The sequence below is a fragment of the Anoplopoma fimbria genome, chromosome 5, assembly GCF_027596085.1.
Source record: "Anoplopoma fimbria isolate UVic2021 breed Golden Eagle Sablefish chromosome 5, Afim_UVic_2022, whole genome shotgun sequence".
Classification (NCBI taxonomy): Eukaryota; Metazoa; Chordata; class Actinopteri; order Perciformes; family Anoplopomatidae; genus Anoplopoma; species Anoplopoma fimbria.
The window spans coordinates 14972479-15260836 of record NC_072453.1 but is presented as its reverse complement, the minus strand read 5'-3'; the positions used below and the strand labels follow the sequence as shown (position 1 = coordinate 15260836).

Below are 288358 nucleotides of genomic sequence, written 5' to 3'. Positions count from 1 at the left end.
AGACATTAAACTACAACAACTCTGAGGATGCTCCTGTTCATTTGTGAGCTTTACCTGCAGCAGGCAGAACATGGTGTGGCCTACGTTGAAGCCGTGCCTCCAGTTGTGGTAGGTGATGCTACGGTAACCCTTCCTCACTGTGTACATCCACTTGGTCAGAGTCTGAGAGGGACGGAGGGAGGGAGGGAGAGAGGGTGAGAGGGTGGGTATGATTCAGAGAGAAAGGAAGAGACAAAGTGATAGGATGGAAATGTTTCTCTTCCCAGCAGAACACTCTAAATGATTTACACGGATTATATGTTTGCATTTAAACATTTTATTTCATCAATTCTCGCTTTTTTTTATATGCATTTTAAACAAAATACTATTAAAATCCCAGTCTTCTGGGGGTGAACAAAAAAAACATTAAGAGCATCCTGTTAGGGCAGACAGATCGAAGTAAGTGTCTGACTACGTGACTCACCTCTGCGGGAACTTTAAACTTCTCAACAACTCCGAGTTCAAAGAACATGCGAATGCCGGCTTTGATGAGGTCGAACTCTGAGACGGGGAAGTCACTGAAGGAGAACAGGTAGAGATTCTCTCCGTTGACGTTGTCAGCAGCCGGGCAGGTTGCTCTCTGAAAAAAAAACATCCATCCTTTGAATACTCAAAAAGTAGAGTCTCAAAGGTAGTTAACAGTCAAAATGTGTTTTATAATGAAATTGAATTCTTCTTTCCAAAATCCAATTCCAAAAATCTTGAATAATGCACATATCAAATTAATTAATTGGATGAATATGCAGATTCATAGTCCTATTCATACATTTAAGCTTTGATAAGTGAGTAATGTAGTAATTGTATGTGTCTGAGTGTTTCATTTTATTGGAGGTTTTTGTCTTAAAGGTTAAAGCAAAACATACCAACAGTTTGTACATATCTTTCTGTTCACAGTCTTCAGGCTCTGCGTCAAACTTCTCATTGGTGTTCTGGTTAAAAGAAAAAAAAGATCAATAAGTTATAACTGAATTTACGTTGAACCCATGAACTTGCTGCCACCACCCACAGATGTTTCAAGCACTTCAGACAAGTGCTCCAAGCAGTAACTGATGTGTCATTGTCTCCATCAGACCTTTAATTAGTCCTCCAATAGATCCTATCAGAGGACTGCTACTCAAAAAGCAATTCATCACACAATAACCTTTGACTATTTCTAATCCCTGCTCGAGTCTCCTTTTGATAGAATGCTGAGAGTTCAAAGGTAGGCTTCTGGAGAGAACAATGTGGAGGAATGACAGGTTGATACTGACCAGTATAGACTGCAGCTCAGTTTTGGTGCACATGGTTTGGTACAAGAGCATCTCCTGGGCAATGTCTTTCCTGTACTCCATGCGGTTCAGCCTGTCATACGTGTCGCAAACCAGCACTGACCAACCCAGGAACTGTGTCAGGGCCTGGCGGAAACAATGAGAATGTGAAGGAATGAGAGAAAAAAAGATATACACCCAAACAAGAAGCATCTGAGCGAATGAGGTGGTGAATAATGTTTTCTTAACTTGGGTGGTACTACGACAGGCCCCATATCTCAAAGCATTACGAAGTTGCTGCAGTTTTGGGACTATTGCCTCATCACATACCAGTGTTTGTGTCTACAGGAAATATAAAAAGTGAGAGAGAATGCCTGGTGCTGACCTCGGTGATTTGTTCATCGTGTTCGTCGAATGGCTTGCCGTCTTTCCTGTTGAAGAAAGTGGCGATGCCCACAATTTCTTCCTTCTTGTTGACGATGGGCAGCGACAAAACGTTCTTGATGACAAAACCGGTATCATCCACAGCCTCTTTCTGAAAGACATTGAAAAAAAAATATTCAGAACTTGCAATTATTTTTAAACCGTTCTTCCTGAGCACGGGCATAACACAAGACAGGATACAAAAAATATAAACATCTGCATATTGTAAAGGAAGGTGGATGGACAGTAAAAGTCTCCTCACCTGGAAATTGAAGAAATCATCTGCAGCCACGTTCATCATGTTGCAAATCTGCAGGAAGACACATGGCCCAAAAATATTAAAGTCAGGCATTACTCACAGCTGCTATTTCTGATCAATCATTGCAACAACTTTTGTCTAAATTTTTGTCAATGTCTAATTATTATAAGTCATGTTTAATTTACTTTATGGTATTTTAGTATGTTTGTTTTTGACAACAGTAGAAACAATTGGGATTTAATAAATGTAAATGATTTAATTCATTTTTTTATCTAAATTGTGCTTAACGTATTTAGGAAAAGAAATGGACACATAACTGCAGCAAGTCACTTCATGTACAGTATTCCTACTGATAAGTGTCTTTTGCATGTTATATGTTATATTGCACTAAATGTGTTGCTGCTCCCTTTGTTTCATTACATTCTTATGTTACTACATTAGATGTAGGTATGTTTTCATGCTTTCACAATTCGAGTCATTCTTCGTAATAAACTGCCCTGCAGCAACAGTGAGAGACTTACGAAGCCATTCTCTGCCACATATGTCGGTAGGCCGCTAACTAGAGCCCAGTGATCTGCAGGCGGACCACTGAAAAAGGGTGAAAGAGAGAAAAATACAGAGTTATTCTATGAGCAGCAAGTTCAACCATGCTGACGCTCATTATGGAGTATGTTGCCTCTTCAGAAACAAATATTTTTGTTAATTAGAGTGGAAGATCAGATTCTTAGTAAAAACTTAGATAGGACTTTTATTTTGATACAAGACTTTTCAAAATGTGAACATTGCTCTTTTATTTTCGTTTTTATGCTGTATTTTGAAATGTATTCCTTTGAGTAGATGCTCACGGTATGACTTTGATTTCTTCTTTGGCTTCCAGGAGGTAGTCAATGATCTTGTAAAAGATGACTTCCTGTATAAAAAGCAGAAGCCTGTTAGAAAATACTGAATAATCTTCAGTTTAGACAATAGAAAGATGAAGTGAGTCAGATTTAAAGGAACAACATGTCACAAAAACTGGATTAACAAGTAGAAAAATGTTGGTTTGTTACCCTGCCATCTGGCGTTTTTGGTCCTTTATAGGGTTCCACATCTCCCAGTTTCACCGGCCATTCATCATAGAATTCCTGCAGGAAGAAACACACAGACAATAAAAGTTATTTACGCCCCTTAACCATGAATGCTACTTCTTCAATCCTGTTTGCAAAACTCAATCTATTCTGAAAGACCAACCTTCTCTTTGGTCATGTCCAACAGGCCCACTGAGTATCGTTCGCATTGTAGATAGATCCTAACAGTGTAGAGCGCTTTGTGGAACTGTCTCTCAATGTCTGTCAACTCCTCAAACACTTTACTGGCCGACCAGAGAAGCACCTATAAGAAAAAGAACAGCAATGAATGTGGGTGATTCAATGTTTAGCTAGGGCATATAGTATGAGCTCTGTTCAGGGCATTATAAATACCTAGAGGTAGCTAACAGGGGTCAGAGTATCCATCAATGCCTAATGATGGGAGATTCAGTTTACCTGACTCCTTCTGGACTCCACGTTGAACATGTAGGATGTGTAATGCTGCAGGGTGATGACTTGGGCGAAGTTCATGTATTTGTGGAAGAGCTAAAGACCAAATGAGATTAGAGGTTTCATCAATACACAACAGCAGATTAAAGACTGTGGCAGAACTTTTTTTTTTCTCCGGTTTGGCTGCATTTCCCACAGCAAAGCTAGGATTTGTCATTAAGAGTGAACTGTAAAATAAAATGATGGGTGTGTAGAGTATGTATCCTAAGAATTTAAATTTAAATTTAATCAATAAAACATTGCTTAAACACAACTCTTTCTGGCAAGTCAAACTTCATAAGGTCTTTTAAATCCACTTTTGGCTAATCTTTACACAAATTACACATATGCTGTACGTTTACATAGGAAGACATTTCATAGGTCTTTGTGATTGACAAACCCTTTGATGATTGATGATTGATCTTTGAAATTTAAGTTTACATCTTTGAGATGCAAGAATTTTGAGATAATATGTGAAGAGAAAGAGAAGTATAAACCTGGACACAAAGAACACCGAGATTCCAAACATTATTATGCATCTTAGCAGTTAAAGCATTTGCCCTGTGCATCATTTCTTCCAGTCCTCTCTTTAGATCTCCTTACTCTCTTTTTCAGCTCCTTTGATTACCAGTGTAACCTCAAGAGTCTGTGAAAACATAATTTCCATCTGACCCAGTTCATTCTTTGCCTCTTTGCTTCTAAATAACCGTATGAATGTTCTTCTTTATAGACTAAAAAGATAACATATTCACAGTTAAATCATTACACCTTTATTCAAGTCGAACGTTCAAAAGCAACCAAATCAAGTCAGTCAGGTCTGATTGGCTCCCACTGACATAATTGGAGGGTTTTTACAGCCTACTGGTGAGATGTAATTACAGCAATCTTTATTTGCAAATTTCAAATGGCAGACGCAGGTTTTTTAAAGTAGCAGACATTCCTGCAAAATATGCTGTACTTTAGCTGCTGCTTCTCAAGACAAAGATGACCTCATAATGATACTAGAAGGGTCAAATTCAAGTAAATTTATGACTGAAAAGAGTGTATAAACACAATCCTGTTCCATGCTCACTCACTAAATCACTATGTTAAAGAGTGAATGTACACGTCAACAAGTATAATCTCTCACCTTCTCATCCTCTGCAGAGAACGCGTCAGCTCCTATTTTGTTTAGTGCCAGGACTACTCCAAGGCACTCTTTATCAGCCATCAGAGGGAAAGTGAGCATGCATTTAGTCTTGTATCCAGTCTGTTTGTCCACAAAGTCGCAGAACTTTGGATTCTGTATTGGGGGGGAAAAAAAGAAAGACTTCATGTCAGGTTTGGTTGAATCCAGGTTGATATTAAACAGCACATTAATGATAACACCATACATTTCATTCTATGCAATTATATGATTGCATACACTCAGTAATCGCATGTAACTAACATACATACAAAACAATTTTTTTTTCAAATAGAGGGCAGCACGCTGTCTAATCTTCATGCTGCATTTATATTAGTCAATGGACAAGATGGGTTAGTATATATTAATATACTTCATCTAACTATTCTTATAATCCAATTGATGCCTAAAAGGGCTGCTATAGGCACCAACACATGACAGTGATCTGAAAACATGATTCTGATATTTGCCAAGTTTCTGTGACTCTAAAACTGATGTTTATAATAGAAATAAGTCATAAAACTATAGGAAATCACATAATGTACAAATAAAACCCTTTCCCTCAATATGTCTTATCACTTATTTTGACATCACAGTTGTGTATCACCAATATATTTCAATATCAATATTTGAAGTCATTTATTGTCAAAGCAGAGAAAGCAAAGAACTCTAACAAATCATCAGCATATAAAGAAACTTTTTTTTAAAGACCCACCAAGTCTATAGGGGACACTTTTCCCTAATAACATCGCATACACAAGGAAACATCTCCATTTCATCTTTAACAGAGTCACGCGGAGCACCTTATTTCTCACCTTTGAGACATCAGGTATGTTTTGTGGCTTTTTGGAATTCGCAGTGTGACCGACGATACCCATGTCGAGAGGGAACACGATTTCAGCCTGCGGATCCACCATGTTTGTCTCGAATTTGGATGTTGGAGTGACGTCGAAGAGGCAACTGGAGAGCTCGGGTATTCCGTTTCTCGCCCGGTTCAAGTAAAAACCCACCCTGTCGGCCTGCACGATCAGGGCGACCCTTTGCAACACTTTGTGAAGGGACTCCTCCATGCTCCCCTGTTTCTGCAGCTCCTGGACCAGCTCGAAGATGATGGCAGCCTCCTGCACAGAGTTAACATCCTTGAAAGAAGCGGTGTCTTTGATGTCGACAGGTGCGGAGAAAGCGGCGGACAGGGCTTCTGCGCGCACCTTCTTATCAAAGTATTCTTTGGCGAACTGCGGGTTGTTCTCCAAGTATTTCTCCACGCTATCCTTGTCAGCCATTTCAAACAACAAAAATTGTGTTGTATATATTCCAACTTTTTTTCACAAAAGCATCACCTGCACTGATAAGTCAAAACATAAATAAAAAATAAAAAAATTTGGAGAGGGGAGCTGTGCAGGTGGCCTACAGGGTCGGGTGGACCAGCAGCATTCTCCTCCACGGTCCCCGAGGGAGTCAGTGACACATCCCGTGTCCGCCGACAGACAGAATAAGACAGAATGGGCTTAGAGGCTGAAAGGATCAAAGAGGCCGCTAATTAATGTGACGTCATGACATTAAAACCTCTGCTCTAAGCGTCCTTAACCCGCAAATCCCAGCGTCCCATTTTATATCGGGCAACACGGGAGAGAGTGGGACTGTCCTCAGGTCAAATGTCACCGGGAGAGGATGCGAAAGGTGGCCGCAGACCAAGGTCGCGCTGTCTTTGGTCCCCAAATCCCCACAAACATGAGGACACAACACAGAGGAACCTTATTGGTTCAGGTTGCTTTCAACCAATCCCCTTAGTTATCCCCCAACATGACACTGGGACACCTTAGCGATACTTAAGTCCAACCACTAGCTGCTCAAATGCCCCGCTGGAGCTGTTCTCTGCTAAAGATAAGATAAGATACGATAAAATAAGATAAGATAAGATAATCCTTTATTAGTCCTGCAGCTGGGAAATTTACAGAGAACCTCAACATTCAGAGAACCTCAACATTCAGAGAACCTCAACATTCATGCAATATCAATTGCAACACATTATAATGTACAAATAACATTTGATTCAGTTCTAAATTACTCACTTAGTAATACGATAATCGTTTATTAGTCCCGCAGCGGGGAAATCTACAGAGAACCTCAACATTCAGAGAACCTCAACATTCAGAGAACCTCAACATTCAGAGAACCTCAACATTCAGTGAATAGAGTTGCTAACGACCCAGGTTTTTTTTTTTTTTAAAGCCAGGTACTGGACTTCCATTCCAATTGTTTCAATATTCAATGTGTAATCTCAACACGATTTAATCAGCAATTTGAGCAAGCAGGAGACATTCTGTATCTGGTTTCCTTCTTAGCGAGCCAGCCCTGCATAAGGTGTTAGCGCTGTTCTGTCCTCGTTGTTGTTGTTGTTGTTGCTACGGAGGAGGATGTGCCTGGGTAATGAAAGCCACTGGCAGCGATGGCGTTCACAGCCACGATGGTCGTGGTAAATGTGTGAACGGCCTACCTGCGCGCTCTAATTAGATCTCCATCATCGTGGAGGTTTCTGTCCTAGATCTGGAAATTGGCCAATTAGTTGGACTTGGATGTCTGGGAACAAAGCCCTAAACAAAGATGGCTGGCTATTATTAACTGAGTGTGCTGTCTGGTTAGCTGCTGGCAAGCTGGCAAGATAAGGAGTTCCCCAGTTTTCTTCTTTTCTTAAGGGATTAAGGCAAGCGAATCAAGGGAGAACTATAAAAGGTGGGTGTGTGGATGTGAGGCCCAGTGGCAACAAATCAGAGCAGTTCTTTTTCACAGTGGGAGAGGTCAGTTGGTTGTTAGTGTGAGAGAGAAAACACAGAGGCAAGACAAATATATTGACGAGTAGGATGAATGATGACATATTTCTGGAAGCCAATTCCAATATTTTGTTTTCTTACTTACAACCAGGGTTGGTAATCTTAGAAAACATTTTTGATTTTTTTTTTTCTTCTGAACTCTCATTACATCCTGACCACAATCAATGAATGAAATGCTCTGCAAAAAGAATCCAGTATCTGTGATGAACCCTTCCATTCACCTGGCTTCCAGCGTGCACGTATTCTGCTCGTGCGCTCATTAAGCTGCTAGACTCAACAGCTGTGAGTGCATGAGAGCACATAAGCCACTTTCTTACATTCATTACAATACTTTTGGGGGAGGGGTTTGGAAGGAGGCCTGAAGGGACGGGCTTTCAGTGTGGCCGACTTTCTTGCTAGATTTAGCGAGCGTTGGAGCTAATGCTGCTAGCTGCTTTGATTTGGAAAGAGTTTGCAACACTAGTCTGGGTTTTTTGGTTGGATATTATTTCAAATCTAACGTACTCTTGCTAGTTTAAGATTACCAACCCTAGCTTTAATAAAATTGTATTATATCATTATTTTCCTGATTGTTTTCAGTGATAACACATTTATGCAGTGGAATAAAAATATTTTTATTTCATTTTGTGTGTTTTTGGACTGCCTATTAAAATGAGACTATGTCAATTTTTACCAAACAGCGGCCACTGTGGCTACAAGAAGCAACTACAGAATTACGGCACATTGAATTTATTTATATTTCTCAAGATTCAGTTAAACCGGTTGCATTAAAGACACCAATCGATGACCTGACTGTGAGTGATTGGGAATTGGACCATATGTAAACAGTCAGCAAACTGACACAGTGACGTCAGACAAACAGCAGTGTTTCTAAAGTGTGCTAGAATAAGCCAAGATGGCCATTTAAGGCTACTGGTCATACCATACTGTATAACCAAAACACTTGTGGGCATTAAACTGAGCAATTTGTAGTATTGCCTATGATTTAAACTTTTTATTTGTAAGAAGAACAATGTCATATCCCATCTTGCATGGCCTTGCTTTAGACAATGAATACAAATTTCCCAAACTTAACCTTATTTACAATTTTTTGTTGTTGTTCATAACTAAAACAATTTAGTTTGTGAAAATGCCGTTTATTTGGTGCAGTCTCCACAAAGCTTAATCTGTTTCATCAAATCATTTCAGTTTATAAACTACACTGGTACAATCTATTTAAATTACTATATCATATTTCGGTGAGTGGACATAACACTCTGTTTACCCAAAATTCAGCTAAAACCCTACTTCACTGATGTCATTCATTTCTTTAAAGCTCCAAAGCAGTGTATTTAAAAATGAGGGTGTTTGCCTAATCCCACTTTAAGTTTAACACCCCATCAAAGCAAGAAACCGACTCTTGCTTTAATCATGACATTACATTTACCACAATACTGCCCAAAAATATAAAATGCATACACAAGCCAGGCGGTGTATCGTATATATAGAGTTCCTTGGCCAATCTTCATGATTATGAAATGTTGCCTCTGGACAAATTCCAGCTGCTATTATTTCTGCTGGAAATGAGTGATTGTGCTGTTTTCCACTGGCTGGGGCTTTGGTTATGCAAGCTGCAGATGTTTGGCTGTGCTCTCTTTATTCAATCAAGACCTCCGAGGACTGGTTACATGAGCTCAGTGCAAAATAACAGCATCAATTTATAAAAGCCTGCCACAGTAGATTTAAGTCAGGTGAAATACAGACCTGTAGTAGAGAGTAGTTACTAAAGTTCTCTTAATGTTTGATCTGTGAATGATACTGTTTGATCACACAAACCTGGAACAGCAGAACAAAACAAGTCGGGAAACTGGGACAAGCTGTTTGACCCTGGTCTTGGGAAAACAGCTTTTGAAAATAAAAAGGTTCTTGTACACATGGGTTTACACCCTCATGGGGCCAATTAACATTAGCTTTCTTAGCTTTCTTGGACTCAGACTTTTGGTACAAAACACATGTCTGTTCACAAGCATTTTTAGCTAAAGCACATAATCCCATCATCATTGATGGTGTTTGAACCCCAGACTTTGTGCTTTGACATGATGTGATTGTTACTCTTTCACATTGATTGTATTTTTTGTTTAAAGTGCACTTTGCCCACCATATATATATAAACACTGTCCTAAAAGGATCAGCTGATAGGAAAACCAAGTCAACTAGTGATGCAATCATATGAATGTTTGCCGGGAAGTGTGTACACCCCCTGAAATATTTTATTGGTATACAAGAAAGCGCTGAAACACTTCAGTTCAGTCCAGTTGTTTTCACATGAACAAAGGGGGTTCATTGAGTCCATGCACACAAACACATTTAAATTAGATTTATGGCTTTAAAGAGAAGTTGTATGCCCTTGGAGTGTGACTAATGTGTGTTTGTATCTACGCATGCTTATAGTGTGTTCCAGATGGTCCTCTTGGCTCTGCTCGCAAATCAAGAAAGCATTGATTCTGACAGGGGAACGTATTTTTAAGGGGGTACAGAGGGGTGGTGGGGCCAATGTGCAGAACACACAAATCAATAGCACCGGGGTCTGCAGTTATGTAAATGTTTATCCAGTGGAAGGCAAGCTAGCTGTGGGGAGAGCAGGGGAGGTTCAGATCTCCGCAAGATGTTACGCAATACTAGCCAGCTGTATATAAGGACACAACAATGCCAGAAAAACAGAGGATCTTTGTGAGCTCTCCACTTTAAACAGGTATGCTTTGAAAATGGACTTACTTTTACATCCTGAACGGGAAATTGTTTGGTGCTTTTGCCAGAGTTGTATTTTTTTTTCCTCACACTTAGTATTAGTTCTTTGAAATAATCTTGATTCTTTTATTTCGTGTTTTGATTTTAAAAAAGGAGTTAGTGGAGTTTTATGACACTTTATTACGCTTTATTTAAAGACGTGAATGACCTGGCAATGTGGCTGACAAATGCAAATGTCCTCTTTGTCACTTTTCCCTTCTCCTTCCTCTGAGGAAGAATGCTGAGGTACGTTGTGGCTCTCTGTCTCCTGGCTCTGTCCTGGGCACAGGACTGCGAGGTGGCCAGCATCCAGGTCATGCAGAACTTTGACAGGACAAGGGTAAGTAGTGTAAAGAGTTTCATTTAGTTCTAGCATCATGTTTATATCTGCTTTGTTGTACTTTTTGAGGATTAGAAATAGTAGGGAATATAACTTCTGTTTAAATGATTTTGTGTAATGCTTATTAGACTGCATATGAATATTTTATTAATTTACTTGTAATAAATAAAGCATTGAGGAGCAAAGTGCACTTACACTTGTATTTCTCTGACACAGTATGCAGGGACATGGTACGCTGTAGGAAAGAAGGACCCAGAGGGTTTGTTCTTACTTGACAACATCGTGGCCCAATTTATAATTGCACCTGATGGCAAAATGACCGCCACCGCTGAGGGCAGAGTTATCATCCTCAAGTGAGTTCGGTTCTTCACTGTGAAGCTTCACCTTTCCCCCGCTTGAACTGTGAATTTGTGGCCCCATGTTTTATGCTTAAATCAGCATACTGTCTCTCCTCTTTATCTCATCCGCTTAGTCTCATCTTTTTTGTTATGCCCTTCTCTCTTTTTGACCTCTAGCCAATGGGAAATGTGTGCCAGCATGTTCGCCACCTTTGAGGATACCACTGACCCTGCCAAGTTCAGGATGAGGTACTGGGGAGCTGCAGCTTACCTGCAGACCGGAAGTAAGTTGAGGAACATTTATAACTGAAAAGGACTTAAGTTGAATTTCTGACACGGATTTCTTTGTGTCAGAAGCTTTAGGCATTGTCGGTTGGTAGTCACTAATATCACATTGCAAAAGGGATCGGTGACCTCCAGACAACTATTGATTTCGTTTAATCATCAACTGCAGCACTTGGTTCTCTGTGACCCTGACCCTGGAGAGTGAATCAAACCAAATTACATAATGATGGGGTCCAAATTTAATGTAGTGTAACTCTGACATCACATTCAATCTCTAAAATCGCACCATGATCCCAGTGCGGACAAAACTGTTGTGTTTTTACGTAAAATTGCATTTTCAGTATCAATTGTAGTATTACCCATAAGACCCATTGATATAATTGCATCAGCTGTTTACTTGATTATGCTGTCATGGGACTCTATGTTATAACTCCCGCCCCTATGTTTGTCTAAACAAATTGACAAGAGTACTCAAGTCCACTGCAAGCAGAAATCAATCAGTGTGAAAGACAGATAATCCCATCTTTTCTAAAGTTTCAAACATTGATCAATGATGATGGCATATTGTGAGTTAAATAGAAGGGTACCTCTGTATGTGTGTTTACATGAGTCAATATTCAAGTAAAATATTTGTGATGTTAAAGGGATCTTTACCTAAATTTAGAACGAAACAGTATTTATCTTGTGAAAAAAGCCTCCATATACAAAAAATTCTAAGTACTTGAGATATAAACTACTCGTGAGATGTACAGTGAATGTCCGTTGTAATCTGTAGCATACTTTTTCGGCCCCATACATATTGCAGAAGTTTAAAATATGGTTATAAAATCATAAAAGGATGGTTTGGTCTAATCGAAACTCTCTCTCTCTTTCCTTTGCAAACTCCCTCCTCTGCTCTAAGACGATGAGCATTGGGTGATTGACACCGACTATGAGAACTACGCCATCCACTACTCCTGCAGACAGGTAGACTCGGACGGCACTTGCCTGGACAGCTACTCTTTCATTTTCTCTCGTCATCCGACCGGTCTGAGGGCGGAGGACCAGTTCAATGTCGTCCAGAAGAAGAGGGACCTCTGCCTGCTGGGCAAATACAGACGCGTTGTACACACAGGTGAGATTAACTGAATCCTCATTTGTTTTATGAATTTATCACCAAGAAAGCTTAATATTACCAATGATATAACAGATGTTCATATTTATATATTTTTTTTGCATGTGTGAGATAATTACTTTTGTGTTTTCATGATCATGTGGTATTTTGGAGTGAGCAAATTGTTTGTGTCCTTTCCACTGCAGGCTTCTGCGAGGCCAGCCAATCTGTCACTCCTAGTAATGTTTAATGACGCGCCACCCCCACCCCCACCCCCACCCCCGGGACTGTGTACCACCACCGCCTGCTTGTCTTGGACTGAATCCCACCAGAGTTCTCTCTCCTCTGCTGTCCCTGAAGAAAAGCAGCCCATTCTCCTTTCAAAATATTCTAAAAATGGCGAACTACAAACTGTCACATTGACATTCTGTAAATAAAAAGGAAATAAGACTGGTGCTGATTTGTTGTCACTCTCCAAAAAAATGTCCCCATTAGTGTAGGAGATTCTGGGCCTTTTTCAGTCTTATCCTCAACATGATTCAGGTTTTTTTGTATTGGAATTTCAGAGCAAACCAGTGGAACTTGCTCTCTGGTTCCAGTGATAAATATAGACATATCACATCACTGAATGTGACAAATAATCAGATGTGAAAATCTCTTTTATAAGTGAAGCCTAAACTCTCCGCATTACAGAGTATTAACACTATTTCAACCACAAAACTAGGTTCACAAGTCACTGACTTTGCTTTTACACTGAAAACGTCATACAATATTTTGTAGCACAAAAGAAGATATTGTTTAAAAAACCTTCATACATATTAAGTTGCGTGCTATATAGGCATAGTAGTTTGGTTGTTACTTGATTATATGATGTATACTTCTTGATCCAGTTTTTGAAATAAAACATTCATACCGTGTTGGCTCATTACATTTTTGATTGCCTTGAAATATTTATATTGTATTACAGGATTGCAAATAATGAATTCATGTTGTTTGCCTTTGGATTCAGTCAATCAAAATACATCAATATCCAAGAACATGCAGTATTTAGTTTTATTTTAATCTCTTTCAAAATTGCGCAAATAAACATTAAAAAGCAATGATATGAAGTGAGCTTCTAGCAACTACTTCCTTCACTGTAACTGTGCACCTAACATAACACATCTTTAGTGCAAGTTTGTAATATATTATATTAACTATGCTTATTATATATGTACGTTAGTATGTCCAGATACGTTTTTTTATTTCATTGGGTGGGTTTAAACACATGAAACTGTGTCTGACTGTCGTCTAACAACAGGTTCAAGTTTTCACTTATCCAATGAAATCCCTCAACATTTGCTGGATGAATTGTAATCAGTTGATTACTTAACTTTTAATGTCGTGCCATCATGTCGAATTCTTAACTTGTCTAAAACTTGAAAACTAATGAGACTCCCATCAGCGTCACTTGCACTTTGTATTTGTACAAATACACTTATGATGCCTAATCCTCTCAGTATCAAAGTACAGTTTAAGTAAACAACACAAAGTCAAATCACATCAGGCTCGTCAACCTTTATCTCAGCCCCTATTTTTCCAATGTTTATCAAGTGCCACGAAAAATATACTTTGAAACTGGTACAAAAACAGACAAAGCAAGCAAAGATTGTGTAGTTGGCAACATTGTATAACCTTGTTTTTATTTTATTCTGTAATTGTGTTCAAAACACTATTTGTCCTGAATTACCTTTTGATGTGACACAAAGCACACAAAGGACTGTTGTGTTGGAAAGAGATTTCAATCTTTATTGCACTTTTGTACAGTACAGTGCATGGCAGAACAACTTTGGAGCACATGATTAGAAAAAACAAACAAAGATGACCAGCAGAACAGACCAAAGCTGTCCAAAACAATGATGTAAAAGATGACAGTATAGCAGTGTCCGACTGTCCGTCTTAAGTCCATCGAGTCACATTGCCAAGATGGCAGGAATAAAAGCAACTTAACCCCCTTTCCCCTCCCGAGAGGACCTTTACTAATCCCATGCCTTAAATAGTTTAGTACAAGGAATTAGCTCATGCAATCTCATTCCAGCCTCACAGGACTGCAGGCTTGAGAGGTGGAGATGGATGTGAGCACTTGAACAGGGAAGTATACAAGGACATCCTGTCACCATGTGCAGTAGGTATATAGTCTGGTCGAGTTAAGACAAATCAAACTGTGTGGGTTAGCTCTTAGTCATGATAATAGTCACATGGTTCAGCGAGTTTTGTCCAACGGTCTGTAAAAACATGAGACAGAGAAACACCACCATGCTTTATATGGGAACTAGAAACTTGGTTGGCAACAAATGTCCACAATGAAGACAGACTATGGATGTAGTCAAGAACACAAAAAACGTAAACATATTTTTCCCTTTTATTTTGTCCTTCCCCCTCAATACTGTTAAAAAATTCTCTTTCTTCAGAACAATTTAAATATGTCTTCATTATTACACATCCTGATGAAAAGAGCCAGACAAAAACACCAAAGGTATGGATAAGTGAATCTAGGAGTGAAGGTTTACTGCTGGTTTATCAATCATAACATACTGTTTTAGGTAGGTCCGTAAACGTTTATATAATACAATAAGATACATCCCATGATGATACAAAAAAGGCCATCATAAATGCAGAACAATGGACAGTAATATATAATAAGCAATGCTTACATTTTCTGAAGGAAAATAAAAACTAATTTGCTAAAAAGACAGTAGCTCGCTTTTATGAGAATAACACAACAACCCAAGAATAAATAAATTCATCAAATACACACAAAATAAAATTCACTAAGAGCTTCACAAGATGAACCAAAAAATACAACTACACTCAAATAAATGAAGCAGGAAGACCCCAGAAATAAACATATGGAAGGAATATGATCAGATTGATCTTTGGCCTGATGGTATTCTACTGGCAAACAAACCTGGAGTATATTTTTTCAAATTTTCATATTAATTTAGCATGAAACAGACTTTTAAAAAAGCTTTAAGTTGATGAAATACGCAGCATTTTTAAGAATGTCCCTTGATTCCCATTTATATATATATATATATTATATATATATATAAGAAAGTAAAAATTTGACTTGTGTATTTACCAATAACCAAGTTATTCAAGCAGTTTGGATATCAACCCACTCTGAGCAAAAGGAACCGTTTGAATCTCTTGGACCGCAAAGCTGATCGTTTTCATTATAGTGATGAAATTAATCTTCTTTATGGAAACTGCACACACAATGTATCAGAAATTTGTATCCAGTGATCATTACGACAGCAGTTCCAAACTAATTATCTTACATGAGGCCGCGGCCACATCGCACTTTATATCAGCCTGTGGAAATTAAAACAAAGAATGTGTTGGCAACCATGCAAGCAGCCTTCCAGACAAGTCTGAAATAGATATTTTACTCACCTCTCTTGCTCACAGAAGTGCTGCGTTTGTGGAGTCAGTGTATGAACGGAACTCAAGCGAGTGATAAAAAAAACCAAAAACCTGCAGGTGTTAATTATTTTTTTGGTTTGTGAATGTGATTGCCATTAAAAGAAACCACCGTCTACTTAATACTCATTGTCACAGACTGCAAGTCTATATGACCACCAAACAGGGATTTTAACCCTTTTGAAAACATTTAAGAGGCCTGGACATGTTAAGAAAAATAATAATTGCTTGTGTTGTATGAATGGTTGCTTTACTATCGTGCTGCCCCCCTGGGGGAGGAGGGGTCGTGACCCCCCCCAGGCCAGGAAGCACTGATCTAAACTTTCTTGTTGCTCAGGCCAAGCAGTAGTCAATGTGTGACAGGAGCTCCCGGTGGCGGCTGGTGGGATAAGGGGCCCGACACTTTGGGCACTCCAGGAAACTCTCATCCAGAAGGTTGGTGACTTTTGAGGGAGATGTAGGACCAGGAGGGTCGTTGATAGCGAGACGCTCAAACTCAAAGTTGTTGTAGGAGCTGGGTTCTGAGAAACGGGCGTTTGGCTGTTTCTGAAATGCAAAATATTACGTTGATGAAGCCGATACAAAAAAAAGCATATTAACTTTCATGAGGGCAGGATAATACTCTGAGCATTTTCCATTTAAATGCTATTAAAATGCTATTTCATTTTTTCCCGAAACTGAAGTTGTATTTCTCAAAAGACATAACAATGAACTTGTGGTTATGATTTCCAGTAACACTTACAGCAGACTCCAGTTTTGCAATCTGATCCCGGGCCTTGCGGAGCTCCTTCAGCACCTTATGTAACTGATGCTGCATGCTCTGACGATCAATCTTTTCATCCTCAAAGTCCTTGGCAGAGAGGTGGATCTGAGGAGGGGTAAGAAGTATATGAGGAGGAGAGAGCCAAGAACTCATTTTACTTGAATTACACAAGTGGGATCAGTGTGAATTTCGTTATTTATAGGAAATGGTGGTCACTTAAAGTAGTTACAACTATGTATTGAAGGGTTTTCTTCTCATAACTGTGCAGTGAACGTTCAAATTGTGTAATCACAAACATTTGACACAGTTTTTTCCTTGTGTGAACCGTTACTGACACATTGACAGTGTTACCTGCTGCTCCAGTGCTGCGATTCTCCTCTGTTCTTCATTTTGGCTCAGAAGAGACTTCTGCAGCATATTCACCTGAGAAGGCCAAATTACCAGTAAAAATGACCACGCTACATTTAGATATTTTTTCCATTCAAATACACCTGGACTGAGGTTTCATTTCAAACTTTTGCAGGTTGAATGCGAGTGTTACCTGCAGTAGGAGTTCAGCAGATCTCTTCCTCTCCTCCTCCAATCTGATGTCCATACTCTCCAGTTCCATTCTCATCCTGTCTGACCGCTCAGAAGACACCTTTCTCTCCTCACACACTGTATGTCTGGATGCAGTGTTTATGTAATACACAGAAATATTAAGAATAACCTTGTTGTTTATATAGTACTACAAAATAAATTAGTTTGAAATCCAATTCTTAAAAAGGATCTTCAGCTTTTCCACTCTTTAGACATTTTTTTGTCAACGTAGCACACAAGGTCCTTAAACATTGCACGTTTTTGAGCATTTATTGTCAGTATTTAAGAAAGTGAAAAAGATAAAAGAGGGGTCTTTTTTAAAAGGAACAACTAATCTCCAGTAACACATACCACACGACACAATAATCTGTGCAATATAAATACACTGTGCAATATAATAGTTATTCTGTCTGTATATATAATATTTTAGTTATTGTGGATTTTTGACTTATTTAATATTCTTTACTGTTTATTTATAATACTTTTATATCTATTTTTTTAAACTATGTCTCTTGTTTGCACTATACTCTATGCTGCTGTAAATTTCCCCGCTGCGGGACTAATAAAGGATTATTTTATCTTATCTGCTGTTGGTCTTTTCTAAATAACTGGCCAATGCAGTGTTTTTGCACCAGTCAAATTTTGAATTCTACAACAAGAGCAGACTTGTTTTACCTGTTGCCGTGTCGCTCTGCTTGTAGCTGCATCTTTACGTCTTCAGACTCTTTGCTCTTCTCTTCGTACTTCCTCAGAAAGGACGACAGATCGCTGCACTTGTCCTCATACCTCCTCTGCAGTGCTGACATCTCCTCCTGGAGCCTGGCAACCTGCTCCTTCTGAGACTGCAGCTCCGCTTGAGCTTTCAAGGTCTGCAGAGCCGTGGGAAAAAAAACACAAATTTCAGAACGCTGTGTACTTTTTGTCTATAACTTTCTCCAATAGCGTTCTACAAAATAATTATGAAAACGCCTAAATGCAAGGAATTTAGAAATTCAACAGGGTTAGTGCAGTTGCATAAAGATTCAGTGCCAACCTAAACATTAGAACGGAGTGAATGCCAGTCGATTTGTAGATAGTTTGACTGCAGGGTTTCTCAAGAATGTGAGCAGAACAAGCCACACAAAGTAGAATGCAGGAATTAAGTAGGCGGTCAATCTTTATTAGACAGAAACAGGAATCCTTTAGACCTGGAGAAGAAATCGGTCAACATTTATCAAATAAAATCCTTAAGCATTTACCTGTTCCCTCTGCACATTGAGCTCCTGTTGGCTTCTGGTAACCTGATCTTTTTGCCTCTCCATGTCTTTCTTTACCCCCAACAGCAGCTGGTCATAGTGGCTCTTGGGCTGAACCTCTTTTTCTGGACATGCTGAGTCAGCAGGAGCTGAGGTAAGAAGTGTTAGTCAAGAAAATAAGAAGCTAATCTTAGATATTCATTGCAATCAAAATGTAAACTTCTCAGTACTAAGCATCGTCTGTGTTTGCTAATTTTACTGTCAAAGCCAAAACAGTCCTCCGTGCTGCTGTAGTTGCTAAACATTTTAATTATAGGACTATAACCAATCTCATCTTTATCCCAAAACCTGCCACCTTCTCACTGTTTTTGCTAAAAAAAACACTACCATAAGTGCCTTAATTTGAATTACTTTAACATTTCATGTACTTCTTTGGTGAATAAGCGGAGGAGTGAGAAGTATCTTATTCAATTCCTCCTTTATTTCTCACCATCTGAAGGGGCTTCTTGTTTGGTTTGGTGCTGCTTTGCCTGGGCCAGCTGCTGCTCCAGCTCCTGCGTGCGGGCCAGGACGGACTGGACGAAGGCCTCTCTCTGCTGGTCGTACGTCAGCCACTGCTGGTTCTTCTCAAGAGCCTGGTGGTGAGATGACACAACTCAGACACTGACATACTGTATTTTGTATATTTGAATACTAGCTCTGTTCAACTCAAGGACACTTCTGAATTTTTTTTGTAAAGGACAGAGACAGGTGTTTGGTTTTGTGACAAGGGTTTTACCATCAAAACTACTCATACAAATCTTATTTCTATCCAAAAGCATAATACCCAGTGTGTCCTTCGTTGACAACACCCATTGATATTGACATAAAAATGTGTACTAGACATTGAATGACAACCAACAGGTAATAATTTCTCTCCCATTGCACTCGACTGAGTAATGGGAAGAAATACTTCAAAAATATACGGCAGATGGGCAAGATATTTCCGTTGCAAGGCTATGGCACAAAAGCATTTTTCAACAGTGAGAAAGTAAGTGGTACAATTGCAAACACACAACATAAATAATTTACTGGACTCACGTCTCTCAGTTGGTCTTGTACCAATACCAAGTCTGCAGGAGGTACCTGTCCATTCTGTAGAGAGAAAAACACATTTTAAAAAATAAACCAGAGTCTGATATAAACAGTATTGGCTTCAACACTTCTATCTGAACTTGCTGTCAAAAACATATTCTATTATTGATACTGTTTTGATTTAGACTGGCTTGAATTATCAATTCCTACTAATCAGAACTCTACATGTTATGTATTGAAAACCGTGCACCGCTCTCTACCACTGTGCCATTTCTTTTTAAAATGTATCTAGACATGTTGCTGTCGGGGGTGTGCCTTTAAAAGTCATTTAAATTTGGGAGTGCTGGGAAGTAACAGGTAATTTGATGTTTTTACCATCCAACTGTGACAAAACTTAAAAGGTATTTGGGATGAGATTGTTGTCTTTATAAGTAAAATCTTAAAAGCACAACAATTAATACACCAGCCCTTCGTATACTTTGTTAAATAGCAGAGTCCAATACACTGACTGAACAACCGCGACTATGGCTAAGGTTGCCCAAAATAACAGGATGCAGACTGACTTAAAGACACTGGAAATAAATCAATGCCATTGCCTTTAATGAATGGGTGGAACAACAGTTCAAGATGGCATCATATGAAAAGGGAGAATGTTTTGGGGACCATTCCTGGCCGTTAGTTGGTGTTAAATACATTTTTTAAGTCACATGACCCAGGGCACCCTAGAGCTAATTCCTCAACATCCATCTCTAAAAGACTGTCTGCCATCTCATAATTCACTCACCCTGACCCTGATCCCTCTCATTGCCTAAGCTCAGGAGAACCCTTCACAACAGTAGGCCTCTAAACGATCATCTCTGTGAGCTCTCACACTTCCAGACAAGCATCATGAGCTTGTCAACTTTTTCCAGATGGATTTAAACATACGTACCATAAACTAAACCTGCTAATAGCTTTTGTGAATCCAAGAACGAGGGAGAGGTTGGGTCAGGGTCTGCTGCTCGGATTATTTCTTGTAATGCGAAAGGAGCTAAGCCAAGGGCTTGGAAAGTTCCTGGTTGGATTGTTACTGAAAAGACACGGAGATAAGGACATCCACTCGCAGTGCGACCTTAGAGACACTGACATCAAAAAGGGACTACATGTCCCCAAGTATTCCTATTTATTTGAATACAAAATCTGCATTTTACGAACTTATCAACCTTGACTTTAAAAGCAGTGACTTGAAAACCAAAGCAGGAGTTATGCAACATTTAGATTCAAAGACAGTGTTTGCAGCATTTGGCTGACCTTTATAAGGAACGAAATCAAGGGAACTTTAAAAAAAAACGGAATCTGTATCTATCTAGTAAAATATATTTTCTTTCTAAACCCACTCCTATTTCCTTGGCTCATGCCACAATTGAAACAATAATGCATCTACAGAGACTACATTTTTGCCTTTTATTGAATGTGAGCACGCCCCACTGGTCAGCTCACGGCCGCCTCTCTCTATAGCCTTATACGGCGGTTCCAGCGGATAACGACGTCCAAACCGACGCTGTTGACGCGATAGCATGGCGCCCACCATCTTGTTTCCCCTTTGGTTAACCCTGTTTGCTATGTCAAACGTTTGCCGTTGTTTGAAATGTTGGCAGTGAGCAGCCGGCTCAGCCGTTGCCATGTTGAGAGGCGATAGAAATTCTAATAATCTTTGTGTTTTTTTCAATAATAAAACACAAATTATTATATCATGTAAATAATCCAAAATCTCTTAAATAATTTTATATATATACACAGTTATGGTTACGGACTCTCTCTCCACCTCCCTTTATCTTTATTTGGAGTTTATTTCATTTGCCAAAACAATAAACAAAAACGAACATTAAACAAAGTTAAAGCTGAATTTGACTGACTAACAAACCCAGAGGTTTGTGATCTCTGAGGTCTTTAGCCATCCAAATCAGTGCTGCATGGATGTATTATAGTTATAGAATCCTATAGGAAAAAGTTATTTTATCTTTCACAGGTGATATGTTATTATAGAGCTACTGATAGCTATGATGAAAAAAAAAAAGGGTACCATGGTACATACTTTGTGCTTCCACATTCATGTGTAATTATTAATCATGTATTACTTGCACCTTTGGCTCTAATCAGAACAAATTCCCCGGAGAGAAGTTAATCAGAGGTTACACAGTGCCGCCTAGTGGACAAATAAATAGCTGCATCTGTATTTCCAAACAAGTCTCCTTCTATGCAGTGGTCACTGAAACCTGATGCAATGAACATTATATTCATCTTAGGTGCACTAGCATGACTATTGAAAAACCTGACCAGAGGCAAATAAATACACACAAATGTTGATCATGTTACAGGTTTCTTTAAAGCATCATTCTGTTAGACTAATTGTAGTTTGTTGTCAACTAAAATGAAATTTGATCTGTCAATTTTTTTTTTTTTATTATTCAACAAAAATAGGTCTATTGCATCAGCACTCTGGATAGGTAAAATCTCAGATAGAGGATTTTAGATTGGGCGGCAGAGGACAGAGTTCTAAAAAAAAAAAAAAGTTATTTTCTCTATTTCATCCCATTTGTGTCACCAACAACCTAAAATACAATTATCTATAATATCCTAGGGCTTGTCATCAATAAACAAAGATACTGTATAAGCCCTTAAACTATCAATGTCATGATACCATTAACACTTTTCATGGCCTGCGACAGCAAACGTAGTTTTTCCCAGACACAACCTAAAAGCCAACTAGATTATTAGAAGGGTCCACATTCCCAATAAGATAATTGGTTATGTGGAAAAGGAGACAAACTTTAATGGCAGGGCCAACTTTTTCTAACTAATGAGAACATCTCGACAGGTATGGGGGCTTTAATTGGTCAACCTACCACAGCCGGTGTTTCCAGGGACTGACACCGGGCAGACACAGTGGCCAGCTGGTTTTTCAGGTTTCCCGTCTCCTGTGACAAATTCTGGATCAACGCGTCTCTCTGCTCGGCCTCCTTCCTCCGCTGCTCCAGCTGGGCCTGCAGTGATGCCACCACCTGAAATACACATCAATATAAAATCAACACCTTGACAAGCCTCCCAAAAAAAAAAAAAAAAAAAAAAAAAAAAAAAAAAAAAAAAAAAAAAAAGTTTTGCTGGGGGTATTTGCTCTCCTCCAACCAATTATCTGCTTCACACAAATGGCGTTACATGGCTGGCAGTCTGCTCACATCGCCCACTGAGCAATTCTGGTTTTAGCACTTTTGATGAAGAAAGTTAATGAGGTAGAGGCAAGTGTGATTAAATCACGATGTCTGGGAAATCAATAGCTGATATTCATATTAACCAACATGCCATTTCCAAGTATTAGCCTGATGGCATTGTGACTCGTCCAAATTAAAAGACCAAAAGATTTCTTCAACAATAGAAAAAGGATTTCAGAAGGAGAAGCGAATAGACAGCATCAATTTTTCTAGCAGTGTCATAAACACAGACCCACAACAGTGAGAGATAGTTGGTCTATAAATATAAATTGAACAGCATACACACCATGTGTTGGTATGCATTTATTTTTTTCTGGCTGTCTAAATGTCCTTTAGCTGAGCTGCTGTCAAAATAAGATATAAGCTTCTTCTCTTCCCCCAACTGTTTTATGGCAGCTCAGTGGGATTTCAGTACGTTTCCCCCCCCCTTTCTGACAGTTGTCTTCTGCCAGTTATACACATGCCACCGATACAACGTCAAAAGTGCAAGGTCTCTTCTAAAGTTGAGGAACGCTCTCAAAAGACACAGCTTTAGGCATCTCTCCTAAACCCGGACAGCATGTCCAAATCAAACGGTGTGTCCAAGCAGACAGAGGATATCTAGATGGATTTATCTATACTGGTTTACTGTAAATGTGATTTTTAACCGTACATCTCTGCAGAGATGTGTCATATGTACATACCTCTCCTCCTCTGGCTGACAGCTGCTGTCTCGTTGTTTCTAGTTCCTGCTCTTTAACGAGCAACTGCTGATTGTTTCTCTCTCGCAGCGTCTCGAGGGAAAGGATCCTCTGAAATGAACATACCGTAAAAATATGAGGAAAAAAAAATAGAAAACAGGCAAACAACAGACAGACATGCAGAGGATTCTGACGTTAAGCCTGGAATACCTCATTAGTTTAACTTTTACCTCCAGCAGCTTCGTTTTGTCAGAGTCAGGTGGTTTGATGTGTCTTTTGGCCAGCTCATCAATCTTTCTCCTGAGGTGAGCGTTCTCCTTCCTGACTTTCTCCAGCTCCGCCTCGGCCTTGGAGGCAGAGCTGCTGGATTTGAAACCCAACCTGGTGACGATGGTCTCTTTGGCACCTTTAGATGTCATGGCTGCTTTGTTGGGTGTTGAGGAAGCAACCTGGACTTCCGAAAAGTAAAACAAGATATTCCATTTGACATTTTTATGTCAACTTTAACAGATGCATTGAGTTATATTGACAGAATTAAATTAAACAATTTAAAAAAAATCAAACACTGAACCCTTATGAAACATCCCATATCACCTATGAAATGCTGGCATACAGACTAGCTATTTCTTCTTCAAATATTAACATTAATTTTAAATTATGCTTTACTGATGAATAGTGTCAATGAATGAAAAAAAAAAATCAGTCTTTGCAGTACATTAATTTACACCTTTACATGCATTTGTGTGTGAAGGAGAGGTACAGCAGGTCCTTCCTCCCTGCTGCTGTCAGGTTGCACTTATTGTATTCGTAGTAATTTGCCTCTGCACTATACTTTTGCTCTGGTTTATGCTTTAAGATGCTTGTTTAAGAAAGGAGATGCACTTATGACTTCTGGTGACTAGTAGTTCTCTTGAATACCTATGTTGAATACACTTCCTGTAAGTCGCTTTGGATAAAAGCGTCTGCTAAATGACTGTAATGTAAATGTAATGTAATGTCTGTTCCTTGTGTGTCTGAAGTATCCCCTTTAGGCAGTGACTAGCTTACTTCCCCTACATTTTTGCTTCATCCTTCCACATCTTAAAACATGCTTTATGGCTTTCTATCATGTCCTAAATGACTGTAATGTAAATGTAATGTAATGCTCCCAGCAGACCACATGACAATAACAACATGACAATAAAAACCTGTGCAATGCATTACACATTACACTGTGCAATAATAGTTAAAAAAGTTAAAATATTTTTTTCTGTCTGTAAATATAATATTTCAGTTATTGTTGTTTTTCTACTGTTTTTTTTTTTTTTTATTGCTTATTTATAATACTTGTTTTTAATTTTTTTATCTTGTCTTTCTTTACTATATCTCTTGTGTGCACTTTACTCTATGCTGCCTGCAAATTAATAAAGGATTATCTTATCTTATCATTTACTCTCACATTTAACCCTCATATTCGACGTCATTCAAAATAAACATCTATTAAGTCAGTTCTTGTTGTAACAAATCAACGATTTCTTTTTTATTGCTTATTTATAATACTTGTTTTTTATTTTTTTTTTCATTTTATTTTTTTAATCTTGTCTTTCTTCTACTATGTCTCTTGTTTGCACTTTACTCTATGCTGCTGTAAGCCTGCACATTTATAATAAAGGATTATCTTATCTTATCATTTACTCTCACATTTAACCCTCATATTCATTCAAAATAAACATCTCTTAAGTCAGTTCTTGAACGTTACATACATACATTGAACGTTACATAGGCTTATGTAACGTTCAATGTATGCATGTATATATGAATGCACCGCACTGGTCTTAAGTTAAAACTATAATAAACTAACGCTACATCGTTCTAATTGCACGCTGTCAATGTAACGAAAAGAAAGACTATTGACAGATAAAAACAAATCATTTTACACTCACAAACACAGCGAACAGTCGGTACTTCCTGAAACCAGCGTGTTTGTAACAACAAGGCCGTTTTCTTTCGCTTCCTGAAGTTTGAATTGCAGCGCGCTGACGTCATATCCGTGCACATCACGGATATGACGTCAGCGGGGGGTGCGCATGTTTGTGTAATCCGGAGTGTCCCGAAACGTAACACGTTGGGCGGTGCGGTGTTGAAAATATAGCAATTCTTTCAGATATCTGCCGATGTAATTTGAAATACTGGTGTTCAATGCTATTTACTGTACTTGCTTTAGGTTTTTTGAAATTAAAATGAGTTAGGAAGTCGGCTTTTTCTGGTTTTAAACGACTGTTTAATCGGTAACCCCCCTATGGTTACACCCATACCGGACTGCCCCTTGCACTAGATGAAGCGAACACATCATAAGAGCTGGTTTTACTGCTCAAACTTGTTTGACATGTGTCATGCAACCTTGTAAAGTGACACATCATATAGGAAGTCCATCTTTATAGAAATTGTGCTTCCAGGAAATAGCTTCAATGAAAGTGTACATTACATTACATTACATTACAGTCATTTAGCAGACGCTTTTATCCAAAGCGACTTACAATAAGTGTATTCAACATAGGTATTCAAGAGAACTACTAGTCACCAGAAGTCATAAGTGCATCTCCTTTCTTAAACAAGCATCTAAAAGCATAAACCAGAGCAAAAGTACAGAAACAAACTAATACGACTACAATAAGATAAGATTACATTACATTACATTACAGTCATTTAGCAGACGCTTTTATCCAAAGCTTCAATAGATTGTATATTTTCTGTGACATTTATTGTACAAATATTAATTCTTATACTGTGGGAGCTTAATTCTCCATTTCACAGGTATCATAAATGCCACCGGTCCGTTACATTACGTTACAGTCATTTAGCAGACGCTTTTATCCAAAGCGACTTACAATAAGTGTATTCAACATAGGTATTCAAGAGAACTACTAGTCACCAGAAGTCATAAGTGCATCTCCTTTCTTAAACAAGCATCTAAGAGAAGAAACCAGAGCAAAAAACAAACTCAACAACCTATGTCCTGCATGGTATTTGTTAAGTATAACACTGCCAGTTACACCTATTATCAAGAGACATCATTAGATATTGTAGATGGGGTTGTACTTCATGGTGTTTTGTAAATAACACTACAGTGTTAAATGCAAGTCCCGCATACAACACTTCTCTTTTTTATGCTGAAAATATAGTTTTACCTTTTGGGGCTGTAAAGGATCTTTGCAAATCTGATGAATCTAAAAAAGTTCTGGTGTTTAAAACATCCTGTCATCCTCTCTATCGTTAAAGAGAAAACAATATCTTTCAATATTGTGGATTTGATTTGATCAGACAAAATTGAATTCAATACACATAAGTGATTTTTATTTCGATATTATTTATACTTATTCAGGCTTTATTATAAGCGCCAATCCATTGCACTAAAGTAACCCATTGTTGAATTGCTTTTAAGTTCTTTGAGCCTTAAAACCTCCAGAAGAGGAACAGATTCTTCTTCTCGATATGTAAAACTGGCGAAGCGGGAGACTTTATTTGCTATTGCTATATCAATCGAGTGTTCCTGTCAGCGGCCTTGGAGTAAATAGTGGTTGACAATTGTGAACTGTGTGTACTGTACAGTAATATCTAACGTATTATTGTATTGAGAACTGTGAATCATATAAAAAGTTAGGCATGGTACAAATTGCTCAAGTACATTTTGAATTCTTCCATTTTCAATGTTGTATACACAATACAAAAAATAAATTGGCACAATTGCAATACATTGGAGACTATGTAAGTTGTCCACAAAAGTGTCTGGTTAATAAAGCTTGTTTAATTGAACGGCAGAATCTACAGGCTACAGAGTATATTGTTAAGCTGCTTTGTACTTATTTCTTATTGCAAAACTATTATTTCATTGTCGTGTTTTTGGTTGGATGTGTTTACTGGTCCGTCCAGCATGTAACTCCCAGCTGAGGTACAACAACATTGATCCGTATGAAGCCCTGTCGTGGCTGAGCCAGTAATGGTCTGCTTTGTCAAAGGGAAACCCAGGATTCATTTGTACCATCGTTCTTCTACCATCAAAGCTATAGGCATCTATAACTCTGCTCCCTGGAGAGAAGAAGACAGATGGAGACATATTTTTTGTTATGGAGCACCAAAGCTCCAAAGCCAGCTCTCACATGCCAAAGCTCCCTAAAGCTTATTAAAGACTGGACCGAGACAACAGCATGACAAGTAACATGTCACCACTTGAAATTAGTTATGAAACCTCTAAATAACAAAATTTTTCACCATTTGGTGATTCACAGAGCTGCCAGACTCTCATTCTGGCACCAGGGTGTCTCACCAGAGCCACGAAGAGCTTGGCTCATAGATCCATCTCCTGGTGAGCCGTGTCCGCATCATCAGCAGAGCACAAGCAGCTCGACCGCTCTGCTGCGGACCTCATGCTGCTTCTGCATTACACACTGGCCATGCTTCTATCGCCTGGAGCTGGATCACTGAGTGACTTGTGAGAGGCACACTTCACGTCAGCACTGCACTGTACCGGCGCAACACACAGTCTATCAGTGCAAGATATTTTGTGCTCCATAGAGAGCCATTATGATTAATCCAAATCACCTTGATTAGATCAGATCAAAGGCAGCTTTAATGAAATTGGACTGCTGAGGGTGAACAGTGGGGTTCCTGTGCTATATTTTCCTCCTCAAATCAAAACACAGAGAGGTCTGGTAGATTCTAAATATGACCTTTACACAGAAGCTATTTTGACATGTCACAGCAGGGTTAACACGGGTGTATTTGATGAAAGTACTTATGGGTGAGCCAGCAAGTACAACACCAGAGCCCTGGCCAACCTAAATTGAACAGGGCGAGGATTAATGTTATTTATTACACCTGTAAAGGTTGATGCCCCCTGTGACCTTGAAAAAGGATTACCAGAAAATAAGCATGTTTTGGCCATTAACATGAAAATGTTCAATAGAAAAACCAAATGCAAAGCAGAGACTTCAGCATTAACAGCATGTGCAATCTTGCTACCATACTACAGCCATCAAAGCAGCAAAACGTTCGAAAACAAAGTGAGATTCATGATCCATTCATATTTCATTAGGATTCATTAAAATTTCTGGATGTTTACAAACACTTTGAAGGGGCACATCAGCTACTGCTCAGCACACATACACACAGACTACACAGCATGTATGGGTGTGTCTGAGCGAAAAACGAAATCATGTTTTTTTTTACGCTTAAACAAATAAAAGAATGAGATGGCAGGCTCCGGACCGGTGTTCTGGAAATAAAGACTTCACTGACTCTATTGACTGAGACATCAACACAACTGTGAAAGACTATGACAAAAGTTTATTTTGCCAATGGAAGATACCTACAGATCAGTCCGCCTTCCCAGACTGAAAATGAAAGCGCTTGTTAAATTTTGCAGCTGCACAATCCCATTACGTTACTGACTTTGTCCTGTCTGCACGACTGAGCATCCTTAACATCTCTCAATTTGTTTATTTATTATTTAAAGTATTTGTTTGTTTCCCAACTTTGTTTCTTAGGCTTCTTTCTAACTGTAGTGAGATTCAACATGAACACACAGTTTTCATTGTTTGACATTCACTGGTTTGTTATTTGCAACATTAAAACTGAATAAACCTGAATGTAAAATTGAATAATGTGAAAGTATACAGCGTAAAAGTGACAATTAGCTAAGCTGCAGCCTGAACTACAACTGCAATACATAACCTTAATATGTCAGATCTGACATTAGTTTAATTTTAGCTGAACACTGAGAGGCATAAAGCCAAGCATAAACTACCAAACCAAAAACAAATCATTATATAATCATATAATATCTGCTTTTTGTTTCACACAATTCTCCTTCTGCCATTTCAAATTGGTTGGACTTTGGATTAGAATGTGTTAAATTCATTTATTACATTTTTTACATTCTCATATAAAGGTGCTTGTATCATTCTTGTAGGGTCACTTATAAGGACTGAATAAAAAAAGATGATTGTGGTTTTAGCTCAAGGACACAGGGATTTCAAAGATGTTCGAGATTCTTAATTAGTTTGGCAAAAGATGATGTTTTCGATACATGAAAGGGAAAATATTATCAAAAAACAAAATATCAGAACACTAGCAGTCAACAAAGGGTTTAATTAATTAAGCAAACCAGGTCATCTCTATTTACGTACATGTTCTGCTCTTACTAAACACAAGGTCTGCTGTAAATGCAATACATAACATTAAAACAAGTCCAATGTATATTAGCTCAACAAAAGCATATAAAAGTGGCATGTTTATATGTTTAGAAGTCAATTTGGAGGGAAAAGGGCTGTCAGACTTTAAGGGAAAGGTTTATATAATTTCCTGTCACAGAGTTTGAGTGGACATACAGTATGTGTATGGAGTTGGGTGTGGCAGGGACTTATATAATAACTAATTGTTTTTCATTCTTATCACTCTCTCTCCCTTTGTTTCTTTCGCCCTCTTCATCTCTTATCTCGGTCCAGCTTTCTCTCTCTCATCTCTCTTTCTCCCATCACTTCACGCTGTCCCCTTTTCTTACCCTCCTTTTTCTGTTCCCTCCATCACTCTCACTCCCATGATGCCTGAATTACTTTTCAATGGCACATCACAAAAAATGCTCACTGGAAAACATCTACCCAAAAAAGCAACTCGGATCGAAACAGTTTTCATATTGTATAAATATTCCACAGCCCTTTTTCGGAACTATTAATTATCTCCCTCATTTTTACTCTTTTTTTTAATGCTTTTATGACATTTGTTCATCCTTCTACAAGAAACGCCGTCATCCCACCCCCCCCCCCCCCATTTTGTGTGAACTCATTGGTGTTATTTCAAACACTCTGGGTCTAGTGATCAAATTATTGCTCTTCACCCTCCGCAAAACCAGCCACAGCCATGCATGTTATGACCCACTGTACACACCAACGAGCTGGAGTAGAAGAGAGCTGAGCAAGGGAAAGCTGGACAGATTGAGATGTGACTCAAGACCGTGAGTTTGCAATCAATTTAAGCCCTAATAAATATTCCCCGGGCCTCTACATTTCAAGGAGAAAGAAAACTTATTTTCAAAACCCTGAAAGCTTCATTAAATGTTCCTTCCAAAGACATTATAAGAGTGCAATAGATATTTTTGTGTGTGGCCATGAAATACACAACCATTATCCCACCAGTGTTATGATAATGTTCAACAAAAATACTCATTACAAAATGTAATTAATGAACAACCAAATCCTGCCAAGCCCAACTTTGACAGATTCCATGGTTGATTTCCCCATGCTGTTCCATGGTGGGGAAATGTAACAGAGATAAGGCTAATGAACTGCTCTGCTTTCTGCTATGGGAAAACCACACACAGACTGCTTGAGAGGTTATTCAATTTTCAACAGTGGGGGAATAAACTAAAATAATATTACTTATATATATATTATCATCAATATAATGTAATATAATGAAATAATTAATACTACTGTGTGTGCTCTGCTGTAGTTGAGGCAGGTCTGAATCACGAGGAACTAAGTCTCAAATATTAAAATGGTGTATCCATGATGGAAAAAAAATGAAAACATACAGAATTATACATTTACACTCGTTACATTCAAATCTATACAATTGCCATTTAATATTTTGGATTTAAGTGTTTTGATATGTTTTCTGTATAAGTTAGGTGACATAAAGATGCTTTCCTAACTTTAAACTAACTCCTACATTTTTTTAATTATAGTTTTGCCTATAAGGAAAACGGCTAGTAAAACATAGTCACTGATCAAAAAAACTTTTGCCTTGCTTTTCTTTAAAGACCATACCAGAGTTAGCATGTTTTAACTTTACAGAATCAATTCTTAACCTTTTTGCCAAACATTTTTCAAAGCATACCATACTGTTTTATATTATTGAATGTGTCTTTCTTATCAACCAGGCAACTTTTCATAAATTCATTTCCACAAAGCATGAAAATCTACTTGAACAGCCTTGAAACATGCTTCAGTTATCAGTGAATGTATTGCCTTATCATCATGTGGTGATACATTTTGAATTACTGGCAAGCACTAAGGTGCTAGATAGCACTTAGTTCGATGGTCAACTGCCAATATAGTTACATTTATGAAATATGTGGATACATGGACATCAATGTTGATTTAAATTGCTTTCAGTAGCTTTCATCTGAACTCTATTTATGTAAGTGCGCTGCGACATAGCGAGCCAAACTCTCTTCTTACAAACACTGAAGATAAGGAGCTGGACTTGGAGCTGAATTTTCCTTTAAGCAGGAACACAATTAACAGATAAACTATATGTTCCTGTTTGAAGTTCAGCACAGTAAGTAAATAAAAAAACAGAATCCACAACTATAATTAGCCCAACAGTAGCCTAAAGTAAAATCATTTTGAATGTTGTATTAGCATCTAATTAGCCTCGGGGAGCTTGTATAGGCTAGTGGCAATACTATATTAGTCATGGATCTGACAAAAGGGTGACTGAAATAGATAGCTAAAAATAAGGGATTAATGGATTTTAAAAATGAAGAAGCTAGAAGAAGCTAAATATAGTTAGTTGAAAGAAATGCATAAATGTTAAAAAACACACAAAAATAATAAAATGAATTGTTAAATGGTGAACACGCTAAAAAATAGTTAAGATAGAAGAAAGAAATGGCTAAATTGTTGAAATGTTAAGCAGAGGCAAATCCAAGTGGTAATTGACAGTTCAACTGCATAAAAAAATGATACACTATAATTAACAGTGTTGAATAACTACTCTTGGGTTGTAAGGGTATATCAGACAAAAGAGATTGTGAACCACCACTTGTATTATGTCCAAGAGTAAAGTAAGAATCTCACATTCATAAAATTCTAAACTCTAATGTTTATTCTGGATCAAGAATACCATTAAATGCACGAGGACCAGGTTACTCTTTGGTTTTTACTGCTCTTCAACAGTTCTCCAGAACACCTAATGAGCAGCAAAAGCATATCTGAGAATCGAGTGAATGGCATCTGTGATCAACAGTCCTGTCAGCAGTCAGATAAGAGGGGTTTGCATTGGCACAATTGGCTTCCCCTTACTACTGAGAAATATGCTCGTACTGCTGTAGCCTTGCAGAGACAATCATACTCTTCACTGACACAAATTGGACTTAAATACCTTGAAAAATGACAAAGGACCAAAGATCAAATGTTGAGGAAAAGCATTTTGCCACAGAGATTATACCCATAAGGTTTTCCATCATGTCCATATTTTATTCAATGCTTTCTTTTCTCGTTGTCTGATGTGAACCACCTTCCATCATATGAAAGGTGAACTAAACACCCCTATGGCTTCTTCATTTCCCTTTTCCTTCTTTTGACGACTTGCCTGAAAATCTTTCAGTTTTTCTCCTTTGCAAAGTTGTACTGGGTAATCCCATGTCGTATGAATTGCGATCAATCTTAGGAGCTCTCTCTGAGGCAAAGTTTTTTCCTCTCTTAAGAGGATAAAAGATTATTGTAAGATTCTTAGTCAGGAGAGAGCTAAAGCAGCCGACATCATAAGTGTAAAAATGAAACATCATCGACATCGGAATATAATGTCTGGTGAGTCTGTGCCTTCTTCCACAGTCGCTGAAGCCCTCTTTTCTGCCAAACCTCTGAACATTGCATCAAAATGTTCATGGTCATCTATTTGGCCATAATCCTATGGAACTCCTTGGTTTGTACTGAGAAAGGCACAAACACTATGCAACATTGCACCCAATTACCAACACCTGTCACATCAGTGCATTTGTTGCAATTTTTTATACTCTCTGAGGCAGAATTATGCTCAAAACACCCCATTAAATGGAAGTACAAAGCAGGATCACAATGAAAGTACAAAAGCAACCAAATAAATGTTTAGTCCATCATGCCAAGAAAGCTCAAAATAAATGTTAAATTATTCATAGGAATGTATTTTTCAGAAACATTTGACTACCTCATTCTACGTTTCCCAAAACATTCCTATGTATTTTCCACATCTTTTTCATTTTCAACACTCAATTTACATGCTTTGTTAGCTGATACCTTCCCTTCCTTAAAAGTGATACTGGTTTTGATGACGTAAAAAAAAAAATCCTTCAACATAAACTAAATGTTAACTTTACCAGCTGCTTGTTCTGTAGCTGAAGCATATACAACGGTAACATTAAATAAACTCACTGGATGTGTTCCTGTCTCTCTGCAGCCACTGCAATGTTTACCACATCTGATTAAACCTGAGGGGTAGGCAGTAAATTACCTGATGTCTTATTGACACACTAATATGGAAATAAGTCTGTAGTTATTTATAATTTCATCTCTCTATGGCCGGTTGAATTTGTGATGTCCTTGAATTGTAAATTAATTGAAGGCGGTGTGTGCACTGACTTACCATTACTAATTGAGCAGCTGCCAAGAATATGCAGATGCAGAGAGCCTCGACTACATCAACATGCTGGGGTTTTTTTATGGGAAAGGCTTTATGAACACATGAAAATACTGAATCAAACATGGTTTATAAAGTCTTTGTGAATGATTTCTACTCATGCTGTCCTATTGATGAAACAGTAAGGGAAGCTGCTTAATGTAGCTTTTGTAATACATTGCACATAACTAGTTTTTCAGGCCTGCAGCTAAAGACAGACAGCCTCACTGTTTATGCATGAAAGGAATAGCAAACACATGTTTTACTTGGTCTTTCTCTTTCTGTTCCTCCTCAACTCTCTACTCTGAGGTAGTCTTCTCAGTGCACAGGACATGTATAAAACATTATGGAAGTAAATATATGCCGAGACATGTTAAAACTTAAATTCCACTGCGCTAGGATTAAATGTTTATGGGTCTACTTTTTTTATCTTGCTGTCAACTTAATTTATGGACCTCACCCAATGAGAGAGTGAGGTCAAGCAAGAAATGTGAATTTAGAGAAGGTTAGCTTACCTTACATAAGAGGCAAAATTAGGCGTGGGCTAGTGTACAAGCAGGTAGGTGTGGAGTATGTCATGTTCAGGTGGTACTAGCTAAAACCTAAAATTACTTGTTAAAGTACTTCCATCTGGATGTTTAATTATTATGAGACAGAGTAGTGGATTTTAATTTAAACTCATCTATTACATTTGCTGGCTTTGAGACATATGGTCTCTGAGCTTTTGAGTTTTATTTCTCTTTTTTGCACAAATAAAGTCTTAAACAATTCTAATAATTTTCAACAGTTGCATAATCAGCACTGTTACGACCCTGCATCAGAACAACACAATATATTATCCATCCATCCATCCATCTTCCATAACCTGCTTATCCAGTTAAGGGTCGCGGGGGTGCTGGAGCCGATCCCAGCTGTCAATGGGTGAAGGCAGGGTACACCCTGGACATTCGCCAGCCTATCACAGGGCAGACATATAGAGACAGACAACCAAACGGGCAATTTAGAGTCTTCAATATAAGCTGCATGTCTTTGGACTGTTGACACAGGGAGAACTGCAAACTCCACACAGAAGGTTGGTTGCTAACCACTACACCAATATATTATATAATATATAATTATATTAAAACATGATATAACTTTTAGAGCTGTGGTTACCACCATGTAGTCTGAAATCACTGATTCAGTTGCTTAGAGTCATTCACCAAATTTCCATAGCAACAGCTTGTCTAACCACCTGCCTCCACTAAAGGTCAACAGCTATTGTCAAAAGAGACATAATAACCACAAAAGGTTGGGATGCTTTTCATTCATATTTTAGACTGAAATGAATCACTTTGAACACAATGAAAGTAAGTCCAGAAGTCTGATGTTGTTTTTGATAAATGTATTAGAATGCTGCAAGCCAATCCAAGACGTACTTTCTTTGTGCAGGGTTCACTGAATACACCCTGGACAGGTCGCCTGACTATCTCAGGGCTGACTCATAGAGACAGACAACTATTTGTGCATCTACACCTACGGTCAATTAGAGCCATCAATTGACCTTAGCTGCATGTCTTTGGACTGAGGGAGGAAGCAAGAGAACCAATGGAGTGAATCCATGCTACCACAGGGATAAAATGCCAAATTGCAGCCCAATAATTTAACCCCAGTCCCTCTTGCTGTGAGGCGACAGTGCTAGCAACCACACCACACTGCCAAGTGAAAATATTTAGCCAAATATTTAACTGCACAATTATATAAAAATAGAGAATCGAGCAAATGCTCAAATGTGCCAAAACTGGAACCCACAAATATTAGCTATTTTTGTGTTACCAAATTTGCAATTCGTAGTTTTTTTGCCAATGTAATCATTAATTAATGAACTTATTGTTTCAGAATTGCTCCCAACCACATGCAACAGTGACCATATTGTTAGTATGTAGGGGAAACTTTATAAACCCTCATTGTTTTGTTTCTGTCTCTGTGTACTCATCAAGTCTTGACGTCATGGAATATTTCATGTTTTCTCTGCCCAGATCAAACATCTAGCGAGATTTCATTGATTACACACCTGATTCAAGGATGAGCAGAAAAAAGGAGTTGTGGGGAGCAACATCACAGCTCCCAAGTAGGAATCTCTTGCTAAATTGCTAGTTTGGTACATGTTGATGCTTTCCAATCGCACGTCTTCCTGAGTTCCTCTAATCGGGTTATATGGAGAATGCTTTAAAAGTCTCCTTTGGGTTAAATGTTTAATTATACTCTGTTTAACACACATTCCCCTTTATGAGAAATGCCTGAAAATGCAGGAAAAGAGACACACTTTAAAATATTGAAAAAGGTGAACAGACTGGTTAAGGAATCGTTACTCTGCAGAACAGAACTTGAGTTTTACATTCTCTCACAGAACATGCTTTTAAATCGTGCCTAACTACACAATGTGCCAGTGTTATCTCTGATCCAGTGAAAAGCAGTATTAAATCCTGAGCCAGGTAAGGTACTTTCATCATTAACATCCCTTCTGGCGGAATCTACTTCCAGCTCGCGTCACCAATAGCATATTCCTCATCTGCATGACTTTTCCATTCATCCAACGTCAAATTTAAATTTCTATTTGTTGACGCTGAACCTTGTCAGGATGGAAAAGATCATCAGAAAGATTAATGCCACTGTGTTGCTGAGAGCCATTCTGTTGTGGCTACATTTGGTGAGATTGATGGACTTGATTTCATCTAGCAAATTTGTTAATATTTCTTGTCTTGTATTCGAAGCCTCAGAGAGAGAAAGAAACGAAGAGATTGCTGTCACAATTACTGAACTGCAGCAGTGGAGGATCATACGAGTCTTATTGCTTCTTTTAAATACTGAAAAGAGTTTGTGATGATTGCTGTTTTCAAACTCAGTAATAAGATCCCCTGTGGTACCTAATTTTGGGGACATTAGGCCTCCACACAGCAGCAACTATCATTGTGTGAGAGAGGAAAAACTGTGACTTGTGGTGATACAACAAAGACCTGAAAGTCAGATTTATTGACAGAGTGATCTCATAGAAAAGTGCACTCTCTAAGTTCACATCTCGAAAACAGGCAGGTCAATCAAAGTGTAGCATCAGCCGAATACAGTCCAACGACTAACCAGCTCTGCTCCAGAGACTCATGCAATCTTTTCAGATTTTCTCTATTTTCATGCTGGTTTTGTGGATTTGGAGCCAGACATGGTTAAATGCTGTGTAATAGTGATACTCATTGCCATGAAAGTTTGGAAGGAGATATATATTTCTAAAACGTTCTAAAGATCTGTGGAGCTCACATTAGCAAAGCACGTTAGAACGTCATGAACTAGCGTTAGCGCGTCTGTGCTCCTTGAGCTACGGAAAGAATACCCAATGTCCACATATGCTGCTTTTGTTAATGATCGTAACAGTGAATTAAGACCTACCAGTGTATGGTTTCCCACGCGCCGGTGACCGCATGTGGGTACTAATGATTTAAAGGATGCACTGGGATGGTGCCTCTTGGTGGTAAAATGGTAGAACTGTGCTCTTAGATAAAGCTGTCGCGAAAATTGAGAATGACGTGACGCATTCATCATTCATCAATGTGGAGCCATTGGCCTATTTGTTAATTTGACACAATCAAACAGAGCTTAATGTGGTCAATGTGGAAATAATTGCCCATTTTAATATTCTTCAGGACTGTTTCACTTTGATGGCTTTTACAAAATGCAGCCATCTTAACTTTGTTGCAGGGCCAGGTTAAACAGTATGCATGCAAGAACTTTGTCCTATTAATAGTGTGGTTTATGTTGCTGTTGTGTAGCTTAAATTCCATTTCTTTGTTATTGTTGCTAAGATTTTGTTTGTTTGTTTTGGTTTCTTTATCCTGTGTGGAGCTCACATTAGCAAAGCACGTTAGAACGTCATGAACTAGCGTTAGCGCGTCTGTGCTCCTTGAGCTACGGAAAGAATACCCAATGTCCACATATGCTGCTTTTGTTAATGATCGTAACAGTGAATTAAGACCTACTAGTGGTGCTGTTCCTTAATTTCATTGTCTTCTGTCTTGATCACCAGGTGGTGGTTTAGCTTCTATCTTTTTAACCTGTTTTCACTGCTAAATCAGTTTGACATCCTGGCTATATCCTTCAAACACATATTGTACACCCCTCAGTCTGCTACTGAAATGAGATAATCATTTCAGGGAGTGCAGTTAGTTACAGTGTGGGCTCCATGGTACCTCTGACAGCTTGACAGAGTAGCAGCAGGGCTTAGCAAAGGGTAACATTTCTCTGCACAGTCTCCCTCTAGGTTACCTTATTACATTAGCGTTCACTGTAAAGCTGACGATACAAAGCTCTACCTCACTTTTAATCGCAGTGGCCCCAACTTAGAGTTTCCAGCACTTGTCTAGATGCTTTGAGAGGTTGACTCATGTTACAACAAAATATTAACAAATCAATTATTTTTAAAGGACATAAACTTTGATACACAGATAAACAAAGAGCTTAAATTAAGTCAATGGGTTTGTCTTTTCCCCATCATGGACAAAATCAATTGCTACATCTTCTTCACTGTCATCTGTCATCTTTCTGCAGATTGCTGTGCCTTTGCCCTACTTACCTATTTTTGTGAGGGAAATCCCATTTAAGGGGGCAGTGACATATTACACATTGTTTTGGTGGAGATAAGCAAATTCTACTCAAAATAAAGCAATGACTATGAGGTTAAAGTGCTAATGTTCACACTCAGGCAATTTTCAGCTTTAAAAGGAGCCTTAATCAATATGAAGTTACCCGCAGTGATGAACCCACTGAGAATGATCAACTGACTCTGCAGTCTACCTCAACTCTACACAGCGTTTCACCGTCTTTCAAATCAGTGTTTTCCAGCCTGAAAAGTATTGTTTTGGTTTCACTCTCTCCACTTTCATCAGTGTTGATTTCAGCCACAGCAGGCAGTAAAAAGCTCCAAAAACACACTGCATGGTACCAAGCAGCAGACAGACAAAGTTAGAGACTACCTGGTGAACATAGTGGAGCCTTTAGCTGCTAAAGAGCCAGATATTTCCCTCAGGAGTTGGTGCAAAGCAATAATGAGCTAAAAAAGAGAGAATATTGGACTTACATTCACCAGGGACACAAACATGACTCCAATTGAAGGCTAATGTTGCTCCATATCTGCTGCATGTGTTCACAAGGATGTTTTGGGGGTTTTCATGTCCATAGTGGGGAAACAGACCCTTTATAATGTACTGTACAACATACAGCCAAGGCAAAAGGGCAAGACATTTGAATGTTAATGTTTGGTTAATGCAGTCACCTGACCTTTTTAAAAATATATATAATTTCATTAGAGACCAGCATAGCAATGCACATACCTCCCTCACATCAAGGTTCTGACCCATAACCCATGCTGCATGTTAAGTAACCACATGCATCACTATATGGGAACATACACATTGAGTTTACAAAAAACTATTAAATTAAAAGAGACACTCTCTCAAAATATTGCGTGGAGTAGGGTGACACAGGATAAAGAAACCAAAACAAACAAACAAAATCTTAGCAGCAATAACAAAGAAATGGAATTTAAGCTACACAACAGCAACATAAACCACACTATTAATAGGACAAAGTTCTTGCATGCATACTGTTTAACCTGGCCCTGCAACAAAGTTAAGATGGCTGCATTTTGTAAAAGCCATCAAAGTGAAACAGTCCTGAAGAATATTAAAATGGGCAATTATTTCCACATTGACCACATTAAGCTCTGTTTGATTGTGTCAAATTAACAAATAGGCCAATGGCTCCACATTGATGAATGATGAATGCGTCACGTCATTCTCAATTTTCGCGACAGCTTTATCTAAGAGCACAGTTCTACCATTTTACCACCAAGAGGCACCATCCCAGTGCATCCTTTAAATCATTAGTACCCACATGCGGTCACCGGCGCGTGGGAAACCATACATCCACCTGCAGAGATGCTCAAATAGAGGCAGGACTGTCAGCTCTTTTATATAGGGGATTCTCTCTACCAGCTCCTCTCTCATCTCGTCGTGCTTGCTGCCCAGATTTCTGCCCTACCTCGGTGGACATATTCATAGCCTAGTAGAAAATTCTCTGTGAAAAATGACCTGCAAGAGAAAATTAAAGAGAAAAAGACATGACAGAAAGGGGTGAGACAAGTTTAGTTTAGGCAAGCAAAGCACACCTGAATTTAGGCAAGCAAAGGGTAGGCGCAGTGTGCAAGCATCTATGCAGGCGTCCACACACACACACACACACACACACACACACACACACACACACACACACACACACACACACACACACACACACACACACACACACACACACACACACACACACACACACACATGATATTCAACACCAGCCCTCTGTCTTTCTTGCCAATTTTCTTGTTAAGTACCTTCCTAGCTGAACAGTTTCTCCTTTTATATCTAAGATGAAAAGATTTTTATATTTCCCTCTGGACGTTTTTCATAAACCATTCAATCATGCGATGGAATAATTCCTATGAGCCCAGTTAAAAGAACACTGAGCTAATATTAGAGAAAACATACCGGTGGAAAAAACGCACACAGCCCTAAGTGTTTTTTGCCCTGTGCAGTGTCTGTGCAGTGCAGTGTCAGGCCTGATTCCCCACTACAGTAAGTGTAGCACTCCCACTGAAGTCACAACCCAGCAGAGCGCCTGTGCTGCCCTTCAAGACATTTTTTCTCCAACGTCCTTCCACAGGTGACTTTCCCCATATCAGCCCCCAGCTGACTTGACAGGTAGCAGACAATGTCATTAAAGGCACTGCATCTGCCAAGGGGGTGGGGAGGAATGTTAAGTGTCCTGAGATCTGCCACTTAATGTGACAAGGGCATTTCAGCACCTGACACAGAAAAGGGACTTCAGCCTAAATAGAGTAGCTGTACTGTGGGCCATGCTGTGAGCTTTACCTCTAAATATTCTTCAGTTGTCATTTCCTTTTTTTTCTTAAACCTTTTGTACTCAAAGAGGTGAGTATAAAATACCTTTTTAAATACCTTCACAGCCGTTCAGTAGTCAAAAGGCCAGAGTAGAAATTTTAGCTATTAAGAGTCAAAATCATGCTTTATTTATGTAAAGAATACCAAGTTCTAGCGAGGAATAAGAGCAGAGAATTTAATTGATTAGCTTCCCTGTCTCATGGTTTCCATTGAGCATGTCAACTCTGAACTCAGCACTCCCTTTGGGAATATACTGTAGCATACCCTTAAGTTACTTCATGTATCAATTAACTTGATTATTGACGTACATTGATGGACTGACAAATTTGCTCTATTTGATTCGTGCACACTGTAATTTACATACAAATATGATGTGATTTTTCTTGGTCACCTCATCCTGCAATCTGAACTAATATTGATAAACTAGAAACTGCTCCAGCTTTTCTTTTTTCTAGGAGAGTCTGGCCATGTGGCCTTGCTGATATCCCAAATGCAAGCCATGGATGGAGGATAAAGCAAGGTCATTCTAACATCACATACAATTTTCTATGCGGCCATTCCCCTGGGACCATTAAGTGCAACATCCTATCAGGTTAAATCTGCAGTATTTGTGGCCATTCCTTTGATAAGTAATGTCTGGATGGATGCAATGTGCATGTTGATGTTGCACAGCTGCCCACCTAGTATCCAGCAGCAGAGAGAACAGCAAAGCAAATCAGCCCTCAGAATGTGAGCATGAGGGTATTTTAATTGATCAAAATCAATGCAATGAGATGTGAAGGGCGTGGTGGGCGAGCCGCTGTTAGCTGACCCAGCTTAGCGTGACTTAGTTGCAAATTCACTAAAGGATTGCGAGGCTTTTGCAGCTGATAAAGTAACCTGCAAAAATAAGACAAATAAAACCTGCGTAATGCTCAAAGCACACACAAAGGCTGAAATGCACCTCTAACTGAGTTGCTAAGCAAATGGCGTCTCCGTTCTCCTGTGCTGTTTGTACGTGTTTATATGAGGTAATATGCGCACATTTGGTGCAAAATCGTCCACTTTGCTAATACGTCCACAATTGCACTCATAAGCAAAACATTATGTTTGATCAGTAATATCATCAGGGCAATATAATATGAGAATCGCACTTTGAGAAGGGGCAATTCATGGTGGCATCAGCGGCCTCTAACCAATCTTTGTGGATTCCCCTGTTTGTGTTCTGCAACTCAGTCAGTATCTGTTCGGCTCTCCTGATTAACTAAGCTACCTTAGTGAAATATACAGTAGCATTGGCAGTCATTTTGCATAACACACATGCTTTGATGTCCTTCTCATCTGTATCCCTGCAGGACAGGAATTGAGTTTCCTCTGGAAAATAGACACACGCTGCTCACTTTTATGTATGTCAACAAACCGCACAAATATCTCAATGGCAGAATACTACCAGTATTGAGCAGAATGCTAAAGAATTCTAAAGATCCTAAATGCGATTAATAAATAATTGATGATCAAATACTTTTTAAGACTAGTCACAAGAAAAAAAGTTACATATTCAGAATATATTTAGATCATAATCAGACTTTTTTTTCTACCCGTTGAGTTTGCAGCTATGCTTGACATGCCCCTAAATTATTACACCTACACCATAAGGCCAATTGACAGACAAGCTTTTTCCATAAACATGACAAAAAAAAAAATAGATACCTTTGACATTTAAACCTTCATGTTAGTTTCACAGCCCTAAAAAACTTGCGGCTATATACAGAATAAACTTCCTCTCTAGTGTTTTCAACTAAAGGAGAATTTATTGGGCAAGTTTCTCATGTCACATGTCTCAGAACTGGCTAAACAGACTTTAAAGCTACAATTCTGACTGTAAACCAGGAATTGATTCTGAGGGAATATCTTTAACAATTTTTCCCCCCAGGGTTATCTATTTATTTATTTCAAAGTCTGAGGCAGTAGCCAGACTACTTCAAAGACAGCAGAGGGTCTCTTGTGAATTCACTTTATCCAGAGCATAAAATTTTAATCTTACTAGGGTGCACTTACTGCTGCATCATCAGTTTAGCCAGAATAAAATACAAAGCCAAGTTTCTAATTACTGAATGATATGAATAATCTTCATTTGATTCAGTATTGCTTTTATTAGACAAAACTGGTGTTGAAGGGATTTTGTGAGAAAAAGAAACTTTCTTCTGTATCTGATATGATATCATATTTGGTCAGGGCATAAGTTAGAATGAAGGGTTTGTCATAAAATAAGGGAATCTTTGGTTGTAGTATTGACTTAAAAATATTCATTATGCAGAATGACCCATTTCAGAATAATGTATATTCAATTATCGGATCATAATTATTAATGCATAAATGTTTGCATCACTTTGCTTTTGCAGCTGATTAAGGTGGAGCTAATTTGAATGACTTTATATGCTGCCAGGTAGATTATGAATTTTCTTATATTAACTTATAACAATACATCATAATTATTTATTAGTTAGTTTTGCATTATTAATTTGAATCTGCAACATAACTATGAACTAAATCTGTCAAATATATGTTGTGGTGTAGAAAAAAATGGAAATGGAAACATTCAAGTAAATTACGTCAAAATTGGACCACTTTGACACATTTTCTTTATTTAGCAACAGAAGGAAAAATATCCATGGAGTTCATTGAAGGGAGCAGAGGCATCTACAGACCCATCAGGGTGTTGTTCGGCACACCCTTATTTGATTGGTCTCTGCGGCACTGCTTGCACATCAGCTCCTATAAGGCTCAGATTGCACTGATGGTAGAACTTATGAGGCTTCAGCAGAAAAACTGGATCCCATCTGACTGCTGAGGATGTGAAGGACATGCTGGTGGAGCAGAGCAGACACTCTGAGAGTGCAGCTCTGGGAGTTTCATCTTGAGGACTTTCATGATGCTGACGCCGAGCATCTTCTCCTGCTGGTATGGGAGGTGAACAACAGCATGAAGATTAGAGATATTAGATTCAGGAGGTGGCTTAACTCACTAGAGGCCAGCCTTCCTTAATCGTTTTTTAACATGGAAAGATCATTAATGGGGTCATAAATATGCCAGGAGTCTGACAGAGCAGCAGCAGGAGGAGCCCATATGCTTAGCCATTGGGTTGCAGGAGGTCTTGATCTTTTCCCTGAAGGGCTTCTGCTGCCTCCAAGTACTTACTTAAACATAGCCTCATAGCAGCTCAGTAACATTGCTGTCGGGGTCACAAATAGGTGTACATCTACCAGAGGTTAAGACAGGGTTACACTGAAGATGTCCTGGTGAATACATGTTAAGGCTTTACAGCAGACGTGCTGGTAACATGAACGCCAAAGAGGTTAGATATTTGTGATTACTGTTGTAAAAATAAAAAATAAATGTCTCGTTGCATTACAGAAAGATTTGAATACCATGTTTAGAACACACAGCATGAAGAGTTAAAGTAAAATCAAGTAAATTCACAAACAGGATTTCTTGAGTTTGAGTTTGTACAGATGAATTAGTACAGGACATACAAAGGATAATGTACCCCAAGAGTACAGCTAATTTTATATAGGGCACAAGGCAAGACAACAATAATATCAACAACAAAAATCAGATAAGATGTAACTACTTATTCAATAGAAAAACTTATTCAAACATAGAATGAATATCAAAGTATTCAACTCATATGGAGACATTTAAGACATACATTGTAATAAAATAAAAAAGAAATGCCAAAGATGTCCTCGAGAGATAATAAAACTTAATTATATGATGATAATTTGTTCAGAAGTCCAATGTGGTATATAGAACAGTTAAAATAAATGCACTGCAGCATATATCAGCAAAAAACATTAGCAATAAAGTTATTTAGTTAAAAGCATAGCTAAGAGGGCACATGGCAGTTCTTAAGGACACGGTCTCTACCACTCCCATAAAACAAAATACCTAATTAACAGTTTGCATTATACTGTTCGGTAAAATGTATATAAATCTGACATCTTACAAGTGAATTAGTTGCCCTTTGTGAAACCATTAAGGTTTAAATGATTATCTATAGGAAACTAACGTTTTAAGTGGATTTTGAGTGTCCTTGAAACTGTAAATTAGATTAAAATGTTCAAGTTCAGCTGGATAATAGGTCTGAAAACTACTCTGGCTGGGGTTGGGCATGTCTTGTTCTAAACCATACAAAGTGGCGTGACTTGTGCTCCTGTGGTGCTGGGTGTGCGCCTCCTCCCAAAGTGAAGGAGGGGACTCCATAGGAAACAATGCTGCAGCTTGTATTTCATTGTTCCATCTGGGCTATATCTGATTGCCCTCAGTTCATGCACAGTGGCATCCTCTGTTCCCTTTCCAGGACTGATTGATTAGCTGTAGCAGTGGCTTTGTAAGTGTGAAAAAAAAGGGGAAAAGCTCAGGTAGTTCACACTACAGGGTCCGGATTCAGCTCTTGCTTTATTTATGAAGGAAACATATCCAGCTGGCATGAACATCCTGATGTCTTGTCTTCCTCTTATGGGGTTCACACTCAATGTGCATGTCTAAATGCTCCTCCAAAAAGGGGAGCATTTAAGGACTTTGTAAAAAAATAAATAAAAAAAATATTTAAAAAAGTGACGTTGCTCACAGCTGCCTTTGCTTTATACAACCATGGTGATATCTGGAGCCAAGGGAATGCAGCAGGGCTTTTATATCTTTCAATTTTAACAGCACATTTTTTTAGATGTCTTAGTTTGTTCATTTTGCTGTCCTTTTTTTAAAAGGCGCAATATCTGTCATATCGATCCCTCCAATGAGGAACACTTGCTGTGAAAGGGAGAGGGGTTGACTTGTTGACACACTCCTTGAACTCATCCCCTCCTTTAGGACATCTACAGTAATAAGAATGGAGACGTTCAATACTTCTTGAGCCTTTTTAAAAAACTGATCCTACATGAGTTTCCTTCTCAGCTTTCTTGGTCTTGGCCCAGCATAACACAGGCCACTCCAGCATGCTAAAAGGTGGCAGAAACATGTTCTTGCACTCACTCTTTCCTTTACACGCAGCGGGAAGGACATGATCCCTCTATAGACCTCTCCAGACGTTATGAGTGTAATCGACCACCCGGCCACATAAAACCCGCTTTCAGCCGAGTCCATGTTTTTCTAAAAGTCCTTGAAAATCTGTTCATCACTGCAGAGTCATTTTCTCCAGCAAAGGAAAATCCTCATTCAAAAGTGCATTTAATGTGATATTGGCCTACTGCAATAATATTGTAATGATTGGATTTATTTCTTCATAATGATTCCTTAAACCATTAATATCTTAATACATTTCTCTTATTTCTTTTTGCTGTACATATATATGCAGCACATCTATAAGTAATTATGCTTTTGCCCCCAAATTGTATCATTTCTGCATTTTAAATAATAATATATAATAATAATAACTCTGGCCATACACGGATTATAGATTTAATTTAGATATATGGAGGATGACACCTTATTTATTGTGTAGAAAACAACTTGCAAATGACAGCTTTCATTCTCTTCAGAAAAATAGTTTGAACCAATATTCATCCGTCTCTGCCATCTCTAGTTATGTTAGGACCTCACATCTGTCATTTGCAACCCAATCGGACCAAAATAAAATACTGACATTATTTACAATTGGGTGCACCCAAATAAACATATTAGATGGAGGCTGCTGATGTGATTATAGTAACTCTACTGATAACTACCTTAAAGCACTTATAGGATGTGTAGGATTGTTTACGCAATCACAGCTCTTTCTTTGTAGTAAAACAGAAACAATGCTGGTTAAAAATTGTTGCAGTTTATCTGCTTCCCTTAACCAATTAATTCTCAGAGTCTCTGGTTTTGATAAGAAGGGGGAAAAGTAAAAGCATGCATTGCTTTCTACCACAATATTTTAGGATTGTACCACTAAAAGTGGTCAAATGTTCCAAGTCCTACACATGCAGGCTTTAAGGCAGATAAGCAAGGTGGAAAATTGAAGATCGGCAGGTAGCAGTGGAGGGTGGACTGAGGAGATTGGAGGTCCTGGTTATCTCTAGATGAGAGCTGAGGAAAACAGATGACCCTTGACTGGGGACAGGGGATCGCTGGCTGAGGACAGGGGCCACAGCAGCAGCAAACAACTTTTCTTTAAATAATAGTTCATAATTTAGGAAATGTGCTTATTTGCGTTCTTCTCGAGAGTTAGCTAAAAAGATCAATACCAATCTCATGTTAGTATACAGTAAATATAAGTCCACACCTACAGCAGCGGCCTGTTAGTTTAGCTTAGCATAAAGCAAGAAAGCAGACAAAGGTACAGTCTTTCCCACAGTGTCAAAACTATTGCTTTAAAACAACAGAGATTAAGAAATATTTTAAATATCTTAACATTATGCAAAGACATAAGATGTTGTGGACAAAGTATAAATGCACTGTATAGACATGTCCTGTTTATATACCAGAATTATTCAAATGGAGATGAAGGCGTCATGATCACAATTCACACGACTCAATAATTCAAGACGATAGTTTTAGTCTCAAACTGTCCTACAGTATAACGATGAAACTTGAGCAGCCTGATATTAAAACGATTGCAAATAAAATCTTACAGAAAGCTAGAATTTCGGAAAAAAAAATAAAGATTTCTACTCTTTCCTATCAATACTCACATGAACCTTTCACACTCTGAACCAAGCAGAATACCAAAGTGTGCAACTTGACAGCCTGTGCATAGGGAACATCCTGATTATAGCTGAGACCAAAACACAGTCTGAGGTCAGGACCACAATCTGTCTTGCAGGCTGACGCGGGAGTCCCGGAGGATCAAAGTGCCTTGGCCTGTGGATGCTCCGGCAATCATATCCACTCTTCGGGTTTATGTGTGTTGTGGGGAATCCTTAAAAACAACAACCATGCATGCCTGTCATTTCTGCATGTCAGCACTTAAGCAGAGTTTAGAGAGATTGTTCTTGAAACTGGAAATACTGAGGGAATTGAAGATTTTTCTTATAAACTAAATCAGTTGTTTGTGTGTTCACAGAGTGTGCTTAATGAGTTGCAATACAAAGTTTGGGCTTCATTTAAATATTACCATAAATACCATGCAATATTCTCACTGATCAATAACCACAATAAATATGTATGAACATATAAGTGTTCTGTTGCCACTACTAAAAACAACAAAGCTTTTATAAAGAAGGTTGTAATTTCCAAATTCTTTCTACTTTCCACACTGGCGAGACATTATGATACATTTTAAGGCAACATAGTTTCGAACCTATTTTGCACCCGTATGACCCACCAGCAGACTGCACCATTATTATTACTGAATACCAGACAGAGCCCCTTTGACTCCTTGCAAGGCATCTGGTCCTCATTATACCTTATATCTTTGGCCTGTAGGGTCAAAGATGACATGCCCTGGAATGCCATTACACCTTAATAAATACACAACACACTACACGGTAAGGTACGCATTGTTATCTTACAGCATAAGTCAACACGGTTGCCCTTTTTAAATTTTTTGACCCTTTACATGCAGACATTCACAGAGATGATAGAGGTTGGTTTCTGTTTCATGACACTAACACCCAGAGATTGAGGTGTTTGCCTTATTGTTCTCTTCTTGATTCATTGCACTAGCTTTATACCTGTAACCCAATGAGTCATTAAGCATGGGACAAGTTAAGCCACAAGCCAAGCAGTTACATAACGTAACAATTGATTAAATATGAGCTGCTTTTCATACTACTTGATGGTGAATGTACCAGTAAGATCCCAATGATTAAAAAACAGCCCGAAAACATTGGACGTATCTGTGAGTATTTGAAGTATCATGTTTACTACTTTGCAAACAGGAAATTTAAAATGTCAACCTCAAGGAAGAAGCCGTCCAACCAAATAATTTTACAGCGTGCTTTAATTAGTTCTCCTTCGTCCATATGTCTGGTCTGGCCATTAAGCCAGCGTGACGTCAAACTTAAAAAATATGGAAATATAATTCCCGACGGTGTGCTTAATGATCTGAGCACACTTCAAGATGCACCAGACTTTCACACTGTGGTTTTTGGAAGCTCATGAAAATTAGGCGTGCTCATTCTTCACTGACACTTCAGAGCTCAAGGATGCCAATAATGACGGCATGAAGCTTTCTGAGGCATCCAGTTCATTTTTGTCCAAATTTGTATTGTATTTAAAATGTCATTAAAAGTGGGAGTGTTAATAAGAGCAGTTAGCAGAAGATCAGATACATTTTGTGATATTTTTGCTGTGTCACACTTGCGACTCTGTTTAGCCAATGATACCAGCACGGTGAGCAATTCATGTTCTTTATTGTTAGTAAACATTTGTTTATTAATTGTAGCCCACAATGTCTGGGCAAAATAGTTGCCAGTGTGAGCAGATGGACTTTTGGGGTTAATCAGTGTTGAATTGCTCTACATGTTAACTTTCGTACATTGTCCGACTAATCTTTTTTAATCTAAATACACCTTTAAATTAGATGATATATTTCAAGTCTACCTAACAGGAAAATGAGCGCTTGTCTTATTCACATAGATAATTGACTATACGATAATGGGGTGTCACAGCGAGATATTTCTAGGACAGCTACATTGGATTTTAATGGGTGAAAAGTCAGCTGTCAAAAACATCATTGGTAAATGTCAGGTCTTGTCAGTTCCTCAGACTCATCGAGGAAGGTTAACTATCTGCTCATGATTTTGTACCATTGCTGAAGAGTCAAACAGGGTCAAACATCTTATGTAAAAGGAGTCGCCACAAAAGCCGAGACAATGCAGACTCAAGATTCGTTAAATTGGTGACCCTCTCTTGACCGCTGTGGTAGTTATTTCTATCTTCTGCATTCTAGGAAAAAGGTAAAACTTCTGATTATATTGTAATGTTATGTTTGTATGCAACTGTCTCCTACAAAATTAATCTACCAGATTATGGTTGTAATTTTAAACAGTTTGAAACACATGGTTTATGTTGTATACTATATATACAAAATACGCAACAAAACTACTTGGTTTCGATTTAGACAACAAACTACTTGGTTGGTTTAAGGAAAAACATCAGGGTTTTGCTTAAAAAGACAATGAAATTAAAACAAAAATGCAACATAAGTACTTAGTTATGTCAAGGCAACACAATACTTGGTTCCCATGGGACACAAACAGCAGTTTCTGTGTGAAAGCCCGGTACTTTTTGATCCATCCTTCACCCTGACCTTTTCTTTTACGGACTTCCGCAGACTCATTTGTGATACCTCAAAAGCAACGTTTACCTGAAAATGTAATTCACAAAAGGTTTTTTTTTGTCAGGGAAAATACATTTTAGGAGACTTGGCTGTCATACGTTACATTTTCCCATTTTTAGCAATTTCTAGTCATGCTAGCAGCTATGTAAAGCTTTACAACGGTGCATTGAGCTAAATGCTAACATCAGCATTCTAACATGCTCACACTGAAAATAATAACACGTTGTTTAGCAGTTATAATCACAGCTATTTCTTAATTTAGCATCTTGGCAAGCTAACATTTGCTAATGTGCATTAATTATTGAGATTTTGACCCAATGATGGCACTTCATGAAACATTACAGGATCATCAAAGTTATTACAATTCATCCTGTCTGCACTAAATTTCAATAGTTTATGAGACATTTCACTCAAAACACCAAATGTGAACCTCATGATGGAAATACCGACCGACACTGCCATCCCAAAAGCCATGCTCCTAGCATAGCTAAAAACATTAAAACCATTGCTCTTAAGCAGTTATTTTAAAATATTTAATATTAGAGGATCCAACAGCTTTATGACAGCTCCATATTCCAGATATTCCCACAGAATGCCACCTCTCCTCCAACACTGGACAGCACTGCTGGTATAGTTATAGATTTTTGATCAAGATGAGATTTAGAGATGGCAAGAAAATAAAAACGAGAAACTTTATAAGACTACAACATTTAACATTCATCTGTGTTGGAAAGAAGCCCCACCAATGCATTGTGCACATCCAGAATAGCTTAATATTTCATTGCTTTTTGGGTGTTTGTGCTGTTGGTTGGGTTGTATGATAGGAGATCCAACTTGAACTGACAAATTTGATGTACTCACATGTCAGCTGAGTTGTCAGCTGAGTTGTCACCTACAACCAAACAAATCGTAATTCAGCACAGGGAAAAAATGTGCCACTTGTATTAACATGGCCACTGGATACGTTAAATATCACCTGATATCCCACGTCGAGGGGAGACATCCACACTGGTTGTGCTGCATTACACATGCTGGCCTGCTGTCCTCGTAATCTCCATGCCATCTGGTGGGGAACCTCACTGTCCCCCTGCACCTCTGGCACATTAGTATTCCTCTCACACCAAGCGAGGGAGACCAATATGTGCAACATTCCTCGGAAACATAAAAGAGTCAACACCGATGAGGATTAATCGGACGGCTACAGGGCCCACCTCCAACAAACCTGGCTCATTTCCGGTAATGAGAACGCTTACTTTTTAATCTTCTTCATTGTTGTCCTTGCTTGTGTGCGATTCCGCCCCCTCACAAAGTCAGCATCCGCTCATGTTGTCCACAAATTAAACCTCATTGCTATTTCATGCCTTTGTTAAGAGTCGGTTAAGATGTTCTGTTGAGATTGACATTAAAGAAGAAATCGATTCATGATTTTCAAAACATAGCATCTTTTGGAAAATGTGAATTTAACCCAAATAAAGATCTAAACAACATTAAACAATGTGGCATCAAAGTCATGGTTTTTCATTGACTGGAGCTCACTCACAGTGTCCTCATTTCCTTTGTCTTGATTACAGCAACAGCTACAGTTCACCAAGTCACATTATAGCTTCAGGCAGGTCTATTCTGGTTCCTTGACTTCGTTTTTCAGCAGGAGAACCCAGTCAGCAGGGAAATTGAGACTCTTTCGACTGTTGCTTAAAACAGCGTTCTGGGCTTTTAGCGCGAACTATGATCGAAGACTGATCCCTTCCTTTTTAAATCCACTTGGCCTCTCATTAGCGCCACTAGGATGAGACCTCTCTGACAGGAATCTATCATTGCATCATCATCCATCCATCCATCCATCTTCCGTAACCGCTTATCCAGTTAAGGGTCGATCCCAGCTGTCAATGGGCGAAGGCAGGGTTCACCCTGGACAGGTCGCCACCCTATCACAGGGCTGCATCATCATTAACACTTTTAAATTTGACTGCAATAGAGTGCTGTTTAGGATTTGTACCTCATGCAGCAACATTTTCTTAAATGTATCTTATATTTTCTCTTCATTTTCTATCAACTCTAGATGCACCAAACGTTTTTAACCATCCAAATCTGCTCTTATCCAGGTGTGCTGAATGATGAATCCCACACGATCATAAATTAGAGGGGTGTGTGGCCGATTATTTATTAATAGCAGAGGTAACGCCCCCTAAACACTATGTAAGGGCAGGGGATGTGCCGTGTGCAAATACTCTGGCAAATGCCTAAGACTATAAGAGTTGCCACCAAAGAAGGCTGTAAAAAAACAGAAGAAGAACTTTAGCAGTAGTGAAATAGAGGTACTTTTAAATTAACTTGAACAAAGTCAGTAAGTGGCATTACTGGAAATTCAAAGGCCTGAATGGCCAAAGCACTGAAGAGCAGTATTTTAGACATTCGGAAACCGCATGCACACAATATCATCAAAGGCTTTTTATAGTCTCAGTTGGGATCAAAAGTAGTAGATTTGATTAAATGATATTTTTTCATGTTCCTCAAATTTAAAACGTATGTTTCAAACAATTTGTGGAATGATAAATTAAGATATTTTTTCCTATCTCGGTAAAAGTGCTTATGACAACTCGTAAAATGTTCTCTCACCTAAAGGAACAGCAAAAGCAATAAAATATTGGTGAATCACAGAAATCCATGGGTACTAAAAAAATATTATCGTGAGGAAATTTGTTCTGATTTTGCCAGATGCATGAGGCCAAATTGTCATATTTTATGGGGTGCTATCACGTTGTTTATTATGTGAGGTTTTTGTTCACATAAGAATATCAATTGATACCAGTTAAACATAGGAGCAACTAGCAACTAGGGGACAGTGAAAAGAAGTTGTGAACCCACCATTGACATCTCACCTTCTAAGTTGATGTAGCTAACAAACAGTTGCTTAAATACAAATGCAGCAGTTATGGAGTAAAATTATAATTCATTCATTCATATAATTCATTCATGTTATAGATATATATATATGTATACAGGTTTTTCCTGTGTGCACACTTTTTGCATTTATCTCCAGTTCCACCATAAAAAGTACTTGGGATTTTTCTTTAATTTAACATCTCATCTGTAATTGCACACCTTTTTGGTTCCTGCATCGCAGGGTAAATACAGTATGCAAATCTGTATAATATGGGAAACATTCAGTGAAATGTGTGGTGAATTATGTCTAGCCAACAGTCACTGTATGCATTGAGAATCCTAAATATTTTCTATTAATGGTAATTTTATCTCTCCTTTGCAGCTGCCTGGGCACAATTTCCCCTTGGAGATCAATGAAGTTCATTTTAATCTTCATAAAAACCTTCTTATAGACTCAAGATGGTTTTATTCTGCAGAGCAGTGATGAAGAAGTCTCAATAATACCCATTTGTAAGTCCTGTACAACTTACCTCGCCAGCAGTCTTTGCAAACCTGAAAGGGAGGAAACGCAGATACTGAATTTGACATAAATGAGGCATAAATAAAGAATTGCACTTGCCTTGCTTCATTACCATCCAGAAAACCTCATGGCCATTGTTATAATTCAAAACAGTGAAGTTGATCTTCTTTTGCGTTTATAGCCTATGGGTATAGTATAACTAGCATCATGGGAAATAAGGAGTATAGACTGAAATACCCTTTTCTTCACATACAAAGAGTTAGTACTTCATTCACCAAACCTTTATCTATTATCCTCCGCTCAGTTCTTAACTTCATTTTTTTTTATCTCTAAACCTAAGAACCATTTACATTATTGACTCTCATTAACTCCAGTGGACCCCGTACCTTCACACAGACAGACAGACAGACACACACGCGCACGCACACAAACACATATGCACACACAGTAGTGTTTCCATCACTTCAGAGGACAATAAAATGACTTAAATTCCTTTCCTGGAGACTTACCCTAGTCCTAATTATAACCGCTACTTGCCCTATCTTCAACTCTCACATGTAATGATTTACATTATGCGGATGAGCAATTGTCCTTGTTTTGTCCCCCCAAAACAGGGGGTCCCCACAATGTGACGTTGTAAACAGTGCTATGTCCCCACAACATCAGTTATATGGGCACACGCTCACACACACACACACACACACACACACACACACACACACACACACACACACACACACACACACACACACACACACACACACACACACACACACACACACACAAACACAAGTACACCTGAAGAACAGCTACCTATATCTGAACAACAGGTAGCTATACTTAGTGTTGCTGCTTTAAGGGTATGGGGGATAGCGAAACAGGTGCGTGCTTAAATCCAGTGCATGCTTAAGGTGCCTGTTGCCATGGAGATAAAGGGAACCCTGATATTAAATTCCCCCTAACTTATATATAGGCATATATTATGTCAGATGTGATTTGAACATCTTTGGTATTTACGTTGATTATTCAGTATATTTCAGACATAAGCACAGACATTCCTCATATATAATAAAAATGGATTGAGATGAATGAAGCCCTTAATTAACACTGTTATCTTAGTCTTTATTTTGTCACAATTGTATGTCAAATATATATATACGTCTATATGACATATATTATATGACATATATAATTTCATTTCTTTACAATAGAGAAACAACATAGAGATGACACACTATTTTGGTTTCTAAGTAGAAGCTCCGTTTAAATAGTGGCATTTTTTTCATTACACTGTTTAGGTCAAGCTCCCACTCAAGTCATGGTTTTGTTTTCCTTATTGAGTCACATTTATTCACAATGTGTATTTGTTTGTCTCTGTTTCTTTATAATTAGATGTCAGTATTTTTTTTCCGGCTGCAGTTCAATCTGTCTGTGTTCCTTCAAAATTGACGGCCATCTGTTATTGGTCCGTGTGGCCTCACAGATTGTCCCACCTGCTACCCATCCTGTGCCACCAGCAAAGGTATACAGTTATTGGAAACAGTGTCTTTGAAGCTTTACAGAGTTAATCCAATCAGCTAGCAGAGGGCCTGGCATACGCGCTTCCAGTTCCTTTGCAGCTGGGCCCCTTGTTGGCCAAGGAGAAGTTTGCACCTCCGCACACGAGGGACGTCTGACCATGGCACTGTCCTTGGGCTTCTCTTTGGCCTGCTGCCTTCAAACCTCTGGTCCCACCGCCTGTGTGCAGAACTCTGGCTGCATATTGGACACAATTCCCCTCCGACTCCTGCACAGTCCCAGCCTCCAGAGTGTTTGTGCCACCACGGTGGATCTCACTTTGAGACCCAGACATTTTCATGGGGATGGAGAGGCTTTTCTGTTTTAATTCCTGTGCGAGTTCCACTGTAATTTCAAAGGAGCAGGGTGTTTGTGTGGAGCTGAGATTCTTCTCCGACCCCAGTGTAACGATGATGGTGGCAGGAGGGCTTACGCTGCGGGGCATAACATCAGGCGCCAGCACGACATTCTCATGGTGCGAAGAGGGAGAATAGCTCATGGGCACCGCTGTCTTTCCAGCCAATGCGGGGTGCCACTTGAGGAGCGCCCGTTGGTTCCGCTGACTCGTGTCCACATTCTCGAGGTCACATGCTTGGAGGGAGGGAATGATGGGCACAGAGCGGGTGCGCAGGGAAGGTGGAAGGTAGGTTGTTCCCTTATCCAGACGGGTGCACGGGACCTCGGCCCATCCCTTCCTGGCTGCGAAGTGAGAGAGTGACGTCCTGCTGAGGAGGGCGCCGACCTTTCCGCTGGCAGAATCGCACCTTTAGGCAGAAGAAGGAATAGAAATGGCAGAGAGAAAAAGAAAAACCAAGTCAGTTAAATCATGACCTTTTTATCCCAGACACTCATTTCCTAAGAGGAATAAAAAATAGAATATGGAGATAAAAGCGGCCGTTCTTTTGTGTTTTTTACCATCTCATTCCCGTCATTGTTCTGTACAAAACGAAAAACATCTTGCACGGAAAAAAACATTATAAAGTATTGTTCTTTCATAAGCTTGTGTAATTATTTATAATCCTCGACATGAGCAGTCCGTATTGTTGCTGCATGAACTGAACAAACCCTTCTCTCTTGACTGCCTTATCGGCGATTTAAGGCTTTAGAAACACAGCAGCTGGATGCCTGACCCCGGCCTGTGGGAGGATGTGGAAAATGTGTCTCCTTGAACATGTGTGTTCTAATTACGACTACCTAATCTAACAGAACACACCTAGTCTGACGGGTTTATAATGAGACAATGGGGGCTAATGTAGGAGTCTTTGCGGGTGGGAGAGTCTCAGCATGATGATGATGCATCTTGCAACCAAGTATGAGTAGTTGTCACAAAACAGTGCCGACAAGCTTGAAAGGCATCATGTGCAGTATGTGAATAATACAGGAGAGCAGGGAAACTCATCCAGAATCAAGTGGGTAAGTTTGAATATCAGTTGAATGTGCACAAGAGTTAATATTGTTACTGAAGACTCAATTCACATTTAGAATCACCCCGGCAAAGCCGTAGGAGACAGCCAGTGTTATTGTCAGCCTTCAGAGACTGTTTGTAGCATAACCAAGTTTAAATAATTCAATTACTTTCCTATTCCTCCCTCGGTATTAGAAGGGCAAATGCAAGCTTGAGGTAAATCCGGCAGATCAAAACATATCTAAAAATAACTCCCGTAGCAAATTTTGACGACAATTCTGTCCTTATCTGTGATGGGTAAATATATGTTTGACACTGGATAATGAAACTGACAATACTCTGCGGGGATTTGTTGTCACAAAATGGAAAACACAGAGTGCTCTCGTGTTTGTTTGCTGTTGTCGCCTCGAACACTTTCTCCTGCACTCTGTGCCTCCATCTTTCCTTCCCCGCACTCATCATCTCTGCACAATCTTCCTTCTTTCCTCACCTACCCCTCTCTCGTTCTCTCACTCTCCTTTCCACCTCCCATTTCTCATTTCCAGAGATGAGAGAGCGTATCCATGGCAACAAGGGAGAGGAGGGGGCTGGAGGAGGGGGAGGAGGAGGACGAGGAAGAGGGGGCTGTAAGCTTGGTAGCGTGTTGTATGGCTGTTAAGTCGAGAAATACGTCACTTCAGCCTCCCGAAGGCCAGCGGAATACACTCGACTGATAGATCTGCGAGGGAATTATCAATGGATAATGAGATCTAAATTGTTTAACTGTACAAATGAAATCTTATCCGAGAGAAGATGAGAAACCGTCAGCTATTCTCCTAAACACTTGAATAAGCTCTGTCAGGTTAAATTGCCTATAGTTTACAGATTTTGTCTTTGTGATTTAAAAAAAAAAAGTCTCATTAGTTCCTTTAGTAGTCTGTTTATTTGTCATTGTGTGTGTGCGCACGTGTGTGTGTGTGTGTGTGTTAGGAGGGAAACTGTTATGCTCCTGGAGGATCTGCCCGCACAACCATTTGAAAGAACTGCTGAGCTCCATGGAGCTTTGTTTAAAAATGTAAATTATGGAAATAGGTCACATGAAGAGTTTGGCAGCTTGCAGTGTATCTTACAAGCCACTGTCGTGCTCAATCAGGTTGGCATGCTAATAGAAACATTGCTTGGCACTTTTAAGTGTGTGGAATGCACGAGGGACACTACTGCTTTAACGGCAGACGTTTCTGATAACAGTGCCATCGTTCAAGCTGCACACACTGACAGCAAATTAGGCTGTTCCTGAGTCGTATGCTAAATGGGACTGCCTTACTCAGGCTTAAAGATTCTCTCTTCTGCATTCTTGAATTAATCCTAAAATAATTCAATGTTTTTATTGTTACTTGTTTAGAGAGAACTGCTTGACATTACGCATGACTCTGCTTAGGAAAACAAGCATTTCAATCAACAGTGAAAGATAAATAGTTTCCAGCTTTGCTACATGGTACATAACAATAAATCTACTTCATAATCTGAAAATCTTTGAGGCAAAAAAAGAAAAGTCTTAACTGAAATACTTTGTCTCAACATGGATCATCTCCTCCCTCCTTGAGGACACGGGGCGAACATCCCTCTTTGATAACAAATGTGTCAGAGAGGATTTCATTTCAAACTATTCTTTTGAACCTGTGCCAGCGTGATCCTCAGACTGTACTTTTTAAATGTGTAAGTTATTTTAAGCCCCCAGATAGCCAACTGGCGAGAGGTGGCTCTGCCAAAAGTCCTCTCTGCTTCTAAAGCTTCCTGAAACAGCGCCAGTAGCGGCGCTTCACTTATGATAGCCATGAAAATAGGGCAACTCGCTGTCCTCACTTGACATCAGGACGAGCATAAGGAGGAGAATTCAAGATGTGTCAATGCCTGAAATTAATACTTTGCAATTTGTAATCTTGTTCTAGAAGGCGGCAGTCACCCAATATGGCTTCATATTTAGCTTGTACATTACAGAAAATGTCATTATTTATTTGATATGTGAACCACAAAGCTTCCACATAATGCTCGAGCCTTAGCCATTAGCCAATATCAACCCATTCTGGACATCTTGAAATTCATGTGAACTGGTGAATAATCTGGTAATTATATTAGGCGTAGTATTTTCAACCCTGATAAAACCATGCAGATAAATCCCATCTTCATTCACAGCAGTGGCAAGTGAAGGGAGGGTTACACACAGACTCATTTCTTGGACTTCCCCAGCACCATGATACTGTTGAGCAGTTGGGATCAAGTGTGTTCCTCCAAATGAATTGTGACAGTCTCAGTTGAAGGAGGGCACAGCAGATCTCATTTATTTCCGTGGATCAGATTTCAGAAAGCTAGTTCACGCTTTTGGTCTGGGAGCATTTCGGTCATAAACTCATTTCTCCCAAAATTATCCTTCTGCCACTCCAACTTAACCTCAGTTAGGCCGGGGGTCAGTGTCACTGAATCAGCTATTTGACATCAGCGTGGAAAGGGGCAAAGAGAATTTCCTCTTTGAGGATCAAACAAACACAACAAAACTATCGACAGAGAAAGTCAAAGTTTCACCTTCTTATGGATTCCATGTCTGTGGACTCATCCTCCTGCAAGTGTTTGTATATGTGGCGATTCACTCTGGATCCGTCAATGAGATTTGTCGATATTTTGTGTTTCCCTCTGGAAATGGGTGGGGTCCTGAAGTAATTAGTCTCCCTCCGTTGTTGGGCAGGACTGAGTGAAAGGGAACTACTCCTGTAACCAGAAGGGAATATCACAGATTAAACACACGACTTTACAAAAGTTGCATGAATTCAAACAGCACTCACTAATTCATGTATTAAGCAAATGTATCTCATCTCCTTTCGCTCATTGATATGATGAACTGAACTGGATTGACCTTTCTGTTTGATGTTTGAGAGGAAAAGAAGCCTCACATTTCACATTCAGTTGACTCTGTTCATTAATGACCTTGGTATTGAAGTGTAAGCATCAGACTGGGTTTGTGAAAAGAATAGTAATGTATCAATAAGCAATACAAATGACATACACGTTGAATCATTTGTCATGGCTCAGTCAAATAGGAGATAATAGAGAGAAGGATTTAACTCAAGAGTCAGCTATTCTCTGAGGCCGTACTTGAGCTAAATGCTAACATCAGCAACAATGCTAACATGCTGATGATTAGCAGGTACTATTTGCTCAGTTCATCAGTTCAGCCTGTTAGCATGCTAATATTTGCTAATTAACACTAAACAGAAAGTACTGCTGAGAAGTATGTGAGTGTCATTAGTTTTGCAGGTATTTGGTTACAAATCAAAGTACTTGGGAACCAATGATTCTTGATCTGGGGACAATAAATGCCCAACATTGTCCCCCATAGTGCAAGAAAGTTTAAATGGCTAAAAGGCAAGTACTTCTGGAACACGAAACTGCTTTGATTTGTCAGCCTATTTTCTGAAGCTGAAGAACATCTTCTTCTAAGCATATGCTAGTAAATAAAAGGGGATATTTCTGACACCCCCATTAAAAAAGGCCAGAATACATCGCTATCCTGCTGCCATCAAGGATCTTTAGAACCTGTGCTTCCTGCCGAGACACACTGTTTTTAAATTGTTCTTTTGGCAGCAAGTGGTCAACTTCAAAGAAGATCCCTGCACGTCTGCAGCAATAAAGAAATTACATTTAATGTGAGTCAAAGTTATACTGCACGATATTGCAATCCCATGTGCGTGTTTATCGTGCAAGAACAAACAGCTCCAAAAGCATTGTAGGAGTATAAAATACAGATTTTCAGTTTATTTAAATACATTTCAGCACTGTGGGTGCCTTGTTGATCACCTGTTACTCTTTCCTTTGTGAACAATACGTCCTCTGATTGTGTCAGTTTAACTGAACCACAAAAATGATTTATAACATATTATTACTGCTGGGTGGAAAACTTGTTTGCATTGAAGAACTGAACACAAATCAGTGACAAACATTCCGCAAACTTGATTTTGGCTCTTGAATAATTTGGCATTGCTGCAGTGACAAATTACAAAAATAGTGGAAAGTGGTGGACTGTGTTTAAATGTTAATCAAGATGTCAAACCATTTAGATTTTCTAGCTTGTCCTTCATCTGAACTCACCCATTCCCTTAAATTCATGCAGTAAACTAAATGTCCAGTACACGTCTGGTTATTAATTGATTGCTGACTGGACCACTGTGCAAAAAATATTCAGCTATAATAAATTCCAAATGTCCGTGGCTGTGGAACAATAAGCATGGCTAATGTTGGCTTTAGTCTTCGACAGCATGAACATTTGCATCTACTGATGTTGTAAAAAGTTTATATGAATAAAGCTGAATTATGTCAGTTTTGCTCGCTATTAGCATGCTGATTTTTTAATTAGGATTAACTGAAAGCTGGAAAAAATTAAAATATGATTTTGTGAACAAAATCACCAGGCTGTTGTAATTATTCAATGTTAAAGGTCTAAAACTGAAAGGCAGCTGCTTATCTCTACAATTCGCCCAAAAAAATTACAGCCTCCTGATTGGCTGTGAGAGTAATCCAGCACGTATTTCATTAAGTTCTTCTCTGTTTGGGCCTCTTTTGGACATAGTACAGAGAGAGAGAGAGAGAGAGAGAGAGAGAGAGAGAGAGAGGCAGAAAACACTGGGAGTCAGAGGAGGATGACTAGTGACAAGAATAAACACCCTTCTCCACAGAACCAGCAGGACACAACGACACAGCACTTCTAATATTTGCATGTGTTCACTGAGTCAATTTAAGAATATTGATTAGCCTAGAATTTCCTTATAATACAATCATGACAATGGAATCTTGGGGATTGATCAAATCCCCACAATAGCACAAATGACAACAATGATTGACTACTGGCAGTGTGATGATTATACATTGACTTGGACGTTGTTATTTCCATCAGATTTTGCTGGCAAAGCAACTGGGAAATATGCTTGAGAACAGGCGGAACAGAAGGAGCTGTGCTGGTCAGTTTACTCAGAACTTATCAAAATTGGAAATGATTGGGTCAAAATGATGGATTTGTTCATTTTTCCCTACTGACATATGTACAACAAGCACTGTGCAACAGAGAGAGAATGTGTTAATTCATAAACACTAGCCACATGGCTCAAGAGATGTCTGTCTTTGGTCCAGACTGAATTTTCTTTTGACAGACATTTATTCTAAGGATTGTTATGATCCCCTGGCTTTTCCTCTAGCGCCACCATGAGGTCACGCATTTTAGTTGAAGTTAACCGAGAGTCAAGGTCATCAACGGACAAATACCTGCAAAATGCAAAATACATTATATATATAATGTATTTTGCATTTTTATATATTAACAAAAGTTAGCATGCCTAAAAAACTAAACTACAATGGTGAACATGGTAAATATTAAATCTACCAAACATCAAGATGTTAGGATGTCAATGTGAGAATGTTTGCATGCTAAAGTTAGCATTTAGCTCATGACACCATTGTACAACCTAACACACTGTTCTTCTCATTGGTAAAAGAGCAGGTGATATGCTTTTTCTATCATCTTTATCGCCTCCATGTCTGATACATATATTCAGTGATTTATGTGATATCTACATTGTTTTACCCAACTCCCAGTTCAACAGATAAGCTGTGCATTCAAGCAAGTGAATCTGCTCATGCTCACACCCTGTGCTAAATCCTATGATACTCAGGTAGCATTTTGCAGCAATATTGATGTGACATATTGACATGCTTTAATGGAGCATTTCTCCTGATAGCTCCAAATGTGGTCCACTTTTCTCAGGTCAATAGCTGAAAGCATCTCAACATCATCCATCACAGTCAAGTTCTCCTCTGTCTCCTCTGAGAACAAGCCGAACACATGATTGACTGTCAGCTGCTCTCTGTGAAGCACCAGCATGACACTGTGGAGAATAAGAAGCCAGGACCGGTTGGCACCATCCCCACAGCCACATGACATGACAACCTTTTGGGAAAAACTTTCCTCTGCGACACAGCAGCGGCCAATTAAAACAGAGAGAAGTTGCCAACATAGTCAACCAGACATCCAAAAAACTCACTCTGAGTCTTTGCACACACACAACTTCTCAGTTCCCCATTATCTCTGCAAATAAAGCTTCCTCTAATCACTGTACATCCTGACTGTACTGTATGTCCTCACTACATAAGGGTGGGTTTGTATAATTTGCCCAGCAGTGTAATGAGACTTCAAATAAATGTGTGGAGCCTTATGCACAGTCTGCTCTCTTATCCAGAGTTGCTTCCGATGCTGTTCAACACCATCAGATCAAGTGAAAGGTAGACAGTTATCAATTAGAGCTTTAACAACAATGAGTGTAACAGGTGCAAAGGGAAAAACGTTTTTGCGAAACGACTTCTTGCACACTGTGTGGCTGAATGTCATTAACTGTCCTAGCGTGCATCCATATCATCAAAGCAAATTAAGCTTTTCCGTAAACATCCCAGGCCTTTGTAACACGCAGCACGCTCTATACCCACATCCCTGTGTTGTTCATTTTGTTAAATCTTCTGGCACTTGAAGGATGGCATGAAAGGAATTAGGTTGAACCAATGTTTAACTCTGCACATTAAACAAAAAGAACGTCTCCTCTTCCCCATCAGTGTGCAAGAAGACACTTCTGCCTGAGCACGTTTAATCACTTTGCACAATTTACTGGACATGCCATGTAAATATAGACATCTTCATTCATAGCTATTTTGAGAGACGGTAATTGATTGAATTAATCTTGCCAAACCAATAATCCTCCTCTAAAACGTCAGATTCTAACTATGGATATGCACACAGGCAAAGCTTATGTTGTTGAAAATGTATCCAAGATATATCTTAACATACCAAATTATAAACACCATAAATCTTTCGAACAATTTTACAAAAGGGTCTGTTTATTATTTGGAAGTCTATATTTTCTACCGTATTGCTGGGATGATTACATTTCTCACTTGGCTGTCTCTAATATATGGATATGGTGAATGATATGAGACAGGAAATAAGAGGATGTCACATTGTCACCTGAAGCGTTTCCCTTTAGACAGCGCTCTGCTGAGAATAGGTGGGGCTACTGTTGATGTGCCTGGTGCCACGCTGCTGCCCTTAACAGACGATCCGTGAGAACGGCAGCTCTGCAAAAAAAATGAAGAAGAATGGTGGGTACAGTGAGCCGTAAAACATGGTAATTGTGGCTTCAGGATGTATCTTCCTTATTATCCTTGGGCTATGAGAAAGACATAAACACGAATCTCCTTTATTATAGCTTAGTTTGGAATAATTTGTTATAACGATCAAAATCAAGACAAAACAAGATGGTCAGGTGTAAGGGATTGTGTAAGTCAACACAGGATATAAGCTCAGGGTATAATAAATAATGCAGCGGATACTGTTTGTGGCTTAGCAGCAAGTCCCCACTCAGGTTTAAGTCCCCAGCCAGGTTGAGGATGTTCTCTCACTGATGTATCCCCCCCTCAGTGCGCCAGAGTGTCCTTAATTACACTTTACATTTTAAACTGCAGATTAGGAGGGGACGCTTTGTGAATAAACTCCACCATGGCCCTCATAACACTCCCGCTGCACTAAAGAATTAATCCCGCACAAGATTACATTAATGGTATCCTAAAGAATCCCCCCCCTCAATTATTTCCCTTTATTCTTATCGGAATTAACACCATTATCTTACAACAGGCCCCAGACAGAGCTCTGGCACAGCGACCATGGATGCCCCAAGAACCCCCCTGTGAGACGCTAAATCATGAGATAATTCTGTTATTCCAGTTACAGTACTTCCTGCTCTGCCCTTTCTCTCTCTCTGATTTTACATCATTAAAGCAATTGCATGTGACTCGGAGCCAGTTCAGGGTTCTCACGCCTGATAAGCCTCTTTTTCTCCCTTACACCCTTGACTCCCAGAGGGAGCTGTTACTGCTGTTCACCAGTTGTGTAAGAAAATAGGATCATTTTGGCCACCCTCTCACATACCCTGCAGGATGAAAACGCCTCACTTCTTGGAACAATTACTGTGGCAAACTTTCCCGGAGGATGATATCGATGTCAGGGGATTAAATAAATAGTTTGTGGCAGATAATGGCAGACCTGCATGCTGTAACCCATTTCACTTGTTCCCCCCTATCTCACTTTTGCCATGTTTTATGCCACTTGTGAAAGCCTTGGATAAACACAACACAATGTGGATTTATTTCAATAGGAAACAAAGGGAAAACACAGAAAAATCTGACTATCAACTACATAACAAGGAGAAAGGCAAACGTATGCATTAAGGGCAGCATTAATCCTCCTTGGATTACCATTAAATCACGCGTCCTGAACTCTGCATAATTGGATATTTGACCATTCTTCATGAAGCACATTCCTTGGGTTAGCAGCAGCTCAAACCACCACATAGATGTAGTTTACTGCTAAACAGAGCAATGTGTCAAAGTGACATCCATTGATAGCAAAAACTATTTTGGCTCTACAAGACCAAAATGTTAATCACTTGTTTTAGAATTATGCACTGACATGCACATTAGCATTGAGTTTGTAACAGTTGACAGCATTATTAATGTCGAAGCTGCACTGGCCTGTCCTTTTATTAATCATGGAGCTACCTACGGAAGCTTCTGTCACAACACTGACTGAACAAGATGCTAATATTCGTCCTCCATTTACTGTTCATACCGGCACCCTGATTAATTCTCTGATGGGACTGGGCCTTTTTTTTTTTTAAACTACAGTATGGATATGTTTCAAACTTCTCTTAATTTGAAAAAACTCGACAGGAGAGCAGGACGCTGATTCCTGTACCTGTCCAATCTTTATTTAAATTTTGTCAATTGTCTTGTAGTAAAGGACATTGTGTCCGAGAGACCACATGAGCTTAGAGTATTGTAAAATTGCCTTTGGTGTAACAGAACACAGCCCTGTGGCACATCCGAGCTTTTATTAAAATAAATTTCAGTGGATTTCGTACACAAGGTTCTGTTCTGTGGCCCTTACTATTCTCTACAGCCATGAAGTATTCATACCGCCTTGCCTCATTCCTGAGGGTTACCCAGTCTCTTCTTAAAGTACGACTAGTTAGTTACCTCCAGCTTCCGGCTGAAGGGAATTTAGTTTTTCCAGCCTTGTCTTCCCAGCCTGTGTGCCCCTATTCCTTCATGTTGGTGCATGTCTGTTTCAGTGCAGTGTGTCCCATGGGTGTGTAACCCATCTCTTTTTATTTGAGACACACTCATTTATTGCCAACCGAGGTGTTGATTCAACTCTCAGAGGCACAGGAGGCATTTAGCTATTCAATTACATTTACATTCCTCTTTGGTTTCCTTTCCCTTAAAAATCCCATGAAACAAGTCATACTATCCTATATGACTCATATATACTGATACAGGTCTAAGTATTTATAGTTAAATGCAGGATTCAAATTCAAATTCATAATCACGGATGGAGGGAACATATGCACAGGAAATTCTCCAGATGTTCAAATATGCATAGGTATTTGCGATGACAGATGGAAGAGACGCACATAAATATGTACAAATGCTGCATGAGCCAGGGCAGGTGTGCAAATAAGTCGTACATAATAGTTCAGTGCTGTGCAGTACACACAGTATAGAGGCAGGACAGTTGCCCAGGTGTCTATTTTTAAAAGGTACAAAGGGTTTAGTAACCCGAATTGGCTCAGACCTTGCTGCAGAAAGCATTGTGTAACAATGATGTCAGCATTTATTGTATAAGTCTTTGCATTGCTACTCAGCAAACCCTGAGAGAAAACGTCTTGGTCTATAACACCTGAGTTCAGGGAGTTGACATGTTTTTGGGGAGGTTAAAGATACTTGAGTAACGCCTCAGTTTATCACAGAGAGGAAGACACTGACCAAAATGGACTTCAGTTTCATCGTCCCCTCTGCACCTGCCTCGACGGAGCCAGCCTGTTTTCACAGCTCACTGTGCTCATCCTCCACCTCACTGCCTCAAACGCACACACAAGAAAACCACTGATGCCAAATACTTATGCGGCGAATATTTTGAGCCTCTTTTTAGAACACTCTGCTCTGTTCTTTTTCTCGTGGAGTTTTTTTTCTTCAATTTTCTCAGTCTAACTCATCCTTTAAATACAACCTAGAGAACTTGAAGGACTGCACCACCCACAGCACATGTCCTCTCCATAGATGGTTGCAAGCTGAGGGAGTGGGTGGAGAGAAGCAGTGGTCTGGGGTTGCTGTGTCAAATCTGTGGAAAAATAGGTTTCGCTTGTTAATCTTTTCCTGGTCTGTTCAGCTCATGCCCCCCCCCTGAGTGTTTATAGCCAGTGATCTTTAACGTCCCACCTTAAGCTTCCTTCACACTGTTCTATTACAGCTTGTGCTTCTGTGTTTGGGTGTTATTGCTGCCTTTTATTTTTGTATTTGCCTTCCTCTTGGCCTCCTCCCTGTGTCCAGCTCTAAAAGCATTTTGTGGTTGGATACAGGGCATCACTTCATGCTGAGCTCTCTTACATTCCTGTCACCACATTCCCATAGTCATGTTGTTAATATAATAGCCTGCTATTGTGCTATGGGACGATAGGACTGCTTCTGACTGAAATGCATTGAACTGGACTCCGATGTGTCGAGACTAGAAGGGTGGCAGTAGAGGGTTTTTGTGTTGTTGTTTTGTCAGCGCAGTATAGATGTTTTGTGCTGTGTTCTGTCTTATTTGAAAGTCATCTGAATTAGATTTTTTTATTCAACACAGCTACTTAATAGCAACAGTGTTTACATCAAATGTTTGCTGTCAAGCGCTCAGATCCCTAATTTCAACTGCAGGTCCGTGGGTGGGGCTAGCCTGAGGGGTGATTGCTTCAGTGGGTGACAATAGACACTGTTGCATTATTAAAGAGATTCAGTACAGGCTACATTTGGGAACACAGAAATGACAGAACAAAGCTGAACTTGAATGAGGAATTTCAGGCAACAACAAATACATTTGTGTCTAAGACAAAAGTGTTTGTTATAAAACAGGCGTACCACCCGCTTGTTGTTATCCAGTAAAAAGCCTTAACACATCCATATTTAAGTGAGAGTCATGCAAACACCTGGAGATTTCCACATTTATACATACATGCATATGATCAGTAATGTGTGTAACTTCCTCAAACAGAGAAAGAAAGATGCTCACCAAACAACAACAAAAACAATAATGTAGCATCTTATTAAGAAGATACAATTTGCACACTTTATGTGACATTTCTTCTAAAACCAAACAAGGAGGTTGCATTCAGAAAACTGCTAATGCGTTATGGCAAATGCACTCCTTTGATGAGAAGTTCAAAAGTGTGCATTAGGCTGCAATTACCTTTGGATTCTGTGGACACATCGGCCTGATCATTGTCATCTACATCCTCCACCTGCTCTGCTATGAATGTCTGGGTCATTTTTCTCTCCAGCAGGGTCTGCCACTGCAGGCTGTGGTGGCTATTAATTAATTTCAAGCAACTTTTTCTTTTATGTCGACACCCTGCCGATTCTTTTCACTTAAACCAGAGTTTTTCTTCTGTGGGATTTTTCATTGTGAGAAATAGCTTCCAAAATTAGATTTTTTTCCTTGGGCTCGTACCGATTTTCTCCAAAATGTTTCAGTGGTGTGTTTATTCATTAATCAAACATTTTATCAACTATTAACAACTTAATTTTTCTTTGTATTTCCTGAGCTGAGATGAGGGTTACATTTTGCACAACCTTCACATTTCTGCTGCAAATTCTGTTCCAAAAGTTAAAAAACGTCAGCAGAAGGAATTTCCATTTGCATACAGCAAGGTAGTGCCATTGTCAGGAGTAAAATACAACTTGTCAAGTGCCATTTTACATTATTTGTCTACTATGCAGTTTTGATGCTGTGCTTGCATTGTGAGTTCAGGACCCGCTACATGCCACAGATCAGAATTTCTAATCTGCACTTTGTCACAGGAAACTATCATTGTGAACATGACAAGCAGATTTTTCCTGTTTAACACATGATGCATTTATTTGAAACTCTAATTTCCCACTGTCTCTCAGCCCGTCAGATATGAGTGCGAACAAAAGGTAGAGAGATTATTAAGACACACATCATCACTCTGTTTTAAGAGAAGTACTATATATATTAAAATGAAAACGATCATAATGATGATAAAGATATGACTGGAAATAAATCAATACTAGGTCAGGACTTACCTTTTGGGGTTGAAGGCTGTATTGGAGCCTGGGAGTTGATTTGGACATGAGGCCAGAGGCGTTCACACTGCAGTCCCTCAGGCTGCGGCTCTCAGAGAAATGAGCCTGGAGTTTTTCCCTGTGTCTTCTGTGCAGGTGTGGGGAGAAAGAGAAAGATTGCAATATCCAGACTAAAATAAAGAGGAAATCCAACACAAGATATGTCTTTTTTGTGGATAATTAAGACTGTAATTTAAGTCTACAATAAAAATAGAACAATTTGAAAAAATGTCCATGGTGGTGTGCTTCACTATAAAGTCTCTGGATCCATGAGCTATTTGGCTCCTGCATTCTTTGTAATGATAACACACTCTGGTAGAAGTTTTTAGTCCAGTCGTTGATTTCTATAGTGTGTGTGTTCAAAAATAGGGTTATAATGCAATATGTATTGTATCATATAGCAATAAATCGCGATACATCATTTTGTGACACGTGTATCACAATACGTGATACAGTGTGTGTCAACGTTCTTGATACACACTTTACTGTACATGTGTAAAAAAAACAGCCACACACATACATTCATTCCTATATTACCAACAGTGGACAATCACACTATACCGATCAAGTGTGGACCTCTGTTTCTGGTCAAAAAAAATAGAACTGAATATTTACATTTAAGGTCTTTCCCAGAATATGTCACACACACACACACACACACACACACACACACACACACACACACACACACACACACACACACACACACACACACACACACACACACACACACACACACACACACACACACGTGGGCAATGAATGGATATAGAATTAAGAGTTCTTTGTTTCACAATATAAAAAAACACTGCTGAGATCTAACAACATCTGTCAAACATTGTTATCTGTGAGAACCTTGACAGGTTAAATATCATAAGCTCACATATGGACTTTTTCTTCCAGAGCTGTAATTGAAGGTTTGATGGTGGTGAAAAGTGCAAAAATAGCATTAGGAGAAAAGATGTCTTGCACAACTGAAGATGTAATTAAGGAAATGTACCATGAAACGTCCATTACATGCCTTTGTGATAATTTTCTGGGAAAAGGAATAAAGAAAGACAACGGTTTTCTAGAAATACCTTCACACAGAGTTTCGAACTTTACGGAGGGAGACTACAAGGAACATTTCTGATTGGATGTTTTAATGGATCTGCATGCATGTTTAATCCTAAACTGCAAAGTGAACATGTCACATGAATAGTTAATTTATCCGTGTGCATCTGGTGATTTAAGCAGACTTTTCTGCTTCATAAATAGCTTAAATCTTTTGTCAACTGCCAATATTATTGCTTAAATTTGTTCTAACCTCACCATAAAAAGGCTCTAATGAACTTACAAAAATGTGAGACAGACAAGCAAAACGGCATCTTTTAGCAATGCTAAATATAAAATATGACAGTGTTCCTTCATTTTGGATTAAATTTTGATTAGATTATAAATTAATTGATGCTTAAATTCATTACATTTTAATTTATCATTAAATGTTCATTCTTAAATACCAGGTTGGTAATCTCTCTCAGCAGCTGAGGCTTCAAGCTAAATGTCTCTTTAGTAAATGACATGGTGTTACGGCCCCCACTGACGCCCGCCCAATGTGTTTATTGTGTTTAACCCTTCTTGCAGTGTGATTTGTATGCTTGATGGGATGTGGTCCACTTAACGCGGTTGGATGACTCATGCTGAGGCGTGGCTAATCTCTAACTGTCTCACAAGCCGGGGATCGTGATTGGATTGGCACCTGGAAACTTAAGGTTCAAATGCCTGGACAGCTTGACAGTCACGGCGTCTGAGGTTCAGTCGGCCAAAGTGCAACTTTTTGTCATTGTTTCAGAGCTATTGTTGATTTGAAATTGACTCTGTTATTAGTTATTGAGGTACTCTGTAGCTAGGCTTAATTCAAATTACTCTTACAAACATTCAGATATTCTGTAATTTAGAGACACAAGGTGCAAGTGGCTGTATTAAACTGTGTTGTGTTTTACAATACTGGTCAGTGGTGAGGTTTTTATTTTCCATTTTTGGTTTCTTTAAAGTAAGCTACTTGTATCTTATATTTTAAGAGTCCTCTTTTTGATATACTTATATATAACACCCACAAGCCCCATTCCTTTGTAGTGTGCCTACATATTAATTGTTGTGTTATCTAAGCTCCTTAAAATTAAATGAAATAATTTTATTTTTACCAAACAAAACTTTATGTTGCTTCCCTTCCCTTTTTTACGAGCTGGTTCCAAACACATGGCAAGAAGTTAAAAGAAGCAAAAAAGACAAACTAAACTGTGACTAACTGATGGCTTGGTTCCTAGCTACTGAAAGCAGAAAAATACATTTTTAATGGCTTTGTCAGTTTTTATTCAGGTGCGCTCAATTATTATATAAGCTTACTAAATCATGTTATACAATATGGTCCAGCATTATTACTTACTGAAGTTAATTTTATAGTCCAATCCATGATAATCAGCGACTGATTGTGGCTATTTGGCAAATATCAGCACCACAGTGATATGTAGCCCTTCAGTATCCTGCCTTATTACTAAATTTGATAAGCACACATTATTAACTAGGCTTCGATTTTAATTTGTTTAGGTCTTTAAAGATGTATAAGTAACCGTCTTATCTCTAACTCCTCTGTATAGTCTTTAAACACTATCAGGAAGGAAATACTGGTTAATCTTCTCTGTGAAGTACTGATACAAATTAAATTTCAAGTCTTTACTGAGGAGCAGAATACACTTAAGTTTATTGGAGAAGCTAAACTGTCAAACAACATTTGGGGGAGAGGGATTCACTTTAATAAGGAGTCTGGGTTTGGATAATTTCCGGTACATTTATTTTACCGTTGAGCCAGGACTCTCTGGCCACACTGCCCGATAGGCGCTGCACGTCTTAGAGCGCTGCAGCGCTTAAAATAAAACCCATTTTTGTTTATCAAGACCAATTCAATCAACCCAACCTACATTAACTCCCTCTTTACACTCGGCCATTACTTTCACTTTGTCTACATTGCTTTTCTCTCTTCTTCCCTGAAGTGAGTAATTGACTTTGGCGGGATGCTTTAGTGTGGCCTTGTAACCCTCTTATCTAGTCGTGAACATGTACAAACAAGCTTAGGGTCTAATGTTTTTTTTGCATTTGCTCTAGCCCTTGCTTTATCCATGTATTTTCTTTGTGTTAAGCATTTTGGTACACACCTGCTTACTAAAACCACTTTACAAATAAATCTTACATGAGTATCTTTCCCAAATGCATCCTACACAATTTAGATCTGAAGCCCTGATAAAACATCCTTTAGCTAACTCACACTTAGAATTTCATTGGGCTACATGCCATGATAGTAAAGTGCTCTTTCTGCACAGCCGGGGGCATACTCTACTAATGTGGTGCTGGCTTGCATCACTCACTTGTTGCGGCGGTAGAGAGCCATACACGCCACTCCAAGAAGACAGATCCCCGAGGCAATGCTGAAGATGGACAGCACCTGCCTCTGGTAAGTGTCACCGCTCTCTGCGGAGGAGAGAACACAGTTCAGACCATTGAATTTTTATTTTGACACAAAGGATATGGGCTGTGGTTGTGATGGAGCAGGGAGAAAGAAATGTATCATGAATTAACATACTGAGCTCACACAAACAGCGGATGGACGTACACACACACACACACGACCACACAAAGACATCCACCCACAATCTGCATTAGCATAAAGCGACCAATGCTGCTGTCAGTAAATGTCAGTGTTCGAGCATCGGATAGGGACATGGCAGACACAGGCAGGGCTCAGTGACATGTGCTAAGTGAAGTGTGATAATCATTTCGTTCAGACAAACCCAGCAGGCAACACGATGGACTGTCTGCACAGCAGGGGCTAGACAAAGCGTGTGTGCGTGTGTTTACTGTATGTGTGTCAGCATTCATAGACTGATGGCGACAGGGAATTAGAAGCAAATGAATGCTCCCGGAGTTTCTTGTCAGACCCCTGCACATCAACAGAAGAGGCTTAAGGTCACAAGCTACTGGGACAAGCAGCAGTTGATCCTAGAAGATATATGTCCGACTGAGCAGCTGGATTGTGGAGGCTGCACTACTTACCATAGTGCAAAGTGCAGAGGCGAGACATGCACTGGCTTATCAAAAACAAATTGCCTACTGGTCCAAATGAGCACAGTCTAAAACATGCAACTACTAAGTATGTGACTTATCCACTGTGGAGAGTTGAAGAGACTTCTCTGTCCCACTGTCATTTATGGCCTTGAACACAACCTCCTGTGTCATTACTCAATCAATCAAAAACAATAAATCCCCCTGTGTCTGATCTCAACAGCTTGGCAACAGCAGGGTGAAGTGCAGAAAACATCACCACAATCTGATCATGACCTTTGAGGGCTTGTCTGTGGCTTTTGATGCTGTCAGAGAACCGTCCTGGGAGGTCTTCTTCATCCTTTCTAGTCTAGCCTGCTTCATCAACTTCCTCTAACTCTTGTTTTAAGGGCACAGCTCGATACCTCTTGTGTTTAAGAGCTGTCAGTAACACTGGAGTGCAACCAAGCACACCGTTTGCACCATTTTCCCCTTTATTTTCTTCCTCTGCATTACGTCAGTGCTGCATCAACACATTTAACGGGCAGTATGGTGTATTTGAGTTCAAACTGGAGGGAGACCTTTTTAATATTAGAATGCTTCTGGCAAAAGATGAAGATAACATCTGAACACATCCTGGAGTTACAATATGTGGAGATATAAAGTCTATACTGCACACTGAAAAGGATTCAGGAATGCAGGAACCGTTGGAATTAAAATAGGGCCAATCTAGAGAATTGCTGAAGGGGTGGTCAGCTGTGACACACTATTGCTTATTTAACACCGGAAAGCTGACAAACTGCTGTGTGGATATATTTGGTCATACTTGTGGTGCATTAGTCTCGCAAATAATTGGCTTATTGTTTTACGCTTCAAAGTTTAGTTGTTTTGTCTGGCATGTTATAACCTTGAAAATTCTTGTGAGTGTGACTAACTAGTTTAGTTAGTTTAAGTTGTGCATTACCTTACTGGTACTAAATTTGAGATATTCACACTAATATTGATATGTGAAGAATATATATATATGTGTGGAACAATATCTAAATATATGCACACAGATTTGTTTATTTTCCATTGGATTTGGTTATAAAAGAGGTGTGATAAAGATGTTTGGGAATAGTTCCCAGCAGAAAAATAAACACTAGTAAAGATGAAAGTAACTTAAGATAAGATATGAATTAATTTCATACAGTAAACCTTACGGAAAATAAACTCATCCATCATCAAGTCGTTTCTAGTATAAATACTTAACTTAAGCAAAAATATACAAACTTGAATTTCAAAAAATGAATGCAAAATGGAATATATAACAATGCAGCTGATACACATTTTCTGCTGCAGTTTATTGGACTGAATTGTCTTTTTGTATATCTGCCAACATAAATAGTGATATTTATAACTATAACAAGCCGATATAGCCAATAATATTAGCCCTGGGCTATATCTTTCAGGTTCTTTTGTGCATAATAGAACATAATAATAGTGGCAAATCACATATTTGATACTAATATTTGAATACTTCCAAATAGTGGATCCGTCAACAAGTTTGTGACTCACAGATTCTTGAGCCACCCTGTAATTTGCCTGGGACATGTAGGGAATGTTATCATGCTGCACATTACAAATGAACAACAGAAGTTTTCATGTTTTTTGTTCATAAGTAATTTGTCACTTGTTTATCTGTATCCCTGAAAACTCTGCAGCCTTTAACCATCAGTGAAATGACCTCTCGATGGTTCCATCTTTGAAACATATGGGAACTATCCTTCCCTGCTGCCACATCATAAGTGCTCATGTGCGGCACCACCTGAGACGAGCCTCTGCCTTTTTTGGATAAATGACGTAGGCATTTCCAAAATCTGAACATAAAAACAGCTGTCTACAAAGCTCTGCTTAAATGGCTGCGAGGAAAAACCAACATGCAGTCTGAATATAAAACCATTAAAGGGTTTTCATGCCCATGCCTACGAGGCATTCTTAAAATTAGATGCAAGAGCATGTTGTGAAACGTAACTAACTGAGCAGCCTCAGCTACATTGGCTAAGCCATGTCATATTGACATGAGGACAACACGATGCTATGCCATAGCAACCACACTACACATGACCAGAAAAACATGCTATGATAAAGAGCATGCCAAAGTCTCCATGACAGAAGGGGTAGGGACATTCAGCCTGAAATACATCAGGGCAAACTAGGGGGACATACAGAGCTTCAGCAGCTGAGCCCCAAAAAAATACTAAAAGACAAAATCATTTTTGGAGCACTCTATCACAATTTAACCAGAGCATTGCTATATTCTGACTGACAGTCTTAGACGGTCACATATTGGACTTATATAACAGCTATTATAGGTTCATTTCTAAAGCAGAAGAGGAAGTCATAATGGAACACAATGAATAAGCAAGTGAGCAAGCACAGTGCATTTCAAAGCCTAAAGAACTACCTGAGCTTCTGTCTGTCATCTGTCCAGCTATCAATCGATCAATCCTGTTCTCATTTTCTCTAATGCATCCGCCCACCTGCAGGAGGATTCTGGACTAATTTAGTCCCCAGATTAAAATCACTGAACTGGGGAATGTTGTGTGCAGGGCAGGCTTTTGCTTTCGGCGTGCCTGCTATTTCCCGGAGCAAGTGTGTGATGTGACGGCAGTGTATGAAGCCACGCTAATGGAAAACTTCACAGCATGCAATGTTAGTTTTCATGTATGCACAAAAGGGAGCCAGAGAGCAAGGAGGAGATGGCAAAGCGAAAATGAAAAATGCTACGAGTGTGGTACTGTAGAGGCTGTGTGCGGGGGGGGTAAGATTGTATATTCCCTCCGGACAAAGAACAGTGTGTTATTATTAATGAAAGAGGAGCTTGATAATTTGTTTTTTAAAGATTTGTTAACCCCCTGGAAGGTTTAACAGATACCCAAAGAGGTTTAAATTGTATTTCCATTGCCTTCCATTGCATTTGTATTGACTGTTTGATAACTCATAACAAAGACAGATATTTTTCTCCCCCAAAAATACATATATAATGCAACAGATTCAGAAATGGCTGCTAAGCTGACTATACATACATGCGGCAGGCAAGCGGACACACATTCATACGTGAACTGCCGCGTTGCGTCTTTATTGCTCCATCATTTATAACGGCACTGTTCTTCATGCAGACAGCATACACCTAATTCACCACAACGGTGTTTCCATGGCGACTGGCCCGCATTCATTTTACAAGGTGAGTGGCCTTGTTGTGCTGGATTGTGTGTTTCGTATGAGGAATTTCACAGATGTAAGGCACATTAACGAGCACTTCGGACAGTCAATGAAAAAAAGTTGTCTTACCCATGAACTCAATCCCAAGCTCATCCGCTGTTCCATTCAAGGCCAGATAGCATGAGTCAAAGGAGGGAATGGGTAAATAGGGAGGAGAAAGAGAGAGAGAGAGAGAGAGGGGGAGAAAATAAAACAGTTACAACACAATATGCCTATATCTTACTCAGAATTCACCTCAGGGAGAGACACATGCTGCAACTAGACCATAAAGTTAGTTTGACTGCTTCCTCTGACACGGCTCTCCCTTGTGCACCAGGTAATGAGCCAGGCAGCCCCAGATGCTTGGTATGCGTTTGCAAGATACACTCTGAATTCACACAGCCTACAGTGGCTTTGAATGAAGAAAGAAAAACAACAAAGATATGGGGGCTGAAAGTTGAAAAATGACATATCATATAGCTTTATGTCACCGACGTTGCTTTGCACAGGGCTTATATATTGATTGGAGCCTGAGGCGTTGCAGTAATTGTTCTCCTCTGTCACCAAGCATAGCTTTTCAATAATCCATAGCTGGTCACTTTAAGACTAACGCATATGTTTGCATGTGTGCGCAACTGTAGGCATACAGCATGTTGCACTCTTGTCTGTATGTTTTTGTCTCCCCCGTACACACCCACACACACACATAGTATTTCTTCTTGCAGTCTTTTTTTCCCCCAACCCCAGTGCTGGGGAAACAGATAAAAAGCAGCACTCGTGTTCTTTCCATCCTGACAGTGCCCCTTTTTCATGTCACTGTAATGTAATCTCATTTAAATTAAAATGAAACCCTCACTCGTAATTGCTTTTCTGACAGAGGTGGTCTGAGTTTTAAATAGAATGTGGCTTGCCAAGCTACTGACAGATTAAGTAGTGGGCACTCTCCAAAAAAAAAAGAAAAGGCTAACAGAGAGGATAAAAAAACATCTGTTCTCGGATGCATTTTGATTGTACCATGGGAAGATATGTCAGCGCTGTGACTTTGTAAGTATGAGGAAAAATAAAACACCCCAGAGAACTGGAATGAGTTTCACATAAAAGACGAATGAACATTATGATGAATGGATTCATAGTAATTGCACAAGGTTATCTTGCTCTATTAAGGGGTGTGACTTGAGGAAACAGGTCTTTTTAATGTGAATGATCAAATTTAAAAAATACAGTTAGCAAACTTAGAACATTTAGGGAAAGTTTCAGAGAGCATTTAGACACTTTGTATTAAATAGAAAGCCAAGTATTTACTCTATGACTGCCTTACAGACTCTTAATGAGGAAAGAGGGATTTCCACGATTCCTGTGATAACAGAGAGAAAAGAGAAACAAGGGCAGGTCTGACATCCTCTAATTAATCAATCAATTAACAAATTAATTTATGGTTGTATTTAAAAATGAAGTTAGTGTCATCATGTTTTTACTGAGCACAATGTCAGTTCATCATTTTTAGATTATCTCTCGAAGCCTGAAGGATTATTATAAGCTCCTACTGATTCATAGTCAGTCTAATAACAACTCACAAATTAAAGATCAAAACAATTATTATGGCCTGCGGACATTATGCTTTTTGCCTTTCGGAGTTTTGTGATATAACTGCATGATTAAGATGTGTTTGATACTTTTGTTGCCAGGCACTTACTTTCTCTGTGGAACAAACACTCGGTAAGGCCAGAGAAGTGAATGCAGTATCTCACTGATGTTGCCTGATCTGTATTATCCATTCAAGGCTTTCTCTGTGATTGCCCATGGCAACAGCCAACCCCCCCCCTTAAATCGCCCTGACTGTCACAGCCTGTGCAGATGATGTCATTACAACACTGATACCCATCCCTCGCTCTGGCATAGCCTTGTCTGGAGACATTCACCAATCATAATACGTGCAGGCTCCCAATCCTTTGCACTGGCAACTCAAAGCACCCCTGGGAATCACTTACGCCGTCTTGTGGGAGCCTTGAGCAAGCTTGAAGAATACCTGTGCATCATGTCAGAGGCTCTTGGCCCGATTAAGAGGCAGAAATCTGGCGGGCGGGAGAGACAATGGCAGGAGTGAATCAAATCCTTAATCCCCCTCCTTCGTTTGGGTGAGCAGGGGAATTGGGAGCCATTGTGTCTATGTGTGTGTGTGTGTGTGTGTGTTATTGAACTCGATATCCTGTGCAGCTACTTACTCCAGACCAAATATCTACCAGAGATAAATAGTTCAAATTAGAGGCTTAGGCTGGGTAAAACTCAAAGCCGGCTCACCTCCCTCCGTCTCCTCTTCAATCTTCCACCAAACATCACCTATAGAGCCTCAAAGGTGCAACCTGCCCAACTAAACCACCATTAGTTGCATGCCCTTGACTATCCCCCATAGACTAAATTGCAGCCTTCCTACACTCCCATGTTTCCAATTAAAGATCCAGCCGCTTCCCCACTGTGCACCAATATGTAAGACCACGGCACCTTCTCTCATTCTTATTTCTAAGGCTGAGTTCACAGCTGGACTACCTTAAAGGGAGCCCCTTTGTCCTTTTGTCCCTGGGCTTTTGAGATGTGCGCGACAGTCTTTTTACCTCTGTATGGGTGTGTGTATGACGGAGAGGCAGTGTATGTGCAAGTCAGCGCGGACTGCTCAGTTGAGTGGCTGCCTTGTGGCCAGTCAATACCAAGACAAAGCGCGAGAGGCGATGATGATTTGTGACTGTGAGGAGCACAGAGATTGATTTCAGCAAAAACAAAAAGGTTAAAAGAGAAAAGTGTGTGTGGCAGATAAAAACTTTTCTCGCCCCAGTTTGTGATTTGTGTCTAATGCTGAAGATGTAGAAGTAAAGTCTGCTTGTAAAACAAACATGTAAAAGCAAACCTTCCCATACACACACTGACACACATACTTGCACTGAATTGAATTTCACTGGAGCACATCCCACTTGTAGTTGCTGGTAGTGTGTGCATGTATGCCTGCATGTTATTATATGATTTCGCTTTAGAATGCAGGATAATCCTCAAAACCCTGGGTAATCTGGGTAAATTTTAGATTACTTTGCATCAACATAGATCAAAATAGGCTTCATTCCTCTCTCAAATCTTCCAGGGTACACTTATCTCTCGTGGTGGCTGAACTATTGTGGTCAAACACGGTTAAGTTGTGGTGAACAGGTGCATGCTCGGAGTGGCAGTACAATACAATTTGTATAGAGTTTTGTATTATCATTTTTTTTCCTGATAGAAGATGTTGAGGATGAGTTCATGATACAAATTACTACTGATTAAGATTTCTTAAACATGTTTTGACAAAGCTTTAATAAGCATCTATGTTTTTTCCTTTTTAATAGTTATTGGATGGATATTTAAATATGATTATACTTTTTTTCTACAGCACTTATAAGAAAAGATCAAGAAAGAGAGCTTTTGCACCCAAAAAAATGGGTAATACTCTCACATTGCTAGGGGATGCAACTACGTCATGGCAGGCCTATTGCTCATGCCCTGAGGAAGCACAGTGTCAAGTGTGAAAGTTGTTTGGATGAGCAGTTCTCGTTCCGAACAGGCAGGCAACTTTTGAATAAGCACTGCACTAGAAACTAACTCCTTGCTTTCCATGAGATTCTTATTTTTTAAAGTCTAAGTCTGGCAGGGCTGCACTTTAGGTTATATCATATTGTTGTATGCAGGATGTATATATATACAGCGGGTAAAATAAGTATTGCACACGTCACCATTTCTCTCAGTAAATATATTTATATACTCTATTATTTCTAAAGGTGCTATTGACACCAGATGTCGGTAACAACCCAAGTAATCCATCCATACAAAGAAAAGAAAACAAATATGTTCAGAAAGGAGTTACGTGTAATAAAATGGAATGACAGGGAAAAAGTATTGAACACGCTTACTGAAATTTATTTAATACTTGGTACAAAAGCCTTTGTTGGTAATGACAGCTTCAAGACTTTCACCGTGTGTTATATCACAATTTGTGCTTGGATACTCAAACATTATGTTGATATCAGACTTTTCTTTAATGTTTGATTTTTCTGTGAAGGTTACTGAATAATTTGACCCCAACAGGCTTCAAGAAATGATTCAAATCAATCAATCTGCAATAGAAAAATTCCCCCTTAGCCGTTCTTAACACTTCATAAGCAACCTGTGACGTGGGGGCTACCAATAGATATCGCTTTGTTTTAAGGGGTCATAAGAAGAAAAAGGCTACTTAAACTTCTCTGGATGCAATACGAGCAGTAGCGAGAGCAGTAACAGTGCAAATATTGCATTGTAACTTAGGAGTGAACTTTGTTGTCTGGGAGATTCCTACTCTTATCGTGTTTTCCCACACATTGATCAAACTGTTTCATAGGCTTATCTTCAGAAACTGTAAAAGATTCATGTCCCTGAAACACAGTTTTTCAGTCATCTGAAAGGTATCTTTAATCCACTGACAAAATCCATCCACTACAATTTTCTGCTTCAACCCTGCTATATTTTGAAATAGGCATCTTTTTCCAAGAATACTTTTGTGTTGAGGTGCTTCCAGTCAGCCCAAACAGAAAATGTTTCTAAATTTGTAAATAACAACATATGTATATTCAGAATTTATATTGCAGAGCCTTAAAATATGTGCATAAAATAGCATATAAACTATAACAAATCAAGCATATTTAAGAATATGCCTTTTGAGGTTTATTGTCTTTAATAAATATAAACGTACCATAAATGTGTTGTAATCTGCTGTATTTGTTTCCCCGGGTGACCATTATTGTGCAAAAACAATATGGCTCAGCTTATCTCCAAGAGCAACATAAAATCTTTTGACCTGGACACGAACGGAAATTGATGTCTGCCTATAGAAGATAAAATAAATTCCACTGTGAAAACTGGCTGCCATAAGGGAGAAAGAAACATGCTTTGCGACAGTGGCTTGTGACCCCATTAATGGACTCTCATCGGGACTGGTGACATCAAATAGATGGCAATAGAAGTTAAGTTTTCTCTCTGACTCTTGGTGCAGAGGAGTTAAGTCACTTCATGAAACAGTGTGAATTTGTAAAGCCGCAGCCTCATGGGAAAAGCTCTGGGCCACCAATTTCTCTTCCTTGTACCTCTGACTTTTACTTTATTTTTTAACTACTCTACAAAGCAATCATGGGGATTCAAAGACTCCTGGGAAAATTGTTTTTCATGAAGAATAAGAAACTGACAACTTTCCTTCCTTTTAGCTAGACTAAAGCAAAGCAAGATTAAAGACTTAATAAAAGACACAGGAAGTTTCATGCACAGGTTTTAGTTCTAACATCTGCATGGTAGTGCTGTACCTTAGTGGGTCAATAAAGAAACGCAGTCTCATGATACACATTATGAATAAATGTATCACCATTATGAAAAATATAGACTTGATGAAAATGGAAATAAAAAAGGGAAGCCTAAAGCAGATGATGCTGGAACTGAACCATCTTTGTTCTTATGAATTAAATAATGTAACATTACCTGCTTTATACTTGTTGTCTGGTACTCATACAAGCTTAGAGAATTTTCTCTTTATTTGAAAAGGTATTTCATGCCTTCATTAACAAGCTGAAAGTTAAAAACTGAGAGGAAACTATGGGAGAGAGAGATGGGAAGGGATTTGCAACAAAGGTCCCCAGTTGGACACTAACCAGCTAAGTTGTGTTCGTGGTTGCTGCCTTAACTCCGTTATAAAGGCTTAGGGCCCTGAGGACTACAAAATCCTGTTCTGCAAGAGTTAATGTGAGGCTGATCTCACTTGATTTATATTTATCTTGTTGACTGATACAGTACAGTCAGAGGTTCGTTCAGGGGCATGTAACATGTTGGAATTAGTTTTCATGTCGCAGATCAATACACTGATATAGTAGGGTATGAAATAGAAAGGAGAGCGTACTTGGGTCTGACAAGATAGCATCTGTCTTGGGTACAAACTGGTCACACCGTAGTCCATGGTAGCCCTCCTTACACCTGCGAGAGAGAGGGGGAGAGACAGAGAGCAAGATTAGAAGTAAGACAAACCAAGCAAAAAGTACAGCACGAACTATCAGTTAAAGACTTCCAGATAAGAAAAGTTGAGAAGAGGAAACCTAGAAAGAAGGCTGAACGGACGGTAAAAAAGTGGAGTGCTCACAGAGGACCGAAGTGGTAGCGGGAGCTACACAGAAAACTGTCGAGAGGGGTGGGGTGAGAAGAAAGAGAAAGGAAGGGGGGAGATAGTTGGGCAGGCCTAAGCAGCATCTGCAGCCTCACTGATAGCACATGACTGACAGGAATGCCAGGTCCCAGTGGAAGAAATGGGGTCCTGGGATGGAGAGTACTTGGCGTGATGCAGACAACTCAAGATCTACAGTGGAAGGGAAGCTGCCATAGTTGGAACGCTCGTATAAACAACGTCCTGGCACAGTCCAGATATTTGCCTTCATCATCAAATAAATATCTCTCCACTGTTGACGCCTGCAGATCCCTCAGCAACTGTCATAAATATATCCAGCGAAATTATGACATTTTCAAGTTTTGCTGGGTATGTTGCAATATCTCAGCAATACCCTCAAACGTTAAACATTATTATACATGTATTATTCCTGTTGATGATTGGAGTTTTTTTTTTTTACCAATCCTGTGCTGATAACTGAATGAAGTAAATAATGAAAAAAAAAACTTGTTCAGTCAGAATAAAACATTTCTTTTTACAATAAGTTACGCAAAGAATCAGGTCAGAAATATAAAGTTTGGATTTTGTTCCTCTGCACTCAGCCCTAGTTTGGCACAATCCTCAATAGTTTTTTGTCTCAAAGAGGACTTAGGCATTTTTTATTCCTATCTTCAGTAGTGGCCACACTGTGAGCACATTCAGTGGGCTGATCCATCCCTCTGCTCTTTCACAGCTTAGGGGAGACAATTGGGGGATTTGCTTTGATGTGTCTGTTTCAACATAAACTTGTACTTGAGTGAGCGATATGTCAGGGTTGTCTATATTTTCTCTATTCCATCGGTCGATGACATATTGTAGGTAAACTGCAGGGATTTGCGCTCGCACATTTTCCATCAATATCTGTCCACTGCATTTCCACCAGTGTCACCACTCTCACATACAGTGTAATGTCCTGGATGAGTGACAGGCAGAAGCGGCCATTCGCTCTCACTCAGCTTGGCTCAATGTGATAGCTTGAAGACTAATAAAATACAACAATGACAACAATAACTGAGTTACGTAAAACTCAGTTAACTGAGCAGCAATGGAAATCACGAGTTGTTGGTTTAGGCTGGGATACGAGTGAAAACTGTGTAAGATTGTCATCTTGCTTTGTTTTTACATCTCAAGTTGCAGTTTCAGCTTCCATTTGTTCAGTACACTCAGCTTAGTAAGTGCAGTTTCTTATACCTCTTATTTCCTCTGTAATGCAGTATGGATGCACAATTAATGACAATAAATAGGAATCAGATACAGTATATAGTCCTCTTGTTTCCTGTGGCTCAAAGCTGATAGCGGTGCTAATGCACCTGCATCTCTTTTTACACTGGGTTTCGATATTTTGCACCTGTTTGGTAATTTGGTGGCACCAAAGGAAAATGCTCCTACAATGGTAAGTTGAGTGTTGTGAAGATAAGGTGGCACAATTTTGGTATTTGTTTCGGCCTAAAATTGCAATTGCATTTCAACCTTTTAGGTCAGATTCTCGATGAAGCTTTAAGATGTATTGACTGAATTTTTGGCCGCTTGGAGCAGTGAGAACCATCTATGAACACAACACTGACATATTATCATAATTTATGTTTATTTGGCCAACTTGTTAGTAAACATTTGCCTATTTACACAAGAGTACACATATCCGATATTCACTCTAATTTAAGCTTTTCTTTTGCTCTTCATGAACCATGAAAAATGATCTGGCTCTTTAAATGTAAAATGTTCCACTATGTTTATTAGATTGTATTTCTGTCTTTTGATGCTGGAGAGCTAACAGTGGGTTTTTCGAGCTTTTTGCTAAAAACAGCAGCCTGCTGCTTCTAGAAACGAAATTAAACGTCAGCGTGAAGAGTTAATCAAAAACAGTGAAGTTTGGTGCCAGAAAACCAAATCAATGAGTTTTAAGAGATTAAAATGCTCCATACAGCTGAGGGGACCTGCAGAGTCGGGTTTTTCCACTAAAAGTGATCCTTTCCCCTCACATCACCAACAGCCATTTGTTCCATTGTAATATAAAAATACTGATTAAAGGCACTTGAACAAAAATCTAATTGAAAGATGCACAAAACATTTAAAATCACAGGTGTGCTAGAAAGTGAGTTAGAATAACTTTTGAAATCTCAGTGCTGTTCTTAGCGTTGGGCTGCTGTTGAGCTGCGGGGCGTGATTGTTGAAACAGTCAATTTGTGTTATGTGGCAGTTAAAACTCTCTAACTGCACCTTTAAATAGTGCAACTCATTACTGTTCAACTGATGTGTGAAAAATACCCTTGAAAACCCTCAAACTATTAATTTCATTTCTGAAGTAATAAGCAAAAACCTCTATAGTTATCCGCTCAGGCAAGCAAAGGAGGGGATAAAAACCTGATTCTCTCTTGTCATTGTCGTTCCCCACGGACAGACTTCTACCTTTTAATCTGACTGAAAACAATGACAAATGCAGAGTCCCCAGCAAATCTTTCTTTCACGCACATACAAACAAATAAACAAGATTATGTTGTTATGCTGTCCAATAGAGCAGCACATAGTGCTACTAATAAACCAATAATACGTAACAATGACTTGACAATATCTTGACAATTGCTGCTTCCACAAGATATTTGGGGAAACGCTCCCTAGTAGTACAGATATAATGACAAAACAAATTGAAAGTATTCATTGTTTGGAAGTGTTATGCAGATGATTCTGTAGTTCAATCTCTTCATAAATATTACCCAGCTCTTGTTCAATGTCCGTTTCAAAATCATCATTAATTATCATAGAAATACACCATTAAATCAGACCACCCATTTTACGGTGAAATTAAATATGCTAAATAACATGTCATATGATGCGCGACGCATCAATCCAAATTACTAATGAGAAAATATCGGAATAATGACCAAATTAAAACTGCTTTTGTATGGGAGTAATTAATACAAGGCCACAGTTGGATTTAAATTAAGAGAGAATCCCAGGAGAAGCTGTCGATTTTGACATGATCATGTTAGATCCAATGTTAACCTTTTGTCAGAAAAGTTGTCAAATACATATCTCAGGAGTCAGATAACCTTGCTGATGCTGATACTCTCTTGGTAGCCAGATACAAATTTTGGGCATCCCTTTGCACTTACAAAACGGATTCCTTGATTTGGTATGAAACTCAAGTACTGTCTCTTTTCTGTCAGAGTGCCAATCACAATCAAACAGCCAATCGTGTTCCGTAAAAACTCAGGGAGGAACCCAATGCGACCACACCGATTTCAAGGGTAAATCGTCCCTCCCCTGCCATTGCCTGGCTCTGCCCTATATCACCTTCTGTCCCTGGGTGTGAGCTGAGACGCCTTGTTAGTATTCTGAATCACGAACCCAAAGGCAGAATGCCTGTCTGGCTATCTGTTTACGTCTGGGCTTGCTTTTCTATTTGTCTATGTCTCCATCTCTCCCCTCCTTCCATCTTAGTAGCACTGTGAAACAAGCTCAGCATTCCCTCAGTGAGATGCAAACAATGCTTTGTAAATGTGTTTGTGTGAACATGGTGTCGAATGGATGATAAACAATGTGAGATAATGACGCGCTTTGAGTATGTGTTTAGGCGTGTATCTTCCAATGAGGGCAATGGGGGAACAAGAGCTTGTATTTATGTATTTTGTGTGCGTCTTTTTGTTTCAAAAGGGGGAAATATCTCAAAGAGAACCCAGATATGCCTGCGTATCGGGGTACACGCGACAGCTTTCTCAAGTGTGTGTGTGTGTGTGTTTATATCCTGCAGCCGCTGTGTGTATGAGCATCAGCTATAGACTCGGAGCGTGTTTTCCCTCAATGCTCCAGAGCTGTGACTACCCAGCTGCCTTTAACACATGTTCAAGTCACGGAGAAAACACACCTCTGAGTCTGGAGGATGACGGAGGGGTGGGGAGCGCTGCCTCATAACTAATCACCACCCTGCCTGTTCATTTGCGTGAAGAAAAATGGAGGATTGGATGAATGGTGAGTTTGAGTGCGAGGGGAGGGAAAATAGGTTCTCGGAGGAGAGAAGGGATGGGAATGTGATCGTGTCAACAAAATCTTTTCATTTAATCCCTGATGCCCTGGCGTATTAGCATATAAGCCACAGTTGTACTGTGTAGCGTTGAGCACTAGATCGACTCGAGCTTGCAACTTACTTTCTGATGCACAATATGTGGTGGCCATTGATCATTTTCCCTCACTTTTAAACAGCCTCTGTTGAAAACCAGTTGCAATGAAATGGGCAATTCTGCTGCACAGCTTATAGTGAAAGTTTTACAAGAAAATGGCCGAGACGAGATGAGATAATCGATGCCACTTACTGTCTGTGAAGTAAATAGTGTATAAAGGTTTTTCTAGCCTAAAATAAACTCTGGAAACAGGGTAAAATTATGCCCAGCCAAGAAATATCCACCTACATACACACACAACCCCCATTAAAGCCAAAACATGTGGCTTTTATGCTAAGGTTTTTGGATGGATTAGAAAAGAAGATACAACGTGTTACTGTAAGTGAATTTTAGAGGTGCAGTTCGGCAGATTTAGTCACCTTTGGACAGAGCCAGGCCAGCTGCTTCCCGTCTTTCCTGCCGTTATGCTAAGCTTAGATAACCAGCTGCTGGCAGTAGCTTCATGTTGGACATGAGAGCCGTATCAATATTCTCATCTAACTCTTGGTAAGAAAGCAAATAAGCCTATTTGCTGAAGGATTTATCATCCATTCCAGGTTAAAAGCTGTGGTTCAAATTTCATTGTTGACCTTAGGAATAAGTGATCCGTCCAGAAGCATCTAACAGAGATATTAAGACACAATTCAAATAAAATTGTAAATCTGCTGTTGTGTTTGTCTTTTTGTTGTATATGTAAACTTCAGAAGGGTAAAAGGACACACGTAGTAGTAAATCAACATTAAGTCCATATAATGTTTGAAGCTTCATATAATAAATGTTAACAATTAAGTATGGCAACTGTTGTCTTTCATGGTGTCTATATTAAGAGTTACAGGTAGCTGAAATCAATAATTCTAATTGAAGCAAATTGTTTTCTGAGGATTCATGTAGCATGTGTAAAAAAAATCCATCTTTGAGTTGAGCATTTGGCATCCCGTAGGGTTTAACATTATGGTTACGCCACTTCTAAAAGAAAAGGGTAAGCAGGGTCAAAGCCTCACAGTCAATATCAAAATCTTTCCAACAGCATGTCTTGATTCATCTGGGCTATATGTCTGGGCTGTCTAACCCTGAACTGCACAACATTGCTATCATCTGCTTGTTAGCTCTGGTTGCCAAAATGAAATGAATACCTTATTTTAGCTGGCATTAACTCAGCTCAGAAGAGACACTGCATGCCACTTAAACGTGGCACTTGATCTTATCTAGGAATGATGACTGGGAAGCTAACAGAAAGTATCTACAAATAATTTGAAACAGATAATGCTGGACTGAATCCATCTCCCCTTAATTACCTGCGTTCCTTGAAATGACTTTCTTCAGTCTCTATATCAAAGGCAATCATTATTTGGCAGCAGGGGTTCTTACCACACTCAATAGGCAAATTTATCACACTGCACCAAGTCTTTTGACTCACTGCCACATCTCATATTGCACACCAACTGGTGCAGTTGATGTTCTTAAGTGTTACTGAATTGGGCGTTACCCTTCATTTCCATAAATTGACCTACAAGTCATGCATAATAAAATCACATTTGCATATGCATGGGCTGCACAGATGCAATATGGTATTATGTTAATTGCTAAATATTGAAATCAATTATTTAGTCTATTCACTGTGTGGGCATTGGGACTACTGTGGTATTTTAATTGCTCATTTTTTAGACATAGCACCTGCTGTAGACCGCGATACCAACCTATTATATCAAGGATATAAATACAGTATAGGAGGAAGATGAGGGTATGCAGTTGATTTAAGCTGCATTCGCTTTCCACCGCAGCCTAATTTTTACCACTGGGAAGGTCGGCATGACTAACTAGAATCCATTTTTTATGAGCAGAAAAGAAGTAGACCTCCAGTGATCTAATTTCTTTTATAATAAGAAATAGGCACATAAACATATCACACCCACACACGCACACACACACACACACACACACACACACACACACACACACACACACACACACACACACACACACACACACACACACACACACACACACACATCTCTGCTTCACTCTCAATATCAAAGCCTAATCAATGGGTGACACTTCTCTCATTGTTATTGATGGGGTACGAGGGAAGAATAGGCTATGAGTTGGCTGCAGTCTGCCCAGATTGTTCTATGGATAAAAAAAAACAAACACGATACAAGGCCAAAATGCCTCCAATAAAGACAGTCTTCTACCTTTATCGCATAAGCCTTACATATCTCTATCCGTCTTTTGCAGCAGTGCAGCGGGGAAGGTGCGCTGGACATGATTTATACCTCGAGCGCATTTGATAGATGTCTATTACTGCGTGTGAGCTGTTTACATACAAGAGTGATATGCCGCTGCCAGGATGTGTCTGTGTTGAAAACTTAAATGCTTTACCGAGAAGAGGCCAGAAAGAAGTAAAGCTAGAAGGATGGCTGTCACTGAGCAAATTCTCTTTCTGTAAAAATAACTGAGAATGTGTGGATATAAACATGATGCGGGCATGGCAGTTAAATTATTGGCATCATAAATTTAAGTAGACCTAATTACTTTGATGACAAGACAGAGCTTTAATAAAGCTATTTCATTTTGCCGTGGATATGAAAAGTTTGATGTGTGATATATGGCGCGTTAATGCTGTGATTAAAGTCTAGATTGTCAGTCAAGCAACCGTTTGTCTCAGATACTGTTCACGCTTACTCTGCTAGAGTTAATTAGAGCTTCATTAGGGTCCTGACTAATGAGCCACTTTACTGTTAGAGTAAATACATTGTTAATAAAGTTTAGTAAGGTTATACTGTCCTCATTCCTTATTTAAGGTTTCACGACTTTTTGGCTCTTATCCTGAATACATTTTGCTGGTGAATTGGGTTTATGGTATATTGCATTTTCTTGAGCCTTAGTTTGCTGAAATTGCTGCTGCAATGTCCCCATTTTCGCTGAAGGGATCATTACATTTTCATCAGCTAAGACAGTAAACAAGGCTGCTGGAGTCATTTCATTCATCAAGATAAACACACACTTACACAGCCTCCCTATCAAATGTCATCTGAAGCAACCAGCGAAATAAAAATGTTCAATAGGCCGCATGGCACAAAGGAGCAACACAGCACACAGTGTTCTGGTCTGGTGTGCCCTATCGCGAATGCTCCAAGTAGTCATTAAGCTCTAGGAGGATGAAGACGTCCCGACTTGTTTGCCTCGCACATAAGCAGGGCTGAATGTGAAACTGGGAGCTGGCACTGTATCACGCAGAAGTGCACACTACATCACGACGGTGCTCCCAAGCTGCGAGTCTGTAACAGGTGCTGTTTCAAAGGACTAGAGATAACAGAGGGGAAAGAAAAGGGTGAGGGTAGACGGACACAGTGAGAGAGGGAGGGGGGGGTTGCTGCTGAAGGGGATGTATTCCTCTTCATCTTCAGAGATTTCTTTTTGCTTTCTCTCTGTGGATGTGTGCATGTGCATTCACACACAATTGCAAAAATATATACTGGCAGACTGGGAAACACTATTCTGTTTTGCAGAGCGTAATACTTTAAGCTACCACCTTGAAAAATAGTCTGTGTAGGTTAAATATTCATAAGATTTGCACTTTCAACCCTGTATAATATGACACATCTGCATTGTGTACTGCTAACCCCTCCAAGTAACCTTCCACGCTTCCCACCTAGTCATTCATAATTTACAAGTGTATCGCTTGAGTATTTCCATACACGTCTGAAAGAAAACAAGCAGATTGTCTTTGCTGTTTGGAACATAAGACATTTTCTTCACATCTTTAAACATAAGCACAGAGCAAATCTAACACGGGAAATATGGGGGAAGATAACGTGATCATCAATCAGCTCTCTTTGTGGATATGATGATAATCTGGTGTGCTTGCATAAGACTTGCTAAACATCATCAATTAATTAAGGTTTGTTAAGAGGTGCCATAGCAAAAATATCAACAGCTCAGTGAAGGCCACGTACATAACAGGCTACCACTGCAGCTGTTATTATTTGCACCATGTTTCTGTTTCTGTTGAATGATGTCATAAGAGTCATAAGAGTAATATGTTCAGGTGCTACCATATATATGAGCTCTAACTGACGACAACTTCCACTGAGGTAAAACTACATTCGTTTTCAGATTTTTGGTTTCTTTCGGTTTAGGCAATTTAAAATAAATCTTACATGCTCAATGGACACACTAAGGAGACAAGAAGACAAGCTGGGATGTAAATAAAAGCAACAAATGTTTACCATAAAGTGGTTTCACTTGGGAGCATTACCTCAAAATGAATTTTGATTGATCTATCCCTCTTGCTCTTCATTCGGTGTGGTGCGTCGCTAACTGAAAATTGAGAATTCAAGTGAAGGGGATGCAGATTCAGGCTTACAACTTCACTATAAGTTGCTTTTAGATCCCCATGTTTTGGCTACAGTTACTCTAATGGAAGCAATTATGTTTATGTGTGTCACTCTAATGATGACCTACTTGAGGCTAAAGCACAGCTAACAAAGTTGACACTTCTTGTTAATATTGTACAATATTAACAAGTAGTGCCACATTTCTTTGACTTCGATCATCCTGAAAGTCTTAAAGCTAATGAGAGACATCAAAACAATAACTTCCTGAATCACCGGAGACGTTTCTTTATTATTCATTAGACCTCTCCTCCTTTTTGCAAGCGACTGCCAGCGCCAGACAACATAGACTGTTGGCCGCCTCCACTATGATGCAGTACATTATGGATTGGGAAAGGGGTGTTTGAACTGCATCTTGAGAGAACGTAATGTGATTATATAACAGTAATTAAGAGAGATGGCAAGAGAGTGGGAAAAAAAAAAAAAAAAAACACAGGCGCCCTGCTTGTCAACGAGGTGTGTAAAAGCTTATCTTCTTTGATATCATCTACATGCCCCTTTAGGACCGCTGCCAATGAAAAAGTAATTAAGTTCAACCGTGTTGTTTGTAACCCTGACAATAAAAATAAAATACAGTCCTAACATGAGTCATTACCTGTGAGTGGTTGAGTTTAATCGTTATCTGCGAACAGCCTGTTTGACACAACGGTACTAAAGTGCTAAGAATTGTCATAGACGCGGCGGATGACATCACCACAGCTGGAGCGAGAGTGACGTGAATAGTTCACCTCCTGCTGGTAATGAGTAAGTGAAGATGTATGTGACATCGTAGCATTGTTTAAATGGGGACTTGGGTGTCTGAGATGGTCATCCTCACAGAGTTATTCAGATCTTTCGCATGTTACATGGAGGAAACATGACTTGAGTGCATTTAAATCTTGACTGGATTTAAAAGGTGTCACAGAGCTGAAAATAACTCAGGGACAATTTACACACTTTTGCTTTACATGCTTTCCAATATTCATAAGGAGCAAGTCACTTCGCTGAAAGGGAACTCTATATGACTACTACTTATATATATAAGAAATCATTATTCTACAAGGTAAAAATCCCTTGTCCTTTGCATAAGCATGAAATGGTGCTCGTTATTTGCTGATGAAATCTGTCCCACCTTTAGAAAATCTCTATTTACCCACATGTTCTTGTAATATGATCAGTATTTGTGCCGTCGACAGATAACTGAGGAGAAATGACCTTTATGTGCTTGAGTTTGTAAATAAGCGTGGCATTAAATGCAGACGTCTCTTGAATATCATAGGGGTTGCTGTTGACTAGCAATTTAGTCTTAAAGGAGACGACATTGCCATTAACACATGATTATACTGTGATTATAGGATGAGAGACTGGGGGGAGGGAAACTGAGAGTGTTTTTTTACACTGAACTTGACTAACACTTGACACAAAGTATCAACATTTCTGGAAACACTGTCATTATCTGTCTCCTCAGGAGCAAAAACATCAACCTCCGGCATGTCAGAGTTTACCTTTGCTTTGTATGAGACTCACAGTAACCAATGGCAGGTTCATGGTTCTTGTCCCCACTAGAAGGAGTGCTGCCTCTTGTTGTTTGTTGTCTGTGTAAATTACAGTTTTGTGCGTTCGGTTGGAAAAACAGACAAGAGAAATGAAAAACTGTCATGGGCATTTCTTACTATTTTACCAAACAACTCAACACTTATTCAAGGAAGTAGTCAGTCATTTCACAATGTGGTAAATGTTAAGGCAAATATAAAATAAGCACATGCTCTGAGTTGCGCTATTTAAAAAAAAACATTAGGCCAAATTATTTTAATGCGTCAAACAAAAACATTCATTTTGTTATACTTTAAAGAGAGCATAATAAGTTGATGTCATCATGATATGATGATTTCACTCACTTAATTAAGATTAAGGTAATATAAGTGTTGTAATTATTATTATTTTTATTATTATTAATGTTTTTATTCAGCACTTATCAAAATCTAGGATTACAAAGTGCTTTACAATGTTAACAAGTTTAAAAAAAATCTAAATCCAAACTAGCTCATCTTCCACTTTGTAACTTCCCTGTTGGTGGTTAACCAACAGGGATGTTAACACTTATAGTCGCCTTTTCAGTCAATAGAATAAACACAGTGATTGGCGAATATTAAATGATTGTTACATTAGAAATGAGTTGGAAACACTGACACTGTGAATGCCTTCAGGAGCTGCAAGTAAATACTACCATCATGCACGCAGGATTATGTTGTGGTTTTCTCCACAAACATCAATGGTATTAGTTATGCCCATTTCCCTGCTTCTCATCTTGCCCTACATAGTACAAATCTGCCTCTGGTTCTTAAGTATCTGGGGGATCATTCTGCTCTGTGATGCATAACAGAGTGCAAAAGCCACGCCGCCACGTGGCTGCAGGTGTTTCCCCCAATCTGCATTTGTATCAGGCTCATCAAAGAGGTTGAGTCGGGTTAACTTTCTGTCTGCCAATAGCTGAGCTGTGGCTAATTCCCCCCCAGGCCCACCCACTGTCGAGTAGGGACACTGCAGGGTTTTTTCTAAGCCTAAAAAAAAATATATTTTCTGTTAAAAAAGAGGACACTGCTGCCTTTTGTGCCCAATGTTTTGGATGCTGCTAACATCTGCCGCTACAACCTTAATCCCGTCTGCTACGTTCAGCATGATTGAGTTTGATTCATCCAAAGGACCTATGCATGCACACTCTCAAAAGCACACACGTACACACAAATTAAAAAAATACCCAAACACACACACTGAGTGTACAGCACTGTCAAGCCGGAGCTTTGTTTGTAGATGAACTGTCTTGAAGCCAAACTCGCTGGCTAAGCTACAGTATCAGCTGTAAAAGATGGATTAGGGTCCGCTATAACTACTCTGGAACTGGAGACGATGTAACAAGGTAAGTGTGTGTGTGTGTGTTTGTGTGTGCTGGACAGGGGAGGGCACATCTTTATGTGACTGGCTGCACACACCTACTGTACCTTCCATGTGTTCAGTGCGGTATGTTTGCTCCTGAAAGCTGCCTTGTGAGAGGTTTACAGCCGTGTGCTCTGATAGAGACTACTGGAACAGCTTACACTGCTGTCTAACAGAACCCAAACAAGAGTCTGGGGGAAAAAAAAGAGATTTCTCCCATTGTGATCAGTCTGACTGCCTTTGCCAACCAGCCTTGAATAGATGGTCATATTTCTGTACCCTGCAGGCAGACGCTGCTACGCAATACACTGTTAAACACAATGACTGACATCCTAGCCCAGGATCAAATCAAACTGCGCTTATTGTTCCCAGTTTCTTGATAATTATGTCTATACAATATCTGCCCATATAATCCTGTCTGACTGCATCCTAAATATGTCCATGGTTGTAAATAAAGAATACATTGTTTACGGGACCTGGATTTTGTTATTACACCCATTCTTGGTAAAGTTCATACTGTTGGTTTCCAAAAGGAAAACAATGTCAAACTTGAAATTATTGGTTGTTGTAACTGTGTAGCAAGAGCTGTGTTTATCACAAAGTTAGACTCTTCGTGGGCGTCACAGAAGCCGTGAGAGCCTTAGCAACGACATCATTACTGACAGTTATAAAATAGCCACACAAATAAGAGAAACAAAGAAAAGCTGACAGTTTTGTACGTTCTAACCTTTCAAACATCCACTGTATCTTTTGCATCAAAGCCACAGAGAGTTCTGATTGGACTAACATATGTTGAATCATTTCTTGTAACAGAGCATTTATTTTAAGTTCATGCCAGTATGAACCTGCAATTCCGTAAAATCACTATGGTTATACTACAGTAGAAGCACTGTGACTGCTTCACAAGAGGAAAACATACTCCCAATTCCCCATTTTAACAATTTGAATCCAGATTTAGACTTAGATCCAGATTATTGTAGCGACAATCTGGATCTAATTGTAACATTTTAATCAGTCAAGTCATTCAGGAAACAACTGTAGAATGTTTCCAAGACGATTGGCTGTGATACTAAAATCGTGATCAAGTTAAACACAACAAAAAATTCTGCTGTCAAACCGATTTCACCTGCAACTCATTTTGCTTGCCATACAATCACGATCTGAGCCTTTTCAGCATTTCAGATCCTATTTGTTATACCAGTTCAGCCTGAAATAGTTTATAGCTGTAATCTTAACAGATATGGAGTCAAATGGTTAGTATTAACCACACGATACGCAGGTCGATGCTTCTACATAGCACACATCTGAGCCCTGACATGCAGCTGGAATACAAAACAAATATAGTCCTTAGGCAGTGAGAAAACAAAATCCCCTCTAAAAGATTTAAGGAATGGATTTCACATTTAGAAATGAAAAATGAGACTGCAAAACAAACTTATAGCTGCGATGCTAATTGGAAGAGAATTGAGCTGGAGAAATAACCCCACAGTCTCACTGCAGACGTCAACCCTATAGATTTTCTGCGTGATCTATATTTACTATACACTCTGTAAATACACCAATATTTTATGATTTACCTATTGGTGAGTTTTTCATGTGAGTAAGGGCCATCTTTTACCTCGTGGACAGCTATGAATTGGTATTGATTCAATTCTAATTCAGTTCCCCTTGTTTCGCTGTTATTGCCAGCAGAAGCTGAGATGTGCCGCCTGTCTAGGCAAATGCAGCTCAGAGTCAGAAATAGATGACCTCTGTTGCTTTAATTACCCTTGCTCCCATGCAGCTTGGTCAGTGTGGTCTTTGTGGCTTGCTGGACTGTATATTTACATTTATTAGTGTACAGGATGGAGAAATGCTCTATTTCACTGAAAATAAAATCTTTATTGTCTTGGGTAGAAATTTTAATAAGCATTTATTCCATGTTTCAGGGCTGACTTAAGGAAGTTTTAAGTGAAGTGATAATATCCTTAAGGAGTGTAAAATTGCAGCAAAGAGATCAAAATGATACTCCCCCCATTTGTTACACTGCCCAAAAGCACAAACATAATAAACCCAAATCATGCATCCGTCTGAGGTTAGCAGAGCTCCAACTATGCAGTCATCAGAGGATACGCTTCCATGTTTAGCCTTTGGTTAAATCCACTATATCTGTCTGTGTCACACTTTAGAATCAAAAGGATGAACATCGAAGTGATGGGCAAAATAAATGAAAATGAAGGGTGGGAGAGTCTGGGAATTATAAGACGGGAACCTTCCACGTGGAGTGCATCAATGTCAGTCAAGCTCCGTCCCCAATGATGGTGGCTAATTAGATTTTCCTATGCTCAACAAATCACGCTGATAGGGAGAAACATTTTCCAACTCAACCCAGCTGACATGTACTGATAGCATTGTCAACTGAGTCAGCTGTGCTGCCTGCAAACATGGTTTGAGAGGAGAATTATGCTTGTTATTACAGATGCATGTTCTTTCTACATACAGTGGCAGGTACTGAGGAGGATAAAGATCAGCCATAATTAGAAATGAATGAATGAAGAAATGAATGAATGGACCTTAAAGTAAATGCAAGGAAATCCAGACATAAATAACAGTGAACATCGATTAAAAAAACATGTCAAAATATTGACACGTCTTATGATCTACTGCATAGACACAATTCATTTCCCATTTGCCTATTTTTCTATTCCAATTAGGTCACGATGCCAACAATGTTCATACGTTTTGCCTTTGTTTGACAGAGGACATTGTATAAATGGGGGGAAAAGAGGGAGAGAGGGATATGACCGGCAACAAAGGCTGGAGTCAAACCAGCGACATTACAGTTATAAGTCATACATGCACTGTAACCACACGGCCACCAAGGCGCTCCAGCATTTTTTCCACAATAGCCATTCAAAGTATTTATGTCCAGTTATTACACATGCATTATAGTTTGTACTGGTAGTGGTGGAATCAAAAATGCATCTAGAAAACAAGATGTGGCCATATTTGGCAATCTTTCAACGGTGGATCATTAAAAATGTATGCAACAGAGTAATGGAATAAGTAGGAGTAGCCACAGTTAGCTGTTGATGAACAGCTGCAGGTGACAGGCTGCACACCTCCAACTTCTCAGCAGCGTAACCAACAGCAAGGTCAACCAACTGCAGCATGAAATCAGATTGTGGTTGCAAATATTATTGACGAACTCATCCATTAAGACAACCTTTGTTTGTATAGCTGCACTGTAATGAGATCCTCAGTTACTCTTCTATTTCTGACAAAGCAGCTGCTCAAAGAGTGTTCCCTGTTTCCTACTTGCCGTTACCACGGTAACCACATGTACTGCCAAATTAACCAGGACTGAAATCTAAAGGATAACTTTAGTTGCTCCGCTAGGATATTAGGGCTTTCTAACTCTCTTCAGGTTATTTCAGTAATGTGTAACTTCATAGCTTTACAACTAAACATTTTCCAGAAATAAAACTTTGAATCCAGCAGAATGACAATTCAAAGGACAACAATGCTTCCCCTGAATATCTGCTTTTTTCAGTGTAGTCAGTGAACTCCTGGTTTGATGCTGTGCCCGCCTGAATATCAGACGCGACACACACATTAAAAGACATTATTCAGCATCTTGTGCAGCAGCAAATACAATGATACATATGCAAATGTATTATTTAGGGAATGAATTGACTCATATCTATTCCTACATCTATCCATCCATCCATCCATCCATCTATCTAGTCCAAACTGATATCTCTTCATTCTCCATCTCCTCACTAATCACATCCTTGGTTAACCTTGGTTCCGCAGACAGTGTTTTAAATGTTTTTAAAGGAATTTTGTTAAAATGAGCTCTAAAGCCTTTAATAATCTGCCATGTTTGATGCACCATATGCTGTTGCTCTCAGCCTCTCTTACAGTCTTTCAACCAATCACTAGCACTGCATTGTAGTGGTAAAAATCTTCAATTGTACGCCACTTGGCAAAGACTGAATTCTCATTTGGTATCCAAGATGCAGCAATTCACAGCAGATTTTTGGCTCGCTCTTTATAGTGACATTAATGAGGACAAATAAAAAAAGACAAAGACACTGAAACAGTAAAATTCAAACAAGCCAAATGAACAAGACATTGTGGAGGGATGATCCTCATGTATTCAAACAGATATTTGTTTAATAGGTGATGGTATTTTTGAAGTGGCAACTGTATTTTTTTCACCTGTATCAGTCAATATTAAGCACACATTTTTTCCTCCAACTTCTTCCGCCTGCATGTGAGGTGCTGCTGTAGCTACTAATTACTTTTTTACGCAATGTTGATTAGCTTTGCCTGGATCCCAAAGCTCTAAGAGTGTGTATGTGCGTTGGTGCACATATATGCAAGGATGTCAATCGTTTCTGTTTCCACTAATATAACAGCACGTCTGCACAATCAATTTGATTGAACCAAGAAAATACTAATTTGTAATGAACAAAAATCAAGGTTGTTTTCATCTATGAAGCCAGCAATCCTCGATGCCTGACCGTGTGTCATTTCAGGGTAACTGATCATGCATCTGCTGAATTAGCAAGAGATGGCTCAAGATCCCTCACACCGTCCCTTTACTTTGAAGTGGCGGCAATGATAAGATTACATCGTGGAGTGATCAAGGATAACCTTCAGTGTTTTATCTCTTCAGATCCACCCGTTTGTCCACATCTCTGGCACTGAAATATTCACCTGGAACAGAGCTCTGCCAGATGTCTGAGCTTATTAGCAGTCCAAAAAAGGGGTAATTTCTGTTGTCTGGTTTACGTGACATGTATTTCTCTAAAATATTTATAAGTAAAGCACTTTCTACACTTTATTACTGGCAGTGCATTTGTTACATTGAGGTTTGTTCTTATAGGCTAACTTGCTGGTTGGTAGGAAGGCCAAATAATACAGTACTTCTGGGGAAGTAAATCCACTGACATTTGTTGTGAAACTTGATCAAATCTCTAAAACGATAACTTTGTTTCAGATCTGTGGTGGTTTGGGTAGCAGGTGCTTGTGAGGGTTTATTTGCTAAGTGGGCCCAACATGAATGGACCAGTGTTTCCTGTTAGTTTTCTGCTTCCATATTTTCTCTTTCAAATGAACACCTACAGGAGGTGAAAATACAATCAATCAATTAAAATAAATTTTAGAATGATTGAGATATATCCCATGTTTTGTTGAATTACGCTATGCTTCCCCTCTGTTTGAAGCTCCACAGACTCCACTATTGTATCTGTAAAAAAAAACTTATTTCCTTTCCTAATTTCCATTTTCCTTTTATTCTTACCTCATTAACACCTAATATGTAGAAATGTCATAGTAGACGTAGCCCTGCCCATTGTTACAAACGGGGCTTGCACATTTGATGATGTTGAGAAATATAGAAATGGCCAAAAAGTATTGTTATAACACCAATACAATAAATATTTAATGTGTTAAGGTTATATCAGGATTAAAGATGGATGGATGAAGAAAGAAAAGCCAAAATACCACTTAGCAAGCAAACAAAAATGTATTATCTCAGAGTATTTCACCACACAACAGCTTCGGTTAAGGTAAGCATAATAACAAAGAATGAGTTTTATCGTGGCAATTATCTGAGTAGAACTGCGCTGGCGAATGTATTCCACCCTTGACTTCTCTCCGATGAAAGCAGCATGAGCCTTCTCACTCCCTCCTTCTTATCGCACTGTCGAGCCAGCTTGCCTGCTCCCACACTGCGCTTGCCAGCAGAAAGGGCACTGCTCGTTAATGCCAGTGAGCTGGAAATGAGTCACAGCAGCTTGTCACGTGGCTGATCTGTACCCTGACGGGGCCCTCTGGTAAGGAACTAAAGAACATGGTTTTCCCCGCTCGTTGACATTCAGTGCTGCTATCATGACTGCTGTTCCCGTCAAACTGAGGGAAAAGAGCAAACGCGCGCATTGAGTAAGACGTGGGGAATTGAACTGCAGTCCTCGCCTGGTGTATACTAGTTCCTCTGCTGGTTCTAGGGTTGGGTGTTTATTTTATATGCTATAGTGTCCTCTATGAACGTATTGAACTTAAAGATCATGTCTGACTTCAAATGACTGTAATTAACAACACTGCCATGAAATTAAAAAGACCATTCAGTAACTATAGAGTACTACAAATGAGCTCCAATAGCTGTGGTCTTCAAAAAAACAGTAGATCCAATAAGTTTTCCTCTATGTTGCCATTATTGCTGAAGGTGAACAAATAAAAATGTTCCACTATATCTCCGCTTGTGAACGCTATAAGCACCAGGGAGTCGTGCAACACAACTTCAGTCGTGCGTTGGTGTGCTGAGATTACATAAACATGCATTCCCTCACAGTTGATTTGCTTCAACCAGCTCTGTGTCTACAAGTGGGAAATAAGATAAGATAAGATAATCCTTTATAATAATAACAATTATAATAATAATCCTTTATCAAATAGTTGATATAATGAGGTTATATTTCACAGTCTTCCCGTGCTTTGTGAGTAAGATTAAGATAGTTTCTAAGTGGCTTCAAACTGTTGTATTAGTATTATAGAACGGTCAGCTTGGCTACTCTTTGATACTAATTAGCTTGATAATAGATCCTAAATAACAAACCGCTACCTTCATAGTTATACATTGTATCACCAATTTGTGATTTTTCTTCACCGTTTCCAGAAACAAATCTGTGGTGAAATGTAGTCATTTAGTCCTGTGATACATCCACTTCCCCACAGTCTAACTGATTTATTTCTACTTCATTGGGTTTGTAGTCAGAATTAAGCACTTAACTTCAGCTGAGTCAATGCACCAAAGCTGTTGTTAAGCACAACTCGAGCAGATATGTATCTGGCAGAGATTACCAGAAGGGAGCTGACATCACTGGGGTTCAGAACTCAAACTCAAAATGTCTTTTCTATTGTGCAGTGTGTGCTCTGGGAAAAGGTGGCCTAAATATAAAGAGACAGCGTCATATACAGCTGAGCATTATCATTTTTTTTCATACTCTGTTAAAAGTATTATTATGTAATTGTTAAGAGAATATGTGCATCGTCAATCATTTCGTGACTGATGTGTGGTCATTTGATCTGCCAAGAAGATCATTGGGGATTTATAAGACTAACACATTGATATGAAATATAAAAATGTGTTGCAATTTATATATCTTCTTCCCTAGAATTTCCCTGATGCTCATGAATTAAAGTACATACATAAGTAGTGCCACATTTTAAAAATGGGTCATAGGTCTTAAGATGTTAAAATAATAGTCACACACAGGAGCGCTTTCAGCTAAATGCTAATGGCAACCATCTGATGGCCAAGATATTTCACTAAAAACCACAAATGTCAACTTCATCAAAGTCAACTGATCCCAAACTACATTTAGATATTTCTTTAGGGGACAATAAATGTAGGCAACAAATTGCACCTTAATCCAATAGTTGTTAATATATTTCAGTTTGGAGCAAACTGATGGATAATTGACCAACACACTGACATTGTCATAAGCAAAGCCTCGCAAGCAGCATTGCTGAAAATCCTGATTGATTCTTACAGCCTGACAACAACAGCAAAGTTGAAACCATGATGCCATAGCTCCTTGGTGTTCCATCTAGCCCCGGTCCTCAGAAAAGTGTGTTTCAGCATTGTTTCCATTTTTCAGGCTTGACGCTGTCTGTGATCTTTACCTCTCCTTTCTTTTTGAAATCACCTTACTACATGCAGCAGATGAAATATAGAAACCACTGTGGGCTTGCTGTAAGTGAATTGCTGAGAGGAATACTACTTCCTTTTCCCTCTCAAATAGCTACTGGGCGAGGACATATCTTTTTATATCTATTTTTTTTAGATATTGTGGCATTAGTAAAAGCAGCAGCCCTAATAAAGTGTCACCCTCAACTATGTGTATTGAAATTATTGAAAGATGAAGGCTTTGAAATCTGAAAGGGCTGTTTGTTGGAAACAAATTATGTGTTCATGGTCAAAGGGAGCTCCTTGGCTTAATTCATTATGTCTTTTCATTTTAAAACATACCACCAAAAGTTATAAAATGTACTGTACTGTGATTGGTTGGAGTGGAACTTATAGGCTGTTGAAATACTACAGTATATTCAGTGCTGCTATTGTCAAGAAAATTAAAGCCATCACATTTGTTTTTTTCCTGGTAGTCTGAGCCTTTTCAGTGATTCATTCATTTTGCATCAGAACCTCTAAATGAGTCAACCATTTCCTGTTACAGGTTTTGCCTTAATGAGCTCTCTGGTCCTCACCAACCATTGCAAAGTCCTCGTGTTCTTCAAACAATTATTCTATTAAAGTGTTGCACACCGCCTGGGTAAATAGTGCAAATTACACATTGGTTTTTAATTCGACTGATTATAATTTTCAATATAATTGATTAATGTATAATATATTAGCAAACGTACAGAGGGGGTTGTATGTTTTCATCCATTCAAATTCTCACTAACATATAAGCAGTAATCGGCTGCACGACCAAAGCCACTCTACAGCCGACAGTAACAGATGGAGATAAATGATTTGCTCGTGCTGGTTTTTGAGACACAAAGGAGAGCTCACATATCCACTGCTCCCACCTAAAACAACCTTCTCCCAACCAGTACAACTGGAGCTAGTTCCACAGTGTGAACGAGTTTCTCTAATCATTGTGTTTCCGGCCAAAAAGGTCAGGAAACTGAGAAAGGAGAGAAAAAGCATTAGCTAACCACAGTGTTATTGTAAAATGAACACGGCAGAACACTCTTCATGCACTTCTCTCTCTCTCTCTCTCTCTCTCTCTCTCTCTCTCTCTGGCTCACAGAAGTGGGCCTTGCTTTCTCCTCTTCTTATGTCTTCCTCTCTGGCTAGAAGCACAAATGTGTTTTGCTGAGGGGTGGATGTCCCCGTCCAAAGCTTCCCCGTCTACTCACCAAACAAGCCCAAATAACGGAGCGCTAACTTAATAAATATGAACGGAATTGGTTCTCTGCATAAAAAAAAAGATTTACTTGATGTTAAACGAAAAAACATGGACCGGTCTCTACATGCTACTTTGGTGAAATGCAACAAATTCACCAACAACATACACATACTGCACACATCATTGCCACTGTTGGGCTGCTAATAGATAGCCTGCAACACTGTTTACACAGCTAATTCAAAAATCCCTAAGGCACCTAAACCTGCCTTCACTGTCCAAGAGAAACTGATTTAAAGCCTAATTGGTCAGTGAACAAAAATAGATCTGTCTTGAGTAATTAAAACAGGTTCCACTGTTTGACTGAGCAACTGTAATAAATATAGAGTAATTCTTTAATACAGTTTTATCCTTTACTTAATAAAAACAAAATGATTAACTGCAATGACAATCTAAAGGTGAAATAGCACAACTATAACAGATGGTAATTAAACAGGTCAGTGGTAATTACCTGACAATTACTGAGTTGATCAATTGTTTAATTTCACTCTGTTTTCCATGATTTAATTTAACAATTCATTCAACAATTTGCTAAACTGATTGTAAAAGTAAATTGATCTATTCATCTATTTTTGGTATCTAATTTAATTGTTTTTTTTTGTAGATAATACATAGTCTTTCAAATGTGCATTAACAAGCCTGCAGCGCCATGTTTGATATAAACAATGTCTTGAAAAGGACACAGGACACATAATGTTCAGTATGCTAATATTTGATAGGGACTATGCTGCTGTTGCAACATGTCAACAATGAATACCTAGCTAAAGGTCAACTCGGTATGCACAGTAATTACACCAGAACCATATCAAAGAGACAAAGATAATAAGCAGGTTAGCGATAAGTGCTTGATCAACACTGCCTGTCAGGGAATGGAAATGAGCTTTGTGCAAATTAGTGATGTTAAGTTTTCTGAGCTACTAATGATCAGATTAATAGATGCAAACTGGATGTCCCTCTGGCATGGTTTGAAACCAAGGGATTGGTGGCATGAAAGTAGATTAAACCTCTATTAAGCAGTGATGCAATTATTCATGAGTTCATTTAGCTCAATGTAATGTAAGCACATAATGCTCATACTTTAGAATAACATAGTTCAAACAAACTAGGCTAACACTGCATTGCATAAAAGAAACTCAAAAACAAGATGTCACAACAGTAATATGTCATTATTTGTATTAGAAACTACATAGATATCCTCACAAAAACATAGCTTCAGTATTTTACGTTGGCACCTTTTATTAGCTGGTTCACTTATGTTGGTGTGTTTATTTGTTACAAGCAAGTGAGTGTCTCCCATAAAAAAATCTCAAGAGTCTCATTCCGTCTCTAAGAAAGCGTTTTTAGTGTTATTCATCACATTTAAAATACGAAAGAAAATTAATTATGAACAGCATAAAAGTTCACATCTTAACTCCACATATTTCAAATGAGACGATTTGGCCTTTTAAATAAAACAGTTACAAGACTGTAGAATTATTTCTGCTTATACTGGATGAGACCACATAGAGTGAATGGTAGCCTGATTAATGACATTTTACCTGTGTTTAATGAGCCTTAAGGGCAAACACAGACATAGCTTATGAAACATAACAAAGAACACTAGGTAGCTTTGTGTGTTAAGAATGTGTTTACACTGAAAATAATGAGGGCACCTGTCTTGATGTATGTTTTGGACGTCAGAACACACACTGTTTTGTCAGAACACACACTGTTTTGTCAGAACACACACTGCTCATTCTCATTAGAGACTCTCTTAAATCTCCAAGCTACATTGCTTGTGGAATCAGTCAATCATGCTACCAACTACTTTGCCTTTTGGGGTTATCTTATTTTTCATTTTAGTCACTTTGTTTAAGCTGCACCAATCAATATTCTGTATAAACAATGACTCAAATGACGTACTGTACTGAGTGTACTGTCAAAGGGGTTTTGAATAGTGACAAACTCATTGAGAATAATTTCACTCTGCATTACCCTTTAGCTCTAAGGAAAGTTTAACCACTACAGCAGGCAGCTGTTTTTGTCGTGAGAGCTTTGATAAAAAGCAATGTACATTTGCCTGCCCAACACCAAACGGAACGACAAAGTTAGCAAGTAACTGCTGTTAAGCATCTAGCAAGCTAAAGAGCCAGGTATTTCCTCACAAATTAGTGAAGAAGATGGAGACCAAAAGAGAGCAAAAAGAAGAGTGGGTATTGGACATACATCCGTTGAGACACAAGAAACAATACTCCAAATATATGTCAATGTAATTCCATGTCTGCTAGATATATAAACAGATGAATAAATTAGCTCCTCCTAAATTAGCTACTGTCTGTACCAATGTTTGTCATGGCCTTAAAATCAAAATAGACATTAAATAAACAGTGTGTATAATTTAGGGGGATTTATTGGCAGAAATGTAATATAACATTCATAACTATGTTTTCATTAGTGCATAATAAAATAAATTGCTGTGTTTTCGTTATCTTTAAAATTAGCAGTTTAAAGGGAATAAATCTTCTTCACGGATTCCGCAATGTTGCACCGCCATGTTTCTACAGTAGCCATGAATGGACAAACAATCACTGGTTCTAGAGTGGACCTTTAGCGTTTTCACGTTACCTGAAGGACAAAGTAGTTCTCTGACACACTTGGAAAGGGAGGGGTGAGCGGGGGGGCTATTGAGTTGAACACAATCTGAAATGTCACCACTTGAACCAACTAAAACCATCAAACTGCTCCTTTAAAAAAGCTCCTTTCTCTCTTGCACAAACTAGTAAAGTTTTACATTTTTGATGTTTAAAATAGAAATGCACAAAGGAAATGTTCTTGTATGTGAGACATAGAGATTGAGTTGACAACAATAGAGAGATTAATGAAGCACTAATAGAACAGTAACCCCTTTTGGTTACCACGCACAGAAACTGGATGATCATCAGGTAACTCTATTCAGAGGCAAGGCAAAGGTGAAGGCCATAAAAATATCATGCAAATTCAGCCTTGCATGTTTTAAACCAACTGAACTGATTGCCTGTCGTGCCATGTCAGACCAGTGGAGAAGAAGAAAATTGTGCATGGAAAGTAATTTGTGAAAACATGTGCACAACATACTACACCGCAGTGATGCAAAAAAAAAAATATCTTTATCCAATGTGAAACAAAAGATGAAATAGTTAACAGGGTCTTTTTTGGCATGCAAGTTGAGGAAGGAGTTTAAATTAAGAGCTTCCAAAAACAATCATGACTCCCACCAAATATAGGCAGCAGGATGTGAAGAGAAATTAATGAGATAAGAGGAAACCTTATTAAGTACAACACCAGTGGAGAGTGTTAAGGGATTGCGTGGTATCTCTTCAAAATATTTGTTCCACGTTTTCAGGACAAAGCTTGGAAATGTTTCGTTTTATCCTGACAGACTGATTATCGTTGATGTGATGTCCGAAGTTTGGAGCACTGGTTGATTTAGCTTATTTGGTCGAGCTGTGGGAACAAAATTTAAGACCCAAGGCAATTGATCTCACCCAGCATGCGACACAAATGCCCCCTCCATCAACTCTATGTACAGAGGGTGTCCCAGGTAGCTCTTATCAGCACTCTAACACATCCCCTTGTCCGACTCGACTATGGATGCAAAGCCAACAGTCACCTCGGCACACATGGCTCACTGCCCACAGTGTCAGTGGAAATTCAACCCAGAGGGTAAACCAACAGGAAGAGGCCAAGAAACAATTGCCCAACTGACTGATATATTAATAGAAATGGGTCAGATTAATATTGCATGTTCAGTGGTTTAAGGACAAACTGTAATCATCCTTTTCTACTGATGAACTAAACAACAGCAACAATGACTACTTTAGAAATAAAAGAAAGATAACGCTGCGCTGCTCAAACAAGAAGAGGACGTTCTTTTTGTGTGTGTTGATATAATGGAAATAAATGGAACAGTGCCAAACAAACTCTTGAGTCAAGTATTCCATAATGAACAAATAGTGTTAGTCTAATCTAAATCCAGTAATTGGAGGAAGCTTTCGGTTCTTTTGAAAAATCAAATGTCACATTGTGTGTCTATAAGCTAATTAGAACTTTGCATTAAATTCATATTATTAATAACAATAAAGTATATATTCTGAATAAAGCATCGTCCTAATGTTGTAAATGTATATAAATGTACAACCACGATTTTTAATTATCAATTTCTATATTCAGTGTGTATTCGTAGATTGAGAAAACAAAACAAATAAGCAATTTGTCAATGACAAATGCAATCTACTCCCGCTTGAGTTATGCTTGCCAAAACCACATTGCCCAGCTGTTTTAGGAAATTACTAACTATCTTTTGAAAAACAAAACTATGAATTTTAATGAGTTTTAAAGATGTATGTCTCAGTAAGAACACAGGGTATTATTGAAATGGACAACATATTGTTGGTTTTGGTCTTCTCATGGGACAAAAGCAAAAATATTGAATAACACCAGGCTTATCCTTTAAGCCCTGATGTTATGAAAGTAAAATAACTAAATTATCAAATGATTTATCACTATAGCAAGCAGAAAAAATGAATAATTATTAAACACATGATTGACCAATTGATTTTTAATTCATCAACCTCTACATGTCAACCAAACCACATGAAATACATGTGTGATCAGATCTCATCCATCATTTCTACCTTGGTAATAACAGCATGCAATGTATTTTGAAGCCCTGAATTCTAGCTTAAACGTGGATCTGTTTCTGCTAGGCTTAAATTGTATGCATACAAGTGACTTTATGCTTGTTGATAACTGCCCATGCCCATCATGACTGATCTCTTCCTTTTTCACAACCTCCTTTTCACTGGCAGACAACCTGCTAATGAATAATTTACAATGCTGCTAACGTCCTCAGATTAGACAGAGAAAATTGTTTCGGGAACACATGAATGTTTAAAGACGAGTCACTGAACCTCTGTGGCGTCTGGAAAGGCCTCGCTGGTGTCATTAATTTGTGCCCAAACTGCTATCAGAGGATTGAAGCGACAGCATGAAGCTCGATGCAAATTCAGCAGGAAGAAAAACCCCTTTGACTTGGTGCGAGAAAATCATTTGTTTCTGTGCTGAGACCTTTCCAGACTGATACAAATGAGTGAGAAGCTTTACATTTCAGTGCAAAATGCCAGGCTGCTTTCACCCGGAGGGGGGGTGGGGTGGGTAGGCGGGTGATTTTTAAGCCGACTCTTAGCATTGTTGGCAGTGTATCTGCATGTTTTGGCAATATTCCCCCGTAAGCTCTGCATACATGGATCCACTGTGCATGTCCACACTGTGCATGTGCACACAAGCACAAACTCTTATCTCTGCTGCAGTCCTGTGCAGGATATTTATTTCAAAATGACACAAAATGAGAAATGAAATTAGAAAATGAATTGTCCCCCCTCTTGTTCTAACAGACTGCAAACGATTGCTTGATGAGGAATCTGGACTTTTTTTCACACATGATGCATTCTATCTGTTCAGGTAGGCTGCCTTTAATTGCAAAATGAAGTTTCATACAAATCAGATTTGCAGTTCTGCTATGCTTTTCCATAAAAGAATGGACAAGGAGCAGTGAACTGTGTCCATATCTGAGAGGAGAGCCTTTCCCATTTAAGTGCTTTACTCTTACAGCTGTATCAACCACCAATGCTAAATCATTTTACACATGCTCCAGGTCTGTATTTTTCTAGAAACATGTCTAAGCTCAACATTTCAAATGAATGCATTGCATTACCTCATTTAATAGCACTATTTTGGTACAGCCAGCCTTCCGATTACAACAGTGGAGCCATGAGGTTTCAGGTTACATTTCTCAATCACTGGAAAAGCTTTAGTCTCATCCTTGTCTGATTCTTTCCAAATATTTGAGCTTTTAGGGCTTGCCTTGTGAATTCTGGAGAAAGGAGCAGAAATAGTTGTTCGCAATTTTCTTACCACAAAGTATCCCCCCCAACCTTCACCAGGGCTTCATTTCCTAGAAACAATTTAAAGCTATCTTAAATCCCTGTGCATTTTCTTAGATTTTTGGGGTGTTTTCTGGAGTATCTCCTTACCACTCATAGAAATTCCTATGGAGGAACTAGGAACTATGTATCTCATTTAAAAACTGTATTGTTTGTGTTGCTCCATTTATTAGTTTATACTTTTTAACTGACCTCTGACGCTCACTATAAATAAAACTGGTGTTTGTGGTAACATAAGTGATGATGTGTTTTGGTAGATCATTTTGTTGCTTGGTGTAGGTCAAGTTTTCTTCATTTGAACACTAAGAAAACCAAAGAGATCGTCTTTTACTTAAGACTGGTAACAACACCCAGCTGTGGTAGATGAATACAAATATTTAGGATAAATAAATGATGTCAAACTGTCTATCTATCTTTGATTAAGAAATACAATATATTTGACAGGCAGGAAAAAGATGGAAAGATGGAAAGAGGAATACGATACTGGATTTTTGGCAAAGTTGTTTTTTTATTTCAATCTTATCTTTGTTGGTGCAGCCTTTAATTAAAAGGCTTTCCATCTGTACCTCAAATATTAATCTCCTGGCTAAAATGCTACATTTCCTGAACTTTTGTTTGCAATTCATATTATTGTTTTACTCTAGTGTCTGTACGTAGTTATTTTTCTCACTTACTGTAGCCATAACCCTGCTTAAGAGCGTTCACAGAAAAGCTCTTTAAAAAGCTCTAAATAACATTCTTGACATTAAAGACTCTTATCCGCACAGATCAACATTTATTGGTCTAATATAGGGAGCTACAGAGCACCACTGCTCAGGTGTAAGTGTTTCTCATCCACACCCACTGTCAGCACAATTGAAACTCAGTGGAATTGTTTTTTAATATATACTGGCAGAACTTTTGAGAAGCATTATTTCTGTAATTTTCTCTGTGTATCTGTATTCTCATATCACGTCAAGAAACGTCTGCTGAGAAAAATTATATTCTATTCTACCTCTGAGACGAGATGTTTCGTATTCCAGGAAATCATGTTCGTACTGGTAATTTGCTATTTTTTTATATTGCAAGGTGGGGACATGTAAAACGAATGTTTGAAGTTACAGGAATCAATGTGCTAAATTTATTATAATCACAAAAATCTTTCATCTTTACTTTTCATTGCTTACTTTGAAAATGCACGATAAAGTCCAACAGCTACAACTCTATTTTCCTGTATGTATAGTTATATATTAAAAGTAAATATGTAGACACTAATTTGGTTGTTCTGTACTGTAGTAAAGCTTTTTCTCTTTTTGTGCAAAACATTATTAAATTCTGTAACACTGTATGCTGTGTTGTTGTCTAGTCCAGACAATAATGGAAACTAATTCCATCCGACCACAGACGCCTTCTAAAAAGTCATTTCTTCTCTATTTTCCATTTAGTTTCAGTTAAAATATTCATTATGAGTGAACATCCCAGTGGTAGCTTTCTGGCTTTGATCTTGCAACAAAAATCAACTATAATAAATCATTGAAATAGCAACTTTCTCTGTATAACACACAATCACTGGGTGGGCTGTGCATATGAATGAAAGCAATGCAATGTTGAATATGTTCCATGGCTTCAACCTCATGTTTGAAATATCTAATGACTTAATGTATTGTAATCGTCTGTTAAACTGATATATTTCTGTGTTTGTCGGATATTTTGAGGCAGAGTAAATGGTTTCTGCTTTTCACAGCACAGCTTGAACATAAGGATATGAACTACAATAAAACAGGTGTGCACAAAGCACATGGCAGAAATTTCCCTTCTAAGCTTTCTGCCAGAAACATTTTTAGGTTTAGAAATAAAAAAAAACACCTTTGTGGATAGGTTTAGGAAAAGATCATGTCTGGGGTTGAAATAAACCTTTTCTGGCAGAAAGCCTTGAGGGGCAAACTATGGAGAAATATGGAGGACTCACTGAGAATGTTGTGTTAGCGTACTGGAAGTTAATAATCTCAATTGCAAACATTCTTAGGTCTTGGTGGTAAAGGGTCAAGGATGATTTGGGCAATTCAAGTACTTTCACCAAGAAACACTGACGATTTAGATAGAAAAGCTTTTCTGTCTGATTTGAAGGGTAAAAGCCAAACAAACTACTCAGAGCAAACTGATGTGTAATTACAGTGCTTTCTACTTCCAAAGGCTCGATTGAGAACAATCCAGTATACGATCCCATTTGCTGCTCAGAGTATGATCCTATAAACTACTGCAGACACGCCATTATGTTCAGTCTTCATTTATGAAACAGACAAAGGACACATGGTATGAAGTGAAAACAAGCAACTCAAAATAATAAACTGAGTGGCTCTCAATGCAGCATCCCATAATTTAAAATACACTGGAATTAAAAAAAATTGATAATCAATCAGTGTTTAACTCATCAACTTATTTTATACAACTCAAATAATAATGTTAGCATAAATTTTGCATAATAGGAGCTTCTATGACTATCAATCCGCCACTTGGTCGTTTAAAATTTAAAAGCTATTCAGAAAATAAATTGATCTGGAGCCTACAGCTTAAAGTGACACTTAAACTGCAATTATCATGTCAGGGCAATGGTTTACTCATCCGTCTTACTAGAGTAATGGTGTAGTTATTTAAGTTCCTCTTGTTCCTAATGTTGAGTCTATGCGTTCTGGTGTTGAATGCATTTAACTGTTTATATCTTGAGCTCCACATCTTGAGCGGTAATGTGATATTCTTTTCTGCAGGCTGTGAATAAATTGTGAGATGTCGGCAAAGGATTGAAAAAAGTAAATTTACAAAATTAACAATTTGCTCTCTCTGTCGATGATTTGTCATAGATTGACTGTGCAATACCTGAAGTTTGAAAGTTGGAACAGACAACTCTGCCTATCTCTATGCTGAGTTTATTATATCTTTACCTGCTAAACCTTAAATATTTATCTTGTAAAAACCCAATTATTGTGGATGAATCCTTGCAAATTATAACTAACTTCAATGGAATGGAATTTCCAAACAAATATCGCTCAAAAAGGACAACAAAGCAGTTATATCTTACTTAAACATAGAAGTTCTTCCAGGTGACACATATAGAAGACTCTTCGGCCTGAAAATAGCACTTCCAGGTGCAGTGTGAACTCCATGGTACATTAACAGCAGAGTATCATGTCAATCCCACACCCAGGTAGAGGCCCAAAGAGGCAGACTTAGGACAAGGATAAGTGGGTTTTAGGAGGTAGGCTCCAGTCAGAATATATAACAATCAAGGATGAACTCAGGCAAAGACGTTCTTTCCTGCACGTGTGAGAGATTTTTTGTTTTTTAATATCAGCCTCAATTTTGGTGTCTAAGTCCCTGTGATCCATCTCACATCATTACCGGTCACGGGGAAATAAGCGAAGCATCTCTGTTGCAGTGATGTGTCACCGAGTAATTCTGCTCAGTTGTACTACAAAGGGATCCTGTCACAAATGTGACTTTGGAGCTATAGATTTTTGGGTCAATTTTCAATGCAGTTGGAGACTCTGCTCTACTTTAATACTTCCTTGGAGCAGATTAAGATAAGCATCTCCCTTCCTGTCCTAAATTCAATGAGATGACAACCCCTACTCTGCCTCTGCTTCTGACAAGAAAGAAAAGCCGGGCTGTGATATGTCTTACTTTAGCAAACTAGTGCTGAATTTTCAATAAGTTTGACCCAGGTCAGAGTTAGCTGAGCCTTACCTCAATCCCAAACTTCTATTCACAGAGAAGAAACCTCTGCTGAATAACCTCACAATAGATGAGGATAATCAATATGACTGAAGTTGTTTCGTAAGGCTGTGTTAACCCTTTAGTTCTATGATACACCTATTGACATGTCTAGACACGTACATATCTGATTTTGCTTACAGCCTCACTGAACTGTCAAAATCGGAAGTGAATGTTGCCAAGCTGTCACTGTGATCTAGACTTCTCATTCCAGGATCAATGCAGAGGCAGATATGATATGTTGCGAATTATTGTGAGGGAGAGAGGAAAAAAAAGTAATAAAGGCACAGATCTAAAGGCACACAACCATATCTACAATAATAACAGCCATTAGCAAGCCAATTATGGACATAATGTAAAATTTAAGATCACAAATATCTTCAGGATCAGTCATCCACAACACATGAATCAGTAAACTATAGCTTCAATGGCATTAAAAAAAGAAAAAAAAAATACCCAATGTGATCCAAATGATATTTTCGGTTTATAGCACTATTTGCAGTCTGAAATATTATGCAGTTGTTTTAGTGGCCACAGTGAGCTGCGTCAACCTCTCCATGTCACACAAATTTTATAGGAAGAATCAAGGAGCTCTCTGTGGCCAATTCAAACTCCCCTGCATCGTATTGATCTGTCGCTGACATGGCTGTAATGCAGGACACTGGTGCTAATGGAGGGTGATAAAGTAACTATAAACCCTCGGCAACTCTCCAGTGCATCACTGTAAAGAGCGATAGAAGCAAACAAGAGCGGCAGAGGCAAGAAGACTAACAAATGGGATTTCTACATTTTTTTTATACTCTCTCCATAAACACAAAGCGACCTTTTATGGATTCTTGTGAGGATGACAATAAGAAAGCATTTCACCACAGAGAGCAACAAATGTAAAGTGTACAATTTGGGGGAGTTTTATGGTCTTTCTGAAACTGCAAGCTGAATGTAGTGGTAGCGTTCCACTTGAGCCTTAAATATGCATGTGCTGAGAGCTTAGTGGGGGAAAAATAGTTGGCCCTTTTTGTTTGTTTACCATGTCTCAGGGGGATTTTTGTAAAATGGCTGAAGAAGGCTAATTGCCTTTTTTGTTACTCCTAACCTTTCACATTTGGATGCATGTTACTTCTTGCAATTACATTGTGTGCCAAAGGATATGTGATTTCCCCCGTTAGATTTCAGTAATCTGTTCCCTTTGGAGTAAACCTAGAGTCATGCGAGGTACGCAGGGCCAGCAGTATTAAACAACACTGTAATCTGAAAGTTCCTTTTGTCTTTAACAAATCTTATTGCTGTAGGCGTTCGGTTACCGCCACCCATCAAACATGTGGAATAGTAGTGTGATAATTATTGATTTCAATGGAGGAAGTCCAAAGACTAATTTACTGTCTTGCTGCAGGGTCGAGTCTTGCTCGCGGACACCTCAGTTCTGGTTTATCCAGCTCAACGATCATCTCCCTCACCCTCTGGCTATCTTACATAAATGTGTAAGATCACCACATATTTATTGCTTGTATGGTTATGGCAGCAGGAGAGACCCACCTAAGAGAAAAACACTTGTATGTCCATTCCATAAGGTTGGGAAAGTGTCAAAATTTAAACAAAATATGCCAAAATATGTTTCAGTAACTAGAATGGATAAAGCTCCAAAAATGTTGGATCCTACATTTTCTCAAAAGCATTTAGACCCTCCCTGCCTCTTAATAGCCTACTTCTCCCAAAAGCCCACTCCTCCAAGTTGTAGCACTAGCTTTCTGTTTGATTAGATTTTTATTTTGGGCATAAAAAAAAGGACTACAGACATAAAAACATCTGTGGATCCTTAGTCAGACCCACATCTTAGCACATAAAAGAGTAATGTAATACTTATTTCCAATGTGGACCTTGGTGTTAAGACAATACGCAAGTCTCAAGCCCAAGCCATAACACTGATGATATCATTGTGTGAGCATTGACACAAGGTTATTAATTGGATCGTTGATTCGGTTATTTCTGTTTGGTAGTTTAGTTGTGTAGTAAGTCTAATAAATTATCTATTTATAAAGAACTTGATCATTTCATTTGTGTGTATATAAAACAATAGGTACCTGTACACCTTGAGAAGAACTTCATAGCATACCTGAGATTAGGATTAAATTGATTAATATCAAATTTCAAAGTTATCAAAATTTGGTGGTGTCCAAAATTGAATCTTTGGTTAAATTCTGTTAGTTAAACTAATGGTGTCTTAGTGCGAAAGCTGAGTACCATCATTCTTTTGTTCTAATTAATGTGTTCTAAAATTCATAATTGAATTATTCATAATCTTTCAGTATCTTAATATTATTTATTACATCTTTAATCAGCAACAACGCTAAAGTACCATCACAGTTACAGATGTTTTTAACAGACTAGAAAGTGAATATTTTGGGGAATTCAAATGTGTCAAAGTTTTTAGTGAGGTAGCGTTAGCTCTGAAGGTAGTACTCAGAAAGTAGTGATGAAAATCACAGTGTTGGTTTTATAGTTTATAACCAACAGAAGCTGAAAATTGAGAAACAAAATCAAATTCCTTAACCATTCTGAAGATATATATGCTGCTTTTTAACCTTGTGGTAAAGAGTATTTCATTTTTACAAGAGCTTTAATTTGTTTGAGGTTATCGCCAATTATTCAAAGGTTAAAGCCTTTCATAGAGTATTCATGCAGCAAAAACCAATGGTGTCCTTGAAGCATAGTTAACAGAAAGGGTTCCGTGTAACAAGCTTTTCATCATGTTGAGTGACGGCTGAGTTAGAATAAGTGGCGTCGTTGGTCTGATAGAGCCACGATGGATGGTGGAGAGCTTTGATACAAGTCTCATACATATGCAGTAGCTTACAGTGAGAAGACAACATCTGTCTGAAACATACTGTATGTTCAGCATGCATAATACACGTATTTTACAAGTAAATACAGTATGGGTGTGTACAATCAGCTTGTCGACGGAAAACATTGGAGGGAGGATGACAGATGTGGCAAATGAACATTTTAAGATCAATTTGTATGCAAACTATTATGAAAAAACAAACCATAAATTTGTGTTTTAATTAACCTCAAACTAATTAGCCACAATTTAATTTATCAAAGGACAGTCAGCTGTTTAAGAGACAAAGGTATATTCATCACTCTAGGGCTGGCATTCATTTGCAGTCCTCATTCACAGAACGACTTTTTTGCACAAGTATCTAGCCGTTTTCTCGGTACATGAAGTCACAGAACATGATATCACTGCAAATGATGCTGGCTGAATAAGCTTAAGAAACTCAAACATTGACTGAGCTGTACTTGAGCACAGAAATAACATATGAGTGCTTAAATTGTCTGCTACCCCCACCCTTTTTCTGCAGCACTATCGATTCTGCTTATTTCTCCTAGACTTTCTGCAGTGTTAGATGGATGGCTGATAGAGATTTCTATTAAGATGGTGTAGTGAATTTTTTTCCTCATAACTGTTCTATCAGACTCTTTCAGAGCATTGTAACATTCAATACAGTGTCTATTTATTTGCTCCATTTAACTCCCAAGATGCTCAGGTCCAATATATATCATGCTGCAAACTATCACCGTCTGGCAAAATAGCCAGTAGCATCTTTCTATCGTTCTAACCTCTTGTCCATCCTACTGTCATTTCTTCAACTTGACACCCTTTCTCTATGAACTGACTACACTAAATTCGCACGTCTATCTGCCCCTCTGCCTCCATTGACCTTCTCTGTTCACTTTCTTCTTGACTTCCCTGTCAATCCGCCTGCCTCTTTCTGTCTGAAGCCTTGCAAATTGAGTGAACACAAGTTCAGGTTGCTGGAAGAGGGTGCCTCAAATCTGGCTTGTCTGATGACCTCTCTCACTTTCAGTTGCTCCACACCTTCTTATCGGCATTTATTTCAGCGGCTGCCTCTCCCCCTTCAAAGTCTAAATCCAATCCTGGGCTTCTAACCTCAGCAAATAATTCTCTGTAGCTCTCCTCAGCCCCATCCTCTCATGCCTCCCTCCCCCCGAAGATTCCTTCACCTGCCTTTGACGAGAAGTTCGACAATATTCAGAGCTCTTTCTCTTAACTACCCACTGGCCCTCTCCTCAATTCCCTCCACTTCCTCCTCCACTGACCTCACTGACTTTGGTTTAAATTATCTCCCTTCTCCACAGACGAGGGCCTGAAACTGATCCACAATCTTGTCACTTCTCCTGTTTGCTATCATCAGCTCCTTGCTGACGGTAGACCGATTACAATCTGCCTTCAAGTCAGGTGAAGTGCCAGAGTGGGAGCGCTTCATGATAATGGAACTTCACCAGCTTTAAGAGAGTTAATCAATATTAATAATATGCTTACAATACAACATTACAACATTTGAAGTAGTACATCATTAGCATAGACAGTTTATACAAGCCATAAGAAAGAAAAAAAACGTTGATGGTATAATTTAAACTGTGTGTCATTATCTTTTTAAGATCATGTTATTTTTCCCAATCACGTATTGCCTATGCAGCATTGTAAGCAACTTCGTACATGCAAAACTAAAGAACATTTTGAACCAGTGACACAATAGATTGACTTTTATACTGATTCTTTATATATGCTAAATGATAGTCACACCTCTTTGTGTTAGCTTGTAGCATAAATCAGCAACAACTTTATTAAAGTATGGCCATTTGCCATGGTAACCAATCTCATTTTGCAAGTACTGGGGTCTAAAATATGCTGGTTGATATGTGCAGCAGACCATTTGAGTGTGATGATGTCAAATCTGTTGATATGTATAAAGTTCCTAGTCTATATGAATTAACATAAGACGTACACAGTGAAAATGAACTGCATTAATCAATATTGTATATTATGGGTCAAATGCCCTCATGTAATGTGAAAGGGGTCACTCGTGGTGATGTGATAAACCTGCAGATAATTATCAACCGACTCTGCTGGCCTACAAATTTGCTGCTTTGGTTCACTCTCACTGCTCTCATCAAACTCATTTCCAGTCACAACTTGCAGCTGTTTTAGGCACACACACAAAAAATGCCAACAAGTGGCCAAATATAAAGATAGAAACTAATGCTGCTTTGATATTTTTCCAGTTAAGTAGCATGAGTAAATTGTTACAAAAGGCAATGAACACAATAGCACTGAAGTTGATATGAAAATCCATGCAATAAAGGGCGCTTATATGAAGTATCATATGAGTGGTTTAATGCATTCAGTTGTAAAGCATTATTGTAATAATACAACAACATCAAAGCCTCAGAAATCAACACAGAGTTGAACTGACTCTCAGAAAGAGTCACAACCTTTGATCATTGTGAGCTTTGTAAAGGTGGTATTTATTGCATGGCTGTTGCATGAGGTTACATTATACGTCTCAGGTGTTCATGTTCTTTTGTTAACCCCCCCGTGTCATTCAGTGTAGGTGGACTCGCACTGAGGAAATGTCATGAAATAAATAATTAAACTATTTAAACCATGTATATCTGAATATTAGATTTTATTGATTGAAAGGGTAAAGCTAATTGTAACCTTTGTGCCACCATCTCTGTCATAAACACAAAAGATAACGTAATTAAAAAAAATGTAATAATTGCTTGATTCTCAAAAGGAGACAGTACTCTCCTTTGTACTTAGTTTTAAGGACCAGCTTAAAAGAAATATCAGGAAACACACGTATGGACCGATGGCAGGTTGAGGTGGAATGTTCCCATCAGTGAAGTGCCTTAGAGAGAGAGAAACATGGCTTATATAAGAAATGGTAAGCAAATCATACACCCATCCAAGCAGAAGTCTACAGGGAATGTCATTGGCCTCCGGTAGCCATGGACCAAACCATAACCTACTGTAACAACTCTAACAGTAAACACCAGGAGCTACTGGTGCCAGTTTGTCTGGCTGTAGGGAGCCACTGCATGCCCATTCACAAACACAACAACACCACATTCTTTATCTTGAAGACAAGAATGGTCTGAATTAGAAACTAGAAATTGAATGGAGGCCACTGGGCTTTGTTCAACTTAATCATACAGATCATTCAGAAATACTTGCTCATTCATGCAAATTTGCTTAGAAAACACACATAAAGATAAATATCTTCGCAGATTGCATATGTTCAATATAAAAAAAGTCTAAAAACATAAAATGTTTTTTTTAGGTGAACTGCTAAACACTACTAGGTAGATGCCTTAATTATAATTCCATATGGCATACATTACTCTAATAGGATTTCCCGCTTGCTCCAGTTTACTTATGAAATTAAAAGTGAGAAGTTGTTTATCTTGATTTTTATTATTATAAGTTTAGTTTTATCCCTGAGCAAAATAAGGTTTCCTACATTTTTTCCATGACATATAAAGCAGTTATATCACCTCCCACATCACCTCCCTAATATGCCTTTCTGCACTTGTCATGTGAAACTGATATTTTTGGCTTAGTGAAAATCGTCACAAAATCATCATCCAAAATTATTTCGAAAAACTAGCCTACGAGAAACACTGCACAGCCTAAAATGGACTGTAAAGCCACCTCACCTTGTGATAAACAGCATTGTCTGATTCACCACTTTATTCTTGTTTCCCTCTTCCCTTTCCGTGCTGCCTCATCTCCTCTCAGACAGACTATGCTTTCATAAGAGGCATAACTGCTGTCAGTTTAATGTCTTGAACGCCTTCTTTGTTGGTGATATTCATTTCCTGCTTTGACAGTCACTTCTCCCTGTTTAAGATAAATTTGATAATGTATTTTTTTTTTCTTGTGAACTTCAGTGTTCATAAAACAATATTTTTAGTCATCATAGTGGGCCTTCCGAATGGTCCTAACTTTTCACCCCATCAGCTGCTTGGTGAGCATTAACAGACAATATAGTCATCTCTATCCGATAATGGCCGCAGCCTCTGCGACCATTATAAAATATATAAAAGTGCACAGATTCTACACACACACATGCTTGCATGCCAATCCATGCTCATCACCAAACTCTGTTCACAATAAAATTAAACTTGCAACTTAGATTTATTTGAGGTTCTTTCAAAGTCACTTGCAATTGTTATTAACTTGTTTCTCATTTCTGTAATTTTCTCATTTTCATTACTGTAATTTAAGGCATATACGTTGACTGTATGTTTTAATTCATATGCAAATGTTGGGATGCTTAACTACACACCTCTGATCTGATGTCAGAAAACATGCTGTTATTTATTCCTCATTTCTTAATCTCTTAAGTGTGAATTTAACAAGAAACAAATATGACGTTCACATGTGCAAAAAGGAGGTGTAACAGATGTATGACAAGCTCTAACAAATTGGGCCAGAGCAAGTGTCTGTGCATATAACCATGGAAACTGTATGTGTGCACTGCACTGTGCAAAACTGGGACCATCTGTGGAGGGAAGTGAAAGATACACTGCATGGCAGTACATAAAAGAGACTGGCTGACAAGGTGGGAGTTAAGGTGGGTTGGATGCCGTGGTGAATTAATGAAGTCTGGACTTAAATACTGAGACAGCGTCTGGTTACTTAACAATGGTGGGAAGCTTGTCCACCTAGTGGGGTTCCCATTGTCAAATGTTTTTGTTCCCAAGCTTTTTATTCTTTTGAATGCAGTCATGAGTAATCCTGCAAGTCCATAATCGATATGTGCATTTGCAAAAAGACGGTGAAGAGAGTCTAAGAGGGACTGGATTATGTTTGTGTTTTCTAGTTTTCGTGGATATTAGGGCTGCTTATTTGTGGATGGCAGTGTGTGTGTGTGTGTGTGTGTGTGTGTGTGTGTGTGTGTGTGTGTGTGTGTGTGTGTGTGTGTGTGTGTGTGTGTGTGTGTGTGTGGAGTTGAGGAGGCATTTTCTCACTTGCTAAAGATAGAATAAGTAACCCAGACAGAATTTAAAATGTAAATAGACTTTCTCGGATGATAAAAAGAGGTTGCAGCTGGGAAACTTATCAACCTTTGGGGTAACATTGGGAGAATTGCTAGGAGTGAATGCTCTCAAACGTTATTATAATGATTACACCTATTTTTATCAGAAACACAGTCAATTCAATTAAATTTATTCTGTATAGCCCAAAATCACAAATTACAAATTAGCCTCAGAGGGCTTTACAATCTGTACACATGCGACATCCTCTGTCCCGGAACCCTCACATCGGCACAGGAAAAAAAAAAAAAATGTATTGCATATGTATTGCCAGGTTTGTTAGCACATAAAAGGATTTTTTCTTGGTGATTTGGTGCATAATAATGTGCATGAATACTTTTAATATTTCAGAAATATTCAATGTTTTCCGGAAGACATTCTGCATTCCAGTGATGGACAGAATGTTCATAAATGAAACATTTTCACATTATTTCATGCATTTTGAACTCTTATCAACTTATTCATACTTTAAGCTTTAATATATTTTTCGGACAGAGAGCTGCAGGGATGACTGATGTATTTTTGTAGGCCAAACCTGGAAGTTAGCATCTGGGGTTGCTTCATAGCAAATAATCTTATACTTTTTATTTTGTTTTGTTCAGCAAGATAATCTTCACAAATTAACACCACTTTTATGATTTTTAAGTGTCTACGCAATGGCCATAAAACAAAAAAATGTACGATACACAACGAGGCATTGAAGGCAGGCTAGTCGATGTGATGACATTTTGTAGTCTCATTGAGCCGCTTGTTAGCAACCGCCTTTTTAACAAAACATAAAATATCTCAAGCTTGTGTTAACCAGTTAACCACTGAATTTATTTCAGGCATCTAAACAAAGACCCATTCAAAAAAATCATTGAATTCAAGGCGAGGTTACTAGAAGTGCAAAAATGCTAATTAATTTCCGGGTTTGGGAATCATTCCTTCACAACGCTATCATTCAAATATTAAACCCATTTATAATATTTTAAAAAATTCAACTTTTCTAAGCTTTGTACAAATTGTTTCGGACAGAATTCTCAAAGCCAGAGTGCGTACCATCACAGCCATGACATCTTTTTTTAAATACTTCATTATCTTTCTTTTATTCCAACAATTTTCAGTATTCACTTATATTTTAGCTTCAAAACATAGGAAAATGTGTGATTTTTCATGAAATGAAGAGCATGAATTCGCATTGACTCCCATCCTCACACTTTTGACCCCACAAACATGAAATCTATCTCAACGCAAACGAGAAGCAGGGATGTGGCTCAGCTTCATTTTTTATTAAATGAGCTGTTTGACCCAGGAGTCAGTCAGCAGTTACCATCACCATGGCAACCTATGATTGCAGCTGGAGAGACACAACTGATTTAGATAAGCTTATTAATGTTTTGATTGCCACCTGCTGATTAAAGTGAGGGAGCTTAGCCCCTAAGTTAGCATCAACTTGGGCCAAAAAACCCAACTAGAAACCCCATTCCAACCTTGCAATGTGTCATGTCTTTCATATGTTCTGGGTATTAGCCAGCCATTCAATTTAGTGTCAGCTTTAGATCAAACTTTAAAATATTTCAAATATTTCATAAATTATGGCACAATAATAATAATTCAAATATTAAAGCCAGTACTTCAGTTTTGCATCAGCTTTTCAACAAACCTTCAAACATTTCACTTCTTTCAAACATAACAGTCATTCCTCAGTTTTTAAAGCCAGTAATTCAGTTTAACGCCAGCTTTTAAAAATCCATCATTCACACAGCAATTTCTTCAGAAGCTGCCCTCTCTAGTTTAACGTGGTGTTGTATACCCTCTTCATTACATATAAAAAGAGTACTGCACTTGCATAACAGAACAGAAAAGAATCATCTTTTTTTTGAAGAACCTGTATAAAAATGATTTATTAAGTCAGGTATTAGCAAAACCAGCTGTGAACAGAAGGAGAGATACCAACAAGCTGGGGAATAGAAAGACCAACAGCATCAAAGGCTATACTTGAGTCAGAGAAAACAAGGACTAATGCAGAGCCCTGGTCAAAAAAGCAGGTAATTTGTAACTTTCATTAGAGCTGTCTCAGTGCTACTGTACTGCAGTCCGAGGCAGATTCATGGAGGTGATAGATACAGAGCAAGTAAGTGGGTTCAAGCAAGCAAATTGGTCTGTCATTTCTCAGGCTTCAGTGTTGCTGATGAGTTTTTTTAAATAGTGGCTTGAAATCTTTGTCAATCTCAAACAAAAAAAATTGAAGAAAGGAGCACTATTAAACATATTTATTAGACTTTTTTTTGCCCAGTGAAGGGCATTGTTCTTCTGGTACGGTTCTGGTCTTTAAAGATCATTTTCAGAACTTAATTTGAACTTAAAAAAAATCCAATTCAACCTCAATTGGTTGGCTAAGAATTATACGTTAAGGTTTCAAATAAAGCTGCTTTACTGGCAGTAGCAAACCCACACAATTGCAGCATACTTACAGAATTTAGCTTTTTATAATTACACAGTATGTGTTTTCATCTATTTTATGAAGAACAAGAGGGATTTTAAAAAGAGCATTGCAGCTGATTACAAGTTGCATTTACAGTGCATCTCAACAAAAACTAAAAACCAGCAACATTTAACAGTATTATTCTTATCCTGCTTCTGTTTCTCATTTGGTGCTGAATTATAATTTATATTCCCATGGCAATTAGTGGCTCAGAGCTTGTCCAGTCCAGTGCAGGGAGCTAACAATCATGTTTCATATTGAATTATCAAAAATCTGTTTATAGCATTAACCTTAACCTTGGTTTTTTATTTGAACATGTTTAAAGGTTTAATACAGACACTGACCTTTGCGAGGGACAGACACCCTTATTGAACCACTATTAGTTCTCATAAGGCCTTTGCTTCTTGCAGGAAGAAAAGTTCAAAAATAGGTGTTTGGTTTTTTCCAAAAAAAGTTCAACACTATTAATGTCTTCCAGGGAAGGCTGTACTGAATAGATACGGTGTACAAACTAGTTCTGATTGAGTCTAGCTCTGCCCCTTATTGAGCCACTTCCGCCAGATTTATCCACCCCAATAATAAAACGTGAAATCCCCATTAGAGGCTTGGTTGGGAGTGACGGTTAGGGCAGATTATCTGGTAGTGTGAAGGCTTTACAGATTTATCCATCCATCTTAATCACTATAATTGACTTGTGGACTGCTGTGAGCCATCCTGATAATATGGGAACTGTTGGGTTTCAGCGAGAGCACAATGTTTCTCACCTGCCATGACAAATTCTGTTTTGTAGGTCTTCCTTTTATCTCTGCATATTATGCATTAATATGCATATTAATGCATATGCGATCACACAGGTTTCTGTGAGATTAGAGGCCTTGACGTAAGAGTCATATCGGGAGTCAGGAGGATCATCTAAGCTACATCTGTGTGCGGGTGATACTGTGTATCCTAATCGTCTATAAAGGAATGAGACAAAAAATATTAGACTTTTCTGCTTTAGACATTCAAAAAGTTTTCTCTTGGGGCCCCAGTATTTTGAAATAAGGGCCAAAGATCCATGAGCAACCTTGGCATAACCATTAGCTGTAACTGCAGTCTCACTAGGTAGCCCGTTTATCACCTGAGGCCTCCCGCCCCTCATGTCTCACACGAGTCAATAGTAGACTGACCTATTGACACTAAGTTCAATTGTCTTCGAGAAAAAACAAGACAAATGCAATGTTTGAATAAGGAACTATTGCAGGATGTCTAAACAACCAAAATCATCAGAATGATCAGAATCAATAAAGAGGAAACTGTTGTAAAAGCAAATACTCCAAAAACAGGGATCGATCCATAGAGTGTTGGCAAGGATGACGGCACATTTTCAAGTCCAGTACCAAAGCTTGCGGAACTCGCAGTTGCTCAAAAAAGGAAGAGGTAGCAGGTGCTAGCGCTCAGGTGCCAGATGTGAAAAGGTAAGCTTTATTTGCTTTCTCCTCGTTTAATATGCTGAGTCAAGTTGCTTGCACACAATTCATGTTGATGCGTTCATGACTCTGCTGTTAAGAATTTTTTAGAAGCAGATTATATGAGTTATGATGCAGAGGAGTTTTATTTGTTATTTGTATGTGGATTAGCAAAATGCCTGCATATTTAATATATTGTCACTGTGAGCACACTGGCGTTACTATTTAAGTCATGCATATGGAATATTGACGTTTTTTGTGTTGTTACTGGTATAATACGTTGCAAATAGAGGGGCAGCATAATTGTTGGGCACGCGCTTGTCCTGCATGACGTTGTGCACACTCTTTGTTTCTACTCGTTCTGTATGAAACCATAACTCATCTTATCTCTCATTTTGAAAAACAGTTTCTAACTGTTTTAAGGAAACTTTTATTAAAGTTTTAAACTGCTGCAAAGTGGATTAGTATGCCATCTTTCTCCGCACTGTCTATGGATTTGTGTGTCAGCAAGGTAATTGGATCATTGATCTGTTCATGCATCCCTTTATTTGGCTTGTCACATGTAGAAAAACTGTTCTCTTATGAAAGTTGAGTTGCATTACAAAGTTGTAGAGTGAGTTGTCTATTAAAGTAGTTAGTTCAGCCTCAAGAAGCTCAAGCCCACAACTCAAAACTCACACAGAGACATATTATCAATAACAGTATAACTCAAGTCAACTTTTCACCAACAAATTAAAATCACATTTTTCTCTGACATACTGTACATTGAAGGCATGTTGGACACAACATTTTTTTTCCTAATCTATTATAAATACACACATTTGTTGATTAATCAGCAAAGATGAATAAAGCTAAAGTTGTTCGTCCAGTTTCACTGACTATGGCTAGTTAAAAACAATGAAACTTCCCCAAACATTCACTATTTATAGACAAACACCAGCCCAGAATTTCACTCAGCTTCAAGTATTCGCCGAGTGTTGTCGGGGGGGGGGTGCACACTCATTTACACACATTTGCATGTCATTAGCACTTCAAACCTACAAACTTGAAAGGCTTTCCTTGTCAAGCCACTCCAATCTTCCTCTCTCTCCCTATCTACCTCTCTTTCTCTCTGTTGCACTTTTTCCCAGGTCTCTGCTCTCTCACATAAGCAGTGATTACGGAGGCTCAGGACATCAATTAGAAAGTTTAACCTTCTGCTCAGATTTATGACAGCTTCCTGGGTATTGAAATCTATGCTGGGCTTGTGTTTGTGTGAGTGTGTTTGAGTTTACTGCTTATGCCAAGGTCTTGAGAGGCATTTCAGAAAACGTTTAGACTCACTCAAACACGCACAAAAAAGAGTTTAGTTTTAAAGTTTATAGAGGCTTCTGGTGATTTGACCGATACGTTGCTGAAAAAGTTGCCAGGTCTTTACATTTATTGAGTTTTGTTTGATTTCATTAATTTTGGATTTTGTTATAAACCATTGGTTTAATCTAAATTAAAAAAAAGTTCCCCCATCTCATACACCAGACTGCTGCTGCTGTTGCAGATGTGTCTGTGTCTCTCTATTAGTATTTGTAACATACCACGCAAATTAACTAGAAAGATTCAAAGATTAAAGGTGGCTTTCAAATAATCTCTATCTGTGTGTGTGTGTGTGTGTGTGTGTGTGTGTGTGTCAGATAAAACAGTGCAGTATTACAGTGATTTACAATCAAGCATTCAAGGCGACCTAATTACGTTTAATTTGTTGTATCCAGCTAGAGTCATGCAACTCTGATCAACTCCTTAAGCAATGTTAATACATTGCAAATTTAATTAAGCCTTTGATTATTTCATTATTTAAAAAAAGAAATTATAATAAAAGAGCGGCAACTCTGGACCCTATCAAACATTAAATCGGGGCAGACTTACAATAGTTTTGATTAATTTTACAACTAAGGATTATTTGAGTGATACTGGCTCTGAAAACAAATACTAAGTAAGTTGGAACATGTAAAAGCCTTGCTGCTCTGCAATGCCCTTTTGTTCCTTTCGAAATATCATTATATTATATTTACTTATATTTTTTGACACAATGACAACATCTAATTAGAGATGGCAGGACCTTTCATAAACTGAGTTCTACCGAGACTAATAGAAATAGCAATGACAAGCAGAAGACTGGCACACTACGAAAATATCAACAAAGCTTCAATGCCTTCAAGATCCCAAAAACCCCAAGGCATTTCAAAACATGTAATCACTGTCATGCTTTCCTATAAAATGTTCGTATCAACCGAACTGTTTGGAAAATGCAGACTTTGACAACACTGCTCCGTTTCTTGTCACAAGTTTAGACAGCTTCCTCAACTGAAAATAACTTCTTGGTGCAGACAAAAAGAGAATATAGCAGTGACTGGTGTCATCCATCAAGGACTTTGTGTGGCAACTGAAAACATTGAAGCATGATTCCTTATATGGTGGTTTATTAAATACAGATATTACTTGCTTTTTTGTAAACAGTTTTATCTTTTATTAAATTTTTCCCTTTATTATTTGATTTCATGTATTAGAATGTGTTCATCACTAAATTGGTGTAAATGTAAAATGATGGTATTTACATTGCTCCTAGTTTTTTTATAATGGGATTTTTCACTTAAAGTGCAAACATAACTCTGAATCTCAAACTAAGACTTGATGTACTGGAGTTAGGAAGGCTATTCATGATGAGATGACATGACATGAGAGGCAGTGACAAGGACTTCAGTGTCTTTCTACATTTTGCTCAAGGAGATTTGGGAGACAGTGATAGATGCTGCAGAAGTACTAGGGCAACAAAAATGAGCTTGTGGCTTACTGCACATACTAAATTAAGCATAAGTAACACAATCACCGATAAAAACCAAAAACGTACTGACAGATAACGAGTGCACATATGCCAAGGCAATTCCTCGGTTCATTATTTACCGTGCCAAAGGTTGTTCAGAGGTCAAGCGAAGCATGGAGCATTAGCTACAATGTCCATCTCAGCAGAAATCATTTGTAACAGGTAATAGAGGGAATATTTGGGATAAATTCTGAATTTCTTTTTATAAATGAGGTCAGAATGTCCCGCTCCATACAATAAAAATCAAAGTAAAACAGCCTATTAAAGGGCAGATCCATTATCATTATTATATATATTTTTTTACATTTTCCCATGTGACCTTACCTAGGTTTCTGCATGATGTCATTCTACATATTTATACATGTATTCTTCTTCATAGTCAGTGTGTCTTACCTACAGTAACTTAGATGGCAGACTGCATGCTCCCAGTTTGGAGAAGCAGACATGAGTAGCGTCCGAGATGCTAAGCTAAGTGCTAGTGTGTGGACGCCACGTTCACTTTAGATCCTAAACTCACACAACAACACAAACAAACTAACCCAGTGATGCAGCGGTAGACAAGCATCTCCCATGTTCTGCATGGTTTAATTAGTGTTTTTGTCAATGGAGTCTAGTGACTTTAAAGAAGGTAATATAACCGCTTCAGTTCTTAAGTCCAGATACATTTTTTTCTGCTGCTTCATCTTACCATCAGATAGCCCTATCAGACGGGGAACTGTAGCTGTTATTTTGCTTTCTTCAAGTAATTTGACCCACTTTAAAAACTGTAGCCTGCTCAGTTTTTTTTTACAAACTGAGCACAGCTAGTGTTGACTCACTGTGTGTGCTATAGTTCACATTATTCTATTGATAAGCCTGCTTTAGTAACCTACATCAAAGCTTTGTGCTCACAGCTCAGTGGGCGCCAAAGTAACAATTGACCTTTCTAAAACTGCAGCAATGTTAACGGATGTGTATGTTTTACAGATTTCTATATCATACTAGAACTAACTTACTTTACACTGAGACACAGTGCTGGTTGTTTATTTTGAAGTCTGGTGGGGATGCTGACATTTTTAAAGTAGCCTCAATCTTTATGCAAAATATCGTATGTAGCCATGAAGTGCATATTTAAGACCCTGATGAAAAGATTTTTAAACTTACAACAGCTCAGCTAGAGACACAGCTCCTGGTACCTTAATTAACAATGAATTAATTAGCTACAGGTGGTAAAATAAACAGTGACCAGTTCGAAATGAGAAGCCTACTTTTGTTTTCTTCGGTCTGAAATCAATGAGATCTTGTTCCAAAGATTACTAAGAATTTGGAGTGGTAAATCTGCCCCCGTTATCATTGTAAACTGCTTAAGCGGCATGCAAGCGTGGAAAGCTTGTCAGGCAACAGTAACTAAGGGGGATGGGACTTTATAAACTCGACTGAATGCTGTTGCCCTTGTTCTCTCCATCCTGACAGCTACGGTGCATGAAATTCCCCTATGCCCTGTTTCTGCGTTTGACTCCTATATGAATCAGAATCAGAGCCAATTACGTTACACATACAAGGAATTTGACTGAACTTGAATTTGTAACCTAAAACACCACACTTTAGATGACACAACATGAGAAACTTACAACACATCACCATGCATGTCAAATAATCTGTCATGATACAAAGAACACATACACTGTACAGCTTTCTACAAAGGGCTCCCTGAATGCCTAAAGCAACAGATTTGCACATAGATAAAACGGATTAACTTTAAGCACATGATGTGCTTAAACTTAAAATTTGCTGTGGTAACAGGAGATGCGTGTGAATAAGCAGTACCGGCTGCTAAGTATAAGATAATCTTTGTCATGTAATCATATGGTTTCTAGGAAGAAAAAAATAAAAAGTTCAAGTTCCAACAATAAAGATGATCAACTTAAACAGGAATTTGCTCGTTTATCTTCATGCCAGTCAACCCAATGCATGTTTTTTGCAGGTTAAAATAAGCCACATGAAAAAAACACCATCACTTTTTGGTTGAATATGAATTCAAACTAGGTTTACTGTTTGCAACTGCTCTTTCCTCTGCTAAAAAAACATATATCTGTATTGACAAATACATATTTATCCCCACGGAGCTTGTTGTTTCCCAGAGAACATGGATTAAACTAGTCTGTCGCCTGATAATTGATCTTGAGACAGGTTGAGGTGGAACAATGGGATTTCTCTCTGCCGCTCTCGGTCTCCTTTCATTAGCTACTTTACTTAATTACATTCTAATTCAATTCTGGAGCGTTCTATCAATAAACATGGACAGTTCTCCCGATGCAAGAATACCAGAGCGGACCCTCTAGTGAAAACATGCCGAGCAGAACGAAGATATCAGGAAAATTAAAGAATCACGTCAGATCAATTGACAATGAAATATCACCATGGTTACGCACTACCAACTGCACCTATTCCTTCTTTGGAATCCTGATGTTTTCTATCCCTTGTTAAGGTGGTCTCCTCTTTCCTGATTTCACTGAATCTTCTGGCTTGTGTTTCCCCAACTAACTGATCTGTTTATCTTATTTGACACCCTCCTGAGGATAAATTATACAAGCCGCAGCAGAGATGAAGACGGTAAAGATGCTCGAAAGAAGGGCTGTGTCTCACTGTACTTCACTTCTGACAGAGAGACAAAATGAGGTAGACAAGGTAGAGAATTGGAAAAAATAGAGGGAGGGAAATCTTATGAAGACAAAAGGGCTCATTATTTAGATTTTCGCCCGATAAAGCCGAATTGGTTATCTTTTATTTCCATGAAAAAACATCTTTGCATGCCAATAGAATTTGCCTTTAAGCACACACAAAAGTATTTACACTTCAGCTTTATGACCTCCTTACCGATATGCCCCAATAAAGCAGCAACCTAAAAACTCCTAGGGGCTGAATATAAAAAAGTCTCTATTTTTCATGACGTTTCCACCTGTTATTATGAAATCAGTGCAGCCCCCTCTGGTGGAACACAGGTGACAATCCTTAGCAACGTTAGAGCACATGTTTCAAGGTCTACACTGAACCTGAACTCCTAACCTGAAAGATTTGACCAACTGATACCCCTGGGATGGGAGGAAGTGACCGGGCATCCTTATCCATTGATTCCCTGTTACCACAATCGACCTAACAACTGTCTGTCTTCTTTTCCTCCTCTATCTGGTTTGTCCTGATGACAGAGTAACAGGCTCAGTAGGCAGTCCTTGAGAAAATCTCCAGAGACCCCATCTGCATGTGTTGGCTACAGAGAAATCAAAGTCTGCTGTCTAAGTATTTCTCTGTGATCAAACATGATGATACCGCTGTACGGTCTCTATTCTGTGTCCACTGTTGAAAATCATTTCCACTAAACATCAGTAATGAGAAGCAGCTGTTATCCTTCACCAGCTGGGCTCAAAATTAAATGACAAGTAAAGTGCTACAGGCAACTAACCGAGGCTGCACTGCTGCCTTCGAATCCAATGGAGTCTCTCCGTGGCGAGTAAATCCAAATGCTCTGTCATTACTTTCTCAAAAGTCTTAGCGAGCAATTGATGTGGAGGAAGACAGAGTGGAGAGAGATGCTGTGTGTTGAGTTTGTCTCACGCACTGCACACAGCATCTCTGCAATTTTTAATGTCCACAGTTCTCTCTGGAAATGTGACTTTATAAATGTGAAAACATACAATGATAATTCGTTTGACACTTTATAGCTGTTGAGGGAAAAAGGCTGTTCATTTGAATTGAAAGACATATTTTTTCCCATTTCTTTGTCTGATTTAATCAGCAGAAGCAACACAAGCAGTGCCAAAAGCATGAGTATTTAGGATTAGTCCTTTGGTAAAATCCTTAAATCAAACTTAAATTTGAGTTCCCCTCACATTTTGGTGCAAAAAAATATTTATACAATGATTTTGCTGACATTGATCCAATTTTTTCAAAACAAACATATTTGTGGAAATTGCCTCTATCTTTAGGTGTCTGGGTGAGCATCTCTCATGGCAGTGTGTGACTGACATTTGAGGGCCAGCTACACTCAGGGACTGTAAATGTAGTAAGAGAGCTGAATACTCAGCTTTGCTGCCAATTTGTCCCAGTGGCCACTCACAGTACTGCAACACAGAGATAAAAATCACCTTGCTGAAAAATCACCCTTTGGTTCAAAGTATTAGTAGGTCCACAAGAAAAAAAAAAAAAACAGTATGCACTACTGTACCTTGTAATACCTTAACACAATGTGTTGCTTGCAAATTGAATCAAAAAAAAAAAATCTATTTAATATACATAAAGGAGTTGTATTTAACATTCTGATTTATTTATATTGCAGCAATGTTTAGACAAAATGGAGCAATGTCTAGCTAAGCACAGAACGAAGTCGCTCTCCCTCTGTGTGTGCTGTTATTCAAGCTTCCTCTCGCTTCGCTAACATAGCCGAGCATCTCTGCATGCTTTTAGTGCATGTTAGTGCATCTTAGTACATGTTAGCGGGCCTCACTGGTTAGCTTACGGCTGCTGCTTTGCACTGCTCTGATACGCCGGTTACAGCTGATAACGCCGTCACGACCGACTGCATCTTCCCAGAAGAGTAGCGCCCATACACCAGTTCACCCTCAGGGAGACATTGCAAGCTCTGTCACGCTTCCTCCCTAGTTTGTGGTGAGTGATGTTAGCATCTTTTGCTTTTTTAGTTGTACGCTCGCCTTCTACATGATGAGAGCTGTTAAGAGGAAAACATCTGCTCCAAGTCTTTGGACTTTAAAAAAAAAACGCTGGTGTGTTAAATAGAAAATGACAGACCAAAACCTGGCAAAGTTTTAATTGTCTGCAGGCATGGAGGGTTTTCTTGACAACACGACTGTGCCATGCTTGTTATGTTTTGTAGCTTGAAAAACAAGGCGGCCTTAATTAGTTTCATATGGACACGGGATTCTTTCATCTGCAGTGTTTGTGACGAGCTGGCAGAATGTAAGATATCATGCTGAAAGACCCTGAGACGCAAGCTTGGCTGAAGAAACTAGTCATGTGATACCAGTAGTGGGCTTGTTCTTAGTGGCTCATATATAATGAAAACTAGACACTGTCTTGTTGCTGGTCAGATAAGGAGAAGATGCACTTTAATCTGTTTTTCTCTTGATTAATTACCTTGAATTAGAAAGTTAATGTGCCAACTCTACTCAGTTCCAAGACAAGATGATGGGCCTGTCATGGGATGTTGCCAACAGGTAAGTCTGCTCCCACGTTTATAATTGTGTTGCTTTAACACAGGAGGGGTTGGGTAGTGGGGGGACATGGCCCATTGGCTCTAAGCCTGGAGAACGTCCTCCCTAGCAGGATGGATCAGCAGAGCAGCGACGGCATCGTGGATTAGAGCAGCCTGTCAAGGTCTGACGGTGCGGTGACAATTTAATCGCTGAACATGCTCCCCATAGAAAAAGGAAGATGAGAGGAAGAAAAACAGGAAGGGGAAGTTAAGAGGTTGTGGTCTTCATTTATATGATTCATTTTGTCATATCAGATTCTGTTAATACTGCTGTCAACGTCTCCAGGGTCCTGTGAGAAAAAAAAAATCATAAACAGGCTCACAGAGACGGAGACGAACACACTCGGGCGCTCTCAGCCTATCCTTGAGCTTAACCCTACAGCAAACAATGGCTCTTTTCCTCATGGGACCAGAGAATTGCATTGTCTTTTTATATTCCTTTTCTGTGAAATTTCATGTGCTTCCTCATCAGGGTAGATGAACATGTCCCCTCAGGCGTTCGGTTTGACGCACATGCATGTACACCCACACCCACACACACACACACACACACACACACACACACACACACACACAGTGTTAGCACTTTGCTCATGAAATACTGGTTTTGCTTGTTATCAATCTGCACAGATGGGTTTTGAAGGGAAGGGTTCAGAGACGTAAAACAAATCATTTTCATTTAAATATGATACGTTATGTCAGCGTAGCTCTGAATGAAGCAATCTAATGTGCAAATTGTGTCATGAATTATTCACAACAGCATGTCATTCATACCATTAGGTGGCAATTATTTTAATGTCTGATCAATCAGTATCAGTGAGCAACATATATAACGGGAAGTGGCGGTAGAGCTGCCATAGCGGGTGCACTATAAGTGAGTCAACAACAGTTTCTTTTTTCTGCTTCTGGCCTCACACTAATGAGGGAAGGAGTTACCATGGTAATAGTAGACACGAGCTACCTTGAGCTTTGCCAGGCTTTTAATGCACACGCAAAGATGCGCACACACACACACACACACACACACACACACACACACACACACACACACACACACACACACACACACACACACACACACACACACACACAGAGAGAGAGAGAGAGGATAGTGTTCATCCTCCATGCTAAAGAGAATGAAAGCTGAATCATTAAAAATGCATGGTTATCTAAAGGCATTGGTTAAACACAAAGAAACCAATAGGCGCGGCTGACTTTTTCTTCTGCTATATAATCATCATTATTATTAAAGGCAGAAAAACATTTCTATTTCTGGTTAAAGGTCCAACTCTATTGTTATTAATGGGTGAGGATCTGAACTGAGAGAAAGGCTAGCAATTCCATTTGCTTTTAATTCAAATACACCTATAATGAATGCCAATAATGATTTTTTTTTCATTTCATCAAAAGTAAACCCTTTATCACAGGATCATTACATCCACATTTCCACATACACTTTTATATAATAGCTGCATTTTAGAGCTCCTTTTAAGATGTTACCAATTTCATGTACAGGTCCTACCAGCTGAATCTAATATGATAAACTGTGTTTGTTACAATAACTTCTTAAAATGCAAAATGCATCCTGTTGGATTTATTATGTAAACCTCTTCTCAACTTTGTATGGAATAGTAAGTTTGCATTTTAACATTGTTTTTTTATTATGGATTTGCATATCAATTAAAATGAAAAATATTCAAAACCTATTATAATGGGTGACTGTGTATAAAAAAAATAGTCCAGACTCACACAATGCAAGGTCCAATTTATGTTTTTCCTCTTTATGTTTACCTTTCACAAGCTGGCATCAAGCTGTTTCAACTACAAAGCCAACTTGCAGCAGTTTTTGCATCATCTATTCAACACGAGTGTGCCTCTGTGGTGATACAAAGTCAAAGTTAGGAAACATTCTGTTAAAACATTCTGTTGAAAGGAACCAAGTATTTTTTTGCAAGACAAATCGTTTCCATGAAAATCATAAAAAAAAGGTCTGACTTTCTGTTGATAAGTAGGTGTGCATAAAAAAACTTAAAAAAGAGTATGTCGTTTTCTCAATGCCTGAAAGTTAAAACCTTTTCTGGTGTCACAAAAACACAACACGATGCGGCAGGTGGGAGCCAAAGCTGCAGTGCACCCTCGTTCAGACTAATATATTCTACAATTCCCTCCACCCGTGGCTAACTGCATGCTTTTGGTTTGCTGAGCGCATGTCAGACCGATACTGCTGAGCCCTCACATCAAACGTCAAAGCCTGCATCACTGAACAGGTCCAATATTTTTGAAACTACAACCTGCTCAAAATAATTGTATTGAAAAATGCAGAAAGAATGTTACTCAGGCTGAGGCATATCATCAATAAGGGCTGAGCTGAATGAAGGGCATCCATGCAGAATGATCAATTACAACACAGTTATTCTCATAAGATAGTATGAGAGCCACAAGGTCCTATTTTGTCTTGGGCTCTGAGAGGACTGTAAGTGGCTGTGGCAAGCGTTGCCTCACTGGATTACACACATGCCCTCCCGTAATTCGCCGACCTCACACCAATGCATTACTCTTTGCACCACCAATTAAACTCCTTACAACACAACACGGAACTGTTGCTATTTTTTTATAAACATGCTGATCTTAAACGAAACACACAGCGCACCACACATATTGCACTGATTAGCCATGAACTTGGCGGTGCTTAAGTGGAAGAAAATGTGGAATGCGGTTTGCGTCTGTAGCGATTATGCAGTACTGAGGTTCTGATGTTAATAACTACCACAATGTACAGCCCATCTATTCAGATCATATTAAAGGCGCACGGTGCGAGGCACAGTCATGCGCTATTTTCCCAGTCAGGTATAAAGATATAAAACAAATTGTCGTATCTTTCATGCGACAGTGCTGTTGAAGTGATGAGAAAGGATGCTCCGCGGACACTGTTCTTGCTGGTATAATGAGGTTTATTACAAACAAGCAACACATGTCATGACGGACGTCTAGATCGCCCGGAGGTCTCGAGTCGAATCTGTGAGTTCCCTCCTTTTCGGGCTCTTAACCCTCCTTATATAGGATGCATGTTATTCATATTTGAAGGGGATGAAGTCCAGACCATGTATTTGGCTCCGTTAGTCTAAACATCTACCCTTCCACCCCTGGTTTCCTGTACATCTTTTTTCCATGGTATCCTGAACATCCTCTTCCCATATAAGGACAAAGACCTTGGGGCCTTCGCTGTATTGTGCAAGACCTAAAAATATACCACAAAATCATTTTCAAACTTTGTGCAGATGATGAGTGATATAGGGCAATTTTTATCTTGAATCCCTCATCTGGAGAGAAATATCTTAAAATGTTCTCGGAACTAAATACACTTGTGGCTGTGTGTTGTGATTGTTATTCAACCCAGAGCCATCAGCATGCAACGTTACGCATGGAGTGACAGTTGTGGAGCTAGCTGTATCCTCTATGGCACTGTCAGGCATTGGCAGGTCCACGCAGCACCGGCACAGCCACGGTGTCCCAACAGTCTGCCGCAGGTTCTATTTGTTTCTTCACATACTGATTTCTCGCACTGGAGTAAGAGTTCTTGTTAGATCACAGGGAACATGTGTTATCTCTCCCAAAGTCAATTTAATTTGGTGGTGATTCTCTACCTCTGGCACTTATTTTTGCCCTCAGGGAGAAGCTTTAATGGCGTGTTTTATTCCAGACTCACCATCAAAACTGTCTGAGTGCTGAGAAATAGGAAAACAGGTGAGTTGATTGGGTATGACGGCTAGCTCTTCTACACCTTCTGATAATGTATTCCTCCACCTTTGGCTTTTTCATGTTTCCATACAATATGCACATTCTACTTTCTGTGCTCTCAGTGAATCTGACATCTGGGAGAAAAGGAAAGCGTGTCATCATCTTAGTCTCTCCTCTGCTATCAGAAGTGCACATCCAAATAATTTTTCTCCTCATCCTGAGGGCAGATTTGATATCGATCTGCATCTACACAGGAAGAATATTGAGATTTATAGCTCTTCATGGTTTGCACTGTGTGACAACTGATGCTGAATATATCAAGTGAGACGTATTTCCTTTTTTTAGTAAACAGACACGGCATTGATGTAGGATTGTTTTTCAGGGACGTGACTCATGCTGTACCAGTTATGGAGAATTTGGGGGCAATGGAGGCAATAAGAGCCGTAGAGTTAAATATTATACACGTTTAACTGTATGACATTGTATTCACAAATCTGTGCATCTACATGGAATACTGTGAGTCAACTACTTTACATTCATTTTGAAATCTAAAGACTGTTTGAATCACATTTTAAAAATGTTGTGCATCTTCATATACACTGTTTGATTTGGTTTGATCTTTAACTGATTTTACTGCCATTTCCTCATCAATCAAACTTAGAAATATAAGGGAATGTAAAGGGCTCTGAAGTAATGGCTTTGATTAAAAATCCTTGATTAAGAAATCAGCATAATTTCTAGTTGACATTGGTACAGTGATACTCTATATGTGACCCACTTGCCACAAGATCTTTGAGTTATTGTACATATTTTTGTATTTAGTGTATAAGAATCCACAGCTCTGATGTGGAAGTAGGTCTTAAACTCACATTTGCATGTTTATTTTGGGAGCCTTATTAGCATTGGCAAACATGAATATCCGGCAGCAGGGGGAGAGGGGAGAAAGGAGGAGGAAAGCTAAGGAAATGTTTCATAACAAAATAAATTGATTCCCAAGTTCAAAACTGTGTTCTCATTCAATGATTCAAGTCTTTTAATATCTGCTGACAGCTTTACTTGTCTAATGTTGGACAACATCCAACTATCTATTATGCTCTTTGCACTGTCGAGTGGAGGAGGAGATGACGTCAGAGGAAGCAGCGACCGTTAAATCTTTACTTTTCTGTTCTTTAGAACAGACTGAAGATATCAGCAGTTATTGTCATGAGGACGCTGATCAGGGAGTGCTCGGAGGGATGATTGATCAACAGCAGTATTTCTACCAAAAACCCTGGTGTAATCATCTGCCTTATATTTTGTTATGTAACATCTTTTTTGTTGTATCCAGAAAATGTGGATGGATAATATCTGGGTTTATCACCAAGCACTGTATCTCTAAAAGAAAGAAGAACAGAGGAAAACACTGTATTCAGGGTAGTATGAATACAGTAACGGCACAGCAGCCAACCTGCTGCTATTTGCAGTCTTCAGCTCATTGTTTTGGTCTGGCAGTCCATGTGGTTGAATCCCCAAAAAATAAAACCGTGGGCTGCCATTTTCAGCAAACAACCTATCAAAAGCTGACTGCATTCTACCTGCTCAGCATGAAATGGCGAAGATCTGAAGTAAACAAATGGCTGGCGAGGAGAGTCGAACATTTAGCAAGCCAAAAAAAAGACAGAACGTTTTATCAGGAGCTGGTGGAAGAAACAAGAGGAAGAAACGAGTGTGAATCATGGACATAAATTCTAAAGGTAAATAGAAAGAATGTGATGTTCATCTGATACATTTGTTAGATAACTGTTTATAAAGTTAATACGTTATTAGTTTATCAGGCAAAGGGGCAACTAAAGAATTTCTGGTATTTCTGTGAGACTGCAGCACAAATCACTTAAGGAATTATTCATTAGTTTTATCAAATGTAATTATTTTATGGATCTGAGAGTGAAAAAAAAGATCTTAAACAGAAAAAAGGATTTGAAACCGAAAAAAAGTAGATTTCAATCTGAAAAAAAAATCTGCAACTGAAAACTACAAAATATATATAAAAGTGAAAAATGAAAATAAATATTAAATTTAAAACAATTACAGAATTGTATCAAAGTTATAAAAAAAACACCCAAAAACTTTTCCTTTAGTTATTTTTAGTTTGAATACATTGTTTTACTTTTCAAAGCTCAAACTTTTATTTCAAATTATAAAAACTATTGGCCTTGATTTGGCTTCATAGATTTGTGATGTCACTCATGTCACTCACTAAGTGCATTTTACAATTTTTAGGACCCACTTTGAGCTTCACAGCGGATCTTCAGAAACTTATGAGTGACATCACAAATACTTCTTACAAATAATTCATCAGGCTATGGTTTTGAGTTTATAAACTGATAAAAAAAATATATTTCTAACTTACTGTCTGTACTTCTCTCAGGCAAAATGAACCCAGACTTTCAATGTAAGTCCTCACAAACCTATAATCATTCTTTCACACAACAGACACTCAGCTCAAGAGAAGTTGTCAGACAGTGCCTCTTGGTCAGGCCCTCCAGTCTTTCCTGAGTCCTACAGTATGTATATGCAGCCATTCAACTGTGCCTAAATATTGCCCAGAGGGCAGTTGCAACAGTGCGAGTCTTCAGGGTCTCTTAGTGCTGCGGTCACCTATGTAGGATGCTCCAAACTGTAACATGTCATAACATCCTACCATGACATGAGACAAACATTGAGTCCCTTTCTGAGTCTCAGTTATTACCATTTAGTGAAATTATATATCACTATATTTTCAGCATGTCTTAACCAGAATTGTTTTTTTATATAATGTCCCATTTTTGTCACCTAGTTACAACGGAAACTGCATGTATCTTTACACAAATAAATATATTTAAAGACTTTACAAATATACCTTGAATATATCTAGCTTATCTGGGTAATTTTCTGAGTCATGTCTGAATCATAGTTTAAATGATCAGTGAGATTTAATTTAACTTTTTCAACTTTCTTTTACTGAACATTTATTTGACTCATGCTCATGCGTCATTTATAATGCAGCTTTGATTTTTTTTTAGATGAAAATTTAGGCCCCTTTAATTCCAGGTAGGTGTACTAATGACCTGCTTTTCAACTCAGCACCATTCAGCACAACCCTTCCCTCCAATAAAATATCTTATCATGTATATTTAAAGTGATGTATTTTAAAAGTGATGTAAGAGAGTGATGCAGAGTTAAAGTGGGTGGTGCATCAGGCTGTGAGGCGAATCAAATATGGAGGAACATATAAAGAAGAGCGAAGCTGAACGGTGCATGTATGAACATAAATCTACAATGCACATACAATCACATTAATAATAATCATGCTTTCCTCGCATACTGTTACATGTGTGTGGTTCTTGCAGTAAATACAAACTTTATTGGCTAAAACCACAGAGCTAATATTACTGAATATGCTGCTCAAAAAAGATTGTTAGCTTTTTTTTTTTTTACTATTTACTTTTTGATGTTTACATACCTTCTTTTTTCTTCTATCTTAAACCACTTTGTACTTTCTGCTTTGAGTGCTAAATAAACTAAACGTGCTTACTCTCCTAACAAATATGAAGAAACACAACAAGCTCTCCGATAAATTATATCTCCTTTATAATGCAGGCAAATAGGTTGTCAAAGGTGTAAAAAAAAAAAGGATTGGATTTGTGCCATCTATATATTTATTAAAGGTAATTGACAACATTTTAGTTATGCCTGCCTCATTATGAGTTGGGTCAAAGTCAGCTAAGCATCAGCACGGGAAGTGGGGTGCCGAGAGTGATGCAGCCTCTCTTTTTTTTTACTGTAGGTCTATTGTTTCACTGCCATGCCAATTACAAATATATATATTAATAAAATATTTTTAATACAAACCTCTTCAGGATGAATTTGCATCAGCACAGACTGTTGCTCTGTATGAAATGGCTGTATTATCACTGTCTTTCATTATCATAAACTATAGTTATATGTGTCACCCTTACACTGCCTCCTCTCATTAGCTTTAGCATTAGCTCTGTGTGGTTGACTGTGTAGTAGCAGTGGCTGCTTGAACATACAGACAGTACTGTGTGTGTCCCCATACCCCAACGACTGCATAGCACCTAAGCGCTCTAAAAAAAATAGTGTTAATAACTATATAATATAAATGATCCTTGCCATTCAAAAAATTGAAAAAAACAAACATGAATGTCAAGGATCATTTGTTATGACGTCATTTTAAAGAAAGAGCTTTTCTCAGCACCTTTTACTGACTTCCAGCCTCCCTGCGGCTAAGGGTTGATTTAGAGTTACCTCTTCTGCATTTACTCTGTGAGTCTATGGCTGTGAGTGAGTGCCTGAGCGAAACTAACAGAAAAAAAAAAAGAAGAGAAAAGAAAATTGCACAAAATAAGAAATAAATCAGTTGCTTTTAAGTAAGATCAAAGAAAGACCTCGCAAGAGTCCCATCTTTACACCTTCCATTAAAAGGCATTTCATTCCAGAGAAAAAAGACTAATATCACCATTAAAAGTTTTGTCGGACCAAATTAAAGACACAGTCAGATCAAATTTGCTCCCCGTGGGCTTCCTACTTGGATCTGCACAGAAACAGTTATTTTCCAATAAGTGTAGTTTGATTGTGTGGATTGGGAGAATCCACTGCGTTACAAATGTTTTGGTGGCATCATGGCACGCTGAACAACTTTATAAACAACACAGTAAACTGTATGGGTTGTAGCTGCTGCTCTAGAGGGCCAATCACATGTCATATTCAATCAGAGGACGCTCGCAGTTATTGGCTGCAAGCAAAACCATACAAGTAGTATTTTTATCTCTCGATCTGGGTACAAAAAAGATCGAATGCAGGTATTGTTTGACAGGAGATGTTTTGATACTACTTGGTACTGGGTTATTTTCAGTACCAATACAAAGCCCAAGTCTACTGCAACGAAAGCATGTCTGATCCCTCGATTAGTGGTTTGGGGCATTCTAGATATTTCGTGCAATCATTTTCCTGTGTTTTCATCACTCTAACAGCACAGTCTGTCAGGAGCTTGAATGAAAAGAGCAGCTTGAATGAAAATGACCCCAAGGTTAGTGATTGAAGGGGAAGGGCAAAGAGAGGAAACGTCAATGCTGAGAGAGAAACCAAATGCCTCGCGCACACACACACACACACACACACACACACACACACACACACACACACACACACACACACACACACACACACACACACACACACACACACACACACACACACACACATTACACTCACCTGCAGTGTCTGTGAACCCCAGCCACAGTTTCAATGATGGAGCACTCTCCCTCATTTAGACAAAAGGCCAGGTCCTTGTCTTCCACGCATGGCTTGAAGACCTCTGAACGTAGACTGGGAAGTGTGGGGGCCACTGCTGTAGACAGGAAAACAGACAGAGAGGACAGGTTTAGTTACCATTGGATAGGAAGTTAAAAAACACGTTCATTTCTCTCATTCTTTCAACTTAAATCATTGCTGAATTGCACAGGAATGTTTTATCATTTCTATCATTTATTTGATGTGCCTTTGAACATGGCATGCTGTTATGTTTTGTTTTTTTTACTGAAATGACCGCTCAGCTCAGACTGGAAGAAAAATACTTTATTGAATTTTGATTCATTTCTCATTGGGCTAAAGGCAAGATAGCCCAAGGTCTTGAAGGTTTCCGACTTTGCCCTGATGCAACAAAGAAAGTACGGGTGTAACGCACATTATTGACTGGAATAACATGCTTTGGTATTATTATTGTTCTCAGTATTGTACTGCTTAAGGTGTATTTGTTACTTTTATTAAATATATGTAGTGCACTCTTGATATCTGTTTTGCTGTTTGTTTCCAGTGGAGCAGTTTAACCACAATTCGTCCATGAATTTCCTGTTCTGCAGCTTTAGTAAACACAGTGGGAAAACACAGAAATACATTACAGCTGTAGGGAAGTGAGGTGATAATGTACAACACTACACTGAGGCAGAACATAGAGAGATGGGCTCGGTGATGTAGCTTTAATTCTCCTCTTCTGGGCTGACCCTGAGTGGCTCTCACATAAAGAGCATGGCTGCCATGTACAAGCACTGCAATGCAGGGTTCTCCACCTTGTGAAATATGCACAGCTGTCAGCGATGTATAAATATTGTGGGTTAGCATGTGCAACCACCATATGTATGCAGATTCAAGTGTACAAATATGTTGTTGACATTAACACCCACACACACACACACACCTACACACACACACACACACACTCATATACAATAACATGTAAATGATCACTCAGAAGCTCTTGCACTCCATCATGTAACCAAGCATTGACAATTGGATTGACTGGTATTACGCTCAATACCTTGCCAATACAATTGGATTACACATCGGATTCCGCTTTCATCCGTTTATATTGCCCCCAGAGACACACCGTTTCAATGCACGCACATGCGCACTCACACGCCATGTTCCTCGTATTGTCATCCTATTCCTATTTCTATCCTACTTTCCTGTGAGTCTGCCACATGTTTGTTGCCCGATCTGCTCTGTGCGCTGCAGTCCAGCCAGCCAATGGCCTTATTTCAGCCGAGGCTCGAGTGAACCAGTTGCTTGCGGAGGAAAGAAAAAGTCAGTAATCTTTTTGGTGTTGCTAAAGTGTCCAGTTCAATCTATGTTTTGTTTACGGCCATTGATCGCTAAATCCGGGTGGCTCTTCGTGTTAGGCCCAAGAGATGATGAGAGATCAGAGGGAGCACAAAAAGAGATATGTGGTGTTCTTGGGACCAACCAAGACTCTTCTACGTCAGAGAAAAAACTTTGGAAGCTATCATTTAAACCACTTATTGTAGTAGTTCTTATTATATCTTCAGATGCATTGGGGTCTCTTCCTTTTTTAAATATACCTATGCAGGGGGATGTTTTTAAGTCCACGTTCTGCATCCGTTGAATGTCTTGCTTTTGATTGCTAGTCAGAATCATTTTTTGGATCAGTTCTTTATACATCTGTCATAAGAGTGTGATGCATATAATAGTAGGTTTTTAACCCGAGCAGACACTCTCACTTTCTCGGCTTTAAAAGAAAACAGATTACATCTTGTATTATTAATTCCACGTATTCCCAGAGTGTAATGTTCAAAGGTTATCTATTCCAAGATGCAACTTTAATAATAGAAAATAGAACACAACATCCCCCTGTGGTACGCATGTCCGTGGTAATAATTATCATGGCGTTTATAGTCCCTTGTATCTATTATTCAGACAGCAGCAGTGACCGCATGTGAGAAGTAGCACGTTCGATATACAAAGACAACGCCTGCTATGATAGGCCAGTGGTTTAGGTTCAAGCACATGAGAAAGAGCTTTTGTGACAAAAGAGGGAATTGATTTTGTGCTGCAAGCCTAACCATTGATATATTTACATTAGAAGAGCCAAGGTCAGATACCAAACACCCTTTTAGTTCCTGCGTCGCAAGTAATCTTATCTATGATAAAACGTTCCCAAAACTTTATTTTTCATCTTTCATCTTATCTTATTTCAAAGAAGCAGTGAAGAAGGCTTTTGCTGACCCACTATTAATGTATAGTCTTCTCTGTATGAAAAGTGGTTCAAGTACAGCAATCATTTTCATTTGTCACATGTTGTTGACAGAGCAGAGGCGTAGGATGTGAGCTACACAAGGTCACCCTGGTACCTGTGACACAGCACTTTTGGAATCGATGATGATGATAATGTATGACGTGTCCATATATCTCTTTCATGAGGAACAAAGCTCCAACAAAACTCCAAGGTACATTACAGCTTTTGTGTATTGGCTCTCTTCTTTTTCTCAGACGGTGAATGTGCCAGCTTCACACTCGAGAGCGAGGGAGGCTGACATGAGTGGTCTTAAATTAAACGAATTATGGCACTCTTTAAATGTGCAAAGGACTTCTACAATAGCTGATCTTTGAAATTCCCTCTGGTATACCGGTGCTAGGGCTCAATGATATGAATAAAATATGTGATAAGCTGTAAAGTTGTTGAAAATGTTCATAGCGATATATGATATGCCATGACGAAATATACTGGGATAAATAAACAGATATCAAATTGTGCTCAGCTCTGCTACATTTTGTATATTAAGTTAAAATACGACAAATTGCTTGTCGATATTAAAATAAATGAAAGGAAACTATTTATTTATTGAAAACATTGATCATTGAACTGAACCCAAAAGACATCAATAAAAAAAAAAGATTGATACTTAAATTTAAAGATCAGTTCCCTACTGATATTCTCTTCCAACTGACTTAAAAGAACCCATGAGGGCAATCTCACAGTCCTTGCAATGTGTTTATCACGCTAATTGACTTTTCAACGGCGATAAAAAACAATATATTAGGCAGCCTTTACCAGAACTCAGGGAATGATTTTACCTGTAAAACATGCTCAGCATGTTCTCTATTTCATTCAAACAACCTAAAAAATGCTAAGTCCTTAACCTGTCAATCTACAAAAAAAGGCTCTACTTTTCTTCACCAGGTGCAAAGTCTACTGATAACCTCTCCAAAATCAGCAAGAAAACCTCCTCTTAATTCTTAAAGGATTACCTCCACTCTTTTAGCCCTGTTGTCCACATCAAGGAACAAGCCAGCCTCAGATATGTTTGGCCTTGAGCAATACAGGCTGTCAATTTCTTATGGGTTCCCGTTTTATCATCGTGACATGAAGAAATGGTAAAAAATCTGCAGCACAGCAAGCACAACTCGGGCACTTTTGAACAAGCACCTGTCAAACAGGATCCTGTTGAAAAGCTATGTTCTTGAAATATTCACATCAGAAATAGAGCTAAAGAAAAGACAATTAGTGTAACTTGCGGGTGTCGGAGCATAGTGTTGATAATGGGTGTTTGTACAGTATGTTTTGATGTAATGTGTTGTCGTGTCTTGACTATCAAGGTTCTGACACTGAATAGACCAGTGTTTACCCTGCAGGAAAAGAAGCATTTTTTTTAAAGACAAGACAGATCTTATTATTATATTATTGCACTTATTTTTTGATATCCAACCAGACATATCACATTTTATCAAAGAAATCTATCTTCATCTTAATCATGGAGGTAATAGCTGATTAATGATGTGTCCCTCGCTCTTAGGTGTTATTAAGATGTAGTGCCATGACTAATTATGACGGAAACATAGACGTTGCCATTTATCAACACTTTTAATGAAGGCTTTTACAGAATAAAATCCTCACAATGCTAGCTTCTAGCAAACTCTCTCAAACTCAGACTCTTAGGTAGCTGTGAAAAAAAACAAACACAGTGGAAAATGTGCTAATAAATGGAAGCAGCCGTTTGAGCGTGATTCATCCTGGAGTCTTTGAAATCATTTTCACGTCTCTCACTCTCCCCGCTGCACAAAGGCAATCCAGATTGCCGATTCCCTTGGTAACTTTCAAGGAATCTACTGGCTGGGGATCACAGATTCAGTTGACGCTTGAGAGATCCGTTATCTGAGAGGAATACTGATGATAGGGCTCCTTCCCAGTCACTACTATTGAACTGCTTTCAATTAATGTCCTCAAAAGTCCAACAGTTTACACTAAATATAGGAATAGTTTCACTTTGAAAAGTACCTCTATTGCAAATGGGAGGCACATTACTACTTCCATGTTATTGTAAGATAAAGGTTACATTACCAATGTCGTTTTTTTTATGTCATAGAAAAATAAAAGTCACGGTCCTACATGTTTTTCTCTATGAATGTAGAAATATGCAGCCAATCAAAGTGCACTGAAAATGGGCCAGCGGCTGCAGTCAGTCATTATGCTGTACAGCGCAGCATGGATCTGAAGGGTTTTTGTGGTAAGCACTGAGAGATTTTCAATGTTTGCCTACTGCTAAAAAACTTTGATAATTGAGTGGTATGTAACAAACTCTTTTTTAAAAAACCACACAGTATTTATTCCATTAACAAGCATCTAACTAAATTGGAAGGAATCTCTGTCTGTCTATCCTGCGATTTTCCCAACAACCGCTCATCCGATAGACTGCAGACTTGGTCGGTGTGTTGCTGAGGACTGAGTGCTGTGTTGGGAGCGAGACCTTGAGATCTACGTGATATATTTATTAATGCCTTATGTACACACTGTGTAATGTATTGAGAGGGCGACAAACACACACACACACACCTTGACATAGCCATGGAAGACGCTGTTACACCATTGTCAAGCAGGTAAGTATGATTTTTTTTTTTTTAATGTAAATGTAAATGTCATAAATAGTTGATTCACCATTTGTAATGGTTTATTACTGTAATTGTCAGCAACATATTTCACCTTGGTTTCACAGGATTTGCGCGCCTACTCAGTCATTGAAAACCGGGGCTTTCACGCTGCGTTGCACACTTTGCACCCAAAATACAACATCCATCTTATCCATCTTAACGTTTGTACGGATACAGAGATACTCTCACTCTACAACCACTTCAAAGCTAAAGCCATGGAATCACTGAGGAAATTGGGTAGTAAGGTAGTAGCACACTATGCGTGGACATCCGTTGCCACAACATCAGTGGCCACATAATCTTATGTCACTGTGCACCGCTCCCTTTTTCACTGTATGCATAGTTTTACCACATGTTCCGGAAAGCGTTATTTTCTTACGAGAGCTGGCACTGAATACTCCTTTCCTCTAACAGGGGTTTGTTTGAAAAGAGGTCTAGATTGTTTATTTGTTAAAAAACGACAGCTTTTAATGTCAAATAACTCAGAACATGCTGAATTCTGTGTTTTACTACGAGGCACAATTTCATTTCTTTTCATGTTAGTTCTCTTTGCAATGCTTGCAAAAGTAACTGTCAATCTCTTCTTTTTCTTACTAATATTGAAAATATTATAATGATAATGGTAGTAAATGCATATGTTTTTTCATTATGAATCATTACAAACATAAAGTGTTTTAAATATAGCATACTCACAGTGAGACAAAATAAATCATGTTGGATCGATAATCATTTAATAATCGCATCATAGCTCTCTGAATTGGAATCAAATCAAACTGTGAGGTGCCTAGAGATTCCCTCCCCTAATATTCTGTACATACTCTGCACACATACACTTACTGTAGACAGTGAATCATTGGCATAGACAACACAAGAGACAATTCCATTTACAACTGCAGCATTTTCCTTCTATGGCTTCCTTCTAATGTGCTCATTAGTGTTCTTGTGCTGAGCCTTATCCCCAAGGAGACTCTGGTCGGGAGAGAACTGCCTGTGTTTACTGCAGCACACATCAAAGAAGGCCTTACTAGAAAGTCCTGAGAGAGCCTGCTGATTGCTTACCCATCATGCACCGCTGCTTTTTGGACAGAACCATATTCAGAGAAATATAAAGTGCAGTAGGTATGGACAATGCCTTCTGTCACAATGGTTTGGAAACGACTTGAACTAGTTCTTCTCTGAAGCAGCACTTCAGCTGCTGCAGGAGGAATTACTTGATCTTGTTAACGAGATCAAGATAAATCATCAGTTTCTGCTCACCGTGTTTCCAGTTGTGACCAAAAAAAAGTATTTAAATACACGGATACCTGTTGATACATCTTTAAAACATAGCTTCCTTTTGACACAATATGAAAATGCCAAATATATGGCTTTCTCATGCCCACTACAAAAAAGAAAAATGATTGAATCAAATTGTTTTAAAATCCTAGATTCAAGCATTACTTTCAAGCAAAACATCATTTTGCCTCCTAAATATGGAGGATCATAGCAGCTGATAATAATAGCGCTTACGATGACAGTCATGCTTGATTGAGTGCTAGTGCAAAGCTCATTCTGACCTTCTCAGGTCAGTGTTTCAATCAACTATACTGATTACACAGACATACAAAACCTGCATCCTGAAAATAGGTGGCTTATTAACAAGAGCTTTTGGCATTATTGTGAAGCAACCACTTTTGGTGACATCATGTTTCTGTAAGATGCTATCAGAGTCAATTTTGTTTTTGAGTTCAAGCACTGACATAAGGTAGCTTTTTTTTTACTATCATGAAAATATATTTTTTCAACATGTCCCAACACTTGGCAAAACATACTATAAATGCTATATACTGTTTTTTGCAGCTTCACAAAAAACAACAGTGACATGAACAGCAAACATTAATATATAAACTGAAAAAAAAAACATATTCAGCTACTGAGCACTTATTTTAGCCTTGAATGTTCAATACTTTTAAATAACCATGGTCAATATGTACAGTGGCCCTGTGGTGTCTGTCAGATGTCACACACACACACACACACACACACACACACACACACACACACACACACACACACACACACACACACACACACACACACACACACACACACACACACACACACATCCTTATACATCTATCTTTGTGAGTACACTCACTAACATAATGCATTCCCTAGGCCCTTATCCTAACTTTCACCATCACAACTAGTTGCCTAACCAGAACCCCAACCATTACCAAACCTAATTCTAACCTGAACCTTAAAATAAAATCTTAACCCTCAAACAGGGCGTTGAGGAAATGAGGAGCTGCAAAATAGGTCCTCACTTTCCCCCCAAAAAATTGCGGTCCTCACTTTGTAGCAATCAAAGAACACACACAAACACACAAAAACAGGTATAATGCATAGCACTGTATGTCTTGCGAGATCATCTAGACGGCAACCCTTTGGAGACCTTCTGTCCCTGACGTGACAAAAACAAATAGTAGGCAGCCCGTTGGACAGTTAAAGGTGGCAGTCGCTGCTAGTAATCTGGGTTGAAGAACACACGGCCTTGGTCGCCATGACAGTGATGTATTCGATGGGACATTTGTCATGGGTAACCTAGTTTTTTTTTTTCACTCTAGTCCAATCTTAAAGCCCTAATTTGCGACACAGCAAACTGTACATTAACAGTCTCACGTCCATGGCCCAATGAAGATCAGCTATCAGTGTAAGCAGCAGCAGCAGCAAAAATAAATAAATAACGTGATCGGGTAATCCCTCCCCTTTTTCAATTTTTTTTCTGCTGATTTGATCCGTGACCCAAAAGCGTGATACGATCTGAACTGTGAGTCTTGTGATCTGGTGCACCGCTAAATTTAATTCCATTTGCCATTGCAGGAACCAAAGTACTGTTTTTGGTCACTAAAGTGCTTTTGAGCCTAGACATTATTGAACAGCATAATTATTAGACAAACTAAAAAGGGTTTTGAATGCATTCACAGTGACAGGCCCAAAGCAGCAGGTTAATAAAGTAGACCCCAGAAGACATGAAACATGCATCGAACCCAAAGGGAACAAATCACCCCCTAATGAAAAGTTTTAATTATCTACATTATCTCCTCACCCCGTGTCAGCTGAATCTTGATTAAAGTTTGGATGACCATCGTCATAGTCATATCGTGTTATACAGCCAAGAGACTGCACCAGAAGCCCAAATCGCCTGTACTGCTCTCTACCAGAAGCCTCAGTTTATTTTGTGTGCTGATGTGGAATACACATCTGTTGGAGGTGAAATGTCTCTGCACTGTCAGAGACAACCTGCATATCCAATAGAAGAGGCTCTGCCAACACCAGGCGAGCTTGAATACTTCAACCACAAAATGCTGCCATGGTGAACAAAAAAAAATTACAGAAAAAAGTCAAATCATTAGTTTACAAACTCTCACACCCCTCGTGCAGTATAATCCAAGTCTAATTTATCCAGTTGTATGCTTAGTACTTCCCAAACACATGCATCTTCGCTAAAACCTTACTATTTAAAACACTTTGGACTTGTTCGGACGAGCGCAAGTGTGAGATGTTTTGTAATGAAGTGTTTTAAATACTATGAATGTACAGCATGAGTTGTGTGAGAGTTTCTAAACCTATGTTTTTATATAGTTTCGCTGTTGTTAAAAGTGACTCCCATTTAGGCTACTACAATTCATCGAGACTTTACTCCGTTTTTCGTCATAAAGGGGAGGAGAAATCATACAAATCCTGTGTATTAGTTTTCCACAGAAGGAGAAAAAATGCTAAAGCTTTCCAAAGAACATTGAAATCACATTGGAATTAAACATCATCTATTCATGAACATCATTTATTTTATTACTTGATTACCCCTCTTATTGTATAGATGTGAATAATACTATGTGGCTTGATAGACCTTAGACCTACAGCCATTGAAGCTAGAATTAAAGTATTACAAAAGTACCCTTAAGGAAATACAAGGAACACAGAGGGTGGCATAAGACTGATTGAATTTCTCTGAAATTATCATGACTCATATTGTCAGATTATTATCAGTACCGAGATCACTGGCTATTCGCTTTTCTGAAGATGCCTTGAGGGCTTTCTTCGATAATTTGCCTCCTCAGTAGCATATTTCTCTGACTCAGTGGTGGTAATGAAGCCACAATGCCAACCACCATCAGATGTGGAACATAAAAATGGCCCTGTGACAAGAGGAAACAATAACTCCACTTCTTGTGACCTGCAGATCCTCCTGTAGCATTTTCTTGGCTATCAAGGTCAAAATGTAATCCGTCAGATGTTATTGACTGTCTGTTGAAGACTGGAATCCGTAATGAGGTTTACAAGAATGCTCAAACACAGAACAATATTATTAGAAGCAATTTTTCCTCTGCTAATTTGTCTTTGAAACCCACATGCAGTAACATGGGACTAGGCAGATAATTCATCTCATTGATTGCAATTTGTTGTGTAATTATCATAATATGCCACCAGGAGTGACAAAATGATGTTGTTGCTTATTATCTCAGAAATGAAAAGAAACACTGTAATGTACGTGGTGCCTATTATTCCAAGGTTTTTTTTGCCAGGTTTCTTTTATTTGTGACATATTTCTATGTTTTTTTGATGACGATTGCTGATCTTTTTCACATCATCTTGTTTGATATGTTTAGCTAATGTGTGCATCACATTGGCTAAATCAATATGATGTGGATGTCATGCAGCCATGAAGACACATCCATTCACTCCGGGGGAACCTCGTAAAAGCTGTTAAGAATGGAATGAGTGCCTCTACCTCATATTCAAAGGCCGGTGAGGTACTTTGATGCCATTATCCCCATTACTTACAGCAAATAACAGAATAACCAGAAACTAAAGAAATACATTTGAATCTGTCAAATGTATATTTAATGAGGGAGGTCGCCTTAGTGCTTTTGCCACGGCAACGACATTAAATTTAGATTTCGATTCCAGGACAGGGCACGCAAGAAATGAGACACAAATTAAAGCTTTCCAGAGTTTTGCTGAAATATACAGTAGGGTACTTACCTTGGGTGTTGCTTGAGGAAGAGCTAAGTGATTAATAATGCAACCCTGTTTACAAATGGGACCCCTTGAAAAACACAAGATATACATTCATGTCCCGGAAAATACTCTAACATATTACCTGGATTATTCATGAGAAAAAGATAGGAAGTTATGGCCCTGAACATTTAATCTATTCCAGACTGACTGACATAAACTGATAATCAAGTTTATTACCCAATAAATAAATCCAACATAATTAGTTTTGGTTATTTTGACAACATCCTCATTTACAGATGATTATGATCTGTTATCGCTGCGTGTGCAGCTGTGTGTGAACGTGCACAGCATGTGTCCATCACAATATTGCATTCATTTTTATGAAAACCATTTTGTTCTTCATAACAATTTATTGACAACACTAACAAACCACTTATCAAACCGAGCATATCTGGCTTGCCTGTTACCACACTAGGTCCCGTCTGGGCGGTACCTGTCTCCATATTTTTATTATTTAAGACCATATTTAAAAAGATGGCATAAAAATGTAATCCTGGGGCTTCTAGAGGATCATGCGGTTCCAGCAGAAACTGGCAGAGAGACTGAGAGGTGTCTTCATTTACTTGCTGTAACATCTTCACTGACATGACAGTTGACGCTTAAAAAAATGCCGATTTCCTCACCATGCTGATGAGATGAGATGCCATGTTATCAGCGCTATGATCACTGCGCAGCTGTGTTTGAATACTTCACTGTGAAAAGCCTGTTTTTTATTTTCCTTCCATGGGTATTCACCATGCTCCCTCTTCATGCCCGACAAACATATTTGAATTGGAAATGACTCAGAATACTGTTTTATGCAGCACTCGTCTCTAGATGCGTTTCGCACATGCAAACAGATCAAATATGAAAAGTTGGGGAGCCTGATTTGCCTTGATCGTACTGTGTAAACCAATAAAGATTATCATATTGATCAAAAGCTATTGATGCAGTTTTTCCTCTCTGCCTTTGTTTCACTCTTTTTGGTTAACTTAACAAGATGCAGGCAATTATTCACACCTGAGAGGACAACAGTAGGGGAGGGCTGACAAAAAAGATGACAGGAAAGACAAGCGAACGCCATTGAAGACTGTCATATTTTAAAGGCACAGCAGTCTTTTTGCCCCCCTCTGCCTCATCACCATATTCCAATTTTCCCCTGCCTTTCTCCGTCTTCCTCGAGGAAGTTGCAGAAATGCGACATCAACATGCATCTCCCATCCCAGCTTTAACGGGTAACAGTAAGAGGAGAAGGAGACGAGCCATTCAGCTACGTGGACAAGAGAGCGGCTTCCTGTCAGCGCAGTTGATTAAAATTCCTGCGACCAAGAATGCAGGGTGTGATGTACGACGAGCAGGTGGTGTGGGTTTAATATGCATGAGCGGACGGCTCCTGCATCTGCAGATTGGCAGTCACTGAGCTTGCCTGTCTGCTCCCTTGGCAGCTCTCTTGGCATATGGAGCTACTAAGGGCACACATGAGCATAGCAGGGGGGCACCCACTGATACCATTTACTCTCTTTGTGACTCCTGAGATCAGTGGGGTGGCGGCTAGTTCCTTTTGGTGGCTCTGGTTTGCTGAGGGTAGCCAACATGAAGGTAGAGGAGAGCATTTTTCTGCTGTATATTTTATTGATTTTTTACAAACAGGAGGGAACATCAAAAGGGAGAGGGATTAAGGGAGCCAGTGTAGAAATGGACTGTGTTGGGGTTTAGAATTTAGGCTTAGTGGAGGCAAGATGTGATTAGCCCCGACACCATCTCTATGGATGATTCTATTGATATGAAAAACAAACACAGGCCTACTCCAGAGTTTCAAGGACAGAAATATGGTCTTAGCTAGCGCTGCCTTGCACTGTAGGTGACATATAAACTGTGACTTTCGAAAGGTTTCGCTGTGTTTTTCAGGCAGCTGCATTGATTCAGATTCACTGGATTCTATGTTTTTGCCTGTGCATAACAAAGTGGTATTTTCTCAGTGAGTTATTTTCTTTTGTTTGTCAGATGCTGTTTGTTATTGGAGTGTTTTTATGTGAACTGCAGTTGTAGGAAAGGCCCAGTACGGGGTCGACAATGATAGTCTAGCACTGTATTGGAATTGTAATGGGAGGTTTGTTGACGTTTTGTCCCATCTTCCACCCGACAGCATATCAACAGGAAACTAGACAAGACGCCACACCAATGTCCTGTTATATTTTATTGTGTCAGTTGTTTGAGGCGCACTCTGTCAGACCTCTCCAATATCCCAAATCACACACAAACAGCTGTTTACAGCGCTCAGTTTCTCCTGAGCTGCTGAGCGAATGGTAGAGTTTCACAGACTGAAGGGAAAAGCTGCTGCTCAGCCCCAAATGCCCAAAGATCCTGATCAGAGTGATTCAGATTTTTGTAGCGTTCTTAATAATGCGATTGACCCTTTGCTAAGCCCCGCCCCCGCTGCTACTCCATCAAACTGTCAGAGCTAACATGGTGCCCATACAGAAAAAAAACTAAAATATGAAACATTTAACCATGACTTGCTTGAAATCCACCATACCAGCCTGATAATGGATGACTATGCAATGCTTCTATTAGATTGGCCAGTTTGCATTCCAGGGTAGGACTTAGCTAAGAGTCAATTGATGGATTCCCACTTTTATGTAATAATTGCAAGCTATAGTTGTCGGTCAGTATTTGTATGGAGGCCTTCCTGCACCCCTACGGTTTGCTGAGTCTGTAGATTATTTAAAAAATCTGCTTAGAACCTTCCTGTTTAGACAGGTGTTTGGGTAAGCTCTATGTCTGCACTCTAAGTATGTATTTATTGTGTATTTTACTGTCTATTGTGCCTTTTTATTAAGTTTCCTGTTTTAAACACTGCTCTCTAAAGTTAGTGGCTCTTGTATGGTCACCTTGTGTTTTCTTTCTTGTATTTAAAAATTCTCCTGTTGAGCACGTTGTGACGAATGTCTGTGAAAAGAACTATATAAATACATTTTAACGAATTACATACTTCCTCTCTGTTCAGCCATCTGCAGGTAGCAAGTGTTAGTTCTTTTGTTATCTGTGCTCTCTTACTTGAGTGATGCACTTTGTCAAGGCATGATTACACATAAAAGATCCACTGTAGTCAAGGGTTTGCAAATTAGCCACACAAACCTCCGTGTTCTTGTGTTCATCAACATTTCTCTTTGGATGACTCATCAACAAGTAACATTTTCCTAAAACATAGTAAAAAGAGCTGTATATGTAAATAGAAAAAAACAAAACAATTACTGTAAAGCTAATCTGAGCCAGGCATATGGCATACACTGTATCGAATGCATCTATTAGGTTCATAATTGAGTCTGCATTAAGTACACCTGCAATGAGTCATTTAGAGACAAATCTGTAAACACATGAATGTACTAATTGGATTACATTAATGATAACTAGCTTTGAAAACACACCAGGGGACGATGCTTAATCCCAATTATAAATCCCACTAACCCACTGTGCGTCTCGTGGACAGAGCAAAGCCCCGGTGAGTTTTGCTTTCCCTTAAACAGGGAGGCAGATTTCCCCTGTTACCCCATCCCGCTCAATACAGCCATCCATATCCTGGAGGTGGCTCTCTCTCTCACACAGACACAGACACTCACACACACACACACACACACACACACACACACTCACACACACACACACACAAACGAAACAGTCACAGCAAATTTGCCCTGGCATTATCACCCCAAAGCTCTACAAAAAATAAACACAGGTAGAAACAAGCAGCTACACACACACACACACACACACACACACACACACACACACACACACACACACACACACACACACACACACACACACACACACCCCACAAAATGCCTGCTGCTCTCAATGGAGCAGTGGGAACAGGATTACATGCCTCTCAGACTGCTCACTCACAGCAGAAAGACACCGCTCTGATCCAATCATGGTGACACATGCAGAAACAAGGGAAAAGGTTTTGGCTTGATCTCCCTCAGGAACAGCTTGTCATCGGTGTTACTTGACAGAAAGGAGAGATAATGTTACAATTTGAAACAGATTCAGGAAATAATGATAGGTAGGAGGAGACTTTTGATAGTGAGTTTGTGAGGGACATTAAGGTACAGTCGCAAGCTGTTTATGGACCTATACGCTTTACCCTGAAGCTATGCTGCCAGACACACACTGTGGGGTATGTCCAAGTGCAAAGAAAACACCGGACTGGCACTGACAACGCCGAGGACTGGCAGCGTTGGCCCTGACTCTGGATCAGTGAAATCCTGTTTAGCCTTCTCTTGGCCCTCAGGGAGTGTCTGCCATCGAATTCTAGCCAAATCATGGCCTGTTTAACACCTCACCACCTGCTATGTTCATCTGTATGCGTGTGTGTGTGTGTGTGTGTGTGTGTGTGTGTGTGTGTGTGTGTGTGTGTGTGTGTGTGTGTGTGTGTGTGTGTGTGTTGGGGAGAGAAAGAGAGAGAGATGTGTGTGTTGAGTGCTAAGCAGAGGAAAGTGTGTTTACTGTGGATATATTTTGACAAAAGGAGTGAAGCACAACAACAGGCACACACACACACACACACACACACACACACACACACACACACACACACACAAGCTCAATATAGTATGCCTTTCCTAAACTTAATGAATCAGCAGTGATAACAATGTAGTCTGTTAATTGAATGGCTTCAGTGTAGGGATTTCATTTTAATCCAAGTCATCAGCATGAGCACATTGAGTGATAAATAATGAAGATTTCACGAACAAAAGGAGCCGTTAAAGTCCCTGTAAAACACATCGCTCCACACCCAAATATTCTTCTCCATTCTCCTCCATGGCCTCCGTCAAAGGACGTATGAAAACATTAAACCTGACGGCCAAAGACGCTGTGCGTGAATGATGGTTGTGTTTTCAGAAAGTGGTTCTCTCTCTGGTGCATAACATTTCCTAACAGACATTAATCAAAGGAATTTCGCTTAGAGCCATATGGGGATGAATACAATACGGTGTCCCATCAATGCTCCGCACAACAATGTTTCCTTTGCTTGATATGTCACACTCAATGAACGCCACAGGCAAAAAATATTCTTTACCAACAGGATTTTTTTTTTTCTCAAAATTACTGCAACAGTACTTTCTCTGGAGGAAACAAAGGTAGAGAATTCTAGCTTTGTTGGAGGGTGTGAAATGCTGTTATTTCTGAGCGTTTTTTTAGTCTTTGTGTGTCGCTGTTGAATTTGGCACATTAGGGGCGAAAGACGCTGCAGGTTGCTCAAAGCTTAGAACAGAAAAACTCCCAAGCTGAAGCACGAGATAAAGTGCTTTGAATAGCAAACAAACAAGGCTTTAGTGGAGAGTGGCTGGGGATGAATCCATGCAGGGAATGACGGAGAATTGTTCCCAACATTCGCAGTCGCCTTAAATCATGACCACGTAAAAGAAAAAAAGCGTCATCACAGCAAAGGGAAAAACAAACTGTACACAGATCTGCTGCCATAATTTAGAATTCAAGCATTTTTATTCACTCAACAGAGAATTATGATATCATTTATATCACAATATACTCTTGGGCAAAGTGAGTTGATTGTTTTGCCAAATTATCACATTTTTTATACCTAGTTAAATAGGTTGCGTATGTGGCTAATACGACACTGTTATAAGATAAAAATAAAACTTAAGATACAGAAAAGGAAAAATCTAATATTAATTATAAAATGTCATACCACGTTTTTAGGTTTATCATTAGAAAAGACTGACTGGATTAGACCAAAGCATATTATCATTATCACCAATACTATTTGAAGTAGTATTATTTTGATTATTATAACAGTGATGTGAACACCACATTATTGAGGTTAATGCTCAGGCTGAAGATAGCAATGTCATATTGTCCCTTTTGACAAATAGGAAGGCAGAAGGGCTTAAGACATGACATATTGTGCAGAATACCGTAATCCAGTTATACAGCTGACATCTTTCCACAGCTCACTGATCTTTCCTTTGTGCGTCCGGACCAAAAACCAAAACTGTCACGGTAAGAAGGACAACTAAAAATAAAGCTCCAGTTAACAAGTTGTCAAAACTGATGTTAATTTTAGTTAATGGGGACTTTTTGACTTTTAACCTTTTTACTTTTTTGATGACCCGCCGACTGCTCTGCTGCGACGCCCCCAACCAGCCTGTCGTCTCTATTCTTGACTGACGGGTCGGTGCTGTAGTAAAAAATTGTGAACTTCTGTCAGAATGTCAGCTTGTCATCTTCACTATTTCCATTCCAGTAGATGGAAAGGTCAAGTATGACCGTGTCGTGTTAACATTGTGGGTATGGGTGTTCACTAGCTAGTGAACAATATTTATTCACTTTCAAAGATGGCATCACCCAATAAAGTGTAGTATTTTATATCTAAAAAATAGGAGGACTATACCTCTACTTTGTGGAAGCCTAAAGATTCAGTTCTAGACATATCAATGTAACAAAAAAGGATTAAAAAAAAATCACCAATACATTTCTGTCTCCAGGCACTTACACATCAGTTAACAAGTGTTGGATGTCGGTGCTCATACTTCAGTGGTCCAATGCTGATTGGTAGTTTTCAGTGGCATCTTGACATTTGCGGCGTATAAAGCAGAGTCACACGGTTTACATTTAGTGAGCAGGCGGGGGATTAGTGTCTTGCTTTCATAGGACAAATGTCTGCTGATGGACACACTGGCTGTTACAGTGCCTGAATCGGCAGTCCTGGGGGACGGGCACTTTGACCACCGCCACATAATAACAAAATTGGTTTGGATGGTTTATATATTGTAGGTACTTAGTTGCTTTTGCTCCTGACATTGTTGTTTTTTCACTATACAGTGCAAGTGACATTTTTATGATTAACTGAAGCGCTAATATAATTTGTCTAAATAAAAAGACAGAGGGAAAAAGCATAGGAGTAAACTGTGTTGGATTTTCTGCTCAAATCCATTCGGCAACTTTCATTTTAACAGATTGTGACGGATAAAGCAATAAAAGCAGATCCCTTTACATACACAATTATGTAAACAGGCTATACTGTTGGATAGTTCTGTGAATAAAAAACAGTGCATCCATTTGATGCTCTCCCTGTCGCTCTAAAATAAATTCTCTTAGTGCCAACCAATGCTGCCAACTATGACAGCCATTCACGTCCAGGCACAAGTAAGACAGAGGAGCTAGCGGTGGATTTCTAACAAAGCCGCTGACACCTGTCACCACAAAGCATGAAAACAGGGTACACATAAATAACTAACTGGTCAGACTGACTGCACTGATAACATGAGGCATTTAAAGAAAGAGGGCAGAGAAGAGGGCTGCAGCCTTTCAGCGTGTAAACAACGCGACAAGTCTGTCACTCACTGATGGCCTGCGCCTCGTTCTTTGCAGTTGTGAACGAGGTATGTTGCATAAAATTTGCCGTAGGAGCAGTTTCCAAACTGTGAAAAAAGGTTTTGACAACTGTAGCTAGGATGACTGAACTGTAAAAAAAAAAAAGGCTGGGAGTAAAAGAGTTGTAGAGTCAGCATTCAAGATACATCACAGAGCATATTAGGTGCTCATTTGTGTTGACAGCGATCAGACAATGGGCACAATGGTTCCAACCCAAACAGCCCCAGACTCTGCCAATTAACAGGATGGAAGGGCGACAAGACGCTTTTACTGCCCTAATGAAAGATTCAGGATTTTTTCCTACCAATTTATCTATTCGGTATCTGCTGGCAAAAAACTTAAAAGTGCCATCTGGCTTGCAAGAACACATATTTCATATTCTTGGCATGTTTTGATGTCATACATTGCTTTATTCTTCTTCTTTTTTTTTTTTACCTCAAAAATATATAAATGGTGTATATATTGTTGAAACTGTAATTTTGCACGACAGTTTGTTGGCACAGTGTTATGGCATTGACTTCTGTCAATACCATAACTGGTACGGCATTATACTTATCATGTTGATGTTGATTTTATACACATTTAATTAATTGACATTTGATTTCCATTACAGATTATGATAGATATCAAGAGTAGTACCTGAAGCAGTGACAATATATACTTGTTGTAACAAACTTTGTGACCATGCCCTTCACTCAAATTATTCATATCGAGCCATTTCTTGATTTTAAGGTCCTGCTTGAAATGAAAGGCGTATGAAAAAATACTGTGAACAGCGTCAGCAAAATGTTGATACCCTACTCTAATTAGATATTCCCTCATAGCCAGCCTTGATTTGATTTACGTAGCAGAGCTAACAAAAGGTTGTAAGGGTGCAACATGATACGTCCTTCAGATACTGTAAATGACATATAAGATTAGACTTCTAAAGAAGGAGGCTGAGCAGTCAGCGCAAACAAAAATGTCACACGGCATGAACAAAAATACATCATCCTCATAAGATAACTAGATAGTTAATGTAAGATGTTTAACTATAAAATAAAACATATGTCAGACAAGATTTGGTGAAAATGGTTGTGATATGCATTACATGAAAGCAAGCATCTTTCTTTGGTGTAAAGGAGATTCATACAGTGATGAACACAAACATTATTGAAATGCATTTTTAGCTGCTCATCAGTGATTTTGTTTATGTTCATATGACTATATGATTCTGTTGCTAGTTGCCTCATTCACGCTTTACATCGTATCACAACCTTACATACTATCCTAAGCCCTTAGTTTTTGTCTAAATGTTTTAACTACCTTTACTTGTCTAAACTCAAAATTGTCTTGTATGTATTTAGCTAGCTGCTACATAAACTAGATGCTAACCTGGGCCACCAGCTGGTTTTGAAATAAACAGGGCAAATGTATGTACACTGTTGAGCTAGGAAAAAAAGAATCAGTCTAAGCACACAGTAAGGTGCAGGGAACGGCTGTGAATCAACAGAACGTCGTTTACATCGAGCTCATGGCTGTTGTTGTAATTCAACACACATCTGTCAGAGCTGCACGCCGCTTCTAAATCACAAAGAATACACCCTTCAGTGAGGCGGCGTGTAGCTTTAAGTGAACCAGGACCCTGTGCATACACACAAACAGCAGCCTGGCCCTCTGCAGCCATCAATCCACGGCAGTGAAGCCGGCTGCAGCCTGCCTCTCTCTCTCTCTTCCCCTGTACCAGAATTAATTTCTCCCCAGAGCTGATAGGCTATGCTCTACTGCAGCCAATCCATATAATTAGGCCGTCAGCAATGTAAACCCCTGGCTCAGACTTCAAGTCCATTTCAATATTAGGTGCAGACATGACAATGGCGTTATCAAACGTGTGAATTTCCTGCATTGATTTGCTAAATTGTTCTTTCTTAGCCCCCCTATGTGGCTTATCACTGCACACGATGTGTTTCCGTTCTGTTACACTAGTTCCTTTTTCGGGGGCTTAGGGGAATCGCTCTCTTCTTCTACTGCACGTAATGCTAGATGAGTCCCGTCTTCCTTTGGGTTTTATGATGCATTCAGTTTCTCATGACTAATGGATCACTTGCAAGTGTCTTAACGGGCGTTTGATATTGGCGGATGCACAGACCAAGGTTTCCGCCCCCAACTCTTTCTTCCTCCCTTTTTTTCTCAGCCCCCGTTACACAAGCATTTTCCTCCCCGAGCCAATTATGTAGGGTTCTGACGGCTGATCTCACTCCATATGGCGACAGCTCTGTTAATCGCTACCTCCCAGAGAACTGCTGCGTGACAGCCTGCGTGTCAAAATCACCGTCAAAACGGCGAGGCGTGGTGAGGGGTGAGGGGTGTGGGGGGGGAGGCTCTGGAAATAAATGGGATGTTTGTCCGTGCATGTGTGCGTGTGTGTTTTTTTTTTTTTTTTTTTTTTTTTTGGGGGGGGGGGGGAGGCGAGGAGAACGGAAAAATTAGCCTGAGAAAACAAAGTCAATGAGGCATGAAGGAGGCTCCCCTCTACTGTGTTCGGTGGAGGTGGTTGTGCCTCCTCATTCACTGTTACCACCACTCCAGGGAGACGGGCAGAAAACGACAGCCTTGGGGATTGGGGTGGGGGGGCTAATGAAAGACCAGCAAGGCTCTTACAGGGCACTTCGTGTTTACTTGGTCTGGTTGTGGTTATTGACTGAGGCGACACTTGACTGCACAGAGGCTTCCTATCCTTTTCCACCACGTTTGAGTGGACATTCGCTTTTTTTCCGCATGCATCTGCATTTCCCCGAGCCGGAAAGGATCTTCTCGTATTGAATAAGACCTTTGGGATGAGGTGTCAAGAGGGCATGTTGTTCACAACAATACGATACCAAGGTGGAAGCTATTACAATCACAATGACTTGTTTTGTGCATTGACTGATTACCACTGGGGAAGAGGGAAATAGCCTGCATCAGCCTGTATCTCCCAGTAACGCATATTTACTTGTAGAAATTGATGATAATAGCAATGTGATCCTCATCCCATGACAATTGTTGCAAAAGAGAATTGATACCTTCAGATTAAAAGAAAAATGATGCTTAATCAAAGATCAACATGAAAAATGGCTCAGTGTAGATGGAACATTATTCACAGTCAATTGTACAATTGCAGTAGCATTAAGAGGCCACAAAAACCTTTTTTTTGTGGGGATCATGAAGTAGGGATCAGTTACTCCTGTTTCCTAGGGAAAAGGGGAATATTTAATATAGGCTGCATTTAAAGAGATTAGAAAATCAATATTTTAATGCGTTTGCATTCCTCCCCCGTCCCCAATAACCTTGCTAAATCACGGCATCCTTACCCATATCATAGAGGTATTGCCTATTTTTCAGTAAACAGGAATACACTAGCATATATTTGTGCATAATGCGAATAAGAGGAAGTCGATTTGTTAGTTGTTGCATCTTTTACGAGCTATCTGCTCATTCGCCACATACAAATGCATGATCTGGTTAATTTTCCTTCCAATCATCATTACTGTTTTGATAAGTCTAACCTTTTAGATGAAGGGGAAAAGACAAGTTGAATAGGTAATTCAAGGAATTCATTTTTTTTTTAAACTGCAATTTTACCTTTCTCCTACGGAGTGTAAATAGTTCTTTATATGTTTTTGTGGGAGATTGAATATGCATATCAGGAACTTAAGATGTCTCGAACAGATGTGTAGAATCCAGATTAGGGGTAAAACAAAGTCAGTGCTATTCAATCAATGCATTTTGCCTATTCTTTTTATTTTGGGGGGACAACATGATTATAAGTGCCAGTGTTAGCTATCATGAAGGGTGGTATAAATGTCCATTATGGTTCAAATTATATAATTCGTTTTATTTCATTAGAAACTGAATCATGTTATGCAATTTCTATTTTTGTGTATTTTCTATATTTACAGGAGCCCACTAAACACATCCTTACAGTGACTTCATACCTTGCCAATTGCTTGCGGTGCTTTCCATCTTTAGGTTGGACATGAATAATCATGAGACTCTGTCAACCGTGTCCAGCCTTTTTTCTGATTCCCTGTGTGAAGCTTACTGGAAAGGAGAAAAACCCAAGAGCTGCTCACTGGTGTGAACATTTTGAATAGCAAAAAGTACATGACACTGTTTAGTCAGCGTGGACCAAGGGTTAAAGCCTGACTGAGTCACTATGGCTCATGTCAGAAGGCCTTAGACTTTGCCACCTCTCATGACACACACGCCTTCAGGTCAGTGTCACTACCCTGCCAAGTGTTGACCTTTGATCAGTTAGAGAAGTGCTAAAAACTGCCCAAAGGTCTCTCTGGGTATATCTCAGAGCAGGGGAGAGGGGAGGACAATGACAACAGCCTTTAACTATCCCAGCAAGACTATGTTTCTTTTTTTTTGCCTGTAAAAACATTAACATGCTTTGTCAACATACAGCAGAGCTCTAAAGCTGAGCACAACATGAGCCTAATGTCTAATTGTCTGACAGCAGAAACAGTGTAACAGTGAGCTGAACGCGTGACATTTCCATTAAGTTACCTGTGTGTGGAAAATACTGAAATCTAAAAGGCTATATTTTGGCCACAGTCGGTCCTCTCGCGTACTATACTTATTGCAAAAACAATTCCTATGATGCCACTGAGCTACTATCATTTTTTAAAAAGGAAAAATTATGCATCGCACCAATATTATGGTGGCTAAAGTGAAGATAAGGGTTTTTTTTCTGGAATTGAATTTAATTTAAAACATATGTTTTTGTCCCTGGGCTCCTGCACTGTTGTGCTTCAACCACTTTGTAAAAAAACAAAAACAAAGGGACTGCTGGCAGGAAACAGAGAGGTATCTATTCCACCTCAGATGTAGTTTCGAATTCCCATTGCACATAATCAGGCCAGCTGATATTCCGTCTTCAGAAACAAGCAGGAAGGCACAACATTGCTCCCCCACGTTAACAGAGTTTCATGTTATTCAAAAAGATTCCTGTATTGTCTCACTATAAAGAAGCAGCAAACGCATGCATCTCTGACTCTAATGAACATCAGAACATCTGGCAAAGGGTGAAGAACCTCATGTACTGATTTAAAAAAAGGTCAACAACAATTATCAGGAATAAAACATAATTTCAATTAAATTTGAAAGAGCCTGGCTTGTTCTTAGTATTACAGTTCAGCGTGCCAAGTAGTAAAAAGAATAACCAGATCTCCCTCATCACTCATGCTAATTATTGTTTGCGGCTTCAAAGTGTTGCCATCGCTGTTTACTGCTGCTGACTAGACACCAAGCTCTCCTGTGCTGCTATCAGGAGCCTGTCTTGACCAATCAAAATGTCTCCTTGTTTACACCAAAGTGGTGTGGGAAGCAAAAGTCAGCATTTCCTGCTGTGAGAGGTATTTTTAGACTGGAGGAAGAAAAAAAAAATAATGAAGCAGGAAAATGCATGTGATATTACATTTCCGACCCGCATAGAAAGTGAGGAGGAGAGGGGGTGGGGATGAAAAAGGGAGGGGGAGGAGAGATATTGACGTGTAACAGAGGCACGGGGAGCAAGGCCGAGAAAATGGAGAGATGAGAGAGAAAGAAAGCGAGAGGGAGAGACAGTCACACTCGGTTTGCCTCATCTCTGGGCGTATCATCTGGCTTGCAGGGGGAAAATTACTGTACCAGTCCCCCAAGGGCCACAGTGACTTCCTTAACCACTTTAATAAACTGGAAGAGTGTGATTGCCCAGACAGTGCCGCTGTCAGCGTGTTAATTAGACACAGTGCTTTATCAGAGCTGGCCACTCATGAACCGACCAAGCATATTACCATAAATGGTTTACTATCACCCTGCACGGGAAAGCAAATTTAAAGCATATAATCCAAACTCCATTGTCATTTGGCTAAATTATACGTTACTTGCTTGTATGAAGAAATGTTGAAATCAAACGCTAACAACCTGGCATAGCTCAGCTCGGTTGTCAACTAATTAAACAATAAATAAACATCCATTATTACCAATGCATTTGTTTTGAAATTCAAATTAAATGCAGTCTTTGAAACAGCCCATATTTTGCCATCTTCATTTCACAACCCAGCCCTCTAGCTCATTATCCAGAAGATCCCAATTACACGTTGGCAAACTGTTTTCTGCGTGCTGCTGCTTTTTCACCTAAAATGTTTTTCTTCCATATCTGCTCATTATAATGTATTTGAACCTCAAATTTGCACCTTTCTAATTTGGAACTTCTCTAATTTGTAGAAAGTGTAAACCAAGTAGAGGGGGTTCATTTTCAGCTGATCGGCTGAGAATTATAACAAGTTTTATCAGGTGAAGAGTATGTAGCGCAAAACGACAGGACCTAGAAAACAGCTAAAAAAGACTTGAATGCATTGATTCACAAAGATCGCAATTACATATGAAAGACACCTGATTAAGAGGCTCAAACCTATATTTCTAAAAAACAAAACCTGAGAGTATCTGGTGGAATTTATCCAGAATAATTAGTTGGAGCATCTCTGCATAATGCTTATTCTAAGGTCAGATCTGTCAGAGAGTAAGCCTTTCATTTATGTAGGTCTTTAGTTTTGCTAATGGGAAAACAGGATAATGCTTGGGATAATATCAAATTAGATAAGATCAGGGAGATTATATATTCAACCAGCTCTACACTGTATGTTAAGGTTAGGTACACAATGCTATACTTGGCAAACCAACAGAGACCAAGCAGAGTGACCTTAACAAAACCAAACCTGGTTTTGTTAAGGTTATCTCCCATTTAACACATCTGAAATAACACCATAGAGAATGTAAACAACATTTGAAGCTATTTCATATTGTAGCGGATATTCATCCTCTTCGAGCCAAATAATATACAACGGAGGGTTGAGCAAAAGCAGTGTTTATTCACCCTGAAGACAGTGGATATAATAATCACCTCAAGTTTTTTTTTATCCTTTCCCGCAAAAATAAAACTAGGCTATTGAATAATTCATGAGCTCTGAGTGTGTGTCATCAACTCAGCATTTAGCTGGAGGAAACTGTGGGCAAACTCTGAGAGGGATACTATTGTTCCCCTTTCATCTCATATGTGTAAGTCTGTACACGCTATATTTAAAATTCACATCTTCATAATGAGAGAAGAAAAAGAGTGTTTCACTTGTCACTGACATACAAATGTATCCCCCCCCAAAAACTTTTATGTTACTTAGTTTGTTGTCTTTCTTTCAAATATATCAGAACGACATAAGCACTGGATTTTCACAACATGTTTGATCTGCGATCATTCCACAGCATTTTATATGATGATTATATATATTAATTTCATTAAATTAGATCTCATTCATGATGCTATTTTTAGCAACATTTTTTGTCAGCATTGCCATTTAATGTACAGTTTTACATTCTGTAATAATCTCTCTATATAGTAGTTTTCATTGTTGCATTGCTAATACAAACTGTTGCAACTTCACATTAAAAGTGTTGCACTGGCAAAAAAAAGGGATGGCTTACCTACAGGACACACAATATAGTTTTTAGCACGCTAAGCGCCAGCAACAATTGTTCAATCAGCATGAAATCAGATCACAGCTGCAACTACAACTGACTTCCTTATTAAAACAGCGTTGGACTGTTTGGCTAAGCTATAAACTGAAACACCGGTTGATCTTCTGTTGTATTTCTTACAAGGTAGCTACTCAACGAGTGTTTGCTGTCCCCAGAATTCAGCACTTGCTGTTACCACAGTAACCACAGCTGTCGCCAAGTCAACCCGGACTGAAGTCTTGAAAGAATTACAACTTTGGCTGTACATAATAGTGATGCAACAAATATCAAAAACAAGTGACTCCTTTGCTGCCTTTTTTTTTTTTATTAATTATTAAATGCTAGTTATGAATGTATGCCACTTTGTAATTGCTTGACAAAATTAGAAACTGTTGATTGCACCTTTAGGCTCTTAAGGGAAAGAATCAGCGAGGTGCAGACCGGATGAAACAAAACATACAGACATTTGAGGTGGTGAAGAAGTGGCCTGGGAAATGAAAGGGAAAATGAATCCCGCTGAAGTGTAGGTGGAGGGGGTGAGTGCGCGGGGCATGTCTTAATATAATTCCAGAAGCTATCGCCAGACTGCCTCCCCTTGAGCCTATTATTTTCCATGCCGTGGGTGAAAAGATAACAGGTCACGAACAAGAGACCTGATTGTGTGGGGAGGGAAATGAGCAGCTACCCCGTCCTCAACTGAAGTATGCTGCAATAAACACGCTATCTGGAATATCTTAAAAAATACAGAAATCAATATACAGTACGTCTTACAGTATGACGATCCGGAAATTAGTTTCCTTTCAAATGGAGAGTGCCAAAGAGTGGGCCGGTGATAGACGTGGCAATTCAAAGCCTGCCATCCATCTTCCTTATATTTCCCTTGATATTTCCGTCATGACTTTCCATCTTCTGCTTACCTGCTCTCTCAGCTACAAAATATGAAAACGTACATCCTCGCCGAGACTCAACAAAAAAGCACAGCAGCACGATGCTAAACTGAAGCAATAAGACAATGACTGATGAACCTAACAAGCAAATTATAACATTGACTTAGTACAAACACGAGAAGGGGAATGTGTTTGCAGGAGATATTCCGAGGCTTGGAGAAAGCAAACATGTCCTGAACGGAGAAAACACCCCGACAGCTGGAGAGGGACTTCGAGCTCGAGGTTTTGGAGTTGCTTAAGACACAAGGCTGTTTATTTCCTAGCAGATTCAATAGACTTAAGTAGAGTTTTAATATCATTCTCACAATGAAAATGGTCACATTTTCCAAGTGACAGAAGATGGACTCTTGGATGGCCAGCAAACTTAGAGATCTTTATCCATTCTCTCTGCTTGCCCTCTTTTGTTCTGAAATGGAATGTTGTAGCTGTTAGATATTGTTTAAAAGGCTTCACAAATAACCCAAGAAAGAACACAGAAATACCAAGTGTGTGTGTCTGCAACAAGCATTGGTCAAAAGGCAGTGGACTAACGGGTCACAGAGGTACCTGCACTCATTTAACCCTTGTTTAAACCTGGCCCTGTCTCAGTAGGTGCAGCCAAATGAGCTATGGAGATATAAAGTGGTTAGATTGAGTGTGAAGCAGCCAGAAAAGACTGGGGATGAAAAGTTATTGAATAGCTCTAGAGTACTACGAGTACTTGAACTTTCCCTTCAGCTGGGTGTTTCATGTTATTGGTGTTGAATAAGAGACAAAACCAGAAGTGATTCTCCCTTGTCCTCAGATCTGTGAAGACTGAGCAGCTCTCACGGTGCTGCCGTTATTATCAGATAGTTTCTGGAAATGTAGCTTTGTCATCGTCCACATGAAAGGGAGACCACTTTGCTACTTACTGTAAAAACGCTCAATCTGTTTTGTGAGATTGATGTTTATTGGTGAGGTGTACTGTATGGGGAAATGCATAATAGTATTTCCCAGTAAAGAACTTAAAGTAAAAAAGTTCTGACAATAGCAGCCGAGGGGGTTATATGTGTGAGTAAAACAAACTAACCCAATGGCCTCCCTCATACAAGAGAAGAGAGCAGATAATCTGCTTTGACATATTGCACACAGGGATACAACATCATGTCATGTCTGTGAGTTGTGGTAAAGACAAGTATAATTTAATTAGTTTGATAGCATGAGCTACACACTGTGTATTTCATACAATGAGTTTGTCAGCAAGAAACTCGTTTCTTTTTTCTCACTCTCTATTACAGCTACGAAAAGACAAATGGCATTATCACCAGCGTGCAGGCACAGAATGTATTGCAAGGTCCCGGGCTGTGATTGAGTTCCGCTAATTAATGGAGTGTGATGGCACCAGTACTCACAAATATGGTATCTTAAGAGTGAAGATGACAGTCTGCTTGCATGGCTGGCCTTATACAATTTCAAAACACTTAAAATCACGCTGGCTTTAGACAAACGGTCAGATGGCAAATTCCGTCTTGCGTTCACCAATTGCGTCACATGACTTTTCCTCTAATCTATGCAAAAATGCCCTTCACGACACAATCAAACGATCATGCTGTAATTAAAATGCATGACAATGGCAAGACATTGCTTTGTCTTTACAGCCCTTAGACAAACATGGGGCTCAATGCCCCACGAAACAATAACCCACACTTCGATGCCCAATCAGTCATAAACATTAATTGTGGCATCTTTCACTCCACATAAAATGTAATTGAGCAAAGAAATGAGTTTATGCTGACGGGCTTTGGGAAAAGGTTATGAATCATCTGTCTCCTGCTGTCTTTCAGTTTGTGCTCTCACGAGCATGAAGATGTAAGGATCAAGACAACACTAAGCCCCTTCTGGTTCCAGATCAGCATCAGTGTTTTTCTTTGAATCACTGAGTGAGAGAATCAGCAGTGGCACAACACATCAGCTGGGCCGGTCTCTGGCCCTCTCACATCTGAAAGTGTCTCTCCCCAGCACTCTCACACTGCTCTCAAGTGAGATGGCTGCTCGCGGGGTGGGTGGATGAGACATGATCTCACTCTGGAAGGTAATGACATTGACAGGGGCAGCCAGTCACTCGGATTTGTTTAAACCGAGTTGAAGCGTGGGCTATCCGTGGCAGGCGGGGGGGTGCAGGGCTGCTGGGTGAGAGGATGCTGATCCTCTGGACTAGTGAGAACAAACATGTCCACTTATGGCTCCGATGATGCGATGTGACGTCTCCCTCAGCCATGTGGACAGAACATGCAGAGTCATGACCCGGATACCTAGCCTGTGACGACAGAGAGCTCCGCAGTGTTTACCGTGAACCTCCATTGTTTGCATGTCCGTATTCGTTGAGACTGCAGTTGCTTATACTTTCCGCTGCCAACATCTAACTTGATAGAAATTGACTTGTAGCTCGGATGGATTTCAATTTCAGATTTTTGCTGGAGGGCATAAAAAAAAAAAAATGAACAGACATTGATAACTTACTCTGGGAAAAAAAAAAAAAGGAATGGTACCTTTTCACATTCAATTTCAATTAATTTTTCTATATGAGCAAAAGTAATAGATTTCACATTTGATCTAACTAATAGGGCTTAGAGAGAACAAAGTCTAGGTTGATCGCTGCAGGCGCGTAAAAGCATATCCTTCAGATAAAATGAAAGTCAGCTCCAGTATTTGGGACATAATACATAAGAAACCAATCAAATGATTTCAAAAGACATTTTGTTGGCTTTATACATGGATATATAAGTGTTTCGTTTGACTTCTACCTGTTAATACTCATTTAATGCCGGGCTATGCAGATGAGTGCAGTGAATTGTATTCCCTTGTGTAACACAAATAATGATTGTCTTATATTCTGCTGTAGGTAGAGAAAATTCACAAAGCCTCACCTTTTAGAGATGCATCACATTTGTTTTTGTTTCTGTAGCAAGAACCCACTGTTCAAAGAAAATGCACTTAAGAGGGCATTACTGAGCGACTGCACATGGAAATAAGATTTCTTCGGGTTTTTTAACAACTTGCTGTGGAGAAGCTTGTTTTTTGCCTCGAGGATCAGATGGAATACTGTCGGGGTTGGGTTGGCACGATTCTGAAATTGGAGAGTAATCATAATCCTGAGGGCTAATAAAAGGGGGACAAATTTGAGGAGCACAGACTGAATATGAAATGCATTTGGATCGACGAGAGAGAGAGTGTGTTCTTTCACAGACGAGCTATTTTTAAAACCCATGACGTCTAACGGTGAGCAGGGGGTAGCTTTCTTTAATGACGGGGCTCGGCTTTTCTTTTTTTTTTGACTGGTGTCAGCACCTCTGTTTCAGATCACATGGATTAGAGGCCAAGAATGAACAATGTAAGCCGGGCTCTGGCACAGACGAGCGTCAGTTCTGCCAACACACTTCATCCATCCATGCTGGAAGCCCGTCTATCATTCACACCTTCCGAACACAACACCGAAGCAGAGATTTCTTTTCGGAAACATGATACTACACCACAGCCAGTACAGTACCAAGAGCATTCAAAAACAGATACGCCGCAGTGGCTTCTCACTCCAGCACCAGTGACAGCTTCCTGCTTTTCTGGTCACTTTTATCATTCTGTCAATTGGTCTATTGGCGTCCCGATCCGCAGTCATGGAGGCTTTAAACAGCACACCAGCCGGCTACCCAATGTGCTCTTACCAATAGCCACTTCAGACCTCCTCGTTCGAGGGTGAAGAGACACTTGACTGTTGGAGCATCTATTGTCAATTTTTTTCTTTTTCTCTCCCTCTCTCTCTCTCATTTGCTTTTGCTGAAATTTTTAATGGAATCGACACAAAAGTTGGCACCGGTGCAAGCCAAATTAGTATTCCATCTCTTCGACCTTATTTGACTGTTACCATCTCCTTCACAGTAACTATCAGTGCTAGATAATTTGGTGCAGGCATTTCCCGTGTTTTCCCCTGTGTTCTCATTATCTGCCTTTTATAGGATGCAATTTGGCTGCTCAGCACCAACACCCAAAAAAAAATCAGTGAGCATTTAATAAATATGGGCGACTCTGCTTTAGATACAGAAAAGGGATGTGTTCTGTGGTTTTGCCGTGCAGATATTCATAGATTTTTCATACATTTTGAGTTGTTTTTGCAATGGTTTAAAGGGTATTACTGTATGATGTGAACATGTGTTAGAATTTCAGCAGGTTAGAATAAATCATTTTCAAGTCCAAACTGAATGACAGTTTAGAATTTATTTCCAGAGATACTTTTTTCATATTGATGTGTCAACTTTGGTTCTGTGGTGAAGCACATGGATATTGAATTGCTGGTCATGACATGGTGCCCATGTTTGTACTGTGTGAAATTACATATTTCCGTTGTTTGTTTTAACAGAATCGGAATAATCTTTATTGGCGAAGTGTGCGAGCACATACAAGGAATCCGACACCGTTTTTTTTTTGCATCTCCCTTGATGCACTTACACAGAAATAGAAATTCCCATTGCCAGGAACAAACACCAGTTACCACATTCAACCTTCAACTGGAGGTATTGAGCAGTTGCTCATACAGTACCAGAAGCACCAGTGTATGATTCTTCATCCTTGCTTGTCAATGTATTAGTGAATGCACAAGATATCTGAAAGAAGTACAATTCTGAGAGCTTCCATTTGTGATCTACTTGACACTTTGTTCCCTGTCTAGGTACAGCACTCAAGAAATCTCCACATCCTTTTTTTCTCCCTCATCGCCGCCTGCCCACTCCCTGCGACATCCCGTTTCTTGCATCAGCTCCTCTGCCCTCTTAGAGCACCAACTCCTCCATATCGTATGAAATGAAAAGATCACTGTCGGGGCAGAAGGCTGGTGCACAAAAGAAAAGATAAATCACTGTAAACTTAACCGAGGTATTTATTTCCCAATACTCTCTTAGGTCTTTCACTGATGCTCGATGATAGATGATTATTATTTACTCTACAAAAAAACCTGACATTTATCTTACCTGGCTTCGTCTCATGTGTTCACTCCCATTATTCACTAGATGCACATTCATTTAAATTGTGACAGTGTGAGTTTAGTGTGTTGTTGTTATGAGTTACATGCAAGGCTGTGCACATATGTGAGGTTTTGAGGTTCAGAAGCACCCATTAGATATATAGTTCGGATATAGGAATAGCCGGAGGGAGAGCCATTAAAAAGGATCCTGTGGTTTCTTGAAGTCAGAAAAGACAGAAATCTTATAAAATATTCATTCAAATGGCCGACTAGATCTGTAAAGGGTTGCATTATATGAAATGCATGGCAAGAGACAGGCTTTAAACATACTCTACAATAAGTGTTACAATACTATCCTCACATCTAGAATAAATGTTATACTTGATTAAATCTGTATTCTGTGTTGTTATACTGTGTGGTTGAATTATGAAAATACATGCTGAATCTTTCTAGGAGACTTAAACTCCAGATTTTGTTTTTACAAGCAGAATCACTCGGACGGGGATGCTGAGTGAGCAAAAGAATATTAACACTGGATTTGGTTGACGTCTCTTAATGATTCTTGCTTGATAAAAAATAGTTTTTGGAACATTCAGAAATGATTTTTGTTCAGCCATGCTTTTGTGAAATAACGCTGTGCCTCCATCTAGACTCAAAAACTTCCTATCAAGGTTTGGTGAACAATGCTTAAGCAGAAATGGCTCTGCCAATAGCGTGGGCATTTCTTGCATCGGCGGGAGCATGCAGGGATGTGTCTAAACACTCTGGAAAACCTCACTGACAGCTGTGATTAATTGACAAGTTGATTGACAACTCAAATGCCAGAGACTGGCATTACATTCAGCATTCACCGGCAAGCTGGGAGACATCTCTCCTTCGCCTTTTAGTGGACACAAATAAAGTTGACAGAGTGTTTTTTTATATCATGTTATCCCTCATTCTTCCTCATATGGGTTCAAATCAAATTTGCTGCAACAGATTAACAATTCTCTCCTAAACGCATCACAAAGGTGTTGTGTCTCCAAGGAATTCAAGGAGCATGTATAGCCGTTTGAGCTGAAGGCTGTCGTCTTTTGAAACACATTTAAATCTGTAATGTTTTTTTTAAAGGGATAAATACGCTTAATCGGCTTCTTGCAAAGAGTTAGACAAGAAGATAGAGACCATAGCATAAAGACTACATGCAGGAAAAAACAGCTAGCTCTGTTAAAAAGGGAAAACTAAACACCACCTAATAAATTAAGATGATATATCTTGTTTATTTAATCCATAAAAACCACATTGTTTATATGACAAAGATGAGAGTTTGTAATTTTAGAACGAGTTCCAGTATTATATGCTTGCAAAGCTAACCACCCGCATGATGTAGCTTTATATTTAGCATACAAACTGCATCTAACCCTCAGTAGGAAAACAAATAACAGTATTTACGAATAAAAAAAATATATACATATCGTAGTTTGGGAAGATCTTAATAGCTACCTGCTCTTTGTCATCACTACTGGTCTGGTCTGGTTAACAACAGCATTGCTGTCTTCATCTCTTCAGTAAATATGTTAGAATTTATATCAGTCAACTATACAAAGGTGAAACAACTTTAAAAATGCTACACAGTCATCCTCACTGTGGTTTGAACATGCACAAAGTTATGGTTAACAATTTAACTGTCAGAGTGAGAAAAAAATGATAGTAGTCCAGCAGTAGCCGGCACACGCAGCCAGTAACACTCATCATTGAGCTGCATGACCTGGCTTCATGAAAGGTCAAAATAACAGACTAACAAATATATAATCCATGTCATTGGCAAGTGTAAACGGCACAAGATGAGCTGTGGAGGCACACCAAATTTCTGTCAGAAATATTTTGTGAATCCACGTTCTCACAGGAAAGCACATATACATAATTTTAGATTTCCTGAAATAGACATGAAGACAAAGCATTTTAACTTATTTTAAGATCACTTCCTCTTTGCTTTAAGCATCAGTGGGAGGGCTCAGCTCAGGCACTACTACTTTTACCCTACAGGCCAAATTTCAGATGTCATTTTTTAAAAGCTATGATTGTCCATTTGATGTTTGTTTTGTTTCAACGGTAGCATAAAAAAGTCAAAATAAATATACCAATGATTATGTGTCTTGAGCCTGCAATGAAAGCAGACCTATTTCTTGATGCTATATTTTGGAGTATCACTTCAAAGTCCCCGAACACGCATTCTTACACTGGGTTACTGACATGAAACATAAAAGGCTTGATTCTCAAAAGCAGAGAAACACAAAGGATCGTTTAAAAGCATACCTCTGGAAGGAAGTGCCCGTTGTGCACAGAATTCTGATTGCAGCTGCATTTCTTAAGATCCTCATCAAACTCACTCCGTGGCCTCCGCACTGACCAGAGCAGAATGCTGACATGATTGAAAGACTGAGTGAAAGTGATGGATGACGAAGAGCAGGGCACATAACATCAGACAGGCAGATTGAAATAGAGAAAGGGAGCCAAGGTTACTCTTTTTTAATAAGCGGATTCAGGTTTAATTTCTGGATTTCATATTACTCCACCCCCTGCCGTATCCCTTTTTCCTTCCAATAGTATTTTATTCATGAATGGATGGCTCCCATGAAGCCATGCAATAGAAAACGACCAAAGGGACATTTCCGTTGGTTAAAAGCATTAGACTGATATCAACCTGTGCTACGGCTGTGTGCTGCCGTCCCATTAGTTCTAGGGCAGGTTGGCACAACATCCAACTACGGAGATGGCGTACAAATCCAGCCGTGATCTCCAGACAGGGAAAATCCCCGCTGATCTCCACTCCACTCTCCCCCTCCCCCTCTCCCTCTCCTCTCCTCCCCTATCTGACAATGGAGAGGGAGGGAGAGACAGAAAGAGACTGACAGGGGAAATAGAGAGTAAGGAAATAGTGTGAGAGTACGATAGTAAGAGAGAGGTTTGTAGACAGCATTAGAGGGACAGATACTGAGAGATATATGGACTAAGACGACCCACATCAGCCTCCCCTGTGATGTCACAAAAGGCTCACTGCGCTGCAATGATGCACATGATATGATGGAGGAGATTAAGCAATAATCACAGGGGTTTGGCTGTCCTCCGACAGGACTAAATCCCTCCTCTGCCACCAGCAGTTGAGCCCTCTGCTGGCTTCTCTGAGGGATGTACCTGGTACTGGTGTTGGGGAGGATTTAAAAACACTTCGAGGAAGAATTTGGACGTTGGTTAATCGCAAACAACACAAGTGGTTTGTCCTCAAAAGAGAAAACACCTGCAGTTGAAGTAAAACGCAAAATCCAAAAAGAACGTATGGAGTCCACCAAGCCAGGTTTTATACAAAATCCATGTTTAAATGTATTACTTCTATTCTTAAATGTTTCACAGTATAGTAGGTCTAAGTTAGGAAGTTGCTCTACTAAAAACTAGGAAAATAATTGCTATCATTTAGGGCTTGATCTGAAAAAGTAAGCTTCCTTTATATTTTCAGGGGAAATAAAATGTTAACGGAGAAAGATTAAACAGTAATGTTCAAACTGTTTATGTGTATACTACTGAAAATACTGTAACGCTTTAAGGTTCTCTGTCATCTTCTGTTAATATATAAATAGTTAAATCTCACTGTAGAGCAGTACAAAAATGCTAGTGTGTGCACATTCTTAAGTATGGCTGCCAGGGCATATTATTACAAAGTTTTATGAATAGTACATTACATCCTATGTGCAGCTTACGTCTCCAAAGAAATATTCCTAATTAATTCTTAATTGCCAGATTCATGTCTATGCTGCGGAATGTATGAAACAGTGTGTATGTAAATGGTAAATGGACTTGTACTTGTTAAGCGCTTTTCTAGTCATACACTGATGGCGACCATGCAAGGTGCCACCTGTCCATCAGAACTAAATAACAATCACCCCGATTCATACGCCGCAGGCACAAACTATGGGAGCAATTTGGGGTTAAGTGTCTTGCCCAAGGACACATCGACATGAACGAACGGAGCCGGGGATTGAACCGCCAATCCTTTGATTGAGTTAAATACCGATACAGAGGTTAACTTGCCAAATCACATCAAGATAAAGCAAGTCGTTTGTCTAAGGAACTTTACTACACTGGAATGTATTTATTGCCCGAATGAAGCGTTAAAAAAAATGTCATTGGGCATAGTAAAAATTTGTCCAACACTTACAGTACGTCGTCCTTGTTAAGTGGGTTGCAGCTGCAGCAATGCCCCTCACGGCTGGCTAGTCATTATTACTACTGCCAACTGTATTTCTTTGTTTTGTCTTTGAACAGCGTGACATATCACCAACCATGCTTTGGAATTTAACACCATCTATTCCGCCAACTGTGGGCACATTTTGACTTTTGAGAGCAACTAAGTCTATTCTGTGTGGCACTTGGGTGCGTGGAGTTTTCTTCACCCTGGTTCTTGAATGCATCTCCAGTACAGATTCACATTCCCTTCTCTTTTGGTTGGTCTCTTTCTACAAACCCACTGCACCCACTGTTTTTTTATTCACTCCGAATATAGTTAAAGTCTCAATTCTTCCCAGTTGTGCAGTATGACACAGCGTGGGATAGCGATGCTCAGACAGCACAATCTGTTCATTTTTGTCTGACATCTTGCCCGAAGCACACAGCAGCACAGCGGAGCACTGCAAAAGATCGGAATAAGCGATTTTAAGTAGGGCTATATTTTGATAAAAAGTCGTGTTTTTCCTATTTTTCACAACGCTGCATTGAGCATATCAACTATAAGGAAGAACTCTGGAGAACTATTTTGAATTGACACAACATAACAGAATTACACAATTATTATATTATATATTATTGTCTTTCTATGCTGCTGGCAGATTTAATTCCTGTTTTATTTTCCTGGCTTGTCTTAAAATTTGCTTGACATTTGGCTGGACTTTTTGGAGAGTAAGAGGTCACAAGTTCATTGTCTGGGGAAAGACAGCTGGCGGAGTTCACTAAAACGACAGTGGCTTAATCTCTGATCCCTCATCAACTTCCAAACCCGGTCCCTAAACTTCCCATCATAAATTACCTGTCCCTATCTCAATTCCTGTCTTTCTTTCTAGCCATATATCTGTTGACCTTTTGACCTTCATGCCAGTACCTGCTATAAATGAGCTGAATATTGATTGGTTTGGTTCTCATTTGGTTTTTATATATGACCTGACTTCTCTATGCTGACGATTAAGTGGCCTTCACTTCTGATCAGTAATAGGAGCCTCCCTTAACAAAGTCCAACGAAAAAGTTAAAAAAAAGACTGCATCTTTTGCCACTTTCCTGGTAGAAGGATTCTGGTTAAAATACATTTTTGATCTTAGGTCCTTTCCCACATCATTCTGGCAATCTACAATGGAAGTAAGTGAGGGTCTTCTCCCAAAAAACATTTGGGAAAAGAGCAGCCCAAAAGTAAACAGCGCATGTGATAATTGAGTAACACTGCTAGGCATCTGGTGCAAGTCGCAAGATCAAACGTGATTATTTCTTATTTTTGAATACATTTTCTTCTGTGGTCTTGAGAGAGTGCTGCGGCTCTTTATATCACATCATTAAAGGTGCAGGACAGGCGAGCACTGGGGGAGGTGAGGTGAGAACTGGAGGAAGAAGAATCAACTTTTACCTTCAATGTATAATTATGGGGTAACAGAAGAACACTGTTCAATTAGATGGGTGTGCTGTCCTTCCTTTTTGGTCAGTACTCAGAGGGAATAATGAGTGAGACCAGCGGAGAAAAAAAAGCTTAATGTGCCTCACTAGGACACGGATCAGAGTGCGGGCTGACAGACAGAACGCGACTGGCAAGGGAAAAGTGATGTGGTCTTATCTTTCTTTTTTTGACAACAACAGATGTTGTAATCCTGGCTGTATAACAGCGAAGGCACACATCTGTGGTCGGGATGTTGAACTGCTGGCCAGGGGTTTAAAACAACACCACTTTCACAAGCCATTGCTCTCATTGTTACCATTGTGCAGTCAGCTCATGCAGATGCTCCGTGTAATGTCGTGCACTCAGTAATCGCAGGATTAAAACCTCTGTAACCGGGCGCCATCGTGGTTTCAATCACGCCGCCCACTCCTCCTTTCTCACAAGTTTCACGGACACATTTCTGTTCATTAATAAGACCTGTCAATCCCATGACAGCAGACACACTATGGGTTAACACATCTGCTCTGTAAATCTAATCATGTCTATAACCAACATTGCAAAGCGCCTAGCGGCTCATTTCAGGGGTGCAAAATCAGTAAATCATTATATTTAAGACATGATCTGACTAGTTTCTTCTGTCCTATTTCTCTGCTGCAATGACTAAATTTGGCTAACCTGGAAATCATAGTTTTAATACACATAAAATATATTTTTGTATATTTTGTCTGACCGAATTTAAATAAGCAGCAACAGACATGAGGTACAGAGAAAGACAGCACAACTTGGAGGCAAAGCAAGCAAGAGAAACACAAAACATTATTTTTGGCAGACTCTCCAAGCATCCCCATCAGTCACTCTCATTACCATCCAATTGTGAGTGGAGGGCTACTCCATCCAGCATAGTGGAACACAACCTGGCAGCCGCAGCGCTGCAGGACGAGCCAGAACTCCCTCTCTGAGCCAGGTCTGCGATTTTAGCCCTCTCTGTTGTCCTACCTTTGCAACTGTACTGTCTGAAAATGTCATTTCACGGTGATCTGTGTTCCCAATTTTCATCATCTGCCACTTAATCTGCGTCAAATGACATCTGCCCTTTTTTCAGTTCCAGTTTGCCTGAATTATGTTGTCATTGTCTGCAACTTAAAAGTCATTTAATTGCTTTTAACAATCTCAAATTGAGTTTATTATTGTTTTATTTTAATACCTATACTGAGCATGTGCAGGCTTTCCTATAAAACACAAAATAGCAGCTTTAAAATTCACCTGGCTCAGAATTACAAGGCTGCTTTTCTCAAAAAAAAGCAAGGATGTGCAGGGTATTTATTTAAATTCTGTCTTATAAATATTTATTTGAGCTTTTTGTGCATTTGAATGTGCCCAACAGTGACTCATCGGCCGTGGCAAACTTGTTTTTCTAAAACCAAAGTACAGTATTTTCCTCTTATTTGAATAACCTGGCCATCAGATAACAAACCAGGCATAAGAAAATGATGGGATATGACCAAATACATGAATTATAGCCGCAAAAACTCTATAGCTCAGAATTTCACATTGCTAAGTGAGATCGGACTCAACAACATTCAGAAGCCCTGGAGTGAACCATTTAAACTCAAACTGCTACACCGGAGCTGCTCAGTGGCCGACTGTAGAAGACTGGGAAGAACTAGGCCTCCCACTATTAATAATGTGTTTAACTGTTTAAAAATCAGGATAGTGCTTTTAAACTTCCGCTGTGAGATAAAAAAGACTTCAACTAGGAGAGGATTTTTATTTAATATTGTATTAAGGTGGTTCAATTACATTTTTCACACGAAAAAAGTCTAAGTGTCTTCAAATGTAAAATGTAAAACACTGCATGACTGGGGTGGGAAAATGACACGAGCAGAAGGGTTGCCATGTTTTGCACAGCGGTGGATATCTTTTTCATTCATGTAAAATCAAAACAAGAATACCCTTTATCGGGCTGCATGTGATAACTTAAAAGAAGATCAGGATTACCAGTGTGCCTCTAGCTGGAAGTCAAGTAAATAAAAAGCCTGAGAAATGAGTCCAAATGGTATCGTGGCCACAGCGCTGTGTGAGTCAAAGCTTACTTTCACCCAGTTATTTTGGAGCATCATTACACACATTGTCTCTTATCCTTGTGTCTGAGCCAAAGAGATACTGTGCTGCTCTGGCTTTTTCATCGTCCCGGCTTTACTGATACCCAACCCGACATCTTCTGTCTCCGTTTGTTATGTCTTTGCTGGTAATAGCTGTGTGAGGCACAGGCAAACATAAATAGTGAATATGACATGTAGAGAGAGAGAGAGAGAGAAAGAGGCCCATGAGTGTTTGCTTTGCATGGGAGTGTGGCATGCTACAAATAACCAGAAACCATGCGAGCTCAATTGCCAATGACTTCACCTGCTGCCAAGAGAATCGCTCAGGGCATTACGAACATGACAAAAGAAAAAACAATGTCATCTACACACCGTTCAGTTACTTTCACGCCCATGTAATAAGCTGCAACATCGCATTTGATCATCTGATGTGAAAATGAGGAAACCATGCAGGGTTCAACAAAAAGGATTTCTCTGATGGCCTGGGGGAAGTAAAATGCCACCTTGGGCTAGTAACTCGCATGCATTGTTTTTTACCGCGGGCTAATGATGGAACCAGCTAACGAGTGAGCCTCACGCCTCCTTCTCATCGCTGCTGAGAGAATGGCACTCGCAAGAAAATGGTAAAGGGGAAAGTTTATGAGCTAAAACTTCAATGATCCTGGAAGTTTAAATGGCTGTGGTAAGAGGAAGCGGAAGAAACTCTTCAATTTAGAGATAAAACATGACAATTGATGGAAGTCATGCTAAATAAAATAATATGTATAGGGGCAAGTAAAAGCTGACTTTTGACAAGTAGATTTCTGACAAAAAAAGAAAAACATTAATGTCGAACCATGCCAAAGCTCATTTTAAATTCTCAAATAAGTCAAAAATCTAGCTCATGTTTCCTGCGCCACACATACAAAATGATGCCAATTTAAAATTCTAATGACATATGAACTGTTTTAGGAACTCGTTGATGTAGAGTATGGGCGAAGCAGCTGATGAAACCGCGATTATAAGAATATTTCGTGATTTTTCCAAGACTGTCACTTCATCCTGCCTCAGCGAGGGAAGTACGAGTAGAACCTGACCCCCCTTTTCTTTGCTGTGATGTTTTCTGCAGAGCTTATTTTATTTTTCCAATACCTTCTGAAGTCTCGCAAAGACTTATTATAGAATAAAAAATATATATCATTTTTTTATCTCAGGTCTTTAATAGATTTTTTTGTAAAAGAGCACATTTCTATCTCTGTATGAAAGGCCTCTGCTAAGGCGAACAGTGCAAGAAGTGAACTCATTTGAGGATTACTAAAATATTAATAGTTTTTAACTATATAGATTTTCACTAAAAGGACCTCTCTCTTCTGTGTGTGATTTGGACCAGAGCTTGCAAAAAAAGAATGGTTCCTCCATAACCCAAAGTAATCCCAGTATTTGAGCTATTCATTTATTGCTTACACTAACGGGATTAGTGCCTAGCAACAGCAACTTCTGATAAAAGGGAAGGAGATGGCATCCAAGGATCTCTGACTCTGTCTGAACTGATTAAAGCTGGAGAAGCAGCCCGTTAATGAGGCAGTGTTCTGCTCCAGAGGCCCATAACCTGATAAATGAAGAAACAGGTATGTGTGCCAGTTTTGATTCAGAAGAAGGTCATTGTGTGGGTGTGCACAATATATATTTTTTTCTTAGCTTTTTCTATCCTGTTCTCTTCCCTGAATTACATTATTATCTGATGAGTGTATATGTATAAATCATTCTTCTAGAAGAATGAATATTGCATTGATATATTGACTATACGCATATTTTCATATAAAATGTTAACAATCTGAATCCCTTAACTAGAAAAAAAAATAACAAAGGGATTCAAACATGCATTTGATTCCGATGACAGAAATAAAGCAGGCCCTCTACAGAACGCTTCCAAGTAATCACACATTAAATCAGCTCTAACAACTGCATTGCCCCCTAGAAGCAAAACACTGAGTGAAACGTGATGCTTAAACATAGTGCGGCTAATTTGGCAACACATTTTAGATCTGGATTGGCACAACTAAGCAACTGTTTGCAATTCTTAGAGACTACCTTCCCAAAAATCAATCACTGAGATACTTTTTCTTCTCAAACGCAGTCTTTTTCCGCACAATCTACAATTTGGAACATTGCAGTACAACAGCACAATCTGAATTATGTTAAACGCATAAGGGTGAATTTGCAAGTGCTGGAATGGAATGAAGTGAAATGCAATCGTTGTCAGCAAAACTGTCCTTATCTCTATTTTTGAAATGCCTTTCTGAAACTTCATTGTATTGTTGTGCTCTCTCCAAGGCATGATTGGAAAACAAAGGGGAAAAAAAGGGCCTCAACTACGTTGGAATGTAGTATCAGGATACAAAGATGCAGAGAGCTTTATTTTACAATCCATTTAACAAACCAGGCTATAGGAGAATCCTCTAGGCTACATCATTTCTGCAATTGCTGTGTGCATGAGGTGCCAAAACATCCCATCACTCATCCTTCAACTGAGGATGACCTTGGTTAGAGAAAAAACAATTTGCACTTGCCACAGGGTAATGTTCAAAGCTGATAATCTTCATTCTGAAAAAAAACTAACTGTGAAACTGTCAGGAAAATCCTTCTGTGATCAGCTGAATATCATTTCTTGAAATCCTCATAAGTATGCACTATATCTGATCACCGAGGCCTCGCACCCCTTGCATCTAAAAAGGACTGCTTCATCCTTGACAATCAATTGGCATCCTGCTGTTCACTGTACAGGAAACACTATGACAGGTTTAATGGCTAATGTACGTCAATTCTCTCTGTAACAAAGCACAACTAATCGTGAACCAAGATTACTGACCAGGTCAGTAACCTAGCAAAACTGAAGACAAGTTAATACCTTATTCATCACCTGATGAATAAGGTAATAATAGTCTTTAAATCAATGACTGCTGTTATTAAAGTGGACAGATTTAATCAGACGAAGGAGGGAGCGTGCATGTAGCCAAGCATGCACACTCAGTCATTATTCAACTAGCTAAAACACACGGTTCTCCAGCTGGATTCAACCGGATTTACTTCTCTGTTCTGCATGCCAAGTGTGTTAACAGTGCGGTAGAGCCTATGAGACAAGTAAAGAGATCTTGTAATGGTAATACTGTGCGTGCTCTGCATTCAAACAAGGGCTGGCAAGGCCCTCTCCAGACCTATATTATCTTGTGTGGTGCATAAAAATATTGCATTTACATCGACCCCTTTTGAGAGCCAAGAAACAAAGACTGGAAACAGGTGCAAGCAGCTTGAATATAACCTTCAATAAAACCACATGAAAATGTTTGCTTGTATCACACATCTTCCCTCCTCTCCCGTTAAGAAAACAAAGCATTACATTCCCCATAGGGTTGAGTGATATTGAAAATCCCCTACTGACAATATAGCTCTAAGAAAAACGATTATTGGCGCAAAGGAAAAAAATAACTGATAAATATTTATGGACTGGAGAGAATATGTTGAAATATACAACGTGGCCACAGTTTACAGGCAGTAAGCTCTATTTTACACAAGGGCGAGCTGAGATCAATAAGTCCGATCAATCAACCGGTAGGAACCGCCCTCGCAGAGTCTCACCACCGTCGACTGTCACATTTATATTTTGTAGCCTTTGCCAAAGCCCTGACGATTCAGGGTTGATTACTCGCCGTAGTAGGTGTTTTGGTCCGGCTGCATTTTGTGGACAAAATCGGTGGCAGACATAAACATTCTGTTGATTTGTGATGTTTCTGCCTTTAGTTCTGACTTGGTTATTGCACAGCTTTCAAATCGCTTTGTTAACATTCTTTTTTGTTTGGTTTAAGAAAAGAAAAAAGCCATATAGTCACGTTTGCATTATTTATCAGAGACCTTTCCATCTGGAGTTAAATGGGCTACACATATAGCTAAATAAGCAGCACTGTGGCCTTGTCTCTGTAGTAATTTCGGTCTGTGGTCAAAAAAATCCAAATTTATTGAAAAATTCCCAAAATGTTTTTATCTAATGAAATATTTTGCTTCTATCCATATTTGTTGGGGTTAAACCTTTCAAAATTAATATTTTCACTGCAGTCAAAATGGTGTAATCTCACACATGCACCATGTGTTTATAAAATGGCTTCTGATTTATGTATGCTAGCATGTTGTTGCTTTTTTTTAATGCACTACAACAATACGGTGAAGGATAGAGAAAGCAAGAGAAAAAAAAGAGAGAGAGAGCGAGATGGTAAAAAGTATGGTAAAAAAAATCACAACAGTGTTCTGTTATTCTGAACATATGAGGACCATTCGCGAGAACAACAAAGATCGTGATGAACTATAATCTGGCCATTTCGTTTGAGCCTAATTTAGCAAACTGGATACTTATTCTTTTAAGTGAAGCTGTGCGTTTTATGAAGCAAAAAAAAAAAAATAATGATACCAGAAAACCTTAAAAGCTTTAAAATGGTCATGGCTGCAAAAGAAACTTGCACAAGAGAGAATCATATCCTAGAAAGATTGTTTTTAATAAGGCTGACTTGGGATCAGCAAAACAGACAGCATGATGGCAGCATGGATCTCACAAGAGAGAGTTGGGACAGAGTAGCGGCACACTGCAGCGTGGTGGTGGTGATGGTGTTTTTACGGCTCTTGCTCCAGGCACCGTCTAGGCTACTCCACAAAAACAGGTAATGAGTCTACTCCCTAATTCACCCACCTCTTGCCATCTTAACTATGTATTTGATGGCCTCGGCATTTGCCTACAGAGTGCCGACAAAATTCACCTTGTGTTTACAGGAGGGTTTCCGACTCTCAGTGTGTTTTCTCACCTTTGGAGGCAGAGTGTGTTTCGGTTTGTAGTCACTGTGAGCGAGCGGTGCAGAGTACGTGCCAACCAGAAAAACACAGAGGTAAGTGTGTGTTCTACCCCTGTGTTCTTTAAATTTTTAAAAAGTGCTCGCTGGGTTGGTTACATCCAGGGAAGGGTAGGTGTGCAAAGTCCTCTGGCATAGAGTACATAAAGATCTGATGACATCTGGGCTAGTAAACAGAGGAAGGTGTGATTTAGTCGGAAGAAAAAACATCACTGTAACTTGTGCAAAATTTAAATATGGACGGGCAATAGGATGAACAAACATCCTTTCTAACTTCACCACATTCTTTGATATAAATCTATAATGTTCTTTTTTCCTCTCTATAACTCATCAATTCCTTATATGTTGTCCAAAGTACAAATATGGAGGCGATGCATTTTGAAAGCTGCTGCTGGACTTTTTGGTAATTCACTTTAGCTGTACACCCAGAGGCGGATCGGGACTCCCTTTCAGCCCTGGAGTCAAACGATGCAGAGTGGCCTATGATATAAGATGCCAGCCAGTCTGTGGTGCAGGCAAAAGTTATTTCTGAAGCTTTGGGTCCATTTAGTAAAGTCATACTGCTTTTACTTGAGATCATTCACAACTCACACTGTTTAGCTCGCGGGTTGTGAAACCTCTCTGCGCTCCAGCATAAGGAACGACACAACTACCTCACTCTGTGTGTCTTTAAGATGTTGTTATTATCAATATGATGCTCACCAGTCACCAAATAAACGCTTGTGCTGAAGTTATGGGTCAAAAATTGGAAATAGAAAATGCACCTGCAAACCAGTCTATAGACACTGACAATCATGCAATGAGTTCTGATGCAAAACACTTTAGACCATGTGTCTGTACCAAGGGCAAAACTCTTGTCTGCAAAACACGTACAAATAGCACTCTAAAAGCAAATGAAATTACATTTTACACAAGAAAACATTTAGGAGACAGGACAAAAGAAAGTTTGATAATGCAAAATTTAAAAACTAAAAATGCTGTTCAAAGTGCTTTGCGGTAAAACAGATTTGAACTACACTCTAGAGCCGTTAGAACTCAAACATCTGAGAAGGCACGTGTTTCCTCAAGTGAAATGTGCAATACGCCCCGTAGCCCTATTACCCTGCCGACTGTAGACATTACCTGCTACGCCAGCAGTATTCACCCAAGCATATCAGCACTGGCTGTGATGTAATTAAGACTTGCTGGATGGGGCTTTCACCTGCCTCCTCAATGACACTACTGTATATGTTCATTATCACGCCAAGGGGAATTTACCGCTAGGACTCGTGGGTCTTTTCACTCATCCCACATGTGCATGTAATGCGCACACCAACAATAACAAGGCCACAAACATACAGCTATAGACCTGCGGATGCACCCACACAAAATAATATTCAGTAATATACCCAGACATAACACGAATGTACAAATACTACCAAAAAGCTATCAACCTACACAAACAGCTCCAGCCGCAGGCTTCATACAGCCAGCGACTCCAGCTGCGCTCAGAAGATTCCTCCCTCCCTCTCAATCACGCCACACTGATTTTAAGGACCTGCCGCTTGGCAGCTTTTCATTTCATGCAATTACGTCTGAAAGCGCTGCTTATTTCTGCTAAGCTCGAGTCACAACTGGGTAAACATTTTGTTCCTGCTGCATGATGATCATCATATCAAGCCATATGACAGTTGTAGTGCCATGTGCTGCACAGAAATCATGTATGATGTACCGAGAACAGTTAACAGGGGCGGATGACATCAACCTGTGTGCATCAGACACACCGTCTCAAAGTTCACTCCTGGTTTAATAAGGGTCAAATGTGTCATTTAATTCAAAGTATAACCATATCAGTTAGCCAGGAAATGTCTCCATTTGTTCCAAAATGAAAGAATGTCCTGTTACATGGAAATTGATTTAATCTTTCTATCCAATGAACTTTAATTATGACCCACACAGACTAAAGGGTGCAAGCCTTTAAAGTCCATTGCTAACACGATATCAAGAGGTGGATGAAACACAACTTTCTACACAATATTGTTTGAGAGGGAACTATGACCTGTTTAACTTCCTACACTAGCTCTAAGCAGCCTGTAATTAATAATTAAAACTAATAATGCCACTCAAAACATGTATTAATCAAAGCAAATATTTTTTTTTTAACCAGATCCCTGATGATTTTATTTATTTTTCAGCATCTCAGCTTCTTACCCAATTAAGGTTTTATCTCCAAAATCAGTTTTTAGGTGTTTAATCTCATTTATATCCTCCAAGCTTCTGCAGTTTTCATTATTTTTCATATAAATCTGGTATCGATGTTGTTAAATGTAAAAAGGCACCACGCTACACCCATACCAGCCTCTTTAAACTTGTTCCAAACTCTTAAAAATTCTCTTGTTTGTCTTCAAACCTCTGCATGGTCTCTGCAAACTTCCCCCACAGCAAACTACAATTCCCCACCGCACTGCGGGCCCCTCAGATCCTCCCACCGAGGACTGCTGGCTATCCAGTCTGAGCTGAAAAGGTCTGCTGATAGGGCTTTCACCACAGCAGCACTGAGAAAAGAGAGAAACAGTCTCTCCGAATACAAAGCTGCTTCTCTTGTATATTTAAATAATCGTTTCTGCAGCGGTTTGGACTCCCTTGCAGTTTGTGCTGTTTGAGCCCTTTTAGTCCTTTTTTGGACATAGAGAAGGAACATTTTCCAACACAAAAACGCTAAAGTTTATATTTTATCCAAAATCAAGCAGTTTTTGTTAGGAATGAAAGCTCAAATACTGAATTCAAGACTCCTCCTTCCTTTCCCATACCTTTCTTCACTTCCTGCTGCCCCCTCTGTTCTTCTTCTATGTGTAACTTCGAAAACAGGATGTTTGGATTCCCATGGCTCCTTCTTAACAGCGCTGATGTGTGTCCAACAGACGGAACACCGCAGCGCAAGCCTGTCAGCACACACAGTCCTCTACCTCCACCTGCTAGCTGTCTCTGAAAAAACACCAATTCTTCTTTTTCTTCCTTGTAGTTTTTTGGACAGCTAGGGTTGATGGTGGATATAAGCCGGTATCCTCTATGAAGATCCATTACAGTAGAGTACACTCTGATTGGCTGACGGAAGCAATTCTGAAAATGTAGACAACTTGCTGAAAGGTAACCTCATTTGACATTTGGCTGAGTTTTACTATTTTTGGACTTGTTTCCTCCCAAGCTTAACCCTGGGCCGGCCTGATTTCCTGCTATTTAAGTTATAGTATGATGCACCACAGGTTTGAGACTTGGAGGGAGTGGAATCCACATTTTCTTTGCTCTCCCACTGTCCTTAAATGTTCCTTTCTAGCGGTCAATGCAAAAATATGAAATTTTTACCGGAAACCATATCGCATTTATCTATTTCCACAGCAAGGGGATTACAGTTGAGGCTTTAAAGAGCACTCAAATGAAATACTTAACATGGGTTGCACTGACAAAAAATATATTTGTGTCCTTACTTTTCACTGGACTTAAAAACCTTAATTTGAAAATCAATACAAAAAAAAAAAAAACAATATTATTTTTAAATAACCAGAGCACATAAGAAGCTCAACATAATACACTGTAGCTCGGCTCATCGTAATCAGGACTGATTGTGTCAATCTTTCTGCAGGGCACTGCTAGAATCTATTTTTGGTCCAAAGCTGAATCACTTGTGTCCCTCTCCTTAACACTGGATAAAGATCCTAATGATGACCTGTGAGGATTTCATTTATTAGTACAACATTAACCCACTCCCTCCCTGACCAATGGCTGTGTTTTTGGCATATTTCCCTTTTCTTCTTCTTCAGAATAACAAGAAGTATTCTTCAAATTATAAAATGTTTTAAAGTGAACGATCGCAATCAAGATCTTTGATGAATTATATTGGTGTAGAATTAACAATTTGTTAGAAAATGCATTTCATTAAAAACAGCTCTTAATAGAAGATCGACACAATTAGCCAGTTAAAGCAGTAAAGTTTGTTGCATAACTGACAGTGAGTATAACTTTATAACAACCTTGTAACCATTAAATTCAACTGAAAATACTAAATTGAAAAATCAAAGAAGCTTTTATTCAGGATGGGAATCAACCAAATATGTAATGCAGATGTCCATTGGCCATTACAACACACAAGGAGGGGTTACATCCATCCATTATAAGTTATATTTACTCGTAACGATCTGTTGATATGTTGATTGACAGCAAGATAGGCCAATCGGTTCGTGTGCAAACCTCACTTAAACAGTGGGCAGAAACCTGATGGGGTTAAGATGGAGGAGAAACCGTCACCATACATTTCATGACTACATGACGGTAACACTATTTCATCAGACAACTTCACATAATTCAATTCTTTTGAAAAACAGTTCAAATGGTCCAATGTCATGGCAAATGATGAGTCAAAGATGTTGTTACACAAAGCCAAGTGTCACTGTATGCAGGTGTGAATCCCTTTAACTTTCTTTAAGCACTGTTTGGTTTATAACTGGGCTGGTGCCATGATTCACATGACATGGTCCTTGGAAACACACCCATTAACAGAATAAGCTCTTTGATAACAAACGGGTCAATGAGCCTTGAGAAAGGCCTCAGACACGCTGCCCCCTCAGCGCCTCACTGATAAACGATGCGGCCACCAACCAAGGCTACCCAGACGCAACATTCATTTAGGACTGTCCACAGGCAAATGGAGGACATGACACTTTCTGATTACTTTATATTGACTCTTTTCTCTTGAACTGGAGCGATGGAGTCCAAAGAGGCCGCTCTAACAAACATCTACATTACGTGGCTTACTGCTATATCCAACATTTACAGCAGAATTTGTTAGTTAGCCCATCTGAAAGATAACTCTCCTCTAACGTCTTTAACCATCTTTAACTTCGTGAGATTGGTGATTTGTTGCCAAGAATTGGCCGGGTACATCACCACAAACTCCTGTACGGACATAATTAATAAAACACAACTGATGCTGCAACATGAGTTGCAACTTATGTCATCATATGTGCAACAATATTAAAATGTCTTATATATTGTAATCATTAAAAACTATTTCAAATGTGCTGCCATAAGGCCTGCTAAACTCAATATGAATTAACACGCAACACATTCCTTTGATAGATGTACTGTTTTTTATATAGAAGCACACATTTGAAGGGTTTATTGCAAACAAGTACACACACACACACACACACACACACACACACACACACACACACACACACACACACACACACACACACACACACACACACACACACACACACACACACAGACAAACGCATTGCTCTTCAGTTTCGCATATGTGAAGTACACATTTGTATTGTACTGGAAAAGTCTCACATCCAAATCAAACAACAGCAATTTGTTCTTTTTACTTCCCTTATTGTGTGAAATAGTCTATTTTGAGGTTTAACAGCAAGCCATACTGTCTCATAGTTGACAAGCTAAACATGTGCCATAATAAAAACACTTAATATACTGTAGCGTGCACAAGCAGGTCTATGACTGTGAGCTCTGAATGCATAAGGGCCCTCAGGGGCCTCTGGATGCCTTCTCCTCACACAAACTTTGATTTGTGCATATCTAACCTTCTGACCTGCAGACACTTTGATCAGGCCGCGCTCTAAGATGCTGCCGTGTGCACCCGCTCCTGGTGCCCATGCTCATTCCCTCCATCACGCTCTCTGACGCTAAATTATAGATTATGTTGTGCATGTGTGAGTGTGTGTGTGAGTGTGTGTGTGTGTGTGTGTGTGTGTGTGTGTGTGTGTGTGTGAGAGAGAGAGAGAGGGTGTGGAGTTCTTTCAGGGGTGGGTAGAGCTGTGAGGGGGCATGCTCAAAGAGCATTCTTCTCTGCTCTGCATAGTAATTACCCTCCACCTCAGAACCTACTGGAGTTAATGTGCATGCTGACTGGATACTTTCTATTAAATGAGTTAATCAGCAAATGTTTGCATTCACTCTAAGCTTGACACTGTATGTAGGCTCTATATATCTTACCCACTAAAAAGCAATGCTATTTCTTTGCAGCTCTTCCAGCTCGTTAACTGTGAAGGACACATTATAGGAGGGACTGCCAGCTGTAAGATGTGTCACCCATCAGCTCTCTAAACTCTGCAAATGGCTGGCAAAGTCCCATCAAGATTTTCAAACAGAATCCACTAGGTTTCACTGTGACTTTTATGGCTGCATACTGAAATAAACACAAATGAATAATCAAAAGGGCATGAAAAATGCATCTATATGAGATACATACTCTGTACCCGCAGATGGATAGAGAAAAATCTCTTGGCAAAAATAAGCCTGGGTACACAAACACACATAAACAACACGCACTCACTTGCTAGACAATGTTCATGTCAAGAAAGCAGATGAAGACCAAACGGAAACGAGAAAAATGAAACTACAAATGTAACAAGCTCATGAAGATATTTCAGTGCAGTTAACAGAAAAAAGGGACAACATGGGCAGAGCAGCCAGAACATCTTCTAACATCTGGATTACATAACTCCAAATTAATCCTACCTCAGGCAGCCTTTTGCCATACACTGTACAAATGGTAGCAGTAATCCTTGAGTGATGCAGCACTGTTATATTTAAAACTTCAATCAAAGGTTTTTTGTTTTTTTCCTTGTTTTTTTTAGGGCGTTCTAATTAATCATGAGCTGGAATTACTGTTGGTCCATGTTAAAAGCATTTGTCTTAGGCTTTCATGAGAGGGAGAAGAAGATATTCGGATTTGGTAGCAATACTATTGGAAATTAGTGAGACAAATTATTTATTTTTTAATCATCTACATTACAGTTTGTTGTAACGAACGATGTTATTTAGAAAGATTATATTATACATATAAAATCCTGTCTTCAGTATCTCAACACACAAGATGCTATCTTTTTTGAAGGAATGTCCAAATAAACAACATTTTATTCCAAAACCTTCCGGCCTCGAGAGTATCCTGACTAAAAATCTGGCCACTGTAGGAAACTTTGACCCTTCCAGTGTATCAGAGATTTGTTTTCTTATCAGATGCATTCATTTTATTACAATGCTTCTCTGATGCATGTTGCCAGTGTGTGGGCAGTTAAATAAAGACATAAAGAAATAACACAGTTTCTATATGAAGCGGCAGAAATGTCCACAGTGAGTCCACCCTGGAGCTCAGTTCTGTTTAGCAATAAAACATTTGGGAGAACACTTGGTCCATGAGATAAAAACTACCACAGAAACAAAAAGTAAAGCATATACATTCTCTGTAACAACTCCTATATCTGTTCTAACCCAAACACAGCATTGTAAAGGACTTTTAGTATTTTTTCGTGTTCGACACGCACCTTTTTCCAATGTTTCATATGTAGCAGAAGAAATTAATGCATTAGAGCTGAAACAATTAACAAAGCCGAAATGAACATTCTCTAGTTCCTGCTTCTGAATTGTGAAAATATGCTGCTTATCTTTAGTCATGATAATTTGAAAATCTTTAGATTTAAGATCCTTAGTCTTGCTCAGAGAAAAACTAGCAGATGGGCCTTTAATGGCAATTTTTCACTCACTTAATTGAAAATATAATCAGCAGTTTAATAGATAATGATAAAAAAACACTATTCCCCTGCTTCATGAGGTTACGTAAAAAGAAAAATTGTCTTCCAAAATATTCAGTATTTCATTTGATCCAACGATCTCTCAAGTGCTGCACAACGTCCATGTTTGGCAACGCAAACAGCTCACTGCTTTGTTCCAATATTACTGTACATGCAGCTTACAGTACAGGGTATTCACATCATGGTATAATACCCTTGTTCTGCAGTACGATAGTTCTCCTCCTATTCTCCCAACAAATGCACATTCTATTCAATTGTATAATATGAACAGTAGCCTTGCATTGGGAGTAAATTTGACAAATAAAATGGAAATACAAACTGAATTCATCACAGAGGAGGTCCCATAGGAGTTATGTTGTTAGTCAGTGCAGCTTCATTATTTCATTTTAACATTAAATAAGATTGCAGACTACAGACAGAAAAATAGGTTTTACAGTGCATATTTTCTATGAAATGGGCTAGGAAGACACTGATTGGACCCTCTTGTGTTTCCTATAATTGTGTCATTCACTGCAGTATAATCATTGCACCATAATTTGTATGTAAGGAAGCATATGTTAGTCTTAACTGTCGTTTTTAACTCGTTTTAAAAAGCGGTGGGAAAGGTGCTTCCATCTTAGTGTTGAAAAAGACTTTATGAATAATTAATTCAGGATCATGCAGATGAGGGACTGACTGCTTGATGACTGCTAGCAAAGTGAACAGATTATTCTCTGAGTCACCCACCATGAATTCAACAGTCTAAGCCCCCCCTCTACCATCCAAGGTCATTGTGAGCTCAACACAACCGACATCTGAAATTCTTTAGATGTCTTCAGAGTATTGATCCTGACCTCTTATAAATCACATTCAGATTGCTGTGTTAAACAGGTTCTATGAAGGAATGTTTGAATAAAGCCTGATGAAAAAAACAGTCACATAACCTACAAAACAGCAAAACTATGACATTGAACCATTGGAACATCAGCTCTTCTCTGAAAGAAGAGAAGAAATAGGAAAGCCGAGACCAACTTCAGACCACACTGTGAGAAACAAACCGGGGCTGCCTCCATGATGATGAATTAAATGTTTGTATGTTTAATCTATTTAAGGTATAATATGTAACATTTTGGTATTAAAATGTCTAAAAACAACTACACCTATTTTAATTGATTTTTTAAGTTGTGTTCTTTGAAAAAATAAAAGCAGTTTTGAGGTATCACTAATACTTCCCTATTGTTAAGACCCGCGCCAGATTGCATGTATTGATCATGTGTACGACTTTGGTTTAATGATGTTTATGTGTCATCAGAAAGTAGGACATTCCCTGTCACTAGGTTGAACAGTGAGCCATCATTGATCTACCAAAGGTTAAGATGAGGTGTCTTATACAACGACCCAATACAATGAGGTTGTGCATTGATTTGTTTGCAAAATGCCCTAAAATCCAATAGGTTGGTGGAGAACCTCAGGCCGCCTTAACAACCAATCTTTTAAAGAGGTGTGAGCTTTGTTGAAAGCATAAATATTGAATGACTTTTGTAACTTGTTGAGAGAGTGGTCGATCTTTCCTGACTTCTGTCACTGCCTAAATGATCTCCCTCTGGAATGTGATGTTCATTCTAATTCTCAATTATATCACTGCCATCAAACTTGTCAAATTCCTTGTGTGTTTAATTGCTGAGTGCGTCACAGGTAATTTTCCACAACAACTTACATTATCCCAAATGTTTCCAACAATGTTCAAACCAAGAGAAATCTGTAATGGTTTTCAAGGAAACGGTGCATTTCATTTGGTCCCCTTTGACGTCTCTAGTTGCTCTAACTTGCAGGAAAACATCAGATGATCATCAATCAGTAAGTGAGGAATTTTATTATTATTCTTCACAGAATTATAACCATGTTACAGTAACAGGTTAACAGCATTTTAAGTATGACTGTTTCAAACATGAAAAACAGTGCTTGGCTTTAAAACAATTTGATTTTAAAACGCTGACTCGTCTAATGGTGAGTTAGCAAGTTAACGTTATGTTAACAGTTCTTTTGTAAGATATTTCGTTGAGTCGCCACTGAGTGAATTTAATCTTCCTCTGTTGAGCAGATATATAGCGAATATGTCTCAGACTTTTATTGTGATAGGGAAGAACGGAAGGAGTGAAGCTGTTATGCTGCTCAATGAAACTCAGAGGAGTGGCTTGAAAGGAGGTTGCAAATTGCATAACACAAAAACAGCTTAAAAATACATTTAAAAAAAAATCCTTGTCGAACCCTGACTTTTGTTCTTCACATCTGAGCATTTTGTTTCTAATCCCTTCTTTATTAGTGCCCCGCCTGGCCCTGCAATCTAGTATGTCAATCGTTACTGTAACTGTGCTGTGGGTGTGTGGCAGCCATTTTGAGAGAAGGTCATGCATCTGTTGCGTAGAGATTAAGGAGGATCAGAAGATCACAAATGCTTTCAATCTAGATTTGATGAGGGAATGAACTGACCTCCCTCAATGGAACTTTTAGCTCTCAATCACACACAAAGTCTTTACACTAGCAGCCTCATACATCCCATCCTCTCGTCTCCCCCTCTCTTTGCCTCTCTCCTCCCTAGAGCTCATTTGTTTTAGCCAGGGTAGAGCACTTAACTGTCTCTTCAAAAAATCCTCTCAAAACAGGAAAATGTGAATACAGCAGGTATAGCACTACTATCCCCGTTCATGAAAGCTTATCTTTCCCCTGGTAAGCTATAAATGTGCCAGAGGTGTCGGCCCGTCGGAAACTCTGCCACATTCCAAAAACTTTTTGTTTGCATTTTGGCAAAAGTAATGCTACCCATTTTATATCAAAAGAACATTTCCACAAGAACAAACACGATTTATTGGAAGCCTGACATTTGTTCTACGTGTGTTTCATCTGATGTGCAAATCAATTGTAGTGGTTGGCATCATCTAAAACGGCACAGTGGTGGAAGCCAACACTTAGTTGGCACAAATCATGTGATTACTGTTAATCAAGCATTTTGTCTGCTAGTTTTACAAAAACATATTTATGGGCAAATTTAACCAATCTGATGACTACAAAATAATTTGAACAGCTAATATTACTGATTTTAAAACAGTAATGATTATTATGACTGTGATGAATTTACAAAAGCAAATTCTCTCTGCTGCTTTCCACACTCCACAAGAAGGTCAGCTACAGAGCAGAAACCATAAAGCTGGCAGGGATCAGGGTCTTGCTCAAGGATGCTTAAGCAGGGAGAATGCCTACCAACACAGAAGCTTAAACCCAGAGCCTCCAGTAAAGGGGCGGTATCCCTTTCACTATGGCAACCTTCCATCTCTAAACACCAAGCATCATGGCCAGCTACAGTGGCTTCTGTTTTACAGATATTTCTGACGGTGCATATGAGTTTGAAAGTCCAGTTATTTGCTGCAACGCTGCAGTAATATTGCATTGTGCAGAATGAAATGGTTTTCAAATTGAAATGTTCGGTTCTGCAGCAATTTCATTTTTCTTTATAATATTAATCCCGTAACAAATCCTAATTCTAGAAAAATGAAAAAAATATATAATTATTACACGGTTCATAACTGTCACTTTGACTTAAGACTACTGAACAATTAAAACTGCTATAAATTGCAGTACTTCCACATATGTTAAGTAGCAGGATTGAGGTAGTGTAAGGTGAGCTGGATGGTTAGATGACCTACTTGCACTTTCACAGTAATTCCATCCTAGAATATAATGGATTTGATCAATTCAATGACCAAGCCAGTGTTAAAGTCCCTTTGTGTGGTGAGATTTACCTCAATGTATATATATTTATAGTGTATTCTTCTATTTATAGAAATGGAAACATGAGGAAATCTGAAAGGGGCATTTGGATGTTTGTACCAGGCTGAGTACCATTGACATCCTCTCACCACTCAGCTTTCACGTTATAGTTATTGTTATGTTACCTAAGTACACTTGCGTCACGACCACGGTGTAGAAAGCTACGTATTCTATAAGCACCCTTCAGCGCAGGACTGTACTGACACCCATGGTCGGTGTAAATCACAAGATACCATCCCGTAGCTTTAAGAAATTGAAGAACAGAGAGTTAGTAGCTGTGCATATATCACCATGTAAGATTTTTTGTGGATAGAATCGATGCAGTGAACATACTGTGCTTTAACTGCCACACACCTTCTCCAGTCACCTCAGCCAGCACACCTTCACCACCCCCAGATAGCTGTCTTATTGAGAACTGTCAGTTTCCAGCAGTTCTACATCATTCAGATTCAAAGACGGGGGTCTTTTGTGGGAAATAATTAAAAAGAGATCCATTCGCAGGTCTGAAAGATCGTGTCTGAAAGGGACAGTCACGTAGTCTTGACAAGCAGTCCACTTCTACTTGCTTTGGAGCAGCTGGTTTCAGATCTGATGCGAATCCTACCCAAGTCTACATGATTCCTGCCTGAGACCACCTTTTCAAGTGGGTTTGGTCACGGATCGACGAACCGTGCCCAAGTACTGGTCACACTTATCAAACAAACTGGACTTTAGGGTCAAGTGTACTCGGATCCATGGCCGGGTCCTTGATGTGAAACTGGCAGGGCCACTGTAATTAATATGAAAATTGTGCAAAAAAATTGGACTTCCAAGTATAGAATACAGATGAAAAGACCTGGATCTTCATGTGATTTTTCCGTCAACCCCACCTCTCAGCCCTTTGTGCAGCCTGTTAACAAAGGACAGATAATAACTCTGGGTTCACACCTCTTAGAACCTAATGATTAAAATAAGGGCTATTCATGCTGGGGGGAAAAAAATGATCCGCTGAGTTACATATGATGTGGGAGAAATACTATAAATTATTTTTATACGCAATTATTAAATTTGTAAAAATACTAGTGTGAGGAAACAAAGCATCAGCAGCAAACATTACGAGTGTAATTTCATTGAAAATAAATAGGTATATTTTGCTGCAGGTCTTTTGGCTTCCGTGGTGCTGAACGGACAGTTCCTGTAGAGTGCACTTTACATACATCTTCAGTTTTCTTCAGTGTCCTGTGTGATTATTTTTGAAGTACTATTTATTATCATCTTTTTTATAGCTATTATGTATATTTATTCAAGAACAACCACATTCGTCTTATCTAATCGGCCTTTGTCTCTCTTGCTTGATAACTCCTCATTGCTCGCTCACTCTTTACAGTGGCTATTGAGATTTCCTTTGACATGTTCACATGTGGTGCAGTTCTGGTGGCGTATTTGTCCAAACATCAGATTTCATCGTTCAGTATCTTTTTAGAGAACATTTTGCAAGTGGCGTTTAATAAATATAAACAAGGTACACTTCTTATTATCCTGAACTCCATGTTAGGATAATCAGATGTACTCTTTGTTTATGAATATACTTCCAATCTTTAAAACCCAAACAATTCTGGTGGCTAAGTTTGGCTTCCACTGCTCATATATATACATATATATACATATATATGAGATGCAGGAGGCCCTTGAGGTTAGTAAGGTCATCACCCAACAAGAGGATGAGCTCCATACCCGAGAAACTGATTTTGAATTACAAAATAGGCCGCACGAGGGGTTCTTTACGATTGGCTAGTTCAGCCGCAAACATTCTTATCATACTCTAGTTAATAGTATGGCAAATACAATTGAAATGGACTTAGTGTCTAAATTTAAAATAGCGTTCCTACTGAATCAATAAGAAATTTCATAATATTTGGTTGACCAAAAACAGGACGCCTCATTATCTGTGACATGACAATATACTGTACTAGATTATTAAATATACCATTGAAATATAATTAAATATAACATATTTTATGAATCAGCTTCCCATGCAGAGTGAATGGAGGTCGAAGCAACAGCACTTAGCAACAGCTTGTTGAAAGCCGTGGCAGAAGCAATCAGATGCAGAAGGACATTTAAGGCCCTACACACCAAACGAGGTGTTGCCAATTATTCTGGCTGATTAGGCCTTTGCTCAGGCTGAAATTGAGAGCAGCTATATTGGGAATAGATATGTTTTCATGGCAGACATTTTGACTTGGCATTAGAAACACAGCTGTAAATAATGACATGAATAATTCCTTTAAAGCTTTGCAGCAATCCCAGTGAGCCAGCAGCATGCACAGAAGTAAGGCTAAATTTAACCTAAATGTATGTATGTCAACTAGATCAACCCATTTGTGCCCAAAAACTTTATTTAGAATGCTTTGGAAAACTCCCATATTTGTAATATTTGTTATCGACCAAATGAAAAAATCACTTATATCAATAGTCAAGGTAAAACTCATTGTGTTCGTTTTGTCATAAACATTTTGTTTATTAACATTTAGAAATTTCTTCCACGTTTTTTTTTTCAAACTGCTTATGTGTGCTTATATTTAACTATTCCTCTTGTTATGAGTTCATAGATACTAAATACTTGGTTGTGCTACTTCTATTTTCTGATATGCTGCCATTGTCATCATACTATATTTAGTCGTTGAGCACATGGGATTACTGTTTCTTTCCTAAGATATAATCAAATAAAATAAATTTCACACATTTTGAAAATTTCTTCAGATGCGTGCTTCAGCAAGCCCTGAAAACACTTCCACCAAATTCAAATTTTCAGTTGAAGACACAGATGGGACTGGATTACAAATTAAAAAAAAGACCAAAAGACACAACAAATATTCACAGAAACTAGTGAAGTGGAACTTTTAAGGCTCTATCCTTCTTGTAAACTTTTTTCACAAGAAGCAAAAAGCTCAGAAAATGACTATCCTTTGATTTGATGCAAAGGCACAAGCCAGTAAGTCATGTCAGATCATACCCGTTTTCAGCAGCGCTGAAAAAAAGTAAAAGTGAAAAAAAGAAGAGAGCTTTTCCATCAGTCTGCAGACACACACGTTCTTATACAGAGGTCTAATGAGCCAAAATAGGTGAAATCTCCTGTATGGATGCACCACTGGTGTGTTGAGCCTTTAAGTATAGATTACATAGATCAATTGTGTGTGACCATAAAGATGGCATTCAGTGAGATCAGCCGATCAGTGCTCCCTCATCGGCGCACTCCTCATTTGTTCCACACTCTGTGACCTGTGAATCTATCGAGGTCCACCATTACAGAGGATGTTCCAATCAGTAAAATGCAGCTCAGAGGAGATGAGGAGGAAAAGAGTAAGGAGTCTTTCAGATGCTCACGGAGGGAAGATACACAGTTTTCTTGTCAAGAGTAACACCATTTCACACCAACCTGTTTATTGATTGGTCACGACAGCTCATCTGATTGGACAGGAAAAGGAGTGTCAAAGGCTGTATCATTACCACCTCTCCTATATGAAGTCAAAAGTATTAGATGTGTTTTTAATTTGAATCTGTACCTTTTCTATATGAACCAGACTGCATTAGTCTTAAAATATAAAAACTTTAAATACCTACTTTGTAGCCTATTGCAAAGCAAACAAGCCATCGACTTCATTAAAGCTGTTCTGAATGCCGCCTCATGTCGCTTCTTTTCTTTTCCGTGATGAAAAGATTTTCCATTTGTGCTATTTCGAGTTAGTCACAGTCTGTGATGCATGGAATCGATCCATCATCAGTATTGGAGCAGAGAACGTAATCAATCACTGTCAGGCGGAAACACTTTAAGTTTTGATGTTATTTCCCTATCCAATGTTTGTTTTTCTGTAGACTGTAAATCATTCCGGCATTTATGGAACATCCTCAGCATATTTACATACAAATTTAGGATTAATACAAATTCTAATATATATGAAGGAACAAAACAACAGATAACTGTAGACACAATAAACTACCTTAAATTTTCACGCAGGTTTATGAATTTTATATGAGGTTAAATGATTCTCTTGTTATATAGTCTAACCTGCACTATTACTGTAACTAATGGCGGCTGATATGATTAGAAATCGACAGACCCGATGATGGTCAGTGACATTTTTAATGTGGTTACCCTAAATTACACTGTATTGATGGATGACCAAAAGATGTAATCCCTTTTTACACATGATTTAATACACTAGATTGCTTTGATTTAACTCACTTCCTCTTTAGGCGTCTTGTCGTGCATGTACAGTACGGATCTATGGCCTAATTTTGGTTTAGAAAAAAATAATGTTTCACATCCTATCGCGTTATAACTGTCATGTATGTAGGTGGAAATGACAAAAAAATAAGAGCGTAGCCATGATGCAACAGAGAATGACATCAGTCAATGCAACAGCTGCCCTGTGACACGAACAGGTGATCCAGCTGTGAGCGCAATGAGTAATTGGTGTGTCTTAAAATAATGCTAGAGGGAGCGAGGATGTCTCAATTGGTCAAAAAGATTTACCGACAAGTCTGTGTTCTTTGCATTTCTGCCTTAGTACATAAGCAGGAGGGACAATGGGAAGTGAAGAGGAGTACTATTTTATAGGGATCCTACACCTTTTTTTCAGTCAAAATAAAGAATTGGATTGGGGATTAAATTCATGACAACATTTCGATTTCGATGCTTCAGGGGTAAAGGCCATGGGCGATGAAGACCTCACATGCAAAAAATGCTGTGCCAAAATCTGATCTCCTTCAGTCTCTCTCGAAAACAAACCATTATGGATCGCCTTGGAAAGGTCAAGCCATCACTACTATAAGGACAAACATTCAGCACGAAATCATAGATTTATGCCACATTTTTGTGCTCTCAGATCCCGACCTTTTTGGCCCATTTCATGTTATAATTAATTGTTATTTCCCAGCTGCAGAGAACTGAAAAACTAGAAGAAAAAAAAAAAAAAAAACACGTGTAATAGCGAACATGGAGGAACACTGCACTGCCATTCTCTCAATAAAATATTCACACATGGTTCTAGCTAATATGGCTAATTAAAGAAGGTGACACAAGAACTTTATGGCTTCAAGCAATATTATGGTTGAACTGGCAGGGGCAGAGGGGAGAGCTTCCTGGTTCTTTAATCTGCATTAGTCAGGACTGTGACAATAGCAATATATCTGGACACTGTGTAGCGGCCCTCCACCGCATGGTTCTTCCTCTTCCTGGTTTGTATTCCAGCCATGTACTCAGATGGGATAAGCCTACACATGGGATTCCAGGTGAATGCAATTTACTGGCAGGTATGATAGAAACATTTAAAAGTCCATTTGAAAATAAATGGACTATGAATATAAACTTTTTTGCTTTCCAGTGGAAGATTTTAAATGACTCAGGTGATCCCTTGACTTTTTATATAGCACATGAGTCTTTTGAATGAAATATCTACAATATGGTTTTCTGTGAAAAGTAATACAGATAGTCAAGGTCAGCTGTACTATACGCAACATTTTATGCCTAGGAGGCGAAGGCATGACCTGCCCTACTCTTCTTATTTGTGATGAGTCATTGTTTTATGATCAGATCCCCCCCCCCACATATACACCAGATAATATTCACAGTATGTGTCTATCAAATGTGATGAGAAAATATTACATCAATATCATACTCCATACACAAATAAATAAAAGTAAAACGCTCTCAGCGCTGGTTGGGAAAATGAGCAGACCTGCCTCGAAACAGCAATCAATAAAAGAAGCAAGATGTATTAAAAAAATAAAAAAAAGAACTCCCTAAAAGTCAAAAGTGTGTTGCATTATGACTTCTCTGACAAATACAATTTATTCAAAAATGTTACTTGAGTAAATGTATCGGAGTAAATGTAACTTGTTACGACCCGGCTCTGCATATTAAGATGTTAAGGTTGGCAAACTCATTTTCATTTTCAGCTGTAGTGAACATTGTGATTAACAGCAAATAAAAACACTTTGAAACTTCAACTGAAAAATAAATACGGTTAAAGGCTACTACTATTAAAAGGAAGTCAAACCTCAATAAAGCAGAATTCAGTTATCAGCTCTGTACTCTCAAAATGATGGCCAAGAAAAACAAAAGTCTCATCTAATTTGAAAATGTATGAAATAATAAATCTTAGGTGAGTCACATAATCATGACTGCAGTGCCCAACAATTTCAGGAAATAAATACATATAAACAAATAGTGTCCAAGCTACAGTGTTGAATCTGAAGTATTGTGTTAAAACAAGGCAGGAAAAACACAATTTACATCAGCTACATTTACATGAAGCTCATTCTCCATCGCCATAACACAATCCGTGGATGCAGTTAAATTATATTTCCAGCAGATAAAATAGCTCCATTACAATGTCTTTTAGCTGCAGGTGCAGTATAAAACCATAGCGTGGAGCGGTTCCATCAGCGCCATCATTCCAGACAGTCATGCATTAAAAACAAAACCACTCTTTCAAAGCGGTGATAGATTAATCCTTCACATTCCTACCCAAAGCTTTGAAGTCAATAAGACAATCCAGCTCCTCAAGTCACCGAATATTATCCATAAAAAAAGAAAAAAATGAAAGCAAGCACACATACACACATTTTTCAATGGCTGTGATTTGAACAGAAAACCCCCCCTTCAAAGATTAGATGTGCTGGCTTTATTTTCTCACAGGCGCACAATATCTTTTTGACAAATGTCTTGCAGGATGACTGTGCAGAGCATGATTCCCTTTCAGTGCAGCTATACAACATCTTGACCGCAAAATACTGCACTGTGTTGTATTATGCTGTCTGGAAATGCAATATACATAAATGATGTAATGTCCATTTAACTTGAACTCTTCCTCTTGTTTTCATTAAGGAGAATTGATAGGAAAGTGCTATGAAGTATGCCACTTACAACATGGTCTTCATTTAGTGCACTGCCTATATTCTAATATAGAGGAATGGAGACAAATGAACAGTGACAGAGGGACGATTAGCATTGCTATGCCAAATGGCCATATTAAAATGATAACTACTTCTAATCGAGACATCAGGAAAACTATGACCGCATGACAGAAATGCATTGATCATTTCCCACATCTCTGTGTTAATAAGATCAAAGATATTGACACCATGCTTGAAAGCCTCAGAGATCCTCATCCCCCTAGAATCTGTCCACGACAGCAGCAATTTGTCTTTGGATTCACACAACAGCAAGAGCGGGAAATCCGGGATGGCAAAGCTCAGAGATGATGTGTGCACTGTCCCCGGAGGTGTGGGAGGATAAATGACCCTGTGTGCTCTGAAATCACGATGTGCAGGGGACTACTTTCGGGATGGAAATGAGGTATAATTGATATGATTTGTAGGACCGCTCCCCCGTCTGCGGGCAAAGCTAAGAGCACATCATACAGAGACAGCAATCAAAGAGGAGCAGGGAGAATAATTCTTTAAAAATCTCCATTAAAAACTCCTATCCCCCTCGTAAACCTCACGAGGATGCTGTTAAGGTGTTTGCAGTGGATGTGAGAGCAAATCTAATCAGAGGTGCACTGTATTTCTAACTGTGGTGGAGGAGAATTAATGCTGTTAGACAAGGCTGCAGCAAAATGTAAAATGGCAGGGCTGAGTGTCTATAAGTTACATAAAATGACGGCTAGCATTACAGCTTTTTCTTTTGGTGGCAAATTCCGAAAAAAAAAGGTGTGAGGGGAGAAAATATAGTCATAGAAGCTGTGATGTAACCCTTTCAATGCCATTTTATCAGTCGCTCGGGGAACCAGGAAATACACAGAGCCTGAAAAGACCATACAAACTTAATAATAATATCTATTTTGTAGTACAATAGCCGACTAAAACGCGTGATAAAAAATACATCATGATCTATAGATCCGTTGTATCTTGGCTGTGAAATCAACACATACAAGTAATTTGGCCCCACTTTGGCATATTTTTATTTGATTTATCATTGGCAAATATTGGCAACATGCTTTATGACAGATTTACAGTAGATTCAAGTATGTTAATAAAGTATGATGAGTACATCAATTGATCATTTCGATCATGGCGTTTTTGTCGTCGTGCCACATGTTTCCAGTGTTTTATTTGTCTTGAAATGGACATGACATTATGAAAACAACCCTGTATAATCCCCGCCTTTTTAAAAAGTACCCAGTGTTGATTTAACATCCATGTCCCCAGATGTGGAGACTTTTAAAATCCCCTTTTAGTTATATATTTAGAAAAAGAGCCTGGGGAACGATCGGGCATCTTTTTGGGCGGATATTAGCTGCGGCTCAGCTGTGTTCAGTGAGCAGGAGAGAATTTCAAATTCATTCAGCAAATGTGAAAACAACATTGTTAACATGTTGTGGCTCAGTTTTGTTATTTACCATATCAGAGAGTAGTATTTACTGTTTGTTGCTCAATAGGGATTTTCTATTGTTTTTCCTATTTATTACCTGTATCACACTCTATACACTGCCAAAGTGAAAAATCTGATGACAAGGCGTTAAATGCTGGGTGTACAGCACCTAAACTAAATAACTTTGTGTTTTAAAGTGCACCCCTCAGTATTTCTTCACACAAGGAGCTTTGTTTTCTCTTTGATTTAATCCGCTGTGCTCGCCATTTTAGACGAGATGAGTGTAATGGGGGTAATTTAAAAAAGGTTTGGGTTATTCTGATGGCTACAACTACATTTAGACCAATGAACAGTCATTCTTGTAAGCCCATACAGCTGAAGAAAAACAATCCATTAGGAGACTCCCACAGCCTTCAAATGGGCGGATGTAATGGTTTGGCTATAGGATGCCTTATAGCTGATGTTATGTGTGGTCGTTCTGGGATGTGCTGTCTATTCTAAACCACATTCTGTAACACTTCATTGGCTAAAATGCCATCCAGAATGACGGGTCCTGTTACCAACGAGTATGGTTGATATTTTATCACCAACGTCCCTCTGGAATACTAATCCCTTCCCGGATGGGCCAGCTCTGAGCACAGGAATACAGTTAGATCCCAAAATCCCATCGTTACCAAAGAAAAGAAAAGAAGATCACTATTAGTAATAGCGCGGATCAGAAAAGCCATAGAATTAGGGCCGCTGCCTATAACACATGGGGCATGCATGTGTCAAACAACCTCACATTCAGATTTAAGTGAAACCCCTTCAATCCTTAACTGCTCTGTAATGATGAGGCCTGAATGGGCTCATAACCCCTGTAAGCACCTGCTGCAATAGCTACACCATTACCATTACCACACCACCACCCTAATGGCTGCCAATCTACATCATTATGAAATTGCCTCCAAATGCACCAATGAATGCAAATGCTAATGTGGTCACAACTTCCTCACACAAAGTCTGCCGTCCACTGTCATTGCGGCGAACCAATGAGGAGTTCAGTGGACAGAGATAATTATGGCGCTGGAGCTTCATTACAGAAAAACATCCTCACTGCTTGTCCCATCTTCACTTCATTTTCAAATATAGGAATAATCCTATCTTCCTATTACAGGAGCGATACCTAAAGTCATGGCTGTACTGTAAATCTGATTATTTAATTGGAACTCGCCCTGTCACGCCTATGTTTAGAATACACTCGTAGGATAATCAAGATGTACAATATCAACAGCTCTCAAATGTCACTTGCTAACTTGCTCACCAATCATTGACAAAACAGATGGGCCTTCAATCTGGTTAGAAGGAGTCAGTAGGGCTGGATCTTTTTTTTTTTCTCAGAAAATCTGAATTGATTGACTGAATTCTGTTCATGGGATTATCCTAGTGCAGTAATATCAAACAATGTTCTTAATCTCAAAGCTCTGGATGTGTGTGCATGTGTGTAAACATAGTGAGTGTATAGCTGAACATATTCATTTATTTTTTCCCAGAATTTTTTACTTGAAACATATGTTTACTTTGCATTAAAGGTCTAAATAAAGTGAGAAATTACTCACAGGAGAATTCGAAAATAAGTTTTCCCATTTGACTATTTATTTAATGAATTACCAGAAATCATGTTATATCTTAATATATTTTGCAATCAAGATATAAAATGACCTATTTTGTGCCTCGGTGTAGACCCAGCCCTACACCGAGGCACTACGCATGTCGGTGGAGGAGAGGAAACCTTACTTTTCTAGGCAGTTATCTACTCAATAAACTCTCTCCATAGCCAGAAATAACACGTCAATCAAATTCAAATTGAATCTTACTGGCAGTTGATAAACTGTATATCCATTAATACATGGTCCAGGAAATTTAAAGTGTCGTCATACGGTTTGAGTAGCATTTCAATCATGATGTTTCGGTGTTCATGCTGTTTCCATATTTACATTTTTTATATATATACAGACCTAACAACAGTGCTGCTGCCATGTTTGGCAATTCTTTTGAATTTAATGCACAGGGTCTAAATCCTCCTAATTTAGGATTCCTTACTTGGAATATCCTCAAATTAGCAACAGTTTAAAATGCGGTCTTAAAATAATATAGGATTTTTTTTCCGAAGAGTAGTTAGGAAACATGTTTCTGTAATACTAACTTACATCCGAAGTGACATGAGATAGGATTTCAGATTGTTTGTGAAACACCTGTGTATGTTGCAGAATAGCGTATAGCACTGTGGGAGCCTTTTGTTTCTCCGGTAGCCCGTCGCTCTATGTCGTCCCATCTTGTTAGAGACTCATCACCGTGTTCCCCAGATGGTTGGCCCAGGAGTATTGGGTGGCATCTCCTAACTGAAGAGCAATTTAACAGTTAACTCACTCCACGCAGGTTCCAATTACAGGTGAATCTAATCCTAGATTAGACAATATGCAACTAATCTTTGTTTACAGGGCTCAGGCAAAAAGTGATACTGATCTGGAAAGATTCAATTTAAAGACCCGAGACAGAGCTGCCCTGACTCACCGCTCCGATCGACATCATTCGGTTTTGCATTTACTTTGAGAAATTGGAATATCATTGACTCGCTGGAAAGCGGCAGAAACAGAGAAATAGGTGCAATGCATTTTTTTTCTACTTCACTGCCCCCAGGCTTGGCAATAAGGACATGTAACTGATGCATTAAAGCGGCTTGATTTGACTTGTGAAATGTAGTTGGTCCACTGCACTGATCTGTTTTCACAATTTTGCATTCCCTGCACCAAATGACACATTATGACAGCGACAAAAGATGCTTTTAGGTAGTAACAGATTTCCTCACATCTGGACACGTTAACTGTGGGAGCCGACTGCTGCTTTGTGCATCATTTACACTCTGTGCGTCATAATGACAAAACAACCCATAATAATGGCACGTGTCCACAGTAACATTGCTGTCCAATACATTTTTGCAAGTAAATCACTCAATTTATCAAGAGAAAATATTGATTACAATTTTACATTTTTATATTTGTTGACATAACAGGAATGGATTTATTAGTATTCACGCAAGACAATTAAGAAATATTGAAAGTAAAGCACTGAAATAAAGGATTTGGAAAAAAAATATTATTACAATTTATATATAAAAATTGTCTATGGATTGTAGATTGGATTGTAATTTTAGAGTTAAAGAATGATATCTTATAGATTATTAAACAGACATAAACATTCCCTGTTTTCAATTGTCAGTAAATTGCTCCCTGTACTTTATTACATTATGAGACTCTCACTGGTACTTCTTTTCTCCTGTTTCTGCTACAGTGCTGTCTGTCACTTATATTCCTCCCTGTGCCTTTCTCCTCATTCCTGTGCATTAAAAGGTGTTGTCAACTTGTCAACTGAGTGAAAGGAGGCCACGTCAGTATTGTTCAAACCCCTCCAGTGCGCCTGCAATCTGGACCGCGTACACAAACATCCTTATAGCATATGCACAGGCGTGTCTACTCAGCATACAAGGTCACACCGCGCGCCTGTACAAAGAGAGAACTGTCCACTGCTATGCCCGATCAATAAAAAAAATAGAAAGGGATTCTCATGAATCTACCGGTAAAACAATATTTATTTTAGCATTTGTACATGAATAGGCAGTGCACGATGCAAAAGTCATTTTTTTTTATCATCTGAATATCAAACAAGGACATGTATGTGCACACCTCTGCCTCATACAAAGAGCCGAGCCTTTTTCTAATATTTGCAGGAGCCTGTATGTTTAGGTAGGAGTCCGTTTTGGCAGCACTAACCTCTCTCAATCTTTGACTAGAACCCGACCCGCCGTATCTCTCCACATGCAGGGCATTTGTATCATTTTAAATCACAATCTTGGCAGGTTGTTTGGCATGAAAACAGCTTCTCCTCCACCTCCATCGTACCTCACTCGACACTCCCCTTGTGAGTACACAACCACACACCCACACACACACACACACACACACACACACACTAGTTCAGTACTAATGCAGCAGCAGTGTCATCTGGCCCTTTCAGCATGACTTCACTCAAGGATCTTTAGTGGAGGCCAGCAAAGGCCACCAGGGAAGGAATGGATGCTGTCACGCACATCTAAAAATCTTTGATCCCATCCATATGTGTTTAAACTTTCATACGCAACCATTAGCTTGTGGTAAGTTGGCTTTTAAAGGGAACCACAGAGGAAGAGGGCTGGGGATTCTCTGCCTGGTGCTTTGAGCATGCCCCAGTTTATTTTCTAGAGACCATCAAATTAGATTAGATTCTGACAGTATTGATGTTTGAAAATCCAGCCTGTCAAAAAGTAAGAAGCAGATATTTACTTATGAATGCATGCTGGGCCATTCTCCTTCATAATGACAGGTCTATCTTTTGTGACAAATATTGGAGTATAACATGCAGAGTCTTGTGTTTTATATTATATATAATATTTATATGTTGAAGATGACCAGCAGCTGCTAAAGGTCGGTCCTTCCCCCTCTGCTGCTTGGCTGTGCTGATCTGTGGTGCTCTATAGTTTTGATTTGAGACTTGATTGACAGGCTGTCAGACTGCTCAATTTACTCAAGAGCGTATGTATTAGTTAAGTTGATGGCACTTTCCTGATCAGCTGTTTAATACTTTAGTCCATCATTTTTGTGTTAAACATCTGAAAACCATTTGCTTTCGTCTACTGACATCATTTTTTTTTTTGTTTTTTATTGTTTCATGGAATCCATTGATCCTGGAAACATACTGCCAGATGTAAGTATGTTGTCTTTTATATGTTTGCTCTTCTTTTATCATATATAAATTAAAACATAACTTTAGTGACTATGTAAGGCCACTTAGCCGATGCCATTTCCTGGTTAATTTCTAACGATTCTTAAAAAATAATTAGTTGTGTGCGAGTTAATTAGATTTCTTCTAATCGTCGAGGCGATGTATAACGTTAATCTTACATGTTGTGTGACTATAATCTTTTCATTGTCAGGGTGGGTTGCTGCTGAGCTGTATAGCAGCTAAAATCCCCCCAGAGCTGTCCATTTATACTTTAGGCGTACCTATGCAATTATCCAGAGCGACGTAAGTGTGACACTGAGACAAGCTTAAATCCATACATCTCCAAAATTACAAGCAACTAATTAGTATGTAATATGATCTGTGTAAGGCCCACAGCACCATCATGTTAGATAACAATCAGGAAACAAAAAAAGGCTAGAAAAATAAATAAAGTAAAGTAAAAGAGAGAAATAAAAAGGGATTTTAGTGTGGGCAAGCAATGATTCAGTGGGGGAAAGGTGACAGTGAATCACCAATTTCTCATGGATGTCAATGAATGGCCTCTAAGCTTTTTAAAACTGAATTCACTTTCAATGAAAAGAATTAAATACAGAAACTATATTTGAATTATATATAGCAAAGTTTTACAATTGGATCTTAAAGTGAATTCAGCCTAGCCTCGGGTTGGAGAGGCCCGTATCATTTAACCCCGGTGAGGGTTATTTCGTACACTGCCATGTAAGCACACGCACACACACACACAAACACACACACACACAAACATTCCAGTTCTATTGAAGTATGCTTGCAGTGCTTGAAGGTCACATTCAATAATGAATTCAGTGGAATAGTGACAATTACACACACAAACTGTTCACGCACACCTATACACACACGCGCACACCCACCTATGCGTGTGTGTCCCCCGACTCCCTTCACTCCAGTGCAATGATGATTGGGTCTCTCCACTGGACTGACTCCACTCCTGCTCTGCCATTCCACTCAGCACAGTGAGAAATCACCTAGTCAGTCTAGGACTATTACAGAGTAATTGGCCTTTTAAAGAGGGGCTCCACCATGTGAAACAGTGTAACTGAGAATGATACTCCCGTTGCTCCATTCCCCATTTTGTCCTCAATTCCTCCACCTTTACATTGCCCTCTGTTTCTGGCTCTCCCCCTTCTCTTTCCCCACCAGCTGCTCCCAGTGTGTCTCTGCCCCTCAACATGGTGTTCCTGTTGCTCCCTGTCTCCTGCTGACTCTCGTTGACCTCTAAAAAGCTCCGTGCTGTAGCTGCCGGTGTTTCTACGTTCAGCACTGGACAGCTCCTCGACTGGACAGGCCAACTTTATTTTGAAGAGAGGGGCAAGAAAAGGCTTTCAAGCAGTGATTCTGTTAGTAACGCTGTGCCAAAAGAAGCAGAAATGGCAGTTGCGTTAAATATGAAATTGTCCACACCACAATACTATACCACATAGCACGACAACAAACCTATAAATGTCAAGAAGAAGTAGGAGTTTACATAGTAACATAATATGGATGGTTGAAGTTAGAAAATAAAAACAAATACACCATCTGGCAAAAGGTGACATTGAAAAGTGTCCTCCTCCAACAAGAACTCTGTAGGATGTACAGTATAACCCCCAGACTATGATATATTGAAGTCTTCCCAGTCAAACCTTTTTTATAGTTATGGTTGTTCAGCCACCATCAGTTTCTTTAAACTGATCCCTCACTGTTTGTGCTGTCCAGGATTCATCTTAATAATTTTAAGATCTGATATTTATTTCCATACTTAATTTGTTTTAAATCAGCAATATTGGGTACTGGAGCAAGTGCCCCAAAAAGCCACCTATGTTAACTGGTTTCTTTTTCAACACAGATATGGAATGGTTTTAGGAGGCAATGATTATATCGTCCTGCCAACAGGGGCGTCAGATAAGGAGGACAGTTACAAATGACAGATTTTGTTGTTTCATCTGGAGTACTTTTGCGAGACTATTCTCAGGCTGTAGCATATGAGAAAAAAAGGTCACACTTCCAAGAAACTCCTTTTGTTCAATTTATAATTCTAAAACCAAATATATTTAAAAAAAACATTTACATAAAATTGAGAAAACAGCAAATCGTCACAACTGAGAAGCTGGAACCAGAGAATTACCAAGAATATAAATGATTAACCGATCTAAAATAGTTATATTTATTTGACACCTGTTTGACACCTCTGTAACAGACACAGGGCCAATGAGAAAAGGTTTTTTTCAAGGTAACTTTCTTAAGATTACACAGGAATGATTGTATCACGAAGCTATTAAGTATAGTCTGTATTGTAGAAAACACAGTTAACATTTAAGTTTTACTACCTTACCATTTAAAACACTAAGAAGACAAAGCACCCAATAGCTGAGCATCTATATATCAACCAGTATCTGCTAGCAAATCTGAGTCCACTTTACAAACTCTCTAAATCGTGAATCCAATTAAATCACAGGCAACTCGCTCTCAGGTTCCAGTCGCTGATAAACGTGTCTTCATTACTTTTTTTTTTTTTTTCAGTATGCTGTTAAGGCCAACATTTAATTATAAGAAATATCAGCATGGCATCAAGGATTAGCAATTGTGTGTGTGTGTGTGTGTGTGTGTGTGTGTGTGTGTGTGTGTGTGTGTGTGTGTGTGTGTGTGTGTGTGTGTGTGTGTGTGTGTGTGTGTGTGTGTGTGTGTGTGTGTGTTAAGGGAGGGAGCCGTGAAAAAAGTGATCTGGGGGAGGAGAAGGAGAGAGAGAGAATAAATAAAGAGAAAAAGGGGGAGGGTGTGTGTCAAACACATCAGCACATTAGCACACTGTTTGGTTTAAGGAGAGGCGGAGAACTACAGGTGTGTGTGTGGGGGTGAGATAGAGAGAGAGAGACCATGATGAGAGAGAAAACCTGTATTATTCCATGTATGTGTGATAGAGACAGTGTGTAATCAGAGTGGGAGCGTGTGTCTTGAGTGCATGTGTGCGTTTTTCGTGCACGTGACATGCGCAGCTCTGGAAGCGAGGGAGGAAGAAGACCTCGTTCTCCAACAAATAGCCCAAAGCCCCCCGGAGCAGAGATAGATGAAGAATGACATCTTAAATAGTATGCATCAACTGAATACCACGCAGAGACGAAGTAGAAAAAAAAAAAAAAAAGCAAAAAAAAAAAAACAAGCACAGAATGAAGCTGCCAGCACAAGACCCTGATTGAAAAAAACGAGGAAGTATTCAAAGTGACTGTGGCACCTCTATGATCTCCCTTTGGGGGTTTACCGGTCCAGAAAGGGGACCTTGGTACCTGGGAGGGGAGACCCCGGGTCTGACCCAAGGTACACTTCTGGGGAATACATTTCCCAGCAGGACTAAAGGCTGCAAAACAACCGCTCCCACTAGGTTTACACACTAGAGAATAGCTGCTCTGCCATGTTGTCACGGTGACCCTGACCTGCACATGTAATGGATGGCTGTTGAATGGGGCGTGGTGGAGCTGTATTGAGAATGTTCTTCAAACAGAAGGATCCGGATGCGTCGGTAAGCATCCACCCTGCTGGTCTGCACCGATTCTGCCTCGGTGGCTACACTGATGTCAAGTGGCACGCTAAAAACACAAAAAAAGAGACTATATCTTCCTTTTCAGCTATCTGTTTTATCAAACTCTAATGAAATACAGTGTTAGAAAGAGATTGGAGTACATTACTGATATTAAATAGGGCAATAAGATGCTATATGTTTCTCCTATCAGTCTCTAAAATCCTGTTCCAAAGACCACAAGATTAGAATTGTCTGTTCTAATCTTCTTAGGCTGGATTTTCTTTCCAGCAGCAGACATGCTGGGGAAACCTGTGCAAGCTGCTATATTTATGATATGTTGAATCTTACTTCTTAAGCCAGGCTAGATGCCCCCCGGGGTCAGATGAAAGATTTGATCACAGTGGATGATTTTTTTTTTTTTTTTTTTTTTTCTGATGCTTGAAGAGACGCTGGCTATCTGAGAAAAATAGGTTTTTCATGGCAGAGGCATAAGTATGCAGACATACATCCAAGGAGGAAACATAGATATAACATGTTACCAAAGATTGACAGCAATGGTTGGTTGCAAGGTCAAGAGCTTTCAGTGCAAGTGTACAGATGGACAGACAGTTAAGCCCCCCACCCCCCACCCCGCCCACACACACACACACACACACACACACACTCCACTATTCATTTAGATTTGTCTGTTGCTGATCTACCACTCCCTGTCACAATGAGTAGACGGGGAAGCTTTGGACGGGGACATCCACCCCTCAGCAAAACACATTTGTGCTTCTAGCCAGAGAGGAAGACATAAGAAGAGGAGAAAGCAAGGCCCACTTCTGTGAGCCAGAGAGAGAGAGAGAGAGAGAGAGAGAGAGAGAGAGAGAGAGAGGGAGTGGGAGAGAAGAAAGAGCAAGAGAGCAGTAATACGTTTTCATCTGAAATATTAAAGCCACTGCATTAATCTGTCTTCCCTCTCCCTGGGGTGCTGGTGAAGGCTCTCGCTGTCCTAGAGTTCCCTGGAAAAGGACAGAGGCTGGCTACCTCCACCTCCTCCTTCTATACACGCCAGCACTGGCTCTGCACCTCCACTCTCATAATGGCCATTTAAGTGTTTGTGTGGGAGTGGGCCGTGTGCTGGAGAGTTTTTCTTTTTCTGAAATGGCCGCTACTGGCTGCAGGCACTGTCTGGCCGAATTATAAAAACAAGGAAAACGGCTTAATTGTTCTTTATTTTCCCATGTTTTCATCGCATAGTTAAAACAAAGAATGAAAAAATGATGAGTAGTTGGACTGGAAGAAAATGAGCAGCAATTTTGCAGATGGATTCATTCGTAGTCATTTGTCATGCAAACATTTGTTGATTAGAGCCTCTAAGATGCTGATCTGCTTCACATTATTAGGAGTTTAAAAGATTAATCCAGTAATCAATCGGTCGACAGATATGAGAAGTGAGAAAAATGCTAAAATATTCTGGTTGAAGGTTCTCCTGTGTTAAGATGTGCTGATTTTTTTGCTTGTCATTCATCACAGGGAACTGAATACATTTTGAGTTTGCCATTTAAAAAATGGTTTGGAAAGCTTTGATGGACATTTGCTTTTTTCCTTTTTTTCTGACATTTCATGAACTTTTATTAGAGAAATTAATGTTGATTTCACAATTTTCTTGACAGTTTGACTAAGCAATGGATTAACCATTGAAACATGTTTCATGACAAATGCAATTGCTAGCTTCAGCCCAGGTTGAATAGCTAAGTGCACTGTTTGATATATCAATTGGATTCAACCTAAACTGGACATTAATGTTCTTCATTATGACTTTGTAAAAAAGTAGCTGCTAATGAGCGCTCTCTCTCAGCTGGATGTCCGGGTCCATCAAAGTCTTCGTGCTCTTTAACACCTACTCTACATGTTCTGCTGGCACCCAATGAAGGTGGTGGCACCCATCTAGCCTTTATCTAGGCCACCAGACCCACAGCTGGACCCATCTGGCCTTGCTATCTCCTCTCTCTGTCTCTGCACATACCCACATGACATCCATCAAGTACACACACATACACACACCCACACATACACACACACCAGCTGCTGTGGATTACCAAAGAACAAGAGCGGGTCTTTTCTGACTTATGCCCAGTGTTTGATGGCGCTGCCCTGGACGTAACCCAACACAAAAGGCACTGTCTTGCTTATTAATAATGCGTGCTTTGTACACTAGTAAGTACCCATGGATAGAAGATGCTTTAAAGTGAATTGTGATGAATGATGAAGTGAATTTTGGATTAAACCCAAAGGCTTTGGCTGCAAGCTACAAAAGGCATATCATGATTGTTTTGAGGGATGTTGCCTCTTGTCGTCCTAAATCCAACTCAAAACTCTCCCAAACCTTCTGCCGGAAAGGAGCCCATGAATAATGCTTTGTGCTTCATTTTCTTGTCTGATCAAGCCTTGGCGTGGCCACTCAGAGAGATGTGGGTTCTCTTAATCAAGCTGGTTTCCACTTCTGAGAAACAGGAAATCTGTCTGCCCTCACCTTCATCTATCTTAACTTCCCCCAACACATTGATCTTACGCTCTGACCGTCCAATCTACCCACTACACTACCCCATCACAGTTTAATCTTCATTATTCTCTGTAATGCCACGGACTCTCTCTGGCTGGACTCTCCCCCGTCCGTCCCATACCACCTTTAAACCGGGCTCAGACTACCGGAGGTTTTGGGGCAATTCTCCCCGATTCACCCCTCCTGACAATCAAGAAATCTAATCTCGGACCTTAGTCGGTACCAATGTTCGGCCCAGATTATCTGGTGATGTGAAGGGTTTACCGATCCGGTCTTAAACCTCCTGAACTGTTAGCAGACTCATCTGGGCCGCAGCAATAATTTCAAACAAGTTTGATAATTAGGAGTTAAATCCTTGATGATTAAGTCAGAGCTTTATAAGCGGGATGTCAATAGCTAATGAGAGAGAAAAGCCAATAAGCTGACATTAACATTTCTAGCCCTTCAGGCTAACGTTAGATAGCACTGCTGACATAGAACATTAAAGATGACAGGTAATATCTCCCCTTCAGCTCTTTATGAAGAATAGACAACCCATGTAGACTCCATCCCCGAAATAATTTCTCATCCAGACACGTTTAGCGTCTTGCTTTTGTTTTTTCCCACTGCAATGCATCCATACAGGAAGTCTTCGTTTTCCCCATGAGGTCACGTGAGGTGGTGCATTGCTCCCTCTGGCACAATCATTTTAATAATACCTTGCAGTGTGCGATGCGTCATTATTTTCAAATCTCGTAGTGTGTGCATGTTTGAGATTAGAGAGAGAGGACATCTGTGAGGTTTCTCCTTATGTGCGTGACGCAAGCCTTTAGTCTGAGCCCGGCTTTACCCGACACACACCCACCCACACCCACCCCCCCACACACCCACCCACACACACACACACACACACACACACACACACACACATTCATACTTCATCAAAAACTCAGAGGGAGCGCAGTCCTTTTTGTAAAACAGACGATTTAGGAGTAACAACATGCAAAATAGTCACTTGGGTACCAAGCTGAGGCTTTGAAAGCTTAACTTACTATGAGGGGGAGAGAGGGTGAAGCCGTCGGACTGAGGCAGCACCACCAATTGCTTTCACACAACTGCAATAAAATATTCCATCATATCCCTGAAGCATCCCTGTCTCCAGCTGGGATCAAAGAGTACACTCGACAACGGCAGTGTCTCGCTTGCACCGTGACCGAACCCTTCATTCTGTTCCATTAATAGCAATCATGGAAAATAGATAATAGGGTTTGGTGTTCTCATTTCCTCAGTAAGTATAGGTACATAACAGAAGTAGACCAGAGTGTTGAATCAGGTACCGCAGTAAACATCATAACCTTACCACTATTTGTATACAAGGCCAAATATGCATCATTTTGCTGCCTGCTCACTATTCAAAAGATCAAAACAGATTCCACTTCTCACTCTGGTTGTATTCCTTTCAGGCCGTCTGTGACAGGTGTTTTATAGGGAGGAGCGATGTTGTTGTGGATGTCCTATCAATGATTCAATGCAGCACATCAGATGGAAGGGGAGAGATGGAGAGAAAGATGTCTCTGCCTGGATGTTCGGTGGGGGGAACTTTCAATATATAATTCACCGAGTTGTCTGACAGGTTGGGTGTGAATGTGACGGATGCTTTTTTCAGTCTCGTAGAGATTCAGTGCTCTTAAACCTGTGATCTCTTAGGCCAGTTTGAGCATGAACTACAACGCCAAATGTCCTTTTATGATCTTTTGATCCTTACACTAGGCTACTGCAGAGCTGCAGTACCCATACACACACACACACACACACACACACACACACACACACACACACACACACACACACACACACACACACACATCAAACAGGTGTGTCACATTTCTTAACACTAATTGACAACTGGTTCCTCCATTTAACTTGAGGCACAGCAGGCTATGTACAGTAACTCTACGCTTGCGCTTGCTCAATCAACTCGCCATGAGTAATGAAACATCCACGAGTGCTGTGAGCAATCAAGACATCTGGTACACTTAAATCCAAGGCTAAAATAATATTCAGTACTGGCAGGCTTTTATTCTGTCGACATACTGTTACCATGCTGACTTTGTGTTCCAGGCACATATTCACAATTGCGTTTTCTCAAAAACGAAACAAAAAAAGGCGCCCGACGTCGTTAAAATGAAATAAAATGTCCAACGTCGACAACGGTGCAAAGCGTATACGCGTTTGTGTTTATGTGTTTGTGTTAATCGGCTAGCTTCGCCAACAAATCCATAGAACAGAGCCATGTAAGACGGCAGATTAGGGGAATAAGAAACACACTCTTGAGTGAGCGCTGGGCAAGGGGGCTTTTGTCTTGTTATCTTCGGGAGTGAGTTGACATTATCCCCATGGATAAGGTTTTACCATGCATGGATTACCACATGAGACAAGCTGCGTGCACCTCCAGGAAAATAACATGAGAGGACCTCAGTCGATCCCGTTCACCATCTCTGTCTCTCCGCTCAGGCTCCCGCTCCGACTATTCATCAATGCCACGGTCGGCACACCTGGGGCTTCTGACACAGTGTTTGAAAATAATGGCATCTGCTGTAACTTCACAAGGGGCATCAGTCCATCTTTCTTTCTCTTCCTATCGAATATTCGGGGAACACAAATACTTCAAAAAAACAAACAAATAATCTATATGCGCATATTGATGTTTTGCATACAAATGGAACCCTACAGAAAATAATAGTGTGAGATAAAGTGGTGCAGTACTGAAAGACATGCAGAATAGTTCAAAGACAACTGGAAAAGAAGTCTTTAAGCTATATCACTTTAGATGCCTTCCTTGTTATCCATGGGAATGGTATTCCACCGTTGTGAAGCAGAGTTTAAGAAAGCTGCAAAGCTTCTCAACAACGAACAAATCAACAGTGAAGGATCAGAACGTGGACAGATTGTCGTCCGAACACAAACAACGCAGGATCTACAGTGCAGGCCAGTCCTCCGCTACTTAAAGCTTTATGTAAAAATCAAAAGTACTTTAAAGTTAGGTCCTAATGATACATGGAGCCAGTGTTCTTCAAAAACACGCTGCGCTGTTAAAATAGATCGCCACTCCACTTGAATGATAAGCTCTCTCTTTTTAGTTCAGATCAGAAGACTGGCAGCAGGATGTTGAATATTCTGATTACTCTTTTTCCTCCAACATTAGCTTGTATATGCAGGTTTTTTAACAAGGGGAAAACCTGCTAAAAATAGGCAATAGATTCCTTCCCCATTCCAAGTGTGTTGTAGTATTGCACTGGCCTTTCTGTTTTTCTTTTGCGTTCGATGTCATGAACGTGAAGCAGGGTTAGTAAACAGTGAAAATGTTACGGTACTTCTTATTTGATAAGTTCTATTTTGTTTCTGTTGAGTTTGAGTGAAAACTGATTAGATGGTCAGCAAGGTATAATTAGTATTGTTTGACTGGAGTCTGGTGGCTTTGAGAAAAAAGTATAGGGTTTGAACAATAATAAATCATAATAATGTCCAAATCCATGTTGATTTTGTTCGTTTTATATTACCTTCAAGTTGTTAATCCTTCTAAAGCCAATGTTTTCTTGAATACATCTTTAAAATAAATATTTGAGAGTTACTTTCGACCTCATTATCTAGGTTAGCTCTTCTTAAGAGTCTTAACAACAGCAGTTTTGACAGAGTCCAATTCTCAAGGGATGTGTTTTTAATTTTCAGGATATTAACCTCAGACATTGTTAAAGTCATGCTTTAAAGGTCTACTGATAAGACAGCACAACAAGGAGTTACTTTCAGTTACAACTGAGAAGAAAAGGAGTTCTGAGGGAGTCTTTTGAAGGAGTGAGTACAGAGGATCATCATTTATTTATAAGAATTATGTTCCAAAAATGTGGCTAATCTGTTCATTTGTGCATTTGAGCCAAAACAACAACAATTAGCATTATGTGATGCTTTTCAAAATCACATTTGAGATCCCATTTGACATTTAAAGAAAGGTGCAAAAAGATGTGAACACATTATGTAACACACTAAATTGGTCATGGGAAGCAATGACTAAGCATGTCACATCTATTCAGCTTTAATGTTCAGTAGAATATGGAGAACTGAAGGATTTCAGAGGCCTATATGAAAAAAAAAAAAAGGATCGCAATTTATAATAACAATGAAATAGTCTTGGTTCCTTATCATAATTTCCTCGGGAATTCTTAGCAGGGAGTGATGACAGTAGGTAATATGGAATGATGAATGATACTCTTATCTCTTCCGGTGCACTCCTAAGATAAGAGCCCTCTCATTGGCTGCTATTCATATTGTCAGCGATGTGAGGAGAATGAAACAAACCCACAAAGAAGAACCGAGAGCACAAGAGAGAGGCAAGTGTTTGCCTTAAAATAGAGGACAGGAGGACGAGAATAAAACAAAAACCTGAGAAACTAAGTATAGAGGCATGAATGATAGTGGGAGGGAGGCGAGAGAGAGAAAGAGAGAGGTGACCTCCATCTCCACCTCCACCTCCACCTCCACACGCCACAACAAGCCTCTCCATCTCCACCGGGGCACCATGGCACATTTCCCGTCACTGGGGGTGGCAGCGGGCCACACATTGCAGTGAATCAATCCGACTGCTGCAACCTCCGCAGTCCACACTTTCCTGCAGGCTCGTCATGGAGCCAGATGCTATGTGCGAAGCGGCGCCAGTGAGAAATCCCGTTCCGCATGCAGCGCACACCTCGGTTTGAAGATGTGACTTCAGTTTCCGTCCATGTGGCATAAAGCGAGGGTTATATGTTTCGGAGGATTTGATGCAAAGCTGTTTAAATTAAAGTTAGAACTGTGGGTTTATTTTCATTCCAACAGGATGAGAGCATGTTTGATACCAACAACATGGCAGACGGTGACTGAGATTATTTCTATATATGAATTGTTACTTGAGTATCTTTTACAAAAAGGGAAATATAATTCAACATAATAAACAGATCCATATATCATGCAGGTTTTATAATCTTACACACGGTGCTCTCCTTTTATAACCCTTTATACAGCTTTATAAATGTTGCCTTAAAAGGGCACGTTGGCCATAAATATGTTTTTAGAATGGTTAATGAAGGCTTTATGCAGCCGCAGCAGCTGTAATCCCTCCAAAATGGGACCATATATCCAACAGAATAGGGAAGGACTCAAGCTCCATAATACCTAAATCACACATGGCACTGCAGTTGCGTTGCCACTTGCGGAGGCTGAAAAAAAAATAGGCTGTTATTAGATTCATCGCATCCTACCAAAACCTGCCTCAAAGCCGCCCCCCCCCAAACCCAGCACCTTCCCTCGGCTCTCATCCCTCTGCTTTTCCGTGTTATTCGTTTGCAAATTGATAACGGAACCAGAGACCCCGCAGGGTCCGTAATTCAATATTGGGATCTAACAGTCTCAGATCAGATATGATGGACTGTAATCCTCTCTGCGCTGCCACAGCCACATGCGCTACTATATCTCAGTACCCCTTGAGCTATCAGCAAGTCACTGCGTTCTCTGCACATGAATGAATGATTGAATGAATGAAGGAGTGGCCGACTGAATGAATGACTGACTGCTGTTTTTTGGGGGTTTTAGAAGCAGCCAAATACGAAATATCCATTCCTAAAACATAAAAAAAAGCACCGTGGCAGACTTGTGGGTAAGTAGGCATGACAGCATGTGATTAAAATGAGTGAATCAGTCAGTACTCCCCGAGCACACACACATCACCACCACCACTAAACCCAGTCTTGTTCTCTACTCTCCATTTCTTCCAATTTGAAAAGATGTAAAGTGGGGGAGTCATGTTCGCAGACAATAATCATCCCACTGTTTACTTTCAATTAGGATTATTTCTTCCCTTAGGCTAAGAACACCTTTATTTCTCTGTGGAGACATTTGTAATCATTAACTCTGTAAGAGAGGCTTTTGGATGCACTTATGAAAAGAGATGAGCAAAAAAAATGAAGCCAAATGTTCACCCAAACCTTTTGACTGATTTTGTGTCCGGGGACCTAATACTATGAAAGGCCACATATGACTATTCTGAAAGACGACCCGTGGAGGACGACTATCGCACGGTAACATTTAGAGATGCACCGATCAATCGGCCACCGGTCGAAACTGGCTGGTTGTTAGCTTATCGGTCATGACCTGTGACCGGCTAATCAGTCTCCTATAGCCCACTGTTTGCCGTTCAAATCTACACACATGTGCCGACATAATGGTTTTACGTTGCTCACACAGCTGCACAGACAGTAACGTCACATCCACACACACACACACACAACATGCACATCAGGCCCACAGCTACAGCACACAGTACACACACACACACACACACACACACACACACACACACACACACACACACACACACACACACACACACACACAACATGCACATCAGGCCCACAACTACAGCACACAGTACACACACAACACACACACACACACACACACACACACACACACACACACACACACACACACACACACACACACACACACAACATGCACATCAGGCCCACAACTGCACACAGGCCCACACACAGCACACACACACACACACACACACACACACACACACACAACATGCACATCAGGCCCACAGCTACAGCACACAGTACAGACACACACACACACACACACACACACACACACACACACACACACACACAACATGTGATCGATGTGGAAGTTCTTCAGTGTGATTAAACAAGACATAAAGTCTACAATTTGAAACACCTGCAAGTCCAAAATAATCAGTGAAGGAACAACCTTTAATTTGATTTGGATCAACCAACTGTTTCTTTCTTATAATTTATCCATGAAAGAAAACATTAAAAAAATTATAGTTCTTAGAAAGAAAGAAAATCAGAATGGGCAGCTCAGACTTTTAAAAAATCGGAATCGTCTAAGAAAATTGTAATCTGGGGATTTCTAGTAAAATCCCTCTCCCATTAGACCACTGAGCACGGGACATCTCAAGCACTTTATAAAAGGGAAGCGTCATCAATTATTCACACTTTCCGGCAACGCGCATTCTACATGTTTCTCTTCCCATACATTAATATTTCAGCCCCCCCTCCTTCTTCTTCTTCTCTCTGCCACCTCCAGGTGGACATTTTGTCTACATAAATCACACAGTGACATTAAGGAGCCCTAAGATGGCCCCAGTCAGTACTATGGTAGTCAAATGTCACTCAAAAGCATCAGATAAACATAACGAGATGTCTATTACAGCAGTAACACAACATGTTACTGGTATGCCCGTATATGCATACAATACATGGAATGTAAAAGACAGAAGTGACTGTATAATTAATAATTTACTATGACTACAGGAGAATATAAAATAAAAGTTCAGATAAGTTGTGTGGTCTTGCAGGGTTGCTTCTCGTGTGGTGAGATTGTTTTGTAGTTTCTTCTTTGTATCTTTGAGGTATTGCTGGGGGCTTTTGTTTACGGAGCCAATTTCCTGCAGAGAGCCCTTGTTCCCACGCCTTCGAGCACCCACAACAATCCCTGCATGCGTCAAGTTACAAAAGGTTAAGGTTAGGGCTAGGACCTTGGTTGTGATTAAGGGTCTGCCCATTCATCAGAAGGAGGCAGTACTCAGTACACAATATGTACACAGCCTGAGGGGAATTGTTGCCGAAGAGGCTCAACTGAAGGTTCAGAAGTCCTTTGTGTGAGGGAAGATGGCATATAACAACAATCCAAGGCTACCATCTCGGATGTTACACAGTAGACTCCATGCTGGACCCGCTGAGCCAACGTGACACATTTTCGTATTGGTTTCACCCCTTGTGTGTCCAAACCATTAGCATATTGCTCATGTTTACCTGTCAGTGCTAGCTTGTTTCACTCCAGCATGCCCTCAACAGTATTGGTGTTTGATACGTACTGGACAAAGAGCAAGGACCACAACAACATTGGTTCTCTTGTTTAACAATGATTTAAGGCTGCAACTAATGATTATTTGTACTCTCAATTGTATGACTTCTAATTTTCTTTCAATGAATCAAAATAATTGTTATAAATAAAAATGGCCAGTATAATTTCCAAGAGGCCAATGGCATACTGAGATCGCTTGTTTTCGATCAAAACTTCAAGATATTCAATTAAATGTTATTGTTATGTCACAAATAATGTGACAAATAAAAACAGAACCAAAGAATGATTCCAATTTTTTGTTGAAAAAGGACTGAAATTATATAATGATTATGAAAATAGATGCAGTTGAGTCACTGACCGATTCAGCTCTACAATTCTTATTTGCTCTTACCAGAAGTTAGTGTGTTAAAGCTTTCATATGATGTGTATGTCTAAAACATAGACCAGTATTTCATAGACACTCACAAACACGCCTATCGTGCCTGAAAATGTATATATAATGTGTGTTATGAGACAATGCACTAACCTCCACTGATTTACATAGCTCGCTGATCCAGTTCTGTATAGGACACATCACAGTGACACAGTGGTGACAGGTTTGAAGTGAAAGACCTAAAAATTCAAATATGGATAATACCTTGAGGGCAATCTGCATAAGAATGAGAGAGATAATAATAGAACGGGTGGAATGGTGGTCTGAGATATGTAAAATGTCGGGCCGAGCCTCATTCACTCAACTGTGATGAGTGTATGCCTTTACCTTGCAGCTGGATCCTTACTTCTGGAGCGTGCTCTTATGGCTTTTGACAGTCTTCGCCCCAACAAATTCATTTTTTTTCCCTCTTTCGTATCCAACACGCCCTACTTCTGTCCTTCTATTCTCCCTCTCTCTCTCTCTCTCTCTCTCTCTCTCTCTCTCTCTCTCTCTCTCTATCTATCTCCATCGCTCTCCCCTCCCTCTTCCTTATCGATTCAGTGAGGTTCAGTGAGTAGAGCACGGCACTTGCAATGGAAAGGGCATGGGATCAATTCCCGCAAAATTTCAAGCATTCGCTGGGCTGTCACTCTGGGATAATTTGTCTGCAGGCTTACCCCACTGAATACGCTGATGTATTCTGCTTTGTAATTGGTGCCCATCAGTGTCAAGTGTCTCTGCTAGCTAGATGTTCAGGGCCAACGCTGCAGAATGCCGCACTGTTCCATTAATTTGCATGTGCATAGTGTATACACACATCTTTTGCTGTCTTATGAATCTCAGATATGCCAACATTATACAGTAAGGATATTTCTTTCTTTTCTTTAAGGGATCTGTCTGATTAATTGCTGGAAAAAAACAAGGCTCTCCGTATTGAGATTGTATAAGTACATTTTTTTTGCACTATAGAAGCTGTAAAGGTAGCAGGATGGCTCACAGTGTCAGAATACTTACATGTACTGTAGCATGTACTGCGGCCATGGTTTTTGCTAATGCCTCCACCGGCAATGCTAATATGAATAATTTCTCTTTCTGGTATCAAAACATCCATGCAAGCACTTTACTGAAATCCCCATTCATTTTAAATATGCTTCTTTAAAGTCCAAATGACATTTTTTTCACCTGCAGTGGCCGTACTTGTGTCAGACAGGTATTTCTTAAGAGCAAAATCGGATTCATTGTGACTGACGGCTCGTAGCACCGGCTCCACTGCTGTTACTCAATGTGTTAACATCAAATTGAGGCACTGAGCTACTCTTCTGAGGCTTACAACAAGCCTGTGTGAGAGTCGATCTGCAAGTCACACGCTGAGACCAAGAAAAAAACAGTTTGGGTTCAAACGGTCTTTAATAACTGTGTGCGTGAAATGATAAAAAAGCAGAGGCACAAGAGCTTGCTCTCCGACTAGGAAGATATTTGTAAATCGGTGCAGCTGCACACACACACACTGTGCCGAAGCCGCCCTGCTTGGGCCGGCGTCGACGAACAAACAGAGCGTGTCTCAGGAGAGACAGAGGGGCCTCAGAGGCAGCCCGGCAAATCTGAGCCTGACCTCCCTGGAGAGAGTGACAGAGAGGCAAAAACTGGATTTATATCTTTGTTTTTAATCCCCCTTACACGCTCCACTGGTCCTACAGCGGTACTTTGTGCAGGCTTAATGTATAGTCAGGAAAAAACAAATAGCAACAACAATAGAAAAAATAGGGGCTTGCTCGTCAGGAGAAAACATCCACTTCTGTTCTTCTTCTCCGTGACATGAGAGAAAACAGACGTCTGCGTCGCTCTCTGGTGTTTTCCTGTCTGAAAGACAGAATGTGGCACAATATGTGACTGGCTTATGACTCCATAGTTGTATGAGGCGAGCCAGTTATTCAGACTGAAATGCCATTTTGTTCCCTCACCGAGTATTCAGTTTGACGTCGGCATCTTGTTAAGCTGTTTTCTGTTTGGGAGGGAGTCTATTTTTTGCCATGACCGATCCCTGGAACTGAAGCATCCATCTGCTTGACGTCAATTTCAGGCGACAGAATCTGCATTAGCGTCAGCTAACAAAAGTCAGCTTCAACACGCTGATGGAAGTCACTTGATGTTGATAACAACCTCAGAAAATTCACTTCACTTTCGGAAAAACTTTGCACAAGTGGTTCCAAGATGTAGGACTATAAGTATCGAATCCTCCCCATCCATTTTCTTAATTACCCGAGAAGCCAACTGATAAATTAAACCCATGGTGGATGACAGCAACAACATTTTATTCATCTTAAAAAAAAATGCACAGCTGTTCTGGTTTAATGGTTGTTGTCGAACAACGCCTTAATAGCTTTGTCTGGCTCTCACACAGATCACAAAATGAGTTTCACCTTAAAATAAAGGGGCCGGCTGACTCGGTTGTTTCCCCAAACCGGGGTGAAACAGCCATGGATTCCTTTAAGAAGCAACACCAGACCTTTGAATTGCCTGACTGAAATTTAAATGTGGCTGGCGATTCACAACTCTGGAATCGGGCTAGCGAGATGTGCATGGAATTACAACCACACTTCACTAAGGAAGATTCCTCACAAGCGAGAAGAGAGTGGCTTTGGGCCGTGAGCCAATGCAGCATCCATGGTTTCCCCAACAGGCATTCATTGTGCTCCGCTCCATTCACCTGTTATTTCTCTACTCATGAGCCAACGGGGCTTCTATGTAGAGAGTGGAGTCGGATACATAAAGGCCTCGGAAAAAGAAAAAGAAAATGATGGATTCATGAGTTTTGGGCACACACACGTTCTTCAGGCTCGTCTTTGTGATAAAAGTGTGCCAGTATTTCTGCGTCGGCCCATATGCTCATGAATGTGAGCTGAAGAGCTAACGTATTTAAGGAAGATAGAAAGCACAAAAGCAAAGCAGAAAATAGACGGAGAAATACAATGACAGTCGGAGCGGACACACAATAACCATGGGGGAGAGAGGGGGAAAGAGGGAGAGTGAGGGAGAAAAAAAGACAAAAGGAGTAGGGAAAATATGTCATTATCCCCAACGGACAAAGCGTGTCTCTCATCCAGGACACAGAGATTCATTTAGATCTTCACCAAACAGCAGGAGCAGTAGCAATGAGTAGAGTGTGGGGGGGGATCATGTTACTGCCTCCTATGCTCAGTCCAGATTATGTGAAACCAGAGACCATACAGTATAACAGCATTAGCACACAATTCAACATAAAAAATGAAATGACATGGCTGTGGGTGAAGACAAATGCACCTGAAGCCATGTTTTACAGAGCGTTTCATCATCAGCTGAGACATTTTCTGTGTATCTTCACACTTTAAATACGCGGCTTTGCAATAAATATACGAGCTTGATACATCCAAGCTTTAGAGGAAGCTGCATCCTCCAAACTGTGGAGTTTGCTTCATAAACGGCAGTGTTTTGCCCTCAAGAATACTGTGTTAGTGTATTCTATTGCACATGAATACTGTACACAAGGGTTATGAGAATGAATATAAACAGCACAGAGGTTGAATTAAAGTAATATGCAATAAAGAGAAAGCTTCAATATTTTAACCCATACAAACAGCGTGAGTACGAGGCACAGGGGAGACTGCCATAGCAACAAGAAGCCATTTAACACAAAGTGTAGCCTTGGGCAAATAAGCAGTGACAGTGGTCCTCTCTGAACAATAACAATTGAATTTTAACTGTGTTCCCTACAGTTTTTTGTTGTTTGATCAGGTTTAGATTTAAATTGCTCACAAATACTTGAAATGGCAGCATGATAGTGAACATTTGAATGTATAAATCAAGGGATTTACAGCTGTGGTTTTGCTAAAGGAGAGCTTTCATGCAAAGTTTCAGCAATAAGACTTCTAAAAACGGGTGAATGCAGCAGATTAAAGAGCAGATTTAGTCTGAATTTCATTAATGCTTTTTTTATTAGTCATCAAATGTCTACATCGCGATATAATGCGAATTAGAGCTGAAAATACAACTTGCTGTATACCACCTGGATAGTCTAATACTTGCCAAACTATATTGCAAATAAAATACATACTGTATTATTTGCTTATGTACTGATAGTAGTCGTGGACATATCCATACACTATGGTTACAAAATTGATAACAATAGTAAGCTATATGGATATTTTTGCACAGCCCTGATGTACATCATGCTGTATTAAAGTAGACTTGAAACTATCGATTGAGGCCATAAACTCCTGTTTAAAATGTTTACTGTAATAAATCACGTGTGGAGTAGGGTCATTTTCTCAGAGACTTCTTCACAATCAGATTTTTTCAGCATTCAATCTGCTGATGTCATCTAGATAGGGAAGAAGTAATGTCTTAAACCCGAGAAGGATGTCCATTAATACAAAGAACAACCAACCAACAATTAGCAATGACAGGAAATCATTCATGAGCAAATCCTGGGCCATGAGACTTCAATAAAACATCACGTTAGTGAAATCTTGAATGAAGAACAAACACATCCTGATGTATCATTGATATGATAAACTGGGTGTCTTACTTCCCATTTGAAGTTCCTTACAAAATAGGCATATGCTGTCACAAATTTTTATCTGACAAAAAACTCTGAATTTGTACATGCTAGAGAAGAGTGATGAGCATCTTTTATGGATTCTTAACAATTTATGTAAAACTGCCATACTTTTCTGGTGAGTTACCTAGCTATTAAAATGACACTTTTCATAGCTTTAAAAATATTAATGGTCTTTTTTCTTTTAAAGACAGAGACAGGATCTACTTTTCATCAATGACTTAATCAATTATTACTTTAACAATGCTTGCTGTCATGGTGATGTTTTTGGCAAACTGTGAAAGAGGCTGAGAGTTTAATCCTTTTAAGGCTTTGCTTTAAAAAATGTGGAACCTAGATTATGAAAGAACTAATAATTTTTGTTCATATTATTTGAAGCAAGGCTGGATTTTTTAGGTTCTGGTTTAATTTAGTAACATAGCGTTTAATAAAATACCAGGAAAATTCTGTCCCCATTAATTTAGAAGGATAGCAGACATGTATGTTGGTGCCTGTAGAGTGCCACCTGTTGCTGAATAGATATTTACTCAATGTATGGACAATTGATTCCAAAGGTGGGCTGAAATGTCAGCCCACTAGTCATAATGTCAACATGTAGGCTTAAGACTTCATCAGCCACTACTAAAAATGATCTATTAAGTGAGTGCAGCTTTACTGAGCATGCTTTAGCTTTTGAAGGCAGTGCCCTTCTTTATAGTATAGAGTACAAACAGATGTGTCCTGATGTTCACACCAGGGGGCTGCCCGGTTTGGCAGCTTTCAGCTGTTTGGCAGCTCATTGTCGAGTGACGTAATAGACTCTGGAGCAGTGGATTATGCTACGGGAGGAGTCTGAGGACCACCTATTGGCATTGTCCATTGTTGTTTTATGATTTCAAGCTGATCACAGCTCAATTGAAGAAAGTGCAAAGTACAAGCTATTTTCTCAAAAGCTGTTCAACTGCAAACAGAACATATACGATTTAATATCCAATGTCCAACTGGCTATATGGAAAATATTTGTTTGATCACGGTTTGCCTGTGGTATCGATGCCATTAAAGCTTTATCAACGGATGAACGAGAGGTCAACCATCACCATCATTTGGCCAACCGGGTCTGCTGTCCAAACATATGAAATATGAACACCAGACATGTGGAGAAATGAAGGTGTCAGTTTTCACATTAAAGTTTTGTCGTTGCCCGCTTGAGCACTTTGCTGGAAAAAAGACAAACAGGAAACTGACATTTCATAACTAACCCCCACGTAGCTCATATTATTAGCATGACATTTGATTACAGCACTTGTTTGCCACTGGACCTGGATCCTTTTGCATTGGCGCAACTTTATGAAGCTATGGTGAATCATGCAACTAAATAAAGATGATCAGGAGCGGAAAGTGAGTTTTGAATCAAAGCTGCCGATTAATGTTTCAACATAATTTGAATAAAAACTCGACAGTCACACACAGGCAATGTACTCATGACTACCCTTGCATCCTGCCCCACCCACGTCTGAAAACAATGCTGTGTGATGTTATAAACATGCCCCTTGTGGAATCAATAATGAGGAAGCCTTCCTTCTTTACACGATGCTAAATACGCAGAATTCACAGCTACCCTGCTTTACACCCTATATCTCCCTCAAGCCTTTTCCTCACTTAGCCCACTCCATCTGCCATCTCTCTCTCTCCTCTCACAGCTCCCACTCATCATTCCCCTGCTTTGGTATGCTTCCTGCATTTTCTTCCTTTGCCATCCTCCTCTACTTTGTTGTTTGTCAAAGTATTTCTACTTTTTTTCCTCCGTTACCTACCTCATCTCTATCCACCCGTCCTTTGCAACCTCATTCTCATCCCTACATTCATCTACTGTCCCCTCTGTGCCCCATCTCTCTCTCTCTCTCTCTCTCTCTCTCTCTCTCTCTCTCTCTCTCTCTCTCTCTCTCTCTGTATATCCTTGCAGTACCTGCGACACTCTGCTCCCAGTATCCTCTGATCTAAATGAGATGTGTGGCCTTGCTATATCTGATTCCTCTAGACAGGAGGTGAGAGCTAACCTTTCTCCCACCTCGACACCTCACCGGCTCCTGTTATTTGTTTTCATAACGCAAATATGTTGTCCTCGGTCACATGACACATCACAAAGCTTTAACACCCCAACTCAAGCAGACAAAACAGAATCAATTCTACTAGATTGAACCCTGAGTTTAATGGCACTTAAACCAGAGGGTGAAAAAAAAAAAAAAAAAAACTCCCAAGATTCATATCGGATTAATGCGCAAGTGAAAGATAAAGACGAGAGGGGTGAAAGTACTGAGAATATCCCCTGATATCTGTCTGTGCTAATGAATACCATTAATGTTAAGCTGCTGGAGTATCCACTTTCTATGTGGATATTAAAAAAAAGAATGCATATTCTCAGAGCATGATCAACGCATATCAGGCAAAAAGTTTCCTTTTTTAAAAAAAAAAAACAGGCACACAGTTATATGTGATAACTGGCTGCTGTAGTGACATACCATTATAACTACAGTAAATGATCAGAAAAGAGCTCTTGTAAAACACTCATCTCAAGTTCCACACATAACCTCACACAGCATCACCAACTCTCCACGAACCCCCAAAAAGTGAACTTACGTGTTCGGAAGCGGTGGTGTGGGCGGGTGGCCGGGCCCTTGCCAGGTCGCCCGTGGTTCCAGCGTGACGTGGGCTTGACTGGGGCCACCTGCTGGGTGGTGGTCGGCTGCGTCTTGGCGGTGTTCTTCACAGTGGCTGTAGTTGTGGTGGATGCCGTGGTGGTGACGGTGGCAGAGGTCTGCCCTGGCTTAGAGTTGGCGGCTCCGTTGCGTCCGTTGCCAGTGCTGATTCCTTTCCTTACAGTGCTGCGAGGGGTGACCTCCTTACCACTGAGCGGTGGGTTGAGCCGGGTGGCGCGGGTGGTGGAGGTGGTAACCACAGTCCCACTAATGCGGGTGCCGACACGGTTATGAAGGTGTGGGGCGCGGCTGCCATCTCCGTTGGCATTGCTGGCGTTGGCCGAGTGGTTCGCTGGTGGACCCGATCGAGTTCTCGGCGCTGGAGCCGTACCGTCCGCGGCTAGAGGCGTGGTAGTCGACACCACCGGCGTGGTAGAGGCAGCTGAAGAAGTGGTGGCCGTGGAAATGTCGGGGCCCTTGGGCACGGCACTGGGTTTGGAGAGAAATATGGGGTCCTGTCCAATGCTACCTTTGGGATCCACCAGATCAGTGGGGACATAGTCTTGGACGGATCCCACAACAATCCATTTCAGCAGCATGAGACTGAGTCCCAGTCCCACAAAGCCCATTACCAGGGGCACGGCACACAGCCAGGTCTGCTGGCGAGGCCACACAGCACAGGGGCCGCAGCGGAGAGGGCCCGGGGCTCTGGGAGATGCCTGTTCAGCCCCTGGCTCCTCCAGTGTCATGGCTGCCAGACTGCTTGCACCAGAACGCTCACTCATCCTGCTGGAGGTTGTTCGTCTCGTGTGAAGGGGGGATTTAGGAGGTCAAACAGGTGGCCAAATGGTACAAGGGCATATACGAGGAAGGGGATATGGTGCAGAAGAAAAGCCGGGCATCTTAAATACGTAGCCACACAATACCTAGCCTATATATATACATATATACACATATATATATACATATATATGTATATATCTACATGCACAAACATAAAACATGAACTGAAGCACGAGCACCCACGAGCACGAGCAGACACAACCAATCACAGTCACCTACTACTAATTAAAAAAAGCACTGAAATGCAGACACAGGTAATATAACCTACACTCCCTCTGGCGGACAGCAGAGAAACCAAACACACACGAGAATATCCACTATGGACAGGTGTGAGAAGAAGAAGAAGAGGAGGAGGAAGAGGAGGGGATGGTGATGGTGATGGGAGGTGATGGAGGTGATGGGGGGCTCCTCGCTGTAGTTCAGCGCTAACGAAGCGATGATAAATCCCAGGATGCTTCACTCCCTTGTTAAAAAAAAAAAAAAAAGCCGACGTAAAAAGAGAACGGGGAAGGATATCGATCCGCTTCAGACCGGAGCTGTAAATCCATGTGCGTGTGACGGCAGCACCCTGCTCCTGCTCCTGCTTCACCCAATTGGTTGATTATCGGCCCGCATAAGTTCTTTTTTTTTTTTTTTTAATAAAAAAATAAAATAAAAGAAAGCACTTATTGTTCCTTTTTCTCTCTTAGGTTTCATTTGAGTTCATTTGACATTTTTTTTTTTTTTTTTTTTTTTTTTTCTCTTCTCCTTTTTGGTCCTCTTGCAGGTGTCTTTTGGTCGGCTTCTTCAAGTTTTGCCTTTTCTAATAGCTCTCCATGCCCGGCCACCTCTTCTTCTGGTCGCTCCAGCTGTCGGTAATCCAGAGGGGTGGGTGGAGGAGAGAGAGAGAGAGAGAGAGAGAGAGAGAGACCGAACCGATGCAAGGGATGCGATGTGATCTGACAATTGAGATGGGGTGGTGCTGATGCTGATGCTGCTGCTGCTGGTGGTGGAGCCCTGGGTGTATACAGCGGGGCTTAATCCAGGTGATCCGGGTCCAATCCCCTACACCGACCGCACTGTCGCTCTGATTTTTCCAGGAGTGACAGCCGTGCGTCTCCACATCAGTCCGCCTGCTATGAATAGATCCGGTGTGTTTTTTTTGGGGGGGGATGAGGAGGAGGACAACAACAACAACCACTACCACCACCACCCCCAAAAAAAAAAACAGAAAAAAAAAGAAGAAGAAGAAGCCCTCCACGATTCGTTTACCTTAGCTGCATTCCCACAGTGGTGCAAGAGGATGAAAAAAAGAGAGACAGAGAGAGAGAGGATGGAGAGAGGATGGAGAGAGGGAGGAGGAGGGGGCTGCTGCTCTGAAAAAAATGATGCGGCGGCTGTTCTTGGAGGCTGCAGACTAGAGAGAGACAGAGAGAGAGAGAGATGGAGAGAGAGAGGGATGGAGAGAGAGAGATGGAGAGAGAGAGAGATGGAGAGAGGGAGGGAGGGAGGGAGGGGGCGCTTGCTAAATCCGCGGTGAGTGATGTGGGTTTCACGGCTCCTATCCCATCCGGCGCTCTCCCTCCGGTTCTCCGCCGTCCTCAATACTCCAAAGTGACGACTAGTGACTGCCCCATCTCTCCCCTCTCTCCACAGACTCCACGGGTGTAGGTGTGCGCCGACGACTCCCTTTATCAGCAGGGGGAAAAAAGAAAGGAACAATTGTGGTGGGTAGAAAAAACAAGAGAAGAGAGGCGAGAGAGAGAGAGAGAGAGAGAGAGAGAAGGAGAGCATAGATGCGTGTTGGCTAAGCTCTGCAGCAGATGCAGATAGGAGGCAGAGGGAGGAGGAGGAGGCAGCAACAGCACACACACACACACACACATATATATATATATATATATATATACACTCGCACACGGTGTGGAGAGGAGAGGCGCTGCCATAGACACACCCCAGGGAGCGGTGAGAGAAAAGGAGGGAGGGATGGAGAGGAGAAGATGAGGAGGAAGAGGAGGGAGGCGCCACCCCGATGTCTTCCACCGGTGGCACACAAGAGCAAACAAACCAAACACCTGGCTCATAATTTATTGGGAGAGTTAGAGCACTACTTCAACTTGATACTCCTGTGGGCAGTAGATGAATCCTTTATTTTTACAGTTCACAGGGGACAGTGGGACCACAGCCAGCCGCGTTATATCAGCAGTACGCCTCACTGATTCAGAATATGAGTGGGAAATGTGCTCAAGTTACTGGAGAATCGAGGCTCCTTTGATTAGACATATTTGGTTTTTATTATAACATACTTGTGACATGGGAACCATGCATGGATAGGGCCTATGACGAAACACATGCAATGCAATCAACACAGACAAAATAATGGTTTTCGTGTTCAGGGACATGAGTTGACTTTTTTTTTCGTGACACTCGGCTCAACCAAGGTGGAGGAAACACAACCCCTTAGTTAAGTTAAGGAGAAACAGCATGGTTGGCTTAGGTTTACGCAACAAAACCAATGATTAGGTTAAGGCAACAACAAGGTGTCAACACCGGTCACCTGGTTGACAGTCTTGATTGCTTGACCCCATCCACCAAACACCTCCCCGCCCGCCCTGAGTATTGTTCATTTTTTAATTTTCGTTATGATTAAGTACCTCACTTGCTACGACTTAGTCGCGTGGATGCATTTCATTTGTGTCTCCACCACGAAGAATGCTCGTAATTGACTCTCCATCGGCTTTATTTTCGTTCTGAGCGACAGGAAAAAAAACAGACAGTTCGTGTCTTGGACATGAGCCAATAGATTAAATTTTGTCCCTATTTCACAAACTTCCATGATACTGGGCTGAATCAACAGCTAATTACAGTATGAAAATACAACAGGGCAATTAGGTGAATAACAATGAGTTAAATATCAGAGTAAATCCAAATTAAAAAATGTATATCCAAAACAAAGATTGGAAATATGTGAAAGGAGATTTAATGTAAGGGTGCTGACTATTTTCTGTATTAATGCAATATTGCTACAGTTTGGAGCACACAAAAAAAGCAACAGCTGTAACTTGAAACATGACTTTCCTTCTCGCTGTCTCTTTTTTGCACGCGCATTGTCACCATGGGAGACACATCAATGCTGCTTCATTATTAAACTGTGACTACCCAGTTTTCCTCGATTAATTTCTAATCATAAAAAGAAGCTATTTAAACAAGTTGCGGTTGTTAAATTGCTAATCAGACATTTAGATGTCTCTTGTGTCTCAAAGTGGCTCTGCTGAATGCAGCTTCTTTTTGTTGCTTGTGGAAGACGACCCAGAAGTTGACGAACACAGAGGTGCTCTGGTTTCTTATTCATTGTTGCTTCAAGATAAGGGAGGGTTGCGGCATTATTTCAAACTGCTTCTTTAGAACATGATTGAGTCTGTTTAACGCTCGAGCTGGAGCAATCGTCAAGTTCAAGAAAGTAATTATTCGTTAAAGAAGTGGGTGGATATAGTCTGTAATAATAATCCTTGAAAACCGGTGTGTGTGTAGTATGTGTGCCTCCGTGTGAGGATGAAAGAAAGTGGGGGAGAGGGAGGAAGAAAGGGAGGTAAGATAGGTAGGAGAGCGTAAATGAGGAAAATGTCTGCTGCTTTTTCACTTATATAACTATCTTTCCAATACACACTTCAAGATCCAAAACCTTGCAATCATTCCAATAAAAAAAATCCCAAACATCATTCATTACTGTTTAAACTGCTTATCGCTCATTGCGGAAAAAGTAGATGCATTTCAAACTCCTCACATTTCCCAAATGACTCTAAAATGATGCCATTTGGAATGCATTGTTTTCACAATAACAATTTGCACCACCCTGAGGTTGGCTTCTCAATTGATTTTCATAAATAATAGAACATGACTGACACAATTGCAGCACTGTGACATCTCCATGCTCATTCATACTTCTGTATGGATCACATCTTTCATTAGCAGCTCGCTAATGCGTCTGATGAGTCTGACTGCATTGTTTACTGCTTTAGGAGTCGAGGTGTTGTTCTGAAGATATGTTTGTACTTGACAGGTTGTCGACAGTCATTCCCTCCCAGGATTTCACTCTGCTGCTTTTCATCCCTCGCATTCATTTGAAGATTCTCAGGGAAAAAAAACGAATCTGAGGACTTCCAGCAAAGGAATTTATTCAAATCACTCATATACATTGGTTTCAATTGTGCAACACTTTGTTTTTTTGAATAACAGGTTAGGATGAAACATTTTTAAGAGATTTTCTCTAGAGTATAAATACAAATAAAGAGCAAGAAAGGCACTGTTCACATTCAGCTTGGGGATACATGTAGCATATTGTTTACAGTTTGGGTTATGTGTTTCACAACCTTGATGTAGAAGAGCATACATTAAAGCTAATACAAGGAATTGTCATTTTGCTTTGGCTTTGGTGTCCCTGTGTATAATAATAATAATAATTGATTGTACTTGTATAGCGCTTTTCTAGTCTTCCGACCACTCAAAGCGCTTTGACATTACCAATCAATCACCCATTCACACCCATTCATACACTGATGCCACCTGCACATCAGAACCCTAACTAACATTCATACACATACATACACCACAGGAACAGCCTGCGGGAGCAATTTGGGGTTAAGTGTCTTGCCCAAGGACACACCGGCATGGACTGCCGGAGCCAGGGATCGAACCGCCGATCCTCTGATTGGAGGACGAAAGCATCAGTCTCTTCTGAGCACCAGATTCCCATTAGAAAACCTGATTTTACTGCAGTAGAGTCTGGCATTCTGCCCCGCTCAGTCCTGGTTCTGGTTCTCCCGTGCCTCCCATCTTTCCAGTTGTCCCAGCTATACCACCTTGGCCTCCAGGAGTGAGGTATCAGTGTAAGCTTACAGCGATGACAAGCATTAAGAGGAACTACATAAACAAGTTATTTTTCTAACTTATTTGTTTAGTTATAGGTCATATAGAGGCGTGAAATTGAAACTGTTTCATAACCAGGTCAGCATTTTTCACAGTAACTCATATATTGTATATTGTATACACAACTTTTTTTTTCTTTTGCAATACAAAATATCCCCTTGACTATCAAAGCCAAAGTTAATGAAAATAATCTTTGGTCATATTTGCTTAAACTGTCATTATTCTGACAGTAGTTCATGAGACAGATATTCTGTGGAAGAATCAGGTGGGCGGTGCGTGGTTTTCAACTTTGCAGTCGGGTCACAAACTTTATGATTTTACAGCTTAACCGTGCAGTGGAATATGCTTCTGAAAACATTTGAGGCGTGAAAAAGGCGTTGCAGTAACATAAGTTTGATTTATTTAATTTTTTTCCTGCACCGTGAAATCTTGCAAATGCCATGAGGAGCACTTATAGGAGGAAGAGGAACCAATTTGTTTCACATATTAGCTGTCAAATGTACTACTGTCAGGATTTTTGCTCGATTAAGCAAATGACAAAAAAAATATTTTTCATTAAAGTTACCAACTGTAGCTTTAACCATCAAATTGAATTGTTACAATAAAACCTGAGATTAATTCCTAATGTAGACATAAAAAAAGTGATATCTCTGGGTTTTTGTAGGTGGTGTAGGTGATACATGCACTAAGCTAATGATGATATGCTCTATAATGTTTTATAATAATAATATGGATCTATGACGGGGTCAGGTGACCATGATGCCCCAGATTCCTGATTTGGGAGTGGGGAATTCACCTCTACTTCCTGGAGGGAGCCATTAAGGTTCCTGCCCTTGATGAATGTCCCTTGGTGTCAGTTAAAGTTCATCTCTTTGCTATCTCACTTATCCCGGGCCTGGAGGGTTGTCACCAGAAGGACGTATCGTTTCATCTGGTCCATCCCCCCCTGGGTCACTGGGTGTCTCCTGCTCCAGGGATATTTATGGCCTGATAGACTGTTGGGCAGCTGCAGGAGTGTCCACTGTGTCAGTTATCCTGATTTTGTCCTCCAATGGTCCACTTTCCACTCTAAGGCTGCCTCCAGAGCATGATGAAGTGCATGAGGTCTTCAGTAAGTAAAGGGGGACTCCACCCAAAGTTTAAAACATGTCAAGAAAAGCTTCTGGCATGTGCTTCTTTTGCTCACCTACATCACTTTGTGGGGATTGACTAAGGCAACATCCATCACTGTATTGATTATTCCCTCCATGCATAATATTAACTAGAATTACCGCCTCTGGGTTGTAGGCCTTTGCCAACCAGTAAACTGCATCCAAGTGGATGTTTGTGCCAAATTTAAGAAATAGCCTTGAGGCGTTCCAGAGATATCACGATGAGAATGGGACATATGTATAAACATACGGACACTCTGACAACCCGAAAACATAATGCCTCCAGCCACACCTGTTGCCGCCGCAGAGACACAAAAAAGTGAATGCCTGATCCCATTGCTGGTGTCATCGGGGAGCCACTATTTACCAAGACCGATCAACACAACTTCCCTGGATGTGAAACCTTGAGCGCATCGAGGTGGAGAAACATCACTCCTGTTGTCACTGTGAATACTTGTTTCTTTTCTCCGGTATGGCAAATGTCAAGGTTTGTATTTGCGTTATGGACATCATCCGTGCAGACTCCCAGAGAGATCAAGGGCATGTTAAGCATCGGCCCAGTGCTCAAAAGTCTTCTGAAAAACAAACACTCCTGAAAACAGAATGTTTGAAATAATTGGATGTGTCATCTTCCTGTGGTACATCTGAATGTGTGTGGAGCCAGAAAAGGTGAATGCTGTCTTGGATTGGCCCCATTCCAACTCTGTAAAATAGGATAAGACCTTAATGGGGTTCCCCAGTTCCTACCAGTGGTTGAGTGGGAAGCTTATTGCTGTTCCCATTAATACATTTAATGAGATCCCTGCCTGTCACTGTGAAGTCTAGAAACATAGCAGGCCTTCACAGAGCACAGATGGAGCTTATCTCAGGGGGAAATGATTAGTCGTGGACTTCCATTTCTGGTCTTGTCCTGTCATGTCATATCCTGCTTTACATCGTGGTCATTGTGTCCAAAAGCTAGACATTTTATTTATGCAGAGTCCCCTATTGATACATAATTGCATGGGGTTCAACGGGATGTCATCCCTGCGTTGGGCCTCAGTTCATCTCTAATGTCTTGGCTTTCTTTTCTCTTGGGTGTGCAGCTGGATTTTTTTTTTTCCTTGGCCTTCTACTCCCAGTTAAATGAGCAGATGGAGAGGGTAAATCGAGAGAAACCATGTTGCACTGCCTGGCTGCATCCAAACCGTCCACGTGGAAATTCCGTCTCTTGTGGGATCAATGCTCTTGCGAATGCGCTGCAGGTCTTGTTCACGGGGAAGTCTCCATTTGAATGTCAGATGGATTACCTGACACAGCAGAACCTCCATGTGTGGTTACTTGGTGCAGAGGAGAGGAGAGGATCTTGTTAGGCAATATGTCTACCTCTGAAGAGCCTGAGCTGCTGGGTCCACACATTCTTGACAGACTAACAGGGAGGCAGGCTGGGAGTTAAATGCAATGTGCTTCACCTTTGTGGAAATAACAGTTCACGAGTTAGGTCTGACTACTCTTCCTGGACGTTTGGTTCTTGTGTGAGAGCCGAGGTACTTCTAAAAATTTCAAGGGCTTGGGAGAGGCAGAAGCTGCTCCTGAGTATACTAACAGAAAGAATCAAATTCTGCATGAAATAGTTACAAATGTACCCAGTATTGTGTGGTAAAAGTAGATCTTGCTTTAAGTAGCACCAGTAGTGACTGAATAACACGTGTTTCCCCCCCACGGTGCAAAAATTTTAATTAAAATTAGGTCCATGTGCTTGAGGCCGTTGGAAATGTTAAATATGTTTAGAGCGATGGAGACTATAACGTTCCTCAAATTAATACATGAAACATCTTCATCCTGGCATCTCCCATATAATCCCAAACCCAATAATCGCATTACAGTAGTGGTTGGAAAAGCTCATTAATTAGATTTTGTACTCAGACTAAATTTTATTGTTTGTTCACAAATTTGGATGGAAACCTGATTTTTGTCATCTCCATCTACTCATTTTACTATGAATGGAAGGCCATGGTGAAGAAGGCTGCAGTTTCTAAACATTATGTCATTGCTCATAACTTCTGAGTTGCAGTATTTGCAGACAAAACCAATAGGAAGAAAAACGTAACCTCTTAGACGGACACAATTGAGTCATAAAAATGGCACTCTTGTCCAAGAAATAGAAAGTATGAGTGTGGGTTAAAAGTGCTGTAGCTTTTGCAGCAAAGGTGCTTCAAGACAAGAGGTTCAGTAAAAAAAAATGAAAAGAAAACTACCATCAGTTACAATTCATGTCCTTTTAGAGATTTCAGAGAGCAAAATCCTTTCCTGAGAAAAAACCTCCATAAAATAATACAAATTTTTCAGAATTGTCCATTATATATTACAATTTAATGATGCAAACATGTTTTCATATATTGTAGTTAGTAAAGCAAAACCAACCTCATCGTGCCACCACAATAACAATAGTATGACTTAAGGCACCAAGTTCTTCGTGAATTCATTTTGGGAGTGGGGAAAAAAATATTCATTCAAGAAATACAATTCTTATCTAAAAAGATTCAGAATTGTTTCACAACTTCCAAGAAAATATTCTTTAAAACTTTTTTTCCTAACTAGATGAAAATTATTATTCCATAGTTAAAGAATAAAAGCAGCTCAACCTCATTTGTCTGCCTCGTGCCTACTGAATGCACCCTATGAAGGGAACATTACTTCACTTTCATTGATTTCATTGATGAAAATGTGACATCAAGCTGAACAAGGAATAAATCAACAACTGTAATGATGGCACAGAACTCGGTCGCAGAGGGACTCACAAAGGCTAAGTTTGAAAAGTCCCAAAAAATCGTGTCCTGATGTCTTTTCCCTGATCATCGATTAGAAACGTCATGAGCTCATTTATGATGTGAAGGAGAATTCAGAAGGATTTAGGAAAAGACAACCGCAGTGCTCAGAACATGCGACTTCACTTAAACTGAGCAACGTGAAACTGAGCAGCGTGAAACTGCGACGCTCCACAGATAGACTACAAAAAGCACATCTTACACTTAGCCCCCTGCATTCTTACTGTGTTGTTTCATGCGACTACATAAACAGCTGGTTCAGTGACACGCTGCTTCACCATGTGTGAAGGAGAGAGATACTGCAGGTCCTTCCTTTCTGCTGCCATAGACCGCACATACCAAAACTGACAATTCACTTGAGCAATATCAATTAAACTCTTTAATATCAATATTTCATATGTGCAATAATGTGAATTTAACTGTTCCGGTATATTCTTACTGTTTAATTCATAATTATAGACCTAGCTTGTTTTGTTTTTTTGATGATGCTTCTTGTTATTGCACTATCCTTTTGCTGCTGTGACACTGGAAATGATCTTATCTTAAATGAAAACAACCTGGTGATGAATATTACTTACTTTACTAATTCCAAGATTGGAATTTAAATTTAAAAAAAAGGGAAAAAAAGGCCACCAGTCACAAAAGTCCATCTGATAAATATTGAGTTCATTTGTTGAGTTATGAAGATGAGGGAGGACCATATAAGTGTATACTTCTACCTACTACCTTTCTGACATGCAATATTTATTGATGTTGTATAAGATCTTTTTTTTTATTGAACATTTCTGTATTGAATGTTGTTATTCTTGTTTTTGCTTTTTCATTTTTGTTACATGTTTGAAATAAATAAATAAAATAAAGTGAAACAAAATGGTTTTAAATGTCCACTCATATTTATCCACATAAATCCCATTAATATATGATAAGATGAAAATAATGCAAGATAGGTATATTGTTTGTTTTTAATGAACGGCTGAATAGTGCGTCTCTCTGAATGCCGCCGCCACGAGCAATTGTGTGTCAGCTGTGGACTCAAAATCAGACTGGCAGCGTGGCCAATAGAAAGACGGGTGAGTAGTAGCTGTCCTCTGAGGTTCTATTAACATACTTTTTTGAACAGAAAACCAAAATAAACACTGCGATTTTTACTGGAAATGACATGCAATACAACAAACGGCAAGTAGGAAACTTTCAGGCAGTCTCCCTCCAGTGAGCTGCCTCTTTATTTTGTTTTTTATAGTGAAACAAGGAGGGACTGTTTAGACCATAGATCCTCATTTCAACTTCACCAATCCGCCGTTCCTCGTCCATTGTGGGTCATTTAAAAGCGAGTGAAAGGAATAAATAGAAACAGTTGGTTTCTTATCCACTCCTGAGCCACTCCTAACATTTGGTTCCTACCTATACGACCTATACTTTCAATTTGTATTTTTACCAGGAATCTTGTTAAGAAGAGCAAAACTTTTGCACACCAGTAGGACGACAGGTGCGTAGGAGAATACCTATGGTAGACAATATAGAACAAAAAAAACCTGCACACCGTCTTCTTCACTTGCATATAGATATATTTAGTTCCAATGTTTCGGTACACAGACTTCCATCAGGTTACTTTCCAAGATAATGAGGATGCCAGCAATCATGTTGACATATTTTCACAAAGGTCAAAAAACAACACTGCCAATGTTAATGCTATTTCTTACTTTAGCGTTTTCACATACACTAATAAACCTAAAGAAGACGTGTCATTAAAATTGTGTTAGTAAAGAAGAACCACTAATGGGTCATTCACAGAAAATGGTGCAGATAAAAAATGTTTCCTTCCATTTTGCCATTTCTCAAGTTTATGCAAATTCATGTCTGACTGAGCATATAGTCAATGTCAAACAAGAAAAAATCTATTATAGTGGCTTCAACAGCCTCCCATGAATTTTTAACGCCAGTTCAGGTCCAGATACTTGTGTTTTTCTTCCTACATCTGTGATATTCCTCACTGTATCCTTCACACATCATTCGCTTTCCTTAACGCTTTTAAAAAGCCAATACTTTGACTCTCTCTGCTTAATTAGCCCCCTGTTCCCACCAACAAACATTAAGCTGACCTTTAATGACTTATTGATGAGAGCTCTATATAATACCATTTTGTGTGTTACTCAGAGGGTGGTCCTGTCTTTAGGGAGCCTAATCATTAGATGGTAAATCTCTGTTTAACTTTGAAAGAACTATATCTCCTGGAGGAACCAGTATTAACCTCTGTCCTCTGCTGTTTCCCCACAAGCTTTATCTTACCCCATGGTTAATGGAAGGAGCAATTTCCAACACAATATTTTACTTTGATACCAAGGGGGCTTTAAATCAACTGTTTCCAAATCTCCTGAGTCACAGCTACAAAGAAATATCAATTCTATAATGTGACTTTTGCAGGGGTTTGCGTGACTTGTTTTCGGAATAGAAACCAAAAATTTTAATTTAGTATGTTATGTGTATGTAGCAGATGACCACAAAGAAAAAACTAGTTTACTATTTTAAGGACAGCATTAAAACCTACGTCCCATTAATTCAAGCTGCAGGACAGCACCCCATAAATATGTTCACAGTTTTCTCCCTTTTCCTGAGAGAATAATTTGGGAAACACTAACCTTTATGTTTTATTCAAACAGCTGCTTAATAATGCATGATATATTGCGTGATAAGTTTGTGTGTGTTTGCTGTGTGTGTGTGTGCGTGTGTTTCATGGATTTTTTTAATTGGCTAGAGGTAGCCCCCTGACCAGTATCACATCCTGGGGACACAATGAGAAAAACACATGGTGATAAAGGGTAAAACAGAGGGGTGCTGCATATAACTAGTCTGAAATAGTGTCAATGATGATCCAGTTTGGTCAAACTGTGGAAACATTGAGCAATATGTGACCAGAGAAATAAAGAGCTGAACAGTAACGAAAAGAAAATATGCGGTCTACCTGCACAGCCAATAAGAATGCAGTGTTTGTTCCTCTGCATCTGAATCATTCACCATCTTTGAATCTGATGTGGTTATATAAGACACTCTGAATGCAACAGGCACCACCATGGCTTCGACTGTCAGGATTTGACGTGTTATTTGTTTACATTTACATTGTGTATTTCACAATGGCATTAATGAGCTGAAATGTTTTGTCTGTATGATGGAAAATAAGTAGCGTGAAGGGGAAAAAGAACAAATTGTGCATTTATGCTGGAAGGAAATGCTGCATAAGTCTGCTGTCACAGGGCTAACAGTGTTATCATCCTGTACTAAACAAGATTAAGTGAGTGTGAGGCTAAATGCTAACCTCAATATAAAAACATTTCTTTGTTTAGCAGGAATAATGTTTACTAATGTAGTGTACTGTGTTAGCATAGTGACATTTGCTACTTTTCACCAAACATACATTACACAGAGGCTGATGGAAATGAGTTTTGATGGTATTTCGACATAAGCAAAGTCAAATACAATTAGAAATTTTGACCTGACGATGGCGCTATGTAAAAAGTGAATACAATTGATCCTGTGGGGTGCATAAATGTCAGTTCCAAATCCACTTTAAACCTCAAATGTGAACCTAATAGTGCCACTTTAAAAAAAGTCAGAGGATCATCAAAGACACCAAGATTCATCCTCTGGGAACCATGAATGTTTGTACAAAAATGTGAGCCAATCCATGTGGTTGATGTTGAGATATTTCAATTTTGATAACAAGTTTGGCATCCAATGATTATGAAAACAAGATAATGAACATAACAAGATTATTGTACCGCATTCCATTTCGCATGTTATAAATCCAACTCACCATTTTCCTTTACAGTGGTGCACTTAAACCCCGCTCGGTGGAACAGGGACAGCCGGTCAGGGAAAAACCCTCATTGAAACTGGCTGGTTGAATTAAACTAATCAGATTACAAAATGACCTCTCAATGACTGAAAAAGGAGACAAGTTACAAATACTGTTTGATTTCTCCCCACATGATTTAGGGTTATTTTTTGATCCTAAAAAACATTTTCTCACAATTGAAAGTGAAAGTGACATGATAAGGTGTAACATAAAAGATTGGCCGTATTTCAATTACCTCCCAATGCCTCTCAACAAGGCAACACCTGAGCCGGTGGCTCAAAGGTAATGGTGCTAACAGCGCAAACAGTAGAACCTACAGCAAACATGCTAACAGATCGAACAGTGTCTATCTGAGGGGGAACTGGAGGTAAAAAGTGATAACCGTTCTGATGCCGTTCTGATGCTGTCGGGCGGGACAGCATTATCAGCTGTAACCACGAGAACAGTGCAGAGCTTACATGCACTAAAAGCATTCGCAGATGGACCGGCAGTGTAAACAAAGCAAGTAGAAGCTCAGATAACAACACACAGAGTAAGAGTGACTTTCATTCTCTGCTCAGATGGATGTTACTCTCCTAAATCTTTCTATAGAGGATATCTTTTTGCTGCAATATTAATGCTCTGATGTTGTAAAGTGCTCCTTTAAGATGAGATACGGATATTCATAATTCAAAGTCACTTTCTGGCATCCTTTCAAGCATAACATTGGCATTCAGCAATGTGAAAAAGTAATTTTTGTGTCAGGAAAAAAAGTTTCATCATAATGTCTCAAAATTCACTTTGTAAGACTTGTATTCTAAGCAGACATGCTTTCGTTTTATGAAAAGCATTTTATTGACAGTATAGTTACACTATATATAATCTTTTTACACCTCAGACTGTCAAAGGCCCCTCTAGCTCAGTTAAACATGCACAAGGAATTTTTCTTTGTAATACTTCTGCATAAATCCCCACACAGTGAAGCTACATAATGTTGCCTCAGAAGGTGTATTAAATTGATTCAAAGTGACATTTCACTCATTCCATCTCCGACCTGGTACTGTGTGGTTCAAGTGCGTCATTTGGAGGAGGCAGCAGCGATGCACGCCGTGCTAATACCCAGTGGAGATACACGTTGCTATGTGGGAGCAAGGTTGTCTTTAGGTAGAACAGCTCAGAGACTCATCAGATGATCTGAATAAATATGTCACAACATCAATGATAAACTGGCACTGACTATGACAATAATAAACACTTTTAATAGGATAATTTTAGGGAAGATTAGATAGACTATCTTGTTGTGCATCAACTGTTTCAGCCCATCTAAAAGCATTTCTTAGCTCAACTACTACTTTTTAAACTTTATATATCTTATTTCACAATGTAGCAATCTATTACATAGTTTGAATATATCTTTTTGAATAAATATTAACAACAAATCAGTGTCACAAATATAAGTAAGAAAATGTTGCCAAAATCAATATATTGTATTGGCTGTGGTTGGTATGGTTCAATGTTTTATTGTGATATATATGCAGTATATACTATATTATGATGAAGTTAGTTAGTTTAGTGAATTAAATAACTTGTTTTGTTAGACAAACAATCCAAAACCAAAATTTGTTCAGTTTACTTGATTACATTTTTTAATTTATTTTTATTAATTGATTATCTCAAATGTTCTAATGCTCAACATTAGTAGATTGGCACATTTCAGTATTACAGCTACAGTGGCAGCATCACTTTTATAATATACAGCCTGATGTTGATTTTGTCACATTGGGTGTATTAATTGGTGGGTGCGTGCTGCGTGTTATTCTCTGTTCTCTATGTCTTGGCAAGTATAAGTTTACCATACTGGAAGAAACACATGTAGAGAGCCACTAGTGTTATACAAGTCATTCTTTTTCTGCAGTTGTAGTATATCTGAAATTGTTAGTATGAACATTGCCTGCTGACAGACCAGTCAGTGTTGTGTTGTCAGGCCTCGCTAAATGAAAGGCCCAATATAGGCATTATACAGCATGAGAATCTCATGAGAATCTCATGAGAATCTCATGAGAATCTCATGAGAATCTTCATAATTGCCTTTTCCAAAGCTTTTAACCACATCTCATTGTCTTCCTTAGCAGATAGAGTTAACTTAGTCATGGATTTTTCTTGGTTGTTATCACATGACCTAAGTTTGGAACTTTGGTCACTTGTCACAAAAAGCCAGTAAGTGAACCTTGAGTTAAGAATTGTTTGTCAAATTAAAATCTTTAAGTAGGTAGGCAAAACAAGTGCCAAAGACTTATTCACCTGAAACAATAAGCTCAGTAACCGTTAGGGTTCAGTAGATATCAACAAGGCAATGTCATTTCCAACAGAAAAGTCTTAATTTTGCCTTATTGCACTAAGCAGAAACCTAATCAATGCAAAGTACACAACTTTGGTAAGAAAAGTCTAATCTATAGAAACTGCAGGAACACAGCACATATAGAAAAAGAGAAACAGGCACTCTGGTAATAGCATTTCAGCTGTTAAACTGTCACTTACAACATCACCGACATAGGGGCCTACCCACCTCCTATATTTCTCTGAGAGGTGAGATGACAGGCAGCGAGCTAATTTGCTCGGTGCTCTGTGTCTGAAAAGTCTGGATTTGCAGGGAAATGGCCAGGTGAACAACATTTTAAAAAGTTGCTTGTCATAAGTTGGATTTGAACACATCAGTACCTTTTCTTTCAAAGACCAGAAACCCTCAGATCAGTCAGCGGTAGTGACGTGTGCGGGGGAAACAAAAGATGCCCCAAAAAAGTAAAAATAATGCTCCATTAGATATCCTTTTGATGCTCGAATTTCAAGACTCCCTGTCGTTGATAGCATCAAGGTTACTCCCACTGCTGACTTTTTTTTTTTTTACCCCTCAGTAAGGATCACACATTCCCAGAAGCCACTTCTCACATGGAAAGGATGAAGAGATATTGAAGGTAGACCTGCTATTAGTAAGGTGTGAAACTGTAGCAATTCCAAACGTTAGATGTGCCTTGATAATTACAATCAGTCAGTGTAAGAGGTTTTTCCTCCTCACTGTAATCTTGCCGATTTCACCTCAGTTGGTAGCCACATACAAAGTGGTAGGATGGTTTATCAGTGCATGATCTATGACATGGGTAACTCTCAAGTTATTTCATCATTGTGACAAACTGCCATTGATTCAATTTGAGAGCGGAGATGTGCCTTTATATCGGAGGATGAACACACATACTGTACAGAGGTCCTTCAGGGTAACGCTTTTTGATAGCATGACTGAGATCTAGCCTTACCTAGCATGATGCCGGGGCTAAACAGAGCCTGCCTGCGTTTGTATTCGCAACTGTTTGTGGTGGAATAACATTCCTTTTTCCACTTTAGGGTGCAGAGGGGGCCTTTTGACAATGCATGTGTGTAGGCAGTAGGAAAAAGGCGCGCATGTCAACACACAAACACTCATCTGCACGCACGTACACAGGCAAATACAGAGCAGCAGACAAAGACAGGAGCTTTTAGTGACTGAGACTCTGCTTTTTCTAAGAATTTGCGGATTGAAAACACTTCAGCATTCACCTTGAAGCATTGAGCAGTGCTGCCTTCAGAGTGCATGAGAACCCAGAAGGACCAGGAAAGAAATTATTGGACCTACAGGCTGCAAGTGAAATTAACTCCCATTCTGCCTCCTCATTTTCATGAGTAACCCTTCATAGTTTATGTTGACGGAATATTAAAGAGGAAGGGGAGGATAGAGAGAAAATTCATCATTCCATCTTCTCGCCAGAATTCATTTTCCTGTCTCTGTGGGCCGCTGCCTTTATGAATGACATCCAAGTGAACACAGTCACACTCATCTTTCTGCAGGAATTTCATCTCAACACAGTGTACATGCAGCGCATTAACCATCAGAACTATAATCTTTTACAGGAAGTGTTTTCATCTATCATGATTATGAGCGGAAAAACACACTGGTGTTTTATTCATTGTGCTGCAGCAGTTGCTTGTCCACCTTATCCGATCTAATTTTCTGGATTTGAGCGTCACAAGGAACACAAATATATTCACATTTGTTCTGTAAGATAAAAAAAATCTTACCAGAATCAAGCAAATATCACAAACCACACTTAAGCTACAAAACAGCATGTGTTCTAATGTCCCACAATATTAAATTCCACCTAACATCAATAAAGTATTCATGAAAAGACAAGAACATAAGGTGGTTTTGGGATAAAATATTATTAGTTAATTTTGAAAAGTTGGGAAGACAGCTGGCGCATAAAACACAGCTAAGGAATGAGATATTTAGCTAATTTTACACAATGCCCAATCTAAATTAAGCAGCTGCTGATATTTATGTAACAGAGTAAGCCTTGAATCTACTAGACTGAATTTAACAAGAATACTTGAAATATGTATCGAGTGAAAAAATAAACATGCAAATATCTTCCTGGTGAAAGTAATCAGAGCTCTGAAATGATTCCTCCCAAGCATCGTCGACTTCCAACTTGTTTTTCTGACATTCTTGTGATTTCCTATCTGTACTCAATCTCGGCTTAGATGTGTTATGACACAGTTTAGAAATGGGTTCATTCTTTTTTTCAACGTGTAGCGTCAGATAGGGGCATTAAAACCCTAAAATCCCATTTTGTTATATTTTTCTCAAAACTGGACCTATCAAAAAATAAAACGGACTTATCTTGTAAGTCTCCCACATCTCCTTGGCATGAGTTGTCATCCTTGGGCAGATAGTTGACCCGAGGTTGTCCCCCTCCGCTCTGCTCTTCAAGCCTCCCTGAGGTATCTCTTGACTGCGATTCACGTTTCTTATCTCCCCGCTGCATACAGTGAGGTAGACCGCGCAGACACGGGTCGCAGGACCAATCGCAACCGCACATCTGAGTGAATTATTCAAATTGCCGAGAGCAAGAGGTGCACACAACCTTTCTCCGTTACGTGAGAGGAATGGCTGGTTGGGCAGCAGTTATTGCAGATCAGACTCATTTAGATCGGACAAAAAATGTAATTTGTTCTCATATCTGATTTTATTGTAACGGTGGTGTTACAGTGACTCGGTAATGACCTGGTGTCCATATCTGGGTGCCCGTGTGCGGCGTAACTTAATGAAATCACAATGAGAGGCGGCTCATGTGGCCTAAATGGATTACATAGATCATATTTATTCCCGTGATTGTAATAAAGTGCATGTACGTGTGGAGGTGTTGACACAAGGCAGCAGAAAAAGAGCGGCAACAGAAGCGCTGTCTGAACATCAAAAATAACAGAGCTAAAGGTAACAGGGTGGAAATCAATTACATGGTTGGCTCACCTAATTGATATCCAGCTCAGCATGAAGATAGATAGCAACCCCGAGTAATATTGAGGCGGAAGTTTTCGTATGAAAATGGGACTTTTTTTTATCATGGCACCCAAATCATTTTGAATGAATGCAGAAAATGCTACTTAAGCATCTTTAGTTTTGCAAAGACGTTTGTCTGCAGGAAATACTCACAATCTTGAATTGATAGTGGAGCAAACCGCTGTACAGAGAACTGCATAACAGAATTAAATTATCTGTGAAAAAGAAGAAATAAAAAGATCACAATTTGAATACACTCTGAATAAACACATATATTTTGGTTCAAGGTGGTGGCAAAGTTTTAAAAAATATCTTACTTCAGTGCGAGTTATTTTTCAAAATATTTCATCGTTTCTACTGGAATATTCATCCTCAGCTGATGAAGTGCAATAAGTGGTAAATGGAACAAAAGCCGCACAGTCTCAGAAACCATAACAAGAAGTATAGATGCCAGTACAGTTACTGTCCATTTTCTGGTTGGTCCCTCAGTAAATAGAGAAATAATTGTTGAACAATGCTTCCTGTTAACCTGACACCACTCAGTTTGCTGTCAAAGACACATCATTACCACGATGAAATGAAATCAGGAGGGCTGTTTCTGAAATCATACATCACTCACAAATGGACTGATGAAAACACTTCCGCTACTCAAGTTACAGACAACCAGTGCACCCTCTAGTTTATCTATAAAGAGCATAGCCCCATTACTGAGGTTTCGGGCACTGAGGTATAATTTTGTTATTCTCCTCATGCAGAGAATTCAAAAGTGCAATCATCAAGTGAGAGTCTAAAGGCAAACCTTCATTCACCCTCCAATTATACATGTGCTCAGACTTGACAGAAAAAAGAAGACAGAAAGTGAGATGCTATCTGCAGCTTTTCTCACAGATAAGCACTTTTCTTTCTCTGCTCTTAAGCTAAAGGTTGTCTTGAAGCCTCTACTTTCTGTAGGTGAGTGGGCTTTACATTAACATTATTTTTAAATGACAAAAGGCAGAATGACATAACAGAGGAGGTGCTGTAACCTGAGTTTAACTAATTGATGCTAATGCAGACTTTACAACGATTTCCAGCTAAGTATACAGAAGAGTTTCAGACTCAGTGCTAAAGTAATCCCATGCAGAGCTGAAGATATCTTTATAGGGACCAAATGGCCCTTTATTAATTCATTTTCCATTAATCCATAATGCAGTTCACAGTGATAACTGTAGGAGATTTATCACTCAAAATTAATTTTTCAAACAATAATCTTACATTTCCTTGAGATGTAGAAAAGGCACTTCTCCTTTTGAAATACAGTAATGAGATTTATCTTTTAATGCTCCTGATTTGAAACCCCTTACTTTTACAACAAAAAAGCATTTTAGGATGTGAATATGACTTTAGCCAGAGCTTCTGAAGTGTAAACTCCCCCATTCCCGCTTAAACTCCTGCTATTGTTACACTTAATTGTGTCAGCCCTGAAAAAAGCACCTTCCACCTGCCTTCTGAAGTATCGTTTGGGTACTAATTAGTTCACCAGTCATGCTAACGTTTGCAGCTTACATTACACCAGATAAAACATATACAGCGGGTAAAATAAGTATTGAACATGTCGCCATTTTTCTCAGTAAATATATTTCAAAAGCTGCTATTGACATGAAATTCTCACCAGATGTCGGTAACAACCCAAGTAATCCATACATACAAAGAAAACCAAACAAATAAGTTCAGAAATTAAGTTATGTGTAATAAAATGGAATTATTATTATTATTGAACAAGCTGACTGAAATTTATTTAATATTTCGTACAAAAGCCTTTTTGTTGGTAATGACAGCTTCAAGACACCTCCTGTATGGAGAAACTAGTGGCATGCATTGCTCAGGTGTGATTTTGGCCCATTCTTCCACACAAACAGTCTTCAAATCTTGAAGGTTCCGCGGGCACCTACATCTTGCGAGGAGCACCTGGTCGTGGCCGGTTTATGGTGAAATGATGTTCTTTCCACTTCCGGATTATGGCCCCAACAGTGTTTACTGGAACATTCAGAAATTTAAAAATCCTTCTGTAACCAATGCCATCAGTATGTTTTGCAACAATAAGGTTGCGAAGGTCTTGAAAGAGCTCTTTGCTTTTACCCATCATGAGGTGTTTCTTGTGTGACACCTTGGTAATGAGACACCTTTTTATAGGCCATCAGTTGGGACTGAACCAGCTGATTTGCACTGACAAGGGGCAGGATTGCTTTCTAATTACGGATAGATATCAGCTGGTGTCTTGGCTTTCCATGCCTTTTTGCACCTCCCTTTCTTCATGTGTTCAAAACTTTTTCCCTGTGTCATTCCATTTTATTACACATAACTTCATTTATGAACTTATTTGTTTGGTTTTCTTTGTATGTATGGATTACTTGGGTTGTTACCGACATCTGGTGAAAATTTTAAGTTCAATAGCACCTTTAGAAATATATTTACTGAGAAAAATGGTGAGAGTTTTGTTGCAAGAATGCTATAAGAATTAGTTCTATCAATTGGTGGTTACATAATACAAACCAAAAACAGTATAGTCACACATGATGCATGTTGAAGATCTGTAATCTGTAGAATGCAGATTTGAATGTTTTCTGTTGGCATTTTGTTATTGGAGGCATTGGCATTAGATGTTATCATAACTAAGCCTGAAGCAGATCAGCGTCCCCTGGCATTGGGATGACTCCTTCTCTGTCGCATTGTTAAAGTCAAGCATCAAATTTGAGTCATCACAGTTTCCGTCTGGACACTTCTCCGTGGTAGATTGACTCATCACTCATCTGGGTCCAGGCAGACTGATACCTGCACCTCGTCACTGTTTCTCTCCTGAGCTAACTGATGATACATAAAGATGACTCGGGGCATACCTTTCCTTGGCTTTGGCCTCTGTGGCTTATTAGCACAGCGGACAGCGCTACCGTGACATCTGCCTCTTAATGCCTGAGAATTGGGGTTTGCGAGGACAGTGGAACTCATAAATGAATTGGCATCAAGATGTATCTTTCTATTTGTTCATCCACTGTATATTATATGCTTATTTATACTGAAGCTATGGAAGTATAATGCTTATATTATGCATTTGAGTTGAAAAATGGAAGCTAAATTAATGAAATATGTATTTAATATAAACGCATCCAATGATTCCTACTTTTTCTATACTGGCCCACTCAAGTTATGTGGGGGTGGTGGGTGCAGAGGTCTCCCAGCATGCAACGGTTTGATAAACACCCTACTCAACATTATTTACAGTATATTTACTTGAAAATGTGTATTTGTATTGTGCTGTATCTCCTATTCAATGTATTTTATGTATTATGTAAAGTAAAGTAGTGACGTCATATAACAATGGTGTACTGTACAACTCTTTAAGACAGGAAAAAATAAACCCAAATCACTATCTATAATTAACTGGCAGACATAAAGTCTCGACTAAACTCGAGGCTCTAAACGGTGAACACTAAGAGGATATGTTCCTTTTACTCCCAATATCCAGCCTGAGAACCCAGGAGGTGAACTACCAATAGGATCAAAAGAATAACGTTTAAATATCTTTAAATGGTCATTTAATCTTTTAAATAGTGTGTCAATGCTCTCTAAGGGCAGCGGTACCTGGGTGCATTGGCAGCAGGCTAATCGACGGCAGTCCAGAGGTCCCTCACCCCTGCAACATTTCCCTGCACCTCCTGGTGGAACCCCAGGCATTCCCAAGACAGATGAGACACTAAATCTCTCCAGTGTGTTCTGGGTCTACCCCGGGGTCTGCAACCATTTGTGCATGCCTGGAACTTCTCCAAAGGAAGGTACCCACAAGGCATGCTGATCAGATCGGGGTTTTTTTCCCCTGCATAGAGAATTAAGAGGCTGTCGTCTCATTTGGTCCTGTGTCAGGCATTTGACAGAACTCAGGTTGGCGGGTGTCTTCATGGGAAACTAAGGGTGACCCCCAGTAGTGGACAATTCAAAAACTCAATCTAAAGAGCCTGATCTGACTGTCAATCTCACAGTCACATCGTCGCGGTGACAGGAAAATGTGGAAATGAAACAAAGGAGCATTCATCATTTATAGATAACAACATGGCTATTTCAAATGAAAATAATAGGCATTTATTAATCAGAGCACTCACATAAGAACACGAGGAATATATGAACAAGTCTCTAAAACCAGCTAGAGAAGGTCAGCTTATTTTCTGAGAAGAACTGCTGTTTTGAGTTTTACTTCCTTTGATTCCTTCCCTCCTACATGATCAAATTTCAAAATCCGTACACCTAATATATTAGAAATAGCCTAGTGACACTGTTTTTTGTCACTGTGGTTTTTAAATGATGTATTTATTCCAACATTTTCAGTTGTGTTTAAACATCTTCACAAGCAGACAGACTGAAGCTTTTTAAATAAGCAGCAGAGGAGCAGAAAATCTTGTTGACTGAGAAATAATCTTCTGGTGTGAAAAGCCAGGCTACTGCTAAAGTGACATTTGACATGACACGACGCCTCTACTATGAACCAGCCGCTGGTCTCCTATTCCAATATGTTCATACTTGTTTTATATCGCCAGCTGAAGTTTTTCAAAACGTGTGCCTGAACACTATCTTCTAATGCATCTACTTTGCCACTGTGCGTCTGTTAACACCAGTGAAATACAAGCAAATAAAATTGATTTTCAATTTTTTTATAGCATTTTTGACCAACCCTTTCCTAATTCAGCTAATTAATTATGCAAATTCAGTCAACTTTAGGAACAAATATTCCAGGGACAGCAACAGAAACTTGCAGATGAACATATGGAATCCAGGGATTCACATTATAGACAACACTGTGAGCACATGATCTGGATGGAACCACCACTGCCTCAAATCAAGCGCTGAAAAAAAAAGAAAGCTAGAAATTCCAGAACGACCACAGCCTGCTCTTTCAACGCAAACGAGGGGCGGCTCGACTCCGAGCTGCCTTTGGATGTCTGAGCTCCTTAGCCCATCTCTAAGGGTGAGCTTGATTTATTATTCATATATCGTTCAAATATTTTTCTGTGTGACCTGAATATACAAGCTTGTTATGTCAGGATTACAAAGAAACTAAATTAATAACATATCTTAAATTATGTTCCTCTCAATCATTATAAGCCAATACAAGAAAGGCCAAAAATATCAATCTTTTATATTGAGTTTTAGATTAATTCCTTTAAAGCAGATAACTGGGTCGTCTCAGCCAAGGGGACACCCACACACACACACAAAGCCGACCACATTCACACAAGTCTCAGAAGCACCATTGTCATCATACATACTCTGCTGCAACCATACATTAAGATTTAATTGAGAGCTCTGGATTCCCAGAAAAAAATGTGGACCTCATGGACTGCAGGCTCATCGTGGTGGCCTAGCAGCGAGCGTCTGCAGAGATTTGTGGTGTGGGATTACAGGCGAACACAAGACGATCTTCTGAAGCTGCCAAGAAGAGGAGCCAGTGACTGAATAAAAAAGGAGCCAGAGACTGAAATATGGAAATCTATCTCACGACTATTCTAGGAACCATATGATGGCATAGCTAAAGGGAGCACAAGCCTATAGTCATACAAACAGTATTCTTATTTCATTCATACAGATGGATTTCTACTTCTAATCAAATTGCCTCGTATTTTTCCTATCAAGTTAATGATTAAGGCATGAAAAAGCAAAATCACAGTAATGTAAATGATTTCAATGGACATGTTGGAATCCCTTTTTCCAGTCAGAGCAATGTTATATGGTGCTAAAGTGACGATACCAGTCAATGTTTTGATCAGAACCAATCAGCATGTTGCCAAACCTCAGTAAAATACTGCATACTAACCCTTTGACTTATGGTTGACCATTCCGCAGGTCTCGATTTATGTCCAGTGCCGATGCTGGAAATAGTGTGTCCTTTATGGAAGGCAGTGGGAAAAGGATGTAGAGACTGGGCTCGTGGAATGTCCTGCAATGTCCTTATTGTCTTTTAGGTGAAAGACCATAGTTTTGTTCCTGTAAGAGACCTGCGATTTCCTTTGAAACCATAACTAAGATTTATTTTCTTAACCTTTACCAAGTGCATTAGTTGCCTATTCATAGTTAATCTGCAATAGCAATGATCTATGTCTAACCTTAGTTATACTGTCATTGCCATTGGTAGATATTGCAGAAAGAATTCATTTTTAAAATGTTGCCGCTGAATGTTTAATGTTACTCAACATGCTAACATGCTCACAAGGACAATGCTGAGGCAGATAAAAAAAGGCTGATGTTTAGCAGGCATGATTTTTACCATAGTCACCATCTTAGTTAAGTGTGTAGGCATGCTAACATTTGTTAAATAGTAGTTAACAATAAGACAGATCTGAGGCTGATTTATATGACTTAAAACCTGCTATAAGGCTTGAAATGTTCAGGGAGATCAAAGAGGAAACAGTAGTATTGTAGGAAGTAGTAGGAAGTAATGTTGAGTACATTTATAGAGCACCATTAAGGTTTGAAAAGCAATGAAAATGTTCATATGAATACATCAAAAGATATGAAATAAGATGAAGGACAACAGCAGCAAAGACACCCGGAGCTCATTTGCATGAGAGAGAGACAGAGGGAGAGTGTGTGTGATTGTGATTACGCATGCGTGCCGTACAATCTAACACTCTGTGAAAAAGCACACTCACACACACGCACACACATCAACATATCCACTAATCACATCCAGTCAGCCAACAACACCGGCACAGTCTGCAGAAGAAAGTGGAACACAGGTTGCAGGTAGCGGGTTGCAAGCTGTGCTGAATTTCAGTTCTTGAGTGTGGATTTTGAAAACTGTCAAGTCTGAATCATTGACAAGGATAAGAAGCTTGTTCCAAAGGCAGGAGGCTCCCTTCAGCAGAAGACTCGGGCCCCCCCCACGCCTGTTTTCTTTCTAATATATAGATTTCCTTGCAGTCCTGCAACCTGAGAGTGAACAGTGCAGTTGGGCTTACGGGGAGCGAGTCAATAAGTCATACATTATATTGAGGAGCAGGGGCGGGCAATGTGTTGAAGGTTGGAAGCAGTATTTTACAGGGAGCCGGTGAAAACACAGACGCAGACAGAAGGCGTAGGTTTTATTTTCTAGTTTGCATACAGACTGTGGCTGCTGAGATTTGATTACGTTGGATATTCTGTGTGTGGAGTTGGGCTGGGTGTATGCATTACAGGAGCCAACTCTGAGGCAGACGGATCAATTTTTCTAGATTGATAAATTACATGGCATGCAGCACCTTTCTCATTTAGATGACACTGTGGCGCATTGAAGAGTCTCTCATTTATGCCATTTGTCTGTGGTATTGTATGTATTATTTTCGGATGCTAAGATGTATGGTTATTTGCTATTTCACGCTTAATTGTTCACGCATTAAGTGTTTACAGTTTAATGAGAAAAACTGTTGTTAAGGGGACTGTGGCCGACATTGCTTAGTAACAGAAATGACAGCTTCATTAAAAAACTAAATTAACTTTTTATTATAACAATTGATTAAAAAGGAAGTTTTACATGTCCTTCTAGGTTTTAAATAACTAGATTTTCCCCAAATATTCCCTTTTATACTTAAAGGGCAAGTTAGACAAGGAAAAAACCCTCTCTTTAAAGTTACAACAAGGAATTTCCATTTTGTGTTGATTTTGGTGTCCCTGTGGACAAAAGTGGTATTGCATCCCGAGCATTGGAGTCCCTTTAGAAAACTATAAGCAACGATTACAACCCAGAAAATAATTATGTAGAAACAGCCAATCTCCGATGGTCTCGTTTACGTATGTAGGTCTTACAGAGGCATCAGTGTTAAATTGTTTTTGTTTCATAACCAGTTAAAAGTTCCACACAGAATCTTTATGAAAGGCTTTCATTGCACAAGGTCGCTATGTTCTACCTTGGTTTATTTAAAAAACTCTGTTCTATTCTGCCATCCCTTACAACATATAATAATGCACTGACATTTTGAACAAGGACAAATTCCACTCTCATTGTGTTGTGCTTGGAAGGTGTACCCATTCTACAATTCCACCTCATAATGAACACTTATTGCCCTGAATGGCATTCCCCATCCCTGGAACTACCAACAAAGGAAGCCGGTCTAGACCTTATATGGTCAAAACAGAGTCAGCTGCTGCTTCCAGGCAAGGCTGTAGCTAAAGTTTTTATTCATAAGAAAAGAGTGAAGTGCCAGGCGTGGTGACGGAGGACTAGCTTTGCATGAACAGCCTCTATTGTAACAACTTAAGTTGCTGTAATTGACTCCAATTACCATTATCACATCTTTTGCTAACACAGTTGAGGGTAGTTCAGAATATAAAGTCATGCGTATCTTTGAAACGGTTTCTTCAATCAGACATTTGTGGCAAATTGAGTCAAGGAGAAGAAGATTATACGAGCAGAACCAGAGCTGACTGAATAGAAGCAACAAGGTGTGTCACACTGAGATATAAGGTGGGAGAAAGTCATAAACAGGTGGACAGTTTCTGACGATAATTAAGTTGTTAACATCAACACCTTTAGAGAGGAAACATTGTAGGCTGTAATCTCAACAGTGAACCCAAACAACATTGTGAAGGGGACTTCAGTCTGCTTGTGATATAAATTCTTACTGACATTTAATAACTCCCAAAGATGTTCCATGCTATCAAAACTGGTCACCACATCTGCCAGCAAGAAGCACATTTTAGTCAAAAAGGGACGTATGGCCACGGTTATTAACTAATGAATGTCCACACTCTTCTCTCTGATTTGGTTTAGGCACAGTGTTTATGTTACAAGCCAAACAATTCATCATCTATATTCCAACATCCTTGATTCATTGCATCTTTTGAGTTGAATTATGAAACGTCTGCGGGAACAGCAGCAAAGCAATCATCGTATCATTACACAAGCTGAGTCACAGACTCATAGTCTGGGGACTGAAAACAATAATTACTGTGAGAGTGAGTCTAGATCTGTGTTGTGCATGTGCATGCCGAGCTGAGTGCCATTAGAACTTTGTATATTAAGAAGTAGATAGGGTTAATTTTCATTGGCGGTTCTGTGTAGCCATGAAGACTACCTGTAACCATAGTGATGTTAATGTGCAGAGGAAAGGTGGTGACTCTCAGAGGTTGCAGAAAGTATTTCAAGAATATATCCATAAGGCTGTGTTCCTCCTCACATATATACCTACATACATACCTACATACATACATACATACATACATACATACATACATACATACATACATACATACACATACATACACATACATACTACCTACCTACCTACCTACCTACCTACCTACCTACCTACCTACCACCTACTACATACATACATACATACATACATACATACATACATACAGACAAACATACATACATACATACATACATACATACATACATACATACATACATACATACATACATACATACATACATACATACATACATACATACATACAGACAAACATACATGTAAAGGAATATTAAAGTAGTGCTCATTAAGCAACCATCTAAAAAAGAAAAACATACTTAGCATTCTCTGTGAGCATCCTCACTCTAAAATGTGAGGATGTGCTAAGTGAAATATCTTGATGAACATTATTGGTCCAAAATAAGAAGACATCACCTTGAACTTTGGGAAATCAATAATGAATGAAAACAATCAGCAGGTTATTCCATGGTGATGGTAACTCAATGGATGCAGCTCTAAATAAATAAAATCATGGGAAAATGTCTCTAGCTGCTGGCACCCCACAGAGAGGAAAGGTTTTAGCGACATTGCCAACTTGTAGTCACCCAAATGAGGTGCAGACGAATGTCCAAAATCAGATCAATTTACCATTGAATATATCAAGATGTTTTTCATGTAGTCATAACCAAATTCATGTTGTTGCTTTATTTGTAGAAAGGCTTCTTTTAACCAAACTGTGTGTGATGTTTTTAATTGGTAACTTAGTAACTGTGGAAAGCTGGAAGAGCCTTCAGGATGTGCGGTGGGCCTAACTCACTTTCTTTGATAAGAATTAAAAAGGTGAAGATTTAAAAAATATGGAATATGAGGTAATGTGATTAATGAAGATAATGTGATGGTACATAGCCTAGTTCACGGCAGATTGAATAATATATAATTTGTCTTTTTTCCAAATTTGCCCTGATTGTTTTTCATCAAACCAGATCTCATGTGCTCTCAATCCTTGATTTATTTTAATAGTTAGCCATTTCGGATAACGTTAAAAGGACTTCGCAAAGGTATTTATTAGAATACCACTGTGTAAACAGCCACCCATATTTATTATTTGTTTTCTGAACAACAACAAATGTTGTTGTAAACCAAGAGGAAGGCCTTTGAGGTGATTACATGCTTTTATTTCCTCCTCCAAACAACAAATAGGAATGAAATGATCTCTCACGGTGATGGATGAGAAAAATCACTGCGCAATGCCCGCTGGGTGATTTCCTTGTTTTTATCTCTCATTTCAAAACACCACACCTAGTAACTGAGCTGGGTACAAAGGACGACATTCAATTTCACTCTAAATCCCCGTATAGTCTTCTGTTTTCACGTTGCAGGAAAACTCCAGGACAATGCCCCATGGCTGCTGGGAGATGGAGGATTAACGGCACGCGGCCGGAGCGTTCACACCTGAATGGAACTGTAGCCACAGGTAAAAGTGAGAGGGGCCTTTCTCTAATCTTTCTTTAGGAGCCAGGTCAGGTGGCAAGCTTTCTGTGTCCCCATCTCCGTTTCCATCCATCTATCCAGAAATCCCTGCGTTCATTATTCATGACACACGCTTTCCAATCCTAAAGCTGTTTGTGTATGTTTATACATTGTATCATTCATTTCTACGTGCTGTATAATATCTTATCTTAGTTATGTATCTGCTCATTAACATTTAATAGACTTTACTATTTTCTGTCATTGTTCACTGTGCCACTGAGGCTTTTTACGCCGGGAGGAAGGTGCACAATCTCTCTGGTGTGTTTGCTCCTTTTAATTTTTTAACATATCTGCTCTTTTGTTGTCTACTGCAGTGCAATTCTGTTCATTAAGTCCTGTTTTTTTTTTAAAAAAAGGAAAAAGCGGTGCCCCAAATGGATATGGGGTATTCAAGACAATCCGCTGAAGATATTAATGTGTTCACTGTTTATTTCACAAGAATAAGATTCAAGATTAATGCCTTTCTTCAAAAAGTTTTTTTTTTTGTTTTTTTTTTTTTAAATAGAAGCAAGTCATTCAAAATGTTATCTGTCTAGACAAGCCCTTAATCTAAAATTAAGATCACCCCCTGTGTACTTTCAGATGCACAAAGACAACCAAAAGCTTCATCTAATTACTGGCAGTGGTTCAAACTGGTTAGCTGTGACCTCATAAACATACTGAAGCTCACAGAAAGACCCATAAACATCTTAAAGGGATAGTTTGGGTGTTTTGAAGTGTGGTGGTAAAAGGTACTTCTTCATAGTCAGAGTTGTACATACAGTAGATGGCTGTTTGGAGTATCAGTACTCAGAAAATGTAAAAGTGGACAGGGCCAGCAGTAAATCATTATTGAGCCACCTAGAAGAACGCCAAAGCGCTCATTACTATTCTCTTTAAGAAGGCCAAACACTCATAATGAATGTTAAGAAACTGTAGTTATAATTTATGTATTATCTATCTACATATAATAACCTGCACACATATAAATACACACATCCAGATCCAGATTTAGTCGGGTAGGTTGATCCAGAGTCGAGGTGCACCAACTGTTTTTTGTTGGTTTCTCCTCGATTAAAGTGGCGCATTAAAGCAAGTAAGACCTCGGAAAACATCTTCATATCATGATTTTCTTTCTTATACTTTCAAGTTTTTGTCTTCTCCAGTAAAGTAGAGCATCATCCTGTCAAACTGCCAAGCAGCTTTTTGGAGTTTTTTAACGGAGAATGCATCAGTGGTTCAGGAGTGTCAAAAACCTTAGACAGCAGAATTCTCGAAAAAGATTTAAATCATATTCAGAGCACTTTTTACAGTTCATTAATATTCACACCCATATGTCATACTTCAAATTCAAATCCACTCCTCCACTTCCAGCTATTCTGATTTTTAACATTTAAAATGATCCAAGCGTGCTGTGGAAGTGGGAGAAATCAGCAGATAATGTCAACGTTTTGCTGTGTAAACATGAACACATGCTTCATTTAGGAAGTCGTGCTGTCCTGTTTTGTACATTTCAAATAGAAGGAATATATTATTAATATATCAGAGAAAGTCATGAGCTGAATTACGACACAATTATTAATATAACTATCTATCTATCTTTATAACTATCTATCTATCTAACAACCCATCCATCCTGCATCTCACTAGCTATAACTCTCTGGCTATTACTTGTTCAATTTTTTTACACCATCAGTGTATTGACTAATGACTATTCAGAGGGAAGCAGAAATAGCACACTCTGACTCAGGGCTTCTTAATTGCTCATGGCAATTCTCACCAGTCGTTTGGCCCTCTCCAAGAAGATAATCATACTTTTAACTCATCCTTTCACACACACAGCCACATGTCCATGTGCCAAACTGAAGCGCAGACCTTTTGCCTGCCAAAGATTGTTTTTTTTCGGCCCCTGGTGGGACCTGTTGGGCTCCAGTGAAGCTGTAACAGTCAGTACTCCACACAAGGATCTGATCTGGGTTTTAAAAGATGAGTAGCCTCGCATGAACCTGCGTGAATGAGACTCTGCACTGCAGAGCTGATTTTATAACACGGGGGAGGGGGGGCGTTTGTCATTCTGGCGCATGTTTGAGTTGAAAGACATGACGTAATTGAGAATCTTCACAGTTAAAGGAGATGATTGTTGCCTGCTATATACAATGAGTGTGAATTGTGTAAATTTATACCATCTTGCAGGAATTGACTGCTTTAAAAGGGCAGGTTGCATCATTTTCAGCATTTTTTTCTGTTTCTCTCAACAATTGATCAAAACTGAGAGCACAAAAAAAAACTTGATGAAGGAAGTTTGCAGGATGGAGGACGCAGTGAGCAGACGCAAAGGGCTTTTTACTCTCCAGTAAAAAACAGAATAATAAGGGGAGATTAAGTGTGATTTGAATTCTAACACAGTGTTACAGCTGAGAGTTTTTCTCTTCCTGACCTTAGACTTGTCCTCAGGCTCTGTGCTGGAGGTATTCTGAAGGAGGAGGGCTGGAGGGGAGCTGAGCAATGCTTCAAACCCAGAGCAAGAAAAGAGGCCAGGCTGAGGATGGTTCTGGGTGAGCTGGGCCACTGCAGGGGACATCTAAAGCTCCTGGGAGACTCTGGCTGGAGATGTGGAATAGCTGATGATAGCATCAGAACCAGAGGCAACTGCCCCAAGGCAACCAAGAAGAGGTGAGAGGCTCAAGGACTTTCTTTCCATTATATCCTAATATTATGAGGAGGATGCTGAGTTTTTTTTTTGTTGTAATATTTCTGTTTATTTTTAAATTCGGAATACATGGGATGAAGCAGCATCTCATGTAATATTCAAATACCTGCAGTATAGAGCTGGAAAATACCTTTGAAGGTTTTGACTGGTGGCCAGTAGGACGGCTCTTAGTCAATTAGTCGACTAATCAGCCACTTTAGTCACAGTCAAGTTTTATTTTGTCGATTAATCATTTTCTATGTTTTTTTTCATGCTGAATTACCTTTTTTTTTTTTAGGAAACGCATGATTACATCTTCGGTAAAAAACAAGGTTTTAAGTGTTCCTTTTGTGCGACTTGTTGGAAAAATAATATTATGAGTGAGAATTTCTTTGGGCGAGAACAGCCCTAGTGGCCAGGTACTAAAGTTAGTGTGTTGAACGCTGGAATAAAGTGAAGACGGTCTTTAAGGAGGTTTTCATAACAGTAGAACCTTGTGATAATTATGAAATGGACTCTGATCCGGGTATTAGTGAGACTAGGGATACATGAGCTTGATATAGAAAGTTTTAACCTTGAATATCAAAACCTGAAAATATGTCTTTCTCAAGCAGGGACATACATGTCTCAGAACATATGGTTTCAAATTGTTCAAAAAAAAAAAAGGACCATGTATGGTCAGTTTGCTAAACTGTTAAAGTGTTAAAGGGAAAGTCAGTGGTTTCTATTTGTGAATCCCTGGATACTAAACGTTCATCTGCAGTGGTCCCAGTAATATTTGTTCCTAAAATGAACTGAAGTATCATATCACATAACATGTTAAGTTATGTTTGAGGCTGAGAATATGACCACAAATGCTGATAAACCAAAAGTCTTGTAAAACGATTGGATTCTACTGACAGACTTCCTCCTGTTTTTAAAGCATTTGGAAATTAAGATAAAAAATAATCGCCATTTAATGAATAGAAGACACTTTTTAAGAAAGACTTTCCTTTGCTACAGTTATTTATTTCCATTATTGTATATCCTCATCGAAATCATTTGCGTTAATCAGTAGGCCCATTTGTGGCAATTATATTTTAAGATGTATGTAATGAATTGTAATATCATGTTCTACAGACGTCGGTTTGAGCTTTTGTATTTGTACAGTATTTGGGCAACATGTGTCAAAACGTCATTTCGAAATATAAAACTATATTAGAACATCAGAATCGGAGTAATACCAATAATGACCTCATCTGCTTTTCTATATGGTTTGGTAAAGTTTTGGTTTTTTGGGGGGATTTTTTTTATTTATGTTTTTGCAGTGATGGCCGCCTTAAAATTCTTTATGCAGGAAAAACCCTGTATATATATATTAACATGGTTTTGAGCCAAATATTTTTTGACTATAGGTTGGACTGATCTTTGCTTCATGTTTACCTCATTTGATAGGTTCTACATCGTAATCAACAAAACCCACTAAAGATTTGACTATGCCATATTTGGATTTCCGAAACCTAAGCTTCATTCTATTAAACTACCGATGGAGACGTCTGAATCAGCTGCCGAGGTATAGTAGCTGTAAGGGTACTCATTATCCTATTCTTTTTTTCCATTTCTCACTGTATGAAAAAATATATATAAGAATTTAGGTGAGAATTTGTTCCATTGCAGGATGTGGATATGATTTCACCCGTCTTTGTTTGTTGGGTACTTGTTAAAAAAGAGATTCCAATGATATTTTGTGGCAAGCTGTGGCCATGGGACGTAACAACAAGTGTTCTCTTAACACTGTGAAAAGGCTGTTTTATGCTAATGTCCATACAGTAGGTAGTCTGGGTGTCTTTTGTTACATCAGTTGGGTGCATTAAGCACTGACAGGTGAGTATATAATGTACTTTAATGCAGCTGTGCTTTGTGTTTTGTGGCAACTGTTCTGCAGCGATCTGCATACATTTCAAAGTGCATATAGAAAATCTTCCAAACACTATACATACAGTATATTCTACATCTATTTTCAGAAGTGACAAAAACAAATATGCAAACATTTGAATCCATCAGACCTGACAGTGGTTATCTCCTGTCACTGACCCAATACAAACCCTAAGCAACAGTATCTGAGAAACAATCACCTGACCTTTCTGTATTTTTGGCTCAATGGTCGACCTTATAATATGTCAAAACCATCACCCCCTAACATGAGGAGTCGGTACTTGTTGTCAGTTGCAGGTGCATAGCAATTTTATCTGACTGAAATCTGCTCCTTTATTTGAAAGTTCCTCCCAATAAGAATTGAATCATCCTCTGGTTAATAAAATCTTTATTTTTGACTTCTCTTTTGATTGTGTCCCTCTCACTTTTTTATTCCTAGGCACCTTTTTGTCATGTGCTTTTTATGAATTTATTCATAGGCTGCCGTCTTGGCCGACTACCTTCCTGAAGAAATATTAGATTTTTCAATATTAATTGGATTAACCTGGATAAGAATAGGTGACCTAAAACAATAGGAAAAAATACTGTTTGCTACCTTTACTCTCAGTTGTCAACATTCAGGAGGCAGTGAAGCTTTCTCCCTCATTATCTGGTTCCAAAAGGTTCATCTGAGGTCCACAAGTGGCTGTAATACTTTATAAAAGCTAAAAAGGAATTGAATATGAAGCATGTAATTTCTAAGCCATTCCACTCTTCTTATCAGCGGTCTCCACCTTTCCTCTGCTCTTGAAGGAAACGGAAAGCTCCGCTGGTTGACCGACGCACTGTTAACTTTGATACGCTTACTTATATAGAAATGAAAAAGGGGCCGGTGATGTCACAGTGATTCATTTTGTTAATCGACTGAACCAAGGTTGCTGTGTCATGTTTAATATTTCAATCAGTTCACCTATGTGGTCAGATCTACGGTTTTAGGGCTGGAAGCACTCATGTCCAGGTTTGTTTTGGATTAAAAAAATGTCACACAGGGCTCGTCTGCTGCTGAACAGCTCCATAAAGTACATTGTGACTGTATGAGGTGAAGCTCCAGCTGTTTAGTTCTTGCCCTACAGTACCTGTACTCAGTGTGAAGGACAATAATCCCAGACCTTAGCACAGCAGTGGTTGTTAAAACGTATATTAGATTTTTTTTGTTGTTTCTGGCCCTGTAAACCAGCACATTAAACATGAATATTACTTTTGGGGTGACATTTTGCTCTAATTTGTGTGTTTGTATCAAACAGTTCAGGAACAGTGGCTGTTCTTTACACAGCATTTAAGAGTCAGAAGGCATTCGCACAAGTCAACAAACTCATAATCATATTGAGAAATTGGTTGAAAACCTTCTACAGCCTACAGACATCAGACACTGCTATCTTGCGAGATGTTCTGCCAGGCCTGCAGCGCCAACACCTTCACTTCTTGCTCCGGGGGCTTTTTTTGCTTTCAGTCCGGTCTTCAGCAAATGAAATCTATGATAAATTGGACTGAGGTTGGATGACTGATTCGGCCAGTCAAAACATCATCTTTAGATGTCTGTGTGTATCTTTGTCCTGCTGCTCTGCTCCCTGAAACACTTGAAATAAAACCTGAAATATTTTTATAATCAAGTGCAATGTGCAGAGGGCCAAAACAATGTCAGTTCTTGTTTCTTCATTCATGAATATTCAGGATGTGTATTGTAACGACGTACGACTACGCTTGTGATGATGCAAAACTGTGAATTCCAATCTAGGACATTTTTAAAATGCCTCATTGATGATTCTATTAATGAATTGCTAAAATCGTTTGCTAAATCATGATCAAAGGCAATGGAATTTGGACTGTCAGTTCTTGAGCTGCTCCGTCAGGTCCTTTCTACACGTACACGGATATATCTGAAAATTGATATTTTCCCACTTCGCTATAAAATATCTCAAGAACACAAAAACATCACAAAATGCTCGTCAGGCAAGTAGTAGTAGGTGACTACCAAGGCGGCGTCGACGATATGTCGAATATCAGGGGAAGATTCAACAAGTCAAATCACAGGAACACAATAGTAGCACTTCAAGCAAAATAACTTTTCAACCGTTCTTCTCTCACCCCCAGCTGCTCCTTGGTAGCGAAAGACAGTGGAGAAAAACAGTGTGTAGAGCAAGCACATTTTTTGCTTATGTCAATTTTGAATGAAGCGCAGAGTGAAAAGAGCTGAACTGATTATGGCACACACGTTTCACCAGGACATGATGGTTAACAATATTTGCAGGCCCGCCTGAGATTGGTAAGTAACATTTTGGTAAAAAAAGACGATGGTCACATAAACTGATGTTTTAAATTAATGACTATTCAAAAATCCAAACATCATGACCCATCCGTAATAACTATTTATTCAAAATCTTTCTGGTACAAGGCACAAGGTGATATGGTAAAACCAAAATGGGATTTGTTTTTGGACAGACGTTGAGGTTGAGTTGCTGCTTAAGTTCACCTCACAATGTTGCTGGTCTGCCATTGTTGTTGTTTTCAGAGAGCGCTCACAATTCAATAATGGGAACACGCCAATTGAGGAGATACCATCATGGTTCCCCAAATGCTCCATTTTAGATACACAGTAACCATAGTTTTGAAAAATATGCCATCCTACAAGGTGTTTACAAAAGTCTTATAAAGGACGAGAGGTTAAAAAATTTGATGAAAATATCAGTTTTCAAAAATATCTGAATACATGGAGACAGGGCTTCAGACCGCATGCATTTTCTTATAGCATTCTCATAGCATTGGGCTATGTGCACTACATTTGCAACCATGAAAAGTCTTACAAAACAGCTTTTCTATTAATGATATCATCAATGCTCCCGGTTCCACCACGAAAGGCACAGCATTTGTTCCCACACATACAGTAGAAATGACAAGAAAGCTCTCGCTGATTAGCACCTTTAGGTAACTAATCCCCAGGTGTAGAAAGGTGGAAAGTTATTCGACAGGCTTTAGAGCTATTGTGCCACATGGTTAAGAACCACTGACAGGAAGGTTTGCATCTCACCCACTGTGACCAATTAATTTCACATCTCAATACACAAACAGCCGCCCAATGCGGACAGATACATTTATAAATAGCCAACAGATCAATACGGGTCAATCTAGCTTTGTCTCAATACAGTCTGCTGCAGTGGCTGACATGTGACATGATTCAGTACATGACACACACATTTCCGGTGTATCTCAGCTAAATATCATTCCACATATCATGACTCATTTCAAGAAGAATAGAAATAGTCTTGTCTTTTCAGTAATGAGACGAGATGAGACAAATGTTGTTAAGATCCCTTTACGAACTGGAGTTGTGTAATTAAATAAGTTTTATGTATGTATAAAGGGATGGTTATTTAAGGAAAGACTGAATGTTTGCCACACAACCAGTTGAAATACAGTTATAATTATAGAAGAGGCCTAAACTCTCCATCCCATCTATCCAAAATCGAGCTGCAAAAATATCTACAGGGACAGACTGATAGCCAAAAGGTTCTCCTGGTAAACTGTTATCAAGGGGCTTATTAAGCTTAGCCTTTTGGCCCAGTAGATTAGCGAAAAACAAAACAAAAAGTGTAGTGAAAGATCTGATAGCATCAGGCTGTACAAAAAAAGCAGAACAGCAGAGGGAGCGAGGGTTTTTGAGTTGATCAGTGATGCTACGTAAAAATCTAGAATTAAAATGTTTACAGTCTGCATATTTCAATATTTTATAGGTGGGAGGTTTTCATATGCAGATAGAGGACGCACACATCTCATAGGGCTGTTGTGAATCAGTCGGGGATAATCTCGCTGCGGATTTGATCATCGTTCTCAGAGTGGCAATAGCGTGCAATGTGGATGAGCAAACTGACAAGAATATACTCCAACAATCAGGTCCAGACAGTTTCAAACACCTATTACATTGTTGATTTGTCCTTGAAGAGGTAGTGCTTTTCAATTATGCTTCTGATGTTTTTGTAATAAGAGCTTTTGGACGAGAGTGTTATTATTTTTTCCTGAAGCAAGTGGAATTTTATGTTTTAGCTCCGGTCTGTGATGGGTGTACAGTGTGCCATTAGCCAACTGTCACATCATGAGTCCACACAGTTCTGTTTATAGAATGGGCAATAGAGAATTTAGTCTACATTGAAATGCAAACAACATTGTGAAAAACGATGACTTTAAGGGTATTTCACCTTTCATTAGATAGTTGCAGGCACAGAATGCATAGGCAGATTCAAGCAGACATAATGCCTAAAAACCCAGAACCATTTAGAGACAGTAAGCCTAATGAAAACTGCGATTGGAAAAGATACCATTAAAGACACCAGGAAACGCAGAATCCCCAAGGTCAAAGAAATGTAGACAGGACCCACAGGCATGAGGCGGAGGGCAACCATGCAAATAAACACAGCAGGCGTGGGTCCTTTGAGTCTGATCAATGGCTGCGGCTGTCCGCTCTGCCCACCGACCAATAACGCTTGCTGCGAGGAGCATTTGTCACTCCCTGTAATGTGCGACTAATGAAGTCTGAAAAATGGCTACCACTCATTAGCATCCACTGACCCCTGCAGATTGCAATGATTGGTCATGCTTCCTATCCGTCACCCCTTGGTCAAAAGGAGCGTCCCAACAAATCGAGTGACATGACCTGCAAACCAGCTGCCTGGCAACGTGTTTGTGGGGATGTAAAGCGTAGTTTAAAGCGATACAGATGTATCTGTATATAGCTATCTCATTTGGAGTACACTTCTCAATGTTTGACTCATGAATACTTCATTATTTTTAATAAATGTGGGAAGATTTGATTAGTTCGACCTCTTCACCTTTTCAAATATTTTGTTTAATTTAATTACTTTTATTTATTGAGGAGGTTTTGAAATCTTAAGGATTATAACTCCTAAGTGCTTTTATAGCTTAGTTGAGTATAAAATATGTTCCTCATGTTATATCAAAATGGATTCCAGTCTAGAAACCGACATGAAGTAATTGCTCTCTAATTCCTCAGTGTGGCCCTTTCAGAGACAGACTTTGACAACCCTGACCTACACTGTTTGACAGACAGGCTAGGAAAATATACTTTCAAATGACTTTGAGCAAGTTCAAACATGCAGGTTCCTTTCTCAAATGTCATCCAGCTTTCTGTTCAAAGCTCATGTTCTAAAAGTCCAACGTCAAAACTCCAGAAACTCGTCCGTGGTGATTCGGCACATCAGAGCTAACATTTCCATGACAGTACCATATTGATCTAACTAGAGAGCGAAGCCACTACAGCGCCGGAACAAGCACACACACACACACACACACACACACACACACACACACACACACACACACACACACACACACACACACACACACACACACACACACACACACACACACACACACACACCACATAAACCGGTTACCTGTTGTATTAATGAGCAGTTCTCCCAATTGGCCCACCGCCAAAATGAAAGAGCTCCTCTGCAATCATGCACGAGTGGTGAAATTGTCAGCGACTGAATGGAGCAGTTAAAAAAAGATAATTCAGCAAGATTCCAGGTAATTGCGACATAAAAATGCCTCTCAGCTGAGTGATTTTTTTAAAAACAATAAATGACACACACACACACACACACACACACACACACTCACAAAACCCTCTCCACTTAATCATGAACTGTTGTGCAATATCTTTTCCCATAACGTCTCTTTCTCGCACACACCGGTGTGTTTTTCCCTATCCAACCTCCGCTTTTACTTTCTGTTTCCATTTATCATCTATTTGTCATACCATCTGTTTATATAGACATCAGAGTTCAACCCTCCTGCCCCTCCCCTCCTCTCGAATATAATATAACACATAGCTGATGGATCGACTCACCCCTTTCTGCTCATACCAGCACATGGCAGAAATGGATAATGCTTCTGATATCATCCACGCCGGAGTGAAACGTGGTGTGAAATGAGCTTGGTATTTATTAGCACCACTGTGAATGACATGATTGCACCCCGGAGACGCAGCGTGATGAAGGACTTATCCACAAATCAGCTGATTGCGAGCGTTTGCACAGGAACATTTGGCGAAGCGATGTACGTGAAGGTTGTGTACAGTAGGTGAGTGGATGGATGGCTGGCTGGAAGGGTGCATGGATTTGTAGATGAGAGTGGAGAAATGCTGGAGGCACAAAGACTACGTATACATCCTTTAACCTCACAGCTCCATCTCGTCCATGCGTGCCAGCCTTTGTAAATGAATACGCTTTGACACACAGATGGAAAAAACAGAGTTCTCACTCGATTTTGTTGTTAAATTATGTAAGATTCCATCTCCAACAGATGTTTGAAGTGACTTGAAAGAACGGAAAATTGCATCTGAACATTACTAATGTGATTCCTTCATAATTCAAACTACAAAAGCATTCATCTCAGTTGACGCTCAATGACATTTTTTGAAACTGATAAGTGAATATATCAGATGCACCATAAAATGTCCAAGTGAAGCAAGGCCTCAATATTTCAGTCTGAATGTGTCTAACAGCAATCATATTTCCATGCTTTGTTCTTTCATATAAATGCATGAGGTAGTTCTGTATGCAGTCGATGGTGTTTATACATCATCTTAAGATCCAACCTTATTGCACAAATATCCCATAGCTCACATGATGCCTAGCTGAGTCAAGAACCATATAAATGTTAAAAATCTCACACTCTCAGAAACTAACCTGAGCCTTCAAGGACCCATCATTTCCATGACTATCCACAATGTATAAGTACACAAACAGTACTGTACAGGAGCCTATACTTTATACTTTATATCTATATTGTATTTATATAGTATATTTTTTCATGACATTAAACGTCGTAACGTTAATATTCATCTAAAAATACAATTCAAACTACAGGCACAGTCAATACATTGTCCTTTATTCCCAAAAAAAGGCTTAACAAGTGTTTAGTCTGGCACTGGCTTACTGCGTGACGGAAATCAGGATTGTACCATCAGTGTATTCGTAATCCATTTGATTATTATCTCTGGATTCAAGTCTGAAAAAAAGAATGCACCAAACTAAGTATGTAGCCTTCATTCTAGAACTAGTCGATGATTCAATTTTATCATTTCATTGTAAAGGACAATGTTAAAAAATGAAAGTCGATTTACATTTTCACTTGGGAAATAACGATGCAGAATTGCCACCGTTTCCCGCTCTATTTACAGTAGTATATCAACATGGCAGCAAGCACTAATAAAAGTGAGAAGACAGTTCCAAAAAAAAAAAATCTCCTCAGCAAACTCAGCCAAAACACTGTCCGCTGTAAAGTTTGTCTAAAGTCTGTGGCAACTAAAAGCAGCAGCAAGACAAATCCATTCCAGCAGTTCAAACAGAGGCACACAGCCGAATGGGAAGGCATTAGCACCTGCATTAAAGGGTTTGTGAATGTGAAACAGATCAAACACACTAACTCACATTCACAGTACTTTGACAAAATAATACCTCTCAATCGTATTTCAAAAGGTATCTTTCTTTTTTTTTTTTTTTTTTTTTTTTAAAAGCTGAAGTTTATTTAAAGTTGATAATTCCTTTGTTCTTTGTGGGCCTAGTTTTTGTGTTGCTACACTACATTAACAGCTATAGAAAATAAATATGTCTTAATGTTACATTACGTGGAAGGTTTTCCACGGAAGATTAATGTAACAATTAGTTTTATTAAACAAAACTTTTATGTATTTTAGGGATTTAAGGTGTTTTCCAGGCCTGGAAAATAAATTATTTGAAACCATGTATTTATCCAACTGTTGAATGTGTTCAATTGTTGTCTCAACTAATAGAAGGGTAGACAAAACAGAAAGATCACCTTTGATTCAAATCCACAGTGGCAAAATACGTTGTTTGGTTTAAATGCAATTCTGTAAATTTAGCAGGGCCTTAGCATTTCTGTCTCTTTCCAAGATAATAAACCTGTTCCTACTTTAAGTCCTGGGGTTCTTGAAAGCCTGCCCCTGCATGCTCTGAGTGAACAGCAGGAAAAAATACAAATCATAGAAAAACACATTTACACTTTCTGGACAATTTAGATATTCATGTTGAACTGAGCTGCTGTGATGGTGGGAGGAAACCCACACAAACAGGAGGCGAACCGGCCTCCAAACACGAAGGAGCACGGCAACATTTCAAAACCCACAAGCGTCTCGCTGTGAGCCTTTACGTTGCTGACTGCTGAGCCAGCATACCACCCTCGTTACAACACTTATAGCTCCAGTGTGTCTCCAGTGTGCATAAAGGTAGGCGGTAGCACTGAACAGCTGTACAAAAATGACCATGATTTGTTTGGCATTGATTGATGATCATTATACTTACTTTTTGACTTTAGATTACTGTGAACTCGTAGAGTGCATGAGAAAAAGGGCAAGTGCAGCCGAGGGCATCATTCTGTGGTCATAATTCTGTAATTACTACCTGAAGTCCCACTACTCTCTGATGGCTAATAACCAATTCAGTGACCGGCTGTAACCGGCAGGTCTGAGACGTCTCCATGTGTTGCCAAGTAATTTGATTGGTTGTCATATATGAATGGCAACGTCTTTAGCCTTTCAGTCCCACATGACTCCACCGTAGAAACAGTTTTCTTTAGGAAATACTTGTATTGGCTTTCTTTCCCAGAATTAGACGAGGACATCAATATCAATCTCAGTCAGAGGAGGTTTATCAATCTTCTCATCTAAATCTCAGAGAGAAAGTAAATTGGTGCATTTCCCTAAACGTTCCTTAAAAAACGTAGAAACGGGAATAGTACATGTGTGTAGAAGAGAGTAGATGAGCCATAACTGGTTGGGAATTGGTTTCATGAAGTGACTGCTAAATTCAAAATGAGGATATTCAATCAGTGTAGAACGTCATCTTCAGCTCTAAGGCCACAGCCTCTCATTATGTGTGCTACCAACAGGATGAAAACTCTCCACTATCACCGCTACCTGTTTATTTACCCACAAAGCATTCCGGCTGACCTGCTTCCTCTCACGCTGTTCAGATGGTTGTAGCTCCCTCATTAATTTCTTGCATCTTTTGACTCTTCATTTATTTTGATATGGATAGAAAGAAAAATAAACAAACAAAACATCAGTCACATTACATTACAGTCATTTAGCAGACGCTTTTATCCAAAGCGACTTACAGTCAGTAGTATATTACATATCATTCACCCATTCACACACTGATGACAGGCTACCATCAAGGTGCCACCATCAGACTCTAACTAACATTCATGCAACATCCAGTCCACACCGATGGCAAGCCTTCAGGAGCAACTTGGGGTTAAGTGTCTTGCCCAAGGACACATCGACTGCCGAAGCCGGGTATCGAACCACCGATCCTCTGATTGGAGAACTACCTTGCTCTCCACTACGCCACAGCCGCCCCAGAAGTGAAAAAAGTAACCATGTTGCTGTGCCAACACAGGATCTGTGGTAGAGGGACAGAAAATACTTTACCAATCAGATTAAAGAATGGAAACAGTTAGCAGTTTCTATGGCAGCAACTTCCCTTCACACAAAAGAGCTATTATGCTCTGACTGTTTCTTATTCTCTCAGCCGATCTGTATTACTTCCAAATTGGTAATTAATGCTCCTGTTTTATCGTGGCAGGATGGATTGCAATACCAGTCGCAAAATGATTTTAACCTAATATAAATGGCTCCTAGTCCCTTTTGATTTGGGGAACCATTAGGAATTAGACACACCACAAAGCAAAGTTCACCAAAGCCATTTGTTGGAGAACCATTTCAAGGCTTCTTGCCAATTTAGACCAGGCAAAAAGTCACTTCTCCTGAGTTATTGAGCTGTTGTCTTTTCCTTTTTCTAGCTCAAACCACAGTTATCAAGTTGAAATCACAGAGAACACTCAATTGTTTTTCGTGGCAATTCTCAAATGGTTTGCTTGTTGGTGGCAATCAAGTGGGAAGACAGCAAATGTCTGAAACTTTAAACAAGAGAGTGTTTGTGTTGGGCCTGATGATAAATAATGGAACTGTTAACCCAACTGGTGTGGATTTACTTTCTGAGGGAATTGTTGATTTGGCATTTCCTACAGTGGCGCTGAAGTACTATGTGGTTATTAAAGCTGTACCAAATGTCTGGAGAGTTTTTTACATTCAAAGCTTCTGAGGTTTATGAATGAAGCTTCCAATGTCTGTCCTTCTAATTTCTAACTTCAAGACCCTAATATAATTTCAAAAATCCTCAAATTAGATTCTAAATTTGATTTAAAGTGATTCATCAGATTAAATGAGTTTGTGTTTTTTATTAAATCAACTTTCTTAAATGAAAACACTCTTCATTGCGTGCCTCCCTTTGTGTGTGGAAATTTAATCTTTTTTGACCGCAGTGAAAATGTTATTTGTGAAAGGCTAAACAAATTGAAGCAGAATATTTCCTGAGATAAAAACATGTTGTGAACTTTGGAAATGATTGCATCTATCTTTTTCCAATAAAATTTGACTTTACAATGCTCTTGAGTTATTGGAAATGTTTAGATCACACAAGACGAAAACAATCCTACGCAGCCCCGCCACTGTAATCTAATTGTGCAGATAGAATAGATAAAATACTATTCACTGAAGAGTTACCGACAACGTTATCTTTACTTCACCTGAGGTGGAGCCTCACACTCTGTGAAACATTAGAGCAGAGGACATTTGCTTGTGTGAAATGCTCATAGATCTGTATGGAGGTGCACAGCATACATATAGGGGAAGCACTGATAAGTGAGGCTTTAACTTTATTTTCAAGTGTGCAGAAATACATGTTTTAAAAAAATGTATAGACTAACAAAAAAAGACAAAGTGGCATTGCATTAGATTTACAGTTTGGTTATTAATGACTATTCGAGTGTTCAAACCTTCGAACCATTCCCCGATGGAGAACACAGGATGGACCAGTCCCAAGGTGTAGATGTAGACATATCTGTGTTCAATCCGTGCGAATGTGCGTAGGCTTTATTGTCGCCCCAGAAAGGTAAATATTTTCCCAGGTATCATTTTTGACCATTTTATACAAGCAGCTGATTTTCCCCAGTGTCCTTCCATCTGTTCATCCATCATCTCCACATCCGTCTTTCCTCTGTGACTCACAAACTCATGTTTACCTTCCATCACAGTCCCAATATTGTGACATCCGTCAAAGCAGTTTTGTCAGAGAAAGTAACTTTTCAGTAAGTACATTCACAAACACATACGCGCTGCTTGACCTACATACAGCATACTGTGTTTTAAAGAGACATTGGTGTAACAGTAACATCCAGACAACACTTCAAAGATAAGTATGCATGTGAGTGTATCGGCTTAATCCGAATCTATCTAAACAAATTGTCAATACAGACCCGATTTAATGACTCACTGTTTAAGAATTGTTTGCCTTCAGCAATCCCAATCAGCTGGGCTTGATTAAACATGATTAAGCCTCGCGTCTAGCTTAACACTTGAGCCACTTGATGTGTAATTGATGCTGATATTCATGATGATGATACATGTTAAAAATATATATTTAAAGTCTTGTCCCAGTTTGACACACATCTCCTCCATTCTGTAACAAGTTTTCCTTCCTTCATTAGAGCTCTACTTCCTGGTAGGAGATGAGAGGTTGTGTGGGAGGAAAGAAACTTCACAAAAGGTCACAAAAGGCAAACGCAATGTAAACCGAATGCATGCGTCTGTGTTGGATGACGGCACAGACAATAGAAGCAGCTACCTAGTGCAAACTTTCATTACAGGTGGAATAGAGCCATCTCAAATAAGATCTGTGCTCAAGGTTCACTAACTCTGACAGTCAAGAACTAGCTCTAAAACCCTTAAGCCCACACTGTTTGGTTAGTCTAGAGACCTTTTAGGAGCACTGTCTCACCTGTCTTTCTCCCCGACCGATAGATGTGATGTGTTTCACTGGGTCCGAAAATGTTCAAGAGGCTGAAATAATCTCATTTGTCGAAGTACATCACAACGGATGAAGCCAAAGAAGCCATTGTTCTGGCTGAGTTCTGTTGGGGCGTTCACCAGCCTTGGACGGGGATCATAAGGCTCTAATGCCATTATCTCTCTACAAAGAGGTAATGACATCCAAATGATTATTTTGACGCCACATTGCACACAGGCAAGACGCGACCGTTGAAAGGATCCTCGTAAAATCATTCAAATCGTAATACAACAATGGTACAGACAACTGGGCAGCAAGGAATTCTGCGAGTAAATGACTATATGTCACGGTGCAGCCATTTGCTTAAGCATATTCTGGTTCTGCATTCATGAACAGGAGCAAATTCCCTGGTGAAGTCTTTATACCTGCTTACGTACTGTAGCTAACAGATGGGCTTATTCCTGCCAGTGACAAATATGTTTGAGGTAACTCATTGGTATTCCTTGCTTTTCTCTCATCCATGATATCAAGCTTTATTATTTTTTTCCACTAGACCCAGTATCATCTGTTTCACCCTTTTTGCAGCAGATGAGCATTGCATGAAGTGTGTCCAACATTAAAGCATGTTTTGCTTTAAGGATACATCACTTTTGAATACATAGCTCCTAGCTAGCACTCAGTTTCACCCAGTACTGTAATAGAGCCGATGCTGCTCAGTGGGTAGTGAATGTGCAAAAACCCACTGATCAATCAGTTTGAGCTCCAGACTAGGTCAGCCCCGTTGCTGGGATCCATCTCCATTGCCAGGACCCATCGTGGAGAATTTTTTATTTTTTCCACAATGCAACCTTAACATTTGGATACAACAGTTATCTAAAAAGTTAAGCTAGAAAGTTGAATATAGTTACGCTTACAGGGGTCAGAAGATCTAGGATAAATATGTTTTGTTCTTTATTGAGGCAAAACAAGTAAGACTCCAAACTACCAACAGACTTTAACAGAATTATTATCAACTCATAGTAGAGTGTAGGTGTGAATGCAGTTTGATGTGCTTTTGGGTGTGTGTTCGGCAATTTAAAACAATAAGAGTACTTCAAAACATGCTGTCAGACATTTCCAATGCATGTGGGCATTTCCAGTTCTATCGACATATTAAGGATGTATTGTTTTCCTTGGTGATAACTGTATAAGTTATGTGGCTTATTCAAACTAATGAATGCTTTCTATCATATCCTAAAGATCAATTACTTTTATTCACAATTTCAGATGTCATATTCTTCTCCAAGCTCGGGACCGGAATGGATCTGACGGATTAGGCGGGCTCGGGCCTGCAACTCTGCACCTTCTGGCAATTTGTACCAAAACTACAGCCTCAGCAAAGTTGTGTTGGCGACTTAGAGCCTGCAGGAGGCTGCTAGCTGTGGTCATTTCTTTATTGTGAATTATTTATGTTCTCTTTAGGAAACAAAACTGTCACATTGCAGGAAGAAAGTGGCCAAAATCAAGATTTTTCTTCTCTTTCATGCATGACTCAATGTGGATAGAAATAAAAATATTTTTCTATTTTGATTTGGGCCATTTCCATTTATGGTCCTACATACAGTATGTGAACAATATGACCTCTGTATGAACAGTTAAATCTGATTTCATTCCATTTTTAAGTCTCTCTCATGTTAGTGGATGGATGTAATGGAGGTGTTAAGTGAAGGGATAGTGAGGTCCGTGATTACCTTCAATGCAATGAAATATCTGATGCAAAGAAAGCAATTATACTTATGTTTAGAATATTAGTATAGTCTAGTATATTGCTGCATTAGCTTTTTAGTGTTACAACTTTGTTTTTGTTTTGTTTTTTGGGGCAAAGGGAGCATTAAATCAGAAAGGAACATTAAGGCTTGCAATATGAATCTAGCCATTATTGCCTGTATCGTCCTGCCAAACAATTTACTTTTAGGAGGTATCTCACCAAGTTTGCTGCTTTAGAGTGTGTCTCATTAATGAAATAGATATAGCAGGAGGAAAAGGGGAGGCAAAGAAATAGACAGGATGTGTCTCCAAGGAAAACTGTAAAATAGATCACCTTTCCTTTTCCTGGGTTGTCTAGACTCTAGACACTTTCATGAAACCCACGCTCCTTTGCCACTTTTTCAGAGACCTCTTAGACCTTCCAGTGTCCAAGTGGCTAGTGCACACAGTTAAAGAACTAATCACTCTTCTCAACAGACGCGTTGTGTTGTGACGGCATTGCTGCCAACCTCAACGCACATGCCACAGAGGGGTTAACACATCTCTGAGACACTGCTGCAGGGTCCACTTATCTGTTAGTGAGGAGAAGCCTGATGGTTGTGCACATTTCCTGGCTTGTCTTTTTGTGCCTGTGTGCTGATGCATTGTGCACGCTAACCAAAACTGCTTTTCAAGAACGTTGCCACATCAACAGGTCAGTCTGCTATTGCCACAAAACAAAAAAAGCCCTGAACAACTTAAGAGAGCTTGTTCCGTTAATATCACGTCCTATCTATAGTCACCTACAGCAGCTATCAATAAAATGTCTAGCAGCAGTGTTCAGCAGCCATAACAATTATGAGCAAGACACTCGGCGCGATGTGAAACATGGGCATTAAAAAGCTCTGACCAATTAAAGGTGACTGGAGGTTAAGAAGACTGGTCAGGAAATTATGCTAATATCACGACTTGGATTAAATGTCATACAATAACAATAACCTTCTGCAAATTACTTGTTAGGTTTTGACAAGAGGGGATGAGACTCTGGAGGGAGGACATAGACTCTGGCCTTTTTAATTTGATAGAGAGTGATGGCGGGGTATGGGAGCAGGCCAGAGCACGGGTGATTATTTTTTTTTCTTACACCTGCCCTGGACTCAGAGGTGCCCCTGTCATGGTCACCCAAAATTAATGTCTAGTTAATTCTGCTACAATTACAACCCAGTATACAGCCACATTTACTTCAGACATTGGACCAGCAGTGTAGAATTAGATTCTTATTTTTCTTCCCAACACAAATTGTTATTTCAAATGACTTTTTTTCGAGTGAAAGAAAATATGGTATTCAGTGTCTTGAGATTTCCTTACTGAAGGATGTTTACTTAACAACAATCTGTTCTGTCTTGCCTTCTTATTTGCTTGTAGAGTTAATGAGTGCCGGATAGTAATAGTGTGATCAAACTGTAGTTCCACCATCTTTACCTCTACATCATTTCCCTTGGAATCTCTGCTCTCTTTCTCTCTATATACTAATACCACATACATCTGTTAACTGCTTCCATCTTGTCCCATATTTATGTGCACTTGTCTGGCAACAGCATCACCGAGCATTGAATGTCACTGGTCACTTCAGCAGATGCTCAGAACCCTTCATTATTACAATAACATGGAGCCGAGCCAGCATCCCTCTGCATCAATGTAACCCAGTTTAGTAGTTATCCTCTCCTGTCATGTAGGTCAGGTCCTCATGCAAATATGATTCTCTATAAAAAAAAAATGTGTCCGTCGGAAATTAGGGCTAATACAAGAGGAATGAAGAAGCCTTGCTGAAACGGGAGCTCATGAATAGGTAGTTTTGCCTTGGACTGTTAATGAGATGAAAGTCAGTTTTACTAAGAAGATCGCAGTAACCCGAGATCCATGAGGAGCTCCTTTTGACAACTAACCAGACTATTTTACATTATTCATCCCTCAGAGGGTATGTTTACGCCCAATAGCCTATTTTAACTCTCAGTGTTGGAGTCCTGGATGTCCCCTTTCTTGTTTTTCCACTCAGTATTCATATTGAACTTATCTCTTTACCCTCCCATTGGTGCCCTTATGTGTCTGACTTTCCTCAGCCCAGATGGGAGTGGGATGTTGTTGCTTTCCTAAACAGCAGTGTACTGCAGGTTAAACAATATGCCCTCCATTATATGTGTAAGTGGCTCATCCAATCAACATACGAATGTGTATTTGAATACTTGTGGCTTTTCATTTCAGCAAGTTTTGTCTCTGTAAATATTGGAAAAGGAAACAAAAATCCCTATTATTCTTGTTCTTGCGTGACAAAAATGTTTATGGAATTTAATCATATTTAATGCACACTGCCGTCTTCCCTTCTGCACAGTTTTGTTCAGCATTCGCAAGAAGGATGCGAGGAGTAACTCATTTTTATTTGTTTTGTAGTGATTAAGTAAAGCATTTTTGAGACTGTAATTTAAACTTAAAAATTAATTACAGCAACATTTTAAACTGATGTTTCTTGTGCATTGTCTCATATGCTGTATATTCCCACTCACTAACTAAGCTTCCACAATTGCGGTTTAAAGTTATTTAGAAGTTTTGAGAGTTAATTGCTCCACTGAGAAACAATGAATCACCTATTAAAAGTGTAAATTAGCTCCTAAGAATAGCTTTGCAAGTTAAACATGCAGTTTCTGTCCATAACATATGGTTTAAACAGGTGACAACTACTGCACCCTGTGATATCTATCTACATTTCCCATTTAGACAACAGGTATCTGTCTCTTGTAATTGATGGGGAATACTTCTATCACTTTGCTTGACACCCTTTTATTCTGATCTGGCTGCCTACTTTTATACTACCAGACTACCTCAGCCTAGTTTTGGGTACCAGGTCTATATAATCTCAAAAATAAATCAAAACCAGCCTGGACTCATAAATCAAAAAATAAAGTTAACAACTGGTTTTGTTTCAGTCAAAACAGTATATATAGTTGGATTACAGATATTAAGGAAATTAAGACCAGGCTGTCTTTTTGACAGTGTTTGCAAACCCACTGCATCATTAGTGGTAATATATACTCCTCACTGCAGCTTCCCTTTTCTTGCAACTGCTTGTTTCTCCTGTGTCTGTGATATACATTAGTATTCCTGCACGTTGATGGTCTATTGTGCTCAATTGGTGAGCAAATTGCTCAATCAGTTGGCTCACAGATTGAATTTGCTTGTGACACTGTGTGGTGTAAATATCCTGCTGATGCATTTCCCACAAAGTGATAAGGGGAAAACATACATTCCGCATTTGCTGAGAATTAATGGTACAGGGACAACATATTTATGACAAGAATCAAAGCAAAGTGTGACATACCTCTGCATGTGAGAAAACAGAGTAAACTGCTGCTGTATGATATGTTTAAAGTCAGTAACTTGAGTACAGTATTTGGCAAAACGGCAAGTCTTTATTTTGAGATGCAACAGTATGTCAGGTTCACAGACAGGGCCTTCAGCTCTAAACCGATCTCCTGTAAATCTGTCAACCACAGTGAAACACACACACACACCACGCTTTGCAACTGCGAACTGAATACGTTGGAGGAAAAAAAACACACGACCAGAGGCATCCCATCCAGCTGACGGCACTCAAAAGATACGAAGGCTGCATCTCCGGCATAAAAACACCAGAGACAATCAAGAGACGTGACATATCTGAGCCGAACTCCCTCGCACCACCGACGCCCCCGTCGACACCCCAGAAGGCTCCCTGTGGGTCTTTGTTGTCCAACACTCAGCGGGTACAGATGCCCGTGCACGGACAAAGATTGCCTTCTCTCTGCTTTGTTCGATTGTTATTTCATTTAAAGTGTCAATCCAAAAAACTAGAAATACTGGCAGTTGGTCAGAGTCGGGGGGGCCTTGTCACGGTGCTCTTTGAGGCATCAGAGGGTGTAATTTGCCGGGCGGAGGTTGTCGGAGGCCAAGAGCAGAAGGGAATACTGATGGCAAAGTGACCTCACATGCTTAGATCTTGTAGCCTGATCTAAAGTGACTGTAAATACAGATGATCAAACAGTCCGTTTTTATTGTTTCACAGTTATAGCTGAGAAAAGGTTGTAGGAGAGAAATTTAAGAATAATTAAAGGGCATCCGGCATGACCTGACATTCAAAAGGTCTATTGTTATTAAACTGTATAAAGACAATACCACAATGCGAGGAAGCTGTGTTCCGCTTACAAGCGCAGGTTAATATTTCATTTTCAATTCAGAGTTCTATATGTTTCCCTCTATCTCTGACAGGCAGGTGGGGATTGAGCATTAGCTGGAAAGCAGTGACTCCCGGTTGACCCGCTCCCTTTGTTTTCTACGGTGTACGTTTCAGTCGCCGCTGCCGGATGAGAATCTGTATTAATCCTGAGCGGGAATCAAAGTTGAGGAGATAAGTGGCAGCTTGATAAAAGGTGTTTATCAATTTATAGACGGCGGGATTTATCGCTCAAAGCCGGAACGTTTCAGCACCTTTGGTCCACATTACGTTATAAGCTCTGTAGTACAAAAAAAAGGTAGCGAGGCAGAGGCCCATCTCCTACAGGAAGTCCTTCCTGCTGTGCAGAGATAGCTTTGATACCACACAATGAGAGATACTTTCTTTTTTTGTTCTGTCTCTGTTTCATAATATACTGCCACTAATCTGAATTACCTGCTTTTTATTGAGGAACACATACTGTACCGCACAGTGAACTCCCACTGAGAAATGTTATTAACTGTTTTTTGTTGAGAAGATTGATGGTGTTAGATGTAATATCTCGTCTAGTGTTTCTCCTGGCAGTTTATACTTTGCTGCTCTAGAGACATTTAAACCCACTCTCTACCATTTTCACATGAGTACAATATGTGTCTGCGTATTGTAATGCCCTAAACCATGCCTTGTTGCCTTTGCGTGTATAGAAACTGTAAACCACGGCTTGACTCTGATTTTATTTCCAGCCTTTCATTTGTTTGATCACATTAGCCATCTATCTCTGGCTAATTAAAACATATTTTCAGTGTTACCTTTCTCTGTTTATCATGTGATAAGAGCATTTTTACTCTTTCATGTAAAATGTAACACCAGCAAGAGAATGAGAACATCAATTTTACTTGATTTATTTGATTTCATATAAAAGAAAACAAATGTAGTTTTTATGTTTTCATTGGAAATGTATTTATGTGAAATGTTCATGTCCTTTTTAAAAAAAAAAGGAGGAGAAACTCCTCTGGCTTGGACCTTGTAAATGTCACCTATCGCAAATAAAACATATAGACAGAACTTCCCACTCCACTCTTTCATTTTTGATGGTCACAATGAAAATGTAGTGTTTATTATGTGAATGTAGAATATGTACAGCACTGATGTTTGTCACCTGGGGTCTGACCTGCCCACCCTCTCCCCACTAGGAACACCATCCATTCAGAACAGCAGGGAGTTGGGAGTAACTAACAATAACTTTCCCCACAGAGGAATGTTGACCCAGAGCCTACAGGTGGAGGACGGGAGGTGCAGCTTCTGAAATGCTATTAAAGTAACAGCAAGTGACAGCACAGATTTCATGTGACTTTTCAGGTGGCAGCAAGCACACACCTTTTTATAGTCTTCCAGAGGATGTTTTTACAGAACCACATTTTTTACAAGGCACGGGGAGGGGGGGAAACTGTAATGCACTTACTGGCAACATCAACACCTTTCCAAGATTTACTTCAGTTGCTGCTCGACAGATTGTCCTCCCTTTGTCTCCATTTACTGTCCTGCAGTATCTGTGTGGGTCACTCTCAGTCTGTGTCTGTGTGCGTGGGTTGCTCTCAGTCTGTTCGTCTGCACACGTCGGCCTCAGTTTCTCTCTTGCTGTGAGCATCTTTCTGTACTCGCGCCTCACTCTGTGTTCATTATTATCCGTCTGTGTGTCAGTGTTAGCTGTCTGTTGGGAGGTCGTTTTTTGTGTGAAAATCAAAGCAACACACAGTTTGGTGAAGGTCACGAGGACAAATGTTTGCTGTGGATGTGCACACAAAAATAAATCTTTAAAAGTTTGCTGCGGATGTGCAGAGAAAAATAAATCTTAAAATGTTGCTGTACTAGTGAACAAGTAGAGAAATCTTAAATAAGGTTTTTTCTAGTGTTATGCCCTTCCTTTTTGATGTACTACATATTTAACTTTTATCTAATTACATTACAAATACATTTGAAGGTGAATATACATTGTTTTGCATTTCCCAAATGATATATTCTGGTCAATTTAAGTTATGAGCTCGTCAAATATTGTTAATTGCACAAGCACAATGTCACATTCAATGAAAGACTGCCTTATCGTTGCTTTATATAAGTAGAAAAAGATCCGTCAGTTCCAGACTTTAACTTCTGATCATTCAGAGGGCTCATCTCTTCCAACAAGATTTGATTAGAAGGCACGTTTCAGATCCCCGGATAAACATTGGCTGAATCTTAAGCAGATTTCTCATTGTTGTGAATAGCGTTTGATGTTCGGAGGAAGGCATAGCTGCAGGATTGTAGCAGTTGTCAAAAACTCTGAACATCTTGACAAACAGGCTGGAGTTACAGAGGGTGAAGATCAATGGAATGTCTCAACTTCTGGAAAATACTTTAACTTAAAAAAGCATCGTTTTGTGTTTTAATTTGCTATATTTTGGGTCTCCATTAGATTGGAATTTTTTTAATTCTGGTTCACGTCATGCGCAGCAAGTTATTGCTGCCTGGCGATATTATTGAGAGACACCTGAAGGCCCCCCTTTGTCTAGGAGGTAATCTTTATGAAAACAGTAAAAGATAAGTGGTTTTGCGTTGTCATTGGTAACATCCTTTTCTGTTGAGTAAAAAGAGTTGATAGGTAAAATGCCGGCTCATTTTAACAGTAGGATAATTTTACAGGTAATTCAATCTGCAAGCATGTACCTTTTTAATTAGAATACTTTAGAAATATAGCAAAACCAGAAAGAGTTTATACATTTCTGAGGTAACTCTCAGACTATTCTGCACCTCTTCTATTCTGTGAAAAGGATTACCTTAATAACAGATATAACTACATGTTAAGACCTTAGCAATGAAATCTGGGAGTAAAACATTATAATAACGGATTGGAATGATGGTAAGGCAACAATAACAAAACCCAGGTTATTAAAATCAACACAGTTTTCCTCCAAAGGAAAGCAAAAGCACAAGTTAATAAGACATTTAAACAGTTTGTCCTAAGGCAATCAATTGCTTGCAATTATTAAGAGTTGTTATTGTCTTTCATTCTCTGGGTCTCCGCTTTTTGCCACAGTGTAATTACATCACAAATCTAAATTGAAGGGTGAACATGGTGGCGTGTGTGAGGATGGCAAGTCTGGATGAGTTTCTTTCAACAATCTGACAAGTAAGTCACTGGAGACTCTAAACTGCCTCTCCCTATGTTGGTTATTTGTGTTTCGCTGCCTTCCACCCAGAAAATACTCCAAACACTCCGGTCTACTAAAACCCTGAATGAATAAAAAAAGTATTTAGTGTTTGGTGAATCCAACCTTTATTATTGCTACTTAGCAATCTGCTCATTTCCTAAAGCTAAGCTAGAGTAACAACCGCATTACTTCTGCCTAAAGGAACCCGCTAAAGATGTAACGAATGATGACATATTCGACCACATGTTATCTGTGCTTTCACTTACGGCATCGCTGTATGAATATTCTGCTGAGGCCATTCTGCAAAGAAGGCAAGAAGGATCTGCTGCTACGATTTCGAGCAGCTTCCCTGGGGAAGGATATTGTCAGGGCGGATGGGGAGACAATGATTGGTGAAGCGTATGCGGATACTGCACATACAGCCGTGCTCACGGATATTTAAATCATAGAATATGCTGCAGCAAATCAGTCTATACTCGCTTGGATCTGGTGTTGGAGAAATGCTCAACAGGCCAAACAAAAATTGCCTATAGAAGAAATGAATCGGGCTCTCAACCTGACTGAACTCTGGCTGTCTGATGTGAACCAAGCACCACTCCAATATGACTTTGATCGTCCAGTCTGAATATCTTACATTTTCATTTTGCTGGATGAAAGAAAAACATGGCTATCATGAAATACACCGTATGGACAAGCTACTCCTTGTTCCCTTCTTTTTATCTCATCGGTAATTCATCTGCAGTGCTTTAGTGATGCGTGCACCTTTGTTCAGCCTCTCGTGCCCTCGGGGGTTCAGTAAATAATGACCATCATTACTTACTTACATACTTGAGCAAACATAATGTACAGTAATAGAGCACAGCTTATTATATCAGTTGTCTTCATCTTTAGTCTGCAGATAAAATAAACATGCTGTGTTCAATATGCTTAGGAATAATGAAAAAACGCTTTGACAGACATGTCTGTGAAGCCAAATTGCTTCAAAATGAACCAAATGTTCCATCCAAACTGAACAGGTGTTTGTGAACCATTGAGTTTAGCTTGGCAATGTGTGTTTTTTTTGTTTAATTCAATAAGCATAATTTAAATATAATGCCAGTGCTTTGAAGCAGCTTAATATCCTTTATCAGAGCCAATTATTTTTAGTCCCACATTTTTGGTCGGAGCCCAGCGTGTGTACAATGTGAGGCTGAGAGTGTATGCTAATAGTCCACATGCCACCTTTTAACAATATTGTATCTGGTGTAGTGCAGTCTAAACAAGTAGCGAGTGTCATCTGCTGAACTGGCAGTATCTCATATCGTTCATCTGTCTTTTGATTTATGTAGCTGCTACACTGCTGTACTGAGGTTCCTATCTTTTAGCAAACACATATCACACCCCCACAGGTTGAGCATCTGCAGGAGCTCAAACCATCACAAGCTACTCATGTACATACTTTTACTAAGATCACATACTGTATGTAGCCGCTCTGTTGTATATTTTACATAATCTCCTGACTTTCCCTCCAAAATGTCACTTTGCTTTATTCCATTAGTCAGTGTGGAAGTGCTGAAATGTTGTCCTTGCTGCTTTCGCTGATGCCAAAACAAAGGAGATTGTTCTAATAGAATTAATCAGCGGTTGTGAATTCCCCGGAATGACATAATGTCGGGGTTGACATTTGAGCTGCCAGACACATTAATTTGAATTTCCTGCCGAGAGAAATTGATGGATGGATCTAATTCTATAAGTAGTACTAGTATTATTAAAGGGTAAATGTTTAAGCTATGGAAGAATTTTTAGTTTAAAACGATCAAAACACAGAATGTGGAGAGGTTACAGCGTTTACGTAATGTCAAAGACTTGTATACTAAAATGAGAATGCAAACCAGCTAACCCGGGTCCATCCTGTCTGGTAATACCAATGTCGCGGCTAGTCGGCCTTCAGTCCAACATGAGAACATGAAGACGTAGACCTGCCCTAAGGCTTTGTTAATCACACTTAACAGGTACTTGTGCATTTTGATAGTTTGTTTATTGGATTAAAGTCAAATTGGCAGAAATGAGAAAACTGCTTGTTTTTTTGTTTAGCTTCTCCGGTAGACAGACGGACCT

The 288358-nt window shown here is 39.4% G+C and overlaps 3 protein-coding genes across 3 annotated transcripts in view; 1 reads left to right on the top strand and 2 right to left on the bottom strand.

The window, feature by feature from the left end:
• LOC129091026 (cone cGMP-specific 3',5'-cyclic phosphodiesterase subunit alpha'-like) overlaps positions 1-25387 on the bottom strand; it is a 29004-nt gene extending 3617 nt beyond the window's left edge. The window contains exons 1-22 of the mRNA XM_054598442.1: positions 25306-25387; positions 23614-23832; positions 23387-23494; positions 22341-22496; positions 19462-19515; positions 18872-19016; positions 18385-18515; positions 17822-18015; positions 17109-17232; positions 16919-16990; positions 4654-4806; positions 3492-3581; positions 3199-3339; positions 3018-3092; positions 2814-2878; positions 2490-2556; positions 1972-2019; positions 1672-1821; positions 1290-1433; positions 903-968; positions 464-619; positions 55-162 (exon numbers count right to left, since the gene is read on the bottom strand). Coding sequence (XP_054454417.1) covers positions 55-162; positions 464-619; positions 903-968; positions 1290-1433; positions 1672-1821; positions 1972-2019; positions 2490-2556; positions 2814-2878; positions 3018-3092; positions 3199-3339; positions 3492-3581; positions 4654-4806; positions 16919-16990; positions 17109-17232; positions 17822-18015; positions 18385-18515; positions 18872-19016; positions 19462-19515; positions 22341-22496; positions 23387-23494; positions 23614-23802 — 2436 coding nt within the window. The 5' untranslated portion in view covers positions 23803-23832; positions 25306-25387. The remainder of the gene's footprint in view (positions 1-54; positions 163-463; positions 620-902; positions 969-1289; positions 1434-1671; positions 1822-1971; positions 2020-2489; positions 2557-2813; positions 2879-3017; positions 3093-3198; positions 3340-3491; positions 3582-4653; positions 4807-16918; positions 16991-17108; positions 17233-17821; positions 18016-18384; positions 18516-18871; positions 19017-19461; positions 19516-22340; positions 22497-23386; positions 23495-23613; positions 23833-25305) is intronic.
• On the top strand, positions 10145-13259 carry rbp4 (retinol binding protein 4, plasma). Its single transcript, XM_054598443.1, has 6 exons — positions 10145-10251; positions 10524-10626; positions 10843-10979; positions 11142-11248; positions 12151-12363; positions 12549-13259. The coding sequence occupies exons 2-6, from the start codon at positions 10525-10527 to the stop codon at positions 12590-12592; spliced, it is 603 nt and encodes a 200-aa protein (XP_054454418.1). The 5' UTR covers positions 10145-10251; position 10524; the 3' UTR covers positions 12593-13259.
• A 29592-nt stretch (positions 25388-54979) lies between the features above and the next one.
• nrg3b (neuregulin 3b) lies at positions 54980-231757 on the bottom strand. The gene is made up of 9 exons (XM_054599429.1): positions 230914-231757; positions 141213-141348; positions 81878-81951; positions 76033-76059; positions 72027-72129; positions 68587-68713; positions 63416-63525; positions 58942-59124; positions 54980-55741 (listed from the first exon to the last, which is right to left on the bottom strand). Exons 1-9 carry the CDS (start codon positions 231755-231757, stop codon positions 54994-54996), a joined length of 2352 nt encoding a protein of 783 aa, XP_054455404.1. The 3' UTR covers positions 54980-54993.
• Positions 231758-288358: the final 56601 nt, after the last annotated feature.

What these genes read in the sequence shown, in the direction of transcription:
- rbp4 (XM_054598443.1), top strand. Translation starts at nt 10,525, where the DNA reads ATGCTGAGGTACGTTGTGGCTCTCTGTCTCCTGGCTCTGTCCTGGGCA. An exon ending in GGCAGAGTTATCATCCTCAA is followed by an intron (nt 10,980 to 11,141) that starts GTGAGTTCGGTT and finishes TTTGACCTCTAG; the next exon opens with CCAATGGGAAATGTGTGCCA. An exon ending in AGCTTACCTGCAGACCGGAA is followed by an intron (nt 11,249 to 12,150) that starts GTAAGTTGAGGA and finishes CTCTGCTCTAAG; the next exon opens with ACGATGAGCATTGGGTGATT.
- nrg3b (XM_054599429.1), bottom strand. Translation starts at nt 231,757, where the DNA reads ATGAGTGAGCGTTCTGGTGCAAGCAGTCTGGCAGCCATGACACTGGAG. An exon ending in GCTTGGGATTGAGTTCATGG is followed by an intron (nt 72,130 to 76,032) that starts GTAAGACAACTT and finishes TCTCCTCCGCAG; the next exon opens with AGAGCGGTGACACTTACCAG. An exon ending in GACATGGAATCCATAAGAAG is followed by an intron (nt 55,742 to 58,941) that starts GTGAAACTTTGA and finishes TTCTGCCTAAAG; the next exon opens with GTGCGATTCTGCCAGCGGAA.